Below are 237,900 nucleotides of genomic sequence, written 5' to 3' on the forward strand. Positions count from 1 at the left end.
TCTCTCTTTAAAATTTTGAGGTACAGTTTCTTCTAACAGATCAAAATATACCCTAAATCACCAGTGTATGGCTTTGTTCTAGTCTCCTGCCTGATCACATTCTCTCCCTTTTTCCTTTTTTTTTCTTTCTTAAATCTTCTTTCTTTTTTCAAACAACTTATCTTACCAAGTCCTTTTATAAAATCTTTTATAATTTTCATCTTTACAGTCATCTTCCATCCCTTCATTGTATCAACCCTTATTTTGTACATAGATGTCTTTCTTCCTTTAAAATTTTAGGAGGCACTTTTTTCTAACAGACCAAAATACGCCCAAAATCTAGTGTGTGGCACTGATCTATGCACTAGCCTGATCATATTTGATCATATTCTGCCTTTTTTGTATTGTTTTGTTTTTGTTTTTATCTTTTTTTTTCTTTTTCTCTTTCTTTTTTCTTTCTTTCCCTTTCTTTTCCCCTGGTTTCAGGTCTTTTCTGATTTGTATACAGTATATTTGCTGGGGACGTTGTAAACCTATTAGCATTTTGTTCTCTCATTCATCTATTCTCCTCTGGACAAAATGACAAGACGAAAGAAATCACCTCAGCAAAAAGAACAAGAGGTAGTACCGTCAGCCAGGGACCTACTCAATACAGACATTAGTACGATGTCGGACCTAGAGTTCAGAATCATGACTTTAAAGATACTAGCTGGGCTTGAAAAAAGCGTGGAAGTTATTAGAGAAACCCTTTCTGGAGAAATAAAAGAACTAAAATCTAACCAAATCGAAATCAAAAAGGCTATTGATGAGGTGCAATAAAAAATGGGGGCACTAAATGCCAGGATAAATGAGGCAGAAGAGAGAATCAGCGATATAGAAGACCAAATGATGGAAAATAAAGAGGCTGAGAAAAAGAGAGAGAAACAACTACAGGATCACGAGGGCAGAATTCGAGAGATAAGTGATATGATAAGACGAAACAACATTAGAATAATTGGGATCCCAGAAGAAGAAGAGAGAGAGAGAGGGGCAGAAGGTATATTGGAGCAAATTATAGCAGAGAACTTCCCTAATGTGAGGAAGGAAACAGGCATTAAAATCCAGGAGGCACAGAGAACCCCTCTCAAAATCAATAATAATAGGTCAACACCCCGACATCTAATAGTAAAACTTACGAGTCTCAGAGACAAAGAGAAAATCCTGAAAGCAGCTTGGGAGAAGAGATATGTAACCTACAATGGTAGAAACATTAGATTGGCAACAGACCTATCCACAGAGACCTGGCAGGCCAGAAAGGACTGGCAAGATATCTTCAGAGCACTAAACGAGAAAAATATGCAGCCAAGAATACTATATCCAGCTAGGCTGTCATTGAAAATAGAAGGAGAGATAAAAAGCTTCCAGAACAAACAAAAACTAAAGGAATTTGCAAACACGAAACCAGCCCTCCAAGAAATATTGAGAGGGGTCCTCTAAGCAAAGAGAGAACCTAAAAGCAGCAAAGAGCAGAAACGAACACAGACAACAGACGGTTAACAGTCACCTTACAGGTAATACAATGGCACTAAATTCATACCTTTCAATAATTACCCTGAATGTAAATGGGCTAAATGCCCCAATCAAAAGACACAGGCTATCAGATTGGATTAAAAAACAAGACCCATCAATATGCTGTCTGCAAGAGACTCATTTTAGACCCAAAGACACCCCCAGATTGAAAGTGAGGGGGTGGAAAACCATTTACCATGCTAATGGACACCAAAAGAAAGCTGGGGTGGCAATCCTTATATCAGACAAACTAGATTTTAAACCAAAGACTGTAATAAGAGATGAGGAAGGACACTATATCCTACTTAAAGGGTCTATCCAACAAGAAGATCTAACAATTGTAAATATCTATGCCCCGAACATGGGAGCAGCCAGTTATATAAGGCAATTAATAACAAAAGCAAAGAAACACATTGACAACAATACAATAATAGTGGGGGACTTTAACACCCCCCTGACTGAAATGGACAGATCATCTAAGCAAAAGATCAACAAGGAAATAAAGACTTTAAATGACACACTGGACCAAATGGACTTCACAGACATATTCAGAACATTCCATCCCAAAGCAAAGGAATACACATTCTTCTCTAGTGCCCATGGAACATTCTCCAGAATTGATCACATCTTAGGTCACAAATCAGGTCTCAATCAGTACCAAAAGATTGGGATCATTCCCTGCATATCTTCAGACCACAATGCTTTGAAACTAGAACTCAACCACAAGAGGAAAGTTGGAAAGAACTCAAATACATGGAGGCTAAAGAGCATCCTACTAAAGAATGAATGGGTCAACCAAGAAATTAAAGAAGATTTAAAAAAATTCATGGAAACCAGTGAAAATGAAAACACAACTGTTCAAAATCTTTGGGATATAGCAAAGGCAGTCCTGAGAGGAAAGTACATAGCAATACAAGCCTTTCTCAAGAAACAAGAAAGGTCTCAAATACACAACCTAACCCTACACCTAAAGGAGCTGGAGAAAGAACAGCAAATAAAGCCTAAACCCAGCGGGAGAAGAGAAATCATAAAGATCAGAGCAGAAATCAATGAACTAGAAACCAAAAGAACAGTAGAACAGATCAACGAAACTAGGAGCTGGTTCTTTGAAAGAATTAACAAGATTGATAAACCCCTGGCCAGACTGATCAAAAAGAAAAGAGAAATGACCCAAATCAACAAAATCATGAATGAAAGAGGAGAGATCACAACCAACACCAAAGAAATACAGACAATTATAAGAACATATTATGAGCAACTCTATGCCAGCAAATTAGATAACCTGGAAGAAATGGGTGCATTCCTAGAGATGTATCAACTACCAAAATTGAACCAGGAAGAAATAGAAAACCTGAACAGACCTATAACCACTAAGGAAATTGAAACAGTCATCAAAAATCTCCCAACAAACAAAAGCCCAGGGCCAGATGGCTTCCCAGGGGAATTCTATCAGACATTTCAAGAAGAATTAATACCTATTCTCCTGAAACTGTTCCAAAAAATAGAAATGGAAAGGAAACTTCCAAACTCATTTTATGAGGCCAGCATTACCTTGATCCCAAAACCAGACAAAGACCCCATCAAAAAAGAGAATTACAGACCAATATCCTTGATGAACATGGATGCAAAAATTCTCACCAAAATACTAGCCAATAGGATCCAACAGTACATTAAAAGGATTATTCACCACGACCAAGTGGGATTTATCCCTGGGCTGCAAGGCTGGTTCAACATCCGCAAATCAATCAATGTGATACAATACATTAACAAAAGAAAGAACAAGAATCATATGATCCTCTCAATAGATGCAGAAAAAGCATTTGACAAAGTACAGCATCCTTTCTTGATCAAAACTCTTCAGAGTATAGGGATAGAGGGTACATACCTCAATATCATAAAAGCCATCTATGAAAAACCTACAGCAAATATCATTCTCAATGGGGAAAGGCTGAGAGCTTTTCCCCTAAGGTCAGGAACGCGGCAGGGATGTCCACTCTCACCACTGCTATTCAACATAGTATTAGAAGTCCTAGCCACAGCAATTAGACAACAAAAAGAAATCAAAGGCATCCAAATCGGCAAAGAGGAAGTCAAACTCTCACTCTTTGCAGATGATATGATACTGTATGTGGAAAACCCAAAAGACTCCACCCCAAAACTGCTAGAACTCATACAGGAATTCAGTAAAGTAGCAGGATATAAAATCAATGCACAGAAATCAGTGGCATTCCTATACACCAACAACAAGACAGAAGAGAGACAAATCAAGGAGTCGATCCCATTTACAATTGCACCCAAAACCATTAGATACCTAGGAATAAATCTAACCAAAGAGGCAAAGGATCTGTACTCAGAAAACTATAAAATACTCATGAAAGAAATTGAAGAAGACACAAAGAAATGGAAAAACGTTCCATGCTCATGGATTGGGAGAATCAACATTGTGAAGATGTCAATGCTACCTAGAGCAATCTACACATTCAATGCAATCCCCATCAAAATACCATCCACTTTTTTCAAAGAAATGGAACAAATAATCCTAAAATTTGTATGGAACCAGAAGAGACCCAGAATAGCCAGAGGAATACTGAAAAAGAAAAGCAAAGCTGGCGGCATCACAATTCCGGACTTCCAGCTCTATTACAAAGCTGTCATCATCAAGACAGTATGGTACTGGCACAAAAACAGACACATAGATCAATGGAACAGAATCGAGAGCCCAGAAATGGACCCTCAACTCTATGGTCAACTTATCTTTGACAAAGCAGGAAAGAATGTCCAATGGAAAAGAGACAGTCTCTTCAACAAATGGTGTTGGGAAAATTGGACAGCCACATGCAGAAGAATGAAACTGGACCATTTCCTTACACCACACACAAAAATAGACTCCAAATGGTTGAAAGACCTAAACGTGAGACAGGAGTCCATCAAAATCCTAAAGGAGAACACAGGTAGCAATCTTTTCGACCTTAGCCGCAGCAACTTCTTCCTAGAAACATCGCCAAAGGCACGGGAAGCCAGGGCAAAAATGAACTATTGGGATTTCATCAAGATAAAAAGCTTTTGCACAGCAAAAGAAACAGTCCACAAAACCAAAAGACAACCGACAGAATGGGAGAAAATATTTGCAAATGACATATCAGATAAAGGGCTAGTATCCAAAATCTATAAAGAACTTATCAAACTCAACACCCAAAGAACAAATAATCCAATCAAGAAATGGGCAGAAGACATGAACAGACATTTCTCCAAAGAAGACATCCAAATGGCCAACAGGCACATGAAAAAGTGCTCAACATCACTCGGCATCAGGGAAATCCAAATCAAAACCTCAATGAGATACCACCTCACACCCGTCAGAATGGCTAAAATTAACAAGTCAGGGAACGACAGATGTTGGCGGGGATGTGGAGAAAGGGGAACCCTCCTACATTGTTGGTGGGAATGCAAGCTGGTGCAACCCCTCTGGAAAACAGTATGGAGGTTCCTCAAACAGTTGAAATTAGAGCTACCGTTCGATCCAGCAATTGCACTGCTGGGTATTTACCACAAAGATACAAATGTAGGGACCCGAAGGGGTACGTGTACCCCAATGTTTATAGCAGCAATGTCCACCATAGCCAAACTGTGGAAAGAGCCAAGATGCCCATCGACAGATGAATGGATAAAGAAGAAGTGGTATATATACACAATGGAATATTATGCAGCCATCAAAAGGAATGAGATCTTGCCATTTGCAACGACGTGGATGGAACTGGAGGGTGTTATGCTGAGTGAAATAAGTCAATCAGAGAAAGACATGTATCACATGACCTCACTGATATGAGGAATTCTTAATCTCAGGAAAGAAACTGAGTGTTACTGGAGTGGTTGGGGGTGGGAGGGATGGGGTGGCTGGGTGATAGACATTGGGGAGGGTATGTGCTACGGTGAGCGCTGTGAATTGTGCAAGACTGTTGAATCACAGTTCTGTACTTCTGAAACAAATAACGCAACATATTTTAAGAAAAAAGAAAAAGAAGAAGATAACAGGAGAGGAAGAAAAGGGGAGTATGTCAGAGGGGGAGACGAACCATGAGAGATGATGGACTCTGAAAAACAAACTGAGGGTTCTAGAGGGGAGGGGGGTAGGGGGATGGGTTAGCCTGGTGATGGGTATTGAGGAGGGCACGTTCTGCATGGAGCACTGGGTGTTATGAACAAACAATGAATCATGGAACACTGCACCAAAAACTAATGATGTAATATATGGTGATTAACATAACAATAAAAAAATATACAGTGATAAAGATGTCAATCCAATAAGAGTATATAATATTTATAAGCATTTATGCACCCAACACAGGAGAACCTAAATATATTAAGCAAATATTAATACAATGGGAGGGAGAAATAGACAGCAATACAATTATAGTAGGGAAATTCAATCTGACACTTTTATCAATGGATAGTTCATCCAAACAACAACAACAAAAAATCAATGAGAAAACATTGGATTTAAATGACATGTTAGACCAGATGGACTTAACAGACATTTATAGAACATTCTGTTCAGCACGAGCAGGACATACATTCTTCTCAATCACACATGAAACATTCTCCAGGATAGATCATATGTTAGGCCACAAAACATCTTATTATTTAAGAAGACTGAAATCATATCAACCATCTTTTCTGACAATAGTGTTATGAAACTAGAAATCACAAAAATCTTCAACAGGAAAATGGTATCACCAAGATGGCAAAATAGGTTGTTCCTAACTTCATCCACCCTCACAAGAAGAACAACTAATAACTATTCATGGACAAAGCACCACCAAGAGAATCCTAGAACACAAGGGTGAAGCTGAAGCACCTCCCTGTACCACAAAGACCAAGACAGCCTGCATTAGATGGGTAGGGGGAGCAGCTACATGTTGACTACATTGCCTTTTCCCCAGGCTGGTGCAGCAACACCCTGAGAGATCTCCCCTGAGAAAAGAGAACCCAGGGTGGACAACCAGCTCCTTCAACATTGCTGTTTACTTCTTGGGAGCCCTAATTCTGGCATCCCCAACAAGGACTGCAGAAGAATCTATAGGGCTTGAAAATTAGGAATATGACTGTAATATAGAAGGGAAAGGGGCTTGCCTCCACTCAGATCTTGGAGGACTGAATTCCTAACTACAGCACGCAATTAGTACTTATAACCAGCAGCTTTGCTCATTGGTAGAACAAAGTCAGTAGCACAGTCTGAGCAGAAAACAGTTACAGTTCTCCCTGATTCAGGTCCTCAACTGAAGAGTTTTGCTGGTCCTGTAGCCTGGTCTGCCCCAGCACACACAGGGGAGCTGAGTCATAACTCCTTATACTGCTGAGTAAAGCTCCTAGCCTTGACCGACCAGAAAGGCTGGCAGGAATATCCGGAAGCTGAATAGCCAAGTAAACCTCAAGTCGAGTAGGCAGAGTTGATCACCAACAAAGCCAGTGGCAGGCATGGAGGATTCCAAAACCCCACCCAGGTGGGGAAGCTAATTCATAGTTTTACCCATTGCTCAATGAAATTTTCAGCCCCATTCAACCAAAAAGCCTGGCCAGAGGGCGGAGAAAGTTACAGAACCCAGCAATGCTTGAATAGAGTCCAGCAGGCAGAGCTGATAGTCTGCAGACCAAAGCGAGTGACTCTAGCCAGGGAACTTAGGGCACAGCTTGGCATGAGTCAAGACTACAAAGAGCCTTACTGGCCTTGGAGCTGGTTCTCTCACTGTGTTCAGGCAGGGAATATTTGTAGTACCACCCATTGCTGAATAGAGCTATCTGTATATCAGGCCAGGGAACATAATCAGAGCCCATGGGAAGCTATATAGCCTATCTAACAGCCCTATTTACAGTGGTATTTGAATAGAGCCCAGCCCATGGCTTTCCTTTTCTAAGCAAAACTGGTGGCCCCATATGGCCAGGGAATTCAGTATACAGTCTTGCCAGATTTCGTTCACCAAACAATGAGCTGTGCAGGCCCTGAGGTACATCCTGCTGCCCAGTCATGGCAAGAAAGCTAATTCATAACCAAACCCTACTTCTGAGTATAGTACCCAATTCTAACCATCTAGTAAGCCTGATCAGAGAACACAGGCATCCACGGAACCCATCCTATAGTCTCACATAGGCTGGAACCAAGCTAGAAATCCTATCTAACTGTTCTAGGCCAGTGGCACTCCTCCAGCCTCAGAATTTGGGCAGTTAACTTGACCCTCAAAACAGAGATTAGCAAGTTCCACCTGACCAAGGACATTATCGGTAGACTTATCCAGAAATCCACACTGAACTGACTGATGAAGAATTGTCTCTGCAAAGGCAAACTTGAAAAGTCTAGATGAGAAGACCACTTACTCATCTATGCAGATACTAATGTAAGGAATCAAGGATCATGAAATATCTGGGAAACATGACAGCGCTAAAGGAAACTAATAAAGCTCCAATAACTGACCCTAAAGAAATGAAGATCTGTGAACTTCAAAAGATTTAGAATAATCCTTTTAAAGAAGTTTATTGAACTATAAGAACAATTAGACAGACAACTAAACAAAATTAGGAAAACAATGCATGAACAGAATGATTTCAACAAAGAAACAGGATCAAAAACAAAGAAACACAAACACCCTAGAGCTAGAAAAATACAATAATTGAGAGGAAGAATTCAATAGAGAGCTTCACCTGAGGACTCATCATATGGAAGAAAGAATCAATAATCTAGAAGATGTGTGAAATTATCTAGTCAGAGGAGCAAAATGAAAAAAGAAAGAGTGAAGAAAACCTCTAAGACATATGGAACACAATCAAAAGAAAAAATATCCATATTATGGGAATTCCAGAAGAAGAGAAAGGGACAGAAATATATCTAAAGCTGAAAACTTCTCTAACGGGAGAGAAATGGACATCTAGATCCATGATGCAAAAAGGACCCCAAATACATTGTACTCAAATAAATCTACACTGAGACACATTATAATTAAATTGTCAAAAGGCAAAGACAAAGAATTTTGGAAGTAGGAAGAGGAAAAAAAGTAATTATATACAAGGAAACCCACACAAGACAATCAGTGGGTTTCTCAACAGAAATGTTTCAGTCCAGGAGAAATTGGGATGATATAGTCAAAATTTTGAAAGAAAAAAAAACTATCGATATAGATTCTATACCCACTAAAGCTATCTATCAGAAATGAAGAAGAGATAAAGATTTTCTTTTTTAAAATTTTATTTATTTTTTAAGTAATCTCTATACCCAACATGGGGCTTGAACTCACCACCGTGAGATTAAGAACTGCACACTCCTCCAAATGAGTCAGTCAGGTGCCCTGAGATAAAGCCTTTCTTGAACAAACAAAGGCTGAAGAAGTCTGTAGGACTAGACCAGCCTTTTAAGAAATGCTAAAGGAACTTCTTTGAGTGGAAGTACAATATGCTAAGTCACATCACCAAAACTTAAGAAATAATGCAAAACTTATGATAATGGTAAATATATAGTCAAGATTAATTCTATAATATAGTAATGGTGGTATGCAGTTCACTTAAAACTCTAGTTTATAAGTGAAGGAACAAATACAGTAAAAATAACCAAAACTACAATAATTTGTTGTCACACAATATAAAAAATATGCAAACTGTAATATCAACAACATAACATGCAAGCGGGAGGAGAAGTAAAAGTATAAAGTTTAGGAATTTTATTGAATTTCTTATCAGTTTAAAATGGGGTGTTACAATTTTAAGCTATTTTATATAGTCCTCACAGAAACCACAAAGAAAAAGCCTGTGGTAATTACACAAAAGGACATGATAAAGAAGCTAAAGCATACCAATAGCAAAAGACACCAAATCTTAAAGAGACAGCAGGACCAAAACAATAACAATGGATACACAAAACAACCAGAAAACAATTAACAAAATGGCAATAGCAAGTCCATATATATCAATAACTACTTTATACTTAGATTTAATTTTCCAGTCAAAAGACATAGAATGGCAAAATGGATTATAAATAAGATCCAACTACATGCTGCCTACAACAGCCTCACTTTGGCCTTAAAGATCGAAAGCAAAGGGATGGAAAAAGATATTTCCTTGGCAAATTTAAGAAGATTGAAATATAAAAAAAATGAAACTGGACTTGTATCTTACACCACTCAAAAAATTAACCTGAAATGGATTAAAGACTTAAAAGTAAAACCTGAAGCCATAAAACTCCTAGAAGAAAACAGAAACAAAACTCATTGGAATGGGTCTTGGAAATGATTTTTTGGCTATGACACCTGAAGCACAAGCAACAAAATCAGAAATAAATGAGTGAGACCATATCAAACCAAAACACTTCCACACAGCAAAAAAATCAATAAAGTGAAAGCTTAGCCTATGGAATGGGAAAAAATATTTGTAAATCATATATCTGAAAAGTGGTTAACATCAAAAACATAAAAAAACTCATATAACTCAATAGTAAATAAACAAATAATGAAATTAAAAATGGGCATAGGACCTGAATAGACATTTCTTCAAAGAAAATATACAAAAGGCCAACAGTAACATATGTAGTTATTAGGAAAATGCAAATTAAAACCAAAATGAGATATTACCTTATGCCTGTTAGAATGGACACCATCAAAAAGACAGAGATAACAAATGCTGACATGGTTGTGAAAAAAGGAACACTTGGGCTCTGTTAGCAGAAATGTATATTGGTATAGCCACTCTGAAAAACAGTATGGAGGATCTTCAAAAAATTAAAAATAGAACAACCATATGATCCAAGCAATTTTACTTCTGGGAATATAGGCAAATGTAGCAAAAACACTAACTCAAAAAGATATCTTCACTTCCATGTTCATAGAAGCATTATTTACAATAACCCAAACAAAGAAACAACCTAAGCTTCCTTCAATGAATGAATGGATAAAGAAGTTTTTTTTGGTGTGTGTGTGTGTATATATACACACACACAATGGAATATTATTCAACCATAAAAAAGAAAAATTCCTACCATTTGCAACCAGATGGAAGGACCCTGAGGGCATTATGCTTAGTGAAATAAGTTAAGACAGAGAGAGACAAATACTGTATGATCTCATTCATATGTAGAATTTAAAAACAAAACAAAACAAAAACCACAAAAAACAAAAAAATACCCCACCCCAAACTCATAGGAAAAACTATTAGAGTTATGGTTGCCAGAGGCAAGTAGTGGGGGAAGGGGGAATTGGAGGAAGGTTCTCAAAAGTACAAACTTCAGGTTGTAAGATAAATATTTGCGATGCCATGTACATGATGATTATGGCTAACATTGCTGTATGATACATATGAAAGTTGGTAAGAGACTAAACCTGAGTTCTCATTACAAGGGAATAATTTTTTCCTTTATTCTTCCTTTTCTTTTCATGTTATCTATATGAGAATGGATGTTAACTGAACTTATTGTGGTTATCATTCACAATATATGTAAATCAAACTGTTATGTTATATGCCTTAAATTTATTCAGTGATGTATGTCAATAATTTCTCAATAAAACTGGAAAAAAAGATTGAAATTGCTTCTCTGACCACACTGGTATGAAACTAGAAATTAATAATGGGAGGAAAACTGGAAAATCATGAATACATGCAAATTAAATAACACTCTCATGAATAACCAATAGATAAAAAAAAGAAATGAAAGGGAAATAAAAAAAATATCTTGAGACAAATGAAAATAAAAACACAGTATGTCAAAACTACGGAATGCAGTAAAAGCAGTTCTAAGAAGGAGGTTGATAGCAATAAATACCTACTTAAGAAATAAGAAATATCACAAATAAATAAACTAACTCAATGCTTAAGAAACTAGAAAAAGGAAAAAAAAAGCCCTAAGTTAGCAGAAAGAAAAATATTTAATAAAGATTAAAGTAGACATAATTGAAATAGAGAACAGGAAAAAATAGAAAACATAAAACTACAATGTGATCCTTTGAAAAGATAAAAAAAATGGACAGACCTTTAGCTACACTAACTAGAAAGGGCTCAACTAAAAAAATCATAAATAAAAAAGAAGATGGGCCCCTGGGTGGCTCAGTAGGTTAAGTGACTGCCTTCGGCTCAGGGCATGATCCTGGAGTCCCGGGATCGAGTCCCACATCAGGCTCCCTGCTAAGCAGGGAGTCCGCTTCTCCCTCTGACCCTCTTCCCTCTCGTGCTCTCTATCTCTCATTCTCTCTCTCTCTCTCAAATAAATAAATAAAATCTTAAAAAAAAGGAGACATTATGGGGCACCTGGGTGGTGGAGTCAATTAAGCATCTTGACTCCTGGTTTCAGCTCAGGTCGTGATCTCAGGGTTGTGAGATCAAGCCCTGCATCAGGCTCCACATGGAGTCTGCTTCAGATTCTCTCTGCCTCTCCCTCTGCCCCTCCCCACTGCACTCTCTCTCTCTAAAATAAATAAATAAATCTTTAAAAAAAAGGAGACATTACAACTGATACCACAGAAATACAAAGGATCACTAGAGGCTACTATGAAAAACTATACAGCAATGAATTGAACAACTTAGAATAAATGGAGACATTCTTAGAAAAGTATAACTTACTGAAACTCAATAAGGAAGGAATAGAAAATCTGAATAGACCAATTATTAGTAAGAAGATTGAACCAGTAATCAAAAATCTCCCAATGAAGAAAAGCTCAGGACCACATGGTTTCACTGGTAAATTTTATAACACTTAAGGATTTAACACCAGTCCTTCTCAAAAAAAATCAAAGAGGAGGAAACACTTCAAAACTCATTTTATGAAGCAAACATTACTCGGATACCAAAGCCAGAAAAGGACACCACCAGAAAACTACAGGCTAATATCCTTGATGTATATAGATGGAAAAATTATCAAAAACAAACAAACAAAACCCAAACAAACTAGCAAACCGAATTCATCAGGACATTTAAAAAATCATTCACCATGAAATGACATGGGATTTATCCTTGGGATGCAAGGATGGATCAACAGTCACAAAATCAATGTGATACTTCACACTAATAGAGTAAAAGAAAAAAAAATCATATGAGCATCTCAGTAGATGCAGAAAAAGCATTTGGCAAAATCCAACATTGATTCGTGATGAAAGCTTTTTTTAAGATTTATTTATTTGAGAGGGAGAGAGAGAGCACAGACACAAGTGGGAGGGACAGAGGGAGAGGAGAAAGAATCCCAAGCAGACTCCAGGCTGAGTGCAGAGCCCAACGTGGGACTCGATCCCATGACACCAAGATCATGACCTGAGCAGAAACTGAGTCAGATGCTTAACTGACTATGCCACCCAGATGCCCCTGATTCATGATGAAAACTCTTTTAAGATTTTATTTATTTATTTGACAGAGAGTGACAAAGCAAGAGAGGGAACACAAGCAGGGGGAGTGGGAGAGGAAGAAGCAGTCTTCCTGCCGAGCAGGGAGCCCCATACGGGGCTTGATCCCAGGACCCTGGGATCATGACCTGAGCTGAAGGCAGATGCTTAATGCCTGAGCCACCCAGGGGCCCCAATGATGAAAACTTTTTTTTTTGAAAACTCTTAACAAATTACATATAGAGGGAATGTATCTCAACATAACAAAAACCATATATGACAAGCCCACAGCTAACATCATACTCAATGGTGAAAGGTTGAAAACTTTTCCTCAAAGATCAGTAACAAGAGAAAGATGCCCACTCTCACCACTGCTATTTAACATAGTGGAAGTCCTAGCCAGAGCAATCTGTCAAGAAAAGTAAAATGCTTCACAATTAGAACTGAAGAAGTAAAATTTCTCTATTTGCAGGTGATATATTTTATATATATAAAATCCTAAAGATCCTACCAAAAAACCAGATCTAAATGAATTAAGCAATTTGCAGGATACAAAATTAAATAAAAATCAGTAGCATTTCTATACACTAACAATAAATTATCTAAGAAATAAAGAAATTGATCCTACTTACATCAAAAACAAAATACTTGAGAGAAACTTAACCAAGGAGGTGAAAGATCTCTATACTGAGAACTGTAAGACATTGACAAAAGAAAAAAAAACACAAATAAAAAGTTATCCCATGTCCATGGATTGGAAGAATATTGTTAAAATGTCCATACTATGAAAAGCCACCTATATTCAATGAAATCCCAATCTAGATTCACATGGCACTTTATAAAAAGTAGAAAATAATCCTAAAATTTATGTGACCACAAAAGACCTAAATAGCCAAAGCAATGCCAAGAAAGAAAAACAAAGCAGGAGGCATCAGACTTCCTGATTTTAAGCTATATTATAAAACTATAGTAATCAAAACAGTAAGGTGCTGGCACAAAAACAAATATATAGATCAGTGGAATGCACAGATTAAAAGTGTCACAGCGGAAATAGATATTCTGTGCAAATGGAAACTAAAAGAAAGCTGAGGTAGTTTTACTTATTTCAGACAAAATAGACTTTAGGAGAAAGTGATAACAGAAAAGGAATTGAAAATTGATTCTGAGAAAATCTCTCTGATGCCAGTGCCTGGACTTGTTCTATTGTACCATGATGTACTTGACTCTTGCCTCACCTGGGCTATAGCAACAATCTCCTTACTGGTATTCTTATCTCTTATATTTTTTTCCCAACCTATTCCCCAGACTCCAGCAAGCCGAACTTCCTAAAATACTGCATTATTTACCTTGATTCAACGTTGGTTGGTTTCTCTTTAGTAACAAGGGTCATTTAATGGTGGCAAGAATCAATTTATGTGACCTTAGGTATATCATCTTCTCTCTTGTAAACTGATCTAAGTCAATTTGCTTAATTGCATCATATTAATTCCTAATAGTATCAATCATACTATATTAATAAATATTTATTTAAAAATAAGGTCATTATTATCCCTGATGAACATAGATGCAAAAGTCCTCAAAAAAATATTAGCAAACTGCATTCAAAAATTCATTAAAAATGTCATTCACCATGATCAAAAGGGAATTATTCTGGGGATGCCAGAATGGTTCAATATTTGCAAATCAATCAATATGATACACCACATTAACAAAAGATAAAAATCATATTATCATTTCAATAGGTACAGAAAAATGTGATGGCATTTTTGGAAAGAGGAATTTTTGTCACTATATCTTAATGGTCTTATCCAGATACTATTGAAATATCACTGAAATATACTTCTGGTCCATTGTTGACATTTTTAAAATAAAAGCAACTACTTAAAATATTGCTATTTTTTGGCTACTCCTTTGTACTGTAAGAATAATATACCAGCATATTACTACTAAATTAAAGTTGCATCTGAAGCACAATTTGATCTTTAGTGTTATATCTTCTAGTCCTTTCTCTCAGGATTTCAAATATTTGAACAAGTATACATGTGACAAATGTGTTTCAGTATGGAACAGATGGCCACAAAACGGTACAATTTATTCACAAGCTGAAATCCAACTTTCAAACACTAGAACCTCTCCAGTGATTTAAGCTTCTATGATATGCCAAATTGTCTTATACAAATCAATGTTTCCTATTCAGACTTGAAAAATGCTCCCTCTGCTCCAAAGAGATCACTCATTCAACCATAATGACATTTTAACTTAAAGAAAATTGGTCATCCTCTTCAAAGAACATATTAAAAGTAGAACTTGTTTCACAGTAGACATCACTTAGAAAACAGTTCCATCAATTTTTAATCTTCTAATTGCTTTTGGAAATGTTCCTGCAAATGTGTACCTTTGAATATTTCATTATAATGGCTTCTTTGAATAAAAATATTTATTACCATATGCACAAGAAACACATTATATATGTAGTAATTAATCATGATAATATGCATGAAGGTATTTGCTCAGTACAATACTAATTCTACAACTATACTTCACTGTTAAGAATGATATTCTGCCTTTACAAGCTCCAGAAAATATTCTCTAGCCAGAATCAGAAAAAGATTTGTTTAAAATGGGATAATATAATATTCCCTCAATTAAAAGCTGAGAGAGACTCAGAGAAAGAGGCGGAGAAAGAATACCACTGTGTTCTAGTGTCAGACTAGGAGCAAGAAAATGTGAATTTTTGTTTTTGCTTTGACTTCTCACCTTGGGTGACATTAAAACCCTTTAAACTTTATTTTCCTCATTAAAAAAAAAACCCTAGGGGGATGCCTGGGTGGCTCAGTAAGTTAAACGCCTGCCTTCTGTTTGGGTCATGATCCTAAGACCCTGGGATTCAGTCCCACATTGGGCTCCTTGCTCAGCAGGGAGCCTGCTTCTCTCTCTGCCTGCCGCTCCCCCTGCTTGTGCACGTGCGCCCTCTCTCTCTGACAAATCAACCAACTAACCAACAAACCAACCCCAGGATCTCCAAAAATTCATTCAGCTCTTCCACTCTGTGATTGTACTGCAGGGCTAGGGGAGATGAAGAGACACAGAAAAGGGTTTGAGCCAACTGCCAGCCTCCTTTCACCCAAGTCTCTCACCATGTCCCCCAACCCTCACTGGGTTCTGGGTTACTTTTTCCACCAGTGCACAGCCCCACTGCCCAACAGCCTTCTGTTTATTTAGACTCCTGCTGCCTCACTATATGCCTTTGTTGCCATGACACCTGGCAACACGATTGGGCATCATATATTTGCCACTGAGAAACTGAGTGTAAGGAGCATCCTGTGCTGAAGGTCACATCCATCTGTGAGTCTCTCCACCTGGGGCCACAACCAAGCAGCAACTAAAACTTTGAAATAACTTGTTCACTCTGCCTTAAATTTCCATTTGTTGGTCACTTCTTAAGTGAAGTCCCATCTTCTTTATTCTCACCTTTATCGCTATAAGACTTTGTGTTTCCTTTCTTCCCTAACAGCTCACGCCCCTTCCCATCCCAAACTCCTGTATTTTTTTTCTCCGGACTTCTGATTCCACTACCATGAGCTCCCTACACCTATGATCTTTCCATAAAATGTTTCAGTCCTTCCCACCCTTCCTCCCCTCTTGTCTTAACCTGTATTGCTTCTAAGGACTTTACTTCCCTGCAGCCCTGTCAGAAAAGCATATTTATTTTTTTCATACTGTCCTTGCATCAGGATCAGGGGGTGGGGTCAATTTCTCTGTACTCCTTGACGTTTTCAGATCATAGCTCCAGACTTTCTTATAAAAATGTCAGTTCCCTTCAGGATTTACCATTTCTAGATTCCTCTCCTTTTCTACCCCCTCCTCTGTAGACCTTCTTAGACACATTCAGCTGAGGATTTTTGGCAATAGATTTACAAACTTTCTTCCCTCCCTAACTTCTCTTATAAAGAAGGATATTAATGTCTATGAGGCTGATTCAGTTATTGCCACTGATTCTCTTTGGCTTCATATTTTCATTCTTGCAGGCTTCTCTCTGCCTCATCTACCAACCTATGGCCATACTTGGAACCTGCTCCCTTCTGAAATCTCTTCTTCAGGCATTACTTTCTCAGACCCAAACTTCCTATTTTTTTGCAGCATGCCTGCCTAGTACTCCTGTTTGACCAATCTTAGTCTTCCAATTCATTTACTCATTTACCTTGCCTTAGAGTCAACCTTTTCCTATAATCTCTTCTAATTTGTTCAGATTTTGAGTCTATCTCTTCTTCGATGTCTCCCTTGTTGAGGCCCCAAACTTGCTTGCTCATTTTCCTTTAATTGTAACTACCTACCAAAGCTGCAACCATGATGAATTCAAGGCTCCATCTTCTCTACAGTGGCACATAGATTGTGTTGTGCAGCTAAACATCATCCAAATGAGTCAGATTGGTAACATTATATAAATTCATAGCTAGCAAACTTAAAAGGACCTTAAAATTGCCTGAAAGGCTATTATGCTTCACCAGTCAGTTCACTTTCCATTTCTCTCAAGAAAATAGTTTCTTTAATCCTTTTCCAATGACCTCAAACATCTTTCTTCTTTACTCACTCTCTGCTTATTTAGACTACAATTTCATTACCTCTTGCATCTAAATCTATAATATATACCCCCCTTCTGTTATAGTGGATAAGTCCCTGCATCCTACTATAGGGTATCCTGACACTTATGCTCTAGATCCTTCTGTTATTAACAATTATCACACATACCAGCTGTATCTGTCTGATATCACTTATCATACACACCAGGTATATTTTTAATGACATTTAAATAGGTTCAAGTCTCAGCTTAAAAAAAAAAACCAAAACCCTGAAAAACATCTTCCAGTTACTTTTGTCTCTTCTTTCATTTATAATCTCTTGTCCTGAGTTATATATATATATATATATATATATATATATATATATATATATATATACCCTGTTTCCTTGTCCTCACCTGTCATTTTCTCTTCAACCCAATCCAACCTAGACTTGGCTCCCACCACTCCACTAAACTCTCCTAGCTAAGGTCACTAATGTTCTCCTTGTTGCTAAAGCAAAATTGCGTTCTTCAGTCTTGATCTTACCTGACCAACTGCTACTAATTTACTATATTTTCTTTCTTTGGTTTTCTAATACCACATATTTTTTTTGTTTTGCCTCCCTCCCATGTGGCCACTTGTCTTCATAATTCAGTAGTTCAACCAATATTACAGAACACTTTGTCAAGCACTGTATGTTAAGTGTACAACAGTGAATAAGACAACAAGGTCCTTGCCCCCAAATATATTATATTTTAATGGGGTGGATTAAGTAATTTTATATAGTCTTCAAAAATAGTAGAAATAGTAGAAATTTGGTAGTACTTATAAGTTTCTTAAAACCAGTGAAATCATTCTAAATGTGGCATAACTTACAGCATTATAAGTATATTTAATTTTCATTTCATGTATAAGAAATACCTTTAAGGAAATAAAGTGAAAAAGACAACTACCATCTGGATTTTCCTATAGGTTTGTGGTGAATATTAATGCAAGAAAATACAAAAAATATTCAATGTCCTGGAAAGAATCCTTCCATGTTACATGTTATCAAGTGGAATGTTTAAAAACAGTAGCTCAAGACAAGGAAAATCTATTTCTTTAATTTAAGTAAAAATAAATATTTTAGTCAGTATGAAATAAAATTTCTAAGTATTATTCATAATTAACAAAATCCTGAACATACTCATCAAAACACCTAATGCTTTAAGTCTTACAGAGAATGGGGTCATTTCTTTTAAGAGTAGTTAGTCATTCACAGACAAGTAGGCAAAATGATGACAAAGAATTCTGTGTACATTTGTCAAGAGTATATAGTGTTATGTTCTACAAATAAAACATTTTTATGTTCAATATTCAAATATTTTCTGATGTTAATAAAAAATACATCTTCATAACTGAACTCCTTCCAATATTAAAGATAGCTCAGGATTTTTTGTATTTGAAGGATGAGATTCAGGCTTTCTTGACAGATTACTACATTTTTGTCTAATTTTTCCCATACAATTATTATATCTTTTAGACAAACTAATTTTAGTTGTACCCCAATTGACAATAAGATTTAAATCTTCTGGAAGTAAAGTATTTGATCTCTTCTTGTCTTCTCTTATTCTAGTACCAAAAGTCTTCTTTGGATTGTGGTTAATATGTTTACAGTCTTTGGCCATCTTCTGACTTTGACCAGTGTGGTATTTTTCACTGATACATGGGCTTTCCATTCCAGTGAGACATATAATATTCTTGTGAGCAATAGAAGGAAGAAATGTTTGAGATGACATTTTTCCAAAGGATCCAGTTGGTAAATCTTGAAGATACCTGGGGAAATGTTGGCTAATTTTATACTCATAGGTTAATTTTCTTGTGTTTGAATCATCTAACTTGATAGAGAATAGATCATCTATTGTTATATTCTGATAGGTATCTGTTGGACTTACAAGTGTATTCAACTTTTCAGAATTATGTTGAGGTATGCTAGGTAAAATTCCAAGTCTATTTTGTTTTAAGACTAATCCAGTACCAGGAATAAAAAGTTCTGGTTTATCCTGTTTTGACAGATGAGTGATGTTTGTGTTTGAAATGGATTGATGTGTGTGTCCATTTCCTGCCGTATCTTTCCAGATTAAAGGGTTATATATAACTTGTCCATCAATAGGGCATGAATTGCACTTGTGGAATAACCAACTGTCAATACATTTCCTATGAAACTTAAAAAAAAAGGTTATAAATTAATCAGATATAATTATCTTGTTTATAATGTATACATCTATGTAAGTTTTTCCCAGTTTCATTATTGTGTTACTATTAAAACTATTTAGCAAGAATGGAAGATAATTATAATTTATCAAGTTTTATGGAAATATTTTGAAGAGGAAAATGGAATGGGTTATGACTGATCTCCATTTTCAACATTAAAATGGAAAGACTTCTATGGATATCATTTTTGTAATCTTGTTAAATCCCACTACTTATTCAAGCCATGAATTTTACTGTTGCTTTCTAATGAATGAAATTTGTTAAATAATAAAAACAGTCATAACCAACTAGAGTTAGAAACAGATCTGATGATGGTAAGGTATCAAATAACAAATCACATTCTTGAGAAGAAAACAAACTAAGACTTTTTAAGTAAAGGTGACTCTAAAGCTAAATATTTATTTAAAGTAACTTTATTTCAGGAAAAAACTGGTTACTAACTATATGGTGATTGAACATTAGACTTTAATTCCAGTGAATTCATTTGAAATAATAATTAACTACGTCAAATTAAACATTTCTGTTTCATCCAAAGAATCACAAAAACACATTATTCTATAAGCTATTTCTTTATATGGGTAATGAAAGTAGATAAGATAGATAAAATCATCTAACTTGAAGAGCCATTTTATCTTTCCTGGATAGCATATACAGAAATGAGTCCTAATCAATAGAAATCCATCCATAGGGGACAAAGCTGCCTTCTCAATAGTCTCTGCTGCAGCTCTTCTACACATACTGTTCAATATGAACATCTCTGCACATAATACAACTAAAAAGTGAAAGTAGAGACTTAAATTGTCAATTCATTTGTAAACACTGGCCCTATAAAGAAAGTCAAACTAACATGATGTGACTTCTACCTTGTGAGTACATGGTAGCAATCTTGTATGTTGACCCAGACGAAATGCCTTCAAACAAAGTCGACACTGATAGCCTGGAGCAAGCAGCTTACTATTCTTTGTAATCAGTGAAAGAGGCAGTGACTTCACCACTTGTTTTGGTGTGTAAACTTGGCTGAATGAGAATGAGCAGAAAGACATTAATGTTTATATGTGATTATAGATCAGGTAGTAATCAGTAGCACAGGTAAATAACCTCCATATAAATAATGTAAATGAATCCAATATTTTTTGAACTGAAGGTAAGAAATCTCATACATTATAAAGTCAAATAAATCAATTATATTGATGCTGAACAAGATGAACCCAATTTCAACATCAACTTCATAAATAACAAAATTTAGTGATTTCAAATAAAAACACTAAACTAAAATTTTTTGATTTGCACTTTTTAATGTCTATGAAATAAGAACAAAATTTTAGTGAGAACCATATACTCAAATTATTTCAGTCTAAGCCAACACTTATTCCTTGTGTTTAGAAAAATACAACCTGAATCATGATGCCATCTGGTAGGGAGTAAGGTGCGTGGTAAGCCACATTAAATATTCTAGGCTACTGTGATAAATTGGTAGATGAGAATCTAAGAGGAAACTCATTTTCCCTTGGGGTATATGCTTACTACTTTAGTATTGTTAGACTATGTTAATGTAATTGTAAAAGTACCAACCCCATTTTTGTACCAGAAGTACCAACCAACAGAACTAAGATTAATGTAAATTAACTGCTATGTGATGCCATTAATAACTGAAGAAACAGATAAAACAAATATTAAAAACAAAACCTGGTAAAAGGTTAGACACATTCCTATTATTCAAAAGTCATTCAGAACAAAGTTCAAATACAGGACTACCTCAGAGATATTGTGGGCTTGGTTCCAGACCACCACAATAAAGTATCACAATAAAGCAAGTCAAGTGAATTTTTGGTTTACTAGTGCAAATAAAAGTTATGTTTACATTATACTGTAGTCTATCAAGTGTGCAAATAACATTATGTCTGAAAAAGCAATGTACATACTTTATTTTTTTTAAAAGATTTTATTTATTTGACAGAGAGAGAATACAAGCAGGGTTAGCAACAGGCAGAGGGAGAGGGAGAAGCAGGCTCCCCATGGAGCAGGGAGCCAAATGTGGGGTTCGATCCCAGGACTCTGGGATCATGACCTGAGCCCAAGGCAGTCACTTAACTGACTGAGCCACCGAGGTGCCCCGCAATGTACATACTTTAACTAAAGATGCCTTACTGTTAAAAAATGCTAACATTATTTGAGCTTTCAGTGAGTTGTAATATTTTGCTGGTCTTGCCTCAATGTTAATGACTGCTGACTGATCAGGGTGCTGGTTGTTGAAGGCTGGGATGGCTGTAGCAATTTCTTAAAATAAGATAACAATGAAGTTTACCTCATCAAGTAACACTTCCTTTCTGTAGCATGTGATGCTGTTTGATTACATTTTACCCACAGAAGAACTTCCTTCAAAATTTGTCAATAGTTTTTTATTTTAAAGATTTATTTACTTATTCCAGAGAGAGAGAGAGAAAGAGAGAGAGTTAGTAAGGTGAGGAGCAGAGGGAGAGAGAGAGAGAGGGAGAGAGAGAATCTCAAGCAGACTCCCTACTGAGCACAGAGTCCCACAACAGGGCTCCATCTCGGGACCCTGAGATCATGATCTGAGCCCAAATCAAGAGTTGAACGCTCCAGCAACTGAGCCACCTGTGCATCCCAAAATTTGTCAATACTCTTAAACCCTACAGCTACTTTATCAACTAAGTTTCTGTAATATTCTAAATCTTTTGTTGTCATTCCAACAATCTTCACAGCATCTTCACCAGGAGTAGATTCTATCTCAAGATTCTATCACCACTTTCTTTGCTCATTCATAAGAAGCAACTCCTCATCCATTAAAGTTTTATCATGAGATTATAGCAATTCAGTCACATCTTCAGGCTCCACTTCTAATTTTATTTCTCTTGTTATTTCCACCACACCTGCAGTTACTTCCTTCATTAAAATCTTGAACCCCTTAAAGTCATCTGTGAGGATTGGAATCAACTTCCTTACAACTCTAGTTAATGTTAATATTATGACCTCTTCCCATGAGTAATGTTCTTAATGGCATCTAGAATGGTGAATTTTTCCCAGAAGGTTTTCAATTTACTTTGCCCAGATCCATCAGAGGAATCACTGTGACAGCTATAGCCTTACAAAATGTATTTCTTCACTTCTGGGGAAGATGGCAGAGTAGGAGTATCCTAGGCTGATCTTATCCCATGTGTACATTTAGATAACACTCACGTCAGGTTAAATAACCCAAAAAATGACCTAAAGACTGGCAGAACAGACTTCCAACATCTAAATGAGAGAACAGTCTACATCAAAGAGGGTAGGGAGGGAAGAGATACAAGTTGGGAGGCAAATTGACCTGTGAGACTATCTGTAGGAGGAGGGATGCCAACAGTGTGGAGATGGGCGAGGACCAGACCCCAAACCAGGCTCTGCAGGCATGGGGAATCTGCACTAGGAAGACAAATCCCCATAACATTTGGCTTTGAAAACCAGAGGGACCTAACTATGTGAGTCCTTACAATCAGTAGGGCTTAACAACTGGAACTTTAAAAATCAGTAGGCTTAGTTCTGGAAGAGGCAGAGGGGATAAGAAACTGAGTCTCCACCCTAAGAGGGAGAGCAAAACAAACAGTCGCACTGAGATCAGCATAGAAACAGCAGTTTAAAAAACTGGGATATACAAGAAGAAGATGTATTTACTAATCTCTGAGCATGTGCTAGAGAGGCAGGGATCTTTGGGAGACTACTCCAAGAACCAAATAGCTGGTGGACATCATTTCCCTCCCCTACCTCCCAGCTAAATACATAGACATGTGTTGAAACTGGTACAGCATCAACACTCTTCACCTACCTTGCTAACAGCAGCACCCTGCCCCTGTGTTCTCTGGGGATTCACCTCCTCCAACAAGCCCTTGGCAAGAGTTCATCCAAAGAGAGGCCACAAGCCTGGCAGGGTACAAGCAGCCCTGATAGGGGATGGTACCACTCCAAAGTGACTCCTGCCCCAGGGAGAGGAGAAGGTAACCATACACACCAGTTTTACTGGGCCCCAGCAATGGGCTGGGGCAGACCTGTGGTCTGACTGCAGGCCATGCCCAACAACAAAAGCTTCCCAGGAGATAAAATGGGGAAAACACCTTGCAGTTCAGTGCTATGCAATTCTGGCAAAAGCCTGGTCTCAGTCAACTCAAGCCCAAGGCAGCTCCAGACTAGCCCACTGATAACATAGGAACAAACCCTACCCACAACAGACAGACCACTGCAGATGACTGTACTGAAAACAGATGCAACGCAGCCACAACATAGGGTACATGCAATCACATAGGCGATACCCCTGAAGTGCCAGGTTGTGGTGAACATGGGGCATTGCACTACAGGGAACCACAGGACTTCTTTTTCATAAGGCCACTACTTTCAATATAGGAGATGTGTTGACTTTCCTAACACTTAGAAACAGACACATAGAGTTAGACAAAATGAGGAGATAAAGGAATATGCCCCAAATGAAAGAACAGAAAATCATAGCAAGAGAGTTAAATGAAATGGAGATTAGTAATATGCCTGATAGATAATTTAAAGTAATGGTAATAGAGATACCACTGGACTTGAGAAAAGAGTGAAGGACTTCAGTGAGAACTGTCAACAAAGAGATAGAAAGCATAAAAAAAAACGAATAGAGATGAAGAGTTCAAGAACTAAAATTAAAAATACACTAGAGAGAATAAATTGACTAGAGAAAGTAGAAGAATAGGTCAGTGATCCAGAGGACAGAGTAATAGAAAGCAATCAAGCTGAACAGGAGAAAGAAAAAATAATAATAAAAATGAAAATAGACAAAGGGAACTCAGTGACACCATCACTTGTAAGAACATTCACATTATAGGGATCCCAAAAGGAGAAGAGAGAGAAAAAAAGGCAGAAAATTTATTTGAAGAAATAATAGCTGAAAACTTCCTGAATCTGGGGGAGGAAACAGAAAACTAGATCCAGGAGGCACAGAGAATCCCCAACAAAATCAACCAAAGGAGCTCGACATCAAGCACATAGTAAATAAAGTAGCAAAAAGTAGTGATAAAGAGAAATAATTTTAAAAGCAGCAAGAGAAAAGAAAGAATATAAAGGAATCCCCATAAGGCTATGAGCTGATTTTTCAGCAGAAATTCTGCAGGCCAGAAGTAAGTGGCATAATACATTCAAAGTGGTAAAAGAAAAAAACCTGTAGCCAAGAATACTCTATCCAGCAAGGTATCATTCAGAAGAGGAGAGATAAAGAGTTTCCCAGATAAACAGAAGTTAAAAGAATTCATCACCACTAAACTAGACCTACATGAAATGTTAAAGGGGACTCCTTGAGTAGAAAGGAAAGGCCATAAGCAGGAGTAAGAAAAGTAGGAAGCACAAAAGCAGTAAATTTAAGTATATCTATAAATATCAGCTAAGGAATTCACAAAATAAAAGGATGCAAATTATGACACCATACCCCTAAAATGTGGAAGGGAGAGGAGTAAAAATTTAGTGCATTGAGAATGGGTTGAAACTTAAGTGACCATCAACTTAATAGAGACTGCTATATGCATGTTATATATAAACCTAATGGTAACCACAAATCAAAAATTGGTAATAGACATGCAAACAATAAAGAGAATCGAATCCAAGTACATCACTAAAGAAAGTCAGCAAACCGTGAGAGGAGAGAGCAAGATTACAAACGAACAGAGAAGAACTACAAAAACAAACATAAAACAAGTTAAAAAATGGCAATACATACCTTCAATAATTACTTTGGACACAATGCTCCAATCAAAAGACATAGGGTGATGGAATGGATAATAAAGCAAGAACTATATGCTGCCTACAAGAGATTCATTTCAGACCTAAAGACACATGCAGATTGAAAGTGAAGGGATGGAAAAGTATTTATCATGCAAATGTAAGTGAAAATAAAGCCAGAATAGCAACACTTATATCAGACAAAATAGACTTTAAAACAAAGACTGTGATAAGGGACAAAGGACACTCTATAATCATAAAGGGAACAATCCAACAAGAATATATAACAATTATAAATATTTATGCACCCAACATGGGGGCAACCAAATACATAGAGCAGCTAATAACAAACATAAAGGAAATAATTGGTAGTAATACAATAATATTAGGGGACTTTAATGCCCCACTTACATCAATGGATAGATTATCCAAACAGAAAATCAATAAGGAAACAGTAGCTTTGAATAACACATTGGGTCAGATGGATCTAACATATATTCAGAACATTTCATTCTAAAACAGCAGAACACACATTCTTTCCAAGCGCATATGGAACATTCTTCAGAACAGATCACATATTAGGCCATAAAACAGATCTCAACAAATTCAAAAAGATTGAAGTCTACCATGCATCTTTTCTGACCACAACATTATGAAACTAAAAATCAACCACAGAAAAAATCTGGAAAAAACACAAATACAGGAGGTTAAATAATATGCTATTAAACAAAGAATCAGTTACCCAAGAAGTCAAAGAGGAAATTAAAAAAATACATGGAGAAAAATGAAAACACAATGGTCCAAAATCTTTGGGATGCAGCAAAAGCTGTTCCAAGAGGGAAGGTTGTAGCAATACAAGCCTACCTCAAGAAACAAGAAACATCTCAAATAAACAACCTAACATTATATCTAAAGAAGCTAGAAAAAGAACAGATAAAATCCCAAACCTGGAGAAGGAAGTAAATAATAAAGATCAGAACAGACATGAGCAAAATAGAAGCTAAAGAAACAATAGAACAGATGGATAAACTAGGAGCTCATTCTTTGAAAAGATCAACAAAATCAATAAACCTAGCCAGACTCATAAAAAAAAAAGACTCTAAATCAGAAATGATAGAGGAGAAATAACAACCAACACCACAGAAATACAAAAAATTATATGAAAAAATTATGAAAAATTGTATGCCAACAAATTGGACAACCTAAGAAGTGGGTAAATTTGTAGAAACATATAACATCCCATAACTAAATCAGGAAGAAATAGAAAATTTGAACAGACCAATTGCTAGCAATGAAATTGAATTAGTAATAAAAAAAACTCCCCAAAAACAAAAGTCCAGGACAGCATGGCTTCACAGGTGAATTTTACCAAACATTTAAAGAAGAGTTAATATCTATTCTTCTCAAACTATTCCAAAAAATAGAAGAGGGAGGAAAGCTCCCAAATTCATTCTACAAGGCCAGCATTACCATGATACCAAAACCGGACAGTGTCACTACAAAAAAACACTACAGGCCAATATCCCTGATGAATATAGATGCAAAAGTTCTCAACAAAATATTAGCAAACCACATGCAACAATACATTGCAAAGATTATTCACCATGCTCAGGTAGGATTTATTCCTGGGATGCAAGAATGGTTTAATATTTGCAAATCAGTCAACATCATATACCACATCAACAAAATGAAGGATAAAAATCATATGATCATTTCAATATATACAGAAAAAGCATTTGACAAAGTATAACATCCATTTATAACAAAAGCTCTCAACAAAGTAGGTTTAGAGGAAACATATCTCAACATAATAAAGGTCATATATGAAAAACTCACACCCAACATCAAACTCACTGGTGAAAAACTGTGAGCTTTTCCCCAGGAACAAGACAAGAATGTTCCCTCTTGGGGCACCTGGTTCCTCAGATGGTTACGCATCTGCCTTCGGCTCAGGTCATGATCTCTGGGTCCTGGGATAGAGCCATGTCAGGCTCCCTGTTCAGCAGGGGAGTCTGCTTCTCCCTCTCCCTCTGCCTCTCTTCCCACTCATGCTCTCTCTCTCTCAAATGAATAATAATAAAAAAGTATGTTCACTCTCATCACTTTTATTCAACAAAGTACTGACAGTCCTAGCTATAGCAATTAGATAAGAAAAACAAATAAAAGGCATCCAAACAGGTAGGGAAGAAATAAAACTTTTGCTATTTGCAGATGACAAGATACTATATATAGAAAACCCTAAAGTCTCCACCAAAAAACTATTAGAACCAATAAATGAATTCAGTAAGGTCACAGGATACAAAATCATGTAGAAATCTGTTGCATTTCTATACACTAATAATGAAGCAGTGGAAAGAAAATTTAAGAAAAATCCCATTTAAAATTGCACCAAAAAGAACAAAATACCTAGGAATAAACTTAATCAGGAGGTGAAAACTATAAAACATTGACGAAAGAAATTGAAGATGACACAACAAATGGAAAGACATTCCATGCTCATGGAAGAACAAATATTGTTAAAATGTCCATACTACCCAAAGCAATCTGTAGACTTAATGCATTTTTCTAGATTTTTATAGATACATAAAAATACCAACGTCATTTTTCACAGAATTAGAACAAACAATCCTAAAATTTGAATGGAACCAGAAAAGGCCCTGAATAGCCAAAGCAATCTTGAAAAAGAAGCTAGAGGTATCACAATTCCAGATTTCAAGTTGTATTACAAAGCTGTAGTAATCAACACAGTATGGTACTGGCAGAAAATTAGACAATGGAACAGAATAGAAAGTCTGGAAATAAACCCACAATTATATGGTCAATTAATCTTCAACAAAGAAGGCAAGAATATGCACTGGAAAAAAGTCTCTTTGATAAATGGTGTCTGGATAACTGGACAGCTATATGCAAAAGAATGAAACTGGACCAAACTCTTACACCATACACAAAAGTCAACTCAAAGTGGATTAAAGGCCTAAATGTGAGACCTGAAACCATAAAAATCGCAGAAAAGAGCACAGACAGTAATTTCTCAGACACTGACTGTAACAACATCTTTCTAGATATGTCTCCTCTCTTTTTTTTAAAAAAATATTTTAGAGAGACAAAGAGAGAGCGCACAAGTGGGGGGAGGGGGTAGAGGGAGAAAGAGAATCTACAGTGGACTTAGTGCTGAGCATGGAGCCTGATGTGGGGCTCAATTCCATGACTCTGAGATCATGACCTGAGCCAAAATCAAGAGTCCGATGCTTGACCGACTGAGCCACCCAGGTGCCCCTCTAGATATGTCTCTTTGAGGCAAGAGACAAAAAAGCAAAAATAAACTATTAGGATTACATCAAAATAAAAAGCTTCTGCACAGCAAAGTAAACAACCAACAAAACTAAAGAGAACCTACTGAATGGAAGAAGAAATTTGCATGTGACATATCTGATAGTATCCAAAATATTCACAGAACTTTTACAATTCAACATGAATAAAATAATCTAACTAAAAAATGGGCAGGGGGCACCTGGGTGGCTTAGTCGGTTAAGCTTCCAGCTCTTGGTTTTCTGCTCCGGTCATGATCTCAGGGTCGTGAGATCCAACTCCGCATCAGGCTCCATGCTCAGTGTGGAGTCTGCATGGGATTCTCTCCCTCTCCTTTTGCTCCTCCCCCCACTCTCTAAGTAAATAAAATCTTTAAAAAAAAAATAAAATAAATTAAAAATGGGCAGAAGAAGACATGAACAGACATTTCTCCAAAGAAGACTTACAGATGGCCAACAGCACATGAAAAGATGCTCAACATCACTCATCATCAGAGTAATGCAAATCAAAATCACAATGGGATATCACCTCACACCTGTCAGAATGGCTAAAATGAAAAACACAAGAAACAAGTGTTGGAAAAGATAAGGAGTAAAAGGAACTATCTTGTACTGTTTGTGGGACTGCAAACTGGTACAGCTCCATTATGGAAGACAGTATGGAGGTTCGTCAAAAAATTAAAAATAGAAATACCCTATGATCCAGTAATCACACTATTAGATATAGACCCAAAGAATATGAAAGCACTAATTTGAGAGAATATATGCACCCCCATGTCTACTGCAGCATTATTTACAACAGCCAAATTCTGGAAACAACCCAAATGTCCATTGATAGATGAATGGACAAAGAAAAAGTATACAGGCGCCTGGGTGGCTCAGTTGGTTAAGTGACTGCCTTCGGCTCAGGTCATGATCCTGGAGTCCCGGGATCAAGTCCCACATTGGGCTCCCTGCTCAGCAGGGAGTCTGCTTCTCCCTCTGACCCTCTTCCTTCTCGTGCTCTCTCTCATTCTCTCTCTCTCAAATAAATAAAATCTTAAAAAAAAAATGTATACACACACACACACACACACATGCACACACACACACACACTGGAATATTACTCAGCCATAAGGAAGAATGAAATCTTTGTCATTTGCAACAACATGGGATGTAGAGGTTATAATGTTAGGTGAAATAAGCCAGGGAAAAACAAATACCATATGATTTCACTGCTATGTGGAATTTAAGAAACAAAACAAAGAAAAGCAAAGAACAAAGAAAAAAAGAGACAAACCAAAAACCTCTTAACTCTAAAGAACAAAATGGTGGTTACCAGAGGGGAGGTAGGTGGTGGGATGGGTGAAATAGGTGAAGGGGATTAAGAGTGCACTTATCATGAGCACTGAGTAATGTATAGAATTGTTGAATCACTATATTGTATATCTGACACTAACACAACACTGTATTTAACAGTTAAACTGCATTTAACTCTTGGAATTAAAATTTTAAAAATTTATTTCTTAAATAATAAGACTTGAGAGTCAAAATTACTCATTAACTCATGGGTTGCAGAATGGATGTTGTGGTAGCAGGCATGAAGACAACACTACAATAGCAATGTCAAAGATCACAGATCACCATAACAAATATAATAACAATCTGAAAATGTTTGAAATATTGCAAGAATTACCAAAATATACAGAGACATGAAGTGAGCAAATGCTGTTGGAAAAATGGCACCGAGATACTTGCTTGATACGGGTTATTGCAAACCTCCAGTTTGTAAAAAAATGCAATATCTGCAAAGTATAATAAAGTCAAGTGCAATAAAACAAGGCATGCCTATATTTTGCAGAAAAGTTTATATTTCTTATCACTCTACAGATATACTTCCATACTACAACAATTGCTTTTACCTAGGTCATCTAATTGTCGACTAAAAAAACAACTGTGTATTTTTATTATTTAAGGTGGTAACCATACTTTATCTTGAAATTATCTTTTTATTTATTCCACTTTCTCTACCTAGAATGCCTTTCTACCCTAATGTTCTTTTGCTTCTACCTATAATATCTTCAAAACCTTTAGTTACACAATTTGTCACTCTAATGGGTTGGTGTGATACCTAGCCAGAGCCAGAGGAAATGGAGATGGAGAGCCTTTGCATAGGCTTATTACACACCCGCAAGGTATTTTATGCTCTGCAAGAGCTGTGGTCTACAAAGTGTGTGAAGTGTCCATAGGACATGGGTAAACATCCATTGGGTTGGCCAGAAACATGTGTGTGTTTGTGTTAATGAGAACAAGCACAGTTTTTATTTGGATAATTCACTGAAATTATTTTTTTTAAATGAATTTTATCTCATCCTTTCAAAATGACCTCTTTTGTATATGTTTTATAGTGTGCCTAATATGTTAATAATACACAGCTTATTTAATTTTCTTTAATGAAGAATATGACAAAAAATCTGGAGGTTTACCCACTAATAAACAGCCAATCAGTGTTATGAAATACAACCAATCCGCTCAGCATTCTTCCTCCATGAGGGTGAAATAGTGGGGGAATGAGGAAGAAAAGACTTCCTTCCCCTAGAGGTCAATCACTTCAAAACAAATATCAAATCCCCCTGCATTTTTTTAATAACATATCAGTTTTAATTTTACATTTATTTAGACAATCATTTATTTACTGAGGGAACTACTATATCCCTAATAGCTAGTAGAATCTCTGGTGGGATTAATAATAATAGACAACATTACTTGAATATTTGCTGTGTGTATTAACTCATTTTATATTCACAAAATTCCTATGAGGTTGGCTTTTATAATTATTCTCATTTTAAAGATGAAAAAAACGTGGCAGAGAGAAGTGAAGTAATTAGCCCAAAAGTCACATGGTCAGCTTGTAGTTGTAAAAGGATTGGATTCAGGCAGTCTGATGCTAGAGTCTTCCTCTTTGCTTGCATAATAATGTTAACATATGGTTCATATTTACTGAATAAAGGAACGAATAAAACTTAAACTGAAAAATTATTTAAATGTTCCAAGTCATAAAAGAAATGTAAGCTTCACTGAGAATCTCACCCTTGCTTTCCTTGAAAATGTGGCATCTTCTCTTCTATCTCATTTTTAATGTCTACATATTTTGCAATTTCATCTGATCCTTTTTCTAGTGATCTCCATCTTTGATTTCTCTTCTGTAATAGGTAAAAATAGGTGTTACTTTGCAAATCATGGAAATTTTAATTTTGTGGATTAAAATCAGTTGTGTATCAACATGATGTGAATAACAAAGACTCATTTAAAAATACACTTTTTTAACATTACAAAATTTATAAATTATTAGTGAGTCTAACATACTGTTGCACAGCTACTATAACATTACTTTTTAAGGTAAAAACATTAATCAATAATGGTAATTGTGGATGTTTTAGCTTGTGTAATAAGTAGAAGGTAGCATTATTATTCAGCAACAGGAGACACTTCTAAGTGTACAGTTCAAATGATTGCGACATTTTATTATTGTTGATGTAAGAAATTTTAAAACCATAAGTGGTTGTCAATAAGTTAGATCAAATTTGAAACACTGAGTTTTTTTAAGAAATGAATATTCAAGTTTAGTGGCTGTAATTCCTGTACTTAAGATTTATGTATGATATCACCAGATGTTTGTTATTGTGTTAGTTTTGTAAACTACCAATGTGATAACTGGTTGCCTTGTACATTCCTATGAGAGTTCTCATAAAAATTTGGTCTTAGGTTTTTATTAAAAAAACAATCAGCTCTATTACCAAGTGTTATCTATTCTTATTATTCTTAGATTTACTTTACTTAGATTTATAATAGGACAAATACAAACACCATATAAAATTTAAGATGGATATGGTACCTCACGAAATGTAAATGGGTGAGAAAGATGGCAGCAGCTATCAAAACATTCCTGGCATAAGTGGTATTCTATACATTTGGTACACCTAAGAATACAAAAGGCCAAGACATACAAGAAAAAATTTCAATTATTTTGATGGTTTTGGTGAACAATTCCTGCCAAAATTTCCTGGGAACTAGGCAAATAGGACAAAGACCCATATTATCTGATCCGTATTAGCTTCCTACTGCAACTGTAACAAATTATAATAAATTTAGCAGCTTAAACAACACAACTTTATTATTTTATAGTTTTGTAGGATAGAAGTCTGACATGGGTCTCAAGGGACTAAAATCCAGGGGTCGGCAGGATTGCGTTTGTTTCTGGAGGTTCTAGAGGGGATCTGTTTCCATAGTCACATTTCCCCCTGACTCCGTTTTTGTCTCCCCCGTCCACTTTTAAGAACCTTTGTGATTACAATGGGTCCAGACAATCAAGAATAATCTCCTTATTTCAAGGTCAAGCATTTAGCAATCTTAATTACATCCGCAACCTTAATTTCTCTATGACATGTAACCTAATATATAGGTTCTGAGCATAAGAATGCAGACATATTTGGGAGGACATTATTTTGTCTACCACATATCCCTTTCATGATTTGTTCCCACAGTATCTTAGCTTTCATTTCTTTCTTTCTCTAAACTCCTATAGGCTTTATAGCCTATTAGATATCTATCATTTGATTATCCAGTGTTTTCCAATTGCTTCATAAAGAATCGTACTTAGGAGAATACTTCTTGAAAACAGGAATTATATACCCTCTCTTTCCTCACAACATAAATTATTCTCAGAGGACAGTGTAGAGCAGTGGGCAGGGAACAAAACAGTGGAGAATGGCTGTATTTGGAACAATTCTCCCCAGTGCCAATTTGGCATGCAGATTATTTTGAGCTGAAGTCAGTCAAGCCTAAAGGACTCAGGAAGAGCTTTTAATCTCCCCCTCAACTGCCTAAAGGAATTTAGATAGAGGCCTGGCCCAGAGAGAGAGCTATCACCAGAGATAACTACAAAGAGTATGGGCTAGGTCTGGTAAGCTGGAGGGAGCTCAGCAGGGCCTGTTCAAATTCCTCTTTGTGTTCCATTGTTTCTGCATGGCAGGACAAACATTTGCTCTTCCCATCTTCCCATAGATTGTCTTCTTTCCCTTTGAAGCTCCAGGGCCCTACCCTCTTCTTCTTAGCTGAGGATGGCTTATAAACCTCAACTGCTAGTCTTTGAACCTCTCATGTCAATGTGAGGCTCCCACATGAACAAATTAAAATTTTTTTTCCTGCTATTAATCTGTCTTATGTCAGTTAACTTAATAGACCAAATAAAAGAACCTAGAAAGGTATAGAAAAAATTTTCCTCCTGTGCAGGAGGTAGTAAGAAGAATCATCCCCAAAGACAGAAAGAGCAGTCAGAAAGCTCAGAGTAATAGAGTGCACTATCATTAACAAAATGCTTAAAAGAAAGATTTGAAATCGTCTACTAAAGCCACACACTAATCATTTGAGGAATAGGCAAGAATGAGGACAGAATTTTACACCATGGCCAATTCAAGTCCTCATCGCCCATAGCTGTTCCTCCCAATCTTCTCTTTTACACACTATCTTCACTCCTTACTGTTTGGATCCATACCTCTTGAAAACAATGGCTGCTAAAACCAAAGATCAAGTTCTTCCTTTTTCTAGAACTCTATTTAACCAACATTCCTGACACTAGCTGAACACCTGCTAAAACTCTACAAAAATTCTCCCCTCTTCAATTTATTGGAGCCTTCTCAGGCCAGTTATTTTCCAATAAAGACTTTTACTTATAGTGATCCAGTTGATTTTATTCTATGTGACACATAGAGAAAACAAAGAACTAAAACACTTCAAAGCAGAAAAGTTACCATTTGTTGATGGGAATGATAAAAAAAAGTTTTATGGTTTTATAAGAGGGTTCTAAAAATATATTAATTGGGCTCATCATAATGTATTTCTAGGAAGACTGAAAAAAAGAATCTATTTTCTTAACATACAGTTAAGCTAAAATTTTAGTTAAAACACAAATTTCTCAAGCACAGCAATTAATTGATGTTTTAGTGTGGCAATTCTGGGAAAGTTGGGGATTATTTACAAAAGTAACAAAAATTGTTTTCTCTAACATTTATTGTTGAGGTATAGGATTAAAGAAAAAAATATGTACTCATTGCAATTTCGAGTTTGGGAAACTTGATTACATATTCAGTCAATCTAGTCAATATCCCTCTAGCTCAATCCTAGGAGTGTTTGGCAATGATTTCACTGATGGTCCAAAGAAAGTTATAGAAGTTGAGAGGTCTAGAAGTTGAGGGTTCTGAGTTTGGAAACTCATTTAGGCCTGTGTCCTGAGCTTCCAGGACAGGATGCTCCTTCAGACTCTCAATCTAGACTGAGTACAAAGCCAATATCCTTGTGTAAGTGAAGAAAATAAAACAATCAGAATTTTTGAGGTACTGGGCTGACATAAATCACCAGTCTGGAAATCCTAAATAAGCAACCATCACCTAAGGCAAACACACTATATATAGAAGGAAGAAGGCAGTCTAACTGACCAGTACCCCAATGCTCCAGATTTCCTAAAGTTAAAAAAAAAAGTTAGAATACATGTTTATAATTTTACTGATGACACTTACTTATAACATTTCCCCTCAATTGGAAATTGTTTACAGTTATTACAGGGAATTCCAAGGTGTTTGTCTAGTCGCTCTTTTTCAGCTGCAGTCACAAGTTTGTTAGAGTTTTTGAATTCTTCTAAAATAAGTTTTAATGGTGCAAACTCTTTCCTACACAGAGGACATTTCAACATGGAAGTGTTTGAAATCATATCTTGATAATTAGCTAGGATCTTCATGCATTTTATATGAATGCTATTGCCACAACCAAACCTGTTAGAAATAAAATATGAGTTTACCACTTGTATATATCAAAGTTACATATATTTATATAAATAAAACTTCCCGTGCTACCATCTTTATTTCCCATAAAAATAGATTCTGAACTGACTTTCCAGATATAGCTTGATTATACACATAAACAGTATCTTATCTACCTGTCTAATCTATCATCTTTAATTTAATACATTAGAATTCTTAACAAATTCTCCCTCATTCCAATGAAATGGTGGTTTAAACAATTTTGCATCATTAGAATATTTTTTTTTTTTTAAGATTTTATTTTTAAGTAATCTCTACCCAGTGTGGGACTTGAAACCACAACCCTGAGATCAAGAGTCACATGCTCCATTGACTGAGCCAGCCAGGTGCCCCAATATTTTTCATTTTAAAAGTGAGAATAAATATAATCTTAATAAAAGGAAAATTATAATAATAATTATTGTTTTTTCAATAAAAAGCATCATTGAGAGCAGGGGTATCACCTCATTTTTCTAGAAATCACACAATATGTGGTTGTACCTGACAAATATCTACTGAGAGAAATAATATTTTGGGAGATAGTAAATAATTTAAAAATATGCAATAGAAGCAGCCATATGAAAAACTACATGGATGAAAATTCTGGCCAATAATCAGGAGTAAGAAAATGAAAAATTCAATAACAAATGGTTGCCCAAATATTCAAGTCCAACTTTACAGGGCCTCAAAGAATAGTATGAATATGACACTCTTAACAAATGTTTGTATATAGGTAAACATTTCAATTATTTAGGTTTAAAGATAGAATTTTGAGACACTGAAAAGAATTTTTATAATATTAAAGTACTACTTTTACTCTCAGAAAATTCTTTGTAACTGGTCTAAGCCATGGCATTTATTCATGTGTATAAAAGAGAAATGTGAAAATTATCCTACTTTAATAACTCAAAGTGGAGGGGGGAAATAAAATGGAGGTAAGTTTTAATTTTCACCCTTTAGAATGTAGCCTAGAAATATTTAGAGTAAGAACAGGACCTCTTACAGCAGATATGTTAGGAAAAAAAGATCAATTAAATATAAATTAAGCAATAGGTAAAGCTTTTTGTTGTTTCTCTATCAACATGTCTCATAACAATCAATTACAAACATATTAAATTACAATTTTTTCATAAGCTTTAAATATCCAAAGAAAAAAACATGTAGAAGGCTGGGAAGATGGCAAAACAGGAGAATCCTGAACTCACCTTGTCCTGACACAATACTGACATACACACTGACATAATAGCCACATCAGTGCAATTAACTCAGAAACAACCAGAAGACTGACTGGAAGAACAGACTTTTCACAGTTAATCACAGAGCGAGTGCAACATCGAAAAGGGTGAGAGGAGTAGAGATATGGTCAGGAACTAAACCCACGGGGAGACTAACCGCAAATGGGAGGGACACCACAAGCATGGAGAAGTGGAAGGATCAGACCCCACACCAGGCACCCAAGGCCCAGGGAACTTGCATTGGGAAGACGAGTCTCCATAACATTTGGCTTTGAAAACCAGTAGGGCTTAACATCACCAGTTTTTACAGTCAGTGGGGGTTAGCTCCAGGAGACCCAGAGGGTGAAAGGAAACTGAGTCCCCTCCCCACCCTTAAAGAGCCAGCATAACATATAACTGAGATGAGATACAGCAAAAAAGCAGTAGTTTGAAAAACACCTGGGGTATCATGAAGGAGATTTATTTACTAATTTCAGAACATGCCCCAGAGGGGCAAGGATCATTAGGAAACTTCTCCAAGAACTAAAGAGCTAATGGGCACCATTTCTATCCTCCCCCATCCCATAGGCTAGATAGCTGGATGCTATTATTTGGGCAATATTAATAGTCACACTGGATGCTTGCCCTCATCCTGTCACTCTCCACCTATTTTGCTATCACAGTGCTTCCTGCCTCCACATTTTGCTGTGGGAAGCATGCCAACCAACTTGTCCCACTTAGCAGGTGTCCCTAGAAAGTAGCTGCTGGCCTAACACACTCTGCAAGCAGTCCTGGCAGGGACCAGCACCACTCCAAAGTGACTCCTACCCTGAGGAGAGGGGAAAATAACTACACACATCAGTGCACCCACAGTCCCTACAGCCAAACCTTATAGCTGGCAGCTCAGAGATTGCCCTGCCAATCAGTGCAACTGCAGCATTGGCACACAGACTGGGGGCAGGCATGAGGTCTGACTTCTGGCCCCATCCACCCATGAAAGCCTCTCAGCGGACAAGGCAGGGAGAGTAGGCTACAGATCAGTGTGATGACAAGCCCCAACAGGGATGGGCGGTAGGCATGTGGTCTGGCTTCTGGCTCCATCTACCAATGAAAGCCTTTCAGGTGACAGTACAAGACAGTGCCCTGCAGTTCAGTGTGACTGCAGCTCCAACAGACAGGATGAGGGCAAGCATCCAGTGTGACTATTAATACTGCCCAACTAAAAGCCTAGTGCTTTTAGATGGGTTCAAATGTAAGTGATCAACTTATATGTACTTTTAATAGACTTTTATATGCATAAGATATTATATATGAACCTAGTGGCAACCATACATTAAAAAAAACTATAAATGATATAGAAAAAAATAAAGAGAAAGGAATCTAAGCATAACATAAAAGGAAGGCATCAAACCACAACAGAAGAGAGCGAGAGAAGAAAGGAATAGAGAAGAACTACAAAAACAACCATAAAACAAGTAACAAAATGCCAACAAGTACATACATATCAATAATTACTTTAAATGCAAATGAAATAAATGTTCCAATCAAAAGATGGTGAATAAATGGATTAAAAAAAAGACTCATCTATATGACACCTTCAAGAGACTCACTTCCAGACTTAAAAACATATGCAGACTGAAAATGAAGAGACGGAAAACCACTTACCATGCAAATGAAAGTGAAAAAAAGCCAGGGTATGAATACTTACATTGGACAAAATAGACTTTAAAATAAAGACTGTAGCAAGAGAAAAAGAAGGACATTACATAATGATAAAGGGAACGATCCAACAAGAGGATTTAACAACTGTAAATATTTATGCATTCAACATGGGAGCACTAAATACATAAAGGAACTATTAACAGACTTAAAGTAAGAAATTGACAGTGATACAATAATAGTAAGGGACATTAACACCTCACTTACATCAATGGATAAATCAGCCAGATGGAAAAATCAACAAGGAAATAGTGACTTTCAGTGACACAATGGGCCAGATGGACCTAACAGATACTCAGAACATTCCATCCAAAAACAATAGAATATACAGTTTTTTCAAGTGCACATGGAACAATCTCTAGAATAGGTTGCATATTAGGTCACAAACAAGTCTGAATAAATTAAAAAAGATTGAGATTATATCATGCATGTTTTCTGACCATAACAGTATGAAATTAGAAATCAAACAGAAGAAAAAATCTGGAAAGAACAAAAATAAATGGAGGCTAAATAACATGCTACTAAACAATGAGTGGGTTAATCAAAATACAAAAGAGGAAATAAAAAATGCATGGAGACAAACGAAAATGAAAACACAATGGTCCAAAATCTTTGAGATGCAGCAAAAGCTTATCAAAGAGGGAAATTTATAACAATACAGACATACCTCAAGAAGCAAGAAAGATCTCTAACAAACAACCTAACCTTATATCTAAAGGAGCTAGAAAAAGAACAAATTCCAAAGCCAGTAGGAGGAAGGAAATAAGAAAGTTTAAAGCAGAAATAAATGAAATAGAGACCAAAAAACCCCCCACAAAAAACAAAAACAACAACAACAAAAAACCTCCTCAAACAATAGATCAATGAAACAAGGAGCTGGTTCTTTGAAAAGATCAATAAAATTGATAAACTTTTCATCAAACTCATCAAGAAAAAGTGAGAGAGGACTCAAATAAATAACATCAGAAATAAATGGGAAAAAGAACACAACCAATGCCACAGAAATATAAGAGAATATTATGAAAAATTGTATGCCAAAAGATTGGGCAATGTAGAAGAAATGGATAAATTCCTAGAAACATAATACCTTCCAAAACTGAATCTAATTCCAATAAGAAATAGAAAATTTAGACCAATTACTAGCAAGGAAATTGAATCAGTAATCAAAAAACTCCCAGTAAACATTTAAAGAAGAGTTAATACCTATTGTTCTCAAACTTTTCCAAAAAATAGAAGAGGAAAGAAAGATTCCAAATTAATTCTACAAGGCCAGCATTACCCTGACACCAAAACCAGATAAAGATACTATAAAAAAAGAGAAGTACAGGCTAATCTCTCTGATAAACATAGATGCAAAAATCCCCATCAAAATATTAGCAAACCAAATCAAACAATACAGTAAAAAATGATTCATCAGGATCAAGTGGGGTTAATTCCAGGGATACAAGTGTGGTTCAATATTCATAAATCAATTAACATCATATATCATATTAACAAGAGTTAGGACAAAAAAAATCATCTCAATAGATGCAGAAAAAGATTTGACAAAGTACAACATCCATTCATGATAAACCTCTCAACAAAATAGGTTTAGAGGGAACATTTTTCAACATAATAAAGTCATATATGAAAAACCCACACTAAAATCATACTCAATAGTGAGAAACTAAGAGCATTCCCTCTAAGAGCAAGAACAAGACAAGGATATCCACTCTCACCATTTTTATTCAGCATGGTACTGAGCGTCCTAGCCATAGCAATCAGGCTAAAAATAAATAAATGACATCTAAATTGGTAAGGAAGAAGTAAAACATTCAGTATTTGCAGATGACATAATACTATATATAGAGAACCTTACAGACTGCACCAAAAAATACTAGAACTAATAAATAAATTCAGTAAGGTCACAGGATACAAAATCAATATATAGAAATCTGTTGCATTTCTCTATACTAATAATGAAGTAGCAGAAAGAGAAATTAAGAAAACAATCCCATTTATAATTGCATCAAAAAGAACAAAATACTTAGGAATAAATTTAACCAAGGAGGTGAAAGACCTGTACTCTGAAAACTATAAAACTTTGATGAAAGATATTGAAGATGACACAACAAATGGAAAGAGTCCACATTCTAGGATTGAAAGAATTAATACTATTAAAATGTCCATACTACACAAAGCAATCTACAGAATCAATGTAATTTCTATCAGAATACAAACATTTTTCACAGAACTGGAACAAATAATCCTAAAATTTGTATGGAACCACAAAAGACCCCAAATTGCCAAAGCAAACTTGAGTGAGTAAAACAAAGCTGGAGGTATTACAATTCCAAATTTGAAGATATAAACAAAGCTGTAGTAATCAAAACAGTATAATACTGGCACATAAAATAGACACACAGATCAACAGAACAGAATAGAGAGCCCCAAAATAAACCCACACATATATGGTTAATTAACCTACAACAAAGGAAGCAAGAATATATAATGAGGAAAAGACAGTTTTTTCAACAAATGGTGCTGGGAAAACTAGACAGCTATAGGCAAAAGAATGAAACTGGACCCCTTTCTACACCATAGGCAAAAATCAACTCAAAATGGATTAAAGACCTAGATGTGAAATCTGAAACCATAAAAATCCCCAAAGAAAACATAGACAGTAATTTCTTTGACATCAGCCATAGAATCATTTTTTTAGATATGTCTCCTCAGGCAAGGGAAGCAAAAGCAAAATTAAACTATTGGGACTACATAAAAATTAAATCCTTTTTGCACAGCAAAGGAAACCATCGAAAAACCAAAAGACAACCTATTCAATGAGGGAAGTATTTGCAAGTGGTATATCTGATAAGGGTTAATATCCAAAATATATAAAAAAACTTATACAACTCAACACCAAAAACCCCCAAATAATCTGATTAAAAATGGGTAGAGGATCTGAATAGACATTTTTCCAAAGCAGTAATAGAGATAGTTGACAGACACAGGAAAAGATGCTCAAGATCACAACTCATCAGGGAAATGCATATCAAAGCCACAATGAGATAGCACCTGATACCTGTCAGAATGGCTGAAACAAAAAACACAAGAAATAACAAGTATTGGTGAGGACATGGAGAAAAAGGAACCTTCATTCACCATTGGAAATGCAAATTTGTGTAGCCACTGTGGAAAGTGGTATGGAGGTTCTTCAAAAAATTAAAAATAGAATTACCATGATTTAGTAATTTCACTAAAGGTAATTTACTGAAGGAAAACAGAAACATGAATTCAAAAAGATAATGTACCTCTATGCTTATTGCAGCATATTTCCAATAGCCAAATTATGAAAGCAACCCAAGTGTCTGTTGATAGATGAGTGGATAAAGAAGGTATGGTACACACACACACACACACACACTCACACACACACACACAATGGAATATTACTCAACCATAGAAAAGAATGAGACCTTGCCATTTGCAATAACATAGATTAACCTAGAAGGTATATTCTTAAGTGAAATCAATCAGTCAGAGAAAGACAAATACCATATGATTTCATTCATATATGGAATTTAAGAAACAAAACAAATGAACAAAGAAAAAAGACAAGCAAAATACCAGACTCTTTTTTCTTTTTTTAAAGAATTTTATTTATTTATTTATTTATTTATTTATTTATTTATTTATTTATTTATTTATTTATTTATATTTGAGGGAGAGAGAGAGGAGAACAAGTGGGTAGGAGGGGCAGAAGGAGAGGGAGAAACAGATTCTCTGCTGAGCAGGGGACCCCCGAGCCCAACATGGGACTCCATCCCAGGACCCTGGGATCATGACCTGAGCCGAAGGCAGACGCTCAACTGACTGAGCCACCCAGGTGCCCAAAATACCAGACTCAAATACAGAGAAGAAACTCGATGTTGTCAGAGGGGAGGTGGGTAGTGGGATGGGTGAAATAGGTGAAGGGGATTAAGAGTGCAATTACCGTGATGAGCACTGAGTAATGTATAGAACTGTTGAATCATTATATTGTACACCTGAAACTAATATAATGCTATATTTTAATTATACTTCAATAAAAAAGAGAAAGAAAAAACATGTCACCTGCAAAACGTGACAGGAAGCTTTTTCTCTAAAAGTACTTCTTGACAAATCGAGCAGATATCATCTGAACCAATTTCCTTCTGTTTAATGTACCCATCTTCTTCTATATGGACAGTTTCATTATTTGTTCCTTGTTGGGGAGTTTGAACTCGATGTATCCCTCGAAGCAAGTCACTGATTTCTCCTTCCACAAGACCTAACTGCAAAGCAGCTAGTGAAAAATCCCAAAGTATTAAAATTCAGTGGCTAAATTGGAGATACAGAAATGTAATAACTTATGCTGAAAGTTATCAGATAAAATACCAGAAAGACAGTTTTGATTGAATTACTACACCTACATTTACCACTTTTTGTACTTTTTCAGAACCAAAAGGTCAGGAAAGAGTCATTTATAAAAAGAATGGAAGTTACCTTTTTTTCTTGTAACTGAAAAGAGTCACTGCAAATATTGCATTTTATAAAGATTTTGTCTTAATTATATGATAGTGCTCATCCTTGGATTGGTGTTATAATCATGTCTTACATATTGATCTGTTCAACTTGTCCACAAACAAATATTTTATCAACATAGAATCAGAAGAAATAGGCAAAACATGAAGGGGAAACAGGGATATTTGAGTAGTTAGTAAAATTAATATTTGTTAAATGAATAATGAATGAATGGACAAGAGGAGAGCAAGACTCATTTAATTGTGCCTATTCTCCTGTCTTGGTTTTATGTTTGTATAAGAGTGTCTTGGTAGCCACATCTTTCACAGATTTGGTTAGTATTCCTCAGGACAATCTATTACAAACTATGTTGTTTATAACCTTGGGATGTGCATTCTTTGAATTATGAATTTTCTACATCCTGCTGTCTTTATAAGAAATTATTTTCTAATACATATAGTTTTGATCAGGACATCCTAGATTCTTTTTTCCCTGGCCCATCCCAAGCTCTTTTCCTTTTCTCTCTCCTTAACATGCCATAATTTAAATGTCATCAGTTATTGGTACCCCTGAATTCTATTCATTTTATACATCCTTTAATACATTTAGTACATCCTTTAATAAATTTTAAAAATATTTGCAAGATAATGAAAAGCTTCATTTATCTGGAAAGTCTCCCAAATAAACACTAAAAATACTGAAAACATCATAGATACATTTCAATACAGAAATCTCTGTCCCTTGTATGAGGTGGGGTGGCAGGTGGAATGTAAGAGGGTAACATACTTTAATTAACCATTACTTTGGAGGATGAGGGGTATTTGTCACAGAGACAGAGCAACATCTGCTCTCTAAAAAAATGGGGAGGAAAATGAAGAACAAAAATTGTGCTTTTGGGAATAAAGATTTTCTAGGGCAGCGGAATTACTGAAACATAAAAGTTCGTAAGAGGAACTGGCCATAAACTGTCCTATGTCGTAAAATATGAATTGGAAAATGCAAGGGAGAAACAAACTCTTCTGAGATAATTTGGAAAAATTAATGTATGAGACTATGAAAGAATATTCTTTTATGAAGAAGGCAAGACAGCTAACCTTATCAGAGGCAATGGAAGATGTTCAATTTCATTAACATCAAAGAAAAGTGAGTTGAAATACGATTGAGGCACAGACACACAATAAATACTGCTATTGAATAAGCAGTGATAAATAAATGAAATGTTGTTTCCCTTATGCTATTTCTTTTTGTATTTAGTTAAGTTATATTAAGGCATTTTAGATCTTCTAAACTTATGTTAGATGTATGGGAGAATGGAAACTATTTTCTTATTTAAGTTTACTAGGAATCAATAGATTATAATGAACCTTGTATCTGGTATTGTTTCATGTTTTGTATGATAGCCTTTTTTTCTAAAACTATAGAAATATTTTTAACATTTCAAAGTATTCCTATGTATTTTTAAATTATTTTCTTTGGGGACTTAAGTATTTTGTTCATGTCTTTCATTATATGGTTAAGTAATAACATGACCTAATATGAATCCCAAAGCAAAACTAGCAGAAAATTGATACAGTGCTGAAATTGCAAATCAGCAAAAGTATTTTAAAGACCAATTTGGTAATACATATGGGTGGTAGACATAAAAATATTAATACTTTTACTCTAAAATCCAATTACTGAGACTTTAGGCTAAAGAAATAATTGAAAGAAGAGAAAGGTTCATGTACAAAGGATGTAACAAGTAGTTTGAGATAAATTAAATGACTAACAATAGAAGAATGTTAACTAAATTATAATATACCATATCAAGTGGAATAATGTTAGCCATCGATGACTTTGATTACAGAGATTATACAGCATTGAAAATGCTTATAAAGTAACAGTGTGTGATAAAAGCAGAAGACAGAATTCCCATGGGGTATTAGGCGTACATAAATATAAACTCAAAAAGGAAGTAAGAATGCATAAAAGTTTATTTTATCTTTGTAGTGGGAATTATAAAAAATTTCCTTAAATGTGGTTCTTACTTTATCTGTAAATATTTAACTAAAAAAGGAACAGACGGCATTAACCAGACAAAAAGAAAAAGAGAAAAGGGAGGAGAAGAGAAGAGCTCAAAAAGTCTAGTTTGTACTTTGCATTCTGTCTGCTGTTAATATTGGACCTTTTAGAATCTCCCTTATAAAAGAAGAGAGGAGAGTTGGATAAACTAAAAGTTTCTCTAATGTCAACATTTATAAAATGAAGAGAGGGATAAGTTTCAACTCTTAGTTATTTGTCCCTCAGCTCTCTATTAAAAAGTAAACTATCAAAAAAAATAGACATTGTATTTAGAAGGAACTATTAGGTGATAAATGCAGGTTTTGCTGAAAAACATTTGGTGGGTAATAAGAAAAAGGCTGTTCGGTGTTCAAAACTGATATCTTTATTATAAAATTCCTGCATAATCATCTTTGTAAGTCCTCAAAAATAAGTCTCATGTTTTTGATATGCAGCATTAGAGTATAAATATTTGTTTTCTGATGTGTTTTGCAAGAATCTAGGAATGATATTCAAAATACTCTTCCCTCATTACTAGTAACCATCTCCTCCATTACGTACATACTTTACATAATCTTAATGAATAACTGTTTATAGCTTTCTTTAAATTACTTTAATTTTCATTTAAATGATAAATTTTAAGATGTGCAAATAGGATTTTCTCAATGTTGACTAAAACTTCTTTTAAATATAGGAGAGATGCAAGATCTTTTATTTTAGTAGGAAGTATACATTTTTCGAAATTAATGTATAGGATTAAACATTTAGAAATTTCCCTATTGTAGACTGATATTTATAAAAAGAACAAAACATGGTTTCTGTCTTCAAGAGGTACAAATTATAACACAATATTAAGTATTACGTTGGTCCATATGAAATTGCTATTTTTGTAAATGAAGAAGTCCACAAATGTTAGTATTCATATGTTTTGATTTATAAAAAATACCTAGCAGAGGCTCCTGGCTAATGTGCAGTACAATAAATACTTGTTGAGTTCAGTTGTGTAGAGCAGCACTGTCTAATAGAGTAGCCAGCCATTAGCCACATGTGGCTACTGATCACTTGAAATGTGGCTCATGTGACTGAAAACCTAAATTTTTAATTTTTTTCATTTAAATTTAAGTTGAAAACTGATAATCAATAGTTACCGAAAAATTCATGAGTATGTTTGTAACAATTCAGGTATTACATGAATCTTTTTTCCAACTGATTACTTTTTGAAATCTAAATGCAGAAGAAATATTTCCAATGAAAATATACTATCTGAGATGAGATGCTCTGTAAGTAGAAAATACACACTAGACTTTGAGGACAGTATAAAAAAATTGCATTATTTTTATACTGATAACATATTGATGTGATAATATTTTGATGCATTGGATTAAATTAACATATTAAAATTAATTTTCCCTGTTTGTTTTTACTTTTTGTAATACAGCTACTAGAAAATTACATATGTGGCTTACATTATATTTCTATTGGACAGCACTAGTATAGAAGCTTGTGAAAATGGTATGTAGTGGGGAGATCAAATAAGACTTGGAGAGGATGTGAACATTTAACTTCAGGTGGATAAAAAGAAGAAATAGAGAAGACAACAATACATATACTATCGTAGAACCTAATCATTGTGTATGAAGGGATTGGGAGAGAAGATGAAGTAGAGAATTAAGTAACATTTCAGAAAGAACCTTTTGTCTACAATGTGAAGGAGGGAGCAACAAAGTGCAGGCACTGAAAAGAAGGAGGCTACAAAGAATACTATTACGGGCTTGTGAAGGCGGACAAAGGTGAGAATGAGGATGGAGAGAGGAGAACACTACTGAGAAGAAGGCAGGATGTAACGTAAACAGGATTTATAGAGTGACTAGAGATATGAGGGAAGAAATTGGAAGAAGACAAATCAGGGTTTCTAGTTTTGGAGACTAAAGAAGAAGGAAAGCCAATATATGAGGTAAGGAATACAAGATGGGAGCACGAATGGGGAGAAATTTGTTATTTTTCTAAAATGCCGTGGGTCCTCCAAAACTGAGCTGCCCTGAAGGCAGCGGGAATACTGCTCTGTTGATAAGATGTTGAAATCACTGGTATAGAGGTAACAGCAGACATAGAAAATGCGAGACACTTCTAAGAGAATGTGTAAAGTGGGAGAAGAGTACAAAAGAAAAATGCCTGTGAAACAGTAATATTAATTTATTACCTAGTACAACTTTTAAATGTTTATTATAATTGTACTTATATGATAGCTGGGGGGACTTGAACTTGGCTGAGTAAAACATACTCTTAGAACTAAAAAAAAATGGAAAACTGATTATTACTTTCTTTATGAACATTATAAACATTTACTAATAAATTTTAAAATGCCATTGCAATTCTTAGATGGGTCTATTGCAGGCCAAATAACCACATGACTACAGGAATAATTCCATAATGACAATATCTTTTTTATAAGATCTACAAACCTAAATGACGTATAACAAAATTATTTTTCTTTCTGTTTTAATTTTGAGTACTCCAGAGCTTAAAGTTACACAACTATATGCTTGACTGCAAACACAATTTAAGTACTGAGATAAAAACTATTTTATTCTTTTTTTTTTTAAAGATTTTTATTTATTTATTTGAAAGAGGGAGAGAACGAGAGAGAGCACATGAGAGGGGGAAGGGTCAGAGGGAGAAGCAGACTCCCCGCCGAGCAGGGAGCCCGATGTGGGACTCGATCCCGGGACTCCAGGATCATGACCTGAGCCGAAGGCAGTCGCTTAACGACTGAGCCACCCAGGCGCCCAAAAACTATTTTATTCTTAAAAAAATATATTTATAGATTTTAAAATATATTTATATATATATTTTCATACGAATTTCAGTCCGTAGACGTTTTTGAATGAAATTATGTGCTATGTCAACTGCCTATTGATGGGATCTAAACAATTACATTTCTTATTTTTCCTGTAATTAAAATAATTTTAAATATAGAAATCACTGTGAATCTTTGCTTAGAGCACATGAGGAAAATTTTGCCTTCAGAATAACTGGCCATTGTCTCATCCCTTTTTAAATTAAATGCCATTGAGTTTGAAATGACATATAAAGTTACTTTTTTTTTATTAAGGAAGAAAAATGTTCCAACTGTCTTAAATGAACAAACTGAGCTATAGCTAGTTGTCAGATTGTCTATGAAAATAATTTTTTAAATTTGAAATATGTCCAAACAAAAAATTACTAAAATCGTTAACTTTAAAATAATAAAAGAAAAAATACAACTTACATTCATGATTCCTTGGAAGCTTGAATTTTTTCAACAAGACCCTAATATTCACAGGCAGAAAACCAAAATAAAACATTTATTTTTGACATAACCTAAAAAGATATATTTTGTTTTAATTTTAAGATAGGAAGATCATTATAGAATTTATATTGCTGACAGTGTTATAAATAAGCAACACTCTTACCAGTTTTCTGTTACAATAGTAGTTGTTAACTATACTGAAATTATAATAAAAAACTCATACAAAAAATAGTAGTTAAATATATGTTTTTAAAGTAAACACATGTGAAAAAAGTGTGATAAATGAAAATAAAAGACATTTATAATAAAGAGATTTGCTAGAGAGAGTCCATGAATTTCTTCAGGATATACATTTGTTCACAGACACAGGTTAGTGAGGGAACTGAGGTATTCATAGTACTTCCTTTAAACTTCCCTAGAAGTTTCCTACTCCTGAAAATGGAGTAATTTTCTGGAGAGTACTAAATGATTTTCCTCCATATACCACATTAATGTATGACAATAAAAATACTTCAAATATAACCAATTAAACTGGAATATGGCTTTTTTAAAAAGTGAGAAATATATACAAAATTCTTACATAAATATATTAAATATACTTTAGTATATTAAATACTTGAATCATATTTCCATTTAGTTTGGTATATATATATTTTAAAATGAGTTATATTATATAAAAATGAGAAGAGAAGGCCCTTGCCCTGAGGAAGCTAGCACTAAAAAAATGAAAAAACCTATTTTAATAAATGTAATTTATTATTTTTAATAATAAAACCAAACGGTAAGTTTTGAAAGGACCATATTTTATATCTTCTATGCTAACTACAGCAAATTTTATTAGCAATGCTGAATAAAAACCGATCAAAACAAAACAACAAAAACTTAGTAAATAAAAGCTTTGGAAATGACAGATATACATTGTTTTTGTTTTTTTAACCTATAAAGAACAGCATTCAAAATGTAAGATACAAACTCTTCTCTCAATTTTTTGTTTGATTTGTTTTACTCTCAAATATCAATCAAACTTTCTATAATAGTATAATTCATGATTTGTTTCTATAAATATAGATGAGTAAAACAAAATGAGTTGAAAGAAGGAAAAAAATAGAAAGAATTCCAGACAATTTCCAAACACTAAAGGGAAAGAGTTTTTTTAATTTCAATTTCTGGGATTCCCCTACAAATAGGTTCTGACATTAGAGGTAAAATTTCAGATTTGTCAGAAGTAATCTTCAGTGGAGTCCTACTACTATCTTGAAAAATTCACAGTAAAATGCTTATTGAAAACAAAAATAACACATAGAAGGGAAGGGTGTGGGGGGATGGGTTAGCCTGGTGATGAGTATTAAAGAGAGCACGTATTGAATGGAGCACTGGGTGTTATATGCAAACAATGAATCATGGAACACTACATCAAAAACTAATGATGTAATATATGATGATTAACATAACATAATAAAATTAAAAAGAATATATATCATAATAAAAAATTATAATGATTTATTTTGTTATTAAATAATTTGTTGTACTGCATTTACAAAGAAAACAATGCATCCCTTAGAAAGCATAAAAATAAAAATGTATTTGGAGATTTATTTTTAACTGACAGCAAATAGAAATCCTGTAGTGAGAACATAATTATCATCAGTGATGTGAATCAGGGAGGTTTTTCTTTTTCTTTAGAGTGAGATTTCACATTTGTATATAATGAGACCCTAGGAAGTCATTTTTTTCTTATTAAAAACATTAACATTCAAAACTTGTAGAGGTGGTAGTATGTTTCTCAAGTTAAACCTTACTTAATTTTCAGAATGAAATAAAATATCCCAAAATATACTGAAAAACTACTACCATTTTACTTTTATATTCTCCCAACACCAAATTTCTTTAATCTTGTAGTACTCAAATCATGAAAAAGGCAATATACCAAGATGCTCCTTTGTGGCAGATCTTTATTACAGAGTTACTTACCAGCATATATGCTTACAAAGTTCTCCTCCTTTCAGAAATGTGGAGCAGTTACAAACATGAGGATTTCCTAAAAAAACCTTTAAAAGAAAAATGCATACTTAAAAAACCCTCCAGCTAATTTTTAGAGTTAGAATAAAATTAATTTAATAGATAATAGGATTAAGAGAGATTTCAAGAAGTAATTTAGTTTAGGTGACTCCAAAGGTTGAAGATAGTCTATTGAGACATCTTAACTCTTGACACCAGTCTCCTCATATTCTTTGTGTTGGTCAACAATTTGCATTATGAGTTAAGACTCTTTTTAGATGACCTACACTCAGGCAGCTGAAAACAAATCTAATTTTAAAAGCTAAAAAGAAATTCTATACATTTCTTACCAAAAATTCATTCTGCCTTGCAGTGGAGCTAAAGATCTTTTGTAAACTAGCTTACCTTGGATTTTCGTTTGTTTTGTACACTTAAATTGGCATATAATTTTACTTGAGAAGACTAATTTTATTCACCAAATCTATATTGGATAAAACAATTTATTAACTACAGTAAGTGTTATAAGGGAGAAAGTAAAAAAAAAGAAGAAGAATGTCTTAAATAAGCACAGGCTAGTAGTTTGTATTCAGTACTTAAAATGCAGGACACTAAATTAAAATTTTCCAAATCAACACCTGGGAGGGGGGATGGATGGTGGCTGACTTTTGAGTGGCTAGAGTGGGATATCAAATATAAAGTATCTGTTGTCTTTCAGCAAAATTAGAAAGAATTTTTATTAAGACCTTTCCAAGGCATCATCATCTAAACAGTACTTTAAAAGGATCTTCTTGGAGTTTTAGAGTAACTGAAGAGTAAAGAAAAACCGATTTTATTTATTTAGTAAATATTTACGGTATGTAAGTAGGTCATAGGATTTTCATTTCGTTTGAGTTACAGGGCTACTGACTGCTAACACCGGATCTAAGGATGCACGCAATGTAAACCCTAGGTTTAAATAAAACGTCTCACATTTTCAAGCCTAAAGATCAAACAAGGGCCATTATATTACAAGAGTTGGATGCAATTTGGAGTCCTGACTTTCAAAAATGAAACTTTTCTAACAAATACTATTTCCCTCTGCAATCTGCCCATCTTTAGCATCTGGAACTCGTGCGGGTGGGGTGGGTGTGGCAGCGAGAATCCGCAGGGATGGCGAGGGTGGCTAGATACCAGGCAGGCCCAGGAGGACCAGGCGGGTGGGCCAGGCAAGAGCAGAGGGGAGCCGGGGGCGGTAATTACTCGGAAATCCCTGTTTTCCGGCTCCTCCTCCCTCAGCAGGAAGCCAGTGGGGCCCATCTCTCGTAGGAGGTAGATGCTGCTGCTCATCGCCTGGTCTTGTTGCCAGCTGAGGTGGTCGCTCAAGTGTCTTCGCCTTTCAGAGGCCTTATAGCCTCGGCGAAGCATCCTGCCTGGGTGCGGGCGAAGGCAGCCCCTCTGCGAGACTCTCCGCGGTGCCCGCCGGTCTCCATGACAACCGCGTGCCGGCGGGTTGCCTTGGTGATGGTGGTTGAGCTCCCTGGTGTCCCAGCGTGCCTTGCGCCAAGCTAGAGCTAGCGATGAAAGTGCGAAGGGAGAAGGGTGTGGATTCCACAGCTCTCAGCCGCCTCCACTCCTTACTGAAGCGACGTTCCTGGCTGAGAAGAGCTAATTTAAAAGCTGGCCGCCAAAGGCATAGCTGTCAAATCTCTCGCGTTCCTTTTGCTGGTTCCTCGCAGGCAGGGCTGGTGAATGAATTCATGTATTAGGACAGTTGCACAACCTGGTTACTGTTTGGGCTCTGCATGCTAAAATTATCCTGTGATGATTCATCATCTTTATCAGAAAGTCCAGAGTGATTGTTTTTGTTCAACAATATTCCACCAACATTTCCCAAGTGCTCACTATGTGCATAATCTGAGCGAGTCGCTGGGGGAAGATCAAAAATGCGGAAGACAGGAATCTAATCCCCAGGAAGTGAGATCCTTAAATCGGGATGTGTGTGTGTGGAGGGGTGTGGTTTTAAAGCAAGAGGAGCATCGCTAAATTGCATATTTGGGGCAAAGGGCAGAATCCATTGACTCTGTCCTCTAAATTTACAACCTCTGTTCTAAGGAATAAGATTTTTGAGGTATGCAACATTGATTATAATTCAAATTGTCTTTGAGCTTTGTTACCACATGTTGGTGGGAGAGCTGTAATAAAGTTGAGTCAAGTAAAGAAGCATGTTACTAGAATGTTTCTAAGAAATTGAAATCAGGAAATGGATACTTGGTGGCCCAGTAACATAAGCAAAGATGGAGGATACTTGTCCCATTTTATCATTGGTGGAAGCCACAACTAGATTATGTCAAGAGCAGAAAGGAGAAAATGGCAAAGGCCATGCTATGAGAGAAAATGATGGAAATGGCAGCTTGCACATGTGAGACAGGCAGATAAACATCATTCAATCCTAGGTGTAAATTTTTTTTTTTTAAAGATTTTATTTATTTATTTGACAGAGAGAGACACAGAGAGAGAGAGGGAACACAAGCAGGGGGAGTGGGAGAGGGAGAAGCAGGCTTCCCGCAGAGCCTGATGCGGGGCTCGATCCCAGGACGCCGGGATCATGACCTGAGCTGAAGGCAGACGCTTAACGACTGAGCCACCCAGGTGCCCCTAGGTGTAAGGTTTTTAACTTACTAAATTTTATTACTACCTTCCTATTCTGACAAATAACAACTAACATACATACAACCATAATCCCAACTTTGCTGTCAATTTAATGGTACTAGATGTTAAAGTAAAACATTATACATTAGGGAAAAACTTCATACTGAAACCAAAAGAAATTATAAATTGAATTCACAGTTTATTTGTTAATACTTATAATTAAAAAAATTCAAAATAAATTACTGACAATCTACACTTTCTATATAACAAGATGAGTTGCGTTCAGAGTGAAGGCATTTTATTCAACTGTCATTCACTCTCTCTCTCTCCCTATATATGTATATGTATAATATACACAAAATATATATGTCTCCATATAATATATAACTCTATATTATGTGAATATGAAGTAATAGTTAAGAATTGTCTTGAAGAGAACTTTAAGAAATGAACAATAGCAAGTAATTATTAAAAATTATGTTTTACTTATTATAATTAGATGATGCTTGCTCCATGTGTAAGTGATAAACATCATTTTCAGAAAGGTTACATGTTTAAGACACAATAGTCTTTATGTAAACTAAATGTAGGTTCATAAATTCCATTTTGGGGAGTGATAAAAGTAGGAATATTCATGCTTTCATGGAAGTTAAAAAGAGAAAGCACAGATTGTTAGATCTTCAGTCTAGGTGTAAGACATTTGTTTTTATATCTGTCAGTTAAGACTTTAAAATGTTTTTATAGGCAGGTGACTATCCCATATGTTTGCTTCATCTCTTAAGAGTGTATGACATGAGTAATATTTGCAAATATTAAATAAAAGAATTAAATTTCTCCCTTAAGTTTGTTGTGTTCCCTTCCAAGTTACATTTTGAAGCATATTGACCCAGAGATGAGGGAAGTGGTTAGTACTAGAAATGAGTCATTGATAAGCTTTGCGTTTCATGAATTAAGTTTTAGTCCCTTTAGCAATTCGATTTAGCCATAAAAGACAGGAATTAATAAATTTTTATCAATCAATCTTAACTATATAGGTTAAGATAGAAAAAGTTGCGCCTGTAGTATTAGACCTTGGGATTGTGGAAGACAATGCCCCTGGGGGGGTAGGAAGAAGACTAACAGAAGTCAGTGAAGGAAGTCCGCTGCTAATCTCAACATGGGTATATTCGTGTTGGGGTGAGAGTGGAAGTATGTGGAGGGATGGATTGAAACATTGAGATGGGTTTGGGAAGACTGAGAACACATCTAGGGTTGGTGTGTGGTACCAGGCTGTTTAGTCCTGGAATAGTGTCAGAAAGGTGCAGGTTGCTGGGAAACTTTAGCTTTTGGCCTAGTGCCCCCTAACACGGAGTGAGCAATACGTGGAGGTGCCAGTTGAAGACAGATCGGTAAATCAACTGCTTGTGATGTCCTGGTTCTGAAGAATTAAAGACATACAATGAATATAGGAGTTTGTGTTTACATCTAAAAGTGGGCACAAAAGGCAGAATACTAGTGTCTAATGTGCTGCAGAACTCAACAATTTCAAGACGATAGAAGCAAATAGAACCAAGGACTCCAGTGGGGAGCTTCAAGATGAGACCTCCTTTAAAAAAAAAAAATTAAAGTCAAATAGAGTGAGTCACAACTCAGTGATCACCAACAGGGAATAGTTCAGACTGACCACTGCAGAAGTGACCAGGAAGAATCCAGTGGACATTGTGCAGATTCAAGATCATCTTTTGTCATCAGACATAAGGTTATATAAGCTTCGCTTTCCTCATATGCTCATATACCTTTTTGGAGAGAAATAGGGGATGGGTGGAAATCTGAAATGCTAGGGATTTTATCTTTACTAGTGACTAAGGCAGACTTAACATTCCCCTCAACCTGACTAAACTTTAGATAGGTTTCTTCCTGACTATAGGTCCCTGACCTCCATTTTCTTAGAGCATTCATTCTAGAAAACTTTAAATTGTATTTTTTTCTCTGTCCCTTTGAGATGTAAATCATCTTTCTCCCAGTCTCTTGCTAGTTTTACAAACACAGTAGTGTATTTCTGAAGGACCTGGAAACCAGCTCTTTGAAGTGGCATCATCAAGAAAGACAGTGCCCCTATCTCCCAGTCTTTGTGGCAGTGTGGAACCTAACTTTGGTGAGCACCAATAAGCAGTCACTTTAACAAACCTCCTTCCTAATGTCCTCCAGGACTTTTCCACTAGCTTGCTGCAGGCTTCAAAATGCTCCTTTTGTTTCAATGTAGTTGAAGTCAATCTCTCTCTTCCCTACTGCAATCACCCTGAGTAAAGTCTTCCTTGATGGTTTAACCTTGTCCAGGGCAATTTTTCTTTGGCAATAGATAGCATTCATCTAAAAAAATATTATCAAATCAGACTAAACTTACAGTTTACTAAAGTTTTTTTCTTCTTCTTGTTATCAAGGGGAGTAGTAAGTAGCAAAGGTGATTGGACCATTTATAGAGAAAACATACTTCAGGTTTTTGTACATCCAAGCGTAATATAAATAAATTTGCAACCTACTGTGAGTGTGATCGGACTTTTAGTTTAAGATGTCAGACTGAGTAGATAATGTCAGTTCTCTTCCATCTGAAGAGTCTATGAAAATAATAAAAAAAAAAGTAAAAAGTTGCAACCTCTGATACTGAAAAGAACTAGAAAGGACAGAGGTAGGTAGACTTCTAAGAATGACCGCAATGACTTTAATTGTATAATTAATTTGTATAATTGTATGCAATTATACAATTCCCTTGTATAATTCCCTCCCTGTGATTATGTCATGTCACATGACAAAAGAGATTTTGCTGATACAATTAAGGTTGCGGTCAGTTGACTCTGAGTTAATTAAATGGGAGATAATTTGGGTCATCCTGATCTAAACATACAACTCCTTTAAAAGCACAGAGTTTTCTCTGGCTGGTGGCAGAAGGAGAGGTCTGAAACGAAGCATAGTTTTCTTGCTGGCATTGAAGATGGAGGAGGCCAGGAATGCTGGGGACCCCTGGAAGAAAAAAGTAGACTCTGGTGGAGAGCCAGAAAGGGAATGGGGGACTTAGACCTATAGCAGTAAGGAGCTGGATGTTGCCAGCGACCTGAATAAAGCTGAAATCAGTTCTTCCTTGGAGCTTTCAGATAAGAGTACATCCTGGCTGACACCAGGACTTCAGTCTTGTAATACTCTGACCAGAAAACGCAGCTGGGTCTGCCTCAATCTGACCTACTGAACTGTGACCTAATAATGGGTGTTGTTTTAAGTCACTGTTTGTGGTAATATTTAAAATATCAATAGAAAATGAGTATATGGGGCCATTGGCAAATGGATATGGGGCCGTTGGCAAATTTCAACAAACTGCTAGAGGAACAAATATGAATGGAAAGTGCTGACTGACTGTCTCAGGGGGAATAAGTGAAGGTATGAACATGAAACAGTTTACTCCTCGTTATCTGCCAGCATTGGGTTGGACAAGAGAGTCATCTGGCTTGTTCTAAGTATCGAGTAATTTATTATAGGATATAAGTTAGCTTGCAGAATGTTTACTGAGGCCACAGAAATCAAACTTTGATCAGATACTAAAGTGAGGCACTTAGGAAAATTGTTCATTCATACCCTGAGATTTTTTTGCAACGGAAATACCTCTAAGTCACTCAAGAAGCTAGGGACCAGACATTAGCACCTCTACTACTGTTGCAGAAAACTTCGTAACTATAATTGCTAGTTGGGCTGCATGGTCTCAAGAGCTTCACTTCTGCCTTTCAGGTCTTCACTTCTGCCTTTTATGTCTGTTAACACATAACAGTAATGTGTTATAATCTAGAGGCAAAAAGAAAAAAAATCTGGGAAATATGGAAAGGTGGTTTTTAAAAAAATCTGGACAGGTAACAAAACGGCCAAGAGAGGGAAGTAAAAGTGGTTTGGCCAGCCAGAAGGAGCAATCAGGGAATCAGAAAGAGCTTTTTGGTTTTAAAAATGATTGTCCAAAAAAAAAAAAAAAAATTCCCACCACTGAGGGAATTTACCTTCAAGTGGAAAAAGCTTATCAAGTGGTAAGTAGGATGAATGAATTATAATTATTACCATACTTAGTTATGTGGTTAATAAATTTCAGAACATTAAAGAATGAGAAAACCCATTTACAGAATAAAAAAAATAGGTACAAAGAGGCAAAAATTAGATAAGCATCAACTTTTTTGTTTGTGTTTATATTTAGCTAAGTAGGACTCAGAAGCTTATCTCCCATGAACAGTTAATAAGTACAGAACTAGAGGATGTATACTAGAAAAATCAGGGTCATTTTAATTTTATGTTTATTATTATTTTTTGTTTAATTTTATGTTTAAATGGTTCCTATTTATCAACACCTGTCCTTTTATGACATAGCTTCTCTGTTTTCTTTATTTAGTTGATTCATTCCTTGATTGGTTTGAATAATTTCTCGAATACTTTTTGCAGGAAGAGAATATGAGTTATATACTTGATGTAATCTTGAATAACCTAAACTGTCTTAAAACTGCTTCCACAGGTGAATGACAGTTTGGCTGGCTATAAAATACTTGGATAAAAATCATTCTCGTTTAACCCTAAAAATATTGCTATATATTTTGCAGGTGATCCATGATATAGAGGGTATAACTCTGAGACCAGTCTAATTTTTTATTCTTTATGTATTTAAACAAATCTTTATAATTAAGACTTCAACCAGGATTTCATGAGTTTTCCATTTCCATCTGTCCATGAATTTTCCAGTTATCCTCTTCTTATTGATTTCTAGTTTCATGCCATTGTGTTCAGAGAAGGTACTTGTATGATTTCAATCTTCTTGAATTTTCTGAGACTTGTTTTGTGGCCAAACATATCCTAGAAACATGGCTTAGTATCATAGAAAACAGGCCTAACATCCTAGAAAATCTTTCATGTGTGCTTGAGAAGAATATGTATTATGCTGTTATTGGATAGAATGGTCTGTATATGTCAGTTAGGTCCACTTGGTCTATGGTGTTGTTCAAATCCACTATTTCCTTATTGAGTCTCTGAATGAGCTATCCATTGTTGAGAGTGGGGTATTTAAAGTCCCTAACTATTATTGTATTATTATTTATTTCTCCTTTTAGCTCTGTTAATTTTTGATTTATATATTCAGGTGTTCTGATGTTGGGTGCATAAATATTTACAATTGTTATACCTTTTTGATGTATTCACCCATTTATCATTATATGATGACTTTTTTTTACCACTTTTAGATTGAAGTCTATTTTATCTGATATAAACATAGCTACCCCTGCTTTTTTTTTTTTTAATTACCATTTGCCTGAAGTATCTTTTTCCATCCTTCACTCTCAGTCTATATGTCTTTAAGGCTAAAGTGAGTTTATTTTTATTTTTATTTTTAATTAGTAAACATGGGGCTTGATCTCATGACCCTGAGATCAAGACCTGAGCTGAGATCAAGAGTCAGATGCTTAACCGAATGAGCCACCCACCCCTAAAATGAGTTTCGTAAAGGCAGCATATTGTTTGATTTTCTTTTTATCCATTCAGCTATTCTATATCTTCTAATTGGAGAATTTAATTTGCTTTAAAAGTATTTATTGATAGGTAAGAACTTACTATTGCCATTTTGTTAATTGTTTTCTGGTTGTTTTGTAGATCCGTTTTTCCCTGTTTCTTATCCTGCTGTCTTTTTGTGTGTGTTTTGATTTCTTTTGTTATTAGTATGTTTGACTTCTTTATCGTGTTCTTTTATGTAATTACTAGAGGATTTTTTTTCTTGTGGTTGATAAGGCTTACAGAACATATCTTAAACTTATAACATCCTATTTTAAAACTGATAACTTCAATAGAATTTGTAAACTTTATACTTTTACTTCTCCTCCCCCTCACATTTTAGGTTATTGCTGTTACAATTTACATGTTTTTATTGTGTAACTAATAACAGATTATTGTAGTTATGGTTTGTTTTCTTTTTAAACTAGAGTTGTAAATGAATAATGCATCACTATTACCATATTGTAGAATCTAACTATGATTATATATTTACTATTAGATTATAGATTAATGCTACCTTTTTGAGCTTTTATGATGTTAATTAGAATTCTTTTACTTACCACTTTATGATGTTAATTAGAGTTCTTTTACTTAGCACTCAAAGAACTGTCTTCAGCATTTCTTGTAAGGGAGAACCCTCTTTAGTATTTCTGATAAGGCAGTCTGGTGGTAATGACCTCCCTCAGTATTTGTTTGTTTAGGCAAGTATTTATCTCTCAGTTTCTGAAGGACAGCTTTACTAGGTTTAGAATTCTTGGTTAACTGTTATTGTCTTCCAGTATTTTGAATATCTCATCCCCTTCTCTCCTGCCCTGAAAATTTCCTGTTGAGAAATCCACTAGTCTTATGAGGGTTTTTCTTGTATATAGCTTTTCTCTTTTCTCTTGCCGCTCTTAAAATTCTTTCTTTGACTTTTGACAATTTAATTATAATGTGTCTCAGGTTAGCCCTATCTGATTCAACCTATTTGAGGTTTTTTGGGCCTCGGGGATGTGGACGTCCATTTCTCTCTCTAGGTTCAAAAAGTTTTCAGCCATTATTGCTTTAAATATAGTTGCTGTCCCTTTCCCACTTCTTCTGGAATTCCAATAATGCAAATATTGTTTCTTTTCATGGTGTCCCATAACTTCCACAGAATTTCTTCACTCTTTTTATTCCTTTTTTGCTTCTCTGACTATGTAATTTCCAATGTCCTGTCCTCCAGATAGTTCATTCTTTCTTCTTTCTACTTTTTAAACTCTCTATTGAATTTTTCAGTTCAATTCTTTTTTCAACTATAGGATTTGTTTGATTTTTTTTTTTATGGTTTCTATTTCCTTGTATTTCTCTTTTTGTTCATGCATTGTTTTCCTAAATTCATTTAATTGTCTGTCTATATTTTTTTGTACACTAAACTTCTTTAGGAGCATTATTCTGAATTTTTCATCTGACAGTTCATAGATCTCCATTTCTTTAGGGTCAGTTGTTGGAGTTTTATTAGTTTCCTTTGGTGGTGCCACATTTACCTGATTTATGTGTGATCCTTGATTCCTTATGTTAGTATCTGCCTTTGAGTAATCAGGCTCTTCTTCCAAACTTTACAGGTTTTGACAGAGATAGTTCTTCACCAGTCAGCTCAGTTTGGGTTTCTGGGTGTGTTTATTGATAACATCCTTGAGCAGGTGGGGCCTGCTCTTATGGTCTGTTTTTGGGTGAGGCAACTGTTTGAGTTCTGAGAAGATGGATGGGATAGGTGTGCCACTGGTTCAAAACAGTTGGAAAGGACTGCTGGCTTGGTTCCCTTCGTAAGTGAGGCTGAGGGATGGGCTCTGTGGTTGCCTGGATTCTCTGGTCAGGATCACTAGGTGATCAGGACTGGGTACTATATTCAGTGGTAGACTGGGCTATGAATTATCTTCCCTGCCTGGCAGGGCAGCAGGACAGGGCCCAAGGCCTATTTAGATCATTGTCTGTGGGTTTGAATTAGGCCAGAGTATGCACTGAATTCCCCGGTTAGGTGACGCCGCTAGTTCTGTTCCGCAGACAGGGGAAACCAGGGCCTGTACATCCTGTTCAAGTGCCACTGTATCCAGTGCTGTTGGATGGACGTCACAGCTTCCTGTGTGCTAGGTGCTCAGGTCAAACAGGCTGAAGGCTGTGTTCAGTATGAGTGGGGCTAGAAATTAGATTCCCTGCCCAGGTGCTGTGGGAGAAGAGCTGCTTCTCAGAGCCAATGACATGTTTTGTAAACTATTGGCTCTGCCTACATGCCTCTCAGCTCCAGGAGTTGTCTCCAGCCTTTCTAGTCAGATGGGGCCAGAAGACACTTTCCACAGCAGGTAGGGCTATGTCTCAGTTCCCTTGTTTGGGAGGAAGGGGGAGGGCTGCTCCAGGCTACTTAATTTCTCAAACAGGCTCTCCAGGTCGGGGGGCCAAGAACTACCCTCAGCCTAGGCCATGAGTTAATCCCCCCACCCCGCCTATGCATAGGATGGAAATGCTCCACACTCAGTACTGGCTTTACTTGTAGGGGTGATGAGCTCTGCTTGCCTGCCTGCCTCTTGGCTCAAGAATTGCTGGGCTGCACTGCTTCCAGGAATTGTCACCAGCCTTTCTGGGCAGGTGGGGCTGGAAGACACTCTCCACTGAGGGTGGGGCTGTGATTCTGCTTCTTGAGTGGGTGTGGGCAAACTGGGTTCTAGGGCTAGCAAAACTGCCTCTGACTCAGGCAGATCAGTGTGCCCCTAGCTTGGTTCTGCAGATGAGCAATACCTCTGGTTGGGATCAGTACTTGGGCAATGCGGATATGAACTCTGTCTGCCAAGATTACAGACTGGTTGTTGCAAGCCTCGCCTCCTTTCTCTGTCACAGTCATATTCCCATTGGTTGAACAGATTCCCCTGCAATCCCCATGGTGTGAAATCAGAGTAGAAGCTCCCACAGTGCAACCCACAATGCTGGGGGTTGCTGGGTTCTCTTTTCCCACCAGGAGAATGGAGGCTTAGTGGAGACCTCTCTGTGTGGTGCTATGCTGGCCTAAGGGAGGAGCAGTGTGATCAATGGGTAGCTGCTTTTCTAATCTCTCTAATGCAATCTGTCTTTGTCTCTGTGGTGCGGGGGCTGCTTCAGCTTCATCCCCATGTTCCAGGATTCTCTCAGTGGTGTCTTGTTCTTGAAGAGTTATGAGCTTTATTTCTTGTGAGAGGAAATGAAGTCAAGAACAACCTGTCTTGTCATCTTGGTCTGTGAGAGCTTTTCATATTTTCCCTCTTCATCCTAATGCATTTAAAAATTACGTCATTGAATGTTTATTTCACAATGCTTTAGAAAATTCTAGTTCATTTGTTATTTCTGCCAATTTTTCATACAGTTTTTCTTTTGTCTCAGCCACTTCTCCTTTGATTGCAGACATCTTATTACCTTTTTTTAAAATTTCTTTTTTTTTATAAAACATGAGAACATGTTTTAGTGAATTTTACCAAGCATTAAAACAGACACTGCTATTTACACTTTCCTTTTTAAAAGCATGTCTTTTGAAAGGTGTGCCTTTTTTTGTTCTTACAGAATCTTTTCTAAGTTGCCCTCTTCTTTTTATTCATCCTTGATAGAGGTAATTTCTTATAGTCTTAGTATTTGCATCTAGCAGGGGACAAATGGAGTCTTCTTGTTTTGCCTCAATATCCACTCGGATTTGTTAAAATCCTTCTGTTAACATTTTAGGCCAGTGGGGTGGTTCATGGTTCATTGATCCAGGAATAGCTAAGGAAGAAGCTAAGACTGTGGTCAATATCACTTGGGCACTTCTCTCTGTGAGGTTTTTTTTCCCTCATGTTTTGTGAAACAATTTGTAGGGGCTTTACCCATTATGGTCCAAGCTCCTTTCTAAGTTTGTTCCCCATGGCATCAAAGAACCTTGGTATTAAAGAAAGAAACTCCATGTTAATGCAACTAATAATTTATTTTGTGTGCTTTCTTTATTTCTGGTCTCCTGAAACAGCTGTTCTTGAAATCATTTTGTTCTCCTTACTGTCGCTACAGCTCATGTAGTCAGGGTGAGTGCCATTGATTTTTATAGACTAGTTCTTTGGTTAGCAGTGTAGTCTACATGGTGTATCTCCCTGGTTTCTCTGGTATAGTTCTCTGCAAATAGTGCAGATCAGTGTTCCAGATTTTCTTTTATTGTTTTGCATTTATTTAATCTTTATGCTATAAAGGAGTCAAAAGGTGTCAGATGCCTTTGTTTTAGTTACTAACTGCATCTGGAAGTGTTAAGGCACTACATCTAATGAGAGGTTCTTAGAACACTAAGAAGAAATACTTTTTAAAGGCACACATGTGAAAAGGTAGCACTTTGATCTATGTCATTCTAGAGGGCTTGATGTTTTAGAGATGCAGACTGGCTCCTTATAAGAAGGAACATTTGGATAATTTTAGCTGTCCAAAAATGAAATGGATCTTTTATGTTTGAAGATTCCCATCACAGAAAACAATTAAAGGCATACTGAATTGGCATACTCTAGGAATACCGCAGAAGGTTTTCTTGCAGAAGTGAAAGATTATTCTAAGAATCCTCTAGGGGACATTTTTGCTTTCTTAGAGTCTGTAATTATTAGATTAATGTTGTTTTAAAGCTTATTTGAGCTAGTTGCCTCTCACTGCTCACTTGCTTATAGAAACCATGTCTAATTTAAGATTTATTATACAGTTTTCAGTAGCATTCATGAATCTTTCCTATAAATATGAGAATGGAAATATTACCTTAGTTATCATACAAAAGAAAATCAACATGAAAATATTTTGAGAATTCTCTAAACATATACACAACTTTGAATATTTGATGTGTAAATATAAATATCTTATTCATTGGCGAATATTTCTTGTGGACCTCATGGGCTGTTTATTACCGGGTTAAATATTTGACATTAAGGTCTACGTAAATAAAAAAATTAAATTAACATTTTAAAAGTGTCTTTTTTTGGTCTTAATTGTTTCATTGTTGACTTGGAAAATACATTCAGTCTGTCTCTTCTCTTTACCCTCCAGATGGTAATTTTTCTGATGTCATTTTGGCACTATTCTTAACTGCATAACAGGAACTGAATTCAGCTGATCTATAATTTGAATATATTATTGGAAATTGCCTTTGTAACAAATGACAACACCTGACATTCTCAGAGTAAAGCCATAAGAATATTATAAATGGAAAAATATTACATTTCTTTTTTTTTAAGATTTTATTTATTTCTTTGACAGAGAGAGACAGGGAGAGCAGGAACACAAGCAGGGGGAGTGGGAGAGGGAGAAGCAGGCTTCCCGCTGAGCGGGGAGCCCGATGTGGGACTCGATCCCAGGACCCTGGGATCATGACCTGAGCCGAAGGCAGACGCTTAACGACTGAGCCACCCAGGCGCCCAAAAATATTACATTTCTAAGCAAAATGAATAAAATGTGGTGTGTGTGTGTGTGTGTGTGTGTTTTCATAGTCAGAAAAAAAATGATACTTTGATCTAACCCATGGGAAAATCTTAATGTGAGATGATGCCCTGGAGCAAATAGTCATGTGACTACTATCCCATCTTTTGATTCCCAAAAGTTGTTTCCTGAACTACACTGTGTAGTTCTAGATAACTCTAGGCAATATTAGCATAAATACGGCAAAAAGAAAAAAAAGGGAAGGCTTTACTGTACATCCATGTCTACCCCCCAGTGATTCTCCTGTCTACAGTATCCAATGAATGGGGGGTAGCATGCATTACTCTACCCCTATTTATAGCTATTTGGACAGGAGTGGACACTGCATTCAACAAGCGTTCATAGACAAGTCTGAATTAGTGGCCTGGTTCATGAAGATGATCTAGGCTTCCCTCTTCGGAAACTGAGCTACTACTCAAAGGGAAGTTTCTGGAGAAGATCATAATAAGCAGATCTGTAAGGTGCTGCATAGTTACACTAATGGCAGAGTACTAGAGTAAAGCTTTGTGGACTCCTGTTGCCAAAGTCTTCAGAGCTATTATGAATTTAAATTACTCTCTAGCCCTAATCTCACCAAGGACCATCCCTGTTATAGTCCCTCCTTCCAGATTATTGTCATTCCCCACTCACTCATGTCAAAGTAGTTAAACAAGGAGGCCATTATACAAACCAAAACCTAAGGCAGAGTCAATCCATTCAAATCTGAGAAAATGAAATTTAAGAACAATCTTTCCCAAATAAAGTAATTACTTAAGCTATAGCCAATCAAATAATTTCCTTGCTTTGCTTTTGTGTCTTCTCTATAAAATCTTTTCTCCTAGCTCCCATAGGCAGAGCACTCCTAAGCACCTTTGGTTTGGTGCTGCCTGATTCAAATCAATGTATGCTCAAATAAACTCTTGAAAATTTTGGTGTGCCTCAGTTTATCTTTTAACATTCACTACAATAAATCCTCTTATTTGAATTAGCTTCAGTGAGTCTCTGCTTTTTTTGTGACCAGATGAGTAACTAAAATCAGGTTCTGCATTAACCTAATGGTTGAGGAGATATAAAAGAAATGATGGGTCTCAGGTATAGAATCAAAAGTCTTAGAAACCAATGGGATTTGGATAATAGAGGGAAGACTTAAAGACGAATCTCAACCCACTGGGATAGGTAACACAGTTGGACTTTTAATAGAGATACATACTAAACAGTTGGATATATCAGTTTGGACATGTTTTAATGCAATGCCCCCCCCATAGCCTTAATTGCTATTAAATTTCTTTTATATTGAATTATTTATAATTAAGAATTTTGACAATGGTTTAACTGGCAAATTGACATAGTAAGAGTACATCAAACTAATATAGCATCATACCATTAATAATTGTTTAATTCTTTTTTTTAAAAGATTTTTATTTATTTATTTGACAGAGAGAGACACAGTGAGAGAGCAAACACACGCAGAGGAAGTGGGAGAGGGAGAAGCAGGCTTCCCGCAGAGCAGGGAGCCCAATGCAGGGCTCGATCCCAGGACCCTGGGATCATGACCTGAGCTGAAGGCAGATGCTTAATGACTGAGCCACCCAGGCACCCCTAAATGTTTAATTCTTTTAAAATAACCTCATTATTGTTATTTTGGCCTTCTGCCCTTTGATCATAGAATTGCAATTCATAAAATTTGATTTCATTCAATTGATTATATGTTTCTTATTTTAAGTTAATAAATTATGATACTTTTTTATGCAGTAGTCCTTTGTGCATTTTTTTAATTAGTATGAGCTAGTTGCTTGCTATAGGACTGAGAAATTATGAGCTAGCAATAAAATTGTGTTTCTGGAGGCACAAACTTGAGGAATCAATCATGAACTTATAATGTCTCTCAGATAATTTGGTTGTGGAGGTGGACAGTTGGATTCTAGATATCATTTTTTGGTTCTGTGCATTAAAACACTTATAAACCCATATCTGTATTATATTTGGGCTTTTCTTCTTAGTGACCTAAGTGGTAAAAAAAATCTATTAACTGTATAGAGATATAAATTTACTGCTTGGTGAATTAAAGATACAAATCTAATTACCTTCCAAAACTCCACTGGGCTATAGGAAGGGAATATTTTAAAAGACATGAACTCACAACTACAAAGGAGGAAAGTGGAGACAAGAGCAACATAATTTTGGAAAATGAAATGACCAATGAGTGGCAGACATTGTAGCAAACTGGTAAAAGCTGTATACTGAGCTTGTGTTGTAAAAGGTGAGAATTAGTCCAGTTTACTTTGAAGAATTGCAAAAAAGACTAAAGATTTAGGCTCAGCTACCTCTGGCAGTTGGAAGGTGCAGTGGGATGATACTCTAAAATTATTTAAAAAAATTTGATTGAAACCTGCTTAGGAGGGAGTTACAGCCCCAGTTCTACTTCCTCTTTCTGAACACTTAGATAACTGCCTCCATCCAGGTAAATCAGCAGAGATTTAGTCTCTGGAGGAGATTACATGAAGGGCTCTACATTGGGGAACCCTGAGCATAATCAAGGATGTTTGCATCATACTGAAAACAGGTATTAAGTAAACATATGCATATTAGAGGCTGAATCCCAGTGCCTTACTCTATCCACAACTAGATCACTGGTTGTCAGGCATTTACTTTTGAAGAAGAAAAAAGGATGAATCTTTTCTAGGGAATCTGCCCAGCCCTAGATAAAAGACCTAAATACAATACAATACAATACAATACAAATACAATACAATACAGGCTTCCGAATGACAATGACATGGCCTGGTTAGATCACCTGTAGTGATAGAGTCAACACGCCCCACCTACATACTCAGAGTTTTGAACTAGGGTTTTCTGTCACCCATTCAACAATGAACTGGTAAATATGAACACAAAATAGGAAACCTAAGGGAGGTCTTTAATGTAAAAATAGAAATCAAATAGCCAAAAGCAAAAAAACTGAGGAAGAAACAGAGACTCTGCAGGAGGAAGAAAACATAAAACATTTTGCATAAACTTTTTAGAGAGTTAAGTCTATTGAAATAATAAAAAAGAACAAAAAGCTACAATACAGAAATAGTAAGAGGACAAAAAAGAGCTTTTAGTTATTCAAAATAAGAAGAAAACTCAAGAGGATTGTAAGAGCAGAAGAAATCTCTCCCCCAATAAAACAAACACAGTAAAAAAACAACAAAACCCAAGTCACAACCACTACCACCACCAAGAAACAAAGAGATTGTGTTTAAGTGAGATGATAATACCTTAAGACATAGCACAAGAGGTCTAATATCTAATTAATAGAAGTTCCAGAAATAGATCAAAGAAAGGAGAAGAAAACATTAAAGAAATAATTCCAAAAAATTTTTCTGGAACTGAAAGGCATGAGTTAACCAACTAGAAAGGGCTCATCAAATGTAACCAATCTGCTAAGGTAGGTGTAATGGTTGGGCATTGAACCACTCCAAGGGGGCACCCTGTATACATAGGTGGAGTTGTGTGAAGCACATCTGTATGCTTTTATGTGGTGTCCCTGAGTGCCTAGCACCAAGGCTCAGAAATGTGAAATTTCATCATCATTGGGACAGAAGTTTCTATATTGTATGTTTGGATGGGGGTGGAGAGAGAATAGAGACACTAAAGGATCTAGAATCAGAATTGCTTTTTACTTCTCATCAACACTGAAGCTCTAAGGCATGGAGCAACGTGTTAAAAATTCTAGGAAAAGTGATATCAAACCTAGAGTTCCATCGCTAGCCAAAGTTAGTATGCAGATAGGATAAAAACATTTTCAGACATACAAGCTTTTAAAATACTTTCCATCAAATCTGTCCCTCCTCAGGAAGCTATTAGAGTATGTGCTCTACCAAAATACAGAAGTAAACAAAGGAACACGGGCTCCACTACACAGGAAATCTAACAGAAGATACAGGTGAAAGGAATCTTCAGGATAAAAAGAAGAAAAATAGTCCAGACTGGAGCAGTTAAGACAACTCCAGCAGATCTGTTTCTTCAAGAAAATGAAATTGATAGAATGAATATGTGATGTGCCTTAAAGTTTTAAGATATTTTTGGCATGATATGCAGTTTCTAGGTGAATGAATCCTAAGGGACAGAAAATTAAGAAATAATCTGTCACAGACCTTTAATATAACAATCTCAGGTTATCTTGGTCACAGCTCTTTTTGGTGGCCATTGGGTACTTTTTTCCTAACGTGGGTCCAACCTGCCAGCCCCTCAGCCAAAGCCTTCCATTCCTCAGGCTGATCTGTTGCTGTTAGGTGTGAGTCCTTTGGGTGACAAACCATCCTGGCTCGCCCAGAACTGTGGCAGGATTTCTGGCAGGTGGGATTTTCAATATTAAACCCGGTAAAACCACAGGCAAACCATTACAACTAGGGCTTGGAAATGCTGGGACTTTAACATCCCTGGGAAGACTAATGGGAGGCCAGAACTGGTGGATAAGTTACCTCCCTGCCCCCACTCTAGTCCTTCTGAAATAGACTCTGAAGATGGTCCTGCAAGATGGAGCAATCAGCTGCACCTGATATCAAATGGAGACTGATTCAGTTATTCACTCCCTCATATAGCTTGCACTATTTTCCTGCCCCTCATATTTTCCTGCCCCTCGCTCCTTTCCTTTATTCCTATGTCTCTAAGGTTTTCACTCCCCAGTAAAAGGCTGGCATACAAGTTTTACCTTAGGTACTGTTTTCTAGGGAACCCAGGCTTAGGGGCAAACAAATACTTCCTCAACAATTATCAGTTCTAGGAATAAAAATATTGTACAGAAATTTGAAATTTAATCATAGCTTTACTCTGATTGGTGTTTACCTACTGATGATATTTTAACACACCGAATAGTGACCTAACTGAAAGCATGATGGAACTGGTTTGGGAAAATGAGAGAATGGGAAGGGTGAACGTGTGTGGTGAGGTAGAGGTGAGAAAAAGTTAAATCCTTAACTTCCATTGTGGGAAGTAAATGAAAAATTAAGAAGTTGTTTGAAGATAAAAAAAAATAGACACAAAAAATCAACCAAAATACTTTAAATTATTTGCTGCTGGGGAAGGAGAATGGGTGTAGAGGGTCCACGGGCCACTTTCGTCTTAACAAGCATCGATTCTTTAAACTATGTTTGTTTATAGCTCTGATAAAGACTTGCAGCCGCTACCATGCAGACCAGACTTCGCTTCCTCTGCAACCATGTCTGATGAACACGATATGGCTGAGACTGAGAAATTCAATAAATCGAAATTGAGGAAGACAGAAACGCCTTCAAAAGAAATGGCTGAACCAGAGAAGCAAGCAGGCGAATCGTAATGAGGCTGCCAATATGTGCTGTACCTTCCACAAACATCGCCTTACTTTACTTCTGTGAGTTGTTTAACTGTGTGAGATAAAAAGAGTGTAGATCAAGTTAAATGGCTACTGCCCCTTTTCTCATCAAAGAATCTGAACTACTGACCATAACCTCGGAGCCTCCTCTCCCGTCTGCCTGTCTGGCTGGCGGGGAAGGAAAAGAATCTGGTGAAGGAAAAAGCTGGGTGGGGATGACCAGTAAAAACTAAATTGGTCCAAGGTGTCAGGCAGGCTCTACAATGTGGTTTAATCAGAGTGCCATTTTTTTTCTTCAAATGATTTTAATTGTTGGAATGCACAGTTTTTAAAATATGCAAATAAAAGTTTAAAATGTGGTTGGTGTGTAAAAAAAGTAGGTCAAAATAAAATAAACTCCATGGCTACTTTTAAATAATTTAATTCTCATAGAATTTAGTGAAGTTTTATTACTTGGGATCTAATAGCATCCGATTGCTTTTAAGTAACTTCTTACCAAATTGGCCCCAAGGCTATATTGTCTTTTGTCATATATTTAGAATATGTGTATCGTGTGTATTTGTATTATTTATTCTATAGGTTAATTTAAGTGTAAAAAGCAGAGTGAAGAGCTCAGCAGCACTTGGATCTTGTTTTCATTCCACTAGATGTCAGCATAACACTGTGAATTTGAAAGTTGTTGGGTGACCAAGGATTGAATCCTTGCTTGTTCAAACCTATTTTTATTTATCTTTCCAAGGATGATGATGTGACATTTAGATTTAATAATGTAATCTCTTGTGTATTATAAGAATTACTGTCTACCCAAATGTTCATTTTTATTATACCTATTCAAATTAATGTCAGCTGATTAAATTAGTTAAGCTTTGGTGCTAATCTATATCAAGAGAATAGAAAAAGGAAACAATCACACACAGGAATGATAGCAATGAGTATGTTTCCTGCATTGTATTTTGGGTTTTCAGTCAGTAAGTTATGAAAGACATTTGGCCAATAGAAAGATCAAAACTATAACATTTCCTCCTTGTGTTATCTAGTTTATAAATATGCTTTAAAGGATATGAGCAATAATTGACTAGCTTAGTACCATGTTGACTGATAAGCTTTCTTATTAAGAGAACGTGTTGGGTAATTCATAAGTTAGATATTTTTAACTTATTTTTCCCTCTCTGACTGCCCAATGTAGCATCAGAGGCTTTGGCTTTGGGTTGGCATGACCTTGATTCGTTAGAACATAAGCTTCATCTTATATTAAATAGTAAAAACATTAATATTCATGAAAGTTATTTCATATGAGTTCTATTTTTCTTAGTATGCAAAAAGTTTTTGCTTAAAAGAATTGTTAACATTTTACATTTTTTTTTTTTAAGTATGCTCCACGCTGAGATCAAGAGTCTCATGCTCTACTGACTGAGCCAGCCAGGTGTCCCACAACTGTTAACATTTTTTAAAAAAAGATTTATTTATTTTAGAGAGAGAGAGTGAGCACATGTGAGAGAGCATGAGAGAGACTGAGAGAGAGAGAGAGAGAGTGCATGGGGGGCAGGGGCAGCAGGAGAGAGAATCCCAAGCCAATTCCTCACTGAGTGCAGAGCCCAACCCCAATGGGGGGCTCCATCTCATGACCCTGAGATCACTACCTGAGCTGAAACCAAGAGTCCCACACTTAACTGACTGCACCACCCAGGCACCCCACAAAGTTAACATTTTAAAGGAAAAAATGACATGTTGAAGTATTTTTCAAATTACAGTACATAAAAATGTTTTAAGTGTGCCATTTTGGGTAGTTTGTAATGTGGTCAATATTTTAATAAGTTTTTAGCCACAAGCAATAGGGAGATACTCATTGGCAATGTATTCTGACTTTAATGAAGTATTATAAGTCTCTCACTAAGTAATTTTCAGTTATAATCTGAAATTTTTCTTTGAAAATTTTCCTCAAAACTCATAGGAAATTCCACTCGTTCATGCTATTTCTTCATAATAAAAGACTTATTTTCAGTGTCAATTTACTCATGATATTAATTAATCACATAATAAAAAGTCAATACCCAACAATACAAACTATAGAAATTTAGGGATATTAAATTATTCCATACTGTACAGAAAGAGACCAGAGGCATTTTAGGTGAATTGATATCATTAAAGCCCTTCTATTTTTGGCAAAATAATCTCTTTTTTCCAAGCTTTTATTTAAATTCCAGTTAGTGGGTGCCTGGGTGGCTCAGTTGGTTAAGCGACTGCCTTCGGCTCAGGTCATGATCCTGGAGTCCCGGGATCGAGTCCCGCATCGGGCTCCCTGCTCGGCGGGGAGTCTGCTTCTCCCTCTGACCCTCCCCCCTCTCAGGTGCTCCCTCTCTCTCTCTCTCATTCTCTCTCTCAAATAAATAAATAAAATCTTAAAAAAAAATAAATTCCAGTTAGTTACCATACAATGTAACATTGCTTTCAGGTATAGAATTTAGTGATTCATTACTTACATAAAAAACCCAGGCCTCATCACAAGTGCCCTCCTTAATACCTATCACCTGTTTAACCCATCCTCCCACCCACCTCCTCTCCAGCAACCCTCAGTTTTGTTCTCTATAGTTAAGAGTCTGTTTTATGGTTTGCCTCTCTCTTTTTCCCCCCACTATGTTCATCTGTTTCAGTTTTTAAATTCCACATATTAATGAAATCTTATGGTATTTATCTTTCTCTGACTTATTTTACTTAGCATAATACTCTCTGGCTCCATCCACATTGTTGCAAATGGCAAGATTTCATTCTTTTGATGGCTGAGTAACATTTCATTATATACCACTTCTTCTTTATCCTTTCATTAGTTGATGGACATTTGGGCTCTTTCCATAATTTGGCTATTGTTAATAATGCTGCTATAAACATTGGGGTGCCTGTATCTCTTCAAATCAGTAAATACTTAGTAGTACAATTGCTGGATTGCAGAGTAGTTCTATTTTTAACTTTTTGAGGAAACTCCATACTGTTTTCCAGAGTGGCTGCATCATTTTGCATTCAAAAAACAGTGTAAGACAGTTCCCTTTTCTCTGCATCCATGACAACACCTGTTGCTTCCTGTGTTGTTAATTTTAGCCACTCTGACAGGTGTGAGGTGATATCTCGTAGTTTCATTTGCATTTCCCTAATGATGAGTGATGTTGAGCACCTTTTCATATGTTTGTTAGCTATTTGGATGTCTTCTTTGGAAACATGTCAATTCACATCTTCTGCCCATTTTTTAACTGGGTTGCTTTTTTGGTGTTGAGTTGTATAAGTTCTTTATATATTTTGGATACTAATCCTTTATCAGATGTGTCATTTGCAAATATCTTCTCCCATTCCATAGGTTGCCTTTTAGTTTTGTTGATTGTTTCCATCACTGTGCAGAAGCTTTTTATCTTGATGAAATCCCGAGAATTTATTTTTGCTTTTGTTTCCCTGCCTCAGGAGACATATCTAGTAAGAAGTTGCTACAGCTGATGTCAAAGAGGTTACTGCCTGGGTTTTCTTATAGGATTTGGATGTTTTCCTGTCTCACATTTAGGTCTTTCATCCATTTTGTATTTATATTTGTGCATTGTGCAAGAAAGTGGTCTAGTTTCATTCTTTTGCATGTTGCTCTCCAGTTTTCCCAATATCATTTGTTGAAGACACTATCTTTTTCCATTGGTTATTCTTTCCTGCTTTGTCTAAGATTAATTGCTCATATAGTTGTAGGTTCATTTCTGGGCTTTCTATTCTGTTCCATTGATCTATGTGTCTGTTTTTGTGTCAGTACGTACTGTTTTGATCACTATACCTTTGTAATATGGTTTGAAGTCTGGAATCGTGATGCCTCCAGCTTTGCTTTTCTTTTTCAAGATTGTTTTGGCTATTCGGGGTCTTTTGTGGTTCTATACAAATTTTAAGATTGTTCTAGTTCTGTGAAAAATGCTGGTGGTATTTTGATAGGATTACATTCAATGTGTAGATTGTTTTGGGTAATATAGACATTTTAACAATATTTGTTCTTCTAATCTATGAGCATGGAATATCTTTCCATTTCCTTGTGTCCATGTTTTATAGTTTTAAGAGTACAGAACTTTTACCTCTTTGGTTAGTTTTATTCATAGGTACCTTCTGGTTTTGGTGCAATTATAAATGGGATTGATTCCTTGAATTCTCTTTTTGCTGCTTCATTATCGGTGCATAGAAATGCAACAGATTTCTGTACATTGGTTTTATATCCTGTGATTTTACTAAATTTGTGTATCAGTTCTTTTTTTTTTAAAGATTTTATTTATTTATTTGAGAGAGAGAGAATGAGAGAGAGCACGAGAGGGAAGAGGGTCAGAGGGAGAAGCAGACTCCCTGCTGAGCAGGGAGCCCGATGTGGGACTTGATCCCGGGACTCTGGGATCATGACCTGAGCCGAAGGCAGTCGCTTAACCAACTGAGCCACCCAGGTGCCCTCGTGTATCAGTTCTAACAACTTTTTGGTGGAGTCTTCCAGGTTTTCAGTATAGAGTATCATGTCATCCGTAAATAGTAAAAGTTTGACTTCTTCCTTGCCAATTTCGATGCCTTTTATTTATTTTTGCTGTCTGATTGTTGTGTACTATGTTGAGTAAAAGTGGTGAGAGTGGACATTCTGTCTTGTTCCTGACTTTGGGGAAAAGATTCTCTTTTTTTCCCAATTGAGGATGATGTTTTCTGTGGGTTTTTCATATATGACCTTTATTTGTTGAGGTATGTTCCCTCTAAACCTACTTTGTTGAGGGTTTTTATCATGAATGGATGTTGTACTTTGTCAAATGCTTTTTCTGCATTTATTGAAAGGATGATATGGTTCTTCTCCTTTCTTTTATTAGTGTGGTGTACACGTTGATTGATTTGCCAATATTGAGCCACCCTTGCCATTTAGGAATAAATCCCACTTGATTGTGTTGAATGATTCTTTTAATGTACTGTTGGATTTGATTTGCTAGTATTTGAGAATTTTTGTATTCATGTTTATCAGGGATATTGGCCTGTAGTTCTCTTTTTAGTGGAGTCTTTGTCTGGTTTTGGTATCACAGTGATGCTGGCTTCATCAAATGAATTTGGAAGTTTTCCTTCCATTTCTATTTTTTTGGAATAGTTTGAGAAGAATAGGTATTAACTCTTCTTTAAATGTTTAGTAGAGGGGCATGTGGGTGGCTCAGTTGTTAAGCGTCTGCCTTTCACTCAGGTCGTGACCCCGGGGTCCTGGGATCAAGCCCCACGTCGGGCTCCCTGTTCGACAGGAAGCCTGCTTCTCCCTCTCCCACTCCCCTTGCTTGTGTTCCTGCTTTCGCTATCTCTCTGTCAAATAAATAAATAAAATCTTTAAAAAAAATACACCATGAATGTTTAGTAGAATTCTTCTATGAAGTCATATGGTCCTGGACTTTTGTTTGTTGGGAGATTTTTGATTACTGATTCAATTTCTTTGCTGGTTGTTAATCTACTTAAGTTTTCTATTTCTTCCTGTTTCAGTTTTGGTAGTTTGTATGGTTCTAGGAATTTATCCATTTCTTCCAAGTTGTACAGTTTGTTGGCATATAATTTTTTGTAATACTCTCTTATATAATTTTTTGTATTTCTGTGATGTTGATTGTGATTTCTCCTCTCTCATTTGTGATTTAATTTATTTGGGCTCTTTTTCTTTTCTTTTTGATAAGTCTGGCTAGGGGTTTATCAATTTTATTAATTTTTTTCAAAGAATCAGCTCCTGGTTTCATTGATCTGTTTTATTTTTTAGGCAAAATAATCTTAAAAATTTAGATTAAAGAAATTTTATATGTTACAAATCTAAAGTGGAGGATATGTACCCATATATACACACACACACATCTAAAAATACAAGGAACATTCTGTACATTACAGAATGAATGTACATTACATTCTGTTCATTATGTTTAGAATAGTACCTGGAATATAATAGGTGTGTAATAAATGTTTGTTAAAAGGACAAATTAATAGATGTGAATAGAGAAGATACATGTGTAAGAGATTTGATCAATAAGACTTGATCACTCATGGAAATAAAGTGTGAAAAATTGAGAAGAACTCTTGGGGTTTTCTAAGACTTTAGAAGTCTTGGTGGTGGCATTTATTACAATTTGAGACTCCAGGAAGAGGCACAAACTTGGCAGGAAAGATAATGAATTCAGATTTTACCCTTTTGAGGCAGTGTAGCAGACAGCAAAGTGAAGCTGTCTGACAAGAACTGGCTGTAAAACAGATGCATTTGGTGGAAAAGTTTGAGCTGGAGATACAGAAGTTATGATGTAGGAGGGGCCAGAGAGGTAAACTAGATCATCCAGGTGGAGCTGTTCAATGAAAGAAAAAGCAGAAACCTTGCAGAACAATATTTTAGGACCAACAGTATAACAGGGTCTTGGAAAGCAGGCTGGAAAAGCAGGAATAAAACAGCAGGCTCAGAGAGTAGTGAATTTCAAGAAAAATGGAGTGGCCACTAAGGTCAAATACTGCAAATAAGTCCAACCATTTGAGTAATAAAAGAAGTAGATGGATTTGTAAATTAGGAAATTGTCTGTGACTCTTACATGAGCTAGTTCAGTGGAGCTATGTGAATGAATTACTGTCTATACTTACTGTAGGCTGAGAAATAAGTAGGAGGTAAGAAAGTGAAGATAGTGAATACAGACTGTGGACTACATTCTGATGCATTATGGATATTAAAAAAAGGGGAGCAAGAGAACATGTTACTCAGTGTTTGCTAAAGCTAGCTGACTTAAACGTGGGACTTATGGGGGCAGTGGACCAGCAATCTTCAAACTGATATATGCACTCTTGAAGTCCACAAAAACTTCACAAAGTTCATGGGCATAGAATTTTAAGAGATTCAATGTCCACATACTCAACTCCCATACTTACTGTTTCCTAATATTAATCGGACTGAGAACTTCAGTTAAAACATCATGCTTGTCTTTTTTTCCCACTTTCCTTTTGTAACCAAACTTCTCTCATTTTAGAAAACAAAATCATACCTTATATCCAATCTGGTATTCATCATCCCAGGGTATAAAAGTTCCTGGAACACCAAACAGAAAGAAAATTTGTATTGATGATAAGAGAATGTCTCTAATGGCTCAAAAACAAATCCTTTTGAAAGTCAAGGCATTTCTAATTGTTTGCTTTCAAAACAGTTGAAGAAGTTAATAGATCATTAAAATACACTTTTTGATAATAGATCACCATGTGATTTTTGGCATAAACTTGAAAGGAGTGCAAATAGTTGAGTGATATTGCTAATATCAAAACTTCCATTCCCATCTGTCCTATACCACATTGTTATGCGACCAATTTTGCTCAGTAAAACAACAAAGACTTAAATCCATGCTTAACACTGCCTTCTACCATAAATAATATTCATTGTTACATAAACTAAAAAACAAAACAAAACAATAAAAAAGAATTCCAGAGTGTATAAAGGAAAGCCTTGGGAAAGACAAAAGCATTGGCAGTTAAATTGAAGAAGTGTTGAGGTAGGTATCAGATGAAAGGAAAGGTCAGTAAAGGGTGTGAATGTTATGCTAGACTGGATAAACAGTGACAATGGGATTAAGGTCCCCAGGTTTGAAGGTTCTAAGTAGAGACTGGCAGAGGCCTCAGGTAATATGAGTGGTCCAACGAGGCCAACTATCTGTAACTCTAGTTCTTCCTCAGTATCATTCCAATTTTAGTATATGTGTCCAAGCAAGCACTAGTTCTTCTTCAGTATTCATGATTTAGAAAGGCATTCAAGTCAATGTTGACTGTGATTGGATGAATCCTGAAGAGAACCCTCTCATCAGATGGTATAAGGAGATTCAATACATGTAAGAAAACTCAATTCACCACTTAAGAAATAAGAACTTGACTGTTTTCTTCAATGCAGTATTCTGAATGCTTGGAACACTGCCTGGAGTAGTGCTCAAATACTTTCTGTTGAATGAATTGTCAGTGATTAGAGGTAGCCAAGACTTCCAAATTTTAACTTAGTGGAACGAATTTGTGTTGCCAATTTGTAATAAAGCCTATTTGAATTTATATATTATTTGTTCACTCCATATAGATTGGGACAAAAATAGGTTCCAATTATGTATTTATGTTTATATAATTTAGTTTGAAAATTTTCTTCCAAATATATCTCATATCTCTTTCATTACCTAACATGAGGGATAGAGGTGCTACATATTACCAAAAGAAGTATAATTCAAATGATAATATTATTAAATTACATTCTATATACTATAATTATTTGTTTATGGCATTATGTGTTAGAGAGTATTTGTATGTCTGGATGACAGCAGAGAACAGGCTGAAACTGCAAATTAGAATTGGTGTCATTAGGTTGAAAATGTCACAGATTTAGCTTTTAATATGCCAGAATGATTGTGTAAAATAAGACGACTAGCAACAATCTCCTACTGATATTCTTGGGAACATGGGGATGACTTTGAGGTTAAGAACTATTTTTAGATTAAAAGACTTGATATTTTCTGTCAATTAAAATGACTATAATTAACAGCTATTACTAGAGTTATTTAATTGCAAATTATAAAAATCCAACTTTAATTAGTTTTAATGATAAGTGGGAATTTATTGGCCCAGAAAAGTGGAAAGCCCAGAATGCATGTAGCTTTAGCACAGCTGGATGCAGGAGCTTAAATAATATCATCAAGATCCCCCTGTTTCTTCCTCTCTTGGCTTTTTTAGTGTTGCGTTTATTTCTAAGCAGATTTTCCCCACTTGGGTGGCCAAGAGAGCATCAATAATCCACACTTGCTTAGTACTTAGTGCTTTTAAACTCTGAAGGAGAAGATGGATCTTTTTGCTGATAGTTTTAACAAAAAAAGCTGGGAGAGATTTTATGAGGTTGATGCAGGCCATGTATCCAGCCATGAAACATTCATGATGGTCAGCATAATGCAATACTCTGAGTGATCAGATCTGGATTTTTGGTATCCCTGTAGAAAAGGTTGGTGATGAGGTATTCCCTACCTGAACGACATGGATTGAAAATAACAAACAGACTGTTACCAGACAAAATAATATGACATCTAAAATATTTTTTGCATATTACACTGTATTAATTAACCACATCTTAAAAACTGATGCATCAAATAGCCTAAACAGCTATCACAAAGAGTTATACAGTGGCCTTCAAGATCAATCAGAATTTGAGGTTCCTTATATTTTGTTTCTTGTTTCCTACGGCCAAAGTTAGCTCATTGGCAGCAGTCCCCAGGAAAGAGGAAAGGGGATATAGAAGAAGAAAAAAAAGAGAAAGCAACTTCTGTTTAAGGAAGTGATCCTGAAGTAGCACACATCACTTCTGATCATATCCCACTGGTCAGAACATGGTCATATGACCATTGGTGGTGGCAAGGGAAGCTAGTAAATATGACATCAAGCTGTGTAACAGTGTGTTCAGCGGGACTCTTGTTACTAAAAGGAAGAAGGTGTAAATGTATAATGGGAAAAGTAGTTATTTCTGCGATGGTTCTTCTTTTAACCTTTACAAAGGGAAAAATAATAGGGGAAAAATTTAAATTACTTTTACTATGGAAAGCATGGCTAAAACATGTATTTATATGGGAAAAGAGTAAAGGGAATTTTCACTTTCATAATAAAAGAAAAAGTTTCAGTATAAGTGTTTAGTACATTTTAAAGTCCCTTACAGATGGTGGTACTGTTGAAGGATGCTTTGATTTTTGACATTACTATGGATATTTTAGAGATAATATTAACACATATTTTTCATTTATAAAAGAATGGATATTGATGCTCTGAAAATTATAAATATCTTGGTTTTGAACTTTTTTATGTCATTGACTAGTATATCTACATTTTTAGAAAACATGGAATTTGTATGGAATCAAATTGCATTTGTAAGGAATTAAATTGTTGTAATATGTACTATAAAAGAGTAGATTAAAAATTCAAGTCAAATATAATGCAAGATTGTGTCTCTTTCTAATGCTAAAAGCTTACTGAGCTGGAAAAAGTATAATTTAACATATCACCCACTTGCCAAAAAAAAAAAAAAAGATGCCTGGCTTGGATTTCATCCAGGAAGACATCTGTTTGCCTGGAACTAATAATAGTACAACCCTAATGATATGCCAAACAAGTTATTTTAATAGAAATGCTTTGTTTTGAGAGGTTAAGTTTGGTTACTCAGCAGAACTGCTGTGTTTATAAGGGTATCATGTTTGATTCTGCAACTAGGGAACACATATCCCACTGAAGGCAAGCTTGGGAAATTTGGTGGAAGTTGCTGTACATTTTACAGCTAAACTAACAGAGTACTCTTGATCTCTAAATGACCTCTCAAGATTAACCACATTAGAAGATTGGAGGCAAGGTGGTAGGAAATCACTATTCAGATTTTAGAATAGATATTGGAGATTGTCCATTGCTTTTAAAAAGCACAAATATTCATTTACATGCCTATTAGCTGTTTCTCAAAATCTACTCAAAATAAAAATCCTGCTTGGTTCATTTTAGTCCCATTCTTTCTTTTTTTTTTTTTAAGGTTTTATTTACTTATTTTGACAGAGAGAGAGACAGAGAGGGAACACAAGCAGGGTGAGTGGGAGAGGAAGAAGCAGGCTTCCCGCTGAGCAGAGAGCCTGATGTGGGGCTTGATCCCAGGACCCTGGGATCATGACCTGAGCTGAAGGCAGACGCTCAACGACTGAGCAACCCAGGTACCCTAGTCCCATTATTTCTTACTCCTAATTTTCCTGCTCTAAAATGTCAAAACATTTAGATAAAATGAAGGGATAGTCAAATGTTTAAATGCTTGGTCTATATGATTTTTTTTTAAAGATTTTATTTATTTTTGACAGAGAGAGTACAAGCGGTGGGGGGAGGGGGTGCAGAGGCAGAAGGAGAAGCAGGCTCCCTGCTCAACAGGGAGCCCAATGTGGGACTCAATCCCAGGACCCCGGGATCATGACCTGAGCCGAAGGCAGACGCTTAACCATCTGAGCCACCCAGGAGGTCTATGTGATTTTAAACATCTAGATTTTTAAAATCATAGAAAAGATTGAAGTTCTCAGATTTTATTCATAATTGCTATTGTGTATATTTACTATGTTATAACTTTTTAAAGAACCACTGCCATATGAACCAGGCCAAAAGGGGTAATGTCGTAGGGAAAGTCATTTATAAGTGTTTTAGGCCTGTTGCCGAGTTTTAGTGACTGTTCTGTTCAATTTTAATCGTGCCAATACTGTTTCATTTAAGCACTAGACCAATGGCTAATACACATTTAGAAATAAGTTCATCCAATACAATTTTGGTTTTTAATTCAGAGGCATCATCTAGCTAAAGTGTCTCTTTTAACAACATTAAGAAACAGGCTTAACTACTGTAAAAAAATATTTAGGGGGTACCTGGGTGGTGCAGTTGGTTAAGCACCAACTCTTGGTTTCCACTCAGGCTGTGATCTCAGGGTGGTGAGATGGAGCCCTGCACTGGCTGTACGCTCAGCACAGAGTCTGCTTAAGACTCTCTCTCTCTCTCTCTCTCTGCCCCTCCCCCCAATAAATAAATAAATCTTTAAAAAAAAGAAAATATTTAATGTTTTATATTTTACTTTCTTGAATAGATTATTGATATACTTGAAGAAGTATAAACAGGCTAAACTAAGGTTTTCTATGTAAGAAATTTCTATTTTGTAAGATTAACATTTTCTAAAAGTTTTTTACTGAAATGTAACTGCTAGTATGTGTAATTGATCACATTTTTACGTTAACTAGCCATCCTCAAATGGCACACAAAATTCTGAATGCTGTGCAGAGAGAAAGCAGCCGGAGGAATATTTTCTGGCAAAGTCCAGCTCCACATGTTGTTGCTGACCATGGGAAACAGATGTGGGCCAAAACAAATGCTAAGATTATTCCAGGAACTTTCTGGCATACCTGGAACTTTTTTCTTAATTAACTAGTCTCTAGTGAAATGATTTTCCAGGTCTAGGCTACTTTTGGGTATGGTTTTAAAATGAATTGATTTAATTCTAGATCTCTATGAGGAGTTTCAGAATATGCCAAGGGTCTCAGGTAGAAATAGTAATGGAGTTGTAATATAGACTGCTAATTACCTTTGCACGAGAAATCTCTTTTTTGTTGTTTATTCAAATATAATTTATACTTAACAAAAAGCAACCCATTTTGGGTATACAGTTCTGTGAATTTTGACAAATTTGTATAGCAGTTTAACACCACATTCAGGACAGAAAAGATTTCCATTATCTGAAAAAAATCTCTTTCATGCGTTTTTGTAGGCAATCCCCTTTCCAACGTCTGGAAATCACTGATCTGATTTCTGTCCCTATAGTATTATCTTTTTTAGAATGTGATAAATCAAATCATACAGTATGTGGTCTTTTGATTCTGGCATAATGCTTTCATTTAGCATAACATTTTTGAGATATATCCATGTTAGTGCATGTATCAGTTTATTCCTCCCCCAGCCCCCCGAGATTAGCCTCCTTTTAAAGCTAACAGAATCACAAATCTATTTGTGCAGACTCGAAAGTGGCCTGAACCAATCATTTGTGGTCTGGCATTCACATTTTCCTTAGCCAAGTGGTCCCTTTCCCATAATCCTGTGCACCCAGGGATGGTGATATGACACTCTTTAGACAATTAAGAAGAAAGGAGAAATTTGTTGGAGAACATTTGGGAAAGATTTACCCCTCATTTATAAAAATAAATTTATCATACTCTAGTACCACTGCTTGCTTCCCCCCCTTCCATAGTCCTGCCTTTAGACATACGATGTCTGGAACTATGGAATCCATTTTGCAAGCCTGAAGGAAAAGCCAAAAGAACTGTAGAGATAAAATCCCAGAACTCTGTCATTTTTAGTTTATCAACAAACATTTAAACTGCCCACCTTCAGATTTCTCAGTGTGTTTGATGGCTGACTGTGCTTGTTATTTTGCTATTTTATTATGTTATTTGCAGTCAATGACATTCCTCGCTGAGAAACTGTCATCCAGTCTAGAAGCCATTTTGGGTTGGAACTGTGGCTCCGTTTTAGAATTGTGTAATTCTGATTATTATGGTCAGAAAATCTCCACTACTACTTACTATAGTAACTCCCTGTTGTACATGAAATGGGTTTTAGCACCTAAACATCTTCCTGGAGAATTCCAACCCATCAGTTCACTTAAAACAATGATAGTTCTACACCATTATGATTTGCCTTTGAATCCACTTACTAGGCTTGCTCCAATATTTTCTGGACTGGTTGCAGAACTGTGAAAACTATATTGTTCACTGATTACAATATTGCAATTCTCTTCTTGAGTAAAATTTAAGTATGATTTTCAGATTATTCTCTAGAAAAGAGGAGAGAATTAACCAGAAAATTTAATGAGTCTTGATAGGAATGTATTGCTCATGCTACCCATTATTGCAGTCTCATAATGGTTGATATAGAGTTGCTCAACTGGTACATTTTATTATATTAGGTTAATCTTAAAAAATAGAACATATCATTTACTTTTGGGGAATTATAGGAACACAAGTTGATGTCTTTAAAACAAAATAGAAAATGAATGGAAATTATTTCTGTAGGTAGGCCCACATTTTAATATGGGTCTGTCAAATATATGCTATTATTACTTACTATTAAGTACTTAGATCAAAGTTATTCCAAACTAACATCCTTGTAATTTTACAGTCACCGAACAGGAAATCCTGTCCTGAAAGAATTGTTCTCTCTGCCATTAATGAAGGGACGTGCCCACTGGGAATAGCCCGAGAGGGCAATTAGCCCTGCAGAAATATTGGAATAAGGTAATATAAAACTTGGAAATAGTTTTGCTAACAAAACATTTTTATCCTAATAATTTAGAAGATAATTTTAGACTTGAGCCCATTTTATGTCAAATACTTTTTGCAAAGATGGCCAAAGTTTTTGACTGAAGGAAGTGCTCATTTTTATGCCCCCAAAATAAACTTGAAAGATGTTAGAATTATTCGTTTTATATAATATATTTCATGAATTATTTCTTGAATTAGTGTTAAGAATAAGAAAGTAGGCTATGTTTGGAACTGAATAATAAACTCCATATGCCTTCATCAATATTTCATAAGATAATTCTGCAAATGTTAATAGATAAGGAATGATTCTGTAATTTTATTAGCTCTTCAACCAGTCTAAGGTACAAGCACTTTGCTTTTTTCCCCAATGCATATGAAACATACTTTCTTGAGAATACTTACCCAAATCTTTTTTCATTTAATATAAGGCCACAGAATTACTCAAGAAATGGCACATTTATGTTACTTTATATTATCTAAAGGATCTTCTTTGAATATGTCTTGAGATTGCTTAGAGTTGCAAATTTTAGGACTGAAAAGGTTTTAGAGATCATCTATTTATGTTGTTTCAAGTGCCCTGATTTACTCACTGATAGATACATATGTTCTTTGAGTTGGAGGAAAAGGAGTGAAGTTACAAAGAAATTTCTAGGAATTTCTCATTCTCTATTGTCCATCTCATTTGTGGTATGGTCCGTAGAAGACTGTTGTGCCTGTGAGCAGCAGTCTGCCATGGCTGCATGGGGATAGAGTTTGAGAGACATTGTTCTATACAGGTTACATTATACAGTTGAGAAAACCAGTGATCAGAGAGGTGAAATAAATTCCTTAGCTTAAAACAGCTATTTAGAGGCATAAGACAGAGGAAAAGTCCTCAAGTAGAAATCAGTCCTCTTCAGTCTAGCCCTATATGTGCCACAGATTTGTTGGAAATGGCAGCAGAAAGATGACTGTAACTGCAAATAGTAACTTACCAAGAGTATAGATTCAGGCCATGCTGTCCAAGACAGGTTCTATTGCCTGTGCGAATAGCATGTTCACAACTCCTAGACAGTGCTACCCTTCGGGTCTCAAAATTCTGACTGGGCAACAATTATTTAAACCACAGAAGACAGTTGACCCAATATTAGCCATATTATTGTTTGTGTTGCATTCTCAAATAGGATGATGAACCTGTGGTGATTATAGAGTTTGGGCTGCAGCCATGTTGAATCTGAGTGATTCAGTTTATTTATTTTCTTAATTTTTATTTTTTAAAGATTTTATTTATTTGACAGAGAGAGACAGAGAGAGACACAGTGAGAGAGGGAACACAAGCAGAGGGGGTGTGGGAGAGGAAGAAGCAGGCTTCCCACCGATCAGGGAGCCCGATGAGGGGCTCGATCCCAGAACCCCGGGATCAGGACCTGAGGTGAAGGCAGATGCTTAACGACTGAGCCACCTAGGCACCCCTTGAGTGATTCAGTTTAGACAAAGAAGCAAAGACAATCATTTAACACATATGGAGCACTTACTACATACTACACATATTAGTCTAAGAACTTTACATCTCTAATGTCCTGTATCTTTATTAGAAAGGTACTTTTTTGTACCCATTCTTTAGACCAAGAAAATAGGCTTAAATATATTAAATGGTTTATTCAGAGTGATATAGATAGCAAATGGTGGAACAAGATTTTAGGCTTAGGTAGTTGGACTCAGGACACACACTCCTTCCTAAGCAGTGACAGAAGCAGAGATATGGAAAACAACCTGATATTAATAATTTTCTGATTTCTAGGTCTGGTTTTATTCATGCTTTGGGATTCTGTGAGATTCTTTGTATACCTCCTTCTCCACCTTTTTACATGAGCTATTTGCTCCTTAAATAATAATAAATTCCCTAAGATATTAGGAGCTGAGAGTAGGGACTGCAGAGAGGTTTGCCAACAGGCTACTGGAGCTATTTACACAGCATGCAAAATAGCAGACAAGTTAGCATTTTAACAAAGCCATCTCTTACTTGAAGGTAAGAGATATGGGTTATAGAAACAATGCAGAGATGGAAAGAATGAGTATCCATAAATAACCTGATCATGTTGGAAATCTAGAAATTCTGAGAATGGATGTGTGCTAGATTTGGGCTCAGAATTTTAAACTGTTCTGGAATCTAAGAGCTGGGAGTGGAGTGATGTGTCAGTTGTATGGGGTTTTTAATAAAAAAAGGGATGTGCTATTATTTGATACTTGTAAGATAGTCAAAATTTGTTGAAGACATTACATAACACAGAACTATATTTTACCTGAGTAGCTCTTAAAAACTGGACACGTTGATACAAATGCTATTCTACTGATTATTCTTTGAATTACATCCTTAGATTGCAACCATATCAAGTAAAGTGATTTGTGTGCTATGCAAGTATAATACGTTTTTTACTCCTTAAAATTTTTAAGTGTACAGTACAGTACTGCTAACTATAAGCACAATGTTGTGTAGATGATCTTTAGAACTTTTTTATCTTGTGTGATTGTAACTTTAGACCCATTGAATATCAACTCCACATTTCTCCTTTCCCTCAGCTCCTGACAACCATCATTTTACTTCCTGCTTTGATGAGTTTGACTATTTTAGATACCTCATATAAGTGGAATGATGCAGTATTTGTTCTTCTATAAATCTATGACTGATTTATTTCACTTAGCATTATGTCCTCAAGGTTAATCCATGTTGTAGCATATGACAGAATTTTTTATGGGTGAATAATATTCCATATTATATATAAACCACATTGTATTTATCCATTCATCTGTTGATGGGCATTTAGGTTGCTTCTACCTCTTAGCTATTATGAACAAAGGGGCAATGAACATGGAAGTACAGATGCCTCTTTCTGATTCTGATTTCAATTCCTTTGGATAAATACTGAGAAGTAGGATTTTTGGATCATATGATAATTCCATTTTAACTTTTTTAGGAACTAAAAACTAATATTGTCCTGCATAGTGGCTGCACCATTTTACATTCCCACCAAAGGGGCACAGGGGTTCCAATCTCTCCACGTCCTTATCAACAAATGTTATTTTCTGCTTTCTGGGTTTTATAGTTTCATGTCTCAGGTTTGTCTTTAATCCACTTGGAGTTGATTTTTGTGTATGGAGTAAGATAGAGTCCAATTTCATTCTTTTGCCTGTGGATATCCAGTTTTCCCAATACCATTTGTTGAAGACTCTACCTTTTCCCCATTGTGTACTCTTGGTACCCTTGTTGAAGATCAGTTGATGTGCTGATTTATTTCTAGGCTCTTTTTTTGTTTGTTTGTTTCATTGGTCTCTATCTTTATACCAGTACCATGCTGTTTTGGTTACTGTAGCTTTGTAGTATGTTTTGAAATAATGAAGTATGAGGCTTCCAGCTTTATTCTTTCTCAAAATTCTGGTTTTTCAGAGTCTTTGGGGTCCCATATGATTTTAGGATTGTTTTTTCTATTTCTGTAAAAATGGCATTGGAGTTTTGAAAGGGATTGCCCTGATTCTGTAGATTGCTTTAGGTAGTACAATCATTTTAACATTGTGATGTTCTCCAATCCATGAACATGGGATCTCTATTTACTTATGTCTCCTTTAAGTTTTTTCAGCAATGCTTTATAGTTTTCAGTATACAAGTCTTTCACTTCCTTGGTTAAGTTTATTCTTTTTTTTTCTTTAAGATTTTATTTATTTATTTGAGTGAGAGAATGAGAGAGAGCACATGAGAGGGGGGAGGGTCAGAGGGAGAAGCAGACTCCCTGCTTGCTGAGCAGGGAGCCCGATGCGGGACTCAATCCTGGGACTCCAGGATCACGACCTGAGCCAAAGGCAGTCGCTCAACCAACTGAGCCACCCAGGAGCCCTGGTTAAGTTTATTCTTAAATATATTACTCTTTTTCATACTATTGTAAACAGAATTGTTTTCTTAATTTTCTATCAGATTGCTTATTGTTAGGCTTTAGAAACACAAATAATTTTCGTATGTTGATTTTGTATCTTGCAACTGTACTGCATTCATTTATTAGGTCTAACAGTTTTCTTGTGTATGTGAAAGTGGAGATGGGGAGGTGGCAAGGAGATTTGAATGTGTGATGATCAGTATGCTGCCTGATAGAACCTCCTGAGAGACTGAGTAAACTTAGTTGGGAATAAATCTGTTGCAATTTAAATGTAAGTGATATTATACACTTATAGTTTATAAGCAAGTTTAATAAAATTTTTCATTAGTTCTTACCTTTTAAACATTTAATGGATTTCAGACTCAATTTCCAATACTGATAGTGAGTTAATTCTTTTGGTGAAGAGCATTTGCCATAGTGGTTGCAAGAAAATAATTTATTGCCTGTTATGCTTTTCTTGGTACTTTCTTCAGTATATCTTGGTAGGGTTTCATTGTCTAGAAGGACTGAAATTTGTAGAAGTGGTTTTCTAGTGCCATAACAAAAAAGATTAGCAGTGACAGTTTTCTAAAATATATGTTTCCTACCAGAGGTAAGTTTCTCAGCCCATTTCCTTTAATGATATCTGGGGAGGATCTGATAAGCTTTATTCTACTTTACATAGGTTAAAGGGCATTGTCTTCCCTTTCACTCCAGCAGCCAACAACAAAGTCAGGCATATGTTATCACCATCACACAGGAAGCTGTGGGCTAGCTTGTGTTAAACAGAGCACAAATACAGGAAAAGTGTCAGGTTAAAAGCTCGTAGAGCTCTGCTAAAAGAATATTATGCTAATAATATTTCAAACAGAGATATGTTATTAGAGTTCAGCATAAAGTACTTAGAAATCCTTAAATATGTAAAACTAGATAGCGAGTAGCCATTTTACTTTCCTCACTTTGAAATTATGACCCCATTTCTTAAAGATAGAAAAATAACAGTTACATTAAAAAGTTAAGTCAGGAAATGACACAATTTCTCATACAATTAAACAATTTCTTAATAATTAAAAAATTGTTCCCCTCTGCTTTGTGTGATAAAAGTTCTAATTATATTCTCTTATTTCAAAAGAAAAGGGGATTTCCATTTTGTGGCTAAAATTTTGTCATAAATAAAGAATGCATGCCTTTTGGAAACTAAAGAGCTCATTTCATTCAGGGATTTTTATGTTGTCAGTTTTAATTGGGGTATGCATCTGGTTTTAAACAGTCATAGTGGATGTATTCTAGTATCTACCAATGTAGTTTTGTGTATCATATTGGATTTGTTAATGGTGGATATATTTGAGTGATATCTACCAACGTAGTTTTATGTACTATATTGGATTTATTAAGAAAATCATCAGAAGAGTTTTGCAAAGTGATTTTCAAATCCCTTCTTTTAAAAAAAGATTACAAACAAAATGAAATACAAAAACTTTTGAAGATAAAACAAAAATAATAATATATAGTCTTAAACTTCGACATTGTCACTATCAATGTTTTGATTCATTTTCTCTCCATGTGTATTTTTTAATACATTTTCAAGTTTGCAGTCAAATGTGTTACACACACACACAAATGCATATACATATTTATGATTCTGAATATAACTTTTTCTTAAAAATCAATATTACATACATTTTCTAAGTCAATCAGAGAAAGACATGTATCATATGACCTCACTGATATGAGGAATTCTTAATCTCAGGAAACAAACTGAGTGTTGCTGGAGTGGTGGGGGGTGGGAGGGATGGGGTGGCTGGGTGATAGACACTGGGTAGGGTATGTGCTATGGTGAGCGCTGTGAATTGTGCAAGACTGTTGAATCACAGATCTGTACTTCTCAAACAAATAATGCAAGATATGTTAAGAAAAAAGAAAAAGAAGAAGATAGCAGGAGGGGAAGAATGAAGGGGAGTAAGTCGGAGGGGGAAAGGAACCATGAGAGACGATGGACTCTGAAAAACAAACTGAGGGTTCTAGAGGGGAGGGGGGTGGGGGGATGGGTTAGCCTGGTGATGGGTATTAAGGAGGGCACGTTCTGCGTGGAGCACTGGGTGTTATGCACAAACAATGAATCATGGAACACTACATCAAGAACTAATGATGTAATGTATGGTGATTAACATAACAATAAAAAATTAAAAAAATATTACATACATTTTCATGTATTTTTGAAATATTTTTCATAATATTTTTGTATTCTTTATAATCTTCAGTTTTAATGGCTGTATAAGGTTTCATGTTTAAACAAGCCATAATTTATTTATTCAGTGAACGTTTGTATGGGATGCACAAATATTTTTCTTTGTTGGACTCTTTCAAATCTTCTGGTTACCCTAGGGACAGTGCCTCCCTATATTTTGTTATCTTCTTTTTTTTTAAAAAATATTTTATTTGTTCATTCATGAGAGACAGAGAGAGACAGAGAGGCATAGGCAGAGGGAAAAGCAGGCTCCCCCCGGAGCAGGAAGCTCAATATGGTGCTCAATCCCAGGACTCTGGGATCACGACCTGAGCCGAAGGCAAGACACTTAACTGACTGAGCCACCCATATCTTGTATCTTCTTATGGCTATGACCAGGAAGGCCCATGTCATGTGGATCTAATGGGCCAATTGTAATGTACATGTCCTCAGAATAAACTATTAAATATTAAAATATTAAGTTAATTGTCTCCAGGGGTGTTGCATAGGAAGTGTCGTGGTTCTATATGAATGTAGGAGCCATTTCTAGTTTGGATTCAAGCAGGAAAAGGTTGTAGACTGCTAAAGAGCCTTAAAATATCTACCATCCAAGCATCAGAGCAGAATTAAGCTGGTCCCCTGCCAAAGTGCAGACAGAAAACTCATGTTTGAGACAAAACCAGGGTTAATAAGTAAAAATAGTCTCCAGAAAAGTGTCTTAAAGTTTGTTTTTTGTTTGGATGTGTTACAAAACACACTAGGCCATATGTGATATCTATATACCTATTTGTGTTGGAAAAACTATTCTGGTTGTGCACCTTGCTTTGAGGACCACAGGAAAATACTAATAGTCATACATTGATTGTCTTCTCTGGCTATGGCTTATGAAGAACCAAATACAAAAGTCCTAATACACACCACACTTTATCAGAGAGTATTTATCATCATCCCCAGAAACATTACTGTATGGCCTGTGACACTAAAGAAAGGAAATTTTATTATTGCTTTATACTTTTGTTTTTCCTCTAATTATTTTGTTTCTTTTTGTTTTCCCCTCCCCATTCTTTTTATTTAAGTGGATGGACTTGACAACCAGATTTTTAAAAAATCAAATACATTGAAGCAGTTGAGTATCTTTTGCCTTAGAGGGTATATCATGGAATAATGGGTTATTTTTACCTTCATGGGAATAATGATTTTTTAATGATTATATTTATATCTTTACCTTTCTATTGACTTTATCAGGTTTTTACCATTGAAAAATTCCATTTTTCTTATTTATGGCCATGATTTTAAATAGTTTACCATTGAATAAGTATCTTTCATTTTTTTCACAAGGAACCGTTTTTGAAAAACTGTATTATATATAGGCCTACTAACACAGCTTGATTAAAAAACAAACTCTGCCTTATTTTTATTTAGGAAAATCACACATGGAAATATCAAAAGACAGACAACATTATTTAGCTAGTTTAATTTTGTGCTTGGCTGATGTTGGAAAAAACAACAAAGAGAAGAAGAGTCTTTCTCTGCTGCAGCCCAGATGTTATAAGGCTGTTGAACTTGGGTTTAACTGACCCGGGAGAACCAGTTGGCTGCTAGAGAGGCCCTGCTTCTGGCTTTGTGGAGATCAAGGAAAGCCCTTTCAGCATGTCTAAGAGCCAGATCCAGGGTGTCTCAGGCAAGCTAGGGAGCACTTTGGCAAAAATCTCCTGAATTGTGCAATCTCTGACGCTGTTTTTTTCCAACTTTTCCCTGTGAAGATCACATGCTTAAATTGGGCCATGCAGCTGTGTGTGGGTGGGGTGCTTATACTCAGAGATCTTAGGTCTGATGGTGCACAGTCAATGGTACGTTATTTCTTCCCCCACCCCCACCCTGAGAAACTTCAGAAGTAATTCCTTGAGTTTAGCAGTTGATAACCTGATCTGTTCACCCTAAATGTTGAAACCTTCTCTTGGTTTTATACATGTGTAGTTTGTAACTGCTAGGCAGTTTGCAAATGTTTCATTTGTTTTTAGAAATCTAATGACAAATGCTGTATCAATAGTTTTCTATCAAAGAAGAACCTCCAACTTAGTTGTCAAAGAAGTCACCATTTCTGCAATATTAACTTTTAATTTAATTTTACAGACACTTTATTAGAGTGTTGGTTATTGTATTTGTGGAAAAAAACCCCTTCATATTATTCCTTATTTAAAAACACATTTTGAAGCACTCCTAATAATCCCTGCCACCCCTTTGTTTGAATTATGGAGTAGTTGTTTCATTGTACTTAAACGGCTTGATTCTTAGCACAAGGTTAACCTTGCAAGTTCAAAGAACAATTTGTTACAGAGTAACCTACAGATGTTACTATCATGGTCCCCAGAACATTATTCTTTGCCCTCTTGGATCCAAAGACATTATGTTTTATTATCACTAAGTCTACGAGCCATCTTCTCCTCCCCTTCCTTCTTTTCCTCCCCCTCCCAGTAAAGGAAGAGACTTGACAATCAGATTAAAATTTTCACATGCAATGATGTTACTGAGTTTCTAAGGTCTTTTGCCGGGAAGAGTAGAATATGGCAATAGGAATAATCAAAAACTTAACAGGAACATCAGTGACATTTATGAAGCTATTGTGGTAGATACGATTTAATGTAATAGAATTTTAATTTTATAACTATGAGTCAAGCTTTAGGAGAGTGACATCACCAAGATGGTGACATAGGTCATTCCTGACTTTGCTCCACCTCACAAGAACAATGAATAAGTGCTCAAGAACAAGACACCACCAAGAGAATCCTAGAACATGGGGGAGAGGCTGAAGCACGCCCTGTACCACAGACATCAGGACAGACTGCATTAGAAGGATAAGAGAAGCACACAGTGACCACATTGCCCCTCCCCCAGGCAGCAGAGCAACCAACACCCAGAGAGGTCTTCCCTGAGCCTCCATTCCTACAGTGGAAAAGAAAACCCAGTGGGGATAACCAGCATCCCTCAGCACTGGGGTCACTTTGTGGGAGTCCCTACTCTGATACACCAGAGGGATTGCACGGAAATCTGTGGGCCTCAACCAATAGGAATCTGACTATGATGGAGAAGGGGGAAGGGCTTGCAACCAGCAGATGGCTCTTGGCAGACCAAGTTCATACCTGCCGTGCCCAAGTACTGATCCCAAACAATGGTTTTGTTCATCAGCAGAACCAAGCTGGGATACACTCTGATCGGGGAATTTAGATCTACCTCATTGGATTCTCAAATGAGGAATTTTGTTGGCTCTACAGCTTGATTTGCCTGTACCCAGGCACGGAGCTGAGTCACAATCCCACCTGCTGCGGAGAGTGTCTCCTGGCCCCATCTGACCAGAGGGGCTGGTGAGAAAACTTGGAAGATGTTTATCCCAGCAATTCTGAGCTGAGAGGTGGGTGGGAAGAGCTGACTGCTCCCAAAGGGAAGCCAGTACTGGGCATGGAGAATTACCCTGCTAGGCATAGGCAGGGGGATTAATTCAGAGCCAAGGTTGAGGGTAGCTCCCAGCCCTTCCCAATTAGAGAGATTATTTAGGAAATTGAGAGTAGCCTATAGCAACCCCTCCCCCTTCTGCCCAGGCAAGGGAGCTGAGATAGCCTTACCCACTGTGGTTCCTGGGGCCCCATCAGCCCAGAAGGGCTGGTGAAAACACTTGGAAGCTGTGCAGCCCAGCAGCACTCCAACAGAGAGGCAGGAGGGCAAAGCTGATTACCCCCAGAGTAAAGCTGGTACTGTGTTGAGCATCCCAGTGCTGTGCACAGGCAGGGGGATTAACTCATAGGTAAGCTTTAGGTGTTGTTCTAGCAATTCATGTTCTTTTTAATTATTCTTATCACTGATAAATGGAAAAACACAATTATGTTTTCAGAGTGATACTTAAAGATTTATTTCATTAGTGATAGGTCTTCTTGTTTGAAACTGTGTATGTAATTTAAGATAACTTTTCATTTTCTATGAACTTATTCAAGTCAAACCAAAAGGGAAACAGATAAGGGAGGAAGATTCATTCAAATTGATTTACTTTTTGACTTTTAAAGAATTAATGCATATTTGTGTGTATTTAGATAATAAAATTTACCAAGCACATTTACTTTCATTTGTTCATTAAGTTTTTAATAGCATTTTTTAAACAAATATTTATTGATCACTTATTAATGCCAGAAACAGAGATGCCTCAAAGGGCTAATAGTATTTTGGAGGTGCTCACCTCATTCTCACAACAATTTGAGATATATAGGTACTCTCTGTAACAAAGACTGATAGTAGAGTTGTAAGCAAATGAAAATAGGTGGATATTAGCAAAAGTGCTTTTAATTTAGGTTTCACTTAAATTGACCATGTTCTTCATATGCTAAAAGTAGCTACAAAGTAGGTAAGAAAGTTAATATTCTTACTGAAAGGAAAGAAAAGACAGTAGGAAAGAAAGAAGGAAAAATGCATGCTAGCATTTGTTGGGTACCTATTATAGGCCAGGCTCTTTACAGATGTTTCATTCAATTCTCCCCACAGCTCTTTAAAGTATACATTATTTACATTTACAGATGAGAAACTGAAGCTGAGTATTATTTAAGTAACTTGCCTAAAGTCATAAGTTGGAATTTATTGGAACCAGAGAGTGAATCTCACATATTCTTATAAATCTTGTGACCTTCCCCCCTCATAGACTTTTCCTTTTCTTTTGGTATCTCTTGCATTTAATGCATGCAACAGATAACAATGGTAAAGAATGGAAGGGGAGTGATGTCAGCATCCTGGTGGCAAGATGTTCCTCTTTTGGTCTTCCCCTTTTAACAACAAATGAAAGATCCATCCACAGACAGAAGCACCTTGGGAGCTGTGGGATCCAGCATCATATGCCAGGTGATTTGGATTAAGTGTTGCCCACCTGTGCATCTGGTAATAGGCAGAAAGACCTCTGTGTTGGCTATGGAACAAGCAGAGCCCAAGAACTTACCTCAAACTTTGTCATCTCAGTTAGGGGAATAAACCTGGAGAGTGCTGACCTGGGGCAGATACCTACAGACCAGAGAGAATTTGAAAGAGTCTAGCCTTCTGAAGGGGAGATGGTAAGGGAAATTTTTCCAGCACTGTCCCTCCCTACCCCCAAGCCAACTCTGCCTTGGGCTGAGCTATCCAGCCAACGGTGACCTTTCCCTTAGGGAAAAGGATAGTGGTGAGTGAGGGCCTGGCTATCCTAGTTAAGTGGGAAATGGCTGAAAAAGCCCATTTCCTTCCAGAAGCACTCAGTACTAGGTGGGACCCCCATGACTGCGGCAGGGCAGGATATCAGGAAATAGGCAGATAAGAATAACAAAAATCACTAATGGGACATGGTTCCTTTTGACTGCATCAAGACGTTAGCAGGATGTTTGCACATGAGCCTTTGGGAATTCCTCACCTGAGGATCTCCCCACCAGGTCCATACCACCCTCAACACCCTGAGTGTTAAATTCACACCTTCTTCAACTCTATGGCTGGCTTCCTGTGTGTGCTCCTCAGTGCAGTGGCAAAATCAAGTCCAGTAAATGAAGTGCAATTAGAAAAAGAGAATAAGATCTCTAGGTAATGGAGAAACCACAAACATATGCAATAGTGCAACCTTCTGGAAAACCCAAAAGACAGAGAAAAACCTAGACATAACAGCACCAATGGATAGTATATCTAATCTGAAGGCAATTAGTAAAGATTTAAGGAGGTGTTTGATACTTTAAATGCAAAAGCAATGATACAAAACTACAAGAAATGCAAAGAAAGCAAAGAAACATGTTATTACAAAAAGATAACAATAATACTCCTATAACTGAACCCAAAGACAAAGAATTTTGAGAACTTGCTGATAAAGAATTCAAAATAGCTGTTTCAAAGAAACTCAATGAGCTACAAGAAAACTCAGAAGGACAATTCAATGAAATCAGAAAAAAATATATGAACAAAATGAGATATTTACCAAAGAGATAGAAATCATAAAGAAATAAAAATTCTGGGGCTGAAGAATCCAATGAATGAAAAAAAAAATTCAGCAGAGAGCATCTGTGGCAGTATAGAGCAAAAGGAAGACAGAATAAGTAAGTTAGAGGACAGGAATTTTGAAATAACCCAGTCAGGCAGAACAAAGAAAAAAGAATGAAAAAGACCAAAGAAAGCCTACGGGTTGTATAGGACTCCACTAAAAAATTAGAATATTGGGGTTCCAGAAGGAGAAGAGAGGAAGAAAGGGGCAGAATGTTTACTTAAAGAAATAATAGCTGAGAATGTCCCAAATTTGCAAAGAGACTTGGACATCCAAGTTCACAAAGTTAACAGATCATCCTATTACCTCAATTCAAAAACTTTCAAGACATAAATATGAAACTGTCAAAAATCAAAGTTAAGCAGAATATCTTAAAAGCAGCCAGAGGAAAGAAATATTGAAATCTAGAAAGAATTCCCCCATTAGGCTCTATCTGCAGATTTCACAGCAGAAATCCTGCATTCTAGACAAGAGTGGAATGACTTATCCAGTGTTGTAAGAAAAAATTGCTAACTAAGAATACTCTATCCAGCAAAGTTATCCCTCAAATATAAAGGAGAAATAAAGACTTTCCCAGACAAACAAATGCTGAGAGGTTCATCATCACTAGGGGAAAAGTATTAAAAATAATTATAGCTACTGTAATTTGTTAAATATATAATATAAAAAGAGGTAAATAATACATCAAAAACATAAACTGGGGGAGTAAAAGCATGAAGCTTTTGTAAGAAATTGAAGTTTAAGCTCTCAGTTTAAAATGGACTGTTTTATCTATGAAATGTTTTATGTTGACTTTATGGTAACTACAAAGTGAAGACCTAGAATAGATTCGCAAAAGATAAAGAAAGGGGAAACAGAGCATACCACTATAGAAAATTACCAATTTACATAGGCAGGCAGAAACAGAAAAAGAAACACTGGAAATACAAAACAACCAGAAAGTAATTAATAAGATGGTACTAGTAAGTCTTTATATACCAATAATAACTCCAGTTGAAAATGGATTGAATTCATCAGTGAAAAGGCAGAGAGTGGCTGAATGAATAAAAAACAAAATCCCAGTATATGCTGCCTACAAAGGATTCACTTCACCTTTAAGGACCCTCACAGACTAACAGTGAAGAGATGGAAAATATTCCATGCAAATGGAAACCCAAAAAGAGCTGGGGTAGTTACACTTATATCAGACAAAATGGAACTTAAGATAAAGAATGGAATGAGATATAAAAGGACATTATATAATGACAACGAGCTGATCCAAAAAGAAGATACAACATTTGTAAATATTTATATATCCAACATAGGAGCAACTAAATATATAAAACAAGTATTAACAAACATAAAGAGAGAAACAGATGGTAATACTTTAACACCACATTTTAATCATTTGGATAGATCATCCAGACAGAAAATCAATAAGGAAATACTTAAATGGACTTAAATGACATGTTAGATCAGATGGACTTAGACATTTATAGCACATTCCATTCAAAAGCAGCAGAATATATTTTCTTCTCAAACACACAGGGAATCTTCTCAAGGATGGATCATATGTTAGGCCACAAAACAAGGAAAGGAGAGGGAGCACTAAAATAAAATCAAAAGAAAGAGGAGGCATTATAAACGATGCCACAGAGGGGCACCTGGGTGGCTCAGTCAGTTAAGCATACGACTCTTGATTTCAGCTCAGGTCATGATCTTAGGGTCATGAGATTGAGCCCTGCGTTGGGCTCCGGGCTGAGCGTGGAGTCGGCTTGAGGATTCTCTCTCTTCCCCTCCCTCCACTCACTCTCTCTCAAAAAACAAAAACAACAACAACAAAGAAACAAACCCAAATGATACCACGGAAACCCAAAACATCATGAGATTACTATGAACAATTAGCATGAACAAATTGGCCAACCAAGAAGAAATAGATAAATTCCTAGAAACATACAACCTACCAAGACTGAACCACAAAGAAACAGAAAATCTTAACAGATAATTATTAGTAGGTAGGTTGAATCAGTAATCAAAAACCTTCCAACAAACAAACAAAAGTCCAGGACAAGATGGCTTTACTGGTGAATTGTACCAGACATATCAAGAATTAATATCAATCCTTCTCAAACTCTTCCAAAAAGTAGAAGAGAAAGGAACATGTCCAAACTCATTTTAGGAGGCTCGTATTACTCTGAGACCAAAACCAGACAAGGACTCTAAAGAAAAGAAGATTATAGGCCAATATTCTTGATGAACATAGATTTAAAAATCCTGGACAAAATACTAGCAAACTGAATTTAACAATACATGGAAAGAAACTGTTGGGCACCCTGTAGCTGATGTGTCAGACTAAGAATATGCAGATTATGACCTACTGAATGAAGAAGCATAAGGCAAACACAAGAGGCAGGTAGCTCTCTCAGCATGTCATCTCCCACTCTGGGGAAGTGAAAACTTCAGGGCAGTTTTGATTGAAGGTGAAGTTTCAGTAAACTCATGAAAAGGAAGTAAAGTCACAAGCCATTACTGATAGATCTCAGAAAAGGGTGAGAGGTGCAATAAGTTGTGGAGGAAGGGCAATTCCCTATCCCAGGTCATGATCCAATAGGAGACAGAGGGTAGGGCAGCAAGCACCTATGACTTATAAGGTGGTTGGGGTGACAGTCACTTAGTTTTCATGGGCTCACCTCTAAGTGGTTATTTAAAAAAGTACACTGGGTACTCCATTCTCAGTGTGGAAGTCCGCTAAAGTTTCTCTCTCCCTCTCTCTCTGCCCCTCCTTCCCATGCTCCCTCTCTCTCTTTTTCAAATAAATAAATAAATCTTAAAAAAAAAGTGCCCCGGGTAAAGTGAAATGGAAATTTGTGGCAGGAATCTTAAGCTTGGGTCTCTATCTAAATGTCCAGACTCTGGGTGTAAGTAGGATTGTCATATTGTAAAATGCCTAGGCAGTAACTCAAAATAACTCTTTTCTCATCATCGAATCATGTAACTTGATTAACCAGGATATAGTCCAAGGATGCTTCAGTATCCTCAAATCAATCAATATGATATACCAGATTAACAAAATGAAGGATAAAATTTATATAATCATCTCAATAGATGCAGAAAAAGCTTTGATAAAATTCAGTATCCATTATGATAAAACTCTCAACAAAGTGGGAATAGGAGAAACATACCAGAACATAATGAGGGCCATATGTGACAAGCCCTCAGCTAACATTGCACTAAATGGTGAAAAGCTAAAAGCATTTGCCCTAAGATCAAGGACAAGGTGAGGAGGCTCCCTCTGTCTCACCCCTTTTTTATTCAACATTGCATGGGAAGTCTTAGCCACAGCAATTAGATTAAAAAAAAAAGCATCCAAATTGGAAGAAATAAAACTGTCACTTTTGCAAATGACATGCTATTACATATAGAAAACCCTAAAGATTCCACAAAAAATTTGAATTAATAACAAACTCAGTAAAGTTGCAGGATACAAAATACACAAAAATCTGTTGCGTTTTTGTACAGAAAAATGAACTAATCAGAAAGAGAAATTAAGAAAACAATCCCATATATGTTAAAAAGAATAGTATACTTAGGAATAAATTTAACCAAGAAGGTAAAACACCTGTACACTGAAAACTATAAGACATTGATGAAAAAAACTGAAGATGACACAAACAAATGGAAAGATATCCTGTGTTCATGGATTGCAAGAATATTCTTAAATATCCATACAACCCAAAGCAATCTACAGATTCAATGCATCCTTATCAAAACTTCAATGGCATTTTTCACAGAAATAGAACAAAAAAATCCTGAAATTTGCATGGAGCAACAAACTCTGAATAGCTAAAGCAATCTTCAGCCAGAAAAAAAAAAAAAAAAAAAAAAGCTGGAGGTATCACACATCCTGATTTCACACTATATTTCAAAGCTACAGTATTCAAAATAGTATTGTATTGGTATAAAAACAGATTATTGGAACAGAATAGGAAGCCCAGAAATAAACTCACACATATATGGTCAACTGATAGACAAAGGAGCCAAGAATATATAATGGGAAAAGGATAGTCTCTTTAATAAATGATACTGGGAAAACTGGCCTACTGCATGTAAAATAATGAAACTGGACCACTCTCTTACATCATTTACACAAATAAACTCAAATGGATTAAAGACTTATACAAGAGACCTGAAACCATAAAACTCCTAGAAGAAAAAATAGAGAGGAACTCCTTTACAATTCAACAATGATTTTTTAGGTTTAACATGAACTATGTCAAACTAAAATGCTTCTGCACAGCAAAGGAAACCATCAACAAAAGGAATAGGCAACCTACTGAATGAGAGAAAATATTTGCAAATCTAACCTGATAAGGAGTTAATATCCAAAAAATATGAAGTCTTTATACAATGTAATAGAAAAAAACCAAAAAATCCAATTAAAAATGCATAAAGGATCTGAATCAATTTTCCCAAAGACATGCAAATGGCCAACAAATATATCAAAAAGTGAATGGAACTAGAGGATATTATGTGAAGCGAAATAAGTCAGAAAGACAAATACCATATGATTTCACTCATATGTGGAATTTAAGAAACAAAACAGATGAGTATATGGAAAGGGAAGGAAAAATAAAATAAGATGAAAACACAGAGAGAGGCAAACCATGAGACTCTTAACTATGAGAAACAAACTGGGGGTTTCTGGAGGGGAAGTGGGGGGGATGGAATAATTGGGGGATGGGCATTAAGGAGGGCACGTGATGTAATGAGCACTGGGTGTTGTATGCCACTGATGAATCACTGAATTCTATCCCTGAAACTTAAAAAAAAAAAAGTGCTTAACAGAGAAATGCAAATCAAAACCACAAAGAAATATCACCTTACACCTGTCAGAATGGTTAGAATCAAAAAGATAACAAAATAACAAGTGTTGATGAGGATGTGGAGAATAAGGAACTCTCCTGCACTATTGGTGCAAATGCAATTTGGTGCAGCTACTGTGGAAAACAGTGTGGAGTTTCCTCAAAAAAAATTAAAAAATAGAATACCATATGATCCAGTAATTCCACTTCTGGGTATTTACCCAAAGAAACTGAAAACACTAATTTGAAAAGCTATATCACCTCTATATTTACTGCAGCACTATTTACAATAGCCAAGATATGGAAGCAACCCAAGTATTTATCAATAGATGAATGGATATAAATAATATAGAATGGAATATTACTCAGCCATAAAAAGAATGAGATCTTGCCATTTGCAACAACATGGATGAACTTAGAGGGAATTATGCTAAATGAAATAAATCAGAGAAAGTAAAACACCATATAACTTCAATTATAAGTGGAATCTAAAAAAACAAAACAAATGAGCAAACAAAAAGCAGAAACAGACTCATAAATACAGAGAACAAACTGATAGTTGCCAAAGGGAGGGGGTGAGGGAGATGGGAAAAATGGGTGAAAGGGAGTGGGAGATACAGGCTTCCACTTATGGAATGAGTAAGTCATGATAAAAGGTACAGCATAGGAAATATAGTCAGTGGTATTGGAATAGGTTGTATGGTGACAGTAGCTACACTTGTGATGATCATAAGCATAAAAATATAGACTTGTGGAAGTACTATATTGTATACCCTGAACTAATGTAACATTGTGTATCAACTATACTTCAATTAAAAAAATTTTTTTAAGGAAAATTAAAAATAGAGCCATAGATACAGAGAACAGATTGGTGGTTTCCAAAAGCAGGGCATGGGGATGGGCATAATGGGTGAAGGTGATCAAAAGTTTCAACCTTCCAATAATAAAATTAATAAGTCCTGGGATGTAATGTCAAACATAGTGACTATAGTTAGCAGTACTGTATTGTATGTTTGAAAGTTGCTAACAAAGTAAATCTTAATGTTCTCATCACAAGAAAAAAAATAACTTGTGGTGATGGATGTTAACTCATGGTAGTAATTATTCTGCAACATATACATATATTAAATCATTAAGCCATCCATCTAAAACTAATGCAATTTCATATGTCAGTTTTATCTCATGAAACAAAAACAAAAAAAAATTAGGAATAAATTTAACCAATGAAGTGAAAGATTTGTACAATGAAACTACAAGACCTTGATGAAAGAAATTAAAGAAGATACAAATAAATTGAAAGATATTCCATGTTTATGGATTGGAAGAATTAATATTGTGAAAATGTTCCTGATACCCAAAGCCATCTATAGAGTCAACACAATCTCTATCAAAATTTCAATGGCATTTTTTTTCACAGAAATAGAGCAAATAACCCCAAAACACTCTGAATAGCCAAAGAAATCATGAGTAAAAATAATGAGGTTGGAGGCATCACATTTCTTGATTTCAAACTATACTACAAGTTACAGTAATTAAAATAGATGGTACAGGCACAAAAATAAACACATAGACTAAAGGAAAAGAATAGAGAACCCAGGAATAAACCACCACTAATATTTGATAAGGGAGCCAAGAAAATTCAATGGGGAAATGATGGTCTCTTCAATAAATGGTGTTGGGAAAACTGGACAATTACATGCAGAAAAATGAAATTGATCCTGTTTTGTACCACTCATTAAAAAGTCTCTATATTAACAATAACTCTTAGAAGAAAACATATGGAAGAAGCTCCTTGATGTTGGTCTGGGTAATGACACCAAAAGTGTTAAGTAACAAAAACAAAAATCAATAAATGAGATTATATCAAACTAAAAAAAAACACAGAAAAAGATTCATTCATCCAAATAAAAATACAGCTTATGGAATGGGAGAAAATATTTGAAAACTGTATCTTGGAGAAGGAGTTAATATCTAAAATATATAAAGAACTCATATAACTTACCCAAATGGCCAACAGGTATACGAAAAGACAGTCAACATTCTAATTATTAGGGAAATGCAAATCAAAATCACAATGAGATATTACCTCACACCTTTTACACAATGAGGTATTATCTCGCACCTACTATGGAGAAGACAAGAGTTAACAAGTGTTGGTGAGGATATGGAAAAAAACACATAAACTATTGGTGTGAATGTGAACTGGTGCAGCCTCTATGGAAAACAGTATGGAGGTTCCTCAAAAAATTAAAAATAAAACCACTATATTATCCAGCAATGCTAGTTTTGGGTATATATCCAAAGGAAATAAAAATAGGCTATTTGAGAGATATACATACTTCCATATTTATTGCAGCATTTTTTTTACGAAAGCCAAGGTATGGAAGCAACCTCAGTGGCTTCCACATGAATGAATGGACAAAGATGTGGTGTATATATCCCATGGAATATTATTTATTATTTAATCACAAGAAAGAAGAATTTGTGGAAACATGGATGGGCCTTCAGGACATGATGCTAAGTGAAATAAGTCAGACAGAGAAAGACAAATACTCTATGATATTATTTAAACATGGAATTTTAAAAAAAGCCAAACTCAAAAAAACAGTAGAATGGTGATTACCAGGGGCTGGGAGTGGGGAAATTGGGACATGTTGTTTAAGGGTATAAACTTTCAACTAATAGGGAAATAAGTCCTAGAGATCTAATGAAAAATATAGTGATTATAGACAACATTATAAACTTTAAAGTTGTTGAGAGACTAGATCTTAATTATTCTCACCACATAAAGGAAATGATATTCATGTGATGTGATGTGATAGAGGTGTTAGCTAATGCTGTGGTGGTAATCATATTGCAATATGTAAATGTATCAAATTAATATGTTATATACCTTTAACTTATACAATGTTATATATCAATTATATATCAGTAAAATAAGTTAGAAAAGAATGGAAGTTAGGTAAAATTTAATGTGAATTAACATTTACTCAAGTTTAATCACATTAACCTTTTGGAGTGCTGTATTAAAAACAAGTTGCTAAGGACATACATTAGTAAGAGAGTTTTGAGTTTCACCATTTACTGTCTACCAAGAACCTCTGGCAGAACAATTTTTCATTTCACAATTCCATGATGAAATAATCTGATGCTATGCAACCCTTGGCATGACTCTAAATCCCAGGGGATGAATATGTTGAATAAAATTAATTTTTAGAAAATGAAAAAAAGCTAGATATGTATTTCCCTAACAAGGAAATAAATGATCTAGTGACTAAGAATATTTATCTACACATATGTGTGTTGAACATCCATTTAGTATGTCTAGGTTGATCTGAAATGAATGTTCTTAGAAACTCTTCTTCATATTGATAGAAATGGATATATGTGAGAGAACAATTCAGTCCTTAGATAACTAGAAATTGGGTTATTAGTTTAGATAATTTTGATAGTAAGTCATAGAAATAAAATCATTCTTAAGTGAAATATTTTAAAGTTCTTTTTAGCATAGATGAAAATGCTAAATAAATTATTACCACTTGGTAACAACAAATTACAGGGATCTGCCTCTTTATCTTTTAGATAAATTCTTTTTTTTAAAGATTTGATTTGAGAGAGCACACGCAAGAGCATGCGAGAGAGCACCTGAGCTGGGGGAGAGGCAGATGGAAAGGGAGAGGCAGAGGCAGAGGGAGAGGGAGAGGCAGACTCCCCACTGAGCAGGGAGCCTGAGGCAGGGCTCTATCCCAAGGTCCTGGGATCATGACCCAAACTGAAGGCAGACGCTTAGCTGACTGAGCCACCGAGGCGCCCCAGATAAACTCTCTTTTAAACAAAGTGTGTATGGTCTACAAACAAATTTTCCATAATATTTAATAATGATAGCCATCATTTATTGAGTACCTCCTCTGTGCCAGTAACTATTTTTAGTCATTTGTTTAATCTTCCTAGTATCCCTAGTAAAAATTACTATCCACATTTCACAAATTAGGAACTGGGGATCCATACAGAAGCCATAAAGCTAATTAGGGATGAGCTGATAATTAGCTCAGGTTTATCTTATTCCAAAGTCTAGTTCTTCCCTTTACACTGTAGGCTTAGGGAATTTTTAGCTTACTCACTCTGTGTCAACCCTGCCTCTACATCCTCCCTTGGCCACACAGCCCTTTTGACCAATCTTCATTTTCACACATAATTTGGCCATGATCAAGTGGGGAGGGTCCTTGTACCTTAAAAGGCACTAGCCTAGACTCTGTTCTCTCTTGTTTTCCACTTTATAAAATCATATAGTGATTGCATCCAGGGAAAATTCCTCCTTTTCTCAGCTTTCTTTATCCATATAGCTATCCAGAAAGTGGTTAAGATCCCAAATTTATATTCAGGTTTGTTTGTGTGAGTGGAGGAGATGGAGGATGAAGATCGTGGTAAGGAAAGGTAGGTTGTCCATGCCTTCTCATCTGTCTTATTCCTGATCTTCCCAGCAGAGCACAGCATTGTGTGATCCCATGCTTGCTCTGATATTAATAAGGTACCCTTGGATTTTCATTCTCCTCTTGGTCCTTGCATTGATTCCCCTGTCCCTCTGCCTCCCAACTATGGGAGGAAGGATGTTGAGCAGTGCAGAGTTCGTCCATTCCTGGATACATGTGATAACACCATTAGAATATCTTAAAAACTTTGATTCAAATAAACTATATTGTCTCCCCTTTTCTTCATGATTCAAATGCTTTCATCTTTAGAAAGCATAGGATTTTTTTTATTGTAAATGTATCGCTACAATAAAAAAATCAATCTGTAATTATGGTAATTTCTTCTGCTTTTTTCCTGTGTAAATGAATCATAGGAGGAGAAAGTCTGGTTGTAAATGTTCCATTATAATGTTCATATATTGATCACATTGAGATACCTTGATTGACAGAATGAGAGCCTATTATTTGTGTTGTAGCTAAACTCTTTTTATGAACAAAGAACTCCATTACAGAGGTTTGGAAATGTTGAGGTTGGGGAAGCCAGCTGGTCAAATATCAAGAGGCCGAAAAGTTATACAAAGTAGAATTACAACATTGGTGATTTCAGTCTGGTCCAGCTTAAGAGTTTGAAAGACTCAATCTTGTCAATACCCTACAATTAGTCAGATGTGTTGGATGACTCACACTGACTAAACTCACAAGAGACTGAACTATATAATCAGAAAGCCAGTGTGTTATTTGACAATAAGAAATATAACAGTCAACATAACCCAACACTCCTGTTCTCTAGCCAGAGTGTTTTTTTTTTTTCCAGAAAGTAACCAGAAATAAACTTGGTACACATGAAATCAGAATAAGTGACATGTGTGAACTGAGGATTTAGAAGCATTTCTACAATAGAAATAAGTTCTACTCAACACAGCTTAGATGGGCCAGTGCTGCCATTTGTCTTTCTGGTTCTTGTATTACTGATATACACCTCATGATTTAACATTGTTTTATTTTATTTTTAAAAATACTTTTACTGCAGTTATAATCGAGTCTTTTTTGAGCTTCTTTAATTGATATTGCAATTAATAGTGAATATAAGAAAAAAAGTTGCATTCGACCGTTGCAGAGGAAGATTTGTATTGATTTAGTTCTTAACAACTATATTTATACAGTGAAAACATAGTTGGGAAATTAGATTCTGCAATTGTCAGAAATATGTTTATAGTCAGTCAAGTCTGCAGGCTATCAGTGAATATATAAATATATTAGAACTGACAAAACTGCCAAAAAATTCTGAAGAGAGGGGGAAAAAAACCTTCATGTTAGGTCAGAAAACAAGTATGTGTAGTTTAGAAAACAAAGCAGACATCGGATACCTACTATACTTCCAAAAGGTACGTTACTTAAAATTTAAAGATAAAATTCCAAAATTCCATCAACTACATAAATGTATTGGTGTAAGATGAATCAGTCTTGAATCACAACCAAAGGAATTACTGAAATGCCTAAAGGAGCTCATTATGAGACTATCGTAATGGGATGGTTTTGTAAAGAGCTGCAGTTACATTCTAACCTAACTATGAGAAGTTACTATCGTAACACTGTCAAATAATATCTAGTGTTATATATATTTCTTTCTCCTTTGGACCAACTAGTGGGAACTAGGATATATTTTAGAACCAGGTAAAATTGCTAGAATTATCTGCCTTCCCGCTGCTAACCTTAACAAGTGACTTGAGGTAGGTAAACATCAGGGAAGAGGAATAGTTTCTTACTAAGTGAATATAAGCACTGAAAAAAAAAGGGTAGGCACACTGATTCATGTTAAAATTCATACTCATAGAAGGACATTTGCTTATACTGAAAGCTATTTTCTATATACTATGTTTTATAGGTAACATATAATATACTGATGTACAGTTGTATTTTCCCCTCCTGGCAAGGTCAATGAAGTCATCTGAATTTATTTTATTAATACCACAGGTTTCATGTTATGGATTAAATTATTTAATGCATGAAATATAAATTATGTATTTTATAAATACATCTAAAGTAACTTTTAGGTTCATTTCAGGAGTTATGTTATATAATTTATAATGTGAATCATCAACACCTGGTGTATCCTTGTAAATCTAAAAATAACTTAAATGAAGCACTTGACTCACAATCTTTACTGCTCCAAGTTTGGCCATCTCCTTGAGTAATGTCAGTGTCCATGTGGATAACCCATCTGGCTCTCTGCTCAGGTCCTTGATTTCTACATCATTAGTAACCTTCCACAGCACTTCAGGCAGCCATTCATCCTCAGCCATATCCTGGACCTTTTTATCACTCATTACTTCTTCCCCTTTCACATGTTAAAGTAAAACAAAAACAAAACAAAACCAGTCCTCAATCTTAAATCCTTATAGCTCAATAGTTCTCAGCTTTGGCTGCAAATCAGAGCTACCTGGAGAAATTTTTGAAATCGTGATGCCCAGGCTACGCCCTATCTTGGATTAATTAAACCAGAATTTCTATCCTCTCTAGAGGTGTGATTCAAGAATCAGTAGATCCTAAAGGCTCCAGGTGACACCGATATGCCACCAAGGTTGAGAACAAGTTTTATTTTTAAAGATTTTATTTATTTATTTGACAGAGAGCGAGAGAGAGAGAGCGAGCACAAGCAGGGGTAGCAGTAGAAGGAGAGGGAGAAGCAGGCTCTCCACTGAGCAGGGAGCCTGACCTGGGGCTGGATTGATTCCAGGACCCTGGGATCATGACCTGAGCTGAAGGCATATGCTTAACGGACTGAGCCATCCAGGTGCCCTGAGAACCACAGTTTTAACTTTTCCATTCAGTTACTCTACTACACCTGTTTTTGAAACATTGGCCCCTCCTCAGCTGTCTCCAATCCACATCCCCCACTTCCTTGCCCCACTGATACTTTGTTTCATTCCCTAGCGTGGCATCAATCCTGCACCAACCCAATGGTCCCCTCCATGCCTCAGTAGGGGGACAGTTGAGTACTGGTGGTGAAAAATCACATCATAGGTCAAGATGTTACCAGCACTGTCTTTCTTGTCAGCTGCACCTGGGTTCTCAGTGATGCCAGGCCAGCCTGCCTTATTTTGCTAGTCATTTCATGTTCCCATTCTCTGCAATACTTATTCAAAATATGCTTCATTTTTCTCAAACTACAAACTATCTGAGAATTTAAGAATTCAAACTAACTTCCTTTCTCCTGAAATATCAAATGTTCTCATTTTTTCTACCTTTATCTAAACTTTTTTCTTTATTGTTTTGTAGCTCACAAATGGTATTTTCATTCAATTGGCAGAAATATGAATATTTCCTCTCAATCCTCCTTTTTTTCTCCCTCCTTACATCAAATATATAAAAAATTCTGTGACTTACATATTTTACAGTTTGGTCGGTTTTTCAGTATTGCTAGAGCTATTACCCTAGATCAAGCAACCACTTTTACTCTTCTTGGTTGCTGAAGCAGTCTTCACCAGGTCTCCCTCCACTCTGGCCTCTTTCCCAGCAGTTCTTTAGAGTGATTATGTCTCAATGCCTAGCAGATTGTGTCTCTCCTTTTCTTATTAGTTTATCAGTGTTGCCCTTTGGATAAAGTCCCAATTCCTTATATGTATCCCCCACTACACTATAATGGCAGAGTCCATGACTCTTCACCATTAGCATAGGTTTTAATGTAACATAACATAATATAATATGTAATAGGTTTCAATCATAATAGATTTCAATAAATCATTGGTGGATAAATTTAAGTGAATTTTCAAATGCTTTTAATGATGTATAATAAAATTGAACTAGGACTCCACAGAATTTCATAATGCAATAGAATACTCAACAGAGGACTATAAATAATAATAATTAAAATCCTGGGACTTGAGTGAAAATGAGTTTAGTGATCTCATATTCATATGTTTAGTTTTGAGAACTTTTTCCATATTTGATGCGCTGAGCATGATTCACAACTCACCAGAAGATCACTAAACGATGGAGAAGACAAAACCTTTATTTAAGGTCTGAAAATCACCTGAAAAATCTTTGGGACCAAAAATATGTCATTATTTGCTACAAGTAAGCAACACAGACTTTGGAGCTAGACAAACCTGGTGTGAAATTTGGATCCACTATTAACAATGTAACCTTGGGTGAGTTACTTCTTAAGTCTTAGTTTTTTCATTTATAAATTGAAGATAATTAAATTTGCATCATGGGGATATCATGAAGGTTAAATGAGATAATGTATATGAAATGTCAAATATAGTACCTGCTTAAGTAGGTACTCAATACTTTTACTTCTTTTACAGTGATGCCTAAAATACTATATTATTTTGGGGTAAAGGATCATGTCTCCAGAAATCCCCTGTTAAATGCAAATATAGGATGTGAGAGGCAAACATTTACATTTTAGTTTCAACTAATGTGTGCTTGTATATGTATTCATCTCTAAGGTAATAGAATAGTAAAAATCAGTCATGAAAGGAATGGATAAGGTGTTATATGAACTTCTGGCATGTGTGAGGGATGGCGTGATAAGTATGGAATACAGGACATTGACTAAGGGGAAGTTTAAGCATACATATTCATTCTAGGCCCCTAGAGAACTTTGGACACTTGGAAAAGAGAGAAATAAAGGCTTAATACTGAGGCAGAAGCAGTGCCGTTGAACAGGGAAGAGTACATCTAAGATGAGCTTCAACTTCTTTTTATTTTTTTAATTTTATTTTTTAAAGATTTTATTTATTATTTATTTATTTATTTATTTATTTATTTATTTATTTATTTATTTATATTTATTTGACAGAGAGAGAAAGAGAGACAGTGAGAGAGGGAACACAAGCAGGGGGAGTGGGAGAGGGAGAAGCAGGCTTCTTGCTGAGCAGGGAGACCAATTTACTTCTTTTTATTTTAATTAGGGCAGTTTTAAGTAGCTTAACAGTTATGTTGAGGCTCCAGGTCTCTGCATACTGAAGCATTTCTGTGAGTCTGGAGCCCTTCGATGTTTTTGAAACAAGAATCCTTTACTCCTGCCACCTCTCTTTGGCCATATCAAAGTACAAATATCTGTAGAAACTATTCAATAAAAATGTGTGCCTTGGCTACAAGTAATTTCTAGTTAAATCCATCTAGAGAACTTTGTTGCCTACCTTATATCTTATACTCTAGTTTTATTTATCAAAAAATTTAGACATTTAAAAATATGCATCTTGAAATAAAATATAAAAGATAAAACACAAAAAAGTAAATTTTTAAAAAAGACTTTATTTATTTATTTGTGAGAGAGAGAGAGCACATAAGCAGGGGGGGAGCAACAGGCAGAGAGAGAGAAGCAGCGTTCCCCGCTGAGCAAGGAGCCCAATGCAGGACTTGATCCCAGGACCCGGGGATCATAACCTGAGCTGAAGGCAGCCGCTTAACTGAATGAGCCACCCGGGCGTCCCAAAAAAGTAAATTTTTGATATTGCTATTAAGTTATGATGAATTTTGCTTTCAATGAATTCTCTTTAGATATGTAATGTATTTGATATTAAATGAATTGTAATGAACATTTATAATCTAGCTAGGTTTGGGGGATTTTATTAAAAGCTCTGTTGAAACTTCTGTGCAGCATTTACATTTCATTTACTGGTCACAAGAGGGAGTAAGAACACTGCTAAAAAGTACATATTTTCAAACGTTTTTCAAGATAAGTTGTATAAAAAGAATCCTCTTGAGTCTTAAGGACAAAATGATTTCTCTTTTCCCTGGTTGGTCTAGGAATTTTATCAGCTCTTAATTTTGAACTGATACATTGTATTTAAGTAATAAAAGCTAAATTCATAAAAATATTAGATTCTTTATGTCTAATAAAGGATCATTTTCAAACAGTCTGAAAAGGTCAGAATGTATTTTTTTAATACTATTTGACTAGTATGTCTGAGTCAGCCATCATGTTTTCAACACTGAAGTGATTGTAAACAAATCTATGTTTTATTGATAATGATGCAACACAATGATGAAATATGTTGCAAAAGTAGGTCTTTTAGAGGAAAATCTGAAATTCCTTTCCTAGAATGTCTGTAACCTATGACAATTTGCTGTTTTCTGATTTTATTGTTTCCTTTAAAAAGCTTTGTGCTAAAGTGCACTCAATCATTTAAAGTACCTTGATATTCCACAGATTATTCAGTAGTTTTTCGAGTAAAAGTTTAAGATAACTTCTGTTGAAAGTGCAACATTGCTGACCTTTGAAAATGCTCTTAAGAAATAAAAATTTGTACAATTTTCTCTTCAGAGTTTAGGTCCCCCAAAGATCACAAGGCTGCTTATCTTATATTCTTTGATAGAATGAATATAATTTCTCCTGAAGATTGCTTCTTACCACTTTGATATAAAAGTACCCAAGTGTCTGCTAGCTATTTAAGGAAAGAACTCCCCAAACTTAATATTGAGTCAGGGTTGTGTATATATGCTTTGCTTCATGAATACAAGCCAGACATTATGATAAACTGATGCTACAACATATTTTTTTCAGGCTTAATATAAGCTATGGATTTTTTCCTCAATTTGAAATTTTCACAAGGATAACATGTGGGGAGCAAGATATGTACTAATCTGAAATAAATTATGTAGCTTAATACATTAATCTTTTTAATTTTTGGATTAATATATAGATATTAAATGGCCTAGACATTTTGTTCTTTGAAAAACCGGTGGAACCTATTCAATAAAAATATGGGGCTTGGCCACAAGTCACTTCTACTTAAATCCATCTGAAGAATTTTGCTGCCTACTTTTCATCTTTAAACTTTATGAACTGCAAAAGAAGTACTTGTTATTGTTTTTAATGCCTTAGCTATTACAAGTGCTAGCTAACTCCACGCAAACTTCTGGGAATCCTGAAGAAACATAGTGCTTCCCCACTCCACCCACTACTCCTAAGTTTTCCCACAGTTTTTTTTTTTTCCTCACATGGCTTAAAATTATGAAAGTATGAATACTAAGGGTCATTTGTAAGTAAAGTCCAAAAGAAATGACTTTAAAAACATAACCACAAAGCAGTTAGATCATGATTCTTTTACATGGGAAAATACAAGCTATACTTTTACTTTAATAACACACATCTAAAGTCTCATTATTTAGTGAATTGCTAAATTAAAATTATCTTCTGGAAAAAGTTTCATTATATGTACTATGTTACAAATGTAGACCAGAATACCTATACAGAGTAGTTTTAGCACTTCATCTTTGTTATATCTGTAACTTTTGTTATTGAGCTTGTATTGATGATAGAAAGTTAAAGAATACCTAAGAAGTTACCTAATGTAAACCAAGAGAATTTAAAAAACTATACATGTAAAATCAATTTAATTTTAAATTCAACATTGTATTCCATTCTTTAATTATTAAAAAGATATTTGTTGAATATCTGCTATTTTCTTAATCATTTTAATCCAGTTTGTTTTAAAGTCACTTTAAGGTGTTTACATAAATGTAAATAATTGAGGAAGAGAGAATGGTTTGAAATTAGTAGAAGAGATGAAGAAAGTAAAAGTAATGAAGCAAATATATGAAAGAAAGAGGAATTGAGTATTTTATACAAAATAAGTGCCCTGACATTCTATGCACTTGTTATTGGAAAGTATAAATCAGTTTTTTATTTTCTAACAGCTAATGGGAAAGAAGGAAACATAGAAATTTCATTCCTTGTAAGATAAAAATAATCAATTTCTCGGGGCACCTGGGTGGCTCAGTCATTAAGCGTCTGCCTTCGGCTCAGGTCATGGTCCCAGGGTCCTGGGATCGAGCCCTGCCATCGGGCTCCCTGGCTCCGCGGGAAGCCTGCTTCTCCCTCTCCCACTCCCCCTGCTTGTGTTTCCTCTCTCGCTGTCTCTCTCTCTCTCTGTCAAATAAATAAATAAAATCTTAAAAAAAATCAATTTCTCAGAAAAGCACGACTACTTATGATAGTGAGAGCAAACTGTATTTCCTCTTTGGGTTCTCATAGGGACAACACTGTGTAATTTAGAAAATAATAGCCTTGGGGTTCCTGGGTGGCTCAATCAACCAATTAAGTGTCCAACTCTTGATTTAGGCTCAGGTCATAAATAAATAAAAAGATAATAGCCTCAACAACATTTTTACAGTGAGTTACTACTTTCTTGTAGTCACATGTTAAGCACTGGGATTCAAAAATGATTTTGACAAAAACAGAACTACCCTATGATGCAGTAATCACATTACTGGGTATTAAGTCAAAAAATACAAAAACACTTTTTCAAGGGGATACATGCATCCCTATGTTTATTGCAGTATTATTTACAATAGCCAAATTATGGGAGTAGCCCAAGTGTCCATTAATAGATGAATGTATAAGAAGATGTGGTACATATATATACTATGGAATATTACTTAGCCATAAAAAAGAATGAAATATTGCCATTTGCAATGACATGGATGGAGCTAGAGAATATTATGCTGAGCGAAGCAAGTCTGAGAAAGACAAATACCATATGATTTCACTCATATGCTGAATTTAAGAAATAAAACAAATGAGCAAAGGAAATAAAAAGAGAGAAAAGACAAAACAAGAAATGGACCATTAACTATAGAGAACAAACTGATGATTATCGGAGGGGAGGTAGATGGGGGGATGGTGAAATAGGTGAAGGGGATTAAAGAGCACACTTAACATGATGAGCATTGAGTAATGTATAGAATTGTTGAATCACTATATTGTACACCTGAAACTAATATAACACTTTATGTTAACTATACTGGAATTAAAATTAAAACTTAATAAAAAATTATTTTGACACAGTTCATGCTCTCAAAGGAGTTGTAACTTAGCTATGGAGATAGGCACATAAATACATAATTAATATACAACACAGTAAGTTGATGATACAGGTAAAGTCAAAGTATTGTAGGTGCAAAAAATCCTACCAGGGAAAAAGCCTACAATGAGAAATCAAAAGATTTTTGTTCTTATTCAATAACATACAATGATAAAAAAGGTTTTATGGGTCATAGTCTTCCCATGATTAATATTTAATTCCATGGCCAAAGGACCTCATTGTTTTATTTTTAAACTAGTGCAGTATTTCCTGGCTGGTCTTGTCCCCTACAAACTAATCTCTATATTGCTTCTAGACATTCATTGGATTAAAGCTCACCAATACTTTGTGACTTAAAATTTGTTATAAAATAAATTTGAAACTCCTTACTCTCTATTTAGTTCTTCATATGATCAGACCACAAACAATATCCTTATAAATTCTAAACATTTTTATTATTTATTTTTTTATTTTAAAAATATTTTATTTATTTATTTATTTGAGAGAGAGAGAGAGAGAGAGAGAGAGAGAGAGAGAGAGAGAGAAAGCCGAGCAAATGGGAGGAGGAGCAGAGGGAGAGGGACAGGCTGACTCGCTGAGCTCAGAGTCCCACGCGGGGCTCGATCTTATGACCCTGAGATCATGACCTGAACCAAAATCAAGAGCTGGATGCTTAAGTGACTAAGCCACCCAGGTGCCCCTCTAAACATTTTTGATAACAGAAATCATTTTAAAAAATAATCTTTGTATTTGTCCTATTTTCAGTATCTACTCCAATGCCTTGTATTTAACATATGCTCAAAAATACTTGTAAAAAGCACTGGATAAATGAATTCAGTTGGTTAAACAATGCAATGTTCCCTTAACCTTCCTCTTAGTTGGCATGTTGAAAAAAATATCAAAATGTACTTATGCTCTTTAATTTTCTATTGCAAAAAATATTTCTATTAAACATATAGTAAAATTCTCTTACTAATATTATGTTTGGTGATTACTTATGAAAGAAATTCATATTAAATTTAGGTTTCCTAGAAAAATCATATATTCTTTTACATACATATGAAAACACCCAATGAGGTCTGTGATTTCTCTGCCTATCACTGTGTGTATTTGTAAGTATGTATGTATACAGACATTTCAAACATTATCAGGGAGAGAATCCTCAAGCAGACTCCCTGCTCAGTGGGGAGCCTGACATGGAGCTTGATCCTAGGACCCAAGATCATAACCTGAGCCCACATCAGATGTTTAACCATTGAGCCACCCAGGCACCCTGGGACGTAGACTTTTAAGTGACATACCTGGGATCAGAATCTAAGTGGCTTTTGCTTCACTGTCTTTTCCAATAAAAATGTCCTGTGTTGTTATTTTAGAAACTGCATGTCTCCACTTGTTTTATATAATTTTTATTTAAACTATATACCCAACCTGACATTTGTAAATGCTCAATAAATGTTGGCTGTTAGGTTTTGATAAATCACATGGAATTGTTTAAAAGTTCAATCCCGTTTTTTTTTTTTTTTAAGATTTTATTTACTTATTTGACAGAGAGACACAGTGAGAGAGGGAACACAAGCATGGGGAGAGGGAGAAGCAGGCTTCCCGCTGAGCAGGGAGCCTGATGAGGGGCTCGATCCCAGGACCCTGGGATCATGACCTGACCCGAAGGCAGACGCTTAAGGACTGAGCCACCCAGGCGCCCCTGCAATCCCGTTTTTAATGCCTTTAGTATAAAAACTCAAAACTTTTATACAGCTCTTCTAGTAGCTTATTCTTTTTATCTACAATTAATTTGTTTTCATATGAGAATTTATTTATACATTGCTCACAAAATAATTACCCGATGTATCTTCTATTACATAAAATATTTTGAAATGTTTTGCTTTTAATCTCTGAAATAGTACGGATAATTTGGTTGCAGTTACTAATACAGTCAGGAGTTTAAATTTGAGATTGTAGTAACAATTCTATCTTTCATATCTTCCTTCCTACCATAACAGTTTTTGTGAAAGGGATTCCTGGTTCTATTTCTACCATTTGCTTTCATATATTCTGTTCCAAGAGGGCACACCCTGTAAGTGTGGGAATAAAACTCTTCTGGGCAGAGCCTCCAGTGCTGCAATTATATTAGATGAGGCTTTTGGATTGCTTGATTTCTCTAAGGACTTTGGTAATGTAGCCCAAGAGTGTTCCCTCTCCTGCTGCACTTCCAGCCACACTTGTTTTTTAATGCACCCTCCTAGATAATTATCTCACCTCTAACCTTGAATAACACGAACCTTCTAATTCTGACCCATCATTGAAATCAACTCTGGAAAAAACTTTATAATAATAATTTTAGAGAGGAAGTTACAGTTTCAACACAGCCAGTCAGTTGAAATACTTCTAAAAGTCAAATTTAAATTGCTATAGATACTATGAGAAACTACTTTTTGATCTTGTTACCTTATGGAATAGAAAAAAGGTCTAACACAGAACCAATCATGCTTTGACTTATGCTTTTTTATTTAAATTATTAAGATTTAATTGAACTATACTAATTGAACATGGTTCTAATGTTGTGCATGTGTGAATATTAAGCCTTTTAAAGCCAACTTTATAATAAGCAATTTCTAATTCATCATTTTTATCATTAAATAAAAATGCAGAATTATCAATAACTGGTATTGGAGCTAAGAAGCAAAGGTGAACAGTTATTATGACCATAAGTATAACTACCATCTGCGGGAGTTTTACTATGTGCTAAGCAATGTACCTGCATTCTATCCTTTAATCCTTGCATATGGCAATATTATGGTAGAGGCAGTTGAGGGTCATAATTAAGCGATGGGCTTGGGAGCCAGGCTGCTTGGGTTTGAATTCTGACTCTACCACTCATGAGCTCTGTGACTTTGATCAAGTTACCTAACCTTTCTGTGCTTTAGTTTCCTTACCTGTAAATAAGGGTAAATGATACCCCACAGAATTTTTGGGAGGATTAATTGATTTATTGTATGAACAATGCTTAAAACATAGTAAGTGCTCAATAAGTACTGCCTACTATTATTCTTCCTATTCCACTGACTAAATAGTTTAGATAACTACTTCAGATTACATATCTTATAAAGGTTGGCATTAGAATAGGAAATATGAGCTCTTGGACTTCACAGAACGTGTAGGTGACCCCTAGGCATGATATTCAAGAATACTGACAAAGTTTTCAGAACACCTTGAAGTACAAAATGAAGAGATGCAGCAAGGTGAAAGAATAGACAAGACTCACTTTTTCCCATTAAGAGCTAACTTTTTTTTTACCGAAGTTGCAATAGACATTTTTGTGTGCCCACGATGGGCAAAGCACTCAGCTGGGTCTTGGAAACACAAAGAAACAAAAGTAAACCTCCTGCCTTCTAGGATCTTAGGGTTTAGTGGGAGAGTCAATGATCATGAAATTATTATAATTCAGTACAGTGATTTATGCAATGGGGGACTGCATTCAGGGAGCAAAGGAGAAACAGCAGCCCATACTGTGTAGTGCATCATGGGAAGTCACAGAATTTCAGTGGGATTTGAAGGATGAGTAGGGAATTGTCAGGGGGAGCAAATGATGAAAGGATTCTAGCAGATGGAAGAACATGTGTGAAAGTGAGGAATGTGAAGGGAGGTTGGCATGTTGGAGAATATCCTTAGAATTGTTTACAATTGTTGGAGAGTGGAGGGTGTTCTGGGGAAGGATATGGAGTATGGGAAGTGGCGGGAGATAGAGTCAGACAGGCCAGCTAGTGCCAGGTCAAAAGGTTTTGCATGCCATATAGTTATGTCAGATTTTCACTGTGATGAGAGTTATCAAGTAGTAGGAATAGATCCTGCAAAAGGCCACTGTAGGTAGAAACCAAACCTGACATAATGTGGAAGAAATTCCTAGGTAAATTGTTCGCTTGGTCAATCAACAGATTTTATTTTGTGTCAGTGTTAGGGATTATGGGACACAAAAAATAACATGGTTCTGTCTATTCTTTTTCTACTGTTCAGACGTGTAACACAATGTGATGACTTTCCCTGTTCATAAATGAACTTGAGACAAGCCATTACATTTAAACATTTTCCAGGTTGAGTCACATTCAAAATATAGAAAACATTTTATTGCTTTAAACAAAACAGTAAGCATTTCCAGCCATATTAAATGATTTTATTTTTTACAGTCTTCATTTCTTTTTTTTTAAAGACAATTTTTTTAGAGATGTCTTAAGTTTACAACAAAATGGAAAGGAAGGTACAGAGATTTCAAATATATCTCCTGCCCTCACACATACACAGCCTCCTCATTATCAACATCACTCACCGGAATGGTGCATTTTTTTTTTTTTTTTTAACCAGGGATGAACCTACATTCACAGTTCATAGTTTACCTTAGGATTCACTCTTGGTGTTGTACATTCTATGTATTTGGAAAAAAGTATAATGACATATATTCATCATTATAATATCACAAAGAGTATTTTCACTGGCCTAAAAATCTATTGTGTGGTTACTATCATTAAAATACCAATAATTCAGTACAGGAACCAAGGAGATTGCATATCTTCATAAAATAAATTCCCTTTTTATTTCATGTCAAATTCTCTTCTTCAATTCAATTCCCCTCTTATTTTTATTTCATGATTTGGTTATAAGTCAGCATAAGTTCAGGGTAAACAGGAAGATGGTATATTTAATTTATTGAAATAGATTTCTTCATATATAATGCTATTTGGTTTTCATATGAAGAACTGGATGTAAATAGATTGGCTAGATTTGCTTTGTGTTGGACTAAATAATAGCAAATTTGAGTAAAGCCGCTGAAATAGAAGCAGTGGTTTAAATAGCAGCAAAGTTAGATAACATGACCAACAGCAAGACTCTGTAATTATCTTATAATCTACTGATGCTCTCTTTGAGTCCAATCTAGAGTTTATTCTGCCCTTGGAACTTTTACAGTGACTTCATTTCTAATACCAATTTTTTCCTATTTGGTTATTTTTTCATGTCCAATTGGACTTATTTTATTTCTGCCTATTTTTCTCTTAAACTTTCTTTCTTGTTTTGGAATCCTGGGAAAGCTGGCAAAGTAGGAGGATCCTGAGCTCACCTTGACCCACAGACACACTGAAGAAGCAACCACATCAGTGCAACTAACTCTGAAAATGACCTGAAGACTGCAGGACAGACTTTCCACAGTTAATTATAGAGAGAAGGCCACATCTAAAAGGGTAGGAAGTGTAGAGACAAAGTCAGGAGCCAAACCCGCAGCAAGACAGTTGGGAATGACACCATAAACATAGAGAAGTGACACACCAAGCCCCCTAGGCTCTGGTGACCTGCAATGGGAATATGATAAACCCTAACCTTTGGCTTTGAAAACCAGTGGGGCTTAATTTTTTGAGTTTTTACAATCGGTGGGGCTTAATTCCAGGTACTTTATAGCTGATTTAGCTCTGGGAGCACCAGGAGGGATAAGAAACTGAATCTCCACACTTAAAGAGCCACATAACAAATAACCCACCTAAGATATAGCATAGAAACAGCAATTTGAAAAGCACCTGGGTATATGTAAAGGAGATTTATTTACTAATCTCAGAACATACACAGAAGGGTAAGGGATCTTTAGAGGACTTCACCAGAACACAAGTGCTGGTGGTTGCCATTTCTCTTCACCCCTCCTGCCTAGATAGCAGGACACTTGAGGGAACCAGCAAGAACAATCTCCACCTAACTTGCTAGACCATGTTCTCCTGTGAGTCTGCCCCATCCAATCTGCCCCACTCAGCAGGTGTCCTTCCAAAGAGGTTTCTGCCCTGACACATCCTGCAAGCAACCTCAGCAGGAACTGATGCCACTCCAAAGTAACTCTTGCCCTGGAAAGAGGGTAAGTTAACCACACACACACTAATGTGCCTACAGTCCCACCACCTGAACCTTATAGCTAGTAGTGTAGAGAGAGTGCCCTGCTGATCAGTGTGACTGTAGCCCCAAAGAACAGGTGGGGCACAGGCACCAGATCCAACTGGCAGCCCCACTCAACTACAAGGCTGTGGTGGTCCCAGACTGGCCCCTTAGCAGCACAGAAACCAAATTTTGCCTGGTGTGCCCACAACAGGCAAAGTGGGCCATTGCAGCTGACTGGATTGAAGGCAAATGTGGCTTAGCCATAAGAGTAGGGTTCATGCAACCCATATAGGAGATACTTCTGAAGCACCTGGTTTTGATGAACTAGGGGCATTGTGCTGCAGGGCATTACAGGACCTCTTCTTCACAAGGCTACTACTTTCAAGATCAGGAGATACAGCTGACTCTTTTAATATGTAGAAATAAACACAGAGTTAGACAAAATAAGGAAACAGAGGAATATGTTCCAAATGAAAGAACAGGATAAAACCACAACAAAAGAGCTAAATAAAGTGGAGATAAGCGATATACTTGATAAAGAATTCAAAGTAGTGGTCATAAAGATATTCACTGGACTTGAGAAAAGAGTGGGAAATCTCAAAGGGATCTTTAAAAGAGATGGAAAATATGAAAAAACAATCAGTCAGAGATGAAGAACTCAATAACTGAAAAAAAAAAACAACCAAAAAACCAAAAAACCAAAAAACCAACCCAAAACACTAGAGGGAATCAATCCCAGATTAGAGGAGGTGGAAAAATGGATCAGAAACTTGGAAGACAGGGTAATGGAAAGCAACTAAGCCAAATGGCAAAAAGAAAAAAAGAATACTAAAAGATGAGAATAGGTTAAAGGAACTCAGTGACATTACAAGTGTAATAACATTGCATTATAGGGATCCTAGAAGAAGAGAGACGGGGGCAGAAAATTTATTTGAAAAAGTAATAGTTGAAAATGTCCCTAATTTGGGGAAGGAAACAGACATCCAGATCCAGAAAGTCCCCAACAAAATTAACCCAATGAGGTCCACACCAATACATGTAATAAATAAAATGACAAAAAGTAGTGATAAAGAGAAATTTTAAAAGCAGCAAGAGAAAATAGTTATATACAGTGGAAACCCCATAAAGCTATCAGCTAATTTTTCAGCAGAAACTTTGCTGGCCAGAAGGAAGTGGCATGATATATTCAAAGTACTGAAAAGAAAAAAAAACCAAAAACCCTGCAACTGAGAATACTCCATCCTGTAAGGTTATCATTCAGAATAGAAGGATAGATAGTTTCCCAGACAAACAAAAGGTAAAGGAGTCCATCACTACTAAACCAGTCTTACAAGAAACATTAATGAGAATTCTTTAGGTGGAAAGAAAAGGCCATAATCAGGAGTAGGAAAATTATGAAAGGGAAAAATTTCACAGGTAAATGCAAACATGATAAAGGAAATAGATTAATCACTTATGGAAGTTAAAGCACAAAAGCAGTAAAATCAATTATATTTATAAAAATCAGTCAAGGGTTTCACAAAATACAAGGATGTGAATAATGACATCATATACATAAAATGTACAGAGGAGTAAAAATTTAGTGTTTTAAGAAAGGCTGAAACTTAAGTGAATCTCAACTTAACATAGACTGCTATACTCATAAGATGTTGCATACAAACCTACCAGTAATCACAAATCAAAAACCTACAATAGATACACAAAAAATAAAGAGTATCTAAATGTACAACTAAAGAAAGCCATCAAACCACAAGAGAAGACAGAAAAAGAAGAAGAATGAAACAGAGAAGAACTACAAAAATAAAAAAAGTAACAAAATGGAACTAAGTACATACATATTAATAATTATTTTAAATGAAAATGGACTAAATGCTCTAATCAAAAGACATAGGGTGACTGAATTGATAAAAAACAAGACCCATCTATATGCTGTCTATAAGAGGCCTATTTTCAAACCTAAAGACACATGCATATTAAAAGTGAAGAGATGAACAATCATTTACCATGCAAATGGAAATGAAAAGAAAGCTAGGGTAGCAATACTTATATTGGACAAAACAGACTTTAAAACAAAGACTGTAACAAGAGACAAAGAAGGACACTACATAATGATAAAGGGAACAATCCAACAAGTGGTTATAACAATTGTAAATACCTATGGTCTCAACATGGGAACATCTAAATACATAAAGGAACTATTAACAGACATAAAGGAAGAAATTGACAGTAATACAATAATAGCAGGGGCCTTTGAAACTCCACTTACATCAATGTATAGATCAGGCAGAGAGAAAATGAACCAGGAAACAGTGGCTTTGAATGACACATTAGACCAGAGGCACCTAACAGATATATTCAGAATAGTCCATCCAAAAACAGTGGAATACACTTCTTTTCAAGAGCACATGGAACATTCTACAGGATAGATCACATATTAGGCCACAAAACAAATCTCAATACATTTAAGAAGACTGAAATCATATCATTCTTCTTTTCTACCACAATGGTAAGAAACTAAAAATCAATTACAAGAAAACTGGAAAGGGCATGAGTACATGGAGGTTAAATAAAATGCTACTAAGCAATGAATGGATCAACAAAAGGAATCAAAGAGCAAATCAGAAAATACATGGAAACAAATGAAAATGAATACATAATGGTCCAAAATCTTTGTGATGCAGCAAAATTTGATCAAAGAGAGAAGTTTATTGTGTTAAAGGCCTATTTCTACAAGCAGGCAAGATCTCAAATAAACAACCTAACCTCACACCCAATGGAGAAAGAAAAGAAGAATAAACAGAGCCCAAAGCCAGTAGAAGGAAGGAAATAATAAAGATTAAAAAAAATTAATGAAATATAGACTTAAAAACCCCAATAGAACAGATTGATGAAACCAGGAGCTGGTTCTTTGAAAAGATCAACAAAACTGATAAACCTTTAGCCAGACTCACCAAGATTGAGAGAATACTCAAATAAATAAAATCAGAAACATAGGAGGAGAAATAACAATCAACACCACCGAAATACAAAAGATTGTAAGGGAGTATTATGAAAAACTATATGCCTAAAAACTGGGCAACATAGAAGAAATGGATGAATTCCTAGAAACATATCACCTTTCAAAACTGAATCTATTTCCAATTAGAAATAGAAAATTTGAACAGACTAATTATTAGCAATGAAACTGTATCAGTAATCAAAAATCAACAAACAAAAGCCCAGGACCAGATGTGTTCACAGGTGAATTCTATCAAACATTTAAAGAAGAGTTAATACCTATTCTTCTCAAACTATTCCAAAAAAATAGGAGAGGAAGGAAATTTCCAAATTCATTCTACAAAGCCAGCATTATTCTGATACCAAAACAAGACTAAAACATTGCAAAAAAAGAGAAGTACAGGCCAATTTCTCTGATAAACATAGGTGCAAAAATCCTCAACAAAGTATTAGCAAACCAAATCCAAAAATGCATTAAAAAATATTCACCATAATCAACTGGGATTTTTCCCAGGGATGCAAGAATTGTTTAATATTCACAAATTAATCAACATGATACAACACATTAACAAGATAAAGGATAAAAACCATATGATCATCTCAATAGATGCAGAAAAAGCATTTGGCAAAGTACAGCATCCATTTATGATAAAAACTCTCAACAAAGTAGGCTTGGAGGGAACATTTCTCAACATAATAAAGGCCATATATGAAAAAGCCACAAAAGCATTATTCAATGGTGAAAAACAGCTTTTCTGCTAAGATCAGCAAGGATGTGTATTCTCACTACTTTTATTCAACAAAGTACTAGAAGTCCTAGCCACAACAATCAGGTAAGAAAAAAAATACATAACATCCAAATTGGTAGGAAAGAAGTAAAACTTCCACTATTTGTAGATGATATGGTACTATATACAGAAAACCTTAAAGACTCCACCAAAAAACTACTAGAACTGATAAGTGAATTCAGTAAAGCTGCAAGATACAAAATTAATATACAGAAATATGTTGCATTTCTATATACTAATAATGAAGTAGCAGAAAGAGAAATTAAGAATACAATCTCATTTACAATTGCACCAAAAAGAATACAGTTCCTAGGAGTAAATTTAACCAAGGAGGTGAAAGACTTGTACTCTGAAAACTATAACACCATGATGAAAGAAACTGAAGACAACACAAACAAATGGAAAGATAATCTATACTCATGGATTGGAAGAATCAATATTATTAAAATGTCCACACTACCTAAAACAATCTACAAATTTAATGCGATCCCTATAAAAAAATACCAACATATTCACAGAACTAGAAGAATACTAAAATTTGTATGGAATCAAAAAAGACCCAGAATAGCCAAAGCAGTCATGAGAAAGAACAAAGCTGGAGGTATCACAATCTTAGATTTCATGATATACTACAAAGCTGTAATAATCAAAACAGTATGGTATTGGCACAAAAACAGACACATAAATCAATGGAAAAGAGTAGAGAGTCTGGAAATAATCCCACACATATAGGATCAATTAATCTATGACAAAGAAAACAAGCTTATACAATGGGGCAAAAAGACAGTCTCATCAACAAATAGGTGCTAGGAAAATTGTACAGCTACAGGCAAAAATAAATAAATAAATAAAATAAAACTGGACCACTTTCTTACACCATACACATAAAAAACTCAAAATAGATTAAAGACTTATTCATGAGACCTGAATTCATAAAGCCCCAGAAGAAAAGAGGCAGTAATCTTTTTGACATCAGCCACAGAAACATTTTTCTAGATAGTTCTCCTAATGCAAGGGAAACAAAAAAAAAAAAATAAGAATTGGGACTACACAAAATTAAAAGCTTTTGCACAGCAAAGGAAATGATCAACAAAACTAAAAGGCAACCTATTGAATGGGAGAAGATATTTGCAAATGATATATCCAATAAGGGGTTAATATCCAAAATATATAAGGAACTTATATACAACTCTATACCAATAAAACCCAGATCTGATTAAAAAATTGGCAGAGGAACTGAACAGACATTTTTCCAAAGAAGACATACAGATGGCCGACAGATACATGAAAAGATGCCCCAAATCACTAATTATCAGGGAAATGCAAATAAAAACCACAATGAGATATTGCCTCATACCTGTCAGAATGGCTAAAATAAAAAAGACAAGAAATAACAAGTGTTGACAAATGTGAAGAAAAAGGAACCTTCCTGCACTGTTGGTTGGAATGTTTATTGGTACAGCCACCGTGGAAAACAGTATGGAGTTTCCTCAAAAAATTAAAAATAGAAATACCCTATGATCCAATAATTCCACTACTAGGTGTTTACCCAGAGGAATTAGAAACACTAATTTGAAAAGATATATGCACCCTCATGTTTATTGTGGCATTATTTAAAATAGCCAAGCTATGGAAGCAGCCCAAATGTCTATCCTAGATGAATGGATAAAGAAGTGAGATATATATACATATATCTCACACATATATGATATATATATGATAATTTATATATAATGAATATATAAATGAAATAATACTCAGACATAAAAATGAGATCTTGCCATTTGCAACAACACGATGGACCTAATGGGTATAATACTAAGTGAAATAAGTCAGTTAGATAAAGACAAATACCATATGATTTCACTCACATGTGGAATTAAAGAAACAAACAAAGAAACAAAAAAGCAGACTGTCAAATACAGAGAAGAAACTGGTGGTTGCTGGAAGGGAGGTTGGTGGGTGGATAGGTGAAATAGATAAATGGGCTGAAGAGTATACTTATCTTGATGAGCACTGAGTAATGTATAGAATTCTTGAATTATGATACTGTATACCTAAAACTAATATAACCCTGTATGTTAACTACATATCAGTTAAAAAAAAAGAAAGAAAAAAATAAAAAAGTTTCTTGTGCTTTAAATGGCTGTGTTCTTTTCAAAAAATTATTTTATTGTGGTGAGAATACTTAATATGAAATCTACCCCCTTAACAAATTTTTAGGTGTACATTATTGTCTATAGGCACAATGTTCTACAGCAGATCTGTAGAACTTACTCATGTTTTTAAACTGAAATTTTATGCCCATTGATTAGTAAATTTCCCTTTTTTCCTCCTCCAAGCTTCTGGCAACCATCAATCCAGTCTTTGATTCTGTGAATTGGAATTTCTTCTGATCACTATTTGCCTTTCTGTGAATGGCTTATTTCTCTTAGCACACTGTACTGAAGGTTCATCCATATTGTTATATATTGCAGAAAATTTTTTTTTAAGGATGAGTAGTGTTCTATTGTATGTATATACCACACTTTCTTTACCCATTCATGTGTCAATGGATGTGGATTGTTTCCACATCTTGGCTATTGTGAATAGTGCTGCATTGAACACAGGAGTGCTAAAAGGCAATCTATGAAATAGGAGAAAACATTTGCAAACCAAATATCTGATAAGGGGTTAATCTCCAAAATATATAAGGAACTCCTACCACTAAAAAAAAAAAACCCTAATAAACTGATAAATAAATGGGCTAAGGATTGAATGAACATTTCTCCAAAGAAGACAGATAAATTACCAACAGGTATATGACAAGATCCTCAAAGTCATTAGTGAAATGCAAATCAAAATCATAATGAGATATTCACACAGATCAGGGGTCTATTAACAACAACAACAAAAAGACAATAAGTATTGTTGGAGGATGTGGAGAAATTGTAACCCTTGCACATTGTTGGTGGAAATACAAAATGATTTGGCCACTATGGAATATAGTATGAAAGTTCCTCAAAAATTAAAAATAGAATTACCATATGATCAGGAATCTCACTCCTAGATATTTATCCAAAATAACTGAAATCAGGATCTTGAAAAGCTATTAGCACTCAAATGGCTATATTCTTTAATTTGCCTGTTTGAGCACCAAAAACAGTTGTTTTAAAGGTTTTATGAGTCTGCTCCCTAAAATTAATATCATCTAGAATTTGTTACAATTTTTTTTTGTTTTTTAAGTGTCTCTCTTAGCACTAACTTTTAGGGTTTTTTTGGAATTTAAGATTGTAAGCTCACTTTGTGTGGTAGTTTTCTTTTTGCCATTTTATCGCTCTCTCCCTTCTCTTCTCTTTCTCATCTTTCCTCTTCTCTCCCCCTTCCTTTCCCCCCTTCTCCCATTCCCACTGGTTTTGTGGTTGTTTCCACTCACCCTTCAGGCTCTCGGCCCAAAATGAGATTATATAATGGCATTTTGGGCTCTTGCTCTTAAGTGATGTTGGAGACACCACAGATCCACACACAGAAGGACTAGATGGGTTCAGCTTAGTTTTCATTTGCATTGTTGTCTTTGTCCCGTTATTTGCCCCAAGTAGCAGAACAAATATCCTCCTGATTTTTCAGCCTCCTTTCATTAATGGGCAGGAAAGCCACACTCTAGTCCTTAACTTTAGTGAGCCTGTCAGTATCTTACAAAGGACACACCACTCATCCTACACTAGCCCAGCTCTGAACTGCCACTACTTGACTTTGGTCCATGGAATTATTTGTCACGTTTTTGTCCCAGTGATGTCTTCTTTTCTTCTCTTTTACATTTTTTTTTCCTTTTACGTATTCCTGATTACTTTTTAATAGACCCCATACTCAGTAATTACTGATCTATTTGTTTGTTTTGTCTTGAATGTAAGCTTCTTGAAGCGAGAAACTTATTCATTGATACCTTACTACTTTTTAAAAAAATTTTTATTGTTATGTTAATCACCATACATTACATCATTAGTTTTTGATACCTTACTACTTTTTAGAACAATTCGTTGGATATAGTTGGCTTCATAAACAAATTCCAATCCATCATCTATTCTCTTTATAAATAAAATAAATAAACAGGAGCTTAATGTGCCAAAAGGAAATTCCATATTTAAAAAAACTTTAGGAGATAATTCAGATAATTTCCTTTTACCTTCAGTATTCATTCTCACATTATCAATCTCACTCTTCCTTCTGAATCATCTCCCCAGAATACAAACATGACCTAGTAATTCCCATCTTAAAAAGAAAACCTCCCTTGATCTCCTATTTCTATATTCCTCTCCAGATGCTCACACGATTTCTATACTACGTTCTCACATCAAAATATCTCAAAAGAATAGTACCTTCAACTATCTACACTTTTCACCCCATATATATTGCTCAGCTGCCTTCCTCACTACTCCATTGAAACTATCCTTGTCAAGATTACCAGCAAGCAACCTACTTCTTTGTCCTCCTCAAGCAGAGAGCAGTGCTCAATGTGGCATTCAACACAGTTGACCACTCCCTCTTTTTGGAAGCATTCTCCTTTCTCAGGTTCCATCACATCACACTTTCCTGGATTTTCTCCTGCATCACTGCTGTTCCATTTCAGTTTCTCTGTAGGTTCTTCTACTCTTGGACCTTTAGATACTGAAGAGGCTAATGGCTCAGGCTTGGGCTCCTTTGTGTCTGTTCTTTCTTTTCCTGTAGGATGTTATCCTCTTTCATTGCTTGAACTACTTTCTATATGCTGATGACTATCCATGTTTATCTCTATTCCAGAACATTTCCTGCACTCTAAACATGTATCTGTCTACTTGACATCTTTACTTGGCTCTTAGACATCTCCAATTAACTTGTCCAAAACTGAAATACTTCTGAAATTTACTGCATTTTCTCTGCTTAATCTTCTTTCATAGGAATTTGAAACTCTTTTAAGATATCTTTTTAGTTTCTGTATTTTCATTCCCTCATTTGTATTTTTCAATAAAATATATTGATGACATTCCTGGTGTCATTCTAAATTGTATTTACTTATTATTTAATTGTATATATTTGCTAGACAGTATATTGGACATCAGGTCATTTTCTGTCAATAAGGAAAAATATAATTGCCATTCTGATAAATTGGTGCATTTTTCTTAGTAAAAAGAAACAAACAAAGAAAATAAATTAAACATCTGCTCCAATATTTTATATTACCCTGTGAAAATCTGGGCAGGGCTTATAACTTTAATTTTTGAACTGTTGAGATCAGTGATTGCTGTAATATTAAATTTGGGAGTAAAATGTAAGAGTTATGTGTAGAAATAAGCTTCATCAGGTGCATTCTGTAAAGGCAACTATTTCAGCACCAGAATCATGACTGCAAATGTCACTCACTTTGGGCTGACTTAGTGCATACATCTTTCTGTAATTATATTTGAAGAGTTTAACAACAAATAAGGACTTTTCCAATAAATACTAAGCTGAGAACCTGCAGCAAACAAGAAAGACGTGATCTCTTCCCACATAGAGAGGATTAAATGATTATAGAACCCATTAATAAGAAAACAAATAAATAAACACAACTGGGATAAGACATGAAGGAAAAAAGAGGGATTAAGGAGTGAGAAATTGGTTTAGATTATGTCAAGAAAATCATTTCTGAGGATGCTTTAAGATGAATGGATATTTAAACGGAGAAAAAAGCAAATTATAAAACCACATTTGTGGCAGTTTTAAGGAAACCAAATTAATTCGCTATAAATTAATACTGTATAAAAGTGTTAAAATTTGTTTGTTATGTAAAGTTAGTAGCAATCTTATTTTTGTGTTTTTGCTAACTTGTTTTTCATACCTGTTGGTTTATGAGTATATGCATAAATTGGTAAAAGTCACACTGCATATTTAACTCATTTGGAAAATAACAATTCACTTTTTTTGAGGCATTATTGTTTTTTATTTTTATATATAATAGTATTATATATATATTTATATTTTTAAATTTTTATTTAAATTCCAGTTAACATTCACTTTTTTACTAAATGATAAAAATTTATAGTCACGAGCTAGACATTCAGTTTGGATGTTGGTGACATCAATATTTTTGTAAGTGGTTAATTTTTTTAAGATCATTTGCAAATTTATTATAATCTTTAATTTACATTATAAGGTGAGCATTTATGTTTGTTTTCAGGATGACAGAATTACTTGAATTTTGATTTATGGATGTTTTGGCTGGGTAACTTATTTTTGTCTATAAAATCTTTCCATAACCATTGTACCTTAGATATCACATGAGGAAAATTAAAGCTGTGTTTTGATTTAATTAAACATCTCAGACATAAGTTTAGAAAAATTACTCTGTTGCTTTATAACCTTTAGAAGCTTGTTCCTTCCTCTGGAAAACCTTTTCCTCTAGCAGAGTGTTACATCTTATTTATTTAAATAAATTGAATCATCTGAGATTAGATTCTGTTGAAAGGTCAAGATGATTTTATATTTTAAAAGTTATGAAGTTTGAGTTCTAATTCTATTAGGAATTTATTACAATTCTTTTAGAAATTTATTAAACTAAATCATGTTTATTCTGTATCTAGTGATATAAAAGGCTGTTAAATATTGTTTGTATCCAAATAAGATATGTTGTTAACACACACACACACACACACACACACACACACACACACACAAACACACCCCATTTTGTAGCTTTAGGGATTTATTGTTTGGATGAGTGTTATGAATTTCTAGGAGTTGGAAGTTAAGTAAATGAAAGATCTCCACTTTTCTGTTCAGAAACTCTTCCTGCATAGATAATGTTATTTTTTGACTTTTTATAAACTCCTTATTTTTTTTATTGAAGCACAATATGAATAGATTTCATGTCCAACTGCCCAAGAATCAGAGTAAATTCTTAGCTCTATGGTAGTGGACTGGAAAGTGTTCTGCCTATTGCTTTGTCCATTGGGAGTACTTCATGAGTTATACTTTTTAATAAGAACACAAAGCTTTCAGTAATTTTCCTCTCAGTTTATATTGATATTATGTAAACATCTGGGTATGTCTCTGTGTCTGTCTGTGTTATTAATATGCACCATTAGGATGTAAATAGAACATTATATATTCTAAATAAGGAAACAATTGAAAGGAATAAATTAGGGGCTATGGAATCAGAGAAATTAGTTAATCATGTCTCTAGTAATAAGTCAAATGGTTTACATATATAGATAGATGATAGAAAGGCCACAGTTAAGATAGGAAAAAGTAAAAGGTGACTTTCCTCACAGCCTACAAATAGGCACATTGGCATTAGTTTTATCAGTCTGTCACTTGATGAATTTTGATAGTTTGGGTTTAATGCACCTCGAAGTCAGTTTAAATCCTAAGAGCTACTGAACAAATCTTTGAATAAAATTTTATCTTTTATTCTGGTTCTTATTTTCCAGCTCACAGTTTCTGTTAATCTTACTATATTTTTCCCCCTTAGGCTCTAGACCCATTGATCACTCTTGAATAACATAAATGCTTCAAAGGCTCTTAACATGTCACCTCTTCTAGAGAGAATTTTTTTTCTTTTTATGCCAATACATTTTACCATTATAAGATATTTTGTTTATAGTGGATGCATTTCAACTGCAGATGCCCAGAAAAATTCTTGTGCCTATCGAAAAAAGAATTTCAGGGCAGAAGGATTATAGCTATGGTCTCTGACACTTAGTCCTTCTTTCCTCCCCACTGAGCCACACCATAGGAACTCCATTCTGCATAGGTGGAGAGCCTGTACTCACAAACACTGTCCATATTATGGAAGAACAGAAAAGGAAGATCCTCTAATAAACAGTTTTTTTTCTTTGGAGCAACTTTATTGAGATATATAATTCATATATCATACAATTTATCCATTTAAAGTGTACAATTCAGTGGTTTTTAGTATATTCACAAAGTTGTGCAACCATCACCACAATCAATTTTAGAATGTTTTTATTATTTTGAAAAGAAAGCTCTTGCCCTTTAGCTATCATCCTTCAAACCCCCTCCCCAGCTCTAAGCAATCACTAATCTACTTCTTTCTCTCTAGACTTGCCTATTCTGGACATGTCATATAACTGAAATCATAAAACAAGTGGTCTTTTGTGACCACCTTCTTTTGGGGAACTGTTTTCATTACTCCACAAAGCACCAGATTAACCCAGCCATTTAATAAATGTTGATTTAGCATATTCTATGTGCACTTTTTATGTTAGTAGCTGTTATAATATTGCTGCCTTTAAAGGTCTAGCTGAATTTCTACCTCCTTGAGGAAATTTTTCATGTTTGCCAACCCCATTTGTAGTTAGCATATGATGGTTAATAGTTATAATTATTAATATTATCTAGTATTCAATGTACCACAGGTTAGGTATTGTGCTAGGTCCTTAATCTGGTATCTTACTTAATCCACCCCATGAGGGAGATATTATTTCCACTTAACAGTTGAAGAAACATTTTAAATGAATTGAAGTAGTTTTTCTAAGGTTGCATAATAAATTATGGAGAAACTTTCAAACCCAGGTCTATCTGATTCCACAAATTGGGAAGAGTTTGATATCTTTAAGTCCTTACACATTATTTTTTTTAATTGGAGAAGCATAACGAATTAACTAGTTAATTGACTAACTAAACAATGATAAGCTTTCAATTACTTTACATATGAAATAACATTCAAATTGTTATTTATAAATGTAGTCATTCATTTATATACTTCAAAATATGTTTATAAAATATACAGTTTGGTTATAGATAAGAGTTTTAGGACTTTATTTTTAAAGCAGATATTTAATTTTTCTCTATGTAACAAAATACTTTATAGTTCTTCTGTATAAGAAAACTTCAGTGTTTTAAGTTGTTTTTAAGCTTCTGAAACATGTTAAGTTTGCCTGTCTAGATTAGAGTACCTTTAGGTATTCATTCTTTGAAAGAATTCCCAATGGATTTTTTTAAATTTTATTTATTTGAGGGAAAGAGCAAGTGAGAGAGCACAAACAGGGGGAACAGCACAGGGAGAGGGAGAAGCAGGCTCCCCGCTGAGTGCAGAGCCTGATGTGGGGCTCGATCCCAGGACCCTGGGATTATGATCTGAGCTGAAGGCAGCCGCTTAACTGACTGAGCCACCCAGGCACCCCCACAACAGATTTTCAATACCTAATTTAGAATCAGGGCAATTTTTGAGTTTCATATTAAAAAACTGAGACAGGGTTAATTCCTTACTGAGATGAGCTATTCATATGACTCTCTAGCATGCCATTGGCAATAATCTTTATGATTATATGGATTAGACTTTTTATATTGATCTGATGGAACATAAGCACACCTGAGATGTATCAGTATGAAAATAATTTACTCATCACTATCCCTTACAGTCATAATGCTGTTAATGTTGTGAAAGTTGGGAATATATTCTTGCTACAATTTCTAAGATAGTACATATTTATTCATGATTTAACATTAGCTTCTTTTATTTTTGCATTATATTAGCCAGGTACATTTTTCTTTATCTAGGGACTAATGCAGTGATGCCTCAAAGAGAAACTTTTAACTTTGATAACTTGAACAACAGAACACATTAACAAAATTTTTGTGAAAAATTCTGTACAAAATTTTTCTTTATTGGTAAGTGCCTCTCTCATGTATCTCAGCTTCAAGTGGAAGGTGGTATTAGAATTTGGAGCTTTTGCAACAAAATTAATGCCAAGCTACCTTTTTATTCCCTATTCTTTCACTGTTCCAAACTAACTTCTCTCTGAAAGTGCATACATGAGCTATATGGGCTGAGCCTCTAAGTGTTTTCTACCGACATGAGTTAAAGTGTTCACTAATTAAATCAACTGCACAAAGAGAGTAGAGGTTCATGACAGTTGGCATGCTCGTCAATCAGTCTGATTTAAATATGTTACGTCCCTTTGGCCTCAGGCTTCTGTCCCCATTCTAAGTAGTCTGAGAGAAGAGAAAGAGACAGTTGATACTCTGACAAGATTAAGTTTATATAAATGATCATAGACAATCTCTTTAGGAACTAATTTTTTTTCATGCAAGAAAAATCAAAGATCATAGACACAACTCTAACTCAGATTCCATAACTGAAGCATCCTCTGCAAGTGAGAGGCCTAAATTCTTTGGAAGAACTAGAACTGCCACAAGACAGGTTAGAAACCAGAGGTTATATTTTAACACAGGTCTGGGTAAATAGATTCTGGCTCCCTAGAAAAAACTGGGCTCTACCTACAGAGTTTCTCTTCCACATAATTGCTCGCTAAGAATCCTTCCTTAAACATAAGCCTTCATTACAAAAGTCTTTCTTGCCTTTCTGAAACCAGATTTATGGCCATGGCCTTGTCTTTCCCTTCCAGAGGGCTCTGCTTTTTGCTATTCCAAACCAAATATCCTGTATCTCTCTTTGGAGAGGTTTTTAAAAAATGAACCCATGTCAGGAAAATGTGAGTAAAAATGGTGAGGCTTAAACATTTAATTAGTCTCACTAAACCAAAAGGGTCTTTCTATTAGAAAGTTTATTATTTCTATATTTTCATTAGGTATTTTTCAAAAATAAAATCAAAATAAATTGTAGCACTCAGATCTACTCCAATGAGTCTCTGAACCTAAAACTTTTAAACGAAATATAGATGATTAGAATAATTAATATTAAAAGCATTTCCATGTTAATGAATTACTAACCTGGTTCCTAGGTCAATGTTTTAAGATGTTTAATTTGGAATGTGATTTTATACCATTTTTAGTATAGACAATGATTTAGTATTTAAGTTAAAGCAAAAAATCAGTTCAAATTTGGAAAAGTCAAGTAGCTTAAGCTATGTAGATAACTTGCTCTTAGAAGTTTAATATGATTTAAGAGCTATACTTTATATTATAAAAGTATGCATTAAAGTTATATTTAAATTTAAATTTTAGATCTATCTATACTTAATGACATGTTTAGCATTTGTTTTGCTCCTTAAGGCAATAAGGCACATAAATCTCATGTTCATAAAATTTTTTGTTTTTCTAAAGTTCAAAGAAGTAATCAAAATATGAAAGCAATGCAGCAAATAAATTACTCTGTAATAAAAAGAGGAATAATGCACAATTCTAATACAATCAGGTAAAGTAGAAAATTCCCAAAGTTATACAGTTTGATTTTAAAAATGAGAATTATTTATTGTCTATGTAAATCAAACAGGGACCAGCAAGACCTTGACTTTATTCTAGGCTGTCGCCTTAAGTAAGTTGCAAATGTGAAAGAAAACTGCTGTAACTTTGAGTAATTTACACAGGCTCTCTGGATAGATAAATCCTGCTGCTTTCTTCCCCACTTGCTTATCAATGCAGAATGAAGAGTGGCAAGGATTCAGAGCTAGAGCAAAAGTTGACAGAGAGAGCTTTAGAGATCAGTACTATAACACGGACACATTTTTTGGTCTTTATATAACAATCACTGTGCCTGGCTCATGGTAGTCATTCAATAAATATTTCTAGTACATTAATGAATGGGTTAGGAATGAATTCCAAGAACCCTTGACAATTAGATTATGAGCTGTCTCTGGCTCTTATCAAAGAGAAACAGGCTTTGAAGTGCATGCTCAGCATAATCCCTGGTGAGAAGTTTATTTTAAAAAAAAATACTGCTTTTTAATGAAAGAAAGCCTCAAATGAAATTTTTTATAGCATGTCTCACACATAATTTATTCTTTCAATGATTAAGTATTAACATCATTAGAAGGAAAGTTTATATCTTTTTAATTTGATAAAAATCTTTAAAAAGCCTTTCTACTCGTCCTTACTAAAACCTAGACTGCTGCTATAACAAAGATAGATGCTCTGTATTTAAGAGTTTTAGCTAACACGAATAGTGCAACAGTTCTTTATCATAATTTTACTAAGTTGGGTAATGAATACGCTTTGTGTTTCTTTCCACTTCCTAAGGCTCTGTCTTTTCTTTTACAGTTTCTTATCAAAGCCAGCAGACATCCTACAACTGTCTTCAAATCCTTAACAGAGTTTTGAAGTTTAGGAGGAGCTTCATATGGGGTTATCTCTCTTTGCTTCTTGCAGCCTGAAGTCAAATAATTTGAGTGTAAGAAACACTAAAAACAAATAATATATTGTCTCATGCCTTTGGTTTTTCTTCCTTTTCTAAATAAGACTGCATTGTATGGTGTGTCTGTGGAATTTTACAGTTTCCTACAGTGAAAGAAATGCTGAGCAGACCTTTACTATTCTTCAGATATCTGGATCCTTAAGATAAATGAGGCATTTGCATTCAGAGGCAGCTATAGTTTGGAGCAAGGGAGGTGATTTGTTAGAATGCTTTGTAAAATTTCAAAAGTACTTTGTTATGGTTTGACATAAGTCATTCTGTCCGTTCCTGAATTAAGGGTGAGAAAACTGGGAAAACAGCATGATTGAAAGCACTCCACCGGCCCCCGTTTTATACAGGATTACTCGGTGTTAGATAATATTCTGCAAGTTTTAAATCATTCTACCTAGTTGAGGGATTTAATCCTAGAAATCATTCAGAAAAAGAGCAAAGAGACACCATTGATTTTCCCAACAAATTATTTCCTTTCCCTTTCTTTTAGTTTTCTGTGGTGTTTTAATATTAATACAAGCAGCATCTATTTCATTGTCTTTGTACAGGCATCTATGACTGACCTCAGGAGAAGCAAAGCAGAGAATCAGGAGGGAGCTATCCGTATTCTCGCCCTGGTTCCTCTCCTGGGGAGCCATCATACCCCTTGGACACGTTAGTCTCTCAGTCTGCTCCTCAGGTGGGGATACAAATCCCATTCCATTTCATTATATTGTTGTTGCCACATGTCTGTACATATTCTGAGATGTAAAGTCTTCTATGAATATCAGTAAATAATAGTGACAGTAGTTCTAAATAAGATGAGCATTGTTTCTGTCCTCAAGGATCTGCCTGGAAGACACAAACACTTGGCAGTCCTTTGAGGAAGGGTGTGAAAAACTCAGCACTAGGAAGAGTGAAGTCACATATTATTCTTCAGACTAAACCTCTTCTCATCAATGCAGGGCTGGAACTCACCCCTGACGTCAGGTATTTCAGAAGGAAAATGTGCAATGGTGAACTAATGGGGACAAAGAAAGAATTCACAAGAAAGACTACTGTGTCATCTGAGGTGTGAGGTGGGCTGATTTAGACCTTTTTCTTCCCTTCCGGTATCATGTAGACCTTAGCTTTTATAGCTTGTTCCACTGAAACTGTCCCACTTAGATCTCTTTATTTGCAGCAACTTTAAAGCTGCATCTACGTGGTATGCATCTAACTGGACCAAATTACTTTATCTCAAGGAATTCTATGCCCCACTCCCCCCCCCCCCCTTTATTCAAGAGTTAGATTCGGAGGGAGCCAACCAAGTGGTGTGTGTGCCTGGCCTTCTCTTATAGCGTAATGAACAATAACTGGCCCCTAACTGAGGTGTACCATTGGTTGTCACTATTTTTATAGAAAATGTCTTCAATCTATTTGCATTATGTATTTAATTTGTTTCAAGTGAAAATGTGTGTGTGTGTTTTAAAGATTTACTTATTTATTTTAGAGAGAGAGAGAGAGAGAGAGAGAGTGCATGCAAGCATGAGGAGGGGCAGAGGGAGAGAAAGAATCTCAAGCAGACTCCCCGCTGAGCGCACAGCTCTACAAAGGGCTTGATCTGAGGACCCTGAGATCATGACCTGAGCTGAAATCAAAAGTTGGCTGCTTAACTGATTGAGCCATCCAGGCGCCCCAATTTCTTTCAAGTGAAAATGTTTTTTTGATAACTAAGATTTTAAAACAAATTCTTAGAGACATTTTTTTTTTATGGAGAATCCAAGAGATTTAGAATTTAGTTTAATCACATTACCTAAATTTTCCTTAAGTTCTTCTTATATGAAATAAGGGGATTGCTTTAACTGATTGCTCCTTGAGATTTCTATTAGTTTTACATTGAGTGTTTTAATTAGTTCTCTTGTTCCTACTTTTATACCTCTACCTCTTATACTTGTAGTGGAAATTTTTATCCAATTGGGTAATGAAAACTCTTACTGGGTGGGCACTGGGGGAGATCGGGAGGGCTGAGAGAAGGAAAAGGGACATAGCAATTAATTTCTGTTAGTTCTAGTTCAACCTGTGGTTCTGGTTGAAAAGGCAATTTAAAAAATAAAGAAATTTATAAATCAAAAAACTAGGTCAGAGGAACCTTGGTGCTGATTATATTCCTGGTTCGTTCCCTTTCTAGGTTTACCACTTGTGTTAGTGGCTCCTAAATGTTGCTCAGCTTCTGCTTCTTCACTCTTAGAAAAAGAATAGCAGGACTTTTCCAATAAGACTCACATGGAATAGTCTCTTGCAATCTAATAGAAGCAGCAGAGCAAAACTGATGTAATAGTAACTAAGTAGCCAGACCAGGACGATCACTTTTTACTGTTAACTCTTTATTTCAGAGTCTTAGCTCTGTCCCTGATGACTCTCCATTGTGAATTTTTTGATTTCCTTGGATGCCCAGGCTATTTCCTTTTCACTGACTTAGGAAGTTTCTTTTTCTCTTCATCACATTAGGATTAATGACTCTTTTGGATAGTCTGCTTGACCTTTGCTTGGCTTCTCTCTAGGGCTTTTGCTCTTATGTCACCGAGGTTTGGGCCCTATGGCTCTTAGGAGAGGGAATGCTCCTCCCTTACCATTCTCAGCATCCTGGTTTTCCTACCCTCATATTCCAGGGTCATGGCTCCCACTTGTGTACAAGGCAACTATTTAAGTGTATCAAATGGTGGTATTTTGAATGAAGAAAATTAATAGGAAATATTAATTATTTAGAGGAGGAAGAGATATAGTTGGAAAAAATTCTTAGAGAATAAGTGACTGGACAGAGAGTTGGAAGTTTTTTGAGACTGGGGTAAAATGAGAGGACTGCCACCAGGGCCTTAAGCAAGATTGCATGATGGAAAAATCTGGTAAAATTTCACTTATCTTCTGGACATGCCTTATTGATCTTATTCTTTAATTCCGAGAACTTCCCCTCAATCCCCCATTACCAAGTCCTTTAGTTCTTTAAAATTTACCACTTTAGCTTTCTGCCTGTGGACGCCGCAGAGTAAGCATCGTTAAAGTCTCCCCTCCCACCGCCGTCATGTCTAAGTCAGAGTCTCCCAAAGAGCCTGAACAGCTGTGGAAGCTCTTCATCGGAGGTTTGAGCTTTGAAACAACCGATGAGAGTCTGAGGAGCCATTTTGAGCAATGGGGAACGCTTACGGACTGTGTGGTAATGAGAGATCCAAACACCAAGCACTCCAGAGGCTTTGGGTTTGTCACGTATGCCACTGTGGAGGAGGTGGATGCAGCCATAAACGCAAGGCCACACAAGGTGGATGGAAGAGTTATGGAACCAAAGAGGGCTGTCTCAAGAGAAGATTCTCAAAGACCTGGTGCCCACTTAACTGTGAAAAAGATTTTTGTTGGTGGCATTAAAGAAGACACTGAAGAACATCACCTAAGAGATTATTTTGAACAGTATGGGAAAATTGAAGTGATTGAGATCATGACTGACCGAGGCACTGGCAAAAAGAGAGGTTTCGCTTTTGTAACATTCGATGACCATGACTCTGTAGACAAGATTGTCATTCAAAAATACTGTGAATGGCCACAACTGTGAAGTAAGGAAAGCCCTATCTAAGCAAGAGATGGCTAGTGCTTCATCCAGCCAAAGAGGTCGAAGTGGTTCTGGAAACTTTGGTGGTGGTCGTGGAGGTGGTTTTGGTGGGAATGACAACTTTGGTCGTGGAGGGAACTTCAGTGGTCGAGGTGGCTTTGGTGGCAGTCGAGGTGGTGGTGGATATGGTGGCAGTGGGGATGGCTATAATGGATTTGGTAATGACGGAAGCAACTCTGGAGGTGGCGGAAGCTATAATGATTTTGGCCATTACAACAATCAATCCTCAAATTTTGGACCCATGAAAGGAGGAAATTTTGGAGGCAGAAGCTCTGGCCCCTATGGTGGTGGAGGCCAATACTTTGCCAAACCATGAAACCAAGGTGGCTGTGGTGGTTCCAGCAGCAGCAGCAGCTATGGCAGTGGCAGAAGGTTTTAATTACTGCCAGGAAACAAAGCTTAGCAGGAGAGGAGAGCCAGAGAAGTGACAGGGAAGCTACAGGTTACAACAGATTTGTGAACTCAGCGAAGCACAGTGGTGGCAGGGCCTAGCTGCTACAAAGAAGACATGTTTTAGACAATACTCATGTGTATGGGCAAAAAACTCGAGGACTGTATTTGTGACTAATTGTATAACAGGTTATTTTAGTTTCTGTTCTGTGGAAAGTGTAAAGCATTCCAACAAAGTGTTTTAATGTAGATTTTTTTTTGCACCCATGCTATTGATGGCTAAATGTAATAGTCTAATCATGACGCTGAATAAATGTGTCTTTTAAAAAAAAATAAAAAAATAAAATTTACCACTTTAATCACAAGTAATCTCCTCCTATTATCTGTTCTCAACTATAACCACTCTTCCCTATTTTATCAGACTCCTATTTCTCATGTTTGTTTATCTCAGCCATGCATTAAGCAACTGAAATTAAGATGGTAATAACTGGTAGAATTAATCTGTCAGGAAAATATTTCATTATAGAAGAGGAAACTACCAGTCAAAATAAGACTCTAATTTATAGACTGTGTCCATGGAAGATTTTGTGTGTAAAAACCTTTCTGTGCAGGGCACCTGGGTGGCTCAGTCAGTTAAGCAGCTGCCTTCAGCTCAGGTCATGAATCCAGGGTCTTGGGATTAAGTCCTGCATTGGGCTCTCTGCCTCTCTGTCTCTCATGAATAAATAAATAAAATGTTTAAAAAAAACCAAAACCTTTCTGTGCATCATTCCTAATCTCATTTGGTTGATCTATCCCTCTGGGTTATGTCCTACTCAGACAGTTTTCCAAAGAAATTAAAATACATGAAATTGACATTGTTATGAAGCAAAATAGTTCATATGCATGCCTGACTCTTCTTTACATTTTCAGAAAGCTCTACACTTTTTTCTCACAGAAGCTGGCAGCCTTGGCAGCACTATTGGTAAAAGAGAAGGAAAGCATTCGAGACTTTTTGTTCCTATTCTAAGATATGGGTTGAGTTGACATACAATTACCCAAACTTATTTTGTGAATAAAGATGACTTTCTGTCAAGGTTTTGGTCAAAAATAGAGAGCAGAAGCTATTTAGAATGGTGTTCCCACTGTACACTACTTTGTTTAAAGTTTTAAAATTTAAGCATTTGACATTTCCTTTTTTCTGAAATAGAATCCTGAAGGGAACCTGACAATTTTTATTATAGACACCTGGGTTATAATATTTCTTCCAAAAATAATCTAATAATCTTATATGACTTTTTAAAAATTTTCAACTGTCCAATTTGAGCAAATTATAAAGCTCTTCTGAGCCTTAGTTTCTTTATCTTTAAGGTAGGGGAAAGAAGATGAAATGTGAGGATGAATGCAAATTATTTGATATTTAGCAAATACCTAGCTATTATATTTAAGAACTGGTAATAGTGATATTATAATTTTTCATTAAGAAGCTTGCATTAAAAAAGAATTATGCCATGCTCTGTGAGTGTATTTAATTATTGGATGAAAAATGCTTTTGGAAAACTACTCTGGAGAAATGCATTATAATTATCAAAAAAAGTATATAATAGTTTGAATATTTAAAGAAAAAATTAAAGTATTAATATTAAATATTATCGAAATTTCACATTCCATAGGGATGTATAATTATTAAGTATTTTATTATCCTCAATTTGCTAGCATAAATATTCCACAATTTCAGGAATCTCTGTATACCATAGATTTAGAGATTCATTGAGGACTTAATGAAATCATAGGACAATTATGAAATAGAGAGTTGCAGAATAGTCAAAAAAGAGACAATAGAAGGGGAAAGAGGAGGAAGAAGATAAATGAAGGGGGAGAAAAAATTAGATATGCTTTATAGGCTATGATTTGAAGAACTTGTTTCATTATTAAGAAATTCAAATATCAAAAGCACTTTAAAGTATTTACATAAGTTTACCTTTTAAGTATGAATTTTAGATATTGCAATCATAAATTGAGATATGTTATAATCAATTTCTGATTAATGAGTAGTAAAATATTTTATCTTAGAATAATAAAAATATTAGAAAGGAACTTAGATATATAATCCATTATGAGACCATTGCTTTCCAAAGCATTGACTTTGCTTGCATTTTTGATTTTTTTCTCAATATGAACTTTCAGCGCCTTTTCTTTGAAGAAATCAGAGTTTAGAAAAGCATAATAAGAAAGAAAATAATCACTAAACCTTCAAATCAGACATAACTATCATTTGCATCTTGGTATTTATTATTTCAAAGTATTTTTATTATGTATATACATTTACATAATGCATAAATATCTTTTTAAAAAGATAACTGGAATGATACAATTTACATATTTTAGTTTTTAAAACAAAATAATATAATACAGATGTATAAGAACACAGAACTACATCAACATTTTTTATAGTTGCACTATTGCTTAGGGCAAGTATACATATTTACTTAGCTTATCCACCCTGCTTGGATATTAGGTTAATTTTCCTGATGTAAATTTTTTTCCATGAAAATCCATAAATTTTATCTTGCTAGTCTTATACCCTTAAGATAAATTCTTGGAAGTGGAATTTTTGGGGCACAGGGCAAGTCTAATTTAATAACTATGTCTACACCATTATCCATCAATATCTTTTTTTTTTTTTTTTTTTTTTTTAAATTTTTTATTGTTATGTTAATCACCATATATTACATCATTAGTTTTTGGTGCAGTGTTCCATGATTCATTGTTTGTTCATAACACCCAGTGCTCCATGCAGAACGTGCCCTCCTCAATACCCATCACCAGGCTAACCCATCCCCCTACCCCCCTCCCCTCTAGAACCCTCAGTTTGTTTTTCAGAGTCCATCATCTCTCATGGTTCGTCTCCCCCTCTGACATACTCCCCTTTTCTTCCTCTCCTGTTATCTTCTTCTTTTTCTTTTTTCTTAAAATATGTTGCATTATTTGTTTCAGAAGTACAGATCTGTGATTCAACAGTCTTGCACAATTCACAGCGCTCACCGTAGCACATACCCTCCCCAATATCTATCATCAATATCTTTTTTCTGAGTCTATACCTGAATCTGAAACTATATCAGTATAATTAAATAGTACTTCGGAAAAATCATAACAATTATATATCCATCAATATTATGTGACAGAGCAGTGGGTATTTCCCTTTTGACATAATCATTTTTTCTGCTCTGAAATTTTAAATGTTTGTGACATCTCATCTATCTTTGTTTACCTTTATGGTTTCTGCATTGGTATCATGCCTAGAAAAACCTCCCCTTGCTTGACTGAAATATAATTCTTCTATTTTCTTTGCATGAAGTAAAATATTTTACACTGCTTCTCTAACTTTTTAACAATTTAGCAAATGTCCCGGAAACTGCTAGGCAAAGATGGAAACTGTGCTCTCTTTTCTTAGTAGGCTGGTTGGGGGGACCTCCAGTTAGAATGTTTGAGTTAAATCGATGTAATATTTACCTATATATTTATAATATATTAAGATGATAAGAATACTTCAGCTGAATAATACATTTAAGTGGGGGTATCTTAAATGGTTTCCCCCACCGTAGTCTCTATATTTAATTGTCATTTTGGATTTTGTGAGGATGGAGGAAGGGAAGCTAATGGTAGTTAGGGACAAAGAGTAAGAGCAATAGAAGAGTAGCACTGGTAATAAAAAGTATATAGAAGAAAGGAAATGTTCAAGAAAAAATTGGTTTCATTTAAAAAGATATAAAATAGTATATTATGACCCCAATCACTGATTTTTACCAGTTTAATTTTTATATGCTATGGTTGTTCAGGTAACTCATAATCTTTCAATCCCTTGACTTGAATCCAGAATCTCTCTCTCTCTCTGCCTCCCACCCCCATTCTTTTTACTCTAATGCTGAATATGTAGATTTCTAAAAATTGTGGCTAAATGTATTTATTTCCTCGTGGCTTGGAAAATTAATAATAGTTTAAGTTTCAATGTCCTCTTTTGCAGAACAACAAATTAAAAGCTTAAGAAAAAAATCAACGTTTATGTTTCTTATCCTGACGAAATAGAAAAGAAAAACCATAAGGTGCATGACCCATTCTAGCTAGAAACAAAAATTAGCAAAATGTCTTATTTACAAAGTCCCAAGTTGAAAGGTTAATATTAGTCACAACTAATGACACTTCTTCAGAAAGGAATAATGTTAACAGCACGGCCCTTAAGCAAAAGATCCTAGAAATTAAAAAAAAAATTAATGGTTACAAGACCTGGTTCTAAAAGATTTTCTTCTTTCTTTTCTCTCCCTTTGGCAATGGTGTTTAGAGATTATAATAGCTTCTCAGAAGATGGAAGCAAAGTTCAAACTACCCAAACAAAACTTTAGTGGATGACTGACATTTAAATGTAGTGTTTCAGTGATTTATTTATTCATTCAACAAATATTTACTGAGTGTATATACTATGCCAAACTCATCCTACGGACTTCGCTTATATCAGAGAAAAGCACACTGAACAGATAAAGCATCATAAGTTTCTCAGCATAAGTTTTCACGGTCTATAAATAGGGTTTTTTTTTTGTCTTCCTCAGATATTATTACATTTCCTTCTTTAACCCCAAGCTAATACAAATATTTAGATTTATCATGAATTCCCATTTTCCTTATTATGTGCTCAGTATTATGATCTGCAGATGAACTGAGAGGTTATCAGAAATTATATTTTAAAGTATATTTTCTTTTATGATTTCAACCTATCTTCAAAAATGTCTTAGCAGCTAGCTAAGTATGGAATTCTGTTTATCGCTGTTGTGTGAATTCAGAGATGACAAACATGAAATATTTTCCCATATCATACTTAGAGCATGCCATTTATTGTTTGGCAGTTAAGAAAAGACACAAGAAAGAAGCCAGTCAGGCAATATACACATCTTTAGGCACAAGATAGAGTCTAAAGTATCATAAATAAGAAAGGGTATGCTTAAAATAGAATCTAATATTTAATGTGAAATGGATAGAGAGAAATGGCTCCAGAAATAAATAACAAGATCAGAATTCATATTTACATGGTTGGTTAGGAGACAAAAGCAAGAAATTAAGTAGCAAACAGGGTTGGGCAGTCATTATCAATTAGGTTAAAGGCAGCATTAAAAGACAGGAATAAAGATGGCCTTAGGATTTCTGAGGTCAGAAGAAACATGATGACTTATGGGGTTTGTGTGTATCAGACCATTAAGCCCTCTTATCTTTATATTATCAGAGCATAAATTTCAATGTAGAACACCTTTAAGTGGAAGGACCATGCCCATTCACCCTTATGTCATTAAGAATGATGTCTGAAAGCAAGAATGTGCTTTCCAATAGGGTGAATGACCCAGCAGAGGCTCAATATTCTCAAGAGAAATGAGTTAGGTCAGATGGGAAACTTTTTCCTGTGTTTAGTGGTTTGAATTTATCACTCTCCATTTACCACCCTTTCCCCATCTGATGTGGTCATAGGTACTATCAATGGAAGCTCTGATCTAAAACAAACTGCAAAAGAAATAAAAATTACCAAAATGTCTTATTTATAGACTCCCAAGTTGACAGGTTAATATTAGTCACAATTAATGACACTTCTTCAGAAAAGAATAATGTTAACAGCATGGCCCTTAAGCAAAATTTCGATCCTAGAAATTTTAAACAAAAAATTTAATGGCTTTGATTATGTCTTTGATATTATTTTAAATATGCATGACTTCAGATTTCACTACCTCTACTAAGGGTTCATATCCTCTTCACACATAGACCAAGCTTTCAAACGAGTGTTTTGGAAGAAAAAGAATTGAAGCAGTAAAATGGAGGGGAATTTCCTATGGAGGAACTTTCTTCCTTACCACTATTAAGATAGAATGTTAACAAAAAAAGTTCAGGGAAAATGAAGTTTTTGGAAAATGAGGAACAAAAAAGTGTATAGACTTTTAATCTTATAGCCATTTTTGGCACATAGTGTAAAAAATTTAAAATTCTTATATATCAATTAATTATATTTGATAATCAAATAGAAATAACTGACAGAAAATTCCATAGCCATTGCAAGATCATACAAAAATGAAAACCTGTTTAAAAGCACTGTGCTCTTAAAGATATAGGAGTTCCAAGAAATTTGAAAAATTGGGCAATTAATAATCTCAAAAAAGATTAAGGATCAACTGAAAATAAATGTTTATAATGCTGTCAAACATGTTTTCTTTTCTTCTTGCCTTACTAGATTAAAACTTCCTGAGGGAAGGGCTCTGTCTTCTTGTTTACCACTGTATTCCTCTGAATTAGCGCAATGCCTGGTTCATAGTAGGTATGCAATTAATACTTATTAAATTAATGAAAATGTAAAGGAATAAGTGGAAGTTTTAAAAAACATTAGAATTGGTAATAATAGCTTTTCATTCTAAATTGCAAAATGGGGATGAAAATACTTTTCATGGCAAAGCCATTTTCTCACTGAATAGTATATTAAATCCTTGATTTATTTGTTGAAGTTATCATTAGTTGATGAAAATTAATTATTTGAAAAAAGAAATCTACATTTATCAGATTTTCTCTTGGTTTGAGGGTACAGATTTCTGTAAAGATTTTTTTGTATGTATTTCCTTAATTTATTATCAATTAGATATTAATAAAAAGTCACCATTATCAAAAACACAATAAAAACTTATATTGTAACAGGAGAGTTGTATAATTAAAGTATATTTCAATGAGATAAAGTCTCAAAAGTGGTTTTAGATCAATGGCTTTGAAATTTAACCTCACAATTCCCTAGACTTCATCCACTGTGTTTAAGTAGTTCTTAAGTCTTTGAGATAACATAAAATAACTGGTTGATTTTTACATTAAAATATGTAAACATATATATATATGTATAATATAAATTTATAGTCTTCAGTTGGGTTATTAATTCATGATAGCAACTAACACTGTAAATATCTTTTAATTTATCTAGGATCTAGATGATATGTCTAGAAAAGGAAAATCTAAGAAACCCTTTCTGTAAGTAATTAAATAATAAAACATATTGCCATTTAAACATTTGATCAAATCTATAAAAATACATTTCTCAAAATAATCCTTTAATTTTTTTCTAGTGTTGTAAGAGGCAGTTAGTATATTATTACCAACATGTGCCTTCATAAAATCAGCTTAGATATTTATAGCAAGAGCCAAACATAGATTGACTCAATCTTCTTATGACACATCCAACAGAAAGAAACACAAGGGAAACTATCAAGTGTATTAAGTATGACATGCCACCAAAGAGCCACCTATTTTCTTATGTTATGTGAAACAGATACTAATCTTAGGTCATTAGTAGCTTGTGCACTGTGCTTTCCACAAAAGCCTGACTCACATACCTCTTTCTGGAGGTATAAGCATGTGTGAAAATGTCATCATGTAATTGCTTTCCTTTGCATAATATAGATGATAGCCTTCAATAATGTGACCAATTTTCTATTATTAAGCTCAGCCCATTTGCTTTAATTTCTTTATTCATGGAATGGAAACTTGACATTCAAAATCTTTAATTATTTGCCAATCAGGGGAGAAAAGAAATTATGTCAAATTCAGAAGAACTTGAGTTATGAGACATGAAAACTTATAATAAGAAAACAAGCAGTCCAGGCATTCTGGCTCTGTCATCCAGCTCTCAGTGCTTCCTGCCATGCCCTGCATTAGCAAAAGCATCTTTATAGGTGGAATAAAATTGCACAGAACTACACATACATGCACACACACACAGAAATGAGTGTATGTAAAAAATGGTGAAACTGAATAACATCTATAGTCTAGTTAACAGTATTATACCAATGTCAATTTCCTGGTCTTGATACTGTTCTACAGTTCCATAAAGGCACCATTGGGAGAATCTGGGTGAAGGGCACACCAGACTGTGTACTATTTTCTCAAGTTTCTCTGAATGTGCAATTATTTCAAAATAAAAAAAATTTTTAAAAGGCCATCTAAAGAGGGAGGGAGCCTGGGGTGCCTGGTTGGCTCAGTTGGAAGAGCTTGCAACTCTTGATCTCAGGGTCATGAGTTCAAGCCCCAAGTTGGGTGAAGAAAGAAGGAGAGAGAGAGAGAGAAGGAGAAAGAAAGGGAAAAAGAAAGAAAAAAGGAAGGAAAGAAAGAAAAAAGAAAAAGGGAGGGAGCCTATTTGATGACAATGGCCCTAGATAAAAAGTCAGAAACAGATACAACCTTGAGCAAGTCACTTTAACCTCAGGTGTATGTTTCATTCTTTGTAAAAATGTGGTGAATGCCACTTTACTAAAAGAAAGGATAAGAACCATATGATCCTCTCAATAGATGCAGAAAAAGCATTTAACAAAATGCAGCATCTATTCTTGATAAAAACCCCCAACAAAATAGGTATAGATATACCTCAATATACCTCAATATCATAAAGGCCATATAGGAAAGACCCACAGCTAATACCATCCTCAATGGGGAAAAACAGAGCTTTCCTCTAAGGTCAGGAACAAAACAAGTATGTTCACTCTCACCATTACTTTTAAACATAGTACTGGAAATCTCAGCCTCAGCAATCAGACAACGAAAAAAAATAAAAGGCATCCAAAATTGGCAAGAAGAAATCAAACTTTCACTATTTGCAGATGACAAGATACTCTATGTAAAAAACCCTGAAAGATGCCACCAAAAAATTGCTAGAACTAATACATGAATTCAGCAAAGTTGTAGGATATAAAATCAATGTAGAGAAATCTGTTGCATGGCTATACACCAATAATGAAACAACAGAAAATGTAAGCAAGGAATCGATCCCATTTACAATTGCATCAAAAACTCTAAGATACCTAGGAATAAACTTAACCAAAGAGGTAAAAGATCCGTATTCTGAAAACTACAGAACAGTTATGAAAGAGATCAAAGAGGATACAAAGAAATGGAAAAACATTCCATATTCATGGATTAGAAGAATAAAAATTGTTAAAATGTCTATACTACTCAAAGCAATCTACACTTTTAGTGCAATCCCTATCAAAATACCACCAGCATTTTTCACAGAGCTAGAACAATCCTAAAAGTTTTATGGAACCACAAAAGACCCTGAATACCAAAGCATCCTTGAAAAAGAAAAGCAAAGTTGGAGGCATCACAATTCCAGACTTTAAGCTATATTACAAAACTATAATGATCAAGACAGTATGGTACTGGCACAAAAATAGGCAATAGATCAATGGTACAGAATAGAAAATCCAGAAATGAACCTAAAACTATATGGTCAACTAATCTTGGACAAAGCAGGAAAGAATATCCAATGGAGAAAAGACAGTCACTTCAAAAAGTGGTGTTAGGAAAACTGGACAGCAACATGCAGGAGAATGAAAATGGACCACTTTCTTACATCATACATAAAAATAAATTCAAAATGGATGAAAAACCTAAATGTGAGACAGGAAACCAACAAAAATCCTAGAGGAGAACACAGGCAGAAACCTTTTTGTCCTCGGCTATAGCAACTTGTTTCTAGACACATTGCCAGAGGCAAGGGAAAAACAAAAGCAAAAACGAACTATTGGGACTTCATCAAGATAAAAACTTCTGCACAGTGAAGGAAACAATCAAAAAAACTAAGAGGCAGCCAATGGAATGGAAGAAGATACTTGCAAATGACCTATGTGATAAAGGGTTAGTATCCCAAATCTATAAAGAATCAAACTCAACACCCAGGAAAACAAATAATCCAGTTAAGAAATGGGCAGAAGACATGAATAGACATTTTTCCAAAGAAGACACCCAGATGACCAACACACACATGAAAAGATGCTCAACATCACTCTTCATCAGGGAAATACAAATCAAAACCATAATGAGATATCACCTCACACCTGTCAGAATGGCTAAGATTAACACAAGAAAGGACAGATGTTGGTGAGGATGTGGAGAAAGGGGATCCCTCTTGCACTGTAGGTGGGAATGCAAACTGGTGCATTATGGAATTGCCTCAAAAAGTTAAAAATAGAACTACCCTATGATCCAGCAATTGTACTACTAGGTATTTACTCAAAGGATACAAAAATACAGATTCAAAGGGATACGTGCACCTTGATGTTCATAGCAGCATATCAACAATAGCCAAACTATGGAAAGAGCCCAAATGTCCATTGATGGATGAATGTAGAGATATCTATCATCTATCTATCTATCTATCTATCTATCTATCTATCTATCTATCTATCTATCTCTCTATCTATCTATATCATCTATCTAATCTATCTTATCTATCTACCTAATGGAATATTACTCAGCTATCAGAAAAAATGAAATCTTGCCATTTGCAACGATGTGGTTGGAGCTAGAGTGTATTATAGTAAGTGAAATAAGTCAAAGAAAGACAAACCATATAATTTCACTCATATGTGGAATTTAAGAAACAAAACAGTTGAACATATGGGAGGGGGGAAAAAGAGAGAGGGAAATAAACCATAAGACACTCTTAACAATAGAGAACAAACTGAGGGTTGATGGAGGGATGTGGGTGGGGATGGGCTAGATGGGTGATGGATATTAAGGAGGGCACTTGTTATGATGAGCATTGAGTGTTGTATATAAGTGATGGACCACTGAAGTACTCCTGAAACCAATATTGCACTGTGTGTTAACTACCTAGAATTTGAATAAAAATTTGAAAAGAAAAAAATATTTTGAATGGACTAAAGGATTAGGGGAATACTTTTAGCTTAAAATTGAGATGATAATTGGAAAGACAGAATTGGTGAAAATTTTGTGGTTCAGAATACATTTTTCAGCAGATCAAAAGTTTTCATTAAATAACTTTCTTTTTTAAAAAGATTTATTTATTTTGAGAGAGAGAGTGAGAGAGACAGCGTGCATGCCTGCATGCAACTAGGGGGAGGGGCAGAGGGAGAGGAGAGAGAGAGAATCAAAAGCAGTCTCCTGGCTGAGCACGAAGCCCAACTTGGGGCTTGATCTCATGACCCAGGAGATCATGACCCGAGCTGAAATCAAGAGTCTGACGCTTAACTGATTGAACCATCTAGGTGTCCGAATTCATAAAATAATTTTCTAAAGGTAAAACATATTTGAAACAAAATTACTATAAATATATAGCCATTCAAGTGAATAATATTTTAGGAGCTTTTACCATAACAGCTGTCTGTATAGATTAAAATATGTTCAAATATCCTCATTAAGCTATATTTGCCTTTGTAGTTTGGTAACATATGTAGTCTGTTAAGGTTGGAGTCATATATTATTAAAATTACATGTGATGAGGGGTGCCTGGGTGGCTTAGTTGGTTGAGTGACTGGCTCCTGGTTTTGGCTCAGGTCATGATCTCATGGGTCCTGGGACTGAGCCCTGCACTGGGTCCACGCTCAACAGGGAGTCTACTTGAAGATTCTCTCCCTCTACCCCTCCTCCCACTTGCAAGTTCTTTCTTTCTCTCTCTAAAACAAATAAATCCACTTTTTTTTAAAAATAACATTGTGATGAGAAAACTGATTAACCCAATTTTAGTTCATATATACAGGCAAGAGAGTTAAAAAATATGTATGGTTTCAAAAAAACACTTTACATGTTTTCAGTGTTTAAATTTTAGGAGAAAATTTTCCCACAATTTACTTTTGAAAGTCATTTTTAGAAATAATAACACTCATAGGACTTTCTGAGTGTCAGCAACTTTGTGTACGTTGTGTCACTTAATCCTCACTACAAAATACGAAATAGGTTTTATGATTCCCTGAGGAAATGGAGGCAAATAGTTTAAGTTTCGTGACTAAGATCTCACAGCTGCCAAGTGGTGGGGCTGAGAGAAGACTTGTCTGACTTTAAATGTGGTGCTCTATCCACTGTGCCACTGTGTCTCAGACTATGAGGATAAAATTTGCTGTTTGTTGCATAACTTTATTCAATATTTCAGATATTTATTGTCTACTGTAAATATGTGTCCCTGAATACCAGAAGCTCTTAACCTAGTGACAAACCTTTCCAGTTTGCATTGTAGCTTGTTTTCTAACTTTTGGTACCTCTTATAGACACAGGAGCAGAGCTAAGCTTCATTAGATATTTTTAAATATTGAGCTTTAAATACTTAGGTTGATTTCATCTCCAGACACCAGGAAAGCATAGCGTTTAATGGTGTAGTCTTTGAAGACAACAGACTTAGAATGAATTCCAGCCAACATTACCTAGTTGGGAAACTCGTTTAAATTTTTTAAGTCTTAATTTCCTCATGTTCTAGAAAGAATCATATCTACCTCATAAGGTTGTTGTAAGGATTGAAGTTGAGAATGTTTCACTCAAAGGGCTTTACATCCTGACTGCCTCATGCTACTCCCTGATAGCTATGACTATTGTTTTTGAAATTATACATGAGTAGTCAGATGGAAATGTATGCCAGTGTATCTATTCCATAATTTTATCACAGACTTGAAACCAGAAAATCATATCAATAAAATATTTTCAGTTTTTTAAATCGTCTGATTTGGCCAAATCTGTAAGTATCCAACTATGAAGTGAACAGTGGCTATACAGCTATTATTAATGGTCTTTTTATGTGAAAAATATCTAGGTTAGGTAAATTCCAACTCTAGATGATCTACAGCTTTCTGATTATTTAAGGGCTTCTTTCGTTAGCATAAGGTTGATTACACTGCAAATGAGGGCTATATATTTGCATTACTGGCTACCATGATAGTGGGCAGATGTCTCCTCTTCTTTAGTTTGCCTTAAGAAAGTCTCTATACCATTCAGTGGGATTCCAATAGCATCAGACCAGCAAGAGAAAATTCATATAAAGATTTGAATAGACACTGTTATGAAGACAGGGATGGCTCCAAAGCACATACTGTTGATAACCTATTGGGTTCTGTTCTGCAATGTTACTTCTCAGGACTGTTACCTTTTTAAAATCCCACATTACCATAAAATAGATGGATATTATGCGGATAACACATGGGAAATGAGTCATTTTCTACTACACCTCAAACTCTTACATGGCAAAATGAATAAAATCGTAACAAAATGTCTTATAGTAATGAGATGCATGGAAACATCAATATTTTGGTGATAACTTTTAAGCAAGGTATGAATTTCTATCAGGACATTAGTATTCAATGGAACTAAAGACAGAGTGACATTCAAGTTCAACCTCCTCTTTCAGAATAAGTAATGAAAATAATCTGAGTAAAAAAAGACTTTCATATAATCTTTCTATTCCAACAATTTCTCTCTCTCTCTCACTCGTGTGTGTGTGTGTGTGTGTGTGTGTGTGTGTGTTTCAGCTACAGGTTTTGCAATTATAAGTAGGATTCTCTGTTGAGTGAAAAAAAATTGGAATGTTTGCTGATAACTTTCACTAATGACAGAATGGAAAGAGAGCAAGCAGTTAAATTCTTCTCTCATCATATAATTAAGCATTTTTCACTATGATTTTGAATCTTAAATATGGCCATTACATGGCCAGAGACCAGAGGGAAATAAGCAATATAAGACTGTAAGCAATGTATACAGTCAAGGATTTTGAATCAAGAAACATGGTTCCTTGGATAAGGAAAATAAGAATATGGTGCTGTATGAACTTCTATGCATATCATGGTTGGGTTTTTTTGGTTATGTAGAGAATATGCATATTAGATATGTTGGGGACAAAATTCTCTAATGTTTACTAAAGCTACATTAGTAAATGTTATCATAATAAAAGGAAAAATAACATTTTGGGAGATTTTAGATACAAAATATGCTGGACACTGAAGTTTTAGATATTGGACTTTAAATATCCTGGGAATTATTATAGAATTGTGATAGCACAATTTTACTGAAAAATAAGCAATTTGTGTCATTTCACACCAAATTCTGTATCAAAACATAATTATATGTATCATTAGGTTTCGAGAGTTAAGAGAGCTATTAAAGAATAACACGTGACACACATTTACACAAAGATAATGATGTAGAGTAAATAACCAATATGAAGAAAAGTCCGTTTAATAATGGGGACAAACTAAACAAAGAAGAGAGATTCGACTATTTAGAAAAGTTTCAGGGAAAGGTTACGAGCGTGAAAATTCCTGGAGAATATTTACCTATTTTTGTATGTATAATAATGATGTGCACGTCCCTTAAACATATCATGTCTTACCACTCAGTAGTTAGAAGCTAAAGGACAATAACATGCTTTCATCAAATGTTTCTAAGAGTCTTCTAAACACTTGAATTGCTTTGCATTGCATTTTACCATTTATTTATTTATTTGAATCTCAGTCTTGTGGACAAGAGTACTTTATCCCTTTTGTTTGACATTACTAGAATTTAGTGATTCTTAGAACTTAAGGACAAAAAACTAACACTATATTTTCTTCATATATTTAGAGGAATATTTCTTTTTTTTTCTTTTTTAATTTTTTATTGTTATGTTAATCACCATATATTACATAATTTGTTTTGGTGTACTGTTCCATGATTCATTGTTTGTTCATAACACCCAGTGCTCCATGCAGAATGTGCCCTCCTCAATACCCATCACCAGGCTAACCCATCCCCCCACACTCCTCCCCTCCAGAAACCTCAGTTTGTTTTTCAGAGTCCATCATCTCTCCTGGTTCGTCTCCCCCTCTGACTTACTCCCCTTCATTCTTCCTCTCCTGCTATCTTCTTCTTTTTCTTTTTTCTTAAAATATGTTGCGTTATTTGTTTCAGAAGTACAGATCTGTGATTCAACAGTCTTACACAATTCACAGCGCTCACCGTAGCACATATCTTCCCCAATGTCCATCACCCAGCCACCCCATCCCTCCCACCCCCAACCACTCCAGCAACCCTCAGTTTGTTCCTGAGATTAAGAATTTAGAGGAATATTTCTATAGACATCATCCAAACATATAAATAGAAGGAAGAAGAGACTTTGCATTTATTATTACCATTATCATTTAAAGCCACTTAAGAAATCTTTGTGGTGGCAGGGAATTTTGACAGGTTTACAAATTGAAACAAAAGCAATTAGAAAAATGTTAGATGAGGGGCACTTGCCTGGCTTAGTTGGTAGAGCATGTGACTCTTGGTCTTGGGGTTGTGGGTTCAAGCCCCACGTTGGGTATAATTACTGAAAAATAAAATCTTTAAAAAATATAGAAAAATGTTAGATGAGACCTTAGAGATATGGAAAACTATAAGGAATTACACATAAATATTACTGCTTCAACTACTTAATTTATACCAAAACGAAGAACTTGAGTAGCTAACACAGAACTGTGGCTATCAAATTTTATTGACACTGTGGAGGCAGGGAAAACTAATATTTGCCTTAAAAATGGCTCCAAAATAATTTTTTATTTTCTGGTGGGGTAGATTAGGTATATTGCAACTTTAGCAAAAATTTCATTCCCCCTTCCCTCTTGCCAGACACTCCCTTTTTAAACTTATTTTTTCATATTATTTTTTGTCTTTCTTCTTATCTAGAATGTAAACTACAAGGCCAGGAATCTTTATCTGTTTTGTTAATTGGTACATTCCAAATACCTCGAAGATTCCTGATACACTGTAATAATTTAATAAATATCTGTTAACTATTTGAGCTGCAACAATGCTTTTGTTGATGTCCAATTATTAAAATCTACAAGCTGAATTACATTCAATGCATCACTACATATATGGGGTTAATTAAATAATAGTCAACAATATAATTAGAAGCGTGCATTATTACTAATAATGTAGACTTTTCTTGTCTGGTCTTCTCCCACAGCCTCAGCTCCTCTTCTCCACAGAGGCAGCCCCTAATTATTTTTCCTTCACTGATTTCTACTTAAACTAAATCTCCTTCTGCTGTTCATCTATCTTCTATCCAGACCTATCTGTTCTTTTTGAGCCAAACTTTACCCTGTTAGGTGGTAGATGTCCTAGGAAGGAAGTTCCTGGAATTACTTTCCTTGACTCCTGACTTTCCTTAAAAATGTCTGTTTAGGGGCGCCTGGGTGGCTCAGTAGGTTAAGTGGCTGCCTTTGGCTCAGGTCATGATCCCAGGGTCCTGGGATTGAGCCCCCACATCGGGCTACCCCTGCTCGGCGGGGAGTCTGCTTCTCCCTCTCCCTCTGCCTGCTGCTCTGCCTAGTTGTGCTCTCTGTCAAATAAATAAAATCTTTAAAAAAATGTTTATAGTTGAAAATCCAATAAAAAATTTTCACATTTCTGTAGGATTTGAAATGGTGTAGGAATATTGCTATGTTGATTTAATTTTTGTATGCCTTTATTTGGACATAGACTATTTCTTTTTTTAAACAAAATTGTTTCAATCCCAAATCTACTCTTCTGTTATTTTAAACACTAGATGTCTCCCTAGTGCCAGTTTCACTTTGCTACCTACACGGGGGCTAGTTCAGGCTAGAGAGTAACAGTGGGTTCCAGAGCAAGGAGACATTTATTTACCCACTATTTCCCTAAAGAAACAAGGACATCTTCTATAATGTGTATCCTCTTAGAGTCCATGTGTCTATGTGGCAAAATTTTAGCTACAGCCCTTTCTGACTTACAGATCTGACTGATAATACTATTTTAAACTTGTATAGCAGTGGCAAGTTTAAAAACCCTTTCAAGTGTATTATTTTATTCTTTGTTCACAGCAATTTTGTAAACCAAGTATTGTTATTATCTCAACTTTTACAGTTGAAGATAATGAGGCCCACAAATGTTACAGGACATTTATGAGTTGACATAGCAACTAGTAGTCACTGACCCCCCCATATTCACTCACTGATTCTCTGATTCTAAATCCATTTGCTTTTTCCTCTCCCTAAAACTACCTTTGCCTAGAGGAGCACTTTCAGATGATTCCTTGTTACGTATGTTTTGATGTACTGGGTCAAATACATCCTTCCATACATTACAACTTCGAACACACATGATATAACTTGCAACATCTTTAAGGCAGATGTTAGTTCTTTCCCTTTTTTTTTTTTGGCAATATAAAGATTTTATATTTCACTGCATTTAATTCGTTCATAAAACTACTAGAAAAGCAAATGTGTTTTAGTTAACACTTCTAAATTGGCTTACATGTTCAAATAATATCTAGGGGTGATGCTGCCTCCCACCCCTTTAGTCTGAACCTTGGGTAACCCGGTCTGCGATAAGCTTTAAAGAGGTATACGTGTGAGCCTGCATTCCTCTGTGTACTTCACTTGCTGCCAGGAGAAACATTTAATTTCCTGATGGGAGAACATTATCTTTAAAGGAAGAGTCCCATTCTTTCTATTGTTACTCTGAGGTTCTCTGGATGATTTCAATCTCAGTAAGGTACAAATAAGGACTCCCTTAGATTCTGGTTAAGTAAATATATATAGGAGATGTTCCTTCTCATTAGTTTGTGTATTTTACATGATAATAAATCAGTACTTTTTTGATATGTCTGTAACAATCATGGGCATTTTTACAATTGTGTCTTAGTAAAGTTATTGCTACATTACTCTTCTCAAAGAGCACATTAAAATATAGGAAAATGTAAAATTAACTGTAACATCTGATTAGTGGTTTTACACACGTTACAATTAGAGATTTAGAACTTACATATAAAACTCCTAATTTTGAAATCTCATGTAAGGAATGAGCAGAAACCTGTTACTGGAATTTAAAGTCCTGAACACTTAGTAAACCTTTCAATTTTTCTTCTTTAATATAAGAGTAAATAATTGCTCTTGAATTAGAAAAGGGGAGATGTGATTGTTTTATTATACAGGATAGGTATTTTAAATAAAAGCTGTACGTTTTCATGAAGAGTTCTATTTTTTATTCATGTTTTAGTTTTATGTACAAATTATTTTTGTTACTGGTCAAGAATTTAATGATACCTTATTTCTCCAGCATTCTTGGGGTTTTTGCTTATTTTTCAGGTTTTCCAATTTCAGGGTGATCTAAATTCACATAGTTCTTTTTATATAATAGATTTAGTTCTCCATTTTCTAGCTGATAGATGGTTTGACTGATAGTCAAAAGCATTGTTCTTGAAGACAGACCTGTGTTTGAATCTCCATTTATTGCTAATGTGATCATGGAGAAATTACATAACCTATCTATGGCTCTGTTTCATTATCTATTAAATCTCAATAAACATACTCAGAGTATTTTGGGTTGGAGATTGAAATCAAGATTGGCTGGAAGGATGAGGTGCAGTAATGTGAAGCTAAGAGCCTAGAATACTGTGAGTAGTCAACAAATGACCCAACAATTGTCATTAATGGTACTTCTCTAGGAAAAAACATGTCTATTCCTGTAAGTGGTAGATCTCTTCTCTCAGTAGTACATGTCGTTCTTATGAATCCACCAATAAAGATTATTTAAAATGCCTCTTCAGAGAACATCATAGTGAATCAATGATAAATGTATTATTAATATGGACCTATAATCTCTTTAGGAGAATACATAACGAAATTTTTATAAAAAATATTTTGGTCATCCTTGGAATATTTTACTTTTAGGAATGTATAAAACATAGTTTCATTTTTTTAAATGATACACAGACATCATACGTGAAGAATAAATTTAATCAGCTTTATTCCAAGCATAGCTTAATCGGCACTTGCACATCCATTAGTAATTTGGTGGGAGTGCTTTTCTTTAAAAGAAGAATCTGTTAGAAAAGAGATTGTTAGTACAACACACCACGATGTGTTGATCTTTAAGCTAGCCTTCAAAATGACTGAATAGGGGAAGATACGGAGGACAAAAGGAAGAAAAAGAAATACTCATTGTAGGATCAGGAGACAACAGGGTTAAAAACAAGAAAATGAAACAAGAGAAAAAGAATTAAGACTACTAATGTTTTTAGTGGCAGCAAATTTAATAACAAAACTTATCCCTCCTCCTTATACCCAGTGGTTTACTAGTGCAGTAAACTTGGAGAAGGACATTCTCTCTGCCGCTCAGGGTTGCCTTTTATGTCCGCAAATACCTCATATGAAACAAAAGCTGGTATCCACAATCTCTTGAGTATGAGGAGAAATGCCTGATAGTACCTGCATCCATATTTTTGGAAATACATGATGTTAATAGATAAATTTTATTAGTGATTAATTCAATATTTTACTTTTCAATACAATATTTTTGTGTAATATAATTAAAACCATGGTTTTCTTTTTTTTTAAGATTTTATTTATTTATTTGAGAGAGAGAGAATGAGAGATAGAGAGTACGAGAGGGAAGAGGGTCAGAGGGAGAAGCAGACTCCCCGCTGAGCGGGGAGCCTGATGCGGGACTCGATCCCAGGACTCCAGGATCATGACCTGAGCCAAAGGCAGTCGCTTAACCAACTGAGCCACCCAGGCGCCCAAAACCATGGTTTTCTAAAAACATAATTATCTAAAACTTAAAAATATGAGGTGTCATGTAAAAAAGTCTGGATAAATAAGTTTGAGTGTTTAATACTTCAGTTTTAGAACTTTTGAGGTTGTGAAGTATTTTGAACTCAGAAATAGAATGTCAAAAATGAATTTTAAATAATAAAAATATTACTTTTTATTTTAGAAATATGATTTAAAATTTTATTAAAAAGATGATAGTAAAGTTTATGGAATATAAAATCCTTTCCTTTGAATTGTTTCCCAATTTGTGATATAAAACAATTATTTTCAGCAATTTGGAAATGTTTTATTTAAAAATACTCATTCTCCTTTCATTTTTTTCTCCACCTTGTCTTCTCTCTGACTCAAAGTTTAAAAAGAACTTAAACATGTGACATTAGTTGATTTGGGATACTTTCCCCTCTGGAAATGTGGGTTTAAGTGCATTTTAAGTCACAAGTGGAATGAGTCAGATGACCCCAATTTGTTCTTCTGTGACTTTCTGTGTTGATTTCAGAATGACTCTTGCCAAACTCTATTTGGGAGGAGTCCAGTGATGAAATAACAGGAGTTGAAACCTGCTTATTTAGAACATGGCTTTAGCTACTATTGATATATTCTCATTTTGTTTAGTTAAAAAATTCAGTGAAGGTTAGTAAGAGAACAGGGTTCCAATCTTGGAGACAACCAGGGTGTACTTGAAACTTGTTATAATTTAGCTTGTGTGTGTATGTGTGTGTGTGTGTGTGTGTGTGCAAGCATATGTGTGTATGTGTGCACATGCATATGTGTATTTATAAGATTACAAATGATATATATATTTTTTACTAACAAAACTCACTTAACATCAAAATGGGATTTTCCATCATAGATACGTGATTTATGAAGACTGGTTAGAGAACCCAAGTTAGTCAGTCTGGGCTGCTATAGCAAAGTGCCATAGACAGAGGGTGACTTATAAATAATAGAAAATTATTTCACACAGTTCTGGATGCTGGAAGCCCAAGATCAGGGTGCCAACATGGTTTGGTGAGAACCCTCTTCCAAGTTACAGACTTATTGTATCCTCACACGGTGGAAGGGGTGAGGGACCTCAATGGAGTTTCTTTTATAAGAGCACTAATTTGACTCATGAGGGCTACACCCTCATGACCTAATTACCTCCCAAAGGCCCCATCTCTTAATACCATCACATTGGCATTAGGATTTCAACATATGAATTTTGGAGGGACACAAACATTCAGACCATAGCAGGGCTTAAAATTTGAAAACATCTCAACAATGTCACTGCTTTTGATCATTAATAAAAAATTAAATACATAGATATGAATTTATTTAAATGCATTGGTTTTACCCTAAGTAAGGAGGATAAGGGCTTTAACTGATAAAAGTTATACTTTAACATTGGACATTTTAACATGACACTACATTGACATGATGGGCAAATATAAACCTTTTTTCAATATGTAATTAGCTCAAAGAAAGAAATTCTTCAAGTGGCAGAAATGAGAAGAAAATTTTAAGCCAGTGCCATAAGAAAGTGCTGAAGTCATAGGAATCTATGTGGTAATGAGGCTGAAATAGTATATGGGCCTTAAAGACTGAAGGTTGGGGTTTTAGCATCTAACTGGAGATTTGGAGTTAGGGCTTCAACAAGGACAAGAAGAACCTGTTAAGGTGTACCCTATTAAACAGGGACTACCTAAACTTTGCCACTAGTCTAAGGAAGTAGTAAGGAGTACTGGTTTTTTTTTTTTTTAATTTAAGATTTATTTATTATTATTTTTTTAGTTTGACAAAGAGAGACACAGCGAGAGAGGGAACACAAGCAGGGGAGTGGGAGAGGGAGAAGCAGGCCCCTGGCTGAGCAGGGAGCCCGATGCAGGGCTCGATCCCAGAACCCTGGGATCATGACCTGAGCCGAAGGCAGACGCTTAACTGACCAAGCCACCCAGGCGCCCCAGTAAGGAGTACTGTTATTAGAAATTACAGTTAAGAAGAAAAACAAAGAGAAATTGAGAACGCGATCTAAGCCAGACTTGGACACTGACATCCTACATGGGAAACAACCCTAAGTTAAATAATTAACTGGGGCCTCAGCAGAAACAAAACTAAAAACTTATAATTCGATCCCTTCCCGAAATGTTATTTAGATTTTACTGGCTTTATAGAGAAGCAACAACTCAGTGGGACATTAACATTTTATTTTTTAATAATTGCTTGTCATGGGATTCTGAAGATCCAGAGACTGACAGCCTTCCAGTTTCTCTAGCTGCAACCATACACATGGGTGTTATTTTTGTGGAATACATTAATTGGTTCTTCAGAGATTTCTATGGGTGTCTTTCCTTTGTGTTGTCTCTGCTGTGGAAATATGGCTTTGGTTCTTACTCCTTGCTTTCCTTTTTAGCTCCAGTTACAATTTGTGTACTGATAAGACATCCGAAGGCTTTAGAAAATTCTGAGAAACTCACTCACTCCTCGTGAAGCCAAATGGTGGAAGTGTTGGCTGCTTCTATGAGATTTCTTCTTTCAACATGAATTTTCCTTGTTCCTGTTTCCATATCCCAGGCTCTGTCTGGCCAAATAAATGGCTTGGATAAGTTCGGATGAGAGATACTCATGATTAACTGACTTACAGGACAATAAGTAGTTTGGAGAACCCCAATTCGTTTTAGTAATTCTCTTTGTTCCTCCCTTTTCTGGCTTTAGGGATGAAAAACATTATATTTCTTCCACATGGAGGGTCATGTAAGGAGAAATAAAAATGTTCTTCATGAATTGTGGATCCCACAGAAATTCACCTTCCATTTTCCTAAACCCCCTCTTATATTGAGTGAAGAGTAGGGGTGGTAGTACTGGTTTTGCAGGAAAATTGCTTTTCAGCAATCCTTTCACGGGTGGGTGACATCGAAAGTTGGAAAATCAGTGCTTTTACACTTGTGGTGCTTAGTTAGTGCTCTGGCCTCAACTGCGAGGCTTAGAATCCATGCCTGGTATCCAGGCCCAAATAACATCTTGCTACAGAAGAGTAGGGACAAAATAAGAACGTATTCAGAAGAATTAGGACTAAGAAGATTATGACTCAGACCCACTAAAGGAACATCAAATGATGCACTTTTTAAAAAAGACTAGGGAACATGGAAGAACAGGGTGCAAGAATCAAAGAAAGTGATTAACAGGTGGATGAGCATGTCTGTAAAGACACTGATTAAGTAAGTAATGAAAGCTAAAATCAATAATAAAAATACTGATGGTGACTAATTTTGAGTGCCTCAAAAGCCAGGGTTCAAACTGCTGGAAAATCAGAGAAATCATTGGAACTCAAGCTTTCTCAAATCCTTTGATTTTCTGGAGGGAAATAGTAATGTTGACTAAACTTTCACTCTGCTGAGTCAAGAATGTGTGTTAATTCTTTAAGGATAAACACTACACATAGAGCAATAGAGTGTAAACCAATAACAAACCAATAAGTTTCTGCTGCTCCATAAAGGAAGGAAGAAGGAGGAAGAACATAAGCAAATAAATAGAAGGGGAAATAAAATTTAAAAATAAAATACTAAAAATAAATTATAATGAAGCAGTAATGATAAATGCTAAACTACCAGTTAAATTTAAATAAATTTAGATTTAAGTCTGAATTTACTTCTTAAAAGACAGGTAGTTTCAAATAAATTTTTAAAATGCCATTTATGAGAAACACACCTAAATATGATGATACAGAAAATATCAAAATGGAAAAACATGTACAGGCAAAAATGAACGCAACTAAATTAATTTTTTTGCAATATTAATGAAAGGAAAAATAAACTTTGAACCAAAAAAGGACTATGGTGAACGAATGCCATAATTCACAAGAAAGATACAGCCCTGAAAGTATATATACTGAAAAAACTGTAATGCCTTCAAAAGTGCATAAAGCAAATATTAATAGTATTAAAGTTGAAACTGATAAATCATCAACTGTATTGGGAGACTGATATAACTTTTCTGAAAAATGACAGATTGCATATATCAAAAATTAAGATGCATATAAAGTACTACCTTGAACAAATAGGAAGACAAATTATTTCCAAAGACCCATCGAATATTTTAAAAATGTGTTTAAAAAGTTTACATACAGCGACATTTGCTCTTTTTAGTATAGAGTTCTATGCATTTTGACACATGCATACTGTAGTATTACCACCACCACAATCAAGGTGTAATAGAACAGAACAGTTCTATTACTCCAGAAGAAATGACTTCATGCTGTACTTTGTAGTCAAACACTTCCCCTAGTATTAATATCTGGCAACAACTGATTGGTCCTCTAACTCTATAATTTTGCCTTTTCTAGAGAGTACCATATATGGATTTATACAGATATAGCCTTTGGAGAAAAACTTCTTTCTCTTAGCATGCTGCATTTGAGATTCATCAATTTCTCCCATGTATCAGTAGTTCATTCCTTTTTTATTGCAGAGTGCTATTTCATTACATGGATGTACCACAATTTATTTATCTATTCCCCTGTTCAGCAACATTTATGTTGTTTTCAGTTTCTGGTGATATTAACAAAACTGTTTTGAAATTACTATAGTATTTGTGTGAATATAGTTTTCATTTTACTTGGGTAAACGCCAATGTGTGGTCTTGCTGGGTAATTGTTGTGGTAAGTTTGTGTTTAACTTTGTAAGAGTTATTTTCTAGAGTGGCTGTGCCTTTTGCATTCCCATCAGGTTATGTGTGAGAGTTCCTATTGCTTTGTGTCCTTGCTAGTACTTGGTATTGTCAGTTTTTGCAAAAAAAGAAAAAAAAAGGCATTCTACTAGATGTGTATTGGTATCATTGTGATTTTTATTTTTTCTTTTTTATTGTTATGTTAATCACCATACATTACATCATTAGTTTTTGATGTAGTGTTCCATGATTCATTGTTTGTGTATAACACCCAGTGCTCCATGCAGTACGTGCCCTCTTTAATACCCATCACCAGGCTAACCCATCCTCCCACCCCCCTCCCCTCTAGAACCCTCAGTTTGTTTCTCAGAGTCCATTGTCTCTCATGGTTCATCTCCCCCTCCAACTCCCCCCCCTTCATTCTTCCCCTCCTGCTATCTTCTTCTTCTTTTCTTTCATTGTGATTTTTATTTCCACATTATCTTTTTTTACATAATACAAGATTCAATTTGTATCTTAGCCCATTCAGGCTGCTATAACAAAATACTGGCACGATGTATATATATTTTAAAGATTTTATTTATTTATTTGACAGAGAGAGAGCATGAACCCACAAGCAGGGGGACTATCAGGCAGAGGGAGAGGGAGCAGCACTCTCTGCTGAGCAGGGAGCCTGACTGACAGACGTGGGGCTCGATCCCAGGACCCTGAGATCAAGATCTGAGCAGAAGGCAGACACTTAACTGACTGTGCCACTCAGGCACCCCCTGATTATATTTTACAAACAACAGAAATCCATTTCTCACAGTTCTGGAGACTGGGATATCTAAGATCATAGTACTTGTAGGTTCTATGTGGTGGATGGTGAGCACCTGATTCCTGGTTAATAAGAAGTACTTTCCTGCAGTGTCCTCACATGGTAGAAGGGGCTAGGGATTCTGTTGATTGCTTTTACTGAGCACTAATCGCATTCATGAGGGCCCCATCCTCATGACCTAATCACCTCCCAGTGACTCCACCTACTAATATGTAATCACCTTTGGGAGTTAAGATTTCAACATAAGCATTTTGGGGGGACACAAATATTTAGATCATAGCACTGAGTATCTTTTATGTTTATGTTCATGAGAGATAGTGTTCTGTAGATTTTTTTTTTTTTAATATCTCTGGCTGGTTTTTGTATCAAGGGAATGTTGGCTTCATTAAATGAGTTGGGAAGTGCTCCTGCCCTCTCTCCCCAGCCCTTCCATTTTCTGCAAAGATTATGTGGAATTTGCATTATTTTGTTGTTAAATCCTTGGTAGAATTCACCTGTGAAAACATTTGGGGCTAGATTTTTCTTTTTTGGAAGGTTTTAACCTACAAATTCAATTTTCTAATAGGTACAGATATAGACTATTTATTATGGAGCAAGTTTTGATAATTTGTGGTTTTCAAGGAAGTGATCCACTTCATTTAAGTTGTTAAAATCACGGGCATAGAGTTTTGTAGTATTCTTTCATTATCCTTTAATATCTATGGAGTCTGTAGGAGTATCTTCTTTTACATTCTTTATAGTGTTAGATTCTTTGTTTTCATTCAGTTTGAAATATTTTCAAAGTTTTCTTGAGATTTCTTCTTTGATCCAGGGGTTATTCAATTTTCAAAGATTTAGGTATTTTGCAGATATTTTTCTGGTACTGATGTTTAGAGAACATAATTTATATAACTTGAACACTTCTAAATTTGTTAATATTTGTTTTATGATCTATCTTGGTGAATGTTTTATGTGTACTTGAAAAGAATGTATATTCTTTTGTTATTGGGTAGAATGTTCTACTTGTAGTCAATTAGGTCAAGTTGGTTGGTAGTGTTATTCAGGTTTCTATGTCCTTGCTGATCTTCTGTCTACTTACTTTGTCATGTATTACATGCACATACACCGAAATTTTCCCAGAAAATGTTATAAATTTTCCTTTAAAAAGTAGTACATATTTTAACGAACTTAGAAAAGAAAAATAGTAAATTATTTTTATTCAGACGTGTACCATTTCTCTTGCTTTCCCTTCATTCCCAAAGATCCAAGTTTCCCCTCTGGTATAATTTCCCTTAAGTTTTTTATTTGAACTTAAACCGTTTAAGATGTGCTGAAATTCTTAAATTTTTTTTTCCATAAATTTATTTTTCACTAAACATGGGGAATTTTTTTCAGCCATTATGTCTTCAAATATTTTTCTGCACCAGCCTCTTTCTCCTTTACTTCATATACTCCAATGACATAAATAATAGATCTTTTGATATTACTATCATAGAATATTACTATCCTTGGGCCCTATAGGCTCTGGTCATTTTTTGTTTTCAATCTTTTTTCTCCCTATTATTTAGAATGAATAACTTTTATTAATTTATCTTTAAGTACTCTTACTATTTGTATTGGGCTAAACAAAACAACCAATGGAAAGGAATAAAGATCCCAGACAAAGATTTCTGCATATATAAGAACTTTAGTGGTGAGAGACTAATTGGTTGTAAAAAAACAAATTTTTTTTAAAGATTTTATTTATTTATTTGAGAGAGAGAGAATGAGAGATAGAGAGCATGAGAGGGAAGAGGGTCAGAGGGAGAAGCAGACTCCCCGCTGAGCAGGGATCCCAATGTGGGACTCGATCCCGGGACTCCAGGATCATGACCCAAGCCGAAGGCAGTCGCTTAACCAACTGAGCCACCCAGGTGCCCAAAAAACAAAGTTTTTAATACATGGTATTAGGTAAAATTAATTCTTTGTTTAAAGAATTCTCAACTTGTACCACATTAAAAATAAATTCCAGAGGCGCCTGGGTGGCTTAGTCCTTAAGGGTCTGCCTTAAGCATGGGTCATGATCCCAGGGTCCTGGGATCGAGCCCCGCATCGGACTCCCTGCTCAACAGGAAGCCTGCGTCACCCTCTCCCACTCCCCCTGCTTGTGTTCCCTCTCTCGCTGTCTCTCTGTCAAATACATAAATAAAATCTTTAAAAAAATAACAAAAAATAAATTCCAGGTGAATCCAAGACCCAAATGTGAGAAAAAATTCTTTAAAACTTTTGGAAGGAAATATAGGTGAATACTTTATTTTAAACAAAAGCACAATAAACACAAAATGAAAGGAAATCATCCATAGCCTTGTTTAAAATGCAAGGTTCTGTACTGTAAGATACACTGAAAAATTTTTAAAAAACTAATAATCTTGATAGAAACAATTTATAACATATATAAACAGAAAAACTGGTATCTTATTATAGTAAAACAGTCTCAACATGAATAAGACAAATTACCCAATTGTTAAATGGGCAAATATGGGATGCCTGGGTGGCTCAGTCAGCTAAGCCTCTGTCTTAGGCTCAGGTCAAGATCCCTGGGGTCCTGGATCTAGCCCCACATCCACTCCTGCTCAGCAGGGAATCTGCTTCTCCCTCTTCCTCTGCCCTCCCTCCCTGCTCATTCTCTTTCTCTCTCTCTCTCTCAGATAAATAAATAAAATCTTTAAAAAATAAAAAGGAAAATGAGCAAATAATTTATGATTGAAAAGTCTATGAAAAAAGAAGCTAGAATGGCAAAGATGGAGAAAAGATCTTTAATCAGAATAGTGGAGGGGGAAATTCTCATGGGTTTGAAGATGAAATATTGTTTCACATTCAGCACTGGCAGACCTCTGACAATTGAAACCTCTGACAATATCCAGTTTTGGAGGTGTGGAGAAACAAATTCTAACAAATTCTAACAGTATACAGTTTTGGAGGTGTGGTAGGGTAAATTAATCAAGCACTTTGAAAAAACACTTAGACAATGAAGCAAAATAGACTATGAGTATAATGCATATTCCAGAAATTCCACTGCTAGGTATATGCTCTAGAGAAACACCTGTAAATGTACATGAGAAGACATGTACAAGGCTATTTCTTGCATCACTACTGATAAAGGAAGAAATTGGGAAACAATCTAAATATTTAGTGATAAAGAAATGATTAGGTAAATTATGGTGCAGTTAAAATAAATGAAACAGGTCTTCACGTATCAACTTTGGTAAATTTGAAAGCATAAGGGTAAATTAAGAATTAGGCTGTAACTGTATATCATATAAAATTAAAATGATGTAAAATGTTACCTATATGTTTGATGGTGTTATACACATGTGGGAAAAGTAATAAAAACCAAGATAGGAAAGTTGCACAATCTATTAATATACTGGTTATCTCTGAAAAGGGAGGGAGGCAGGCTATAAGATTGAGTAAGGTGATAAGAGACTTTCTCTGTATCTGTCATTTTTCATTTCTTTCCAAGGTTTTCTGAAACAGTTAAAAATTTAACATTTGTAAAATCATAAACTTATGTCTAAATCTTTGAAATATTTCATAAAAAGGGGGAATGTAAAAGTTGATGAACAAAGAAAAAAGTACAGCCATTTTCTAGGTATTCTGTGCTGAGTGATGAAGAGCTTTATTAATGATAGCATTAACCAGGAAAGGGTTTCAAATTTCTGCTGACTTTACATGTGCCCCTGCACTAAACCTCACAGTGGGAATGTATAAGCTAGAGAGGTCAAAACCAAGAGGGAGGTTACTGCTTTTGCTAATTATTAAAAAGAAAAGAACCTTCAGGATTCCTCACATTAACTCATATAACTATGAACCTGTTACAGAAATTAGACATATCGTGTTATTATTTTTTTATACTTACTTTTCTCCTCTGGGAAAGAAGGAAAGTTTTTGCAAAATATATTTAGGCAAAAAATGCTGTTGTTTGTTTCCAAGGAAACCACATGATAACATGCAGTCATATGGGGTAGTTTTATTTTCTCTTCCAGAATTAATTTGGTATAATTTAAAGCATGTAACTTGGGAAATATATTGATGCTGAATTTAAATCTTTAAACTATCTTGTTTCTCTATATACATTTGACTTAGAGAGTTTCAAAGTAAAAATGCCAAATTGAATTTACCACTTGTACAGAATAAAATTTTAGTTTTTGTCAGGTAAGAGTGCCCTCTCTTGCTCGCTCACTCTTTCTCTCTCTCTCTTCCCCACATACACACACCAAATTCCAAAACAAAAACTTCCACAAATTATTCTTTTATTTTTAAACAAATTTAAGTGATTATTGATAAAAACTTCATACATATTACCAGAATTAGGCATTCAGATCAATTAAAACAGTTACATCACCCCACAGTGATGGTTTCCTAATATAATTCCATTATATTGCAATTTTAAATACTCTGCCTGTGAGAAGCAAAGTTACTGTTATCTGGTGTGATGGTTAATTTTATATGTCAACGTGCCTTAAGCTATGCATCCAGGCTAGATGTTACTGTGAAAGTATTTTTTAGGTGTAACTAACATTTAAATCAGTAGATTCTGGGTAAAGCAGATGTGGTTTGGGCCTGATCCAGTCAGCTGAGGTCTAAAAAGCAAAGACAGATTTCCTGAAGAAGAAGTAATTCTCTTCCAAATGGCAACAAAGAAACCTATCTGAATTTCCAGCCTGCTGACCTGTGAAATTTAAATTCAGGACGGCATCAACTCTTACCTGTTTCCCGCCTGCTGCCTGCCTCATGGACTTCGGACTTGCCAGCCTCTATAAATGATGGGAGACAATTCCTTAAAGTCAATTGATCTCTTTTTCAATCACTCTTTCTCTCCATCTTACTTGTTCTGCTTCTCTGGAGAACCTAGAGTAATATAGCTGGCTATTAGCCAGTTGAATTAAGTGATCACCAACATCAGGGTATTTCAACCATTTTAACAAATCCTACGTTTATATACAAACTTTGGTAAACACCTAGGTCATATTGGCCTAGGTGTTTTTATACCCCCAAATAATTTAATACTACTTACTGTATATATTAGAAAAGAATTGCCCATATTTGGGATTGAATTGCACAAACAATTCCCTAGGGCCTATGCTGAATCCCATTATGTGCCTCTCTCCCTGTACCTTTCCACCCTTCCATTACCTATAGATGCAAAGAACAGGGGGAAGGCTTTTGTCAAGAAAAGCCATCCTGATGGAAACAGAGCTGTAACACGCATGAACATGTAGTAGTCTATACATGGCTATTTTATAGAGCAGGAAAGCAAAAGGAAAACAAAAGTGAAGGGGAAACTGAACTTTGGGATGTCAGTTGTCAACCCTCAACAGAAAGAAAGAAAGAAAGAAAGAAAGAAAGAAAGAAAGAGAGAAAGAAAGAGAGAAAGAAAGAGAGAAAGAAAAGAAGAAAGAAGGAAAGAAGTTTCTAGTTTCTGTAGGATCTGCAGATAAAACAGTGCAGCCTCCACACATGGTCAGTTTGTGTGCACGGAAGTAGGAGTAAAAAAAAAAAGCTTTGAATCCACTGGAGAAAGGAGGATGTTAACTACTCCACCCTTTCCTCCTCCTTATGCTTGAATCTTTCTTTGTGTTCTATTTTGTGATCTGGACTTGGGAAATGATTCTTCTGGAAAGAGCAATTAGAATGTTTGCAGAGGGGAGCTGAGAGGGAAGTTGAATAATAACTGCAAATTTTAAATGGCAGAACACATGATTTACTAGGGTTTCCTACACATTCAATTCTGCCAATAAATAGATGAGATCAGTTTTCTCATCTGTGAAGTAAAGGAATTGGATGTCTCCACAGATGATCCCACAGTCTCTTCCAGTCTAAAAATCCCTTGAAAATGGACAGTGTAAAGAGAAAACTGGTTCAGGTCTTTTATTCTCCCTCATTTATAGAACAAACAGAATTATATAATTTGATTTATGTTTTTCCTTACAAAGAGCAGCTGTGACATGAAAAAAGACCACAAAAAATTTATTTCAAAAAACCAAATTAACAAAATTACTCCCAATAGACCACAGGATCAGCCAGACGTTTAATGGCATTATTTACTTGTATTTTTAGCTTTTCAAATATAAAGCAAGGTTAATATTAGTTAAGTTTAGGGGGAACATTGCAAAATATTGAATTTTAACAGGGGCATAAAAATTGTTTCAAACCTTCTTCCATTTATAATTTGTATAAGCCTTAATTTCTCCAACTTTAAAGCTGGAATAACAACTTCCTATTAAGGTAGTTATAAAGAGTAAATAAAGTATTATATATGAAAGTACCTAACATACCTTGAACACATACTGAACTCTTTTCAAAACTTTCTCCTCCTTCTTTCTATATTCCCCATATTGATGATCTATCTATCAGTTTTTCTCTGTTGCTAAGCTAGAATGCTGGGAGTTACCCTAAATCAGTATTTTAAAACTGTGGTAACATAACCAAATTATGCAGTCAATATATTATTTTATTTTTTTACTTATTGTTTTTTTGTTTTTTCATTTTAAAAGTTTAATTCCAGTGTAGTTAAGAGTGTTCTATTTCAGGGGGCACCTGGGTGGCGCAGATGGTTAAGCGTCTGTCTTAGGCTCAGGTCATGATCCCAGGGTCCTGGGATCGAGTCCCACATCGGGCTCCCTGCTCCTTGGGAGCCTGCTTCTCCCTCTGCCCCCACCCCCCGTCTTTCATGAATAAATAAATAAAATCTTAAAAAAAAAACAATGTGCAGCCAATACTGTAAGATAGAGACAATAGAATATAAAAAAATATTAACAAGCATTGCACACAGTAAAGGTATGTATAACTTGTAAAACTTTTGTATTATTAAAGTGTATGTGGGGGTGCCGGGGTGGCTCAGTCGGTTAAGCGTCTGCCTACAGCTCAGGTCATGGTCCCGGGGTCCTGGGATCGAGCCCCACATTCAGCTCCCTGCTCATTGGGGAGCCTCCTTCTCCTTCTCCCTCTGCGCCTCCCCATGCTTGTGTGTGCTCTCTCTCTCAAATAAATATTAAAAAAAAAAAAAGTGTATGTGTATAGGAAGGTGTGAGGGACCGTGAGTCTTCCTGCGTGAAATGTATTTCTTCATGTGGGTTATAACAAAAAAAAAAATCTGAGAAACTCTGTCCTAGGATATGCTGTCTCCCTCCTATGTTCGCCAGCTTACCAATTTTATCTCCTGAAGAAGCTTTCTGATCTACATCCATTTCTATGTTCCTCCACTGTTTTAGTGTAAGCCCTAATCATTTTGGTTTCTTTGTCATCAAATTTTTCCATGCTGAAAACTGCTACTCTAGAGATCTTTCTAAAGTGTATATTTAGACAGGTTAGCCTTAGGACATACTAATTTTTAGGATGAGAAGTCAGTGTTTAATCACCACCACATGTATTGGGGGCATTTCAAACACAGTTGACCCTTGAACAACATGGGTCACCGACCCATGCACAGAAATACATCTATAACTTCTGGCTCCCCCAAAACTTAACTACTAATAGCCTCCTGTTGACCAGAAGCCTTAACAGTAACATAAACAGTTGATTAACACATATTTTGTATGTTATCTGTATTATGTACTGTATTCTTACAATAAAGTAAGCTAGAGAAAGGAAAATGCTACTGAGAAAATCAAAAGGAAGAGGAAATACATTTACAGTACCGTACTATAAACATCCACGTGTAAGTGGGCCTGCACAGTTCAATCCCACATTGTTCAAAAGTCAATTGTATATCATAACATAAATGAGCACCGCAGACACTTCTTGGGTCCTTCTTATACTCTTCTCAGCCTCCGATTTGGATTTTCCCTCAAGGTGGGGGACAGTTCCTCACAGGATCCCACAGTTCACTTTGCAGGGACAATGTCGCATCTCTAGCACACATTCTTTGCTTTCTCTCGCAGCTCTCGGAAGGGAGAGACGCCAGGGGGAGCCTGCTTGCCACACAGTCACGCACCTGTTGAGGACCAGCGTCGTGTTTGCGTGCTCACGGACTGCGCGCGTGCGCGTGCGTGCACCTGCGTGGTGACATCAGGGCTCCCATCAATAATGGGGGATCGGAGCTCCTCCGTGAATGCTTTTTACCATTCTATCCTTGCATGGAAGATGCTGCGAAATCATTTCCATGCTTCTCAGAAAAAGTCCAGGTGGTACTGATCCGTGACTGCTTACAGTGGTGGTCAACCCATAATTTGGCTTTTCCTCCTTTCCTTCTCTACCTAGTCCTTCTTTTTTGCCCCTTATGGAATTGTCTCCCAAGTAAACTACCTGCGCACAGCTCCTAGTCTTAGGCTCTGCTTTCAGGGAGAAAGTAAACTCCATCGCTCGACACTCCACGATATCTATACAAATTGCAAAGTAAATAATACTTGTGTAGTGCAGTGAGAAAAAGTTTCTGGAAACATTTATAGAGTTTGGAGAATATAAACACAGTCTTTAAGAAAAAGTTCTCTCAAAATCAGTCCTCTACCTGGCTTCAGTTTTACTGTTTCTCCATAGGTTCTCTGTGCACAGTCCTAATCTGCCACTTACAATTTCTGGAACATGCCTCGCTTTCTTTCACCTCCGTGGTTTTGCACAGACTGTTGCATCAAATGTGCTAGAGATGATGGGTTCCCTCTAAGGAAAATAATCATGAATTATGTCTTTCCGTCTCAAGCAACTACCACATCGTCTGGCACAAAGTAATTGTCAAGAGGTGTTTGTTGAATGAATGAATGAATACTTACACACTACACATTGCATTCTAATTCTTGGTTTAATGGCTGCTTCTCTCCTCAGTCTGCATACAGGCTTTCTGAAGTCAATTAGTTTATCTTCTTTTTGTATTCCTAGGTTAAGGCCAGCAGCAAAGTATGGACCTGATGAATATTTATTGAATGGATGAATGATAGGATATTATTTAACATACTGTGTTTTAATTTTGTGTTTACGCTTCTTTCTTCCTCACTACATTGTAGGGTCACACGAGAGATCTGTAGTTGAGTTCTGTGTACCTAGTGTATATTCAAGGGCCGGCACATTTGTTGTTTATAATTTTAAAAACCTTGCGTATATTTTCTGGTGTTCTCTAACAAAACAAACTCCTACCTAGGCAATATTTATGGAAAACAGAGCCTTATTTAAACAGTACAAACAAATCAATGAAATGTAGCTTTGTATCTGTGATCATCTTTATGATTGACTTTGAAGAAATAATTGATTTGAATATACCAGTTTGGTTGCCAGTATATAGTTAAAAGAAGCTGGCTATTTGTTATGAAATTCCTTGGGGAAGGGTGGAGGTATCACCTTGATATAGTAATATTAATAAGTAGTAATCAAACTGTGAATACATCATATAGGTAGGAAAAAATGGATTAAGATTAGCCAGCTGAAATAGAAAGAATGGAATCAATACATTTAGGAAAAACTACGCAAGAAATCAGATACTGAGGAAAGAGACCTCATTGAAACAGGGACAAAACAAGGACACAACGAAGGATTTGGTTTTTAGTCACAAGAGGGACGCAGCCACAAGCATAGTGAGAGTCTAACCAGGTAGAGTTAAAACTGAAATGCTCTAGGGAACTTTTGGTACTTCCTACTTCCTCACTGACGTCAGTGAGAATGATGTTAATAGATGATATAATTTTTATTTATTTATTTTGTTATGTTAATCACCATACATTACATCATTAGTTTTTGATGTAGTGTCCCATGATTCATTGTTTGCGTATAACACCCAGTGCTCCATGCAGTATGCGCCCTCCTTAATACCCATCACCAGGCTAACCCATCCCCCCAGCCCCCTCCCCTCTAGAACCCTCAGTTTGTTTCTCAGAGTCCATAGTCTACACTGTCTTATCTTTTCCCTTTGCTGGAAAGAAATCTCATTAATCAGAAACAAAGATTGAGAAAGGGGCCAATGCTCACTTTCTAGCTGATTGTCCGGAGAAATAGACCAGAAACATGATCTTTTAAAACTAAGGCAGGCAAGTCCCTACTCTGTCCAACTCCTCACACTGGCCTACAGTCTGTACACAATTGGCTCCCTGTGCCCTTATCTCATATATTAGGTCATCTTCTTCTCCTCCTTGATCGCTCTGCTCCTGTCACAGATATTGAATCTGTATTTTTATTATTATTGTTTCAAATTGAGAATTGAAAAGCAGCCTCATGTCTGACTTAGGATAAGTATCTTTGAAAAGGGACAATTCACATCTTGGTCACTCCTGTGACTTTTCCCAGTTACTGGATAGGTTCAAGCTCACTCAGTGGCTTGGGATTTAGCCAACCAACTGAGTGGGTGTTCAACTGTCCACAGCTGAGACACGTAGTGTCAGTGTTACCCTCATGGGTGCTTTCCCAAACCTGCCTGATAATGAGCTGATTCTTGCAAACCATGTGTCTTAGCAGATTGGACTCCTTTGCCAATAAAGTGCTTATAGAATAGTGGGAAAAGCCTGAAGAATAGAATAGTGGCTGAGGGACAAATAAAGATTCAGAACTCAAAAAGCAATAAAAAATTTATTTACAATCTTGGGTTGTGGAGGTACACAATCTCATGAATTCAAAGCAGACAATCAGATGTTATGAAAAAGTTCATGGTAAACTTAGCTTGTCTGAGATGATAAATATGACCCTTGGTCAGGTAAGATAAACACTGAAACTTGGAAAAAATGTAAAAATAAGTAAATATTTAATGGAGTAAAAGAATCCCATAAAATTAATATTTTGGTATTTAATTTTTAATATCAACATGATAATGTGAATACACTGATTAAAATATATAACATTTGAAAAAATATAAGAAACATAGACATATTGGCAAGATTTTAATTTAAAATGTATGAGAATTTTATTTGTATATTTAAGAAAAACTGGATTTACATTTATGTTTAGTTCATTAGATTTACAGAAGTTACTCAAATACTTAAAAGTCATTTGCAATTCCATCATTTGTATTAGTTTGCTAGGACTGCTGTAGTAAAGTAGCACAAACTTACTGGATGGCTTAAACACAGACATTTATTGTCTCACAGGTCTGGAGGCTAGAAGTCTGAGAATAAGATGTCAGCAAAGTTGGTTCCTTTGAAGGTTTGTGAAGGAGAAATTTATTCCATGCCTCTCTCTTAGCTTCTGGTAGTTTGCTGGCAATCTTTGGTGTTCCTTGGATTTTGAAGTGTCACTGTGATATCTGCCTTTATCTTCACATGGTGATCTCCCAGTATGCATGTCTGTGTCCACAGTTCCCCTTTAATAAGGTCACCAGCCTTAGTGGATTAAGGGCCCATCTTACTCCAGGATGACTTCATCTTAACTAATTCCAACTATATTGACACTATTTCCAAATAAGGTTGAATTCTGAGGTATTGGAGATTAAAACGTCAACATATGATTTTGAAGGAAACATATTCAAATCCATAATAGCATGTAAATCTGATTTGCCAGAAGCTTGAAGTCATGAACATCAGCTATACTAAAGATTTTTAATCTTAATAAGTTAAAACACAGGCAATTTGAAGTTTTGCTTTCTACACAAAATCCTCGCAGATATTAGACACTCAACTGATGGTCGTTACCAGTCAAAGGCCAGCCAAGCATAACGCCATAGACTATAGCCATGGTCAGCAATAGTTTTTTACATGCATTCAACCTGCTCATAAGGAAGACATAACATACTTAGGATATCTAGTTCACCCTAGAAAAATCTGAGTCAATGTGGATTTATCTTTGTTTTGTAAATAAACCCAATAAAAATCATTAACTAGTTTGAAGTGGCCTATTTCCACAACAGAGACTGGAACCTGGAAAGTAGACTTTGCTTTCATTATGGCACTAAAACAATAGGGGACAAACTGTCTCACAATCTATACAAGAGTTGATAAAACCAATAGTGATACAGTTTGTTTTATAGAACTGATAATTACTTTGACTCCCTGATATACCGAATACAAAACGATGTAGTTTTTTCAAAAAGTTATGTAATTTTCCATTAGTAATTTTTACATATATTGACTTTCACAAATAATGTTCCAAAGTAAACAGGCTGATCTGATTAAAAACCATATGCCTCGGTTTGTTCTCAATGCAGTACAATTAGTACTTTTTTAAGTGTATATTTTATCTATTCAACAGCAGATATATTTATGCTTATTTTTAAATGGGCTAGGTATATTCTATGCTGAATAATGATGTTTTGTAACATAAATTCTGTCTATTAAGTAGATATTGTGAAGTAGATATTGTGCTCTTCTCTTTTAATGTGCTAAAACTTGGTTCCTAGTCTCTTGATTTATTATTTTCTTTATTCATTAAGAATATGTATGACTTTAGGTATTAAATTTGTGCAGTATTTCACACTAAAAAACCCCAGTCTCTTCCTTTACTAGTATTTGCAATATCAAAAGAAAATTAAGTACCATCACCAAGTAAACAAAATTTAATATTAAATATACCTTTTTAAATCTTTTCCAGTTTAATATTGGACATACTTTTTCAAATATTAGTAGGGAATATAGCCCTTTGAACCTCTTGCCTTATCCCTCCCGAGTATAAACATGCATGTGTGAAATGAGGTAGCCTAGCCGCTCATTCTCTTTTTGCCATCTCCCAGGTTGAAACTCACTGATCTATTTAAATTGGCTAAATTATGACAGCAAAGGCTATTTATTGATTTATTATTATGTGATTAGAAAGTAAAGAAGTCTATTTCCTGATGTGGAAAAATAAGGATCGGGTCCAGGGGGAAAATATGTCAGTTTGAGGTGCTGATCTGAGGGACATAAAGGTCTGTGTATGGCAGAATCAGTATTCCAGTAGTTATGGAAACAGGGAGAGTGCTGTGAGCTACGGTCTTAGTGAGCACTGCCAACCAGAAAGAAGAGCAGAGGAGGGACGGCTAAGTGTTTTGATTTAGATGTGTGTCATTGTAACAATTTGGTTAGAGTGGACCACAATACTCATTACTACATATAAATACGACATGACTTCTATGGGAAGAGAGTTCTGTCAGATTTTGTAAAATCTAGTATTTTTTAGACTATGTCTTCTTACCTCCTATTGCATTCAGTGTTTTACTCAGTAAAATTTACTGTATGAAGTGTGCCTGAGATGCAATTAGCATTTGCTTGGCAAACTACACCCTTGCAATCTAGCCTGGAGAAGTCATCTGGGGGAGGGTGGACAGTGCCATAACTCCTCAGTGTTTATTTTAAATGATAATTGTACAGAAAAAAAATAATTTGAAGAATAGATTTGGTCTTTCCTGAAGAAGAGTTTTAATTCTAATTTTAGAGCGCTTATATCTAGAATTTTATAGCTTAAGGTTTCATTCTAAGCTGTATAAAACCTATAAATAAAAATATTGTTTAATTCAGGGTTAGGATGAATGATTCTGTCAGGTAGATAGCTATCTGGGTAAGTCTTCAGTGGAATCCTAAAGATGCTAATGAAAATATTGACTGTCTTCATAATAATTTGGAACTGTTAGAGCTGAAGTCTGAAAAATTCTAAACATTTATAGATAAAAAATGAAATCATAGGAAGGCCATAAATAAATTATTATCAGAAAGCTAGCTACCGTCTGATGCAGACCAATATTCAGGTTAGTCTCTTTATCACAGTGATTATCAGGTACAAGTATGCCCATTTAACAAATGAGAGGCCTAAAGCCCAGAAAAATGATAGACTATGACCGAAATATATAATTGAGGGAACTATATAATTATGTTATATAAAAAATATATAATTGAGGGAAAACTCCGTTTGAATTCACTTCTCATTTCAAAGTTCTATTTTTTCCCATACACCATGCTGCCTCCCAGAGGCAATATTATAAATGAGAGAATACTGTTCCTCATTCCCATGATATACTGAGGGTAACCATTGTTTAACAAGTAGAGAAAGGCCAAAACAAATGTAACAAAGATTTCTTTCCTTTTCTTTCTGTGTTTTGTCAGCTGATGTAAAGTTTTGATGTTAAAACTAAAAATGAAGTTTCCATTAAAGAGAAACTCCTCAGCGGAGAACCAAATGTTCTTCAAGGGAATCTCATTTATTTATTTTTCTCTAACAGGGTGTGCTCACTCAAAATGTGGTCTTCATTTTTTCCTGTTTTCCTTTTTCTTTTTTCTGCCAAACATTGATGGGGTGAAGCTGAAAGAACAAAACAAAACAAAAACAAAAAACAAACAAACCAAAAAAATCCAAAACCTAAACCAACTGCTTTTTCAAAGCTGAAAGCCATGGAGGCTGTAAAGACTTTGAATTTACCTTTCAGGTAGTTTACTTCTGGAAAGTGCTCCTGAGCCCCTTCAGTTAAGCAAACGCACATGAGGTACACATCCCTTGCTTGCAGGAAAAGTTTGAAGTAACTTGCATACATATATATTTTAGCCTGGAAAGCTACGAGTTCTGGTGACATTATAAATTGTTGAGTGTATATTTAGGTCAGCGTCACAGCTCTTTACAGTGGTTGCTTCTTTGGGAAAATATTTCCTTTCCTTGTATGGTGTTAATTTTTTGGTATGTGTGTGGAGATATGTTATTTTTGTTCAGTCTGAGGAGTAGGCTAAAACTGGTCCCAGCTAGAATAACTGTGGATCTTTATAGAATTTTTATAAGTGTTATACAATATGAATAAACAGGTTATTAAAACTTTCCCACTAATCTTCTTATGTAAATTGCTAAGACAAAGTATTTACAATGCATTGCTAAAGCCATTTTATGGCTAATATGTTGAAGACTCATGTCCATTCTACTGGCCAACACACTAAGTAAGACATAAACAGAAAAGCGGGTATGAAATCAGCTACACAAGACTATGGAATTTCTCAGAGCAGCTGGGGACAAGCTGTCCCTCCATGCACAGCTGAAATTTTACCCCAGTGTTCCCAGGAAGAGGTGGATTGTTTAGTACCGAGTAACCGTTAGATGTATCCTTGCTCTAGAGGTAGGATAAATAGCTTGTGCGAGGGGAAAGTCCTTAAATTTGGACTCAGACACTGCATTGCCAGCTGGTCACATATCCTTTAATAAAGGACTGCATTTCGGAGCGCCCGGGTGGCTCAGTCGTTAAACGTCTGCCTTCGGCTCAAGTCATGATCCCAGGACCCTGGGATTGAGCCCCACATCAGGTTCCCTGCTCCATGGGAAGCCTGCCTCTCCCTCTCCCACTCCCCCTGCTTGTGTTCCCTCTTTCGCTGTGTCTCTCACTGTCAAATAAATAAACAAAATCTTTAAAAAAAGAAGGACTGCATTTCTAAATATGCCCAGACTTAAGTACTCTTGCCACTTGAAATACCTTATTAACTGAGGCAACCTGGGGTTCAAAAATGAAGAGGAGCTGAGGCAGAAGTCTCTGGGAATGTCCAGCAGAATGACACCAGGCTTTAAGAGAGACTGTAAAAATCAATTTGGACTGGACTTGGCACTTTTCAATATATACAGGACTACTGATGTCCTTGCTCATAGTACTATTTAAGACCAAATTATTTATATATATTGAATGTTGGATTATTATGTTCAGATATAAATTTTCTATTGGGTAAGAAGTCTAAGCCATATCCAATTACTTCTGTTATTTTTTTTCTGAAGGCAGAACTTGTCATTGTTAAACATCCTGTGAAGTAGCTCACTTTGAATTGGGGAAATAAAAAATCGGAAGGGAGAACTGAAACTATGAATTTTTCTAAGACTTAGCTATTGTGCTTGGAACTTGTGTTATGGGCATATTAATACTATGTCTAATCTGATTGAGCTTGAGCTTGCTACATGAAAGGAGGGACCACATCTGTTTTATTTACTATTGCTCATTATAATGATTTCCCTACTATCTGGCACATAATATGGGCTTTCCCTCCAAAAAAATTTTTTATTGAGGTATAATTTACATAATAACAAAATATATAAATTTTGAGAGTACAGTTTGATGGGTTTTGACAAATTTATACATCTGTGTAGCTACTATCCCAGTCAAGGTATAGAATATTTCCATCACTCCAGAAAGTATCTTCAGCCTCTTTCCAGTCAACACCTCCTCCACCCCCATCTAAGCAACCACTCTTCTGATTTCTTTCAATCTTGAGTTAACTTTGTCTATAATAACAACAATGTAGTATGTATTCCTGTGATTGCCTTCTTTCACTCAGCATGTTTTTGAGACTCACACAATTGTTGTATAATAGTATGTTCCTTTTTATTTCAAGTAGTACTACAATGTATGAATTCACCACAAATTTTTAATCAGTTCATTTTTTGGTGAACTTTTAGGATATTTCTAGTTTGGGGCTATAATGAATAAATCTACTAGAAACATTCTTGTACAATTTTTAAAAAATATTTTTTTAATTTATTTATTTTAGAGAGAGAGAAAGAGAGAGCCCACGCATGCATAAGAGGGCAGAAAGAGGAGCAGAAGGGGAGGAGATGGAGGGGGAAAAAATCTTAAGGAGACTCTTGGAGCCAGACACAGGGCTCCATCTCACAACCCTGAGATCATGACCTTGAGATCATGACCTGAGCCAAAACCACCAGTCGGAGGCTGACCTGACTGAGCCACCCAGGTGCCCCTCTTTTACAAGTCTTATTTAAAGATATGTTTTTATTTCTCTGGGGTAAATATTTAGATATTAAATCGCTAGATAATTTGGTAGTTGTATATTCAACTATTTTCATGAAATGGTTGATAATTCTTATACTATCATTCAGCAATGTACAAATGAGAGTTGTAGTTACTCTACATTCTCATTAAGAGCTGTATTTTAAATCTTTTAACTTTTAGCCATTCTTTAAGACATGAATGATGACCTCATTGTGATTTTAATATACATTTTCCTATTGACTAATGATACTGAGCATCTTTTAATGTATTTACTGTCTATTTGTGTATATTTCTTTGTGAAATGACTATTAAGGTTTTCCCATTTAAAAAATTGGGATGTTTGATTTTTCATTTCATCATTCAGTTGTAAGAGTTCTTTATATATTTTAGATAAATTTCTTTGCCAGATATCTACATTGTACATATTTTCTCCCAGTTTGTAACTGGATGTAACTGCTAATACTTAGCAGTATTATTTTCTGATGAGTAGACATTTTAAATTTTGATAAAATCCAATTTATCTTTTTCTTCAAAAGTTTGAGTTGTGTTCTCTTTAAGAAGTTTTTGCCTATTCCAAGTTTGCAAAGATATTCTATGTATTTCTTTAAAAATCTTCGTAGTTTTTACTTTTTATGTTTACATATATGATCCATGTCAAATTAAGTTTGTATATGGTGTGAGACAGGAGCCAAACCTATTAAAAGTAGGCTGAAAAGTAGGCAAGGGATATCTTTGAAGAAATCTGAGGACATAAACTTAACCTGTAAGTCCTAAGAATAATTACATGTGGTAACAATTTAAATTATTTTTTAAGCTGTCTGGCTTCCTTTAGAGCAGAACTTTCGGTAAAATCTTGGTAAAGTTGCAGCTTGCTCTCTGAATTGCTGTTGCACACCAGGGAATTGAGGAGCAAAGAGGAGAAAACTCTCTTCTCCCTATCACCCAAACTTACACACATCTGGAGAACAGCATGGTGGAAGTAGCAGCATCTTGAAGGAGGTCAGGAGTCCCATAGCTGTTAAAAACAAGAAATGATGGTTCTTGTCATATCTTAAGAGAAGGCTTGGACAAATAAGCTTGAGTAGCTTCTGTTCTTAAGTACCAGAGGAAAGCATCTTCAAGGACTGTCAAACTATCTAGGAGACATTGTAAAGATGAATACATTATTACATTTAGACTATGGGCACTCCAAGTTATTATAGCCTGAATATTAGGGGAATGTGACCTTATATTTTTCTCTCTGGCCAATGAGGCTTGAGAGATGCATAGAAAGTTAAATGCATGGCCACGTACCTAACTGAAATGGAAGTTTATCTTCATTTAATATTGGTGTTTGAAGATAATGCAATGAAGATCATTCCTGGCATTTTAAATAAAAGTAAATTGATTATGAGTGGCATGCAAAATCTAACTGGAAAACCTCTACAGCAAGAACTGTCCGGTTTCTTCAGTAAATAACTTTCAAGGAAGAAAAAAAGACAGTGAGATAGTCTGTGGATGAAAATAGATGAGATGTACCAACCAGTGAAAATGTATGGGTCTTTATTAGGATCCTATTTCAAACGAACTGTAAATATATGACAGTTGAAAAGCTCAAACATTGTTAGGAATTTGATATTAGTAAGAAATTACTATTAATTTGGGGGACATAGTAATGATAATATCGTTGAATTGCTGGTTGTTGAAGATCAGTAACATGTACATGATAGTTCATTGTACTCTTTACTTGTGTGTTTTTAAAATTTTCCATAATAGGGACACCTGGGTGGCTCAGGTCATGATCCCAGGGTCCTGGGTTGGAGCCCCGTGTGGGACTCCCTGTTCAGCGGGGAATCTGCTTCTCCCTCTGGCCCTCCCCCTGCTTATTCTCTCTCTCTAAGAAATAAATAAAATCTTTAAAAATTTCCATAATAAAAAGTAAAAAAAAGTAAATTGATACAGGAGGGATCTTTCCATTTGACAAAAATAAGATAAAACTTTGCTAAAATATAAAGATCAGGGCTTAGATTGCATCTTACAATTCCTATTAAAGTTGACTACAAATAATGTGAGAATTTATTTTTATATTTAGGACAGTTATTATTATTAATTACCAGTCAAGCTGTGGCCAATTTTTTAAATGAAATTTCACAATTTTCCTAAAAAGGAAACTTGAATAATACCAAATGCAGTGCAAAAACCTCAAACCTATTAAGATTTTACACTCACTGAAGTGCTTTCTCAAATTATTTTTGTAGGTAACTCATCTCCTTTGATTTTTGATGTCAATTTCTCTGCAGAAAGAGAAAAATAATTAGGTTTGCTTGTAATACAGTTATCAGGTCAAATATGGTCAAATATTCCTATGTTTAAATTGAGAAACATCTTTGTTTCTCATAGGACTCTGAAGCTGAGGTCCTTGTGAGCAAAGGTTAGACTCCCAGCAGTCCTTTGTTTGCTGGGTCCTCCAAAGTTTGACATTGGTCTCTCTCTGCAACCCTTGATTCCAACTACATGCCCATATCAGTTTCACCACATTGGCTAAAATGACTAGTCAATTCAGAGTGTAATTAATGAAAGGTAAGGGAAACTATATAACCAACCAGTATTAAAAATTATTAGCTAACCTAAATTGAGTGCTCCTAGTGTAACTGACTGACACTGTGCTAAATATTTTGTTTGTTAAACTTTATTTCTCACAATAAACCAGTGAGGTAGGTGAAATTGTTACCATTTTACAGATCAAACTGAGACTCAAAAAAATCTTAAACAGTTTTTCTATGATCATACTGCTGGTAAGTGATGGATCTTTAATTTGAATACAGAGATCATTTGCTTAATGTTTGTGAAGAATTTGCTATTGTCAAGGGTATTACCTTTTTATTTTTTTTAGAAATTGAAAAAATAGCTCAACTATATATCCTACATTAATATTTTAAAAATGTTCTCAAGTTAGAAAGAAATAATAAGGATCCATGATGTTTTTGGAGAACTTTATCTGATCCAAGCAAAGGGACAGGGCTAATGAATACATGGAGATTCAGTTTTTTGGAGGGTAAGTGTATGACAGACCACGCTTAGTGATTCTAACTTTGAAGATCAGCTAAATGAGTCTCTGGCCTCAGGAAAACACAAAGCAGGAAAAGAGAAAATTTTCTACTGAAGTAGAAAAGTAAGAGGTTTATACCATGACTAAATTAGTTGATTTTTTTTTTTTTGGTATTGAATGAGTTGAAAAATTCATTATCATCCTCATTCTACTGTGCACCCAGTCAGTTCCAGACTAACTAGCTCAAAATTGTCTGAATTCTCTCTCTGATGTGTGCGATTGGACACCCTACGCCCTTGGAACATACTAACTTCTGCCCTGTGATTCCTTGAGTTATTCAAGGAGTAATTACTTAGTTGCTCTCTTCCTCCCTGCCTTACCTTTATTATTTCTTTCTAGTATCTATCCTTAAAGGTTTTGAAAGAATTCATCAACCAGTGGGCCGTGTGTCTGGTACAAAAAAAAAAGGTCTGACCGATGATTCAAATGTTCAGGAGAACCAATCAACCAAATAAGAAATCGATAAATTGTGGTACCAGTGACTTCCACTAATAAGCCAGAATGATTTCACGTGGCTCCCCTTGCCCATTCTAATTATCCCAACAGAAAATTCTGATTCTGACGTTGGCTGTGAACAGACCAGTTATACACGGAGTAGTTTTCATTTCTTAATATATGTTAACAGATTTTTAAAAATTTATTATTTTTTTATTGTGGTAAAATAACATAAAATTTATCATTTTTAAGTGTACAATTCAATGGTATTAAGTACATTCATATTGTTGTGCAACTATCTCCACTATCCCTCTCCAGAACTTTCACATCATCCCAAACTGAAACTCTGTATCCCTTAAACAATAACTCCCCATTATCCTATCTCATCAGCCCCTGGTGTTCTTTTCTTTTTTTTTTTTTAGAGAAGGAGAGTGCAAGTGGAAGGCCCAGAGAGAGAGAGGTGGAGGGAGAGGGAGAGAGAGAATCTTAAGTAGGCTCCAGGCTCAGTGCAGAACATGATGCGGGGCTGGATCCCAGGACCCTGAGATCATGACCTGAGCTGAAATCAAGAGTCGGACACTCAAATGACTGAGCCACCCAGGCGCCCCTCCTGGTATTTTTTATTTTACTTTCTGTCTATGAATTTGACTATTCTGGGTACCTCCTATAAATGAAATTATATATTTATCCTTTTGTGTTTGGCTTATTTCATTAGCATGATGTTTTCAAGGTTCATTCATGTAGAATGTAGCAGAATTGTTAATACATATTCTAACCGAACCAAGATTTCCCATCTGGCTCTCTGAAAATGTAACCATTGCTAAGAAGATACTTTTCCTGACTTTAAATAGCTATATTTACTAGGTTACTTTAACCACATTTCAAAAATATTTCTTTATAATAATAAATTTCTGAAAAACTACATAGTATTTTATTTAATTGTCTAAACTCTCTGGAGGAGGAAGTTTCAGAATCTTTATAAAAGTGGTCATAGGTCTCTGTCTGAAATTAGGATATTTTTCATCATAAATGTTGTTGTGATCTATAGGCTATAACTTTAAACTTGCTCCTTTTTGTCAACTTTAAGAACAAATTCTTGGCATGATGTGATAACCATTCCAACATCTAGTAAAAGCAGATGATTTCTTTTATTAAAACAAAGGGAGTGAGACCACGATGCTTTAAGTTTTTGCTTGCTTTTAAAATATCTATCATCACCTGGGGCACCTGGGTGGCTCAGTCGTTAGGCATCTGCCTTTAGCTCAGGTCATGATCCCAGCATTCTGGGATCGAACCCCATCGGGTTCCCTGCTCAGCGGGGGGCCTGCTTCTCCCTCTCCAGCTCCCCCGGCTCGTGTTCCCCCTCCCACTGTCTCTCTCTCTGTCAAATAAATAAATAAATAAATAAATAAATAAAATCTTAAAAATAAAATATCTATCATCAGAATATTTGATTATATGCCTAAAATCTGACAGTCTACCATGCAAAAAGCCATAATTCAATTAATATATTCATTTTTTAATATAGCATGCACATAAAATCATTGAGACTATCCATTTTATCTGCTACTATTTTTGTATTTTCCTGACATGACATGTAAGTTATTGAATAAATATATTTTAATTGGCCATTTGAATTGATGCATGAAGTTCTTTCACATTGCATTTTGTACAGTTTTTCACATAATCATCTCATTCACTAGACCCATTCAACTGATTTTACCAAGCACCTCTACTATGTCACTTTTCTGTTCTAGAACATGAAAATGCAATTGTAAAGAAGACAGAAATGGACTTTGTCTTCACAGAAATTTATTAACTAGTGGGGAAAATAGAAAAATAATAGGCAATTGTAATATACAGTGAGACATATATCGTGATAAGTCCAGAGGGCTAGCAAGTACATAGAAGGGTGTCCAATAAACACATTGTAGACTCTAAGAAGAATATATGCTTGAAATGAAGACCATGCCATCCTTGCTTTGTGGTGAGCCAAAGGAGTACCTATGAGCAGACCAAGATAGTCTTCAAAAAGTTGCTACCAATCTCATTCAGGGACAAATGAATCATTAATGGCCCAAAGTTCTTTGTCTTAACTAAATTATGGTTACTGTAACTTGAGATGTGAGTCTAAAGAATTAAGGCAGTAATACCAGGAACCCACAAAAAGCACCAGCTACTTAGATCAAGCACTGCAACTTTTAAGTGAACACATAAAACTATTTGCAAAATGTACTCCAAGGAAAGTTGTATGGCAATTATATTAAAATCACTTGAAATTTGGTGAGTATTCACTAAAGATGATCACTTTAGCTGTAGAATGCTTGCTATGTTGTCTGTCTTTCCAGTAAGAGTTAACTAGTAAGGTTTATTATACATAATACATAATATATAATAAAGTTATTATATGTAAGTTGTATATTGTATATTTAGGCTACTTCTAATTTAAGTTTCTGAAACCATGCAAATTACATCTCATACTGGTAGGAGTGTTAAGTGTGTGTGTGTTTCAAAAGACTACCAGATCATTAAGACATTAATTGTAAAAGGTAGGCAAGTGAAAAGAAATGTGTCAACACTAGTCAGCCCCACAATATTTTTAACTGTCTCTGTCAGAGGGACCATCCCCCTTGTTCTGACTCTTTTTCTGTGTGTGTTACAGGCAGGTTCTATATAAACATAAAGCCCCTACTATGTTCTAAGAATGTGAACTGCTGGAGTACTTCAGTATACAATATGAACATTGTCCCTGGAAGATAAATTTTGAACAAATAATCAAACATTGAATGACTAATATAAGGACAAATTCAGAATTCTTTGTGGAAAAATAAAAAAGACCTCCAAAATTCCCACTACAGAGACAGTAAAGGATTTTTTTACATCAACCTATAAAGACTAGGAGAACAAGAGAGGCAACAGCAGATATGAATTCAACAAGATTTTGAAAGCTGAATATCAGATGGATGAAAATAAACGATAAGAGAAAAAAATAATTAAAACTAAGCATCTGGGGGTGCCTGGCTGGCTCATTGTTTTCTTTGACACATTACAATTAATTTATCGATAAAAGCAAGTCCCTTCTATCCTAAATATTTTTTTTAATATTTTTCTAGGATACTGTTCAGGCATACTTTCAGGTATACTCAGATACTTTCAAAGGCACTTTAAGATCATTTTAACCAATTCTTTTTATATATGTGCATACATATATATTCATAAAATATTATATCTAATGAGTTCATATATATCTATCATAATTCACAAGATGTGTGCAATGAAAAGTTAAACACTTCAGTACATGAATGTGTGCAAATTAAGAATGGAAACTGAGAAAATGAGACCAGCTTCTGTTTGGGGTTGGTTCATGAGAGAGTTCTGTCTCCTAATTCTTCATGCTAAGGAATAACATAGTATCTTTAATTGCTTATTAACATAAAATACTGAATTTAAGATACATAAAATGGAGTAGTTCCTATGATGTTGTACAAGCATAATCCCTGATGATATGAGCGTTTTTTAAAGCTATTTATACTCTGATATCTAAAGAAATATAGTTGTGTGCTTTTTAAATATTTAAAAAATTTTAAATTATAAATACGTGTTTATTGTTAAACTCAAATATGAATCAGATTGCGGTTGCTTTCCTCCCAGATGCTTAGTTTGTTTGTTTTTAAAGATTTTATTTTTAAGTAATCTCTACACTCAATGTGGGGCTTGAATTCACAACCCCAAGATCAAGAGCTGCATGCTTCACTGACTGAGCCAGACAGGTATGCCCAGATGCATAGCTTTAATTATTTTTTCTCTTATCATCATCCATCTTATAGTCAGCTTTCAAAATCTTGAATTTTTATCTGCTGTTGTTTCTTTTGTTCTCCTAGTCTTTATAGGTTGATGTAAACAAAAAAAAATCCTTTACTGTCTCTGTAATGGGGATTTTGGAGGCAGTAGACCTGCGTTCATTCTCCTATGTCTAACCAGAGGCTTCTTTCATTCTTTTAATTATTGTTTTTCTTCTTCCATTTATTTTACTCTTCCCAGAAAAGGATAATCATAAGATCTAGAGTATCTGGGCTTCAAGACTCTTATCAGTTTCTTTGTCCATTTAGTTTCTCTATATTACATCTGTTCACATCAGTACTTTAGTTTACCTGTATTCATTCTTTTTCCTACTTAATTTATTTTCTTTTAAAATTAAAAATATGATTTTGGTTCCAGAAAGGCCTTTTTACCTGTAAGGTAGTTTCCTTAAGACTTCTCACTACTTTTATTTTATTTTTTTTCTGTCTTTTTCTCCCCTACCCCTTTCTTCTAATTTAATAGAAACTATCTATTGAAAGAAGAAGCCACCACTGAGGATGTTAAACACAAAGTTGTTTTATTTTATTGCTTGCTAATTCGGAGGGAGCTGTAGTTGTAGGACACAATCTCTCTGAACGAAGCATTAAGGCATATGCACATATGCATTGATCACTTGCATCAATGGTTCCTTGTTTCTTTGGCCAAAGGACAGCCAGTCTTTTCCTAGGAGAATAGAAACCTTTTATTCTAACTCTTTAGTCACTGTATATTTCTTCCAGACCCATGTAGGTCAGATCAGTGGACTAGAAGGTAGTAAACAATAAAGAGGGAGTAGGCTGGCAAGCCAAGCCATTTCCACTGAGGCATTGGTTAGGTCCTCTTAGTTTTGTTTTTTTTTTTTTTTTTCAGGTCCCCTTAGTTCTTGAGATTTTTTTGGGTGTGAATAGTGAGAAGCCATTATCTCCTCAATTTTTAAATTATTCCTAATTCAGTAAGATCATTAAAAAATGTTACAGTTACAGATTACTTACGTATTTTCATATCACAACCCTTTTCCCAAATAGGTAAAGGTTTTACCAAAACATGATTTTTAATGGTTGTAGGATTGGTTGATTTCTCTTTTCTGTCATCACTTTAATTTCTCTAGAATCTCATGAGTAGAAAAAATGTTGTTGGAATCTGTTCTAAATAGAATTGTTTCCTCTTCAGGTTATTAACATCTATGATCATTCAAATTTCAGTTTTAGCTGAACTAATTAGTTAACTTAGAGCAATTAATAGAAGTAAATGTGACTGGATTGTTTTGAATATCCTTTATCCATACGTAATTATGGATGCATATGTGTATATATCCAAAGAGAGAAAGCGAGAGAGAAATATTTGATATGCTTCTTAAAAATCACTTTATAACTACAATAACTTAAATACTTGCTTTGTATTAGAACTATGGGTTAATTTATTGGATAAGGCATTAATGATTGCATGGAATTAGGATGACCACTTCTTTTACTAAGCTCGATGGAGATATTATTGATAATTTATCAATTATTATACAGTACGCATCATTTAAAATAGCTTGCATTTAATGCAGCATAGTTTCCAGTCACACTGTTATCATAACGATAATAAACCTACTGGCACAGGCTAAGAAGGGTTTTATCATTATAGTGCTCTTTCTGAGCATAGGGGGGTTAAATAAACCAATTTATGACTTATTTGTTAAATTGGGGGTCAGCAAACTATAGCCCATGGGCTAAATCTGGCCTGCTGCCTGTTTTTGTTAATAAAGCTTTATTGGAATACAGCCATGCTCATTTATTTAAATATTGTCTATGGCTGCTTTCATGCTACAATGGTAGATTTGAGTAGTTCCAACAAAGACCATATTGCCCACAAAGCCAAAACATTTACTCTCTGGCTCTTTACAAAAACATATTTGCTGATCCCTGTATTAAATGCTGATGTTAGCCTTGTAGAAGATCTATTACTTTGATTTACCCTTTTGAAATTTCTTTAGGCATTCATAATTTTGACACAAAACACATTTATATTGATAGCCATGTGCCAGTAAGATGCTGCTTATTAATTGCACTACTAGGTATTTACCCAAAGGATACAAACACAGTGATCCGAAGGGGCACCTGAACCAACAATGCTTATTAGCAGCAATGTCCACAATAGCCAAACTATGGAAAGAGCCCAGATGTCTATCAACAGATGAACTGATAAAGAAGATGTGGTATATATATACAATGGAATATTACTCAGCCATCAAAAAAAATGAAGTCTTACCATTTGTAACAACATGGATGGAACTAGAGGCTATTATGCTAAGTGAAATAAGTCAATTGGAGAAAGACAAATATCATGATTTCACTCATATGTGGAATTTAAGAAACAAAACAGGATCATAGGTGAAGGGAGGGAAAAATAAAATAAGATGAAATCAGAGAGGGAGACAAATCATAAGAGACACTTCACAAACAGAGTTGCTGGAAGGGAGGTGGGTGGGGGGATGAGGTAACTGGGTGATGGGCATTAAGGAGGGCACTTGATGTAATGAGCACTGGGTGTTATATGCAACTGATGAATCACTGAACTCTACCTCTGAAACTATTAATACACTATATGTTAATTAACTGAATTTAAGTAAAATAAACTTATAAAAAATAAAAACACTTCTATCTTCATCAAAGAAGAGGTTAGTTGAAAGATGCTTCCTACACAGTGTTGTGTCATTGAGGTTAGTTAGTATATGACACTTTCCTTACAATGACAGCCAGACATATGAAAACACATCTATCTTCATGAAAGAAGATGTTAATCAAGAAGCAGATTCTAGAAAACTTTGTCTCCTTGACTTACATAGATGGCACTTTCCTTTTGCTTCCACACATGCATTTGAAAATGCTTTTATCTTCATCAAAGAAGGTGTTAGTTGAAAGATGCTTTCTACACAGTGCAATTTCATTGATTGTAGTATATGACGCTCTCCTTAAAATTCCTGTCACACATTTGAAAAAACATCTATCTTCATTAAAGAAAATGTTTGTAAAAAAAAAAAGATGTTGTTTATTATTTTTATGTTCAGCTGCTAAGTTTATCAAAGGACTTGCTAAAAATTCCTGAAGTTCACATCTTCTGCTCTATTATCATTCTAAGAATAGTCATCATGGTTTAATTTGGAAGTGATACATCTGTTGACTATCATAAGCCAATAGCAATTTGTTTTTAATTTTTTTCTTTTTAAAGTGTTTTTATTTCAAATATTTGATTTTTTTATTTTTGAAATGTTTTTAATTTGAATATAGTTGATACACAATGTTACATTAGTTTTGTGTTAAACAGTGATTTGACAAGTTTATACATTATGCTATGTTCACCACCAGTACAGCTACCATCTGTCCTGTTACATTGCTATTAAAATATTGCTGACTGTATTCCTTACACTGTGTCTTTTATTCCTGTGACTTACTCATTCCATAACTGGAAGCCTGGATCTCCCTCTTCCTTTCACCCATTTTGCCCAAGTCCTTACCTGCCCTCCCTTCTGGCAACCATCAGGCAAAACATTATTGTTCTCTGTGCCAATAGCAATTTGAATATTATATTCATTCACAATTTTACTTGAAAAAATTACTGAAAATTAAAAAAAAATTATTGGAGGCCATATAATTTAGTATTTAAGAACTGTAAATCAGGTAAATTTGTAGTCTAGTCTAACCTGATAAAATGTATACTTTAAGTGCAAATTAGCTCATATGTGATTTTTAAATAAAGAATGATGCATTATAAAAAGAAATTCCATTGGTTCAAATGCAGTTTTTTCCATCATATCGATTTTTGGTCATCAAATAATAGCAGCAGAATGCAAATTATGTTAATGCAGAATTCTGTTTCATTTATTAAAGGAATGAGTAATACTGTAGTATGAAAGGCTGTATTGTATACAATACCTGTTTGCCCCAGATTCTTCCTCTTGGTGATATGCTTTGTCTTGGTGCATTTTCCCCTCATCTTTATAACACAGGAGTCTTAATCATTCCTTATGCCATCTCCCATCAAAGTATGTTTTACTTTTTTAAAAACTCCTATATACATTTGCTATTGCAGTCCCTTAGTTATGAGATTTTATATAAATTTTTAACTGTGATAGCATTTTAAATAGGATTATTTTTCTTTAGCATGATGCTTAGACAGTGGCAGGCCTTCTTTGGTTAGCCCTTAACCATATAGTCCCATAAGCTATACTGTTTTTGTGTATAATTTTGCAGAACATAAAGCTTTTCAAGAACACACATTGTTTTTTAGCAGAAATTATAACTTGTTGGAATGTTATAAGAATTAATTGAAACCATGCAGGTTAAACACTTGCTATAATGCCTAAGACTTTTTAGGGTGGGGAGAGAGTGATGGCACTCAAAACCTCTTGGGATAATCTTTAATGGGAAAATATTGGAAACCAACTAAATGTCCATCAATTTGTGAATAGATAAAATATGATATATCTGTACAAAGTGGTACTTAAAGTAATAAACAGATATATATGTCAGCATAAACATCTCAAAAGCATAAAATTTACAGAAAAAATCAAATTGTAAAGATCTATACAGTATATCAGAGTTATATAAAGTTATAAAACAATGCAAATATGTTTTTTATGAAATACATATGCAATTAAAATATAAAAATGTGGTCAGAAGATATAAACTAATTTCAGATAGTGGTTACCTCTGTGGGAACAAGGAGAATGATATGAAATGGATTCCAAAAGTATCTGTAATGTTTTATCTCTTTAGGAAAAGATTTGGAAATTTCCAATTCCCGGTGAGACAGAGTAAGCACACGTCCCCCTCCCACTGAACACTGCTTTCAAATCTGGGCAGAATGCATAAAAGTGACTTATATACAGATCTTCCTTGACGTACAATGGGGTGATATCCTGATAAACTTATCCTAAGTTGAAAATATGGTAAGTTGAAAATGCATTTTTACCCCCACCCTATCAAACATCATAACTTAAATGTGCCCAGAACACTCACATTAGCCTACAGTTGGGTAAAATCAGCTAACGCAAAGTCTATTTTATAACAGAGTGTTGAATATCTCATGAAGTTTATTGAATACTATACTGAAAGTGGAAAACAGAATGCTTGTCTGGGTACGGAATAGTTGTAAGTGTATCAATTGTTTCCTCTCATGATTGCATGGCTGACTGGGGAGCTGTGGCTTGCCCCTACTGCCTAACATCATGGGAGTATTGTGCACATATCACTAGCCTAGAAAAAGATCAAAATTCAGAACTTGAAGTATGGTTACTATTGAATGTTTATCACTTTTGCACCACTATAAAGCTAAAAAAATCATTCAGTTGAACCTTTATAAGTCGAGGACCACCTGTACTTTGAAAAATAAATTATAGGGCACCTGGGTGGCTCAGTCGGTTAAGCGACTGCCTTCAGCTCAGGTCATGATCCTGGAGTCCCGGGATCAAGTCCCACATCGGGCTCCCTGCTCAGCAGGGAGGCTCTTTCTCCCTCTGACCCTCTTCCCTCTCGTGCTCTCTATCTCTCATTCTCTCTCTCTCTCAAATAAATAAATAAAATCTTAAAAAAAAAAAGAAAAAGAAATTATAGAATGGGCGCCTGGGTGGCTCAGTCTGTTAAGCATCTGCCTTCATCTCAGATCCTGATTTTAGGGTCCTATGATCAAGCCCCATGTTGGGCTCCCTGCTTCTCCCTCTCACTCCACTCATTCTCTCTCAAATAAATAAATAAAATCTTAAAAAAAAAAAGAAAAGTAAATTACAGCTGACAGATTGGGGAAGATCAAAATTTGGCAGCTAGTTTACCTTTTTTTTCCCTTTCATCCTCCTTAACTGGAGAATGAAACCTATTGTGGTGTACTTTAATAGCTTTAGTGTTACAACTCAGTACCAACATTCTTTTCCTGTTGTGTAACTTGTGGTTTTTTTGACAAATCTTAAACAACTGGCCCTGGGGACACAGGTATAGTTGTTGCAGTGTGCATCTGAGCCAGGTAAAAAAAAATGAACAATGTAACTTTCTGTATGGAAGAACATAAAGGGGAGCCTGGGGAACTGAAAAGTACTCAGGAGATCATGGAGAGGAAGGAATTTGAGAAAGTGATCCCCAAAAGTTGTATATACACTCCTGAGCTCACTCCTGAGATATGCATGCACAGATCTGATCCTGAGCATACCAAAGATTTTAAGAACTAAACAAACAGACCATGGACTGGGCTCCCCCCACCCCATGCTGACCATTGGGTAGTGCACACGGGGGAGAAATACTAATAGCACAATGAAAGTTTTGAAAATTGAACTGACACTGGACTTACAGACCACAGAACGTAGAGTGGAACTTAACTGGGCCAGTTGTCTGCTAAAACAAAATTTCAACATTCTCCATAGGATTTAAATAAGACCTGGATTCTCATAACGTAATGTTCAAAATGTCCAGGATGTAATCCAAAGTTATGTAACATACAAAGAGCCAGGGAAATTTCAACTTGCGTGGGAAAGAGACTCCAATGCCAAGATGACACAGATGTGGAATTATGTGACAAAGACTTTATAGCAGCTATTTAAAAATGCTAAATCACGAGAGCTCTTGAAACTAATAGGAAAATAGTCTCAGTGAAGAAATGTAAGAGTTAAAGGAGACTAGATGGAAATTTTAGGATTTTAGAAAAAAAACCACAATAATTGAAACAAAAAATTTACTGGATAGGCTCAATAGCAGAGATGAGAGTGGAGAGAGTCAGTCAGCTTGAAGATAGAGCAATAGAAATTGTCAGTATAATGGAGAGAAAAATACTGGAAAAAACTGAACAGAGGCTCAGGGAGCTGTGGAACAATGACCAAAGGTCAAGTGTTCATGTCCTCAGTATCTCAGAGGGAAAGCAGAAAGAGTATGGTGATGAGAAATATTTGAAGAAATAATAGCTGAAAACTTCCCAAATGTGGTAAAACTCAGTGAATCCCAAACAGGCTAAATACAATGAAGTCTATTCCAAGAAACAAACATCTGAAATGACAAAACAACTTGAAAGCAGCCAGGGAAAAATATGCTTTACCTATAGGGAAACAAAGACTTGATTGACAGCATATTTCTCATCGGAAACCATGAAGGCCAAAAAAAAAAAAAAAAAGTTGAATGATATAGTTCAAACGCTTTAAAATCTCCAAAACCAGAACCAAAAAACTGTCACCTCAGAATTTACTGAAATAAACTTCTGAAATGAAGGTAAAATAAAGGCATTCTCAGATGAAGGAAAACTAAGAGAATTTGTTGACAGCAGATTTGCTCTGAAGGAATTTACTTTCCATTTGTACTAAGCAGTTAATATTCATTGGCAACAGCATATCTGGTGGATCAGACAATACTGTTCTACTCAAAATAAGAGAGCTTCAAGAGAATTAGGAGCTGTGCTAAAAGTAACCAGCCAGGTGGGTTTGGTGAGGAAAGGCATATTGATGTAAAAGAACTCCTAGCATTGAATATGCGGCCTTGAGGACATCTTATTCCAACAGGAATATGTCTGGTTTTTATGGCAGCCAAGTATTTACAGTACTACATGATACTGCTCTATAGTATAGTACAGGAATCATAGATAAATTAATATAGAAGGTAACAAACTTCTGATAATATTATTGATGATCAAATATATTGGGAGATTGAATTAAAGACTCTACAGAACAATTTTCCTATGGAAGTGAATTGGCTTGAAGAAGATTAAGGCTTGATCAGTAATAGATTGATGATTATATTTTTTAATCTCCAGTAGATATATATACTATGAAGTACAGATAGCTGTAGATCAGGAAGGCAAAAAGACTCCATAAAGTTAGTAAATATTGACAACGTCTGTGCTGGCATCATTGGATGGTTCAGCTGCCTGTTTATATCCATACCAACCCTCCACCGATTATTACAAATGCTTGGAATCTGTATGTACATTACGATTGTCCATAAGATGTTTGATATGTGATGTTATAAGGTATGTATTACTATCAAACTAAGAGTGGTTGTTTTGTCATAAAAAGGCCTTGATCACAGGCCAGTAGGGTGGACTACGCTGGGAGGGTTAATTCCAACAGCTTGGAATTATCCTGAGTTTTTCTACTGAAATAAGAATCACACCTCTGCAGCCCTGACCCCAGATTGAGGCATGAAACATTTGGATTTGTACTGCTTTGTAACCATGGGTTTGAAAGGAATTCTATCAGTTTGTCAGCATGATTTACTGATAACATTGAAACTGATGATATGCATCTGGTGAGCTCCTGTAGGCTCTGCTGTTGTGGCTGGTTATATAAGAATATACCTACATAACCAGCATCATATATGAAACCCAAGCTGAAACACCCTTTTGGATTCTCTGGTTTGGAGATGTTCCATGCATATATTAGTGATTCCTGATTTGAGAGTGATGAGGTATCTGGTTTGGCCTTTAGAGAGGAAGGACTGAAGCCCCCAGCTAGCCTGCTTTGGACACTTTGCTCAAAGACATCCTTTGGCTTGTGATGCATATCCATTCTCTAAGCTGTTGTTATATTGTATTGTTTTCTTGTAGATTTGCAAGCATTGCCATTTTGGGTCCTGTGAATCTTCTTTAGCAATCCTTGGCAAACCCTTCTGTAACTGTCCCTGTCAGAATTCCAATGATGTTATTGGCCATATGCTATACACTTGAAGGTCAAGTAATGTTCTAATCTGAACATGCCTGAAACCTAAGAGAGGCTTCTACAAAGATTTTATAAGGTTCAGCAGAAGAGTAATTTCCCAAGTTCATGTCCAATTTAATACAAAAATCATCTATAACTATAAAGGAGTGGTGACAAAAACTTTATATGGAAAGAAAAAATAACTCATTTATTGCTGATATTTTTACCCTTATTCAGAGACATTTCTCATTTTAGAATGTCTAATGGCATGGTCTTAAATTTATATTTCAGTTAAGCTTTGGCTGTGTATTATGGTCATGAAGATTCACTATTCAGGTCTCCTACAATAAGAAGCTGCCATGGGAGCATAATTGACTGTAGCTTGAGCTACCACCCCTATGAATCTGAGGCCAAGCAGTCCCCAGACTGCTCCTAGGCAATGACTGAACATGGCAGGGTATTAGTGACAATCCATTTCTGCCTGATGCAGGATTCCTCTAATGTCCATGGAACATAACAAAATTTGATCAAATTTTGGGCCATAATTCAAGCATCAGTAGAATGAGAAAATTAATAAGTAGTATAGTATAGTTTTCTGGTCTCAATCTGATAACATTAAAATTAATGGTAGACCTACAAAAGCCCAGAAAATAATGAAAACATTCTATCAAAATGGTAAAAATATCTAAAATTTAATAATTGAGAAAAAAATGATATATTATGACTTATGAGATCAACTAAAGTAACTTAATTAGAAAGACTGAAGTGTGTATCCCCCCAAATCATAGCATAATAATTGCATTAGAAACAAGAAAGAATGAAAACAAATGCCTCAATTGAAAATAAATTCAGCTGAAGAATAAAAAGACAACAACAAAAGGACAGCAGAAAGAGAGAACTAGTGAAGATAAAAGGAGAAATCAGAAAGAATACAAATAATAAACACATTCAAGTTATTTGAAAAAACAAAACAATAAATAAATTGTTAGTTAACCTAATAAAATAATACAAATCTTAAAAGAGATTAAAAAAGTAAAGATGGCATCCTCATGTGAGCAATTTCCATGTTCTTTCTACTCTGAAAATTAATCCATCTGCTCCTTCAGAGTATGTGGAGATGACTGCCTGAGTATTGATTGGGCCATGGGAGACTTCTGAAAGACAGAGCCAGCCTAAGTCTTGAGCTAAGACTAAAACAGATCCCAAAGCATGTCAGTCTACTCAAAAGACACTGGGGATAAGCACAACAGTGGAGTGAGGCCTCCTATACACGAGATTACAAAATAGGCATTCAGAGAAACTGCACTGCTGGAGGTAACAGAAAACAATTTGAGCAACATCTTCCCCCCAACCCTCTCTCCCCAGCCACAAAACAAAAACAGCTTTAATAAAATTCAGGTACAGCAGAAAAAAGGGCTCTCAAGAACTTTTTTTAAAGCAGTATTTTTGAAGCAAATTAACCTGTAGATGATTAAAGTTGAGATCCAAAATAGTGCCAGTAGTAGTCCAAAGCACAGAGAAAACTAATGAGCAAAAAACCCGAATAGAATAGGGGAGCCTGACTGGCTCAGTCATTAGAGCATGTGACTCTTGATCTCAGGGTCATGAGTTCAAGCCCCACATTGGGCATAAAGATTACTTAAAAAAAATCTGAATAAAATAATAAACAGTAAAATAAACTAAAGAGTATAAAATAAAACAATAGTAAATAATAAACATAAAATGTAAATAGGGCTCCATGAATAGAAAGGGAAACAGTTGTAGGAGGGACAATAATTTAAAAATTAATAGAAGAAAATTTCATTCAGTGGAGGAAGGACAAATATCTACATTTTCCATGATAAATGTTACCCACTTAGGGTTAAGTGGTGTTAAAAGTTTCATAGTAAAGAAGAATAAAAATAAATCAGAACACTTCCTCATCTGCAGCCCTGGCTGTTAAGACAACTGAGAAAAGAATTAGAGCTCAACCAAAGCCAAGGTTACATTTATCTGCCAGACAAAAGAAAGATATTGGAGAATATAAAAATATTTAGTGTATGGGTCATACATACATATAAATCATGAGATCATGTGAAGCAAAGTACAGAGGGATTAACTCTAATTAAACAACAAATGAGTCAAAACAGTTATCATCATGGGTGAAGGAATGAGCAAGGGAAACACATGTTAGATGATGAATGGTATACACATGTATATAGTTACAACTGAATGTTATGTATTGAGAATGCATAAGTCCAAATAAGCATCCTTGAAATGGAGGGGACATGCTGCAAAGAATACTGTAATATTATTCCAGAAAGAATAGTGATAAAAAAAGGTAAAGTAAAAAAAGTATTCTAAGAGTTTCTTCTTATTGAGGTGTAGCAAGTAGGAAGTTATGGAAAAAGAGTTTGTTAGTGTGGGAAATTGGCATTTTTTTCTTTCAGATAATAATACAAAAAATATGCTTCTGCCTATGATGCTAGGAAAAAGAAAGGGAGAGAACCAATAAATGTATAATAACCTAATTAAATAGCATTTAAAAAGGACAAAGGAAATAAGTAGCAATTAGATAAATCAACAAAATTAAGAAGGAAAACAAGAACATAATAAAGAACAATAGGAAATAAAGTATGATGGATGGACTAGAATGCATATGTATTACTCATTATGCTATATATAAATGAATTGAATTTACCAATTAAAAGACAGATTGACTCAAAAAACAAAACTCACATATGATATTTCTAAGAAAAAAAATTAAGTGATAAGAGAATGATCAAAGAGATGATAGACACACAAGCAAAAGTAAATCAGTAATGACTGTATTAATATGAGAAAGGGTATAACTTGTCTATAAAGGCAATAAATAGGGATAGAGATGGACATAATATCATAATGAAGGATGCGGTTTATGAAAAACATAATAATAAACATAGAATACAGAAAAAACAGCAGGTAAAGATAAAAATCAATACATTTAGGAATAAAAGGATAAACTTATAAAACAATTATATTGATAGAATTTTGTTACAGTTTCTGATACTTAGACATGACTAGTACACAAATATAAGCAAGAAAATTTAATTATTTTAAAAACTTGGCTTAATAATTTTATAGGATCTCTAAATCTCTAGACATTATGGCTTTTTTCCATTTTTCTACTGGTTGACCAAAAATTGATCATATATGGCTATAAGAATGTATTTTATGAAGAGTTTTATTAGACAATTTCTCTGATCTTATTAATATAAATTTAGAAATAAATAAAATGTTATTGAAATAGTAACTACCTGAAAATTAATTATCACTTTCCTAAGTAGTCTGTAGATAAAAAAGGAAATTTCAAAATCATAAATGATCTAGTAAACAAGAAAGAAAAAAATACTTATATCAAAGCCCAGGAAAGAAACTCACATTAGAAACATACACACACGCTACTCCAAAGAAAACCAGAAAGAAGAAGTTAATAAAGTTAAAAGCAGAAATTAATGAAATAAAAAACAAAGAAAATCAAGAACAAAGATTAAGTCCATCCTTGTTCTTTGAGGAAGCCAACAAAATAGATGAACCTCTTAGAAATCTGGAAGAAAAGCAAGAATGAGGAAAGGTACATAGCCAAAGAATTTGAAGTTATTAAAAGGATTTTAAGACAGTACAACATATAAATCTATGGGGAAATTTTGAAAATCATGAAATTAATTGATTGCTAGTAAGATACAAGCTAACAAAGAAAGAATTGAAAATCTTGAATGAACCAATTAATACTGACAAGATTAGAAGATTGCTTAATCTACCACTGGAAGTGGAAAGAGGACCAGGTGGTTCCACTAACTTTTAAGGAATAGGGAATTGCAGTATTAAGTCATTTAAAACCCCAGAAAAATCTGGAACTCTCCCTAATCCATTTATAATGTCAACATGTTTTATATGTTACCTTATATACCTTCTGTATATATGTATTTTACATATGATATATATACATCTTATGGCTATATTAGTCAGCTAAAAAAGTATTTGATAAAATTAACAGCTATTCCTAAATAAAGTGAGAATAATATGAAACAAATAATTTGAATAGAAGCTATCCTGCACAATCTATAGCAAATAGTATTCTAATTGGCAAAACATTAAGCCATTTAAATAACAATAAAAACTACAAAGAAACTCTTGATGTAGACTTTATCATTCATATTTATTTTGAAGATCCTAGCAAATGCATTGGGAAAAGAAAAATGATTTGTACAGACTTTGGCAAAGAAGGGCTGAAACTGTTTTTTTTTTGCTGATGATACATTTCATAACAAGAAAACATACGAGCCTCTAGTCAAAAAATAAAGATAAATTAGGGGCACTGGGGTGGCTCAGTCACTGAGTCCAACTCTTAGTTTTGGCTCAGGTCATGATCTCACAGGTCCTGAGATTTGAGCTCTGTGCTCAGTAGGAGTCTGCTTCAAGATTCTCTCCCTCTGCCCCTCCCCCCACTTGTGTGCTCTCTCTCTTTATTTCTCTCTATAATAAATAAGTCTTTAAAATAAGGTAAATTAAAATAATTTGGTGTGGTAACTGCACATAAAATAAATATACAAAATATAGATTTTGTCTATAATATGATAAACAGAGCAAAAAGTTTTCATTCACATTAGCAAAAACTTATAAAATACTTATGAATGAATTTAAAAGTAAGGGCAGGACACATAAAAATCATAAAATTTAATTAGAGAGCATAAAGTGAGATTTGAGAAAATGGGAAGACATAAAAAAGGCTATCCAAGTCAAATACCATCCACGTTTTTACACATTTAATATCATAAAATACTAATTCTCCCATAATTAATTAATTTCACACTTAATCCAATTCCAAATAAAGTTCACTATGTATATATATATAAAATGTCCAGATATAACATATATAAGATGCTGCGTGACCACTCTGCCTTAGGAATCACACTGGGAGTTGCCTTCCCCAAAGCTTTCTTAGCCCAAACAACCGCCCTGTGATCTAAGAGATGTGTGCATTGTCCCTTAGATTATGTTTAGCAGAACTTGTACGCAGATTAGCATATCGTATCTTTCCCATAAATAGATCCTCCTAGTTCAGTAAAACCCCTTGTCATACATCATGTGCTTAAGAAACAGTGGTAAAAATGTATGATTACCCTGAAGGACCAATAAAAGCGGGAGCAAAGAAGGGCACAGGGTCTTTGCCTCTGAGCATTGACCCCCTTGACTTCTCCTCTCTTTCACAGCAAAGTTTGGAGTAATCTTTCATGTGTCAGTACAGGGATTGCTGGCCATTCCCGGCATCTGAATACAACAAAAAGTGGGGATTTATAGTCCAGGATCAGGGCGAGGGGGTTGTGGTCAATGAAAAACTACTAAGAGGAAAGACATCAAGGGTAAGGTGACTATTAGTAAACCAACTTAAAGACCAGATCTTTACTGAAGGCTGGACAGGTTGATCAGATATCAAGTGTGGGGATGAAGAATTTAAGCAGATATCAATAGCGGGGCAGGGGATGGAGGGGGAGGGTCTCTCTAAACTGACTAAGCAGGATTCTTGCTAAAATTGGGCTATGTAGGCCCAACAAGAATGGGGGCCAAGGTTGAGGCCTAGTCCAGAAGAGAGCTCAGAGGAGCCCTGTCTAAAGTTTGTTCAAGTGAAAACAGTATTCTGGCACTAGTGTAAAAAAACCAAATGATTAAACCAAAATTGATACTAGTATATATTTGAATTTAACACATGACAAAGGTGGTGTTTTAGTTAATGGAAAAATGATAATTAAATTTAAGTAGTGTTACTATACTGACTATATGAGATATGATAAAATTAAACCTATATCTTAGATACAAAATTCAATGTAAATCTAAAGCTACAGAAATGCTGCAAGAAAATGTTACTACATGTGCAATTTAAGGATGGGGGAGATGCAGAAGTTACTCTCACATATTACTTATGGAAGTATACACTATTACTGCTTTTTTGGGCAAAAGAATTCTTTTAACAACTATTAAAATCACCTTAACTCAGCAATTCCACTCGTGAGAATCTTTCCTATAGAACATGATAACTTATTTATGGATAGTATAAATGTTTATTGACACCTTGTACACAGAGGGAAAAAACTAGAAACAAAGTCAATGTCCACTGAAAAAAGAATGGGTAATAAATTAAACTATAACTCTCTTAATTTTACACAGCAATTTTATAAAATGAGTTAAAGTTATGCAAGTTAACTTGAAATAACGTTACATGGTAGTTTTAAGTTAAGAAAAGTAACTTCTTATGACCACATTTTAGAAAATGATCAAAAATATCCCTAATTAGAGTAATGTATGTTGTGAAGGTATGTGATTATAACTTTTTTGTGTGTATATACACAGCTGAATATTTGTGTATAATTATATGGACATGGAGAAAATTACACCTATATGTTAGATTGTTAATTTGTGTTATTTGTCCATGTGGGGTGTGTGTGCGTGGGGAGGGAGGGTTGGGAAAAGGGGCTCTGGGTGAAAGGGAGTAGGAGGGGTAGGAATAAGGTCAAGCAAAACTAAAATAAATAGATGGTACTCCAGAAATTCACATGTATTATATTACTCCCTTCATTCATGTAAAGTTAGATATATGTAATTTTTTTTAAAAAAATATTAAATTTAAATAGTAAAAGTGAAAAAAAAATGCCTCTAAGAAGACAATGGTAATATATTCACAGATATTGAAGAAATGGAAAAAAAATTATGAGAGAATAAGGTTTCTAGTCAGGAGACAGAAAGCACAGTTTTTTGTGTGTGTGTTTTGTTTTTTTAACCTTGAAAATGTAATATAAAGAATTGTAGACCAGTTCTGGAGTACCGAAAATCAACAAAAGGTCACTGAGGTATAGAGAGGTATCAAACGTGAGAAACAATTATGGTCCTGGAGCTGGAGAGACACAGGGAAGAACTGAGATGAGTAAAATGTAGAGGCTTGGAGAAGGGGCCCACCAAGGATAAGACCCAGAACTCTGAGATGGGTCAACAGTTGACTGGTGCTGATATCTCTGAGGTGGCCCAATGGGCCTAATTCTTGGAGATTTGGGAAAATTGCAAACTGAACCAGCTACCGCTACTTGAACCAACTGTTGCTGCTATGGTAAAAATCTAATATTGTAGTGATGTAGCCAGGAACAGGAAGGAATGAAAGGACAAATTTCCTTGGTCTCCTGCAGTTTACCAGAGTCCCTCCAGGAAATCATCCTTATTGGCACAGCCCTACAGGTTGTGGAAAGGGCCCCAACATCACGGAGCAGGGGATAGAATGGTGGGTTTCAAGCTGAGAGACACTAGTTTAATAATCAGAAGACCTATGTCAATACATTTGAAAATTGAGATGGAAGACATTATTTTGGAAGAAATAAAAACCTAAAAACGTTAAATGTCATTAAGAAATTAAGTTATTAAAGATTAACAATTTGACAATGTAAAAAAATATGTACCCATCTACAAAGTCATACACTACATAAAACCTTCAAAGCACATAAAATCCTGATGGTCTTTAAGTTGCCCCAAAGCATAGACATAAAAGGAAATTCTCCCCTGCTCCTACCATCCAGCCCAGCCCCATTCATGGCTCTGGTGTCACAACTCAGATCCACCCATGCCCTCTCCTGCTCACACACCTTCTGTGGCTCCTTATTACCCTCCGAAGAGTCCTGGCACCTCCCAACCCTATTCATTCCTGCAAAATAAGCCTCCTTTTCTCCAAATGACCCTCATGTTGCAGCCATACCCCCAAATTATTTTCCAGCTCTTTCCAACTCCGGCTGCCGTAGCGAGAGGGGCTGTCGCCATGTCTGCCCATCTGCAGCGGATGGTCGTGTGGAACTGCTCCAGCTTCCTGATCAAGAGGAACAAGCTGACCTACAGCACTGAGCCCAACAACCTGAAGGCTCGCAACTCATTCCGCTACAATGGGCTGATTCACCGCGAGACTGTGGGAGTAGAGCCGGCGGCGGGTGGTAAAGGCGTGGTGGTGGTCTTGAAGCAGAGATCCGGCCAACGGAAATCTGCCACCTCCTACGTGCAGACCACCATCAACAAGAATGCCTGGCCACCCTCAACAGCATCCCGGACATGATCCGCAAGAACAAGTATCACCCAGATCTGCGCATGGCTGCCATTCACAGAGCCAGCGCCATCCTGCGCAGCTGGAAGCCAGAAGAGGAAGCAGGCCCGCCCCACCAAGAGCTCCTGAGCACCTGCCCCCACCTCCAAAGCAATAAACATGTCAACCTCCTCAAAATAACTAACTAACTAACTAACTAACTAACTAACTAACTAACTAAAAATTATTTGCCAAACCACACAGGATCTCTTCCACCTCTGCCCTTCGCCCAAACTGTTTCCCTTGCTTGAAAGACCACCCTTTTCTCAAGCGCTAGATCCAAAGCCCTTCACCTGGTCTCCAGGAAGCCTTATCTATGCTAGGCAGAGTCTGGCTTCCCTCATGGAGTCCTCCAGCCCAGGTTCCTCCTGCTGTTCCACAAAGCTGGAGACCTCATAGGAGCCCAGTAACACCCAACACAAAGCTGGGTAATGAGGGTATCAGAATGAATCAGTAACTTCCTGCATAGTAAACTCCTATGCATCCATTAAGATTCACTTCAAAAGGCTCTTGGATCCAGGCCAGTTTGCAGAAAGTGTTTGAATTCAAATCCAGGCCCCATCATGGCTTTTCTGTGAGACTTTGGATGTGTCCCCTCCTCTTTCAGGGTCCCAGTGTCCCACTTTTACCTTGTGAGTCTTAAAGCCCCCAGCCCGGCTAGGTACTCACTGAGGTGGTCAGCCGGCTGCCTGTTGCATGGCTACGGACACCACCCACTCTTTGTCACACTTGTTCTCCATCAGCGGCACCTTGGCACTGTCCCACGAGTGGGTCTTGATGTGGGTCGACCTTGGAGGAGAGGCATCAACGGGGCAGGTTAGGACTTGGACAATCCAAGCTCCACCCACCCTCTTCGGTTTCCCCCTCACTCACCGGGGTCACTCACTCGCTCACCCTTGCTCATCTTCCCCCAGCTCCCTACTGCTCCGTTATTCCTTGAACAGCACAGCATGCTCCTCCCTCCTCCTGGCCTTTGTTGTTCTAGGAACACTCTCCTCTCCCCAGGTGTTTGCTCCAGTTGTTTCCTGATCTGGGAAGTCTCTCTTTCAAGCAGCTTCTCCCAGCCTGCTCCACCCCATAGAAAGAATAATTTCTTCCTCCTCAGCAAATTTGGAAATTTTCTTCAAATTTATTATTACTTCATGGCAGAAAATTTAAATGTTTATATCCTTCAACTTATACAAACTGTCCTTAAATTTTCTGCCCCTCCAGATATTTTTTTTCTTGTGTGTTTACAGTTTCATTTTCCATCTACAAAAAAGCAATAATTTTTTTTAAAAAGGAAATTATCCTATCATATTCTAATACCAGGCTCTGAGAAATAAAGCAAAAAAGAAAACCACAGACTAATTTTATTTATGATGAATAGAAGTATCTAGTACCTTTGAAATATAATTTGAGTAATTGGAGTGAATTAGCTAAAAGAAAGTCTTTCATCTGTGTTATCTGCATACTAAATGTAAAGTGGATAAATATTTCTCTCTTTGCTGAATGTAGATAGAGCTATAAACTTGTACTAATAATTGGCTAAACACACTCAGGTTGGATTGATTCACTATCATGTAGGCAGTGGTTCTCAATTCTGGTTGCACATTAGCTTCATCTAGAGAACTCTGAAAAATCTTGATCCCTGGTCTGCATCCCAGACCAATTCAATAAGAACCTTTGGGGAGGAACCCAGGCCTTAGTATCTGTAACACTCTAGGTGAATACAATGTAAAGCCAAGGTTGCAAGTGCTGAACATAACTACATACTAGCAGGATTTTAAATTTCCAAGGTTTAGTGACTAGCAGCTCAAGATCAGCAAATGAGCTTTTAAATAAAATTTTTTTGAAGAATAGTCATCTGATATTTTAACAATTTAAATTTCCTCAGTGCAGGGACCTGTTAATAGCTAGAAACTTGACTGAACCAAACATAGAAGCCATAATTACTACCTTGTGAAGCATGTAGCACTTTGAAATATTTAAGTGTTGAAATGAAACTTTAATCATTTCTAAATTTTCAGTTAAATTTAAAAAAATACAATTGTTCATTAAGTAATTTAAATGAGTGTCCAAAAAATTAATTATTTTTTCCTTTAAAGTTAGTCAAATCAAAGGGGGACTGGGTGGCTCAGTTGGTTAAGTGGCTGCCTTTGGCTCAGGTCATGATCTCAGGGTCCTGGGATGGAGCCCCGAGACAGGTTCCCTTCTCAGCAGAGAGACTGCTTCTTCCTCTCCCTTTGTGCTCTCGCACTCTCTCTCAAGTAAATAAATAAAATCTTAAAAAAAAAAAGTTAGTCAAGTCATTAGGATCACAAAAAGTGAATATTGGTATGTGTGATCGTTAAGCTTAGGTATCCACGTGGCTAGTCCATAGTACCACATACTTAATCATACACCAGTCTAAAAGTTGCTGTGAAGGTATTCCTAAAACGTGATTAACCTTTCAATCAGTAGACTTTGAGTAAAGCAGATTACCCTCCATCACGTGGGCTGGCCTTAGCCAGTCAATTGAAAGCCTTAGCAGGAAAAGGGAATTCTGCTTTTAGGCTGCCTTCTGACATCGATTTTACTCTAGGTCTCCAGCCTGACAGCCTGCCCTGAAGGTTTTGGTTTCCAACCTCCCAAATCATGTGAGCCAATTCCTTAAAATAAATCTCTCTATATTATATACACATCCTACTGGTTCTGTTTCTCCAGAGAACCTTGATTAATACAGTATGTTTAAATGGGAGGCAATTAGGGAGGCATTGAAGATAATTTAATTCCCATTCTCAACCCTACTCCTGTTCCTAATGTCTCCTAATATAACTGCAAATTAAAACTTCTAGATTTTTTTTTTCTGTTGGCAAAAGTATGAGATCATAGTGTCCCCAACTCAAGATGTGATTTGGGGGACATGTTGGGCCCAGTTCTCAAGGTGCCTGCTTTGCCATCAAGTCTAGCTTCTGGTCTTAGATAGATGATGGATCTGAATGTTTTTCCACAGGGAATGTTAAAGGTCTGGCATAAATATTCTGACCTATTTTGGGAAGAGAATAGGAATGATGGGATTGCTTAAGTTTTGTTTTTTTTTTTTCAAAATTTGTTTTTATTTTTGTATTTTCTGATTTCATACTCAGCAAGCTTCCAGTTATTTCACCACTCTGTTTAGTCTTATAAAGAATACAAAAATATTCCCAGTTATAAAGGTAATTACGTTTTTGTTTACATGAGACAATAAAATGGATGAAGCAATTTATATGAGAAAATGAAGTGGGGAATTGAATATCCTTTGAGTAAATCTGTTTTTTTTTTTTTAACCTTGAAGTCTTCTGAATGAAAGTTTTGGGCCCTTTGATCAATCACTATGGGAAGTATCTCTATTTCCCTGTTCCTTTTGTTGATCTCTTAAGCAGCATTTAAAATTATTGAACCATACCTTCTTTTGGGATATCTTAGTTTGGACTACTAAAACAAAGTACTGGGCTTTGGGCTACTAAAAAAAGACTGAATGGCTTATAAACAACAGCAATCTATTTGTCACAGTTTTGGAGCCTGGAAGTTTGAGCATGGTTGAGTTCTGGTGAAGTTTGCTTCCTGGCTCATCGATGGTTGTCTCTCTGCCACGCCCTCACATGGCCAAAGGGGCAAGGGAGTTCTCTGATGCCTCTTTCATAAGGGCACGAATCCTACTCATGAAGGTTCCAACCTTATCACCTAATCACTTCTTAAAGGCCCATCTTCTAATAGGAGACTAGGATTTCAACATATGAATTTTACACAATATTCACAAATTTTCAATCTATAACACACACTCTCTTTTGATTATTACGAAAATTTTACAAATCACTTTACTTCATCCCACCCACTTTAGGGAAAGTGCCTCGCAAGTTGAGAATCTTTCTGGTTGGTGGAGAGAGGAAGAATGTAAATCAAAAATTGGCACCGTTGCCAAAAGAATAGGGAGTAGAGGTTGGGAATAAATACCAAATTTTCACAACCATAGAACTTCCTCATCTTTTATTTACCATCCCTTGATTCTTATAGAAACATTCTAAAATGTCAAAAATGTCAAAAAAAAATTAATCTAGTCACACTGCAATTCCTATTCAAATACCAACCCTTAGAATAATTTCTTAAGCATATCTGTCAGAATTCTTCCCTCCCATAATGGTTTGCCCTTTTATTAGTAAGTTATTTAATTGAACACTGCATTATTATATTTGTTTAACTTCTGCCAGCATCCCTGAACTGGGTTTTCAGGTAGATGATTCCATAACTACATTGTCTTATTTCAAATATGTGTTTCCAATAGAGCTTTACACATCTTGACAGGTACTTATTGAAATGAAATCTTCTATAAAATACCAAGAAATATATCCAGGGAACAGTTTTTATAACTAAGCACAATCCTATGAGACATGTCGAAAAAAATCACACATTAAAATGTGAAAGAGCATTTCAGTCAGTATTCATAAACAGATGTTCTTGCATTGTCACCAAGTAAAATTTTTTGAATTTTAGGACACTTAGATTCAGCGGTATCAAAAGAGGAGAGAGTACAATTTAGACAAATGTCCCAGGCCTGCAGTCAAGTGTTGCCCAACTCCAGCAGACATGTTACATCAACGGGGTTTTGAATGGCAGGGCCAGGATTTGTGCAGTACATAACATGCATGACTAGACACAGCAACCGCGCATTTCTACCTTCCATCTTAGTCACATTAAACTATAAAGCACACAACATTTTTATCAGAAGAAAAAAAAACATAAAAATCTAGATTAAGAGAAAAGGTATCTAAGGTATAATAGATCATTGATTCGATATTTGTAGTAGAAGACAGTGCTGCACACCACAAGGGGAACACATGTTTTGAGTTACATTTTCAGATAAGATGACTGACATGAATCTCCCCTTCCCTACTCAGCCCCCTTTGGTAAATGACCTGTGGTAATTGTTCACAGTGAAGTGGAATGAGCTCGATTGTAGTTATGGACGTGGAGATTAATGAACTGCTCAAACAGATCTCATAAACACGACTTTAACTTCATTAACAGGTGTTCTCCAACTTTTTTTTCACCTCTGCAGGGCCCCCCGAGAGATAAACTCACTCATACAGCTTGCGTGGGTTTGAGTACAGACAACTAAGGACCAACTGTTCTGAACAGTGTTTCTCAACCCAGTGTGGTTTTTTCTCCCCATCTGGGTAGGGAGTGGGCAGTGCGACTGACAGCTAGTAAGCAGAGGCCAGGGATGTTGCTAAACATCCTACAACACACAAGACAGTCCCCCCACAATAAACGCTTATTCAGCCAAAAAGCCAAAAACATGAATAGTGCCCAGACTGAGAAACTCTGCTTTAGAGGTAAAATTCCTTTGTGGCCTTTATCTTCCACAGATCACTGTTACTGGGAAACACTTGAAACCAACTGATATAATGAGTCACGATAACGGCTAGGGTCTCACAGAGGCCTTTTGAGCTGAACACCTAATGCATTCTTAAAATGTTACAATACTGACAACACTAACCTAAACTTTAGGGATGTGGTTTAAAAATATGATGGCATGTTATGAGTTGTTAAAAATAATGTTTTAGGATAATATTAAATGACACGTAAAAATGTCCATGACCTGATAATTAAAAAGGATCAGTATTTTTTAAGGTATTTTATAACCCCACTATATATATTTGGTAAATACAGGCATATGTGTGGGTAATGTATATGCATACACAAGTAAAAGTGCATATTAAAAGTCTATCAGTGGGGTGCCTCTGTGGCTCAGTGGTTAAGCATCTGCCTTCAGCTCAGGTCATGATCCCAGGGTCCTGGGATCGAGCCCCACATCGGGCTCCCTGCTCCGCGGGAAGCCTGCTTCTCCTTCTCCCACTCCCCCTGCTTGTGTTTCCTCTCTCTCTGTCAAATAAATAAATAAAGTGAAATTCCATGTTTAAAAAAAAAAAAGTCTATCAGTGGTTTAATTTACAGATGATTTTAATTCTTTACATTTTTCAGACTTTTTAAACAATCTACAATAAGTAACTACAATTTTATTAAAGGGAAAATGTTATTTAAAAATTAATGTATGCTTCTGAGAATGTTTTTGAAGGTTCTGTGGAGAGATTTTTGGCTATTGCAGAAAAATGATATCAGTCATGCTAAAAGCAAGTTGAAGTAAAATTTAAAAAATATTTTGGGGTGCCTGGGTGGCTCTGTCAGTTGAGTGCCCAACTTGGTTTCAGCTCACGTAAGTATCTCAGGGTCCTGGGATTGAGCCCCACATCAGGCTCTGTGCTCAGCACAGAATCTGCTGGAGATTATCTTCCTCTCCCTCTGCTCCTCCTCCTGCTGTCACTATCTCTCTCTTTTTAAAATAAATAAAATCTTTACAATTTTTTAAAAAATATTTTGAAGTAAGTTATTTTAGTTGCAAAAATAAAAGTCATCATTAGCATTAAAATTGGGGAACATAAAATGCAAATAATTTATGGAGGAAAATTAGAAATATCTGCCTCCATTCCCCAGCACTCCCAGGAACATTTAAGTGAGGGAAGTAAGATTACAATATAGCATTTGAAAGAATAAAACTAACAAATAATATTGGAAATATGTAATGTCTCTTTTGGTTTTTAGGGCATCAAAATTCATCTTGTTACCTAACTAGAAGTTATCTTCCTACTACCCCACATATCACAGAAGAGAGGGTTATTTTGTATAAACACACACACACACACACACACACACACACACACACACACACACAGGCCTTTGTAGCTACTTATGCACACAAATGGAACCAGGGAAATTATTTTATGTGACTTCAACTTCAAGGAGTCAGTCTTCAGAAGGGCAGTCAGCACTGATTTATCTAAAACAGCTCATACTGAGTTCTGTCTTATCTTAAACCAAGAGAGATATTTCTTAACACCTGCATAAAATGTAGATTTCTAAACCTCCTCCTCAGAGACTCAGCTTTAGAAGGCCTGCATGGTTAACAAATACCCCCAGGTGGTCCAGGACCCTAGGAATGTTCCTCACACCTGAGCTCTCTGCAGAGTTATCTTTCAGTCTCTTCTCATTGCCCTTCCCAGCTCTGAGTTTCCCCTCCCCTGACTGCACCCCCACTGATGTAAGGACTCCAGGAAGTGCTTTGCTGCCTTAGCTCTCTCTTTTGCCATATACTGCAGCTGTATAGCAACAGGGTAAGGAGAGAGAGGGAAACATTTATATCCTAAGGATGGAGAAGAGAAGGGGACAATGCCACTCTGAGATCTGGCCTTGGGAGTATTAAATCTTTGTATGGCAAGGATCAATCAGCTAGTGAATATTTTATATTTTAATATGCTGAAAGAATTGCTGTCTTCTATCCCAGGCTTAGAAATTATTTTAGAAATCTTTTGTCTGAAACCTTAAACATTATGTGTCAGGAAATTATAGAAACCCCCACAATGTGTCCATCTGAAGAGAACTCCTTTTCTTTTCATAATACAAACTGCAGGAAACAAAGGTTGGAAACATTGTGTAGATTTATCTTCTTCTTTTTCTTTTTTCTTTCTTCCTCTTTTTCTTTTTTCTTTCTTTCCCTTTCTTTTCCCCTGGTTTCAGGTCTCTTCTGATTTGTTTAGTATATATTTTTCTGGGGTTGTTGTTACCCTGTTAGCATTTTGTTCTCTCATTCATCTAATCTCCTATGGACAAAATGACAAGATGGAAAAACTAAAAAAAAAAAAGAACAAGAGGCAGTACCAACTGCCAGGGACCTAATCAATATGTACATTAGTAAGATGTCAGAACTAGAGTTCAGAATGACGATTATAAAGATACTGCTGGGCTTGAAAAAAGCATGGAAGCTATTAGAGAAACCCTTTCTGGAGAAATAAAAGAGCTAAAATCTAACCGAGTTAAAATCAAAAAGGCTATTAATGAGGTGCAATAAAAAATGGGGGCACTAACTGCTAGGATAAATGAGGCAGAAGGGAGAATCAGCGATATAGAAGACCAAATGATGGAGAATAAAGAAGCTAAGAAAAAGATAAACAACTACTGGATCACGAGGGCAGAATTCAAGAGATAAGTGATACCATAAGACAAAACAATATTAGAATAATTGGGATCCCAGAAGAAGAAGAAAGAGAGAGAGGGGCAGAAGGTATATTGGAGCAAATTATAGCAGAGAACTTCCCTAATTTGGGGAAGGAAACAGGCATCAAAATCCAAGAGGCACAGAGAACCCCCCTCAAAATCAATAAACATAGGTCAACACCCCGACATCTAATAGTAAAACTTACGAGTCTCCGAGACAAAGAGAAAATCCTGAAAGCAGCTTGGGACAAGAGATCTGTAACCTACAATGGTAGAAACATTAGATTGGCAACAGACCTATCCACAGAGACCTGGCAGGCCAGAAAGGACTGGCATGATATCTTCAGAGCACTAAATAAGAAAAATATGGAGCCAAGAATACTATATCCAGCTAAGCTGTCACTGAAAATAGAAGGAGAGATAAAAAGCTTCCAGGACAAACAAAAACTAAAAGAATTTGCAAACACAAAACCAGCCCTACAAGATATATTGAAAGGGGTCCTCTAAGCAGAGAGAGAGCCTAAAAGTAACATAGAAAGGAACACAGACAATATACAGTACCAGTCACCTTATAGGCAATACAATGGCACTAAATTCATATCTTTCCATAGTTACCCTGAATGTAAATGGGCTAAATGCCCCAATCAAAAGACACAGGGTGTTCGATTGGATAAAAAAACAAGACCCATTGATATACTATCTGCAAGAGACTCACTTTAGACACAAAGACACCTCCAGACTGAAAGTGAGGGGGTGGGAAACTATTGACCATGCTAACCGACATCAGAAGAAAGCTGGGGTGGCAATCCTCATATCAGACAAATTAGATTTTAAACCAAAGACTATAATAAGAGATGAGGAAGGACACTATATCATACTTAAAGGGTCTATCCAACAAGAAGATCTAACAATTGTAATTATCTATGCCCCTAACATGGGAGCAGCCAATTATATAAGCCAATTAATAACAAAATCAAAGAAACACATCGACAACAATACAATAATAGTAGGGGACTTTAACACCCCCTCACTGAAATGGACAGATCATCTAACAAAAGAGCAACAAGGAAATAAATACTTTAAATGACACACTGGACCAAATGGACTTCACAGATAAATTCAGAACATTCCATTCCAAAGCAACAGAACACACATTCTTCTCTAGTGCCCATGGAACATTCCCCAGAATAGATCACATCCTAGGTCACAAATCAGGTCTCAACCAGTACCAAAAGATTGGGATCATTCCATGCATATTTTTGGACCACAACTAGAACTGAATCACAGGAGGAAAGTCGGAAAGAACTCAAATACATGGAGGCTAAAGAGCATCCTACTAAAGAATGAATGGGTCAACCAGGAAATTAAAGAAGAATTAAAAAAATTCATGGAAACAAATGAGAATGAAAACAGAACTGTTCAAAATCTTTGGGATACACCAAAGGTGGTCCTAAGAGGAAAGTATATAGCAATATAAGCCTTTCTCAAGAAACAAGAAAGATCTCAAATACACAACCTAACCCTACACCTAAAGGAGCTGGAGAAAGAACAACAAATAAAGCCTAAATCCAGAAGGAGAAGAGAAATAGTAAAGTTCAGAGCAGAAATCAATGAAATAGAAACCAAAAGAACAGTAGAACAGAGCAAAGAAACCAGTAGCTGGTTCTTTGAAAGAATTAATAAGATTGATAAACCCCTGGCCAGACTTATCAAAAAGAAAAGAGAAAGGACCCAAATAAATAAAATCATGAATGAAAGAGGAGAGATCACGACCAACACCAAAGAAATACAAACATAAGAACATATTATGAGCAACTATATGCCAGCAAATTAGATAATCTGGAAGAAATGGATGCTTTCCTAGAGATGTATAAACTACGAAAACTGAACCAGGAAGAAATAGAAAACCTGAACAGACCCATAACCCCTAAGGAAATTGAAGCAGTCATCAAAAATCTAAAAAACAAGAGCCCAGGGCCAGATGGCTTCCCAGGGGAATTCTACCAAACATTTAAAGAAGAATTAATACCTATTCTTCTGAAACTGTTCCAAAAAATAGAAATGGAAGGAAAACTTCCAAACTCGTTTTAGGAGGCCATTACCTTGATCCCAAAACCAAAGACCCCATCAAAAAGGAGAATTACAGACCAATATCCCTGATGAACATGGATGGAAAAATTCTCACTAAAATACTAGCCAATAGGATCCAACAGTACATTAAAAGGATTATTCACCATGACCAATTGGGATTTATTCCTGGGCTGCAAGGTTGGTTAACATCTGCAAATCAATCAATGTGATACAATACATTAATAAAAGAAAGAACAAGAACCATATTATCCTCTCAATAGATGCAGAAAAAGCATTTGAAAGTACGGCATCCTTTCTTGATCAAAATCTTTCAGAGTATAGGGATAGAGAGTACATATCTCAATATCATAAAAGCCATCTATGAAAAACCCACAGTGAATATCATTCTCAATGGGGAAAAACTGAGTGTTTTCCCACTAAGGTCAGGAACACGGCAGGGATGTCCACTATCACCACTGCTCTTCAACATAGTATTAGAAGTCCTAGCCACAGCAATCAGCCAAGAAAAAGAAATAAAATGCACCCGAATCAGCAAAGAAGAAGTCAAACTCTCACTCTTTGCAGATGATATGATACTTTATGTGGAAAACCCAAAAGACTCCACCCCAAAACTGCTAGAACTCATACAGGAATTCAGTAAAGTGGCAGGGTATAAAATCAATGCACCGTAATCAGTGGCATTCCTATACACCAACAACAAGACAGAAGAAAGAGAAATTAAGGAGTCGATCCCATTTACAATTGCACCCAAAAACCATAAGACACCTAGGAATAAATCTAACCAAAGAGGCAAAGAATCTGTACTCAGAAAACTATAAAATACTCCTGAAAGAAATTGAGGAAGACGCAAAAAAATGGAAAAAAGCGTTCCATGCTCACGGATTGGAAGAACAAATATTGTGAAGATGTCAATGCTACCTAGAGGAATCTACACATTCAATGCAATCCCTATCAAAATACCATCCACTTTTTTCAAAGAAATGGAACAAATAATCCTATAATTCGTATGGAACCAGAAAAGACCCCAAATAGCCAGAGGAATGTTGAAAAAGAATAGCAAAACTGGTGGCATCACAATTCCGGACTTCAAGCTCTATTACAAGGCTGTCATCATCAAGACAGTATGGTATTGGCACAAAAACAGACACATCGATCAATGGAACAGAAGAGAGAGCCCAGAAATGGACCCTCAACTCTATGGTCAACTCATCTTCGACAAAGCAGGAAGGAATGTCCAATGGAAAAAAGACAGTCTCTTCCACAAATGGTGTTGGGAAAATTGGACAGCCACATGGAGAAGAATGAAACTGGACCATTTCCTTATACCACACACAAAACTAGACTCAAAATGGTTGAAAGACCTAAATGTGAGACAGGAATCCATCAAAATTCTGGAGGAGAATATAGGCAGCAACCTCTTTGACCTCAGCCACAGCAACTTCTTCCTAGAAACATCACCAGAGGCAAGGGAAGCAAGGGCAAAAATGAACTATTGGGACCTCATCAAGATAAAAAGCTTTTGCACAGGAAAGGAAATAGTCAACAAAACCAAAAGACAACCAATAGAATGGGAGAAGATATTTGCAAATGACATATCAAATAAAGGGCTAGTATCCAAAATCTATAAAGAACTTACCAACTCAACACCCCAAGAACAAATAATCCAATCAAGAAATGGGCAGAAGACATGAAAAGACACTTTTCCAAAGAAGACATCCAAATGGTCAACAGACACATAAAAAAGTGCTCAACATTGCTTGGCATCAGGGAAATCCAAATCAAAACCTCAATGAGATACCACCTCACACCAGTCAGAATGGCTAAAATGAAGAAGTCAGGAAACGACAGATGTTGGCAAGGATGTGGAGAAAGGGGAACCCTCCTACACTGTTGGTGGGAATGCAAGCTGGTGCAGTCACTCTGGAAGACAGTATGGAGGTTCCTCAAAAAGCTGAAAATAGAGCTCCCCTACGACCCAGCAATTGCACTACTGGGTATTTACCCCAAAGATATAAATGTAGTGATCCAAAGGGGTATGTGAACCCCAATGTTTATAGCAGCAATGTCCACAATAGCCAAACTATGGAAAGAGCCGAGATGTCCATCAACAGATGAATGGATAAAGAAGAAGTGGTATATATATATACAATGGAATATTATGCAGCCATCAAAAAAAAACCACTGAAATCTTGCTATTTGCAATGATGTGGATGGAATTAGAGGGTATTATGCTAAGCGAAATAAGTCAATCAGAGAAAGACATGTATCATATGATCTCACTGATATGAGGAATTCTTAATCTCAGGAAACAAATTGAGGGTTACTGGAGTGGTGGGTGGTGGGAGGGATGGGGTGGCTGGGGATGGACATTGGGGAGGGTATGTGCCATGGTGAGCACTGTGAATTGTCTAACAATGTTGAATCACCGACCTGTACCTCTGAAACAAATAATATGTTAAAGAAGAAGAAGAAGAAGAAGAAGAAGAAGAAGAAGAAGAAGAAGAAGAAGAAGAAGAAGAAGAAGAAGAAGAAGAAGAAGATAGTAGGAAGGGAAAAATGAAGAGGGGGGAATTGGAGGGAGAGATGAGCCATGAGACACTATGGACTCTGAGAAACAAACTGAGGGTTCTAGAGGGGAGGGGGGGTGGGGGAATGGGTTAGTCTGATGATGGGTATTAAAGAGGGCACATATTGAATGGAGCACTGGGTGTTGTTTCTTGTGGAAATGACACACGGAACGCAAACAATGAACCATGGAACACTACATCAAAAACTAATGATGTACTGTATGGTGAATAACATAACATAATAAAATAAAATTTAAAAAAAGGAGAAAGTGAAAATGTGCATGTTCAATTCTTACTGTGACTAAAAGACATGAACCAAATGACCTTTCCCAGTAATGCTAAGATTATCAAATTAAACCATTGCCTCTGTATATTTAATTTTTTCATGTTTCCATTTTGTTTCACATACCAGATCAAATTCAAGATCCTTGTAAAAAAAAATTTACCTTTCACCTAATCATCTGATAAGTACTGTTAAATTAATCAAACAAGGAGGCCATTAGACTGAGGAGGTCTTAATACCTTAGAAGCCGAGGTGAGCAAACCAAAAACTTGGCCTATAAATGCCTAAGGTTTAAGAAATAAAAACCTAAGGACAACCAATCACAACAGCCAACTAGGCTTTGCCAAAAAAGACACACCCTTAAGTTATAGCTAATCAAATAATTTTCTTGTTTTGCTTCCACCTTTTCTTAATAAAAAGTCCCTCCCCAAGCTACTACAGTGGAGTACTCCTAATCATTTCCACTTTGGTGCTGCCCAGTTTGAACTGATTTTGCTCAAGTAAACTTAAAATTTTTAACATATTTTTCAACATTTCAGTTGTTAGTGCTACACCATATACACAGTGGATACATAATAAATTGAGACAATAAACAGAATTGAGAGAAAGTGGATTTATCTAACAATTTCTGATATCTACAATGAATCACTATTCTTAAAATTGATTTCTTCACTGTATTCTACCCTTCAAAGTTTGTGGAACATGCTCTGTAGCTTTGCATCTAGGTTCCCCTATCTGCATACAAGTTAGCAAAAGTCTCTTTGTCTCTTGATCATTTTGACTGAGTCCCATGTCTATCCCCAATCTATCACTGTAGTCGGGAAACTGCAATGCACTGATTGTTTTAGGACTGGGTCACATGCTTCACTTCTGAGAAATGGTGTAGCCCCACCTATGCATATGGACAGAAGATGGCATGTGGGGTTGATTCCCAAATAGAAGAAAATTAAAAAAAAGAAAGAAAAAAAAGAATATGAGCAAATATGATCAGGCTGGTGAACAGATCAGTGCCACACACTAGATTTTAGGCATATTTTGGTCTGTTAGAAGAAACTGCCTCCCAAAATTTTAAAGAAAGTAAAACTTATATATGTACAAAATAAGGGTAAATATGATGAAGGGATGGGATATGACTGTAAAGATGAAAATTATAAAAGATTTTATAAAATGAATTGATAAGATAAGAAGTTCATTGAAAAAAGAAAGAAGAGAAATTAAATTAAAAAAGAGAGAGAGAATGTGATCAGGCAGGAGACTAGAACAAAGCTATACACTAGAGATGTAGGGTATATTTTGGTCTGTTAGAAGAAACTGTATCCCAAAATTTTAAAGAGAACAACTTATATATATACACCAAAAATAAGGTTAACTACTCCGAAGGGATAGAATATGACTCTAAAAATGAAAAATAAAAAAGATTTTTAAAGAAGGGATTGATAAGATGTTGTTTGAAAAAGGGAAAAAGAAAAATTCAAAAAAAATAGAAAAAGAAAAAAAAGAAAATTAAAAATATTAACTTTGAAAGACTAAAGAATCATGGTAAAAAAGCCATGAATTCTATGTGCAGTATTCCCCTAGCGCTGGAGTTCTGCCATTCTCATTGATCGTTCTCATTGATCGGTAAACTTGGCCTTGGCTGACAGTTCTTGCTGATCTTCTGCGGGAGGGGCCTGTTGCAGTGGTTCTCAAATATCTTTGCGGGAGGCGGAATTGCCCCGCCCTTGCCAGTCCGGGCTAAGTAATCTGCTCCAGTTTGCTCTTGGGAACTTTTGCTCCCTGCAAACTTTCTGATCGGCTTTGGAGGACGAGAGTGAAAATGGCGGCCACCCAATGTCTGCCCCAGAGGAGCTGAGAACTTGGGGCCCCACTCCTCAGTGCACCCGCAGAGAATAGCAGTCAATCACTCCCATCTCCCTGGTCTCAGGCTGCACTCCCTGCTCACCCGGCCTATGACCCAGCATTTCCATCTCTGGCACCCAACCCCATGTGGAGTCTCCAAACCCAGCAGATCCCCGCGGTGCGCTCCCACACCACTCCTCCTGAAGGAGGAAGGGGAGTCTCCCTGGATCTGCTGCTTGTTGGGCCCCTGCTGGAAGAGCAGTGGCCTGACTGTGCCGCGGATCATGGTTTATGGCAGCCCCAAGCTGAGAGCCTGTGCCTCAGCTCCGTCTCTGAAGCTGGCTTCCCCAGTCTGACACCTGGGAGTTCTGCTGCCCTCAGGCACCCCTGGTCTTTCTGTGACCCCGAGGGTCCCAAGACCACACTGTCCCAGCGAGGGTTCCACACCCCTAACCACCCCCCCCCCGCCCCCGGTTAGCCACTGGAGCGACATCCCTCAGTGGAGCAGGCTTCTTTAAAAGTTCCGATTTTGTGCTCTGCTGCTCTATCACTTGCCAGAAGTGGTTGACAGATGCCCCCTCCCCTGCAGTCTATCCTCCCGGTATCACCTCGGATTCACTTCTCCGTACTTCCTACCTTCCAGAAAGTGGTCGCTTTTCTGTTCAGAGAGTTGCTGCTATTCTTTTCTTTGATCTCCAGCAATGACTTTTGCCTGAAGCTTTCTCTCTGTGCTGTTGAGATTCATGCTATTAATGACAGTGGGAAGGACACGCGCCAAGCAGCCTCACCCCAATGAGCCTTCTCCACGAAGTGACTCCGGCGCTGGAAGAATCGTGCACCCGTGCACCAGCACCCCTGCGCAGCCGCAGAAACCCAATTTTTCCTTTTTTTTTTTTTTTAATTATTTATTTATTTATTTGAGAAAGAGTGCATGTTGGCATGCACACGATGGGCGCGGAGGGGCAGAGGGAGAGGGAGAGAAGCAGACTTCCAGCTGAGCGTGGAGCCTGAAACCAAGTCAGGGCTGGATATCACAACCCTGAGATCATGACCTGAGCTGAAATCAAGAGTTGGGCACTTAACCAACTGAGTCACCCAGGTGCCTCTGATTCCTACTTTACTTTTAATCAAATGGGTAATGGGGAAGATAAAGTTTGAAGGGAGTCCAAAGGGATTATCAAAGGTTAGCAAGAAGGATGAGTGGTGGAGTTGGGCATATTCAAAGATGAATGCAAGGAATCTAAGAACTTAGATTACTTGACAATATTTCCCATTCCAGTAATATGGATGATAATGTTAGCCATAAATCTACATTCATTTGTGAACAATATAGTTGACTTATGAACAATACAAATATTTGTAAAGCATAATTTTTCTGATTGAATGTCAGCATAATATTTGGTTTAATTTTGTGATGCCAATGAAATCTGTTTATTATATGAAGTCTATGACTTCTGATGAAAGGGCATGCTACAGTATAAAGAGCACATGAATCTGGAATTATAGTTTCTAATCTTGATTAAACTACTGATACACTATCTGACCTTAGTCCCTTATTTTTCAATGTGTATGTAAAGTGCAGATAAAAATTCCAAGCATTTTTAAAGAAAATGTTTTTGAAAGTTGGTTAAGAAATGTGAGCTATATAGAATTATGATTATTACTAGAATCATTATTTTATGCCAGTAAAAGAAAATAAGTGAGCAGTTATGAAAACCTCTAGTTTTTTTTTAGTTTTTTCTATTTTTATTATCTGTTGTGACAATTTGATGTAGTGATTACAGAAACTATTCTTTCATAAGATTCCTCAGCTCCTGTTAAAAGGAAGATGGCCCATTTGTTTTACACTATCTTTTTATTTCAGAGTGAAACAGCTGAAACGTCATGCAGCCAAAGAATGATGTTATAACTCTTAGCGCTACTCTGTACACTATTTCAAATGAGAAAGTCATTTAATCAAAGATTAAATCATAGCTCATTTTGTTAAACCATTTATAAATGAGGAAATGAAAAATGAAAGCTTTAGTGACTTGTTATAGATCTCCCAGGTTTTCTTGATTTCCAATATGGGTTTTTTCCCCCTGTAAAACATAACTTGTGTTCTAAATTCATTGTTCACCAAACTTAAGGATGCTTAGGCTCAGTGTTTGAAATAGCTGAAGAAAGTATTCAAAATTTGGTTATAACCCATAGTCAACTTGAATACAAGGGCCTTGTATAGTAGAAATATTCTGACATTTCACTATTGCAACTTTCAGGCAATTAAATTATCAATGGTCTGTCAACCTGGTACCATGCATGGTTTGAGTGAAAAGAACTCAAAATTGTGGTAGCATTTTGTAGACAGCTAGAATCCAGCAGATAGACTGGACAGAAATCATAGTTGACAGGCTACATTTCAGAATGTTATGTTTGTGTTACTAAAAGACTTGATTCTAATTTTTACTTTTTATTTATTTTTTAAAGTTTTATTTATCTTACAGAGACAGAGAGAGAGAGTGTATGTGTGAACAGGGGAAGGGGCTTAGGGAGAGGGAGAGAGAGAATCCTCAAGTAGACTCCACTGAGTGTGGAGCCCAAGGTGGGGCTTGATCCCAGGACCCTCCCAGGACCCCAAGATCATGACCTGAGCTGAAATCAAGAGTCAGAGGCTTAACCAATTGAGCCACCCAGGTGCCCCAAGACCTGATTATAAATTTTTTTGAAGATTTTATTTATTTATTTGAAAGAGAGAGAGAGAATGAATGGGAGGGGTAGAGGGAGAGGGAGAAGCAGATTCCTTGCTGTGCAGGGAGCCTGACATGGGGCTCCATCCCAGGACCTTGGGATCATGACCTGAGCCAAAGGCAGATGCTTAACTGAATCAGCCACTCAGGTGCCCCCCACCTGATTCTAATAAAAAATGTTTTCCACGTTGTATTTATAATGTGAAATAAAAATTTTTGGAGGTGTATCAATTGGGGGGTTCTGTTCAGATGTCAGTAATCATATTAACCAGCTTAAGAACAAAGATTCTAAATTTTCCATTGCTTAAAGACAATGGAGGGGTTCTAGAGGGGGATGGGTTAGCCTGGTGATGGGTATTAAAGAGGGCACGTACTGCATGGAGCACTGGGTGTTATATGCAAACAACGAATCATGGAACACTACATCAAAAACTAGTGATGTACTGTATGGTGATTAACATAACATAATAAAAAAAGGACAATGGGTGAATATTTCCAATAAGACCTGAATATTTGAAAATTTAGCATTGTGGAGGAAAGCAAGAATTAAAGAGAATAGAGGAAGAAAGGACAGTGTGAAAGAAATGATGTAGGATCAAAGTAACCACGTAGGAGATGTTGTCGGTGTCCTTCTCAGATCCTTTTTATTTGATCAGAAAGTCATCCCTTAGCTGTGCAAGCGTTGAGGCTAATTCTGGAGTATTGTCCTTTTGCTGAACTGATCCTCATCTGCTAATGTTTGGGAGGTTACATGCCTCCCTATCCCTGGGGAAGCCAATAATGGACTAATACAAGGTACAAAAGCCCAGCCCTCTTGCTTCTGGGTGAGACAACTCTCTGTGCCAATTTACACTTGAGATTAGCCTCTACCCAATTTTGCGTGCTTGCTGGCTCTTTCCCCTTCTCTATCCTTCCTTCATCTCATATAGGTTTTTCCTAAAGAGAACTTCCCCAATAAATCATATATGCCTGAATTCCGATCTCACTTCTAGGGAGTTCTACTTAAGAAAAGGAAGAAAAAGAAATAGAGAAAGAAAAGCAAAAAGCAAAAAACCCCCCCAAAACCCAAAAAAACCCAACCCTGCTGTCCAGCCTTGTGAGATGTTTTATTAAACCATTAACCCCAGGCAAATTGCAACACCTGATTTTGTCTTTCACTCTAATTCACTGGTGAACCTAGTCTTTTTCCAACCATCTTTAAAATTTTTCATTAAAAACTCAATACAGGGGCGCCTGCGTGGCTCAGTTGGTTAAGCGACTGCCTTTGGCTCAGGTCATGATCCTGGAGTCCCGGGATCGAGTCCCGCATCGGGCTCCCTGCTTAGCAGAGAGTCTGCTTTTCCCTCTGACTCAACCCCCCTCATGCTCTCTCTCTCTCTCATTCTCTCTCTCAAATAAATAAATAAAATCTTAAAAAAAAAAGATTCTGATAAAAAAACAAAAAACTCAATACAAGCACCCACTTGTGGCAAATACGTGGATTTCAGGCTGACATGAAATTCAGACAAAGGAGAAGGAACTAGGGAAAGAACAAACTTGATTTCCTTGTTGAACCCTATTTATTTCATTTGTAGGGATTGGCGTTAGAATAAATAAAGGTTGTTTTTACTTTATCAAGTGCATATGAATAAATACAAATAAATTTGTCATTCGAAAAGGTTAAAATAAGTTTCAGAGAATGTTTACTTAGACAAATGGTATCCATGTTGATTAATAAAGGGAAGTCAGAGGTACATTTCTAACATGAGGAAGGCTTGTCTTCTAAGGACTTTTACCAAGCTTTTCCTATAACACAGAGAAATAATATCATGTTTTAGGGGTAGTTGGGGGTGGGGGTAGCTGTGTTGGAGTAGGTAGAAAAATGACCTAATCTCTAGAATTTGTGAGTAGGTTGTTACCAGGCAAAGGGTAATTCTCAGGCAAATTTTGCCAATCAGTTCCCTTTAAAACTGGGAAAGCGCCTGAATTACTGTAGGTGGGCCCAATATAATCATGAGTCCTTAATAGAAGCATCAGGAAGCAAAAGAAGACAGTGTTAGAGTGATGCCGTAGGAGGAAGAATACACTATCCAGGGCATTGCTGGCTTCAAAAATGGAGTAGGGAGGGCCCTGGGTGGCTCGGTCGGTTAAGCATCTGACTTTGGCTCAGGTCATGATCTCAGGGTCCTGGGATCTAGTCCCTTCTCTCAGGCTCCTTGCTCAGCGGGGAGTCTGCCTCTCCCACTCCCTTTGCCCCTCTCCCCACTTGTGCTCTCCCTCTCTTTCTCTTTTCTCAAATAAATAATAAAATCTTTTTAAAAAAGTAATTCTATCACAGGATATTAGTATTTATAATCAGTGTTAAGACCAGTACACTAGGGGCACCTGGGTGGCTCAGTCGTTAAGCGTCTGCCTTCGGCTCAGGTCATGATCCCAAGGGTCCTGAGATCGAGCCCCATATTGGCTCCCTGCTCTGAGGGAAGCCTGCTTCTCCCTCTCCCACTCCCCCTGCTTGTGTTCCTCCTCTCGCTGTCTCTCTCTCTGTCAAATAAATAAAATCTTGAGAAAAAAAAAGAAAAGAAAATGAAATGGGGCCATGAGCTAAGGAATTCTGGCTGAATCTAGAACCTGGAAAAAGCAAGGAAATATATTTGCCCTTAGGACCTCCAGAAGGAAAGACTTTCATCAGACTTCGGACCTACAGAACTTAAGAATTTGTGTTGTTTTAAGCCACCTATTTGTTGTAATCTCTTATAGCGGTAATAGGAAACTAATGCAGTGTGTGTACACATATATTTTAAAATTTAATGTTATAAGACTCTTCAACCATAAAAATAGACTACATGGTGACTTCCACAAATTAAAAGATATATTTATCTTATATACATATATATGAACTTAGTAATTTTTTTTTGTACTTGAACACCCTAGGTGTTCATTTTCTATGTCATCACATGTTATTCTCTACTTTCGCTCTCTTATGCAAAAATAATCAAACATATCACATGTACGGCTATTCTTATAACTAATTAATTAAATTAATTAGATTGGCAAAAAAACGGGATTCACCTTGCTTTTTGCACTTAACTGTAATGTGGGCCTTATTCCAGGTCAGTTGGCTTAATAAATCCAACCCTTTTCATAGCTTTGAAATTTTCTATAGTGTTGATATAGTACAATTTACTCAACCATTCCTTACTGACAAATATTTATGTTTCTAGTTCATTATGGTTGCTGTTGTTTCCTCTTATGCCATGGTTTACAATGGTATAATTTATTTTGGTGTGAATACCTACAGGTGCTGAGACAATATTTATAGGGTAAGTTGACAAAAACTGAGAGTGTTGGGAATTTTGGGTTTTTTTCAGTTTTGTGCTTGCAGGCCAAGTATGCCATCAGATGTAACAAAGATAATCTCTGTAAACACTTTAAACATTAATTTTATCCTTTCCTTCTGCTATATATAAGATTTCAGCTACTGGTATGTAAAATAAAGCAATTGACAGGTGTTTTTTTTTTTTATTCCCAAGCCCATTTTATTAAAAAAATATGTTAGAAAGGAAAGAATACTCATTAAGAAAGGCTGCAAGCAAAGAAAAGCAAAGGGCCTGTATATTTGCTTCTGCGGTGATTACCTGAGAAACAGCCCTAATTATCAACCTCTAGTGAACCGTCACCATTTTGTTTTTTAAATTTACCGCAGGATTCAGGTATAAGACATGCTGATACTTCAATGGAAGCAGAGAGTAATGGAGTACAAAATGTAGAGGACATTAACCAGAATATATGCCCAGCTAGAAAAGTTGTTAAACCTGTTACAATATTTCAGCAAATGCAAATTTAATCAGCTCTGATCAGGGAAGTTAGATCTGGAGTCCATGTTTTTTTACAACACTTGGAAGCATAGGTATAATACTTATTAATGGTATATAAAATACGTGAAATAACATGGTGGAACTGGAAACTGATTTTACCTTTGCTGTCATTTTTTGTTGTTGTTTAGATTTCTTCTATCCCCTGGTAACTCCCCTGGCCCTGCATGAGATCCTTGATAAGCCTCATATTTCTTATAGTTATCTTAGATAACAAAAAGTTCTGTGCTCCCTAATTACAAAGACTCATTTCAATGATTAAAATATCTATCCCACGTAATGTGCAAAATGGGAAACTTCACTGTGAGTTAAAGCGTCTTTCTCCCATTGCTCATGTACATTCCAGCTGAAAGTCTGCATTAGAGGTGGGGGCAGATGGCATCTTTACTTTCATGGCTATCTTCTTAGCATTGTTATATCTGTCCCACTCCCGGGACCATTGCTGTTAGGAGCACCAGAAGGATGAGGAGTAAGGGGCAGGGTAGTCCTTGTATGAGCTCAGGTAGTGCCTGATGTTGACTTCTTTGACCTTTGCTGTTGTTTTGAGGTGATTCTTTGGGGTGTTTACTCCAATTTTCTTGAAGCCCTCTCCACATGGATAGTAATTTTCCTTCATCTATCCAGTTGTGATTCCCACACAGCTTCTGCAATTTGCGCTGTACCTCCAGCCTCTCTTGGTGAGATTATCTTGACCCTCACAGAAAGCCCTCCTGGACATGATTCAAAACTGCTTTTAGGCCCAGGAAGCTCTGTCTTCTATGTGGCCCATGCCTTGTCCTTTGGAAACCCACTGTGGAAGGTCAGTGGCTTCCCTAAACAATCCTCTCCTCTGCTGCCACAGGCTTTTTTTTTTTTTTAAGATTTTATTTATTTATTTAAGAGAGAGAAACAGCATGAGAGGGCAGAGTGTCAGAGGGAAAAGCAGGCCCCTGCTGAGCAGGGAGCCTGATGTGGGACTCGAGCCAGGATCATGACCTGAGCCGAAGGCAGTCGCTTAACTGACTGAGCCACCCAGGCATCCCTGACACAAGCTATTTTGACCAGCCTCCTGCCCCTTTTATATTCAGGCTTGAGTTGGAGACTAGACTGGATATCCCTAAACTCCGGGGGATTATGTCAAACACCTCAAGGAGTGGTCTCTTTGAAGTCTTGCTCACTTGACTTGGGACCAGGGACAAACATACCATGTGTCCCCACTTGCCTCTTCCAGCTCACTAGCAAGTGTCTCCAAGGAAATCCTCTTCTTGTTTTCAATGTAAAAGCTGCCTCTTCAACCCCCCTTTAAAAGCCAGAGGTGGGTGAAAATCAAGAGTGAGTTAAAACTGATTCACAGACAGCCCTTTTGCAGTCCTGCTAGTATTTCACATGGGAATGTTGAAGTAGTTGGCACCTACTGTCCTGGATCTCAGTAGAAACTTGAGTCAGAAATGGCCCCATTCAATATCCCATTACTATGATCAGACTTGTAGATCCTGGAAAGTACACAGCCATTGGCTAAAGCTATAGAAAATGAGAATTGGGTCCTGGAGGTAGTGTGGCTGGCAGGAATAAAACAAAGTATTGGAATACCAGTGAAATAGGCTGACGTTTAATGCAGAATTCCAGTGTCAAAAGAGGGTATGTATCGTCAGAAGTTTAGAGCAAAAACTAGTTCTAAGTCCTGGGCAAATAGCAGATCCAGGAGGGAAAAATCGGCAGGCTGGTATCCAGGCTGTTTACGGCACACACTGCCCACTGGTCGTTAATACATTAAGTGTGTTTCTCTTACTTCCAGCACTATGTGAACTGGGTACTAATGACCTCTGAGTTGAGCACCTGAATTATGCTAGCTGCTGGGAAATGAGCCAGGTGCTCTGAAGTGAGGTCTCTCTGAGGCTGGGAAGTAGTGAAAGACATTATTGCTGCTTTTCTTTGTCCTCACCCTCTTTAACTCTTCTGCTTGCTCCTGTCACATAAGTATCTCCAGTTTCAAGGGAACATTGTCAGATAAAACTGATTAAATCGAGGTGAATTCTGACACTAAAGCTTAGATGTGATTTGCATAAGAATCTGGAAACAAAACGAGGGAGTTAGAATTATCAGGGAATACAAACTGCTAGTGCTTCTATTTGTATGAATAACTGAATGTTCTCCAAATTATTTTGTAGTAATTGACTCAGGAAACAATAACAGTTTATTCTCCTTCTCAAATCCCAGGCATTAAGGAAAAAAAAATGCGTTCTTGTCTTAGCCTTCTTAGATTTCATTCTATCCTGTTGCAGAGTTTGCTTTATTTCTAGACCAGCCTGTGGCAGAAGGCCAATTGCAATCTGAAAGAGATCAGTCACAGTCTTTGGTGTATTAAGGATATGTTCATATTAATAGGTTCTCTCTAAGGATATCTCACATCACCATTCCTGAGCCAAGTTTAAAACAACATGTTGTAATGCTTTGAATACTAAGATTTAGTGGAGTCGAAGGTGCCAATCTGTGTTTGTTTGTTTGTTTGTTTTTTGTTTTGTTTTGGTGTAGTGTTTCATGATTCATTGTTTGTTCATAACACCCAGTGCTCCATGCAGAATGTGCCCTCTTTAATACCCATCACCAGGCTAACCCATCCCCCTACCCTCCTCCCCTCTAGAACCCTCAGTTTGTTTTTCAGAGTCCATCATCTCTCCTGGTTCGTCTCCCCCTCTGACTTACTCCCCTTCATTCTTCCTCTCCTGCTATCTTCTTCTTTTTCTTTTTTCTTAAAATATGTTGCGTTATTTGTTTCAGAAGTACAGATCTGTGATTCAACAGTCTTGCACAATTCACAGCGCTCACCGTAGCACATACCCTCCCCAATGTGTTTGTTTTTGATGACTGTTATTGAGTTGGTTTAATTCCATTCAGTATGAAGTTGACTGTTTGTTTTTGAGCCTCTACGAATTGAAATACTACACTGAGCAGCTAGTATTTTAATTTTTTACTTTTTGTTGCTGGAAGTAGCATATTGGGTATGAATGTACATTCTTTAGATTAAGTCCTCAAATGAGTCAAAAGGACACAGTGTAGTACAGTGCCAAGGTCAGACATACAGGTTGGATTCCTTCACTCTCATTCTTGGAATTAAAACTTTTAAATCTTCAAGGTTGGATGGGACTTTAGAGAACATGTAATCTGATTGTCTAATTTTACAGATGAGGAAAGTATAGCCCATAATGGGGACTTGACCTTGATTAGCCCAAATAGATTTTGAAACATTAATACTCAGAATCACTTTTATAATAGCGGAAGCTAGAGATTGTCATATATACATTGTTTACTTGAAAAGGTATTGTTTAAATGTGATTATAATCACATAAGAATCATATGTAGATTAACAATAGTTTGTGCATAAGTTATTTGGTCAGTGGTATTAGATCCAAAGTAGTGAGATTGTAATTGGCTCAAAACTGTCAGTTTTCTTTTTCCACCATAATATGTTTATTTTTTCCTAAAAAGAAACAAAACTAAACTAATGAGTAAAAGACTTGAATACAGAGAACAAATTGGTGGTTGCCAGAGGGGAGGTGTTGGGGGGATGGGTGAAATAAAGGGGATTAAGAGGTATAGATTTCCACTCATAAAATAAGTCATGGAGATAAAAAGTACAGCATTGGGAATATAGTCAATAATACTGTAGTAATGTATGGTGAAGGAGGGTGACTATACTCATCATGGTGAGCACTGAGTGATGTATAGAATTGTTGAATCAAAATGTACACCTGAAACTAATATAATATGGTATGTTAATAATACTTCACAAATGTTTTCCATTTACTTTTTTCTTTTACTGAAGAAAAGAAAAACAAATTAAAAATGTAATATAATGTTAAATGGAATATTTCTGAAGGAAACCATACAGTCTAATTATCTGAGCTCTAGAATAGGAATCAAGGATGCAGTGTTCCATGCATAAATTTGGCTATGACAGCTATTTTAGAATATGATTATTACATGAATGGGTGGAGGAGTTCACTGTTTTGGATACTTTGTTTACCTGAGGTAGCTGCCAGTTCCAGGCAGCAATCCCTCACCAGGAAGCTGAGTAGCAGTGCAAATACAATCACTTAAGATCCGAATGAGGGTGCAGATTAAGGAGAAAGGCAGACACTCAAGGGAGGACACTGTTTACCTTGCCCTGGGAACTGACCCCTGGACATTTACATCATCACATGGAAACTGAGCCTGATCGCTTTATCCTATCCTATATTTTTCAGTTACCTTTTGATTTTTCTCTAAATCACAGATTGCTTTTTGCGAAAGAGGAAAGTGGGGAACTAGCCTGTGCTCTTTCTTTTCATCACAATGGTAATCAATCTTCAGACTTTACTGACACCCAGATATCCTAAAGCATAAAGATCTCCAAGGCGTTGGATGGAAGTGTGACAGTTTTACGTAATTCTCTTCACGATTTTAAGAGCAATGGAAGATTCTAAAATGCTTCTGTCTCTATTGTAAATGCTGTCATCTTTGCTATTTTACCTTTTTCACAAATGCAAGGATTATGTGCTAGCATAGACTGATTTTTCTTTCAAAACTCTGTCAGTTCCAAAGAATGAATATAGTGCCAAAAATATATGTACAATGGGAATAGTTATAACCTGGCAATTTCATATACAAAGACAGAAAATATATCTGAGAAAGAGCTGAAGTGGTCTTCTTTTAAGATATTTTATTGAAGTATTTTATGTCTCCAAGGCAGTTTATACTTCCTGTGACATGTTTAACAATTAATACAGTGGAAAAATATGCCAGTATGTATCTTTTTTTTAAAAAGATTTTATTTATTTATTCATGAGAGACAGAGAGAGAGAGAGGCAGAGGGAGAAGCAGGCTCCCAAGGAGCAGGGAGCCCGATGTGGGACTCTGTCCCAGGACCCCAGGATCATGACCTGAGCCGAAGGCCAGACGCTTAACCATCTGAGCCACCCAGGCGCCCTATGCCAGTATGTACCTTAATAGTCCATTGCATCTTTCAAATGTAAAATCATTATTTGAAGTAGTTCTCACACTTTTTGAAACTTATAATAATGGACTAACCAGGTATTTCTGAGCATGTACTGAATTTATATGGACTTGCTGGAGTTGAAACTCCTAATCCATGCATATGTAATGATGTAAATGGAATTTTAAAAGAAACATCTGTAACTGAAAAGAATTATAAACATTAGTACTTACCATATGCAATGTATTGCATTATGTTTTTCACATATATTGGCTCTTTTAAATTTGGCAACACCCCGGCACATATGAAATAATTGCATTTATTTTCAGATGAGAAATTTCAGAAACACAGAAGTAACTTGCCTAGCTAAAGTTAGGTCATGGAGGGGGTGCCTGGGTGACTTAGTTGGTTAAGTGTCTGCCTTCATGATCCCAGGGTCCTGGGATGATCCCAGAGTCAAGCTCCCTGCTCAGCCCCTCCCCCCTGCTCCTGTGTGTGGGCTCTCTCTCTCCCTCTCTCTCAAATAATTAAAATCATTAAAAAAAAAAGTTAGGTCATGGAAAGGTGGAATCAGAATTTTAGATCAAATTTGCCTGACTACAAAATTGAGAGTTGCAGTTGAGAGAGATGGATGTGGGACTATTTTCCTCCTTTCTTTCAAGAAAAGCATTGACTCCATACACTGATATTTTTTCCCTCTATTTATTGGCATAGCTTGTAGGTAAGCCACAAGTCGTACCTAAGGTGTAATGGGAACAATAATTAATGATGGTGAGAAATCTAACTTAACACATTCCTCTCCCTTTAACCCCCCCCCCCACTCTGTCCATTACTAAAACCTCTCTATTCTCTAGAAAGCACACAACAAATATATCTAAGTCTCTATTGTTCTGTTTCTATGACCCTGGTCCAAATCATCATTTTTTGCCTGGACATCCACAATATTCTCCTCATTCTCCCTGCTGCTGTTCTTGCCAACTCCAGTGGATTCTTCAAATGCTAGCAGGGCAAATTTTTAAACTGTAAATTAGAACATGTCAATTTACTGATTAATATTCTTTAATATTTTTCCAACCTATTTGGAATAAAGTAAAAATTTCTTATTTTGGTAGACAAATTCCTTAGTTCTATGGTTTTGGTACCTCTCCATGCCTTCATTTCATACAACTCTCAACATATTCCATACTTTATCCACACCTGTTCTCTTTCCTATATGCCAAGCTTTGTTCTGCCTTAGGAGTTTGTATATGTCATTTCTGCCTGGAAGATTCTATCCCATTCTTCCACAACTAGTTTTTTTTTTTTCCTCCCCTATGAGTTATTGGATTAAATGTCACCTATTCAGAGAGGCTTTCTTTGATTATCTAAATTAGCCTAAGACCCATTATGCTTTTTCTTAACATTTAAAAATAATTTGTCATTTTATGCAAGTTTGTTTATATACCAATTCTACCCTACTAAACTCTAAGTTCTATAACGTAAAGACTGTATGTTTTGATTTCACCACAGTATATTCTGCCTTCTAAGCTAGGCACAAAGTTGGTGTTCAGGTGAACAAAGTGAATAAAATTACCATAATTAACTTTGTTTTGTTCTGTGATTCTTACTAATAAAATGGAAACTTAAATCAATTACTAAATGTCTTTGTTGACCATTTACATTATGTCCAGTCTATTGGTAGGAGACTATGCAAAAAGATCGGTTACAGAACACCATTACAATGCAAGAACTCTTACAGAGTTAAAGATGACCTACTGTAAGGAACACAGAGGAAGAAGCAACTAACATTACCTTAGAAGAGTGAATTCACTGACATTGGGACTTGGGAACCAGGTCTTAATGATGAGTTATAATTTTCCAGATTCAGAAGGTTGAACCTGAGTGTTGTGGGCTATTTGGCTTTGGGTGTGTGGCAGGAGCGTAGCCTGATTGGAATGCTGGTGGGAGAGGAGCCCAAAAGGCAAATTGCACTGAAAGATCGTCTGTACCAGACCATGGGGTTTTTAATAGGGAAGTGATTTGATCCATATAATTTTATGGGAAGGTGATCTGAGAGTAAAAAAACATTGAAATTAGAAGGGAGATTAGCTATGCAACAGGCAATATGATACCCGCTGGGATTTCAGAAACAGTGACCTAAAGAGAGGTAATTGGAAGATATTATTTATCTGGGGTTGTCTCCATCTTTATCCTTTATCAGTCATTTGTTTGACTTTTCCACATTTGACTTTAGTATACATTTTCTAAAATACATTTGAAAACAGGTTATTTCTCTAGCAGGTCGTATGTAATGCAAGTGTAATGAAAAATATGATCAACTCTACAGTGTTTGGGAAATAGATGGGAGAGAGACTTCATAAACTATGGCATGCTTGAGTTAGGACCTAAAATAAAGGGGCAGGCTCACTTCAGGCAGAGGGAATAGCATAAGCAAAGGCATGGAGGCATGGTATGAACCAGGGATGGCAAATAATGTAATATGCTTGAACTACAGAAATAACCATAGGGATTCTCATGTGTCCATTGATTGTGGATTTTGGATGAACAAAAGGGGGCTCAGATAAAATACATAAATTTTATCATTTTGGGGCTTTTTTGAGCATGTGGTCCTCTAATGGTGAGATTGCAGCCATGATTGAGTAAGTTTCATGAGCTATTTAAATGTAACTGGATTCTTATCACTGCTAAAGATGCTCTAAATGTTCTTTTTTATTCCTTGCAGTCGCTATTTTAAATGTTTCCACTCTTCTTAAACTCCAACCATGCCTCACCCAGTTTCTTATAATTTATGGCTTTGAAGTGGGAGACATCTGACAAGGGATGATGCAACTTCCTATCTCCTGGTTTCAAAGCTCCTTTTCTCTCTGCCTGTCAGACTCCCATCCCACATTCTCCTTCTTGATCTCTGTTACTCCACCAAATTGCTATTAGAAAGAAATTTGCTGCCCCAACTTCTTACCTCCCACTCACTCCTGACCTCTTGTAATTGAGTTACCTTCTTTACTGCTCTTTGGAAATTAATCATTTTGTAATTTCTTACATTCCAGGGCAAATGAACTTTTTTAAGTTCCATCTAATTTTTAGCTCCACCTTCTTGGCTCTCCTTTCCACCTTAGCCTTCATGCTTATTGTCTTTGATTATTCCCTTTTCATATCTTATCTTTTGTCTTTTCACATGGATTAATACTCCAAAGTCCTTTCCTTAACTAAATCTCTTCTTTCTCTAGATTCTCCTTTAAACTGTTTTTGCTATATTGGTATCTACTAAATCAGTATCTCTTAGGGCCCATGTACACATTTCTAAACTGGTTTTTAAAAAAATCTTTTATATTCTGTTCTTTAAAATCAAGAAATATTTAAGATTTTAAGCCAACAACTCTTCCTGCTTTCTTCATTCTGTTAGAAGGCCAGAAATTTTCCAGTCATCCATGTCTTATATGTTAAACTATTCCCCTTCCTTAATCTCCCACATTTAATACTGTCAGTTGAATATTGAGGCTATCTTTTTCATTTAACTTTTGTCTTTACATTCTTATTGCTATATGTTGGTTCAAACCCTCATTTTCTCTTGTCTATACAAGCATGATGCCATTCTGTTTTCACCTTTATCCTTTCAATATACCACATCCCCCCCCAAAAAATTTTAAATCACTAGGAAAGAATCCCCCCCACTTCCTGGGTAATAAAATCTTCATTGGCTCCCTATTTCCTACCAAATTTAGAGACAAAAACCTGAACTGTAACTGAAAGTCCTCTACTATATTTTATACTCTCATATATAAAGTATAATTTCTGCTTTTAAGTTGTTTTTAAAACAGTCTATTTAGTTCATGGATGGTATATAAGTAATCTATTGCTGCAGAATAGATCACCCCAAAATTTAGCAGTGTAAAATATATATATTTATTACCTCACAATTTGTGTGGTTTATGAATCTGGGCATGGTTTAACTGAGTCTTCTCCTGCATAGTCTTTCATGAGACTGCAAATATTGCTCATGGCTGAAGTCTCCTCTGAAGGCTCAACTCAATGGGGAAGGATCCATTTCTAAACTGTGTGGTTTTTGGTGGGATTTCGTATTTTGATGGTTTTTGGAATCAGGGCTTCTGTTCTTGGCTAGCTGGAGGATACCATTAATTCCTTGCCATGGGGACTTTTCCAACATGGCAATTTCCTTCAGTTAAAGCTAGAAAAAGAGAGTCTGATAGCAAGACAGAAGTTATTCTCTTATGTATCCTAATTATAGAAGTGTCATGTCATTTCATCATCTTTGTCATAGCTATTGATTAGAAGTAATCGTTCATGCCCACACTCGGGAGCATACCCAAAGGGAGGGAATTGTACAAGAGTGTGAATATCAGGAGACAGAGATCACTGGAGCCATTTTAGGGGTATCCTGTGTCAGAGATATTGGAACAGGATATGGGTATTAAGCTGCAACTGGATAGCAACTGTACTATAGCCCTAGTGAGGGGTAGTTTTTTTTTTTTTTAAGATTTTATTTATTTGACAGAGAGAGACACAGTGAGAGAGGGAACACAAGCAGAGGGAATGGGAGAGGGAGAAGCAGGCTTTCCACCAAGCAGGGAGCCCAATGTGGGACTTGATCCCAGGACCCTGGGATCATGACCTGAGCCAAAGGCAGATGCTTAATGGCTGAGCCACCCAGGCGCCCCTGGGGTAGTCCTGACAGTGCATAGGGAAAAGAGATTTGAATGATGCACCTGGTCATCCAATATGTGTAGAAAGAGAAGTGGCCTGAGGTTAGAATGTACAGCCTCATATACATACTCCTCTGCATATCTATATGTATATAATCTATAGGAGTTTGTATATGTATGGGTATAGTCAGTGACAAATGGCATGGCTAGCTCTTCAGGGGCCGGAGAACAATTAAAAATTGAAGATCAAGAGGTCTGGGGAAGAGGCATTTGGTAGGTAGGTATGAAGTTTGAAAATTTTCATATCAAATGTTCATGCCAATCAGAGAGCACCTACAGGGTTAGAGGCACTACAGAACAAAATAGATAAAAAGACTTGGTCATGAGCCAGAATTTGTCACCAGCCATTCCCATGCTGGCATAATGAGCACATGAGTAAAGTGAAGAATGGAGGCTATTCATGAATCCAACAGCATGGGCTCCAACTTACTGAGACTGGTCTACCTACTGCTACAGAATATCTACCCTATGGATGACAAAGGCCAAGACTAAGTCTCTGGATAGATGGTGACAAGTAAGCAACGTTGGATCCTTTCTTCCCCCAAAATGCCAGTGATTGCTCTGATAAGACTTTTCAGGGGTAGGTTTGCATTTCCTACCTATAGGATTTCAGCCAGCACTACTATCTAAGTTAGGTTTACATAGTGTTCAACCCACCAGCATGGGATCCTGATAACATTGTGTCCATTCACAGGACCTATTTTTATACCAAAGGAGGAGGAGCAGTGGGCCTATGACTGTTGTTGTTCACATATAATGATAAACTGATGCATGAATATAAAGATCTTTCATTCTGGCCCAACACAAGACACCCTTGAAAGTTCTTTATCATTTGAGAACTGCCATTCAAGTCAGCTGAGGCTGTCTGGACTGCATTGCAACTCAACTTCTTCCTCTGCCTAACCCTGCTATGTCCCTCTGCCTCTGCACAAGTGTTGCTTCCAAGCACACTTCTTATTAAGCATTTTGCATGCTAAAGTTTGTCTCAAAGTCCGCTTTCTGGAAAATCCAATCTGCACAGTCAACATGCCAGGGAAGATTTCCTACTAAATAAATAGCAAGGGATAAAGTCTTACCTCAAAGTATGTGCTGAAAAAAAAAGTTCAAGGAAATATTTTAATAAAAAAATCTTATGAAGACATTCATAAAGTGAATGGATTCATGAAATTATAGTGTTAACTTATAATTACAGTTCTAAAATAAATTGAATAGTGAAGTGAGATTTTAATGGAACACACAGGCAAACTATTTTACTAATTGAGATGGGTTTATCAGCTATAAGGATTTTTTAAATTCTAGAATTGACAATAATTATGGCCTAACTTATGTTTGAAAAGATATTAACTGTCAAAATCCAAGTAGGGTGTCATATAGACAGTCACTTTTTTTGGAAAAATATAATTGTGGGGTTTTTAGTTGATAAATTTAAATCTCATTTCAAATAATGTGAAATAAAGTTAAAATCTATTTAGTCTTTTTCATTTGCTCTATCATCACTTTATATTTTGAATACTTTTCTCTTTATTATATTTGTCAAAATCTTTTCTATCTCACTTGATGCCAAGATAATGAAATGATTGAAATCACAGTTTTGATCGCACTGTGTCTTCTCAACTGAAGGAAAAAATATTTTTATTACTCCTATGCACAATATACTCTCTGTAAGTAAAAGATCTAAACTCCCCAACAAAGGCTCTTTTGAAATTATTTTAGTTATTCGTGAACAGAGCAGCTAATTGTTTATATTTTATGTGTAGTCTAGAATCATGGAAAAATCCCAGATGTCTGGAATCATTTATGTGCCTATACTCAGCAAGAAAACTCTGGAACTAGGCTGTCCAAGAGGCTACACACACACACACACACACACACACACACACACACACACACACACACACAGGAGCTTGGCACTGACTGCTGGCTAAGGTAACTCAGTTCTCCACGTGGCCTCTCCATGTGGTCTTTCATCCTTCAGTATTATATCCTGAGCTTCTTCCATGGTGACTGGCTTCCAAGAAAGCCAACAGAGAAGCTCCCAAGACCTAAAGCTGAAGCATACAGCATAACTTCTATCATACTGTTGGTCAAAGGAAGTC

The 237,900-nt window shown here is 35.8% G+C and overlaps 1 protein-coding gene, 1 long non-coding RNA gene and 1 pseudogene across 2 annotated transcripts; 1 reads left to right on the forward strand and 2 right to left on the reverse strand.

The window, feature by feature from the left end:
• Positions 1–18,570: 18,570 nt before the first annotated feature.
• Positions 18,571–52,167, reverse strand: ZSWIM2 (zinc finger SWIM-type containing 2). Its single transcript, XM_027589502.2, has 9 exons — positions 51,583–52,167; positions 50,317–50,393; positions 48,325–48,365; positions 42,588–42,798; positions 35,284–35,535; positions 32,604–32,688; positions 31,799–31,911; positions 20,545–20,698; positions 18,571–19,632 (listed from the first exon to the last, which is right to left on the reverse strand). The coding sequence occupies exons 1-9, from the start codon at positions 51,745–51,747 to the stop codon at positions 18,820–18,822; spliced, it is 1,911 nt and encodes a 636-aa protein (XP_027445303.1). The 5' UTR covers positions 51,748–52,167; the 3' UTR covers positions 18,571–18,819.
• Positions 52,168–79,954: 27,787 nt separating this feature from the next.
• LOC113919791 lies at positions 79,955–204,816 on the forward strand (annotated as a pseudogene).
• LOC113919792 lies at positions 177,624–213,039 on the reverse strand. Its single transcript, XR_003519124.1, has 4 exons — positions 212,982–213,039; positions 205,396–205,515; positions 181,538–181,600; positions 177,624–178,139 (listed from the first exon to the last, which is right to left on the reverse strand). It is a non-coding gene; the product is annotated as an uncharacterized LOC113919792 (long non-coding RNA).
• Between the last annotated feature and the right edge of the window lie 24,861 nt (positions 213,040–237,900).

The sequence above is a fragment of the Zalophus californianus genome, chromosome 3 (genome assembly GCF_009762305.2).
Source record: "Zalophus californianus isolate mZalCal1 chromosome 3, mZalCal1.pri.v2, whole genome shotgun sequence".
Classification (NCBI taxonomy): domain Eukaryota; kingdom Metazoa; phylum Chordata; class Mammalia; order Carnivora; family Otariidae; genus Zalophus; species Zalophus californianus.

Bases quoted from the DNA above. Each gene is read 5' to 3' on its own strand.
- ZSWIM2 (XM_027589502.2), bottom strand. From the start codon at position 51,747: ATGCTTCGCCGAGGCTATAAGGCCTCTGAAAGGCGAAGACACTTGAGC. The intron at 48,366-50,316 runs GTAAGTAACTCT...TGTGAATATTAG, and splicing joins CTTTGTAAGCATATATGCTG to GGTCTTGTTGAAAAAATTCA. The intron at 42,799-48,324 runs GTAAGTTGTATT...ATTTTTCACTAG, and splicing joins GCTTCCAAGGAATCATGAAT to CTGCTTTGCAGTTAGGTCTT.